The following is a 288,358-nucleotide window of genomic DNA, read 5'->3' as shown; positions in this document are numbered from 1 at the left end:
CAGAGCCCCAACATTGTGTGGTCTGGTGAGTGCATCATTAAGAGAAGAGCCTGGTCACTGAAAATTTGTGGGTGTTAAAAGCTCTTCAGCATTTTTTAATTCTCCAGCAGTTAACAAGGAAAGATAGAGCATTTGAAAATGATCAAAGCATGGCCATTAGAAGTGATAGAAGTTGTAATTCACCAGTGTCTGGGGGGCCACAGGTGAGCCACCACTCTCTTGAGCTGTGTTTGCCTAAGTGGGTGATACCACCTTCCGGGGGCGCTGGAATGATCCAGGGGAGTGGTATTGGCCTCGGGTACAATGGGGGTGGGCGTTGAGTAAAAAATAAGGGGGGTGGGGTGGAGGAGGCATAAAGAAAAAAGGGAAAAAACTATTCGTACATGTTTCAAATGTTGTAGGATGATGTTTCCCACCAGTTTGGGTGCTGTTGCAGGATGGCAACAAGGCCTCCCCTGAATCCGGTGGACGCGAGGGGTATTCCTGGGCTTGGGTAAACCCTTTTCAGTTTGACCCAGCCTCAGGAAGTGGATCACAGCTTGGTTGCCTATTCACCCAATGGCAGGTGGGCTGCAGTGCTGGCCCCACCCCCTGGGGTGGATTGGGCTGAGCTGGCAGGCTTCACTTTGGTCCCGGGGCCTAGTCCACCTCCACGTCCAGTTTGGAACATGTACGAATGGTTTTTCAATCTGTTGGGTAAATAGCTAACCACACTGATTTAAGAATGCTGCTGACAAAAATAGAGCCAAACATTAATAAATTGATAGCAGCACACCAAGTTCATCATTTTCATTAGGATTATTTTTAATGTTATTCATGATTTTTATTTTAATATTATCCTTCGTTATCTTAATTTTCTGTGTGTAAATGCGAATGTTACTCTGGTTGATTTTAATAAATATTTTTATAATTGCAAGCTTCAACATGTCTTATTGACAACATCTTTCTTTACTCTGTTGTGGGAGGTAGGCAGAAATATAGATACATAAAAGAACATAAATTTGTCACTGTTTGCTCACTTAAAGAAGGTAGATTTCCATGGGGCACTGAGTAATTTTTTTCCTGAAAAGGGGATGGTAGCCTAATAAATTGGGGAACCTTTGTTCCTGAATCCTCAAGACAGCTCTTCACGTTACAAGGGCATATATGGATTCTATAGGCCGTCACTTTTTCTTTATAAGGCTAATGCATGTGATGTCAAACTAATTTTATGGGGATTAATTAACCCCATTTTTTTCTCTTACACATAGAAGGAGCAATTGAATGGGAGACTTGGTGGGTGGAAGAAGGATGAGTAACTTCTGATTCTCTCCTGCCATTCCCCATTCCCTTTCGGGCATTTCAGAGTTTTCCTTGGCTGAGCTCCAAAAACAGGGTTACGGTATGTAGCCCAGCTTAGGTGGGCAGGCGGTGGGGGGGAACCAGCCTTGGTGTTGTTTTCAGGAGACTTGGCAAACATGGAGACTGTCAAGCACTTCTCTCCTTCATCCCCATTAGCCCGCCCCCCCCCCAAAAAATGTGTGTGTTACCTCAGCAAATGCAGATTTGGAAAGTTGCAACTGCTGATATATAGCAAGTCCTTCTGCCCTTCAGAGATAACTGGGAGAGAGCATATAAGGAAATATTTTTTAAAAAATTTAAGCTGATTTGATAACAACAGGAAAGAAACCTCTGGGTTTGTTCAAATAAGGAAAATAAATTAAAATACATGGAATGGTCTGAGGCAGAATTCTACCTCAGTTTCCAACTGATTAACGTAAAATCAAAACTGGGACCTCCAGTGGGGTCAGGCGTGATTCCTTATATAAAACAGTAGGCCAAAGGGAAACAAAATGCAGAAATGAAGGGCTATTTAAAGAACAATTATAATAATTCATCTCCACCCTGTGGAACTCGGCCAAAAGCAACAGAGTCTTAGTGGGAGTTTAAGTCTGGCCAGGGCCTTTAGAATAGGTGGTGGTGGCCTCCAGCTCCCAGGACCATCAGCTAATATGGTCAGTGGTTATGGGAGATGGAGTTCAACAACATCTTGAGGATCACACGTTCCTTGTCCCTGCCTCAGATGTCACAGGGCAGGAATGGTTTTCTCATTTCTTACTGCCACAGATTAATTGCCCCTCTGGAAATTGCATCCTAGAGCAGGGGGAGTCAACGTGGTGCTCTCAAGGTGTTGTTGGACCATGGCTCCCATCCTCCATCACCACTGTACATCTGCAGAGCACCACATGGACTACTCCTGGCCATAGCTGCCAAGTCTCCCGTATTCTCCGGGAAACCCCCATTTTTCCAGCTGTTCCCAGCCGAAAAAATGGATTTTTTTTGTTTCCCCCCAGTTTGTTCTGGTGCGGCGGCCATTTTGGAACTGGGCGGAGCATGCTCAGAAGTGACTTTTAATGCTGCTTTGCCCAGTTCCAAAATGGCTGCAGCGCGATTTCTGGTGCGGTGGCCATTTTGGAACAGGGCAGTGCAGCATCAAAAGTAGCTTCTGAGCATGCTCCGCCCAGTCCCAAAATGGTGGCAGCGCTACTTCCGGTCTGCTACTTCCGGTCCAGTCCCTTATTTCTCAGGCCGGAACTTGGCAGCTATGCTCCTGGCTCAAAGCTAGTTAATAATGCAGCCCAACTGCACAATTCAGCTTTCTTCAAGACAGTGGCAGAGCTTCATCCACCGGCACTGGGGGGGGGGGCAGAGAGCAGGAGGGGCGAGGCGCTCCCCCTGTACTCCTCTTCCTCCGCCAGCGCTCCAAGATGGTGTCTACACTTCCCATCAGCCCTAAACAGCACGGTCAGGGATGATGAGAGTTGTAGCCCAAAAAATCTAGAGGGCACCAGGTTGGTGCGTGCTAGAGGACACAGAGTCAGAGTGTCACATTAGAAGGGAATCACAGACTTCCTGATCACATCTTTCCCTCATAAGGCTAATACATGGAAGCGGGTAGCACTGTGGTCTAAACCACTGAGCCTCTTGGGCTTGCTGATCAGAAGTTCGGCTGTTTGATGGGGTGAGCTCCCATTCCCAGAGGTCCCAGCTCCTGCCAACCTACACCGGTAGCAGTTTGAAAGCACGGCAGTGCAAGTAGATAAATAGGTACTGCTGTGATGGGAAGGTAAATGGCGTTTCCGTGTTCGGTGGTTTCCGTCATGGTGTCCCGTTATGCCAGAACCAGTTTAGTCATGCCGGCCATGCGACCTGAAAAGCACAAATACCAGCTCCTTTAGCCTGAATTGAGATGAGTGCCGCACCCCATAGTCGCTTCTGACTGGACTGAACCCAGAACAATGATGTCCAAGCCCTTATATAGGTTAAACCACTGAACCTAGGGCTTGCTGATCAGAAGGTCGGCAGTTCGAATCCCTGTGACGGGGTGAGCTCCCGTTGCTTGGTCCCAGCTCCTGCCAACCTAGCAGTTCGAAAGCAGCTCAAAATGCAAGTAGATAAATGGGAACCGCTACAGTGGGAAAGTAAACAGCGTTTCCATGTGCTGCTCTGGTTTGCCAGAAGCGGCTTTGTCATGCTGGCCACATGACCTGGAAGCTGTACGCCGGCTCGCTCGGGCAAAAATGCGAGATGAGCGTGCAACCCCAGAGTCGGTCACAACTGGACCTAATGGTCAGGGGTCCCTTTACCTTTACCTTTTAGCTCAAGACACCCCACCCCCCCAAATCATACATACATCACAGAAGAAGCAGTTTACAGCCGAATTCTGTCTGCCAGGATACCTGATAATGGTCACTGATTGCTTTTACCTGGGCATCCTGGCCAATCGTTTGTGATGGTAAATATTTATTTGTGAATCCAGGTCACAGGCTCACCTCATTCATGCACAGACAGGCCCTCAAGACAACAAAGAGACAATGGGGAGGCTTTCCTATTTCCTTCCTCCTTGTAGAGAAATTCGGGAGAGTCAAAATGGCTTCACAATTGTTCTATATACTATTTCAGACATGTGGTTTATATACCGTACTTACGTGTTTACTTCATTTATGAACATTTAATTTATATATTTGAGACCTTAAATTCTTGTAACAATGGCATCAAAAAGCTGTTGCCTCACTTCACAAACGGGGGGGGGGGGGGGTTAAATGCACACAACTGACTGAGGGCCTTTGCTGTTTAAATAATTTGTCAAGTATGACGTCCCTCCATCTCTCAGGTTTAGCGCAGTCCACAGAATGGCCTTGAAGCTATTTTAAAATAAAATAATCTGTTCTGGGGTGGGACGATAGCCACTTCCAGTTCAGGAGATACACCCAGCCTTGGAAGAAAGTGCATGGACCTCTTTGTTTTGTTCTGTCTTGCCTCTAATACTATTTCTGGTGCTAAATAAGACTTGTGATTAATCATTGCAAAACTGCCTGGGTTAAGCAGTCACTTATCTGTTCTTAAGTCTCTCGACAAATTGCTGGCTGCAGCATTGTCTGTCTTGAGCAACTGCTCTCATTAGCTGGAGAGACAAGTTGAGGATTTTGTTTTCTCTCTGGCCTTGACAAAAACAGCCCTGCTGCTAACAGCCCCTGAGACTTGAGTTCAGCTGACCTCCAGTTTATGCAGCCAATATTTCTTTTCTGACCTGGGGTTATCTCCTTCCTCTTCTTGTATATTATTTATATCTTGGCATACAAAATTGGGAATGGTAAGCGCTTGTGAGAGGTTAATTAAGAAGAAATATTAATCACACATAGTTTGAATCTGACAGTCCAAATAACTTCACGTTCCCCCCAAATCAGTGGAAGCCCTCTGGTTCATTCTTATGATTGCATCAATCAGACCCTCCAAGTATCCCTGTTTTCCAGGGACGTCCCTGTTTTAGAGAAGCCGTCCCGGTTTCCGATTTGATCCTGGAATGTCCCACTTTTCCTTAGGATATCCCGCTTTTCAATGGGGAAATATTGGAGGGTATGGAGTTATCCAACCCCTGAGTTGTCTGAAGGCAATCCTATATAGGGAAGGTTTTTTTATGTTTAATGTTTTATTACATTTTTACATATGTTGGAAGCGGCTTAGGGTGTCTGGGGCAACTCAGTAAGATGTGTGGGGTATACATAGTAAAATTATCTTTATGGAATGGGATGTCCCTATTTTCATTGGAGAAATGTTGGATAGTCTGCATCCATTTGTGCCATTTCTACCGGTACCTCACCTTCATATAAAACAACAACACTCAAGGCAGCTAACGGAAAGAAAGGTCACAGCAGAAAATAATCAATCTGCATGACCTCATGAGCATTAATATAATAAAAGTTTAAAGACATGAGTAAATTAAAAACACTGATTAAAATGCAGAACAGCAGCAGCAGAGAAGACCCCCATAATAAATTTCTGATTAGCTTCTGTGGTGGGGATCAGCAACTGGAGGGCACTATGCCAAATCCAGCTCACTGAACCCAGAGGCCCAAGGAGTGGCATTTACTCACAGCCCGCGGTGGAATATATGGGTGTTGGGCATGCAAAGCGTGAAGCAGGAACCTTAAAACCCCTGACACCAGTTCCTTGCTCCCTGCACTAGAAGGAGGAAGCAGCATGGGAGCGCCATGTAAGCTGCTTTATGAAGGGCAGTCATACATTTGAAGGAAGGCTTGGACCGAAGGGATCTCTGTTTCAAGTCCATGTTCAATAGAAGTAACCCTATGAAGGGCTAACAGGAGAGGCCTTCAACAGCGTTGGAACAGCAGACCAAAAATGTACCCCAAAATGCGTTGCCTTTTAAGAAGGACAGACGCTGGTCGGAAGCTCCAAAATTTGCACTAAGTTCAGCTCCGCCGGGAAAATGACAGAGACCACACGATGCTGTCAGGAAAAACAAACTGATCCCTTTATTGCAGAAATGCAGAAACTACAGCTGTAGGGTCCCTGCCTCTGGAAAAGGAAGGAACCCCGGGAAATGGTAAAGTCCCTTTTTATGCCCTCCTGTCCCTGCGTGGAAATCTCTGGACTGGGAGGGAGGGGGAGACAAGGGCGACGGGTGGGGGATCGGATTAGCTGGGTGCGGAGATGACTTTTCCTTTCAGATGGAGAGATGTCAATTGCTCTTCTCCTGTCGCTGATGGTGCTCCCTGTTGTTTGGCAGGAAGGGCAATCAGTCGAGATGGGTGCAGAGGTGGGGCAGTTCCTGGCGATTTCCGTGGGGTGGAAGTCCGCTTGCTCAATTAGAATTGACCCAATTATAATTTATACAGCCCCATAAAAACCATGCTGAAAAGGGCACATGTCCAAATTGGTCAATTTAATTCTATAAGGAATCATTCCTGGTAAATCAAGGCATATACACCTTCTTGTATCTGCTGTTTTCATGGATCCTGGAACTGCTTCTTGGTAAAAAGAAGGCTGGCACACTACAAAGTGCCAGGTGAGATAAGGAAATGTGGTCATAAATTGATCTAAATCTCAATAATGGACTATGCAATAGCCTGATCTATTAGAAAACACAAAAATGCCCCCCTTTGTGGAAATAACATATACTTGTCAGGCATAGGTCAATGTTTCTGCATAATATCACGTAATTATATATCAGTTGCATATCTTGAGGCCAACTCTTAACAGGGCACAGAGTCTTGAAGTCAAAAGAGAGTATATGTCCTTGCAATTCACCTTCCCCCCTTTGTCAGCCCTCCACCCCCCTACATAATAACACATAATACACAAAACCTACAAATTGGTAAATCGTGGTTTTGAGGCAGTTCTTGCTTTTTCTCACATCCTTAACCATTGGGCACATGGGCTTGAGGTCAGAAAGGGAAAGAAAATGTCCTTACAATTCAACTCCCTCCCCTTTGTAAATTTTCCCAATCCCCCCTTTTGTCAGTCCATATCCCTTTGGAATGAGATTGTTGTGGCCAGTTTGAAAACTCTGGTGTCTGTTGTTGCAGGTAAAAGTCTTGTGGTCCGGAGGATTTGGGTTCAAGGTTTTTTCCATCATTGATCTGTAGTAACATCTGTAGAAGGAGTATGCTGTAAGGGGCAGTGTTTGGGGTACTTAAGGGCACAGTTAGAAGAAGGAAAGGGCAAAGGCCAAAGGGAAGAAGAGGGAAAAAGGGGAAAAAACATCTCCTGGAGTTTTCTTGGGAAGCTGCAAACAATAAAATCTTGATGCATTAAGTATTTTTTCTATATAATTACTACTGTTGTTAGCTGCTAAGTCTGTTTTCCTTTACCTAGGGGTTTATTATTATTATTATTATTATTATTATTATTATTATTATTATTACTACTACTACTACTACTACTGAAAGAATGACTTAGATGTTACATTCACATGTACAGAAATAAAAAGTAGAAATGCAAAATAATGCAAAAATAAGAACAAAATAATATTTAGATTACCACTCAAACAACATTTTTTTTTCAGATGGACTTGACACAAAAATCTCAGATTAAAAAAAAGAATTATTATCAAATAATATGAAGACATTATAAAGACCATACAGGTTAATATTGGACTGTAACCTAAAGATTTGAAGGTGAATGGTAAAATAATGGGAAAAAACCTTAAAAGTCATCATGTGCTATCTGATAAAAGAGAACTCTATGGGGAAAAACACAGATGGTACCTGAATAAACATCAGTAATAAGTTTTGGAGATGCAGTGAATGAAAGACCTCATTCCACGTGATGGACTGATGGACATGCCCCAAAATATAACAAAACAAAACACTGACATATGAGGAACCAAAATAAATAAATAAATGCTAAAACACACAATTTCTAATAATGAGCATCTCAAATGAAAATAAAGAGTAGCAATCTAAAGTTGTGCAAGTATGGTTAGATTAATTTCATAGACATAATGGAAAAACTGATTTAATAAATGAAAGCAGATTATTTGTAACCTAAAGAGAAGCGTCAAAGTAAAGGAAATATATAAAACTATAGCGGGAAGTAAACTAATACAGTAGGGATTTAAGCTTGTTTTGCAGACTGTAAGGAAAGAAATTACTGTCTTTATCTCTTCACTCCCCCCCCCTTTTTTTTGCTGTGGGAGAAAAGAATAGACACTTGTTACTGGGGTTTAGTCCTTCACATATCCTTTAGAAATGTTCTTCCTGGGAAAGCTGTGAGAATAATTTTTGCATGTTAGGTTGGAACTTTGCAAGGGGGGACGTTATGCAGGAGTTAATGCTTGGGGTGAAATGCAAATGTGAGATAAGTATCTGAAGGTGCTTCCTGAATACCCATTGGAAAGGGGAAGAGAAGAATCCTTGGAAAAGACCCTGATGTTGGGAAAGATTGAGGGCACTAGGAGAAGGGGACGACAGAGGACAAGATGGTTGGACAGTGTTCTCGAAGCTACGAACATGAGTTTGACCAAACTGCGGGAGGCAGTGCAAGACAGGAGTGCCTGGCGTGCTATGGTCCATGGGGTCACGAAGAGTCGGACACGACTAAACGACTAAACAACAACAACAACAGGGGGAGCAGACCCTTGGTTTGCATAGTCTGGAGTTTTTTTCTAAGCCCTTGACTAAAATCACAATCAGTATCCTGTTGAAAGGGGAAACAAACAACAACAAAAAGTACTCAAGCGATGAAAGTACTCAAGCGATGAACTCAAAGTGGGAGTGCTGAGATATTTACCTCTGGAAAGAATTTTGCATATTAGATTTGGAATGATGGTCCAACACTTGACCCTTTTGTTTTCTCAAGTGACCCCCTGGAGTCAAAGACACATAAGGAAATTTAAACAAATTTTCCCCTGCATGGCACAGGCCCTTCAGCATTTGGTTGCTGTTTTTGTTTTGTTTTGTTTTTAACCTCCTTTTTCTCTCTATTTTTCTCTTCAAGCTGGCATAGCCTCTGTGCATGTACAAAGTTCATGATTCAGAAATCCATTGTACCACTTGAAAGTGTTGCTGGTGTTGGCTAAATTACCATTTGAATAGAGGAAGGGAAGGGTGAATAGGTTAGATTTTACACAGAAACCCAACAATTTACCCTTCCACCAAACCAGCAACAAAAAGTGGTCAAATTAAATTATTTTGGTCAGTTTAAATCCATTTCTATAGCTTTTGTGTCCTGAGATATTTCTGACACCTCTTACTTCCTGTTCCTTGCTGCTTAGGAAGCAGGCTTATAAATCTTAAACCTTAAATATATAAAACTTCAATATCCAGACAACGCAATATTTTCACCAGAAAGCTGCAAGAAAAGTTTGGTCAAATTAAACTCCTTAATGAAGTCATGGCACTAATTAGCCATGTTTACTGTACTATATAAACATCTCATACCCCAGGCAAAATAAATCTAGATTTGCCCCCTTTATCTACAGGTATTTGGGGTGCAGACTTGTATTCAAGAATATTTCACAAATGTGGATTATTATTATTAGTGTGCTTTCCCTCTAGTCATTAGCGGAACAATGACCCGCCCCCTTATGTATGGGTAAATGACCGGTCAGAATTCATAAATTGCAAATGTTTGTTTGTTTTAAATAATTTCAGCCATGGCAGACTAAATTCCCTGCCCCCTTATCTATGGGTAATATGGCCAGAGCAGACTTAATGATATTCAACATTCTCACTCATCTCAGCCTCACCATCTTCCAGACTAATTCTTCTGGCCTTTATGTACAGGGATGGTCATGGCTCATTCTGCTTGATTATGAATTTGTATGTGCTTGAACTGTTGGCTGGAGTTTTGCAGTTAAAAAATAGCTGACAATATGGTGGGGGGAAAAACACCAGACATTCATTTTCAATGCATGATATACCATCTCTACCTCTTTCTAAGTGGCACCTCAAACTCTTCATGCCAAACCTTAAAAATCTATCTTTCCATCCTTCTCCACCAAAGAGTAAAGCTTGACTGAATTCAGGCCATTTCACTAAGCCACCAGAGTTTAAAGTCACTTTTCAGTGCTTGAGTAATCTAGTCCACCCCTTCTGAAATATGGGGATCTCAACACTATCACCGCCCTTAGGATACACATACATTTGAGTACAGATGCCTGACTGGGAAGGAAACACGGGCTATGCCCTATCACGGAAGCACACGTGTGTACTAAGGGAAAAATAAGGAAGGGGAAGATTAAAAGTACCAACGTTATATAGAAGCCTTTAGCAAACCTTAAGATTGGATAAAGATTGGGAAATGTTCAAGACTTTCATATGTGCTTAAACTTTAAACCTTAATAGACAAAGTGATAAAAACTTATATAATCACTCCATAAAAACAACAATGACACTCTTGTTCCAACTCTGAAAACCAATAATCTTTCCTTGCCAGAAAGCAGAGCTGGGCTGAATTTCAACCCATCACCACATCAGACACATTGCCTTTCACATAGCTCTAAAATGGGGGTTAGAAGGGACCCTGAGGTCATTTAGTCTAACCCTCTAAGATACAGGATTCACAAGATTTGAATGAAAATACCAACTTTATACAGAACCCTTTAGCAGATGAGTTTTTTTCCTTAAGAGACTGATATCAGGAGCCCGACAATAACTCAGATAGACAATTCCTGGCTATGGAAGCTCTACTTTTGACAAACAAATCACCTTTATAGGAATAGCTGTTCAATTTTCCTTTAGTCAATATTCCTCTAGTCACTTGGAGAAAGACTCCCCTTTGTAGCCTCTCTCAATAACAACATTTGCACACCTCATTCTCATATTTATCATGTTTAAGATTGATCGGTTCAACATTGTTTCTTTATACTAGAAATTTAAAACAAGTTGGCAGTTTTAACTATGCACACTTAAGAAGGCAGTCTATGGATGTTGTGGCCAATTTAAACACAACCCCATAACATTTCTAAACATTGAGTACATCTCTTATCCACTTATAGCTGGAGTTTATGAAGTGAACATTTTCAAGTTTCGAAATATTTTCAAAGCATTGAGCAAGCATTTTCAAAGTTACAACTCTTTATTTTCCTTCATCCTGCCCCTCTTTTCTGTTGAAAAATGGGTAGGTACACACACACACACCTCTTTATACTTTTGGAGAGAGAAAAAATGGTCTTCTACAGCCTCTTTAAAACAAACCTTTACACACTACTTCCACTCTTTTTAATATTTGCCATGTTTTTGGGTTGATCAAGCCCTTACATAAAAATTATTTAAGCAAGCTTGCATTTTGTTTTGGTTTTTTTCTTTTGTTTTAGACCCTGAAACATTTCTTAAATACAATTGGTCTATCAGAGTTCAGACGGGAAGTAAGCTCTCGTTGGGCTTATTTCTCCCCTGAAGCCTGCAGAGTTGTCTCTTGGACAGGGGTGCACCCATTTTTGCCCTGGACAGTCTCCGAAGGGGCTGGGGGGGTCTCTCGGGGTTTCTGGGGATTCCTGGGGAACCTGGGGCACGTCTAAGGAAAGTGGACTGACTCCGATAGGAAAGTGGACCGACTCCGATAGGAAAGTGGGTTTGGGAAGGTTTGCTAAAGGGCTCTCTAAGGGAAAATGGGGTTTGGAAAGTCTCCTTAGGAAAACGTTCTAGGAAAGTGGACACACTCCGAGGAGGACTCCTATTCCCACCCACAATTTAATAGTGCCACAGCCATCTCCCTGCCTATTGCTCTCTAGACTCAGATCCTACTGAACGCTTGCCTACGCAATGCCAGATCGGACCTGAGGAATGCAAAGTAGGAAAAGGGAACGGGCGCACTTGCAATCTCTGGTCATGGGTCATACCTAACAAAGGTCGCCATGGCAGGGGGGCGTCTTCACCCGGGATAGTTAGCAGGCGAGAGAAGGTAAAGTCACCCAAGGCTCGCTATCTGGGCAAACTCCGACGGACAACAAGCCTTGGGGAGGAAAAGGGCAGCCGCAAAACCTTCCAGCCTGGGCTGACTCCGACGGGCTTTGGGTTTTTTGGCTATGAAAAATAGGAAAGAGTTTGATTGCTGTGACAATTCCCACCCCGAAAAGCCAATTTCCCTATTGATACTCACGTCGCAGCGCGCTGCCTTCTTTTCCTGAAGCTTGGTCACCTCGCGACAACAGGAGAAGAAAATCTTGCAAAATCAACCCCCACGGCCGTCTGGATCCTGTTTGTTTTTCCTGTGTGGTCCCGCTAAGGATCCCAGTTAGGCCAGAACTCCAGGGACAGTCGGGGAAGGGGATCCCCCCTGCAAATGGCTGGGTGCGCTTGGGCTCCCCAACCACGGCGCCCCAAGAGTACGGCTAAACGGAGTCTCCTGCCTGGCTCGCCATATTGTTATGAAAAATGTACCCCAAAATGCGTTGCCTTTTAAGAAGGACAGACGCGGGTTGGAAGCTCCAAAATTTGCACTAAGTTCAGCTCCGCCGGGAAAATGACAGAGACCACACGATGCTGTCAGGAAAAACAAACTGATCCCTTTATTGCAGAAATGCAGAAACTACAGCTGTAGGGTCCCTGCCTCTGGAAAAGGAAGGAACCCCGGGAAATGGTAAAGTCCCTTTTTATGCCCTCCTGTCCCTGCGTGGAAATCTCTGGACTGGGAGGGAGGGGGAGACAAGGGCGACGGGTGGGGGATCGGATTAGCTGGGTGCGGAGATGACTTTTCCTTTCAGATGGAGAGATGTCAATTGCTCTTCTCCTGTCGCTGATGGTGCTCCCTGTTGTTTGGCAGGAAGGGCAATCAGTCGAGATGGGTGCAGAGGTGGGGCAGTTCCTGGCGATTTCCGTGGGGTGGAAGTCCGCCCGGCAGGTGTTTTCCTCCAGGCCATGGAAGGGTGGGCTACGTTGAGGATGGCAATTTATTTGAATAAAGTTGTTCCAGCTAATCCCTCTATTGTCCGTGTGTCCTTGAATGGGTATAGGGTGGTAGTAGGGCAAGGTTCAGGTGGGTTGGGATCATACAGGGTTCATACAGAAAATATACCTGGAAAACATACCTAATACAGGGATTTCTAATTAAAAGGTAGCAGTCCTGACATATACAGTTCTAAGATATAAAACAGCAATTCTAATACAGAGGCAGCGGATAGAGATTTCATGGTAAGAGAACATATAATAGGCTGTATTATTAACTTGAGTAGAAAAGTGTCACTTTGGATTTGGGCGGTTTCTCCCTCCTTCTTCTGGAAACATTGTTTTGTTCTGGGCGGAGGGGAGGTGGAGAGGGGAAATGTGTGAGTTTATGCTAACTGTTGTGCATATGCAGATCCTTAAGCCTTCCTTCAGGCAGGGGAAGATGGCATTGAACAGGATTCTGGGTATTGCAGCTGTCACCCCTCTCTGTTCATTAATAATGGTGTCCTGCAACCCCTCCCCCCCCAATATGAATTTATAACAATTCCAAATCCCATTGTGCAGCCAGCACAGCACCTGGATGGCCACAGGTTATCCGCAAAGGAAAGAAACTTATTGCTACCATTGACCGATTTGTTTTCTATACTGAGTCTTTCATTATTGAAATGAACATGCATCCAGAGGCTTATAGAATGATAAAACTTTGCATAATTTTTTGCAAATTAATTCTTGGATGCCAAGATCCAAGTACATTGGAATCTTGGTTTTCAAGCGTATCAGAAGCCGAACGATTCGGAACCCAAACACCGAAAACCTGGAGTTTTCGAATGCGCCTCGGAAGTCAAATGGCTTCTGCTGCATGTTTTTCCATTTTTCCAATGGATTTTGCCAACTGCCCATTGATCCTTGGTTTTTGAACGTTTCATAAGTTGAACAGTCTTCTGGAATGGATTACGTTTGAAAACTGAGGTTCCACTGTACTCTTTGGTGAGAGAACCCCAGCACAAATATAAAGTCACAAAATATGCAGCAAAGTAAAATGTGGAAATATAGGCTGTTAGACCTTTAAATGTGCCCTTCCAAGTGAGTTCCAAAATTTCCCCTTTAAAAGTTTCTTTACAAAGTTTCCCTCTTCCCCAAGCGTAGAAAAAGACCACACATTTGGGAAGTTAAAAATAGTTTACTTACAAACTCTCTAAAGGTCAGATTCATGGGCTTTCCCATACATCTGTCAGAAAAGTTGCACAGGCAATAAAACTTAGCTTAGTTAAACTTAGCTTAGTTAAAGTTCTTAGAATATTGGTATAGGAACTTGAGTAGCTGGTGAGAGCCCTGTGGTTGAGCTGAAGCAACCAGCTCAAACCTCTTCACATGCTGAGTTTCTCAGGTTAACTGGAGTTAGAATAATAAGCTTGATTACCCATTTCCTCCCAAAGTAGAGGGAAGTGACACAGCTAAGCCTGTCCAGACAGCTTAACCCTCTCATGTGCTAAATACTTAAGTTAGTTAGTTATATGAGGGGGCTTATCCTACAGACTGTGAGGTGGACCTGTCACCAGGTGGCAGCTTTTGAATGAGAAAAAGAAGGGTGGGCAGCACATCACTCTAGACCCTGTCCACCCGCTCTTGCTTGTCCTTTGTCAGTAACAGTGAGTCTGTTTAATGCCAGATATAGTAGAGGTAAAGGGACCCCTGACCATTAGGTCCAATCAAGACCGACTCTGGGATTGTGGCGCTCATCTCGCTTTACTGGCCAAGGGAGCCTGTGTACAGCTTCCAGGTCATGTGGCCAGCATGACAAAGCCAGTTCTGGCGAACCAGAGCAGCACACGGAAACGCCATTTACCTTCCCGCTAGAGCAGTACCTATTTATCTACTTGCACTTTGACGTGCTTTCGAACTGTGAGGTTGGCAGGAGCTGGGACCAAGAAATGGGAGCTCACCCCGTCGCGGGGATTTGAACCGCCGACCTTCTGATCGGCAAGCCCTAGGCTCAGTGGTTTAACCCACAGCGCCACCCGCGTCCAGATATACTGGGTGATTAAGGATTTTCCAAACACTTGCCAGTGTGGTGTAGTTGTGTTGGGCTAGGACCTGGGAGACATCAGGCTTCGCTTCACTCTGCCATGAAGCTCAATGGGTGGGACCTTGGAGACCATTTGCTGCTTCTCAGCCTTACCTCCTGCACAGGGCTGTTGGGGGGATTGAGGATGGGGAGAATCAGTAATGATACCTTGAGCTCCTTGGAGGAAAAGGTGAGATAAGTAACAATTTAATACAGTAGGAGCAGCCTCTCTTACCTTTCACCACACACTTCTCTGAGCCATCCCGTTGTTTCTTTGGGCACCCTTCCTTTAGCCTCAAAGTCACTTTCGTGCCTTCAAAATGCTCTCTGCTACTTCAAAACCCCTTTTGATCTAGGCTTCTAAAGCAATCTCCACTGGGGCAGAGAGACACTTGAAATTAACTCTGAGTCTGGCAGGACAGCCCTTTCCATTTCCTGTTGCCTTTGGCTTGTCATGGTTAAGTGCCTAAGGCAGGACTTAGACCACAGCTGGATGCCGGAGCCAATCTTTCAATTGTTAAATGGGAGAGAGAAAGTCAGATGAAAGCACCCTTTGATCTCTTTCCCCCACCTACAGGTTTTCTTTCTCCTCCTTCCCACCATCTTTGGGCTCTGTCCTGGAAGGTGCTGAACATCTTCAGTTCCTAATGACTCTTCAGATTCTCTTTCCAGGCATCTGAAAATGTGGTAGGGGCAAAGACCTTGGGTGGTCCCAGATGGGTGTTTATCATAGCTGCCAAGTTATCCCTTTTTTTAAGGGATTTTCCCTTATGCTAAATAGGCTTCCTCTCGAGAAAAGGGAAAACTTAGCAGCTATGGTGTTTATTGTGGAATGGGTGCTCTTCAGGCAAGCATTTTATTATTTGTATTGTTTATTAATTTGCAGAGTCCACACAACACTGTTCGCATCAAAATGCCAGCCTGTGTCCTCCGCCCCCTGCCATTTAATCTGAACATTCCCTTTCTAGTAACTGTTGTCAACATCCCAATTTGCCATATCTCAATGACCCAATCTTAAGACCCCATCTGGAAGCACCTCCTGTTATGTTCGGGGCTTAGGTGTGTGTATGTTTTCACAATTTTTATTGTATTGATATTGAGTATTGTTTTAACAGGTTTTTAAAAATGATGTAGTGTATTTCTTTCCATATACATAAAAATGCAAAGTGTTGTTATACTCTGCAGCCACACCAACTGTCATTGAGGAAGGGCAAAGGGGTAGGTATGGATGGCCAGTAAACTATACAAATATGTATATGTATATGTATATGTATATGTATATGTATATATAGCTTTGAGACCTTTTCAGCACAAATACATCTTCATATGTCCCCACCCCAACCACCCCAACATGGGTCCTGATCCCAAGGACCTCCTCTCTTAACAAGCATGCATCAGTCACTTTCTTCCAAGCTGAGACACAGAGAGCCCCCTCTTCCAGAGCAAACAATGGCTGAGTTTTTCCTTTGGGCTCTGTTGTAAAATTACTCAGGTCCTGCTCATTGTGAGAAGCCTTTCACTTTAAGTGGGTTGTGCTTAAGTGAACCAGGTGAGACTGGAAGGGGCTCTGGGCAGAGAAATGATTCAGCCACAGAGAAGCTATGCAATTTTTGAGCAGAAACTTCTCATTCTGAAAACAGTTTATTATTTTTTTAAAAGTAATTTTTATTCATTTTCCAATAATAACAAGAAAAAAGAAATAGCATTAAAAAAAACAAAAATGAAAAATTTAAAAAGAAAAAGAAAAAAGAAAAATACACACAAAAAAGAAAAATCTCTTGATTCTAACCATTACCATAAATCTTTAGACTTCCCCCATTCCCTCCCCTTCTGGGTTCCCTATTAATTATCCTTACAGCAGTTTTCACAATTATTTTCATACATCATATATCCATTTACATATTCCCAATTTTACTACCTTATACATATGATTATATATGTATTTATTCAATTTCTATTCATTCCAAATCCTCACCTTAATTCAATTCTAATTCATCATAATTATATATCATACTTCTTCTCTTAACTTACTTTTTTTATCAGGAATGCAATATATTTTAAATCATAAATGATCTATCTTATTTTTATTTTTTCCTTTTATATTTAAAATCATCCCCCCTACTTCTGAAGCCGAATCCTCAGGACAACTTAATGAATTCCATTCATCGTACCCAGTTTAAACCATACATATCCAACCATTAAAATTAATTTTTACATAATCATCCCACTCCCACCTTTTCCCATATCCACCTCCAGCCTTCCTTCCACAGGATCTGCCCACCCTTTCTCGCTGCACCTGTTATCCCATCCCTCTCATCTTCCTTTGCCATCTCCTTTTGTATTACATCTAGTCACGGCAGAACTGAGCGAGAAGGATGTGATTGTCAGGGCAGATCCACACCATGCATTCAAAGTACACCTGACATATATTTTAAACACATTACTCTACATCCCAAAGAATCCTGAGAACTGTAGTTTGTTAAGAATACTGGGAGTTGCAATGGGGAACTACAGCTCCCAGAATTCTTTGAGGGGTGCCATGTGCTTTAAATGTGTGTTGGGTGTGCTTCAAATGCATGGTGTGAATCTGCCCTCAAGCTGGGACTCACATGAAGGGGAACAGCTTGTGAAAAGTGGCTATAGAACAGTGTTTCTCAGACCCCCACCATCCCTGACCACTGGTCCTGCTAGCTAAGGATGATGGGAGTTTTAGTGCAATAACAGCTGGCAACCCAAATTTGACAAACACTGCTTTGTAGGAGCTTCCCCCACCCCTCCTTGCCCAGGCTGTCCTAGTAGCAGTCACACCAGTGATGCAGCAAGGCACTCTGGAGATTCCTGAGATGGCTTTGCTGGGGGGTGCTGATAGCTGGATTTATGAACCGTTGTTCTTGTCCAAGAGAGGTAATCAGGTCCTTGTTTTTTTTGTTTTGTTTTTTTAAAAATAATAAATCTTTATTAATATCACAAAAAACAAATCAAATACAATCAACTCAAATTCTGGTACAAATCAATAAAACCAATGAACAAAAAATTATTGGAGTGTCGTCTTTATTTTACCCCCTCCCTCCCTCCCACTCCTCCCCATTCCCCGCCCCCCCCCCCGCACTTTCCATCCTGTTTTGGGCTTAATCTTTGTGTTCCATATATTATTTACATACCTTAATTCATTTAACTATTAAAGAAAAGAAAAGAAAGTCAAAGAAAAATACATGTAATTGCATATTCTCTAGATCAAATATTCTTGACAAAATCGTTAAACATCTGAGATTACATTTGGGTTTTCCAATTTGCTCTTAATGTAATTGATAAATGGTTTCCAAATTTTTATGGTCTCCTCTGAATTCATTCCTCTGATTTCTTCGTAATTTTTCGCTAAATTATAATAATTAAATAGTTTTACCTGCCATTCATCTTTGCTTGGGTTTACCGAGGTTTTCCAGTTTTTTGCGACTAGTAACCTAGCAGCTGCTACCGCATAGCTGACTACACACCTGTCCTTGGGTTGGATGTCCTCAGATATCATTCCTAGAAGGAACATTTCCGGATTTTTCTTGAAAGAGTATTTTAGTATTTTCTTTAATTCATTATATAGCATTTCCCAAAATTCTCTAATTATGCTACAATTCCACCATATGTGGATAAAAGAACCAACCTCCTTTTTGCACCTCCAGCATAAATTGCTGGTTCCTGGATAGATTTTAGACATTTTGAGTGGGGTCAGGTACCATCTATTCTGCATCTTCAAGATGTTTTCCTTTAAATCATAGTTGGGTGTAAATTCTAGATCTTTTTTCCATAAATTTTCCCACTTCTCCACTGGGATAGGTTTCCCCAGGTCCTGACCCCACTTAACCATGACTTCCTTCGTCAACTCTTCTTCTGTCCTCCATTTTAGAATTATCTGATATAGATTTTTTATATATTTGCTCTTATTTACTAATAAAACCTCCTCCAATTTTGACATTTCCCTATCGAAACCTAATTTTTTATCAATTTGCAATCTCTGATTTATTTCAAAATACTGCAACCAGGTGGTCATAAGGTGTTTTATTTCAGCGTATTCTTTTAGTTTTAATGTTCCCTCTTTTTCTTCCAATAAAGTTCTATATGTGGGCCAATTACCCCCCATATTGGTTCTTTTGACCGCAACTAATTCTAAAGGTGAGACCCACCATGGAGTCATTGGCTCGAAAAACCTCTTATATTTCTGCCAAACTAAATACAGGGATTTTCTAATTATATTGAACATAAAAATGTTCTTTTTTCAATTTTTTCTTTCATTAAGTAGCGGTGCCAGCCGGAAGCTAATCCTTGGCCCTCCAAATCAGGTCCTTGTTTAGCTTCCTTTCTGGTGTCTTTTCTCAGCCCTCTGTGACATTGGCCACCAGGGGCTTCTTATTAAGCAACTTGCTCAGTTAAGCTTTGCAAGGCGATTGGAATTTTGTGCCAAGGAGCATTGCGGGGGCCCTAACAAGCCCTCTGCTTGGCTCCCATACCCCTGGAGTTGTTCTTTCTCATTCTTTCTCATTTTGTTCCTCTGGCTTAATAAGTGTTATTTCATAAGCAATTAATGGGACAAAGCCTGCAAATAATGAAGCTGATTATGGTGCTGTGGATGCTGTGTGCATTTAATCTGCTTCAGCACAACAAAGTGTCACTGAGGACAAGACACGTGTGCAAATTGTGTCATTTTCTCACACCAGCGAAACTGAAAGAGCAGGGAGGCTCAGTGCTAATTCCCTTCCACCCGCATTTGCCTTTCTTCTCTGCACAGCACCCTTCTGTCACATGCAAGTACCTTTCTCTCTGCCCCCTGGGATACTCACAAGGCCATGGCCCTCTCTGCCTCTGCTCTGCACCCTGGCTGGGGGTTAGTCATTGAACTGTGCCAATGTCTTTAGCCTAGTTGAATGTGGGGCGGAAGCCTTTTTTGGCTCAAGAACAGGATAAAGATATGTTAAATGCATGTCTTTGGGAAAGTGATACGGTACCAATAACCTCTCAACCTTCCTATTCTTCTCAGCATGAACATGTCAGTCTCCAAATCACTCTGTGCTTCCAGTAAATGAAGGATCTTCTTTTTAATGATTGTAAGTTATGTGAGAATTAAAGACACTTCCAACTGAGAACTCTTAAGGAGCTGTTAAATAGAAACACTGAAAGAAATGGCAGCAACTTGTGTCTTCTGTGTGAGCAGTTTTGCCTCTTTGATCATGGCTACTGAGTGGAGTTTCACCAAAGGGAGAAAGAGAAGGAGGGGTGTGGGACACACCTGATTCTTAAAAGACCTTTCGAGGTTACGCTTCACCCATTGCAGAGAATGGGGACGGGTGGAATGAGAGTCATGTGGACATCAGATTCATCTACAGTGGTGCCTCGCTAGACGAATTTAATTCATTCCATGGGTCTATTCTTATAACGAAAAATTCGTCTAGCGAATCCCATAGAAATGCATTGAATTTTTTTTTTTAAAAAATTGCCCATAGGAACGCATTAATTGAATTTCAATGCATTCCTATGGGAAACCGCGATTCGGTAGACGAATATTTCGTAAAACAAATTCGTCTAGCGAGGCAACCTCCGCTAGAAAAATCCTTTCAAGTGAAAATTTCATCTTACAGGGCGTTCGTTAAGCGAGGCACCACTGCTTGTTTCCCTTGGTTCCTCCTTTTCTCTCCTTTCTCCTTAAGAAATCTTTTTAAAGATTCTTACAGGAGCTGTGCCCCCCATCAGGCAGAACAATGTTTAGATACCAGGTGACCTAACATAATGTAAAGCGTTTTCCAATACCTGGTGAATCTGACGGCTTCAGCAAACATGGGAAACCTTTGTTTGTTCTCTAAAGCTCTCTGACATTTTTAACAAGTGCCTTTTGTGCGAGAGATTGAATTGCAGATTAAAGTGGAGGAACATTTGCAAAGGAAAATACTTTTAAAAACACTTTGCTAGGCATATATTACCATTTCTCCTGATGAACCAAACTTTCCAACTAAAGCTACTCCTTGACGTGGACTTGCACAATACCAGCTTTATTTCCGCTGGAAGGTGGGGCTTTATACGTACCCCAGGTGTGTAAGGTACCCCAAGGGCATCATAAACCCTGTGAAGCACATTTAAGACACATTGTGGGACCTACAGCCAGTTTGATCAGCTCTGGATGGGGATCTATAGGTTTTGAGGCAGGGGTTTTTCCCAGCTGGAGATGCCAGGGAATGAACTTGAAACCATCTACAAACAAAGCAGGTACTCTGCAACCGACCTGCAACCTTTCACCATATGTGGCCATTCCCCACCCCACCTCCACCCCCAAACCATCACCACGCAAGCTATGGGCCTGCCATGGATATGTTATACCAAAGGTAGGCAGACTTCAGATTTGATTAATCTACTTTTTTTCTTTTTCTTTTGTAATTGTAACCATGTGGTCTATGTCTCAGGTGCAAAGTAATGGCTGGTGTGGGAGATGTCAGTTCCTAGGCAAGGTTAGCTGACATGGTGCTCCACATGACCGCTGGTCATGCCCAAGGGCGTAGCGTGGGTTGCTGGCACCCAGGGTGGGGCAGGTGTTGCACCCCCCCCCGGTGGACTGGGCAGCAGGTGTCTAATCAAGGGAGTCTCTCCATGCAAACTAACCCCAACTTGGGAAAAGGCAGAGAAATGCGAAGCCAGGAACACCACTGTGTCACCTCACCCTCCTGTCCTTGCAGTGAGGCACTTTGGGCAATGCACATGACTCTGGCAGTCCTGTCCCTCCTTCTTTGGTGGGCAGCGGCAGCACCCTCCTCCCTCTTGGCTGGCCCAGGCACCCCTTCACTGGCCATGAGGAGAAGGAGGCAGCGACGGCCCCCCAACCGTCGGCATGAGGTGTGGCCCTGGCCTCAGTGAGGGAGCCTGTCAAGGGGCGCTTGGTTGAGCCCCCTCAGAATTTTGCGCCCAGGGCCATGCTCCAGCTATGCCATACCAGCTGGGGCTGGTGAAAGTTGTAGTTCATTACATCTGTGGGGTACCCCATTGGCTACCCCCGGGCTACTCACGCACCATCTTTCTGAGGGAGGACAGAGGTAGAGAGAGGAGAGGAGAACTGCCCAACATCTCACTTCCCTGAGCTGCTCTCTCACTGTGCAGTATGCGACCAAAGAACTCTCTGAAAAACACCATACCCAGAGTGGAGGACAGATCTGGGTTTCAAAAAAGATATTTCTTTCATAGATTGACTTGACGTTTTATCATGTAGTTTTAACTTATGCCTATTGTTTTACCATTTCTATGTAAACTGCTTTGTGAGGTTTGCTGAAAAATAGGATATGACTCTGTTTGCACATAGCACTGAGCGGAACCATGGTTTAGTGCAGCAACTAGGGACCTCTAACCCGGGAGACAAGTGCATAGCTGCCAAGTCTCCCGTATTCCCCCGGAAATCCCTGTTTTTCCAGCTGTTCCTAGCTGAAAAAATGGATTTTTTTGTTTTCCCCCGGATTATTCTGGCGCGGTGGCCATTTTGGAACTGGGCGGAGCATGCTCAGAAGCGACTTTTGATGCTGCTCTGCCCAGTTCCAAAATGGCTGCAGCGCTACTTCCGGTCTGCTACTTCCGCCCGGTCCCTTATTTCTCCGACAGCAACTTGGCAGCTATGCAAGTGTGGTCCTCCAAGACTCACTGTCTGACCCTCAGGCCTCTCCCTGGGCTATTTCCCCCTTACCAACCCTGCTTCTCACTCTTCTCAAGTGCCTGGCTGGAATGATGTCCTGCGTGGGCAGGGGCAAACTTTGGTAGTCTAAGTAACATGATACAGTACTCCAAGCAATGCCAAAATTTGGTGCTCCCAATTGGATCTTCTCAGTTGTGGATCTTCTCAATTTTCCACCCCCTCGGCTTATGCCCTGTGCAGGTGAATCACCTGCATGACCCTAAATCTGGTGGTGCCCCCACCTCACAGGAACACCCACCTGGAAGCCCCCTCCTAGGTCAAAGAGGCCTGCTTTGGTGATGAATCAGGAAATCCCTCTCTGCATACTTTCCCAAAATATAAGGGCAGAGGGCCCCTAACATCCCTCCTGGGAATAAAACCCTAGGTTATAGACTTCTGGGGTGACTTTCCCCCCCTGCTCTCAGTTCTTTGAAGAATTGTACAGAATGGTTAACTCTCTAAGGTGCTACTGGAAGGAATTTTTTTTATTTTGTTTCATTAACATTAAGAAATTCGGCGGGGGTGGGGAATTGATTTGTATGCTGAATCTCATGCAGAGATTCCTAGTGTTATTTGCCTGTCTTTTGTTCAAGTGGAAAAGAATCACATTTGTTATTTAAGGGGGTGGGGAGAAAAGGAATGAGTTTTTCTTTCAGCTGGGCAGGGGAACAATAAATCCCCACCCACTTTGTTGTGATCCCAGATAATCAGTTAAATGGCAGTCCTTTCGGGCATTCCTGTAGGGTAACTACTGAAAAACCAGCATTGGGAGAGTTTTGTTATCAAATGGCTCATTAGCAAGGGATGTGGTGGGTTGCTCTTATGCATTCTTGACTAATCTTTTCCTCTCTCCCACTTGTGCAAAATCCATTCTCGCTTTTCTTACTGCTTTGAGGACCCCAATTCCAAGTGGAGGGAGACTTCAGGAGTGCCTGCTCTTATCTCAGTTTCAGTTTTCTTGAAATGAAGGTCACGGGAGACTGTGGTGTCTTTTTGATATATGATCTTATTTGCACATATATACAACCTGAGCATAAGGTGGAAGGGCTCACAGCATTAAAAGCTGCAAAGATTTCTAGGGGAGGAAGTCAGACTTCCCCAAACCTTTGGTTTCAGTACAGAGAGCAAGTCTTTGTGCCTTTCCGGCTACCGTCTCCAGATGAGGCCAGCTCAGACTAGTCCCTGGCCTATTGTGCTTCTACCATTGGATGATGTGAGGATCATCCATCCAGGTGGTTGGGAGGGAAAGGAGGTGTCATTAACTAGTTGTTGCTATGGCAACACACCTGAAGTACAAGGACATACCCTCCAACATTTCTCCTATTCCATAATAGATAATCACTTTATTATTTATACTCCACTCATTTGACCAGGTTGCCCCAGCCACTCTGGGCGACTTCCAACATATATAAAACATAATAAAACATTAAACATTTAAAAACTTCCCTATACAGGGCTGCCTTCAGATGTCTTCTAAAGGTTGCATAGTTACTTATCTCCTTGGCTTGGGGGTTGCATAGGAAGAGGACACCATTAAGTGGACATTTTATATCCAGCTTCCAAACTGGAATAACTTTTATTTATATATATATTTTCACTTGTACTTCCTTGCACTTTAGACTTGACCAACTCTTTAGACATGTGAAAAGGGTCTCTCGCTCACGTGAATGACAACTGCTCAAAAGTGATGCAGAGATGACAATGTGGCGAGGTGGATTGATCAAGATATGTGGACTTGAGTAAATGATTCTTCTTTTGTGTCCCCTTCTTAGAAGCTACCACCTGTCTCCTACCTATGTTCCTTATCCTCAGCTGAGAGCTTTCCATACTGGAGGAAAAAATAGACCACACTCCTCCGTTGTTCTGGACCTTTCTCCCTTAAATGTGGGGTTTTTTTTAATCCTGGACATTTTGGATTTTCCTAGGATTAAAAAAAAACCCTACATTTAAAGAGTGAAAGGTCTCAGACACCACTGAGACTGGAGAGGCCATGATGTGGACACCCCTACACTTGTTTGTTTGTTTATTGGATTTATACCCCTCCCTTCCTCCCCAAAGAGTCCAGGGCAGCAAACAGATACACAACTTAAAAACAAAAACAGAGCAAAAACATTCTGAAACAGTTACAACATTTTAAAAATAATTACACTAAAAAACATTTAAAATCAGTTTCAATTAAAAACATTGTTCTGTCCAATGATCACAGGGTTAGCAGGAGCAGTATTTTTCAGGCGCCAAATAGGGAGATAGGCTGGTGCAGATCGAGATTCTGATCTGGTGTGGACAAACCCCTGTTGACATCTATTCAGGCTGCAGGCGGCCCCACCCCCACTCTCTAAAAGCGGGTCCAGCTGCAAGCACATTGTCTTCTATTGCTTCCACCAAGGGTCATATATCAAGGTCCTGATATTTGCTGGCGATGCTCAAGTCTTTAACAAGAGTGCCGTCAGCAGCTGATTTTTCAGTTGTGTACACAGGCAATTTACTCAGCGGCAGACTCTGTTATTACAACCAATTAGTACTGGCCAACAGCTGTTCAGCCCGGCCAGTGGCTCTCTGAGAACTGTCACATATACCACTTCCTAACAAGGCACATAGCTGTTACTGGTAATTATCATGAGTGATAAGTGAGGAATATTAGATGCTAGAAATGGCAGCTTCCAGCCTAATCTGTAGGATAAGGCATTACATGAGGCATCTCATTCCAACCCTTTTTTCCTCCCCCACCACCATCCATTTTATTCTATTGCTCCTGAACTCCAGGTTAACTAGAATTGCTAAAGTTAAATGTGGAATTGGAACAAGCACACATTTCAGATCCTTTATTTCATTTGTATCTCTCTTCTTCCTGCTTATCAATGCACATGAGATGTTTGCATCAATGAAAGCTTGCCAAAAGAAAATGGAAAAGCCCACTTGGGTACATTAGAATCTTAATAAGCTTTATGTACAATCTCATCGCTGCTTTAGGCTATGATTGTTTTGTCAATGCGCCCATATGCATAGGTCAAAGTCTGCACAGAAAGCACCCCCCCAGTAGTATTTTTCACACATTAAAGAACTGAATATTTTAGTCCATGCACAAGGAGAAACCCTTCAAATAGATACATCATTTGAAATACAGTGGTACCTCGGGTTACAACCGCTTCAGGTTACAAACGCTTAAGGTTACAGACTCCACTAACCCAGAAATAGTATCTCAGGTTAAGAACTTTGCTTCAGGATGAGAACAGAAATTGTGCTCCGGCGGCACAGCGGCAGCAGGAGGCCCCCATTAGCTAAAGTGGTGCTTCAGGTTAAGAACAGTTTCAGGTTAAGAACGGACCCCCGGAATGAATTAAGTTCTTAACCAGAGGTACCACTACAGTTTTCGTAACCATTATTCATCCTAGAGTTCAATGCTTTGGATGGTAACACCTTTCTCTCCTATTGTGCTGTGGCATTTAAAGACATATTTAGCCACCACAGCTAGAGCTCAGAACCAATTTCTGTGAAAACACATGCTGTATTTGTACTAAAACATTGCAGCGTCACATAAGGTCATCTGGTAATCATTGCATATTCTATTGGCTACTAGCCATAGATCTAATTTTGGTACAGATTTTAAATTCTTCATACATATGATGAAGATGTCTGTTCATCTAGACCAGGCATCCCCAAACTGCGGCCCTCCAGATGTTTTGGCCTACAACTCCCATGATCCCTAGCTAACAGGACCAGTGGTCGGGGAAGATGGGAATTGTAGTCCAAAACATCTGGAGGGCCGAAGTTTGGGGATGCCTGATCTAGACCTTGACTTCATCTATTCAGTGACTGCTCAGGGATTTCGCTTTCTAGTTTTGATTTCTGGCACTGGGGGCATGGCAGCACATTGGTCAGGCAGACAGACAAGGTTGTGTATAGACCCCGGTGCCTCTCCAGTGGGTGGGCAGTCTGCTAACCAGCTTCAGCCTAGAGGGCACCCTTGCACAACACATTAGTACCTACCCCTGCCCCCGGGATGGTGAACCTTTTTCAGCCAGAGGACCATCTTCTGGGCAGAACAAGGCAGTGAGCCTTCTTCCCCTGATTTTTGGAAGAGGCCACAGCCCAAAGAATTGCTAAGGGAAAAGATATTAGAGCTCAGTTTGGAGCTCAGTGGAAACAGTTATTCCAATTTTCACTGAACGCTTGGATCTCCAAACAGGCATTCAGATATTGAAAATAATTTTGGAAACAGAGTACAACCCCTGGCCCCCAAGATTGCATACAAAAAATTGGGTGTGAGTTCACAGCCTGTTTCTTCAGACCTGCGTTTTGAATATTTCCATTGAGTCAGTTACAGGACTGTCTCATGCTAATGAGTGCTGTTCCCCTAAAGAATAATCTTTTGAAAAGAGCTTTTTGATTAAAGAGGGAATTTAAAGAAGAGATTCCAGATATAGGACTTGTCTAGCCTGAATTTGAGTTTGCTTCGGTTGATTTGGCTACCAAAGCTACAGAGGGTTTCTGATCCCATCTGCATAATAATGAGCTTCCCTCATTATTGTAACATACTGTTCATAAAAAGAAATACAGCAATACAACGGCTTCCATACGTCTGGACAATGTATTGATAGCATTAGCAAAGCTGTTGAAAGTTTGTACTTAATGCAGTTCTCCACTGGGTTTAGGGATTCTACCTTTGTTTGGCAAAACCACTCAATATCTTCATCACCTGTAGTATAGGTCCTATACAATCCTCACCTATACAATGTAGAGCAGGCATCCCCAAACTTCGGCCCTCCAGATGTTTTGGACTATAATTCCCATCTTCCCCAACCACTGGTCCTGTTAGCTAGGGATCATGGGAGTTGTAGGCCAAAACATCTGGAGGGCCGCAGTTTGGGGATGCCTGATGTAGAGTTTTTTTCCATGCAGCAGCCAGAAGAACACAGGTAGAAAATATTGGGATACAAAATATAGTGAAAGATCTCCAAACATGCGATTTGATCTCAGGCACATCCTATCTGGGCGAGTTCACATGGTGGAAAACGGCGAACAAAGGAGGAAACGAATTACCGTATTTTTCAGTGTATAAGACTAGATTTTTTCCCTAAAAAATAATGTCCAAAATTTGGGGGTGTCTTATATACGGGGGCCATCTCCCCTATTTTCTTAAATCGGAGTCCCAAAAAATAGGGGGTGTCTTATACATGGGGGAGTCTTATAGATGGAAAAATATGGTTCCTTCCTTCCTTCCTTCCTTCCTTCCTTCCTTCCTTCCTTCCTTCCTTCCTTCCTTCCTTCCTTCCTTGTGAGGGGTGGGAGCTAGCTGAATCTAGGAATGCAATTCTCTTCATGCATTAACTAGCCCTAAGATTGCTAGTTATATTTCCAACAGATTATTCATTAGTTTTATTGGAGCTTCAAGAAATGCAAAGTGCTTGTCAGTCATCCCAGCACCTTTGTTCTCATTGGCCAGAAAGGAAGGTTGGAGCAAGTTTAGTTCTTACAGAGCAACTGATTGGAACTGAGGCCAGTACAGGAATTTGCTTAGTGTGCTTTTCACAGCAGACTGATGGGAAATGTAGTCTCAAACACCTGGACGGCACCAGGTAGGGAAAGGCAGCTGTGTTAGACCAGACCGCCTCTCCTCCTATAGTGCTGCCTGTTTTATGGATTTTAAAGCTAGGTTGCAAATATCCAACAGCATTCTGAAAATAAAGGCAAAAAGAGAGTGTTTTCTATTTCTGAAAGGCACTTTATCTTTCTTGGCTGGTGCACATTTTAGCTGAGTGTTTTCCTTGTAGATGAGAAATGAGCCAGTTGTGATTTTGATGTAAGATTTAATTTTTTAATGATCATATTTTTTCATCAGGTATACAAAGGAATGTTCCCAAAGGAAAAACAAAAACCCACATTTTGCTGCAACAATGTTTGCCAGGGGAAAAAATACTTATTTATAGCTCTCCTTTGCACTGTGAAAATTTACACAGTCTATATACTGGATAATAAAATGCTTGCTGAGAGGGGTGGGGACTGCTGGCATTAGCCAAAAGAATGAGCAACCCCCCCTCCCATTTTGTTCTCAATCCTTGAAAATGTATGCAAATGTCTTCCCTTTCTTCATTCCTAACCAGCACTGGCGCAGATAACATTCATTGGAGATGTTTCTGCTAATAGATCTATATCTGTATATCTCACTGCATGATAAGAGCTAATTAATTCTCCAATCTGGCCAATTTTACACATTTATTTTTAAATATATTTAGGGATATAGGAAGCTGCCTTTTACTGAGTCAGAACATTAGTCCACTAGCTCAATATTGTTGCATGCACCCTAATCTCTAAACATTCTAATACAGTGGTTCCCAATTAGCTAAGGACTGAGGCCCCCCTGTTTTTCAAAAGCCAAGCCATAGACCCCCTACTTTTAATTTTTTGATATCTCTATGGTAGTTTTTGTTAGGTGAATAGTGTCACAGATCCCTGGATGGGTTACATTAACTTCCTTGGGTCCATGGACTACCAAATGGGAACGAAGAACCAGCTGCATAAATATAAGATGGGGGTCACCTGGCTCACTAGCAGTATGTGAAAAGGATCTAGGGGGGTCTTAGTGGATCATAAGCTAACCGTGCAGCTGCAAAAATTGCTAATGCTATGCTAGACTTCATCAACAAAGGTCTAGTGTCCGGATCAAGGGAAGTAATAGTATCGTACCACTATATTCTGCCTTGGTCAGACCACACCTGGAATACTGTATCCAGTTCTGGACACCACAATGTAAGAAGGATTTTGACAAGCTGGAATGTGTGCAGAGGAGGGCAACCAAGATGATCAGGGGTCTGGAAACCAAGCCTTATGAGGAGCGGTTGAAGGAGCTGGGTATGTTTAGCCTGGAGAAGAGGAGAATGAGAGGAGATATGATAGCCATCTTCAAATATCTCAAGGGCTGTCACATGGAAGAGGGAGCAAGCTTGTTTTCTCCTGCTCTGGAGCGTAGGACTCGAACCAATGGCTTCATTAAAACCATGCTTAGCAATAAATAACCTACCGTATATTCCGGCGTATAAGACGACTGGGCGTATAAGACGACCCCCAACTTTTCCAGTTAAAATATAGAGTTTGGGATATACTTGCCATATAAGAAATACGACCCGGCGTATAAGACGACCCCCGACTTTTGAGGAGATTTTCCTGGGTTAAAAAGTAGTCTTATACGCAGGAATATACAGTAAACGTTAGCAGCAGCATAAAATGCAGTAACAATCACAGATATAACAGGCAGCAGAAATTACCTTCTTACACTACTGAGGTCATTTTCTTGGCTGCTGCAAATGCACGTCTCGTCCTGAGGGTCAAAGTATGCAGAAGGTGTTTTGGTTGATTTGTGTTAGCTGGCAAATTCCTCTTCACATTACTATGGGCATTCTGTAAAAATCCAGGGGTGATGAAAACATATTGGAAAGGGATGCATGAGCACAGGGTTTGCTTTTGCAGGGCTGTGGCATGGAAAAGTTATCACAGAATGGATAAAGTTCCTATTGTTCTTGAATTGTTCCAGTCTTTCTTTACCACTGGTCTGGTATACAAAGATGTTGTCAATCTCTCATTATCACCAGATGAGTGAGTTGTAAATGGGATTTTTAAGGATGACTTGTTCAAGTCATAAGATGAATCCAAAATGTGTGGGAGGAAGCAGGACTTGCTGCTTACTCAGAGATCAGTGAAATTTCTCTGTTCATTATTACCTGTTCTAGGTTGCTACTTGCTTCTCATCTGGGACATAAAAACACTGGCTGAAATGAAGCCTTTCTCTCTCTCTCTCTCTCTCTCTCTCTCTCTCTCTCTCTCTCTCTGTGTGTGTGTGTGTGTGTGTGTGGAGTGTGCAGCTTTCCTTGGTTGGTGACAAGTTTTGAGAGCAGCCCACATTAGGAAGGGCTTTGCATACTCTGCTTCTGATGAATATGCTTCACAGGAAGAAAGATACATGTTCTGTCTATTTCAGTTCTCCAATGGAGTTCAGGATCCAGGAGGCTCAAAACACAACCTGAAGCAGGCTTTCCCAACCTGGTGCCCTACAGACCTTTTGGATCACAACTCCCATCTGTCCCAGCCAGCATGGCCGTAGCCGTATGATGCTAGGGCTGATGGGAGACTGGCCATGCTTTCTAGGGCTGATGGGAGTTGTAGTTGCAAACAATTGGAGGGTACCATGTTGGGAATAGAGTAGTTGCTTTGGAAGACAATGATCAGGCATCCGAACAACATTACCAGTCCAACAAAGTTGATGTTGAAGAATCATTGCTTCAACACTGGTGATCTTTGCTTCTTCCAGTACACTGGCATTAGTTCGCCTGTCTTCCTAAGTAATATTTATTCTTTTCAGAGACACTGTTGATGGAATCTTTCAAGGAGTTGGAGGTGGCATTTATAAGTGGTCCATGTTTTGCAAGCATACAGTAAAGTTTATAGTACAATGGCTTTGTAAACAAGCATTTTGGTTTCCCTGTGAATGTCCCAGTCCTCAAACACTTTGCACTTCAATCGGGAGAAAGCTGCACTCGCAGAGCTCAGGCAATGCTGGATTTAGGTACTGATGTCAGCCCTTGTGGAAAGATAAGAAAATTGATCAACATATTTCAACACTGCACCATTAAGTTGGATTTGTGACGCTGCAGTTGGATGCTTTTGTGCTTGTTGGTGCAGCACTTTGGTTTTTGGGGTACTGAGCAATAGGCCAAGCTCTCTGTAAGATTCTGTGAAAATATTTAGAATGGTTTGAAGGTGGTTTGAAGGTCATCCCTTGATGTGCGCACACTACGTTGTCATCAGCATACTGAAGCTCTATGACGGAAGTTATGGTAACCTTACTCTTTGCTTTCAGCCTACTCAAGTTAAATAGCTTTCCATCTGTTCGATATTTAATTTCTACCCCGGTGGGGAGTTTCCCTCTGACGAGGTGTAGGATCATAGTGATGAAAATAATGAATAAGGTTGAGGCGATAACACATCCCTGTTTAATGCCTGACCCCATGGTGAATGATTCACTTTGAGAGCCATTATTCTCCGTTATTCTTTGAGAAAGGATATCCCAGCAGACTTTAGACATGCCTTAATTATCAACCTTTTCAAAAATGGTGATAGAACAGATTGTGAAAACTATCGAGACATCTCTTTATTAGCTGTGGCAGGCAAAATCCTTGCAAGGAGTTTAGCAAACCATCTCCTAACTATATCCAAGGATATTCTGCCTGAATCCTGAAATGATTTTTGATCTTCTAGGGCAGGCATCCCCAAACTGCGGCCCTCCAGATGTTTTGGCCCACAACTCCCATGATCCCTAGCTAACAGGACCAGTGGTTGGGGAAGATGGGAATTGAAGTCCAAAACATCTGGAGGGCCGAAGTTTGGGGATACCTGTTCTAGGGGGACAGTGAACATGATATTTACTGCTTGACAGCTTCAAGAAAAATGCAGGGAGCAAAACCAGCTTCTGTACATGGCATTTATTGATCTGACTATGGCCTTCGACACTGTAAATCACACTGCTCTGTGACCTGTCCTTCTGTAATCAGTTGCCTGGATAAATTTGTAAACATCCTGAGGCGCCTCCCTGATAATACTACAGCAATGATCTGTCAATATACCTATATCTCTGTGGGTAATATGTAAATGTGTACCATTATAAACAAGCCAACATTCAGTTTAAGTGAAAAAGAAGCCCCCGTTCAGTAAAGATAAACTGCTGCATGCAGGGGCTTATGAGTGCTGCATGGAACTGATGGAAACCCATTTCCCCAGCAGTTGCCCTTCAGAGAGGAAAGACCCCACCTGGAGTTGGGGAGTTGGAGGAAGCAATGGATGACCCAGGCCTGGGAACCAAGCAGCAGCTGAATTGCCACTTGGCCGCACAGGTGGCAGTGTTTTGAAAGCTGTCAGTGGCTTGGGCTCTATTTTGGTAGGCCTGAGATCACTGGTGGGGATGGAGCCTGGGAAGTGACAGGCATTTCTTTATAGGGTAGAGTTGCTGTAGGTCCTGGAATTCCCAGACATATCCTCCTTTGGGGGTCCTACATGCCCTGCCAGGGGGGATTTTATATTTTAAAACGAATGTCCCAGATTTGATGTTTTAATTTGTGTGTGCACGCAGGCAGGTGGTTCTGGTTCTGGCACAGGCGACCTGGGCTCTGGCTCTGGCGTGGCCAGATCTGGCTTGGCTGAACAACTTTTTGTGTCTGGATTTTTACCTCTTGAGATATGGCAACCCTATTATAGTGCTTCAAGTAGCTACACTTGAAAAGAGGTCGCTTCTTCATGAAATAGCTGCTATGGAGGGCTTCTAACCTAGGCATCATCTGCACCAATATCCTACCACTTTAAACACTCGTGGTCAACACTTTGGGCTAAATACAGTCAACTCTCAACTTGTGCGGGGCCACCTTCTGAGGGATTGTGCAATATGTGGAACTGGCTGAGGGAGAATAGGCTGGATGCCAAGACCTTTCTAATTCCTGGAATAGCCAGGTTAGCTTCCTGGTGAGGTAATGGGCCACTGAGGAAACAAAGGGACTGGCTCTGTGCTAGATAGCAAAATGGGTGCCCCTTCCTCAGTGGGCTGGTAGTTAGAAAGACAGGCTAGCAGCAGCAGGCTGGAAAGCCAGAAAGACAGAGCAATGCTTGATTTTTGTTTGAACGCAAGGCTGCAGCTAAGAGAGAATGGAGTGTTAATGCTGTGAACCCCTCCACTGTAGGCTCAGGTGGTATGTTTTGTTGTTGTTTAGTCGTTTAGTCGTGTCCGACTCTTCATGACCCCCTGGACCATAGCACGCCAGGCACTCCTGTCTTGCACTGCCTCCTGCAGTTTGGTCAAACTCATGTTGGTAGCTTCAAGAACACTGTCCAACCATCTCGTCCTCTGTCGTCCCCTTCTCCTAGTGCCCTCAATCTTTCCCAACATCAGGGTCTTTTCCAGGGAGTCTTCTCTTCTCATGAGGTGGCCAAAGTATTGGAGCCTCAGCTTCACGATCTGTCCTTCCAGTGAGCACTCAGGGCTGATTTCCTTCAGAATGGATAGGTTTGATCTTGTTGCAATCCATGGGACTCTCAAGAGCAGGCATCCCCAAACTGCGGCCCTCCAGATGTTTTGGCCTACAACTCCCATGATCCCTAGCTAACAGGACCAGTGGTTGGGGAAGATGGGAATTGTAGTCCAAAACATCTGGAGGGCCGAAGTTTGGGGATGCCTGCTCAAGAGTCTCCTCCAACACCATAATTCAAAAGCATCAATTCTTCGACGATCAGCCTTCTTTATGGTCCAGCTCTCACTTCCATACATCACTACTGGGAAACCATAGCTTTAACTATACGGACCTTTGTCGGCAAGGTGATGTCTCTGCTTTTTAAGATGCTGTCTAGGTTTGTCATTGCTTTTCTCCCAAGAAACAGGCGTCTTTTAATTTCGTGACTGCTGTCACCATCTGCAGTGATCAAGGAACCCAAGAAAGTAAAATCTCTCACTGCCTCCATTTCTTCCTCTTCTATTTGCCAGGAGGTGATGGGACCAGTGGCCATGATCTTGGTTTTTTTGATGTTGAGCTTCAGACCATATTTTGCGCTCTCCTCTTTCACCCTCATTAAAAGGTTCTTTAATTCCTCCTCACTTTCTGCCATCAAGGTTGTGTCATCTGCATATCTGAGGTTGTTGATATTTCTTCCGGCAATCTTAATTCCGGCTTGGGATTCATCTAGTCCAGTCTTTTCGCATGATGAATTCTGCATATAAGTTAAATAAGCAGGGAGACAATATACAGCCTTGTTGTACTCCTTTCCTAATTTTGAACCAATCAGTTGTTCCATATCCAGTTCTAACTGTAGCTTCTTGTCCCACATAGAGATTTCTCAGGAGACAGATGAGGTGATCAGGCACTCCCATTTCTTTAAGAACTTGCCATAGTTTGCTGTGGTCGACACAGTCAAAGGCTTTTGCATAGTCAATGAAGCAGAAGTAGACGTTTTTCTGGAACTCTCTAGCTTTCTCCATAATCCAGCGCATGTTTGCTATTTGGTCTCTGGTTCCTCTGCCCCTTCGAAATCCAGCTTGCACTTCTGGGAGTTCTTGGTCCACATACTTTATGATATATGGTTAATAAACCATATATCATAAACACAGGTCAGTCTCTGCTGTCCCTCATTCCAAAGGAAACATGCCTGGAGCACCTGGAATCTTGCACCACTCGGAGATTGGGTGCTGGGCGAAATTAATCCAAAATTACATACAGTCAAAACAACCCCCAAACTCACCGTACAACCATCTCTACGTTTCCAGATCTGGTGCCCTGAGTGGGCCTTGCTTTTACACTTTCTGATTGCCTTACTGGGCTCTGGGAGGATCTTGTACAGGATCTGTGATCATGTAGGTTAAATGAGTGCAAGTTGCAACTTTCTAGGCTTTCTTGTCTTCTATTCCTCCGTAATTCCAATATCACACAGGCAGAGTCTGCAGCCCTGCAAGAAACCACACGCCACTCTGACCAGAAACAGAGAATGTGATCATCAGTCAAAACAATTTCTGCAAAAAGAGTGCCAAAAGAAAGCTGGAGAGTTTACAGGGCAGAGTTCGTGCTTTTCCAGTTTCGGCCATCCATGTCAATGTTTGTAAGTAACAGAGAGGGGATCCTTAAGAGTTTCAACAACTGGCTTGTAATTTATATTTAACTACCAGCTTTGCATAAATTGTCTTGAAGATGTGAGAAGGGCTCCTTCTGTTCTAAAAAAACAGGAAAGAAGAGAAAGAATAAATTTCCACACGTCTTCTGCCTCCACCAGTGCTGGGACTCAAATGAAAAAGGTGATACTTATTCGATGCAAAATACAGAAGAAGAAGAAGAAGAAGAAGAAGAAGAAGAAGAAGAAGAAGAAGAAGAAGAAGAAGAAGAAGAAGAAGAAGAAGAGGAGGAGTAGGAGTTGGAGGAGTTTGGATTTGGTATCCCGCTTTATCACTACCCGAAGGAGTCTCAAAGCGGCTAACATTCTCCTTTCCCTTCCTCCTCCACAACAAACACTCTGTGAGGTGCGTGGGGCTGAGAGACTTCAAAGAAGTGTGATTAGACCAAGGTCACCCAGCAGCTGCATGTGGAGGAGCGGAGGCGCGAACCCGGCTCCCCAGATTATGAGTCTACCGCTCTTAACCACTATACCACACTGGCTCTCACCACGATTTATTTGGTCTCTGCCTTTACTAAATTTAAAATTACTTTTTAATAGTTTTGTATGACATTGTGATTATGAGTTTCACTGAGCTGTCCTGATTATGGCACAGGCCCTAGATGGGTGGTATTGAGTTTTTTATATATATAAATAAAGCTATTTTTTAAATTTATTTTTCATTTCATTCAAATCAGCAGGAAGCAGGAAGTCACAGGCACACAAGTAATATTGATCTTTCAGTAATTCAGGAGCGGCACTTTTTGTTCCCCCTTCTGCAAGAGAAAATTGTATTTTGAAGGGCCTGAAGTCATTGCCTTTTGGTTAATTGTTTAATGCCATCACATAGAAACATAATGTTTAAAAACAAAAGTGTGTGTGGGGGGGTGTCTTTCTATAGAGCTGAAACAGCCATTTGCAAATATTTAAAATTCCTTCATCGAAGTCATTTATAATGATGCTGAACAGCAACGTGCCCAGGACAGAACCCTGTGGCACCCTACTTGTCACCTTTCCCCAGGATGACGACGATCCATTAATGAGTACTCTTTGGGTTCTGTCATTCAACCAGCTGCATACCCACCTAACAGTTACCTTGTTCAACCCACATATTAACAGCTACCTCGCAAGAATATCAATCAAGATACACTACGCCCACTGCATTCCCTTTATCCACTGACTTTGTAACTCCATCAAAAGAAGAAATGAGTTTTGTCTGGCATGACTTTTTCCCCCTTCGAAACCATGCATCCTTTTCTAAGTGCTCACCGACCAACTGTTGAATTATCTGATTTACCGTAGGACCTTTCCTGGTATCAATGTCAAGCTCACAGGTTGTTAACAGTTTCCTGGTCATATTAGCTAACAACAGGCCAGACATCCCATGACATTCACATGTTCATTTGAACATCTGACAAGATCCTTTACACAGTTACAGCTTTCTCTTTAAATCAAAACCCCTTTAGAATTTCACTAAAGAACTGATTGTGCTTATCAACAGGTGGAACCCATGTTATTCAGCAGCATTTACAATCTGGGATGAACTATGGTTACAGGAGCATGGAAAGAAATGCATACCTTTTGTGCCCAACATGGGCAGCAGAGCCAAGATGCTTCTCTCCCTCCCTAAGATGCTTAGGCTACACCTGCACTCTGTGTTTAAAGTGCTATCACGCCGCTTTAACAGTCATGGCTTCCCCATATGAATCCTGGGAAGTGTAGATTAAGGGTGCTACTTCGCTCACAGAGCTACAATTCTCAGAGAGGTTGAATCATCCATCCCTCTTCCCAGGGAACTCTGAGGATTGTAGCTCTGCCTACTCACACAGGGCGGTGGCAGCAGCGGCAGCAGCAGCAGCAGCATGGATAGCATGCTGTTTTGGACCTTTGCACTTCTACACCTTTTTGTTTCCGCACCAGCACACCTTCACAATACATGCATTGGCTGCAACCACACTTTACATTTTTAGGTGCATCTTAAAAAAACACAACTCCACAGTATTCAAAATGATTTGTGGGAGTGTTGCACCCGGGGGGGGGGGAGGGATGCAGATTAGGCGCATTCTGTGCAGGCTGCCCTCTAGCTGTCAGCCAGAGAGACACAAAAAAGACTTCGCAATGCACCAAATCGCCCCTTTTCCAAGCCACCCCCTTCCCACCCGCTGTGCCCCTCTCCCATTCTGCCAAGTAAATAAGCCAAGTTGACGTGCGATCTATTTATTTTTCTCGCAAGGTGACTATTAAGAATGCTCCCAGCAGCACTTAAGCAAAGGCATTTCAATCCCATTCATCCCACGAGATGGTTAAAACGCCTCTGTAACTCAGGTGGTAAATTGCTGCCTGGTTTTGATGGTATTACATCCCATAATCTGAACCAGTTGCATTTAAAGAAGAAAAAGTAAAACCCCCAACACTTTTAAAAAATTGCTCCAATTTTGTTTTTAAGATTTCCTCATCCACCCACCCCACATATATATTTAAAAATTCAATTTCTCAACTTTATTTTGGTGACTTCCTCACTTGTTAAGGAGCAGGTTTGTTATATAATGCATTTTTAAAATACCGTGCTCTTGTCACAGCCAGCCACTTACTTTAAATGTGACCGTTAATAAATACCCCTGAAATGCTTACTGGTTAGAACAGAGATGTATCACTTCCCTCCTTGTCCCCAGGAAGGCAGCTGTATGGCGGGGGGGGGGGCTCAATGGCTGTTCCTTCCCCTCACCTGCACTTCTCTTTAACAAGCCTCTGCTTAGAATGGCAGGGAACAACCAGGAACCTGCTATTTAGGGCACAATCCTATACGTGAGACACACTGGGCAAGGGGTCTGGGATGGGGTGAAGCCTCTTAACACCACTGGAATTTATATGCCACCATCATAACAGATACCTAAGCAAGACACCCTCAATATGCCAGAGCCATTCTGCCAATGAAGAGGAGAGTGCCTGAAATGGGATGGCGAGGTGGGCAGTGTGCGGAAGGAGCACACTTATGGCAAATATACCTCTAGTGACAAAGGTGGAACAAGGAGCACCCCAATCACACACTGGCTCTTTCAGGAAACACAATTTCACACACAACAGCTGAGTGACAATTCCTGCACACAAGAACCACCAACAGCCCCCACTGTTTTATCAGGATTCTGGAAGCCCTTTATGCTCCTTTCCTGCTCAGAAACACCCAGTGGCCAGTTTGGATAGGTGGAGTTGACCCAGGACTGGAATAATAATAATAATAAATAATAATCTATATATATATAAATGTAAAAATCGTGAAAGTGCAGGTTCCACTTTTCTCCGTAACCGCTTGACCGATCATCCTGAAACTTTGACACAACGATCCAGGCCACTCCTTGAGCGTTGTTGGGGACAAAAATCCCTCAAATCACACACCTGGGCAGGTATAGACCTGGTTTTCCACCAAGTCAAACAGCGCCCTCAAGTGGCGTAATACCCTCCTCCACCCTCTCCCTTCCTGTGAAATCTAAGCCACACCCACAAACCAAATGACATCATCAACCAAGCAACTGAAACCACCAAGGCGGCCATTATCAGACCCAGACTAGGCCGCTTTCCAGACTAGGCCAAGTGGAAGTAGGGGCCTGCCTGGGGGGATGGGGTGTCTGAATAGAGGGCAGGGATACGTAATGGGTCAGAACAGGGTGGGGGGAGACACAGGGATGAAACCTGCCCCCTCCACAGTATCTCACCTCGACTCAGGGGGACTCTGAGCCTCAGGGGGATCTGAAGGGGGGCTATTACCCTCCATTTCACAGACTAACGCACAGCAACGCGTGCAGGGCCAGCTAGATAATAATAATAATAATAATAATAATAATAATAATAATAATAATAATAATATAAGGCGCCTTCTGTGTAAAGGTTCGTGAGGCAACTGCACACAGATTTTAGACGGTCCCTCTGACATTTGGACTACAAGAGGACTTGGCTTTTGGAGTGCACAGGTGGGGCTGTGGCTGTGGCTGGGATATATGAAGGAAGGATGATGGAGAAGGGAGCATTGTAAGTAGGCAGGGCTGACCATAAAGGGCCAAATAACAGGAGGGGATAGTGAAATAAGCAAAAATCTGCTCTTATACTGGTTGCTGGGAGAGCTATGTGGTGCCCCTGTTGTTTGGCTTAGGGGTGGCTATTCAATTAATAATAATAATAGTATGAAGTTGTTCCCTGGATTCAAAGCAGTGCCAGTGACTTCTCTGGAAGGAGAAGATGGGTGGTGGCAGTTTTTATTGTTATTACTTATTCCATCTGACTGGGGCTCCCTCTACAACCTCTGCACTTTTGGGCATTGATGGCCACATTCACACCTGACCTTTAAAGCACTGTAGAGTGGTACCTTGGTTTACAACCATAATCCGTTCCAGAGGTGCTTTCGGCAATGGGGCCTCCCCCCAAAAATTGTTTGTAATAATAAAAAAGGTTGTAATAAAAAAAAAGTTTGCAAACCGGGACACACACTTCTGGGTTTGACGTGTTTGTAATCCAAAATGTATGCAAACCAAGGTACTGCTGTACTACATTATTTGACTTCCCCAAAGAATCCTGGGAGCTGTAGTTTTTAACAGTCCAGAGATTAAGTAGGAAATCACTTTTTTCCTCCCAGAGCTAAAACTCCCAGAGTTCCATGGTAAAAGGGATTATTAAACCGCTCTGGGAGGGGAACCGGGGTCTCCTAATAATTCACAGCACCCTTAACAAACTACAGCTCTCAGAATTCTTTGGGGACAGCCATGACTGTTTGAGGTGGTACCTTAGTGCTTTATATGTAAGGTGCACCCAAAGGCTGAGTCTTGGGTGTGACTGGGGAGCTGCTCTGTGAAGTTTTGCCGTGTAGCTTTGAGACCTAGGACTTTCCTCCCTCTTTACCTTGATACAGCTTTCAAAGATCAGGTATGCAAAAGGTATGCAAAAGATATTTGTAGAGGGGGATTCCTCCCTTCTCCCTAGTGGGGCCTGAACTCCCATCTCCTGCTTCTCGTTTCCCTGTGCATCAAGCCCCCCGCTAGGCTGCTGTTGTGTGTCTGTGGCTGCCTGCCATGTTGTGTGTCCTCCTGACATCTCTACTTGGCAAGAGACCATTTCCCTTCCTGGCTAGGTCTTGAACCCTTGCCCTGGGGTGGCAGTATATGTGCTCTCTGCTGTCCCAGCAGTTGTGTAGGTGCTGTGCTATGTGCCTTCTCATTTCTCCCCTCTATGTGTTGTGCTCCTAAAACTCTGGTTTGTGAGGCTCCAAACTGTGGTTTGGAGACTGGCAGTAGTACTACCGGTAAGTCATTGGTTGTGCTGATGGGGCGTGTGTATGTTCTGATGTCATCTTGGGTGCTATATACATGGTCATGGAATCTTAGAATTGTAGAGTTGGTGGGGTTCCAAGAATCATCTAATCCAACCCCCCTCCCCCAAGAAGGCAGGAATGGAATGGGTGGGCTAGGGTTGTGTTTGAATCATTGTTTAAATGGGTGTCTCTTTAGAAATCTGGTTTGCTTTTCTTTTATTAAAGCAAAAAAGAAGTTCTATTGCTTAAGAAAATGCACTGTATTTTTATTTTGCAGCCCATCCAGATCTATAATTATTTTTATTAACTTTTGGTTGCAAAGAGAGTTTGATTTGCGATGTTGTCATATATCTATGACAAGCAGTGTGAAGTTGTGAGTTCTTCACTATAATCATGATTATTTTTTTACCCATGCCTTGTTGGACTTAAATCATACTAATTATACTTTTCCTTATTTGTTATATAAAATGAAAGACACTCCCCCCCCCACACACATTCTTTCTTTAAAAGAAATGCAGGCACAATATGCTGTTTCTTAAGAATTACAAGTGAAAATAAAAGGAAAGCCTGCTGAGGTAGATCTTAAATGTTCTACACCAGAAAAAAACATGACTATTCATTGTTTGTCTTTCAACAGGTTTCTGGTCAGCTCTGCTAGCTTGTTTTATTGTTTGAAAATCTGATGTATAATCATTCAGGTGTAGATTTGTGATGGGCCATTCCAGTGCATGGCAATAAGTACCTGTCTGGCTCCTCCCCCTGAGCCACTATATTCACGTGTCTGGCTCCACATCTCCCCCCCCCCAAGATTTTGCAATCAGCTCTGGGGGCCTAGTACCGTCAGACAAAACAAGCAGGCCCCAGGAGCCCCATATCTGCCCATCTCAGCATCTTGTGCCTCCATAAATCCTGCCTCTAATAAATGATGGTGATGATAACCAGGCAGCCATTCTTGCCCGTGAGAGATAAGTGGTAGACCTCATTAGCCAGTCCATTTCCATTGGTCAGAGAATCTGGCAGCAGTCAATTGCCTGCCACTTCTTTAATTAATTAGGACACGTTTTTAGTTAATGTTTTATAGGGGGGAAAGTTGATTTTATACATGAGCAAGCAAGCCTCGCCTCCTCATACCCCCACCTGTCTTTAATATATTATATTGTACTAGGGACTGTGCCCCCTGCTTGCTTTGCTTGCCCCCTTGCCCCCCCCCACATTAAGTCCCTCCTCGCCCCATGGCAACTACTAACCATGCTTTTCACCTTCCTAAACCCATTGCTGAAGCCACTGCTCTCTTCTATTCCGCAGTCCCACTTTGCACCCGTTTCCCCCCCTAAGTGAAAGTCCATGCCTCCCTCCTCCTCCTCCCACACATTGCAAATCCTAAGCACCATTTTCACCTACCATTATGAAGCCACCATCTCCTCCTATTTTGCAGTCCCTCCTTTTCATCTTCATCCTCATTCCCAAGCCTCCTCCTTTGCCCATTTTCTCCCTCCTCCTCCTCCTCCCCTTTCCCAACACTGCCTTGCACACAGACCACCTCCCTTTCCACTCCTCCTCCTCCTCTCTCCTATTCTGCACCCCACTTTGCTCACACACCCCATGATGATATATGTTACTGACCTTTAAGGTGAATCTTAAGAGGAAACCTGCCAGTTACGGTAGCTTGTTCAGTTAAAGTTAATTTCAGTCAATGGATGTCCCCACTGTGGAAGGACGTGTGGTTCCAGAATTGGCCTCCAGTCACTTACAGAGTCATTGTTAAAACAGTGTTTATGGAAGACAATCTTACTTGGCTAGAAGTGATCGCAAAAGAAAGAAGAAGAAGAAGAAGAAGAAGAAGAAGAAGAAGAAGAAGAAGAAGAAGAAGAAGAAGAGGAGGAGGAGGAGGAGGAGGAGGAGGAGGAGGAGGAGGAGGAGGAGGAGGAGGAGGAGGAGGAGGAGGAGGAGGAGGAGGAGGAGGTATAGGGGTGTTTGCTCATTAATAAAATACCTGTTCTAAATTGCTACATTGAATTTGGAACTTGGTGTTGAAGACCACATGGTACCAGGAATGAAATACATTGCGTAAAGGAGGACCTCTCCTGTCCTTTTGAACCACACTTTCTCCTCTCTTTCCTTCTTGCTCCCATGCCATGGACACTGTTGTGCAACATGCCTTCTCTTTTGCTCCTCTGGCTTCATACAAATCCTGTGTTGTGTTGCGGCACCACAAATCTTCCAAAGGGGGCTGTGTGGTGACACTTTTACATTTTTATTATATGGAAAGATAGAGAGGAGGAGGAGGAGGAGGAGGAGGAGGAGGAGGAGGAGGAGGAGGAGGAGGAGGAAGAAGAAGAAGAAGAAGAAGAAGAAGAAGAAGAAGAAGAAGAAGAAGAAGAAGAAGAAGAAGAAGAAGAAGAAGAAGGAAAGGTGGTGGTGGTGGTAACAACAGCAACAACAGCAACAACAACAGCAACAGCAGCAACAACAACAACAACTGCTGTTGTTCAAAGCCCTCTTGCTGGATAGGTTAAATTCACACAGTTGGCATCCCTATTTTATATAATTCAAAGGGCACTGGGAGTGTGCTCAGCTCCAAAACCCATCCTCCAGAAGGCTCTGGATTAAAAACCTAATATTTAGTAGGTTTTTCTTGCTTCCTCTAGAGTTGATCTGGCCACTCTGGCCAATTTGAATCTGAAAAGGTGGTTGTTGTTTTTTTGCCAAACAAACAAGCCCCTTCATCCATGGTCAAGCTCAGTAATATTTTCAAGTCAGAAACAGACTGGAAAGAGAAGTTGCTGAATTGCAACTCATTAGCAAGCTTAAAACCATGGAGCCACCTGGAATGAACAAAGACATAGGATTCTGATCTCATTATACATGATCAAGCTTTCCTTAGCACCTCAGCCCTTGCTCCCCCCCCCCCCCGCAAGACCAATTGCAGTCGTTAACAGTCGTTAACAGTCATCAACAGGTTTACCACTCCTATCAGCCCATCACCCATTCCCATCACCCCCACCCCCCACCCTCTGAATATACATAAGGGTCTGGTGGATTCTGTTTCAGTGTATCTGATGAAGTGTGCATGCACACAAAAGCTCATACCAAAATAAAAACTTAGTTGGTCTTTAAGGTGCTACTGAAGGAATTTTTTATTTTGTTATCAAGTCAGTTTATTGTTCCATCTAACGCCATCTGCCCCATTGTGTAGGGGCTTTCTACGATTTCAGACAGGGGTCTAGAGATGCCAGCCAGGGATGGACCCTGGGGACTTTTGAATGTTAAAAAGGACATAGTCTCACTTAGCTGCAGTCCTTCCCCTCAACCCATCTTGGCTGCTAGGATAAAATGGAAATGAATAACTGTTTGGACACTTGTTTCCTAACAAGTGGAATGTGTGGTCCCCATTCCTTTCAGTTTTTCATTTGTTAGGAAACGAATGCACATAGTCCTGTTGTGCACATGTGTAGGCTTGTTTCTGATATTGAAATAAAGCACAATGGATCAGGGAGGGTTTGGCTGTCACTGTGCATTCACTAGGACCACTCTGGATGTCTGAAAGGAGCTATAATCTGTGCAGTTTTCCTGACGATAGAAACCATTCATCAAATGCTGGTTGGGTTAAAGGGCAAGGGCTGAGTTGCCGGTAGGAGTTTCATGAAGAGCTGTTCCAAAGTGCTGGCCATGTTCAGCTCTCCCATTGATTGTACGAGTTATTACTTGAATGAACCTGCAATCAATGCTTTCTGTTCTTCAGTTCTTCTGTATCCAGCTATATGGAGGGGGCTCCTTGATTCCCCCCCCCCCGCTGCTGTTCTTCGAGTCAAATAGAGGTTTGCCTGTGGTGGAAATCCATTGTAAGCAGAGGTTTTTCACCACATCCTCCCCACTCATAGACTCAGAAGGAAAAAGCGATGTTTGGTTGGAGGCAGTATACCTCTGAATACCAGTTGCTGGGAATCACAAATGGGGAGAGTGCTTTTTGTGCTCAGGTCTGGTTTATGGGCTTCCCAGAGGCATCTGGCCGGCCACTTTGGGAACAGGATGATGCACTAGATGGGATTTTTTTGGCTTGGTAGCTTCTCTCCCCCACCTTTATTTCTTCATCCACAAACAGGATAAGAAAACTTTGAGAGAATTTGCACACAGCTCTAGTTCCTGCAGAAGGGAACTCCTGCAACTCTTTACATTCATCTACCAGCTCCTCTGCATGTGGGGTGTTTTGCCCCGTCCTTCTGCCCCATCCTTTCTTGGGAAAATCAGATGAGGTTTGGGGATAGAAATAAACAATAGTTGGGAGTTGGGTGAGGGATCTTAAAAGGGTGGCGAACAGAGATAGTGACTAGTGTTGATATTACCCAGAGCGGTGTGTGTGTCTCTAGACTTGCAGACTACCCTGTGCCACAGTGCCTTGGCCGCCATCCTCCTTTGTGTGTTGGGCAGGGAAACTGGAATCCCATTAGTCACTTTGGGTGGGGACCAGGAGGGTATTTGTTCCCTTGAGTACCTCATCCTCCTGCTGCCAGCGATGCTTTTTTAATCCTGCCCACCTCACAAGTAAGTCATAGTTGCTGAAGTTCACCTCGGACGTGTTTTGGGTTTGAACAACTGCTCAGCAATCGGCAGACCGCTTCAGCCTCTTGTGAGTCAGTCTGTTGCCCCCATAATACTATACTCGAGACAGCGGTATCATGTTGCAGTGATATTGGCTGGGAAATGAAGGCTGCTGTCCTGTGACTTTCTTCCACACAAATGTGCTTGGAACAGAGCTGCAAATGGGGGAATGTGAATATCAGACTGAGCAACGCAGGCATTCCATGTGGATATCAGGACACGGCTGCAAGCCAAGAGTGTAGAAATTAATGGCCCGCATCAATCTCAGCAGAGACGAGCACTGTACTCAGGAAGTTACTGCACCCTTGAGAGACCACATCGGATGATCGGAATGCTTGAGAATAAGGACAAAGGGGAACCTCTTGGCTTGAGTGCAAGGCAAGAGGCCCAGGGAGCCATACAATGGCAAAAGTGTCCATTACAAGGGCCTTTTTGAAGGGAGGGAACTGATGGAGAAGAGACTCAAGAATCGTGCGTCTGGGCAACTAGCTTCCTTGGCTTGAGGAAAAGTTAGAGGAAGGAAGTAAATGGCCCACCTGCAGCATTATACCACTTGTAACAGTCGTAGTTTCTCTCAAAGAATCCTGGGAACTGTAGTTTGTTGAGGGCAGTGCCTGCCTGCCTGCCCATGAAGTGGGCTTAGGCTGCCACCTTGTGTGGCACAACCCTGATGCAGTGCCCCGTGGCACCCGCACCCTCCCCGCTCCTAGAAGAGAAGCAGTGCTGGCTTCTGGCAAGATCTTGTGAGATCTCATATGCAGACCCTCCAACATTTCTTCAATGAAAATAGGGATGTCCCATTCCATAACAATAATTTATGCCCCACACATTTTACTGGGTTGCCCCAGCCACTCTGGGCAGCTTCCAAGATATATAAAAACACTAGCTGTACCTGCCACTTGTTGCTGTGGCTCATTCTGTGTAATTGAAAAGAAAGCAAAGAGAACATGGTTCTCGTACCTCGTCGTCGAGGTCTCCTGTCCCAGTCTCTCCCCTGTGTCGTTCCTGATCTCCTGTAGGTGGGCCCCTCATCCACTCGGTCGATCGGAGGGGGTTTCGGGTTCTCCTGTGTAGGCGGAGTGTCCCCCCCCCACCCGCCGCCCCTCCTTGATCTCCTACCTCGTTGTCAAGGGCTCCTGTCCAGGGCCCAACCAAAGCAGTAAAGAGCTCAAGGCAGCCTTAGACGTAGCAGCTGCCATGAGTGGGATGTGGCAATGCAAAGTCGTCATGTAAGTGTCAGTTTGAGGGGGTTACGCGATTCCCAGAGCTGTGAGAACAGGGGGCTCAGCCACGCTGGCCGTTGCACTGATCCCCTTGTTGTGTATTGAGTCAAAGGATTTTATCTCTGTATTATTATTGTCTGTATTTGCATTAGGATAAAGTAACTGCCTTTTGGTTCCAGAGGGTACAGCTACTATTGGTTCATTTAAGCTGCTGTATTTGGATCCTCTTATTGGTTCCCTCCAAAAGGCAGCACTGTGATTGCCTGATATTGTTCCCTCCAAAATGTATCCCTTTCTAGCTAGTTCCCTGTCCCTATAAATGTAGCCTTCCTGCCCTCAGAGTCAGTCTTGTTCACTTTAATAAAGAGCTGTTACTAGAGAACTGTCTCCAGCATGTTTTGTCAAGAGAGCTGAAATCACAAACCCCACGTCACAACAACTGGCGACGAAGGTGGGATCCGGAATGCTGAGGAGCGGTTAAACACAACCCTGCCTCAGAGTCCGGATTGCAGCTGAGAACAAGACTCACTGGCCAGCTGAGAAGATGACCCTGCCCGCTAGGACAATGGAGAGTCCAAGGGTATTGGAGCCCTTCCAGCCATCAGAGCCCCACACCTGGGAAGACTACGTCGAACGCTTCGAGTTCTTCGCAGTGGCTCAAGGGATCACCGATGCCAGCAAAAGAAGGGCCACATTCCTGAGCTACTGTGGGCCCGAGACCTTCAAGCTAGCCAAGGCATTACTTGCTCCAGCGAAGCTGAGTGAGACATCTCTCCAAGATATTCTTGCCTGCCTAACAAGCCACTTGGCGCCTACTGAGACCAAGATGGCCCGGCGGATGGAGTTCCATAAGAGGCAGCAGCATGCTGGGGAGTCTGTATCCGCATTTCTGGCTGAACTCCGGAAGCTCGCTCAGCACTGCGGCTTCCAAAATCTGGAAGAGACTCTCCTGGATCGGTTTATTGGTGGTCTGAGCAGCAAGAAAGCCAGAAGACGCATCGTGGCTAAAGAAGAGGTTACCCTTGCTTCAGCCTTGAAGGAGGCCACCGCCACGGAGAATTATGAAAGAGAGGAGCTTGATGCCAGTCGCAAGGCCACTAAGCCACAGATAGAAGTTGCGCATGCCATGGACAAGCTAGAGGCTACTCCGAGCCAGAGCCCAGTCCGTGGGGTCGAGTTGGTGCGTCAGGCATGCACAGTGCACAAAGATCACCGAGGCAGTTGCCCAGGTTGTGGCGGAAACCATGGGCGGAAGAGTTGTCGTTTCAGGGATGCTATGTGCCGGATGTGCGGGAAGACAGGTCACATCGCCAGGGTCTGTAGATCGGTGGCGTCAGGAGCAACAGGAGCACCTAGACTGGAGCATCGCAGACCGCCCACAGCAACTCATTTTCAAAAGGACTGCCACTACATAACGGAGATCAACGGGAGGGCCGTGCAGTTTCCAGCGCAAGGCAAGGCACACGTCAAGGTGAAGATTGAGGGTCAGCAGTGCGACATGGAGGTGGACTCTGGATCTGCATTCACCATTGTGTCGGACCAGACCGCGAAGACATTCTTCCCCAGGGGTAAGTTGCCCCCTCTGGAGCCCTTCCCGGCAACCTTGCAGTCGTACTCAGCAGGCCGCATCCATGTTATGGGAATGTGTGCCGTGAGAGTACAGTTCCGGGACAAACAGGCTGTACTCAAACTGGTGATTGCGAAGGGCAGTCGCCCCAGTCTCCTGGGCACTGACTGGTTCCCCGCCCTGGGACTGAGTATCTCAGGGCTTAATTCAATCCAAACCTGCCCTGAGATGAGCGAGGCATTATGCAAGGAATTTGCTGGTCTCTTTAATGGAAAACTGGGTTGTTATAAAGGGCCCCCAGTTGACTTTGAGTTGGACCCCGGGGTGGCCCCAATCCGACTCAAACCAAGGCGAGTGCCATTTGCACTGCAACCCAAGATTGAGGCAGAGCTGGATAAATTGGTCAAGCAGGGAGTTCTCTCACCCGTGGACTCTGCTAAGTGGGAGACTCCAATCGTCACGCCCCTTAAAGCAAATGGGGAAGTCAGGATATGTGCAGATTACAAATGTACTATCAATAAGGCACTCAGGGGAAACTCATACCCCATTCCAGTCGTATCACATCTGTTGGCTAAACTGGCTGGGGGCAAGGTGTTCGCCAAAATTGACCTGGCACAAGCTTACCAACAGCTGCCAGTAACCCCACAATCAGCGGAAGCACAGACTATTGTCACACATAAAGGGGCATTCAGAGTTAACAGATTACAGTTCGGAGTTTGTGTGGCCCCAGGGATTTTTCAAGGGCTCATGGAACGCCTGTTAAGGGGTCTGCCGGGGGTCTTGCCATTTTTTGATGACGTTTTGATTGCTGGAAAAGACCCACAGGAACTGGTTGCGCGTGTCCGTGCAGTGTTGCTGAAGTTCAAGGAGGTGGGGTTGCAACTGAAAAAAGAAAAATGCAGTTTTGGGGTGCCAACTGTGGATTTCTTGGGGTTTAAAATTGATGCATCAGGCATCCACCCCACAGATGCTAAGATTAAGGCCATCATCGAGGCACCACGACCACAGAACAAGACGGAGTTGCAGTCATTCCTGGGACTTATTAACTTTTATCATTCATTCTTACCCCAGAAAGCTTCGGTAGCTGAACCATTACATAGACTTTTGCAGAAAAAGAATGTGTGGCGATGGGGGCGGGAGCAGCAGAAGGCTTTTGACTCCTTGCGAGAAATGCTGAGTAGCAGGAGCGTCCTTGCTCATTATGATGAGTCGAAGCCGCTGGTCCTGGCATGTGATGCCTCTCAATACGGCCTGGGGGCTGTGCTGAGTCATAGGGAACCGGATGGGTCGGAAAAGCCCATCTCTTTCTATTCCCGTACGTTGTCACCCACGGAGCGCAACTATGCTCAAATTGATAAAGAGGCACTAGCAATTGTGTCAGGAATCAAAAGGTTCTATGATTATTTGTACGGTCGCCATTTCTCCATTGAAACGGACCACAAACCACTGTTAGGGTTGTTCAACCCAAACAAACAAACGCCACAAATTCTCTCCCCCAGAATGTTGCGTTGGTCAATATTCCTGAATGGGTTCCAGTACACCTTGACCCATGTGCCGGGGAAACAGTTGTGCCACGCTGATGCGCTGAGTCGATTGCCCCTTCCTGGCGGGAGCAATGAGGATCCTGCTCCGGCGGAGCACATTATGATGCTAGAAACACTTCCGGGGGCTCCTGTAACAGCTACTGATATAGCTGAGATAACGAGGAAAGATGCTGTTCTCTCCCGTGTGCTCACTTGGGTGGGGAGGGGGTGGCCAGGTGGTCCGCATGAAGAAAAATTCAGGCCTTATGCGACAAGGCAGCACGAATTGTCCATGCATAAGGGTTGTCTCCTATGGGGAGATAGGGTGATCATCCCAGCACCACTGAGAAACAGGGTTCTTGAGACGCTTCACATGGGACACCCGGGAATGGTCAGGATGAAGTCGCTAGCCCGATGTTATGTGTGGTGGCCTGGAATGGACCAGAACATAGAACAATGGGTACGAACATGCAAGGCATGCCAAGAGGTGCGGCCAGAAGTGGCCAGAGCACCAGTCCACTGGTGGGAGCAGTCCAGGACTCCCTGGAGCCGGCTGCACATAGATTTTGCTGGGCCATTCCAAGGGAAGGTCTTTTTGGTTATCGTTGATGCATATTCCAAATGGTTAGAAGTGGCGATGGTCCCTAGCATGGCATCAGCTGCCGTAATCAAGGTGTTGAGGCAGCTGTTTGCAACCCACGGGTTACCTGAGACCATTGTATCAGATAATGGGGCAGCTTTTGTATCCCAAGAATTCAGGGCATTCTTGGCTGATAACTTCATAAGAGGGGTCACATCCGCGCCCTTTCACCCATCCTCCAATGGGCAGGCTGAGCGCATGGTAAGAACAGCCAAAGAATCCATTGCGCGCTTAATGGAGGGTAACTGGTCGGCTCGCATTGCACGAATGTTATTTTTGCAGCATGCGACGCCGTGTACTGCGACGGGCAAATCGCCAGCTGAGCTGCTCTTAGGTAGAAGACTGGTAACGGTGCTGGATTATGTCCACCCAGATAAAATGCCAAACCGTAATTCAAGAGCAACCCCCCAGGCTGAGACTGACACAACAAGGTATCTCGCCCCTGAAGATCTGGTCTGGGTGAGGAACTATTCACGAGGTCCGCGGTGGGTGGCCGGTGTGATCACCCGGGCTAGTGGACCTGTGTCCTATTATGTGACCTTGGAAAATGGGCAAGTTTGGAGGAGACATATAGATCAGCTGAGGCGCCGGGCGCTCAGCAGGGAGGAGTCAGATAATTCATCCCTGGCTAATGACGCACAGCTGCGAGACCAGAGTGAAGATGGCCCAGAGGTGCAGTCACCAGGGGCTTCAGCAAATGAACCAGGGTCTGCTAGTCCTCAGGATGACGAGGTACAGGTAGGGGACCCTGAGATGTCTGGGACTCCATCTGTTCCTGACGAAACCCCTATAGCAGCCCCTCCACCACAGGTAACACCCAATCCAGAACCTGCAACACCTGTTGTCAGGAGATCAAGTAGAAGTTGTAGGACCCCACAGTACCTGAGGGATTACGTCTGCTGTGCTCACTAGGGGGGGAGGGGTGTTGTGTATTGAGTCAAAGGATTTTATCTCTGTATTATTATTGTCTGTATTTGCATTAGGATAAAGTAACTGCCTTTTGGTTCCAGAGGGTACAGCTACTATTGGTTCATTTAAGCTGCTGTATTTGGATCCTCTGTCTTATTGGTTCCCTCCAAAAGGCAGCACTGTGATTGCCTGATATTGTTCCCTCCAAAATGTATCCCTTTCTAGCTAGTTCCCTGTCCCTATAAATGTAGCCTTCCTGCCCTCAGAGTCAGTCTTGTTCACTTTAATAAAGAGCTGTTACTAGAGAACTGTCTCCAGCATGTTTTGTCAAGAGAGCTGAAATCACAAACCCCACGTCACAACACCCCTCAGGTCCCCCCCTTCGAAAGTCTCGTTTTGTGTGGCATCCTTGCCCTTTAGCGCAAAATGGTAAGCATCGGAAGTGGAACGGCTGAACTTAAATTTAGTTAGCTGCGAAATTTAATGTACTGTCTACATTTAATGTACTGTCTACGGGACGCGGGTGGCACTGTGGGTTAAACCACTGAGCCTAGGGCTTGCCGATCAGAAGGTCGGCAGTTCGAATCCCCGCGACGGGGTGAGCTCCCGTTGCTTGGTCCCAGCTCCTGCCAACCTAGCAGTTCGAAAGCACATCAAAGTGCAAGTAGATAAATAGGTACCACTACAGCGGGAAGGTAAACAGCGTTTCCACCTGCTGCTCTGGTTCGCCAGAAGCAGCTTTGTCATGCTGGCCACATGACCTGGAAGCTATATGCCGGCTCCTTCGGCCAATAGCGCGAGATGAGCGCTGCAACCCCAGAGTCGGTCACGACTGGACCTAATGGTCAGGGGTCCCTTTACCTTTACCTACATTTTTAAAATGTATTTTTTATTAAAGACTACTGTAGCTGGCTCTGCCACACATTGCAGTGGCTAATCCCTGTGACTGCCCCCACCCTGTCCCGATCCATGACCTATTCTGTTCCTTCCCCCTGCTTGGCTCATCCCCCAACTACCTCTTCCCCCCAACCCCCACCCAGGTGAGTCAGTACCTCCATTTGGCCTAGTCTGTAAAGGCTTCGGCCTAGTAGGAGGAGGAGGAAGAGGAGTGGGCGGGATTATGGCAATTTTTGCCATCTGTTCCTTTGATGTCCACTTGAGGGCGGTATATTTTGCCCTTTTTTAAAGAGAAAATCACGTTTTTAGGTGTGTTAGGGGTGGGATCTTAACCATCTAAGGTTCTGCAAACACTCTCGTATTGGCAAGGAACGCTGTGTCCAAATGTGAGTGGAATCGGTCAAGCAGTTTCCAAGAAAAGTGGACTATAACAAACATGGCCCTTCTACATTATATACAGATTTCTTGGTTTACAAAAGTATGTTCAATGTCTCTTTTTTCAAGTTACTATTTTCTACAGGTCAGTTTCATTTGTTGAGACATTAGTGTTACATTAGGAAGAAAAGGGGGGGAAGAGGTGGCGGGGGCCAGGGTGGTTGGGGGTGGGGTCAGGTAGCGATGTTTCTATTATTCTATTCATTTGTGAAGGTTCTCTCTGCTATTCGCTTGTGTTCCTTTGGTGGTGAGAGAAGTTGGGGTTGGTCTAGTCTAGGGTGTGGTTGCTTGTTTGTGATTGGCTGAGGTGAACTTTGTTTTCGTGTGAGCGGGGTGGGTGTTTTGAATCAGGATAGCCATATTGATTTGTACCGTCTACATTTTCAAGTAGTAATGAATAATACGGTATTGTTGATCTGATGTTATTCACCACCACTTTGGTGAGTAACAAAGGAATTTTGAAGTAGTAATGAATGCTATTCATTTACTACTTTAAAATGAGTAACATTCATTACTACTTTAATATTACTTGGTTACTCACTGAAGTATTAGTGAATAACATCAGATCAACAATGAAATCATGTTGATTAAAACAAATGCAGGATGCATCATAAATCAGGGGTTGCCAGTCTCTTTTCTTGGACCTGTGGGCCTGCGGAGAAACTGCCTTGGGTACCATACATGTGCTGCAACAGCAGACTTGCTCTTCTTCTCCTCCACCACTTTCTAAAACAGTGTTTCTCAACCTTTTTTGGGCCACGGCACACTTGTTCCGTGAAAAAAATCACGAGGCACACCACCATTAAAAAAGTTAAAAAAATTAACTCTGTGCCGCCCTATATTATAATTATGACTGTAAGAAACACTTGCCAAATATTGCTTTCCGGCGGGTCAGTGTTGTGTATTGGCGGCCGCCAGGCACGTGACAATGCAAATCGCCCTTCTTGCCGCCGCACGTCGCGGCACACCAGCCAGCGTCTCGCGGCACACTAGTGTGCCGCGGAACAGCGGTTGAGAAACGCTGTTCTAAAAGCAATTAGGATTGGAAAAGTGTTTTCACTTTCCCCCCAAGTTAGCTGCCCGCTTCCTTGCTGTAACTCCACCCCCCTTGAATTCTTATCCAGGGGAGGGGTTAGGGAAATGGCAGTCAGCATGTTCTAGAGAAGACCTCTGAGGGTGCCACACTGGCAACCCATGAATCAATAGGTCAGGTTATTACATCAACATACCTGGACGCGGGTGGCGCTGTGGTCTAAACTAATGAGCGTTGGGCTTGCTGATCAAAAGGTTGGCGGTTCAAATCCCCACAATGGGGTGAACTCCCGTTGTTCGGTCCCAGCTCCGGCCAACCTAGCAGTTCAAAACCATGTCAAAGTGGTTGTTGTTGTTTAGTCGTTTAGTCGTGTCCGACTCTTCGTGAGCCCATGGACCAGAGCACGCCAGGCACTCCTGTCTTCCACTGCCTCCCGCAGTTTGGCCAGATTCATGTTGGTGGCTACGAGAACACTGTCCAACCATCTCGTCCTCTGTCGTCCCCTTCTCCTTATGCCCTCAAAAAGCCTACTTCAAGTTAAAAGTACATGAAACTGGAAGGTTTGTATTTCAAGTGTAATGTCCCAATGCCTCATAAGAATTGTGTTGTTGTGCAGTGACGTGTGATACCTAAAAAAACAACAACCATAAAAAGTAAAAACATAATAAAACATTAAACATTTTTTAAAAAACTTCCCGATGCAAGATTGCCTTCAGATGACTTGGGGGTCGGATAACTTCATACCCTCCAACATTTCTCTAATGAAAATAGGGACATTCTAATGAAATGTGGGACATTCCAGGATCAAATCAGAAACCCTGGAAAATAGGGACACTTGGAGGGTCTGCATATGTATGCTCTGGAAGAGCTTGTAAGAGCTCGGGGAGATCCTACTGGAACCCATTGTTGCTTTGTGCAGATCACTGCATAACCACACAAGGGAGGCCAGTGGTGGGGGCTTGGGTGGTGGGCTGGGACCTTCCTGTCTTGCCTCAGGCAGTGAAATGGAACATGCTGCCCCTGGTTGAGGCTGCTGCTAAGAGAGTTGTTGGAAGACCTCTTCCCAGAGTTTTCTCTCAACCCACCAATTACCGTATTACAAGCAGAGGCTTAAGCAAAAGGGTCTTTATATTCCTCCTCTTCAGTGTGAATAGCAACTGGGATTTGAACGCAGCCCTTCCTTTAGGTGCCTCAGCTGTTTACTCCCCTTTGCGCACAAGGGGAGATTTGTCTGAGACTGTACTGATTACTTGGAGAACAGGGCGTCAAAAGAAGCCTTTCGTTGCGTCTCGGGTTGGGGATATGTGGCTGAGATCAGCAGTAGGTGTGCAAATGTAAGCAGGTGTGTGTGTTCCTGAGACTGTTCTGGGGTTTGAGATGGGCCCCAGAGTACCCACTTGCCTACTTCTACTCCAGACCATTGCAGTTTCTCCTGCATTTCAAACCTACAGAAGTATTTAATTCCCCCTTCACACTCACATTTCCACACCATTTCACTGCATTTGAGAATAAAGAAATCTTCTCCTCCTGTCAGTTATTTAGAGGATTTTATGCCAGCACCAATCCAGGACTGCCGTTTGCTGTTCAGGCAACTGCATCAGCACTTTCAACATCCTGTTTTCAAGCATCCTTTGACTTGGCCGTAATAGATTTGTTCCTTAGAAATTGGCATGGAAAATGCTGCCTATGTCTTTATAAAGCCTTGTTGCAGAAGGGGGAGGTGGGTTAGCTGTTGCATTTCAGGACACGTTTGTGACAGTTTCAAGATTGGTTGCTCTGTCAGTAATTTCCAAATATACCTGATTTGTGCTGGTTTTGCTGTTTTTCGATTAAAAGAACTGCATTCACCCACTTCTTAAAAACTTTGTGGACCAAACCAATTGATAAAATGTTGTTGAAGATCTTCAAAAGGGTCACTGCACAAACTTGTTGTTTATTCCAAGTTTTAACAACAGCTTTTATCCTTAAAATGCTTGCTTGCAGGGCCAGCGAGCCAATCTGGTACAGAGCTTGATCTAGCATTTGCTAAAGTCAATAACTTTTCTGTTGACTTCAAAAGGAAATGGAACTGTGATGCTAACACCCTGATCCGAAATGCCTTTGCTTGAAAGCAGGAGCTATTGATTGCCCTGGAATTAGCTCCCAAGCAAATGTGCTTAGTAGAACAACCTAGTGTCACTTATAAATCCCATTGAACTCAATAGTACCGTAAGTATCTATATTGTAATGTGCTACAGAACTTTGAGGTGGTGGTTGTGGGGCTTCTGGTGGCAATTGTCTAAGCTGGCCTTATGGCACAGACAGCTAGCAGAGGCAGAAGGGTCTATGCCTCCCACTGGATAAACTGCTGTGATCTGTAGTAAAGCCCTCCGAGAAACATGGGCAGGGGTGGATGTCCTAAACCATGGCTGGGGAACACCTAGCGCTGTTGGGCTCCCAGTTCCAGTTATCCCTGACTACTGGCCAGGCTGGGGGTGATGGAGCCCTGCTGTGTCTGGAGGGCCATGGGTCCCTTGCCCCCGTTCTAAACAATGCTTTTTATATCTTGTGGAATAAAGAATAATATGATACTTTATCATATTACTTTATCATAGACCTCCCAGGCCTATGATTTTTACAGGTGTTAAGATTAGAGCCTGTAGAAGAGAAGCATCAAAAACAAAATGGTCAAACCAGTTTCTTTTGTTAATACCCTGGCATATTTCATTTGGTTTTTATTCACTGCATTTATATCCCTCCTTTTTCTCTATATAGCTCAGTGATGGAACCTGCATTTTCAAAACTCCTCCACTGTCTGCAATTCTAAAAGGTAAACAGGAAATTGAACATCTCATTATAGTTGACTCTTGGTATTTCAGAAATCCTCAGTGAAAGTGAAATTTATCAAAACTCTAGAAGTGAATGTGCTGCCTTGTAGTTCTTTAGAAATATTATTAAATTGGCTTAATATAATTTCCTTGGGGCAGAGAATTAATTTAAGCTTTAGGACAAGTGTGACTGATGATTTAAGTGGGACCTCTAGAGGCTGAAGCATTGGAAATAATAATTACTAGCAGCCTCAATTAATATTTGCAAGAGACTTAGCAGATACCTGAAATGAAATTGATTGTGAACAAAGTGGATAGTGAAAGTAAGATATGGTATTAGATGCATATGTTAATTTGTGGGTTTGCAAGCAGTCTCTGTGAGTTGTTCCTTGGCATTTGAGACAGTTTTTCCCAGGCTACTGTGGATTGGTGGTATCCAGGGAAGGGGCAATCAGCAGTAATTAAAAAGGCAAGTGAAAAGAGAATGAAATAAAGAAGCAAAAGGATAGTGGGAAGAAACAAAGTAAGCCAAACAGAACCTTAAAAATCAGAGAAAAGAAATGATTCTTCTCGCCATCAAGATGAGCCAGTGGGAAGTGACTTATGAAAAGCAGGGACATAGGAAGTTGCCCTGTACAAAGTCAAACATGGGTCCACTTAACTCAGTATTGTATACACTGACTGGCAGCGGCCCTACCTGGAGTTACTGGGAATTGAACCTGGGACCGTCTGCCTGCAAAGTGGGTGTTTTGCCACTGAGCCATGGTCTTTCCCCTCTGTATCTACCACGTTAGGTTGGTTGCTGCATCACTATTCAGTTGGCAGGTAAAATACCTGATATTTCATGGTTCATCCTCGTGGGAGGGGAGAGACTTGCTCTAGATGCAAAAGGAGGACAGGAGGGGTTCCTTGCATCTTATTAAATAGCTACATCGTGGAGGTGATAAGAGGAAGGTTAGCTTTCCACATTCCTATGTGGCAAGAAGCACATGCTGAAATTCCTTCTTCTGTTTGTTAAAAGATGCATGGCCTCTGCTATCCTCCCTTGCACTTGATTTGGCCATCTCAAAATGGGGAAGGTGGGGAAAGGAAAAGGATAAAGATGCACACACAAAGAAAATATTGATGGCATCATCTGCAACAACACCCATTGTACAGTATTCCACATAGGATAAACAGGCCCATCTCTAAGCAACTGAATAAGTGGGCATCAGAAGTGGCAATATATATTTGTTAGAATGGGGAGAACATTTCAGCCTCTCTCAATGCTCTTTACCTGACTTTTAAGATGGCCAAACTAAAACACAGAAACTACTGAATTACACATTGAGAGGTTTGATGCTATCACTTGCGGATTGAATCTGCCACTATATATGGTATATACTGTATATAGACTACTTTTAAACCCAGGAAAATATTCTCAAAAGTTGGGGGTCGTCTTATACACCCAGTCGTCTTATACGCCGGAATATACTGCATTTAAATCACATTGTATGTGGTATTGGTGTTCCAATGCTAGGATGCCTGTGTTATTTACATACAGGGGTGCCAACATAATTTTCTAGGGCTCTTTCTCTCTCTGTGAGCTCATGTGCCTTTTTATTGGTGAATGTACACTGATGATGCTAAATAGGTGTTAGGAACATAGGAAGCTGCTTCATGAGTTGGACCATTGGTTCACCTGGTTCTGCACCGGCAGAAGTTCCCAGGGTTTCAGGCAGGGTTTTTTCACATCTCTACTAAGAGATATCAGGGATTGAACCTAGGACTTTCTGAGTGCAAAGCAATGGCCTTTGGCCTTAAATGGGCTGTGCTGTCCATAAAAACCATCCCTATGCGGAGAATCTCTCACCTGGTACAGTCTTCAGTTCAAACAAGGCAAGTGTGCAGCAGGGTAATTTTGTCAATAGTGTCAGACCTGAACCTGAGAATTGTACATGAACAAAAACACACACACTGCAGCCAGGATGTCACTGGACAGCCTCAGGCAAGACAGCCTTTAAGTTCCCTATTTGTAACCTCATAGGCTTACTGTTAGCATGAATAAAATAGAGATTGCCTAGTGCTTTGTTCTAGATACATTTAAAAAACTACTATGCACACAGTCTTGCAAAATCTTTCATGCATATTCATAAGCATAATGATTTCAAAAGCTTCCAGCCATAAGGTGAAATAACTGGTTTTTTGCCAGAGGCCAGTTATTTCATCTTATGGCTGTGGTGTGGTGTAAAAAACTTTAGTTCACCCCACCTTATTAACACTGCATGAACATTATTCTTAACTTTGATTTTGTATTTTTTTAAAAAAAGATGCTCAGGCGATTGATGAAAATATGTCCCATTATAAATGTAAAGAAAACACCTTCTGAGACTACTTTTAAGCCCTGTGCAGAGGGGTCCTGAGTGCAGAAATGAAGAGGAGGGAGGGGGGAGTCCTGGTAGCCCCCACCAGTGACCGATAAGAAGGCAGGAAGCCTTTAATTAAAGATGTTCTTGGGTTACAAAAGTACATGCATTGTCTCTATTTTCAGGTTGCAGAGTCTTTTTTACAGATCAGTTACATTCAATGTGAGACATTAATGTTGTATATAGTGTAAGGTTGGAGAAGAAGAGGGGGGAAGAGAGGGGGGTGGTAAATTTATATATCTTTTACTTAAGTGTGTGAGCTTTTTGTCAGCGTCACTTAAGGAGGTTCTCTTTCTATTAATTTATTTTTGCTTGGCAGGGAGAGAAGTTGGGAGGGGGCAGGACATGGTTGGTTGCCTTCAGTTGACTGCAGTAAGATGTGTTTGAGTGGGTGGGTGGGTGGGGGACCCATCCTCTCTGTTGAGGGAGGCAACATGGTGACCGAGGAGGAGGAAGCTGTAAGGCTACGTCACCAGCCTCTGGCACTGATTGTAAATAAGGCAGGCAGGCTGAGGGCAGGATGAGGTTGGTGGGGGCACAGCCCCATTTGCCCTGCTGGCCTTCACTAAGATTCAGGCTCACACGCACCTGCTCCATTCTCCTTTTTCAAGGTGCCTTTTCTACAGTGCACCCAATGGTTGTGCATACAAAACACAGACATCCAATGAAAATGAATGTTAGAAGATTCAGGACAGATCAAAGGATCTCGTCACACAGAGCAAAACTATGGAACTCACTCCCACTGGAGGCAGTGCAGTGATGGTCACTAACTTGGGTGGCTTTAAAAGAGGAACAGGTTATATCGAGGGCTACTAGCCATGATGGCTATGCTCTCAATACCAGTTGCTGGAAACCAGGGGAGGGGAAAGGGCTCTTGTGCTCAAATCCTGCTTGTGGGTTTCCTACAGGCTCCCAGTTACCCACTGTGGGAAAAGGATGCAGGACTGGATAGGACACTGGCCTGATTCAGCAAGCTCTTGCATATCTTTGGTCCACCTACCTGCACCTAGGTTGCCTACATGCAACTCCCATCCTGTGCTTACATCTTCCCTCTGGACCTTTTGAACATGTTGGAAATTGGGTGTAGGGTCAGCAGGAGATCGCCTACCCCCTTAATTATCACCCACCCACATGGGCGTGGCCAAGGGGGGACAGGGGGGCAAGTCGGTTCTGCCCCCCCCAACAAAAGTCCTGCCCCCACAACAAGTCCTGGTCATGCCCATCCAGCCACTGTCAGAGGTGAGCAATCTCATCCTATAGAATGGCAATGGGCCCACCATCTAGGTGCAGGAACCCACCCGAGAGGCGCGGGAATTGCGTCCCTGTGAGTTCCCCCCAGAAAAAGCCCCGCTTATAAGTGTTGGCTCCCAGGTCAGACCAACCCACCGAATTCTGTGGGGCTTATTCCAAAGGAAGGATGTGTGGCCCCCCCGCCTGCAGATGTGCGCAGCTTTCACCAGAAATTTACTCCCACGGAAGCGTGCATTGGAATACAGCCTGATCCTGTGCGCGTTTACTTGGAAGGAAGCCCCATTCGAGCATTTCACCCATTTAACGCAGCAGTCGATTAGTCGTTCCTCCACCGCCGTGGGGCTAAGCGATCGAAAGCTTGCAACCTAATCCTATGCGCGTTTTTCATCCAGCGTCTACTCAGCTCAATGAGATTTTCTCCTAAGTATGCGAGCGAGCACAGGCGTTCAGCCTAATTCTACGCACGCTTACTTGGAAGTAAAGTAGGCCTTCCACCTCCAAGGTAGCGTATTAGCCCCCGCTCTCCTTCCTATCCGGAAGCCGAGACCTGCGTTGGGCGTGCGCCGCGTGCTCCGACCCATCCTCCCAGGAGCGCTTCTGGGAGAGCCGGGGGTCTCTTGGCTTCCTTCGGGTGCGCGTCGCAGCAGAGCGGGCGCAAAGCGTTGCCAAGCTCCGGGAGTCGCGCGGCCCTAACCGCACACGCGTTCCGCAAGCGCGCGGAGACCACCCTCCCCGCAGAAAGCGAACGGTAATTCCTGCGCGGGTCGTAATTGGCCTCTTGACTTTACAGGTGCGGAAAAGCTGCCTCCGCCTTTGAGGTCAACTCTGGAGCCAGTAATTTTTTAAAATTTGCAGTTGATGTTTGGAGATTTTGCCAAAAAAAAAAAAAGCTCAACGAAGCTTTTGTGTCCGGATTATCAGGTGCCATGGTCCCCCCCACCGTGAGTTACACGGACCCCCAATTGCGAACCACTTGACTAGCTGGTGAAGGTGGAGGAAAGAAACTTTTGTTAGTGCCCTTAGACGGAATGTGGGAGGAGGCAGGAGATATTGAGGCGAGGCTCTTTTTAGGGTCTGTGCAGGTACTGGGTTACCCCAAGGCCTGCTGGGAATAAGAAACACAACGATGGCTAATTCCTAATCTCTGGAAATAATCATAAAAAACAACAACTGGCTGTTACTCTGGTCTGTCTCCATCCCTGGACAAAACTCAGAGTCCTTGAAAAGTAAAGAGAAAAAAGGCAGTCTTAGCATGGCTTAACAATGGCTGAAAATAATTTAAGGAGCTGTACTACTAGGTATGTAAAAAAGCCAAATTGGGTAACTTTACCTGGCAGCTGGAGGGAATGTTACTTGAGAGAGAGAGAGAAATAGTCCCATCTCCAGGTTGCATAAGATCCTTTTCCTCCAATTTAGACTCTTGTTGTTGAGTGGCTAAATTCATTATTTTCCAAAACATACAAAAAGTATAAACACCTGAAGATGGGATGTTGGAATGTTTGCAGCTTTCTCTCACATTCCATTTTAAGACTGTCTAGATCAGGGATCCCCAGACTATGACCCGGGGGCTGGATACTGCCCAAAGGTCTCATTTATCTGGCCCCCGTCGCCTTACCAGCGTGGCTGCCCACTTCCGGGCTGAAGGAGGACCAGAAATAGCTTGCACGCATGCGCAAGCGTCATTTCCAGGGCACTTTCGGGTCAGAGGAGGCCCGTGCGCTTGCACACAAGCTATTTCTGGTGCTCCTGTGACCCGGAAGTGCGCCGGAAATAGCGTTTGCACGCATGTATGGGCGTGCGCTCCCCCGCCCTCCGGCCCGCTGCGCGATCGGTGCTTCAGGCACTGGCCCGAAGCGCTGTAAGTTTGGGGACCCCTGGTCTAGATGCAGACTCCAGATGTTGCCATATGCCAAAATTTTATTTTGCACCTGCTGCTTTATTTACCAGCTGGCCTGATGAAGAGTTCTGGAGAACACAAACACAGTTTTGTGATATTTTCCTAATGAAGATATTGCTCTAATATAATTTTTGGATTCCCTCCCCTCCCCCTTTGGGGCTAACATGGCTGGGTTTTTTTTAACTTTTGATGTGACAAAAGTAAGTACAAGCTTATAAGCACAATCCTTTGCTATTTAAATGGATGGGCCTTAAAAATGTGCTTACCTTATAACATCCATATTCAAAAATAGAAAATAAAAAAATAAAAAATAATAAAAAAACATTTTTCCGTATTGCCATATAAACTCACCGGTTTATATGGTTGGTCCCCTTGACATTCTTGATTTTAATGGGTAGACAAGACCTATTTTGAGCAGGGACAGCCTGCTCTCTATTCAAAGGAAGAGGCGTCTAAAGGTTGTTAAAATGCATCAGGTAGGAAGTTTTGAAACCCCAGAGTCTTAAATATTCCAAACAATATAGATTTTTGAAGCAGCTACTGGAATAGGTGAGGCATTGGACAAAACTGGAATCCTTAACAAGGAAGATCAATGGGATGGTAATGAGAAGCCCTTCCTTGCTGCCTGCATGGCATCCTTTGTGTTGCCCCTTAAGAGACAAAAATTGGTTCAAGGGGGAGATGATGGTGCTTCCTCTGCAAGGGTAGAAGGAGGGGCATGTTTAATTTCAGCTCTTTAGACATTTAATTTTTTGAGGCAGTGGTAGAATAGAGTTAAAGTAACAATAGAAATGGCAAAGAGGATGTGAAAGAACTAGAAAGAGTTGAGGATTTTGGAATGTCTCTGTTAACTTGAATGTGATTTAATATTTGTATTCTGCTTTTCCAACAACAAATGTTGATCTCAAAGCAGCTCACGGTAAGAACAATAGCATTAAAAAACAACAAACATTGCAATCACTAATACATATAAAGATTACAGTAGCATATAGAGCAATAAACGAACAAATCCATCATGACAATTAATACAATATAAACTCTCAGTGATTTGAAATAGCTGTTGAGTTCCCAGGCAGCAGGATCTTTCATAGTTTTTAGCTTTGACTTCTTTTTCACCTCCAAAGAGAGAAATTGATGACACCTGTGTTGTTCCTTCCAAGCATATAGTGCATGCATGCATATGTGTGTAAGTGGGGTTGTGCCTTTGGTCTTGCCACTAATGCTTCACCTTTGGTTTCTTGTCTGAAAAGAGAGTCTGCATGCATTCAGTTTTGTATGGGGGGGCAGCCTTTGCTAACCCAGTGCCATCTGGGTATTCTTCTGGCTAGGTTTGATGAGAGCTGTAACCCCACAATATCTGGAGGCTACTAGGTTGGTGAAGTCTGGGGTGGGCCTTCCATTGCATTGCAGAGGCTCCCCTTACAGTCCATTAAATGTAGTGGCCCCCCAAGCTATCTCCTTGTCTTCCTCCAGAGGTTCACTGTGTCCAGGGTGGGTGGAGGGGAAGGGAACAAGTGAAGTGGGCTTATGAACCCTTCTATTTTCAGTTGAGTAAGAAGAGAAATGTTTTCCCTGTCCCATTTCTACAGTAGAAGGAGACAATAGCATAAGAATGCTTAGCCATGATTGCAGCTTTGTGTGGGAAAGCATAAGAGGTCAAAAAAAGTCATGTTGGTACTTGTGAAGAACAAAGAGCTTTTCTCTCAGCAAATGGGGCTTCAAGAAAGAAGGTCTTACACAAGGTGACTTCACTCAGAATGATGTGTCGTCCAGCTGTGCAGATCCGACCTGATTTGCACATAATGCTAAGTCAAAGCATGGCTTAACACAAACAAGCACATTTTCAGCTTCCCAGACAGAGATTCTGGCCACAGTTTTCCTGTCACAGTGTGTATTGTCATTGTGCTTTAACATAATGTTACATCTGGACCTGAGCTTGTGGTTTGTCTTACTGCAGACAAACCACAAGCTGGAGCATTTCTATGCCCTTTCTATGCTATGGGAAGTGGGGAACTTTGGAAATAATTTAGAAGGGGATATTTTAAAGAACTTTAAATCTTTAAAAACTTTATTTTCCTGCATGTTTTGTAACTTTAAATCTCTGCTGGGGCTTTCTCACCAAAGAGTACTTGCCCCACACCTGGATCCAGGCATCCATGGAATTCTCCTTTTATTCTTTACCCCAAATACCAAAAACCAGCAATATCATAGGGACATGGAAGCTATTGACTGATTGATTGATTGATTGTGTTAGTGTTAGGAAAAAAGAAGAGGTTGTAAGCAGAGACTACCCTTTTGAGCAATAGCTGATAATTGTTGAGGCTCTGAGATTAGAATTTGAAATTGGTAATTTGGCAACACTGTCTAAAAGACATTGAAAGTCTTTTTTTGAGGGAAGGCACGACTTGCTTTCTCATTTTAACAGTCCTGGGACAGCAAACTCTGAAGCTTAACTGAGTTTATTACATCTGCCTGTGACCTTTTAGCTGGAAAAGTTTAGCTGGCATACATGGGGAGGGTGTGCTAATCCCATTTTATGATCCCCACATCCTTCTGAAGTGAACAGCCAAGGCTACCTAGTTTCCTTGATGGGTGACTAAAGATTTCAACTCAGAACCTCCCATTCTTATCTAGACCTTTTCTGCTATACCACACTGACACTTGCATTTTTTAAAAATAGGAATTTGTATTATTATTATTTTAAAAAGACAAGGCTACGAATAATAAATAACAGGCACATGAGAAAAATCTCCAGAATTAAAACAAAACATAAGTAAAAATAAATCTATATATATATAAATGCAAAAGATAGAGGGCTTTATCCACTTTTTCTTTCACTGCCCCCTATATGATGCAATAAGACCGAGGCTCCTTCTACTAATTCCACCGCTCATTGCCTTGGAAGATGACCACATGAAATTTCTATTGGTGGACGCTAACCCCAGGGTTAGGGACCCAGGTGGCGTTGTGGGTTAAACCACAGAGTCTAGGGCTTGCTGATCAGAAGGTCGGCGGTTCGAATCCCTGCAACGGGGTGAGTTCCCGTTGCTGGGTCCCAGCTCCTGCCCACCTAGCAGTTCGAAAGCACATCAAAGTGCAAGTAGATAAATAGGGACAGCTTTGTCATGCTGGCCACATGACCCGGAAGCTGTCTGCGGACAAACGCCAGCTCCCTCGGCCTATAGAGCAAGATGAGGGCCGCAACCCCAGAGTCGGACACGACTGGACCTGATGGTCAGGGGCCCCTTTACCTTTACCTTTTAACCCCAGGGTTACCCGCAGAGTGGCCATCTATATCTTGCAGACCCTGAAACTCAGGGCCCTTTTGACAGGCTAACTTTCTCTAGCCTTGGATCTCTCTAAATATTTTGCCACGGACAAAATCCACATGATTTGTCATAGTTTTTTTTACCAAACTCTGTCTTATATAGCATGATTTTATATTCGCCATTTTGCAAGTTTATTTGATACATTCTCTGTATAATAGGTTACTGCCTGGATCCTTCATGTGCTATGGCCAACCGGCTAATGCAATAAAATTTTGTGTGTTAATAAAAATGTAAACCGGCCATGTTTGCATGTCTCCACTTTTCACCGAAACCGCTTGACCGATTGCATTGAAATTTTGACACAACATCACATGCGAATATGCAAAGGATCTTGTACAGTTTACTTAGACAGATGTCACACCCGAGGCAGGTAAATGTCCATTTTAAAGAACTCAATGGCCGGGTCCCGCTAGTAAGATATAAAACAAATGATGGTGTTATAAGAATTTTGAGGTCATATCTATATATATATAATAATTGTTCATAAAACATGTACATGAATGTACAGGCACATGTCTGAAGCAGCACAGGAAGACAGGCCTTTCTGACACCATTTTGACTCTCTCTCTGACCAGGTGTTCCTCTGCAAGGAAGAAGTGGGGTGGGGGGAACCTTCTCATTGTCTCAGGAATTAAAGTGATAATCCCTGGCATCCTGATACCTGACTGCCAGACAAAAGGGTGTGATTAACTTGGCTGGGAAACAGGGAAATGTAAATATCTCTCAATTTTGTTGATTAGGTTTTGGGGGGCAGGGGGCAGGGTCCAGACTGCTCAGATTACTGCCACCAGACCTCCCCTTTCATGATGTACCTATGATGAATCTAGGGAGGGGGGTCTTGGGCTACACCCCTTCTGTGACATATGGATGATGCTTCTGGGGGGTGGGCTGAAACCAATTTCAAATTTCTTTTTAAGGGCAAGACATCTTTGTTTGGGGTTCCTTCCTTGTTCTCCTGTGTGAGAGGAAGGACCCTGTTGCAACAGTTAAAATAAAAGTGCCTTGCTTCGTACGTCCTGGTTTGGTCTCTGTTATTTGGTGGGCAGGAGACGCTTAAATTCGTCTGCTTGCCTGGATCCTTGAGCTCTCCCTGGGTCAAGATCCATTTCTCTGGGTTCATAGGAACCAGCTTAAATTTTACAACAATTTGGCGACCACTTCGGGGACCCAGTTTTGCCTTGAGCTCCGGGTTCACTGAGGAAGGGGAGCCCAGCGCGCCCTTGCCTCTTTTGCAGGGGGGTAAACCAACCTCAGGACCCGAGGCACTTGGTAGTAATTGAGAGTCCAAGCGGGACCCCCAGGACGAAGCAACGTTTAAAGGGACAAGGCTGTTTTTTTTTCAGGAACCAGTTGGAAGCTGGAGACAACGGGATTCGACTGAAAGGATCGGTCGTGAGTATTAAAAGGGGACACCTTGGGTGAGCTAAGAACCACAGCAACTAAAAATCTATTTCTCCACTTGGACTATCCTTTTCTACTCTCCTCTTTGGACCTTAGTTGCAGCAAGGCTGCCAGGCACAGTTACAAGGTAGAACTGAGGTCCAGGGCAACAGTCTTTACGTTAAACGCAGAGCTCAGAAAGACTGTCCCAGCTCCCTTCTGCCAAACTGAGCAGAAGTCTGAGCAAACTGTCGCTTTTCTACCAATCTGGGAATCTGGCTATCCCAGCTCTGTTTCCTATTCCTCTGCTCTTAATCTTCGGGTGAAGACGCCCCCCTGCCATGGCGACCTTTGTTAGGTATGACCCATGACCAGAGATTGCAAGTGCGCCCGTTCCTTTCCTACTACTCTGTATCTCTGTATTCCTCAGTTCCGACCTGACATTGCGTAGGCAAGCGTTCAGTAGGATATGAGTCTAGTGTGTAAGAGGCAGGGAAGTTGCTGTGGAACCCTCAGGCAATTGATGACCAGTGAGAGGGTTCCAATAGGGTTTTAGCTGCACCAGGCCGCCTAGTAGTTAGTGCACGCGAACGGCAGGCAGGAACACCACTAGGACGTGGGGGTGAGTCATAGACTCGGGAAGTTAAGAGTGTCCAGGAACAGGGTCGGGGACCCGAACTGCAGTATAAAAAGGCTTAAGTAAAATGGGTGCAACCCACTCTAAGGAATTCCTTTCCCAGACTCCCAACCGAGGCAAAGCACAACTGAGGCTTGGCTCCGGTAAGGACTTTGAGGATGAAAGTCCACTCCAATTCGTTCTCTTAAATTGGCACGAAATCCCCGGGGCGGACAAGCTTGAAGGGAACCAATTGCAAAAACTTTGTAAGAAAAAAACACTGGGTCCGCTTTACTATGGACCACCCAGATGAGGGGAAATGGCTACCAGGAGGTTCCTTTAACATACAGTGAATCTCCGCTTTAAAATTAACCCTGGTGAACTCTGAATGAGAAAAGTTTTGTGAGGAATCCTACAAAGTATGTTATGGTATAAAATTATATATGTTTGCATGTTACATGTTGTCTGTGTTGTCTGTGAAGTGTATGTGCGTCTGATCCTTGTGTCTGCTATAGTTCATTGTTCCCCTTAAAGTAAATGAGAGATATAATCCAGGTTTAGGAAATTAGGGGTTTGTGTAAAATTTGGCCATGACACCCACAGACTGCCTTTTTTAAAGCATGCATAGTTTAAAATAATATAATAATAAGGCAAGCTTGCTTAAATAATCTTATGTAAGGGCTTGATCAACCCAAAAACAATGGCAAATATTTAAAAGAGTGGAGGTAGTGTGTAAAGGTTTGTTTTAAAGAGGCTGTAGAAGGCCATTTTTTCCTCTCCAAAAGTAAAAAGAGGGGGCAGGATGAAGGAAAATAAGAGTAGTAAGTTTGAAAATGCTTGCTCAATGCTTTGAAAATATTTTGAAACTTGAAAATGTTCACTTCATGAGGTGTGCAAATGTTTGTTATTGAGAGAGGCTCTAAAAGGGAGTCTTCCTCCAAGTGACTAGAGGAATATTGACTAAAGGAAAATTGAACAGCTATTCCTATAAAGGTGAATTGTTTGTCAAAAGTAGAGCTTCCTTAGCCAGGAATTGTCTATCTGAGTCTAGTTTTAACTTCAATTGTGTTGGGCTCCTGATATCACCTCTTAAGGAAAAAAACTCATCTGCTAAAGGGTTCTATATAAAGTTGGTATTTTCATTCAAATCTTGTGAATCCTGTATCTTAGAGGGTTAGACTAAATGACCTCAGGGTCCCTTCTAACCCCCATTTTAGAGCTATGTGAAAGGCAATGTGTCTGATGTGGTGATGGGTTGAAATTCAGCCCAGCTCTGCTTTCTGGCAAGGAAAGATTATTGGTTTTCAGAGTTGGAACAAGAGTGTAATTGTTGTTTTTGTGGAGTGATTATATAAGTTTTTATCACTTTCTCTATTAAGGGTTAAAGTTTAAGCACATATGAAAGTCTTGAACATTTCCCAATCTTTCTCTAGAGAGTAAAAGTGGGGTGTATGTGCATACCTACCCCTTTCTGTACAGAAAGGGGGAGCGGGAAGGGAAAAGGGAGATTGTAACCTTGAAAATGTTTGTTTGTGAACTCATAATATTTAAGGTCTGTGTCACAAGGGAGCCATGTGCTCTGTATGTAATGTTTCACCATGTGACTATGGAATATGGTGTTCCTTCTAGGGAAATGTTATTAAAAGTAGAGGATCCATAGCCAGCAAATGTCTATCTGAGTCACTTTAACCTTGATTCAAATGGACAGAATGGTTTTAGTAAGGAAGTAAATTCCCTCTTAAACTGTTTATCCAATCTTAAGGTTTGCTAAAGGCTTCTATATAACGTTGGTACTTTTAATCTTCCCCTTCCTTATTTTTCCCTTAGTACACACATGTGCTTCCGTGATAGGGCATAGCCTGTGTTTCCTTCCCAGTCAGGCGTCTGTACTCAAATGTATGTGTATCCTAAGGGCAGTGATAGTGTTGAGATCCCCATATTTCAGAAGGGGTGGACTAGATTACTCAAGATCCCTTCCAACCCTTTCCAAACTTGCAAAAAGGAGGGAGAGAAAATGTGTTTGTAAGCACTGAAAAGTGAGTTTCTGTGTAAAATCTAACCCTACTTTAAAATCTACTCTTTCCCCTTCCCTTCCTTTATTCAGATGGTAATGTTGTCAAGAGGTACAGCACTTTAAAAAAAAAAAAAAAGGGTATAATAGACTGCCGAATCATGAACTCTGTACATGCACAGAGGCTATGTCAGCTTGAAGAGGAAAATAGAGGAGAAAAAGGAGGTTTAAACTAAGGGGCGAAAAGGTTATAATCTGCTCATGAAATATTATTCAAATTTCTTAATGTAAAGCTTTGAACCACTGAGGGAAAACAACCTCATGTATGTTACTGGTCCATCAAAGTTAAATGGTTGCCAAGTTTCAAAATCTTAACATGCCAGATTCTTTCCACAGGTATAAATAGCAGAGTACTACTATAAGTCTGTCTCTTGAGTAGTTTATAAATTAATTAAGAGGTTCAAGGTTATGCTTTGCACATGAAACTTAAATTTAAATTTCCTTATGTAAAAATAAATAGATAAAGAACCATTGAGAACCATCAACTGTTTAGAAGCTGCCAATTCCAGTTCAACATGCAAAACTCTGTACATTTTAGGAACATTTCCTGACTGATTTTCACATGAAATAATTTTCCCTTTCCAGCAGAATACTGAGATTCAGGGTGTGGAGAAATTCTTTCAGAACCTTAATGCAAAATTATCTCCCAATGGGGGGGGGGGACACGCCACCTAAACAAGCCCCCTCCACACTTGGAAATTCATAGAAAATTGCTGTCTACCAGTTGACAGACTATGCAAACAAAAGGCTCCATTTCTTTCCTAGCAGGTACTCAGGATGGATACTTATCTCTCATTTGCATTTCACCCCGAAGCATTACCCTATGTTAATATAACCCTCCCTTTTCTAATGTAGCAATGATTGAGTGTTTTGCCAATTTTTTTCTTCCACAGCACAAAAAAAAAAAAAAAAAAAAAGTGAGGAGTGAGGAGATACAAACAGTAATTTCATTTCTCTTTGGCGCTTCTCTTTAGCTTATAAATAATCTGCTTCCATTTATTATATCAGTTTTTCCATTATGTCTATGAAATTATTCTAACAATAACCAGGTAAAAATTGTTGTGTGAGTGGTAATCTAAATTTTATTTTGTTTTATTTTTGTATCTTTTTTTTTTGGTATTTCTACTTTTTCTTTCTGTACATACAAATGTAGCATCTAAGTCATTCTTTCCTGTAAATAATAATAATAATAATCCCTTTCAAACAAGATACATGAACCTCAAAGAGAATTCAGAACCACATAAGGAAAATGTTAATAACTTATCGATTGTGTCCTAATTAACAAAATTTTTGTCCTTTGTTTCCTCCACAGCCAAACTAGGTGAAGTAAATTAAACTGACTGAGTAGACAATAACAGCAGTAATTAAATAACTATGATCTTATATTATTTGCAGCTCCCCAAGAAGAAATTTCTAGAATATTCTCCCCTTTCTTGACTATTTATCACTATTATTTTTTAACTAATTATATCTTCAGGCCCCAACCCCCTGCAGGCCTATTTTCAAAAGGATGTTTTACAGGAAACCAAATTGACATTTTATCTCTTTGATCACAACCTAAGAAGGAGGACCTAGAAAGCTATAACGTTTCAGCAAGGTTTAGAAGTGCTGTTATAGAAGTACTGTTAACTTCCTCCCAGTGACTCGAAGGCAGACAAGAAAACCCCCTTGTTGGAGATACATGCAAAAGCAGCAAGAATTATCTCAAGTTCACCTGATTGCCTCAAGATATACAAATGGCGTATAATTAATAATTTGAAGGTTTTGTGCATTATGTGTTATATAGGAATACTGAAATGTGTCAAATGACTTTGGGACAAAGGGGGAAAGTGAATTGCAAGGACATTCTCTCTCCTTGACCTCAAGACTCTGTGCCCTAGGATTTAAAAGCAGCCGGAATTGTCTCAAGATCATGATGGCCTCAAGACATACAACTGATATATAATTATTAGGTCTTATGTTGCGTGATATTCGACAGAAACATTGAACTATGTCTGACAGTATGTTATTTCCACAAGGAGGGGGAGGTGAACCAATTTTGTGTTTAATTGTTGGGTTTTTTTTTAAAAAAAAAAAATGTATAGTGTCCCAATGTTTTTTTTTTTGTATTATTGCCATGCATTGTATGCCTTTTAAAGGATCAGGATATTGCATAGTTCAGTATTTAGATTAGATCAACTTATGACCACATTTTCTTGTCCCACCTGGCACTCTGCAGTGTGCCAACCTTCTCTACACATTTTTTAAATTTGTTTTTACTCATTTTACCAAGAATAAGCTCCAAGATCCATGAAACACCAGATAAATGAAGGTATTTATGTCTTGATTTAACAGGAATGATCCCTTTTAGAGTTAAATTTGACTAATTTGGACATGTTTTATGGGGCTGTATAAATTTTAATTTGGCTTCAGTTCTAATTGGGCAAGTGTATCCAAGGTGCAAGTAGCTTTCTTCCTTTAAGAGCAACTGGGCAACTCCCTACAGTGCAAGGCCAGAGCCTATAATAAAGGCCCATAGAAAGCCCAAGGCAAAGGCATCTCTCTCATGACATGTCCAAACCTGTGGCAGCTATGGTGAGTGCCAGGCGACATGGTCAATATGAAAGCCCTAAGGGGATTCACCAGGGATTGTTGCTGTTGTGCCACGTTGGAGGTGTGCAACCAGAGGAGAGCTAGCTTTTGACACCTGAGAACACACAAAAGGGTAAACAAGCAAACTGCACTTTCCAGTCAATATTGGTGGACCATCCTGTTAAGTGTAATACATAGACCATTTTTGAGAAATGCTTCTCCCAAAGTACTAAAACAACACATCTGGTTATTCTTTTGTGGGGCAACAATTTTTAAGAAAAATTATAGCCCCAAATGGGGAATTGTTATAAGAATTTTGAGGTCATATCTATATATATATAATAATTGTTCATAAAACATGTACATGAATGTACAGGCACATGTCTGAAGCAGCACAGGAAGACAGGCCTTTCTGACACCATTTTGACTCTCTCTCTGACCAGGTGTTCCTCTGCAAGGAAGAAGTGGGGTGGTGGGAACCTTCTCATTGTCTCAGGAATTAAAGTGATAATCCCTGGCATCCTGATACCTGACTGCCAGACAAAAGGGTGTGATTAACTTGGCTGGGAAACAGGGAAATGTAAATATCTCTCAATTTTGTTGATTAGGTTTTGGGGGGCAGGGGGCAGGGTCCAGACTGCTCAGATTACTGCCACCAGACCTCCCCTTTCATGATGTACCTATGATGAATCTAGGGAGGGGGGTCTTGGGCTACACCCCTTCTGTGACATATGGATGATGCTTCTGGGGGGTGGGCTGAAACCAATTTCAAATTTCTTTTTAAGGGCAAGACATCTTTGTTTGGGGTTCCTTCCTTGTTCTCCTGTGTGAGAGGAAGGACCCTGTTGCAACAGTTAAAATAAAAGTGCCTTGCTTCGTACGTCCTGGTTTGGTCTCTGTTATTTGGTGGGCAGGAGACGCTTAAATTCGTCTGCTTGCCTGGATCCTTGAGCTCTCCCTGGGTCAAGATCCATTTCTCTGGGTTCATAGGAACCAGCTTAAATTTTACAACAATGGCATTTAGTCTGATTATTTTCTTTCTCTTCAGAAGCGCACTTTCAAATCTTGATTCCTGCTTCACAGTGAAAAGGACTGTAGTGACTTCTCCCCCAGAATTTATAGAGCCTTGATTGGATTGTCTCTTTCATTTAAAAAGTTTGTTTTCTTGAAACAGTAATCCAGTTTTTTCAGAACATGTCTCTTTCTTACATCAATGAGCACAGGAACATCTGGTATGCAATTGATCAGATTAGAACGTATTATGACTGTTCTACACAATCATCCCCCTTGGGGTAGGAAAAGATTTTGGAGTGGTCAGTGGGCAAGGAAGCTGCATTTGATGTGCATGGACAGCAGACTCTAGAGACTATCTGAACATGGAGCAGATTTGAGAAAATATTGTATTTGACAAAGGCTTGGGAGAATATTGTTATGCTAGGCACTTACGGCGCTTAGTAAATGGTATTTCTCAGAGTGTACATTCTGCTTGTCTCCCACATTATGCCAGAAGAATAGTTGGTTGCATTTTGAAAGAGGATACAAATTGATGGACTTTTTAAAAAGATGCTTTAAAAAACAACTACCGTACTTGAGACTTTTCCCATGTTGAAATTTGCCTTCCAAGATCTTTCAGTTTCTAGCGTTCTGTACCATGCTTAACTGCCATACACATTAAGTAAAAATAAAACAAACAAATCTAGATTTCTTGTGGCTTCCACTTTAGCGAGCTACAACTTGCTTCATGCAGCCATTAGTAACAGATACCACTACAAGAGTAGACAGGTGACCCATACCTTGGAAAAATTGAGACTCAATTACTGTGACCTGCTGTATGTTTGCCTACTTTAACTGTTATTTGGAAGCTGCAGCTAGTGCAGAATTTTGTGGCTATGTTACTAAGTAGTGTACCTATATCTGCATACATGCAACATACCAGTATTTGGTTACCAGTCCAGGTTTAAGGCCCTAGCCATTCGGGACTACTATTATTACTACTACGTACTATGATGGGCTTGAGGGCATCCTGAGCAAGTTTGCAGATGACACCAAATTGGGAGGGGTGGCTAATACCCCAGAGGACAGGATCACACTTCAAAATGACCTCAACAGTTTAGACAACTGGGCCAAAGCAAACAAGATGAATTTTAACTAGGAGAGGAGAAATGTAAAGTACTACACTTGGGCAAAAAAATTGAAAGGCACAAATGCAGGATGGGAGACACTTGGCTTGAGAGCAGTACATGTGAAAAGGATCTAGGAGTCTTGGTAGACCACAAACTTGATATGAGTCAACAGTGTGATGCAGCAGCTAAAAAAGCCAATGCAATTATGGGCTGCATCAATAGGAGTATAGCATCTAGATCAAGGGAAGCAATAGTACCACGGTCTTCTGCTCTGGTCAGACCTCACCTGGAGTACTGTGTCCAGTTCTGGGCACTACAGTTCAAGAAGGATACCGACAAGCTGGAACGTGTCCAGAGGAGGGCAACCAAAATGGTCAAAGGCCTGGAAACGATGCCTTATGAGGAACGGCTTAGGGAGCTGGGTATGTTTAGCCTGGAGAAGAGAAGGTTAAGGGGTGATATGATAGCCATGTTCAAATATATAAAAGGATGTCATATAGAGGAGGGAGAAAGGTTGTTTTCTGCTGCTCCAGAGAAGCAAACACGGAGCAGTGGATTCAAACTACAAGAAAGAAGCTTCCACCTAAACATTAGGAAGAACTTCCTGACAGTAAGAGCTGTTCGACAATGGAATTTGCTGCCAAGGAGTGTGGTGGAGTCTCCTTTGGAGGTCTTTAAGCAGAGGCTTGACAGGCATTTGTCAGGAATGCTTTGATGGTGTTTCCTGCTTGGCAGGGGGTTGGACTGGATGGCCCTTGTGGTCTCTTCCAACTCTATGATTCTATGAAATGCTGTAACCTGCAATTTGAACTAGTAGCTGAGAGAGTTAAGAATAGTTGTGGTCCTCTCTGCATTTGCTGCTAACGAAATGCAGGTTTCTCATGATTTGAGTTTCTCCACCTCAGAAGCTATTGTGTAAAATACCTGCAGCCTGTTCTTCTGTGACTGAATATAGAGACCTGAGTGGGAGAAAAAAACACCGCAGACAGGATTTTAGCTTTATGCGAGCAAAAAAGGGGAGCTAAGGAACGCTGCTGTTGCGGGTTTATGCAAACAGGTAGCACCTTTTCTGGACATGGATGCAATTTATTTTTCAAGTGCTCTGATTGTAGCTGGAAGTATGGTTTAAATAAATAAAGAAAATCAGTTTTAGCTCTAAACAACTCTTGATTGTTTTGCTATATATCAATTATATGGAACAATGCTTTTAAAATAACCTACTTTAAAATGTATTCAGCAGTTTTAAAACATGTTAAAGTACACTTCTAAGACTTCCCATCATTGAGAAACACTATTTTTGCTTCCTAACTAAACTACAGTCCTTTGCCTATGGAAAGTTCTGGATGCCTACCGGTAGCAAGCAAGCAGAGCTTTCCAAACTTTTCATGTTGGTGACACACTTTTTAGACATGCATTGTTTTGCGACACAGTACAGTAATTCAATTTTACTAGCAAACCAGAGAGTAACTTTCCAGCCCCAGGAGGAGCGACACACCTACAGCCGACACACTAATGTGTTGCAACACACAGAAAGCTCTGAAATAAGAAAACTTGCTTGGTATCCTTGTGTGTGTACAGAGAGATCCAAATGAAGAATGTTGTTGTTGTTGTTGTTGTTGTTGTTGTTGTTGTTGTTGTTATGGTTAATGCAGTGCATGTGGTCTGTGTGACTAAAAGTTTTGCATTATTCACATCGGATGCGTCAACACACTTATTTAGTTGCAGATCAGCCTGTTTTAATTGTTAGAGCAACCAGGTACTTTACATGGTTCCTCAGGAAACAAACAGATTTCAAAATGGCAAATGTGATTTAAATTGATTTTTTTTGCTTGGTGAAATGCAGCACAGTCCTGCGTATGTTTACTCATTAGTAAATCCCATTAAGGGAAATGAAACTTAATCCAGAGATGATAGCCTTGCATCATATTTTGGTTAAATTAAGGCACTCCTGTGTCAGAGGCAAGGGTGTCCTTTGTAATCTGCCTGGCCATGTTACATTTCTCCTCACATAGTTGTGACACCCGTCATCTCTCTCTCTCTCTCTCTCCCCCTCCCTCCCTCTCTCTCTCTCCCTCCCTCCCTCTCTCTCTCTCTCTCTCTCTCTCTCTCTCTCTCTCTGTGTGTGTGTGAGTTGTCAACTCTTATTTCATCGGACATTTTTCAAAGGTTGGATGGTCATCTGTCAGGGATTCTTGAGCTGTGATTCCTGCATTGCAGCGGGTTGAATTATCCCAAATTTAAGGGTCTGTGAATGGATATTTTTGAGAGTCTGGACTGAGAGTATGGTTTAGAGCAGAGAAGAAGCAGGGCCTGTAGAGGCCTTGAAGGGAGAGGAGTGCCATCACTATAGAAATGGTAGAGAAATTCATGAGGTTGATACTGCTAGAAATCCTGTATATGTGTGAGTTTCTCTAGAAGGCTTCACTTGAGGCCATCATGTGTTGAACGTACTGGCCACATAAAACCCTGCCGCTGCCCTAAACATGTTTTTATTTTATTACAATTTGGTTGCCTGCTTTTCATGATAGAATGTTCCCCAAGTGGGGGACAATACCAGCAAAACACAGGAAAATGATACAGTCATTTTCAGTCAGTGTGGATGTATGTACCATAGATAGGGGTCCATCCACACAGGATCTGAATGCGCCACCCCCCAAAAATAGATAAGGATTCAGGCTTGCTCTAATTTTGGTGTGAACTGTGCATTGTGGCTGCAGTGCCCAGCATTGCCAGGGCATCTCCAGCAAGTGTGAGAGAGTATGCTGGATGTCTGGAAAGGGGGCCATGGGGGTTGTTGTTGTTTAGTCGTTTAGGATTAGGAGGGTTTGTGAAGGCATGCAGAAACTAATATGCTGAACAATGATTAATGTTTACATCTATTGCTTGCTCATTTTTTTCTCACCCTGCTCTAAACTAAGTACAAGATGCCACAGCTCCTCTTCAGCATCTGGGAACCATCTTGCTGAATGACAGCAAGGCCAATCTAATCCAGGGTTCAGTATCTAACAGTTCCTTGCCAAACTGAGAACGTTACAGCCCTCCCCTGTTGTCTCTCATAGTTGTTGTTGTCGTTTAGTCGTGTCCGACTCTTTGTGACCCCATGGACCAGAGCACGCCAGGCACGCCTGTCTTCCACTGCCTCCCGCAGTTTGGTCAGACTCATGTTCGTAGCTTCGAGAACACTGTCCAACCATCTCGTCCTCTGTCGTCCCCTTCTCCTAGTGCCCTCCATCTTTCCCAACATCAGGGTCTTTTCCAGGGAGTCTTCTCTTCTCATGAGGTGGCCAAAGTATTGGAGCCTCAGCTTCAGGATCTGTCCTCCCAGTGAGCACTCAGGGCTGATTTCCTTCAGAATGGAGAGGTTTGATCTTCTTGCAGTCCATGGGACTCTCAAGAGTCTCCTCCAGTACCCTAATTCAAAAGCATCAATTCTTCGGCGATCAGCCTTCTTTATGGTCCAGCTCTCACTTCCATTTAGCACCCCTTTAAGTTTAAGTGTTGAGGGAGACAGATCTCCCTGGTGTCAGGACTTCCTGAGCTAAGAAACATGGCAGCTGTGTTTTTCCTCAGCACTTTATGAAGGTGAATTGCAGAATCATGGAAGTGGCTTATGGCGCTGCTGTGAGAGAAAGGGAAGGGGCAAAGGAACAGGCTTGAGTTTTTTCATCCACTTTGCCCTATGTAAGAGTACTGTTTTAAAATGAGACTCTTGAGGCTTTGGTTATTGGAATCGATTAAGGTGACAACAGTCCTGAGGGTCTTAATTGCAAATTAAGATAATTACAAATATGTTCTTGGCAAGAGGCTTTTTTTGGGGGGGGGGTGATTTAGGAGAATTTCTTCGGAAAGGGAACATCTGGTTTAAAGGGAAAAAAAGGGCTGTCATTTTGATGGCAACTACCGATTGGCGTTGGTGCCCTCCCAAAAGCTCAACAACTCTGGGTAATCTCCCCCCAAAAGAAGCTCAGCAACTTTGGGCAATGCCCCCCGCCCCCATTTTTTTGTTGCGGTCCCCAAAAATAGGGCTCCTCTTATACATGGGGGCATGTTATACATGGAAAAATACAGTACATCATGTGGATGGTGCTTGAATGGAGGAGCAGCAATCTTCCATAAATGCCCCCTGAGATGCTTTGAATCACAAAGCTTAATCCCCCTTCAGAGGGAAATCTGGGAATTGTAGCTCTGTGAGGGGAATAAGGAGTCTCATAAAACTCTTCGCACTCTTAACTAACTACAGCTCCCAGGATCCTTTGGGGGAGGCCATGACAAGTGCTTTAATGTATGGTGTGAATGTGGCCTTAGTGGGAATTTGGCCCTGTTCCCAGGTGGTGGCTCTCCCAGCCTGGTCTGCTGTTCGTGCAATTTCAGACACACATGTACATCTCACTCGGTGAGCACAGGGTCCACTGCAAATGGACCACTGTGGACACAACTTCCATTGAATGGCAGGCTGCGAATGCACTTAGGTGTCAGTTGTGTAGAGTAATCCCTGTGCACGAACATGTGTGAACATTTGCAGGGCGACATTCATTTGGGTACTCAGAGTATTGCTGGTTTTGGGTGCCTGTGTGTGCTGGCAGGTGGATGGGTGTGCGTCGCTATGTGCCCCTGAGTATAGTATATTCAAGGGCGCTTGGTTTGAGCTGCTGTTTCCTTTTAAGGGACTGGCTTGTCTCTTTGAGCTGGAGGAGGGTGTGGGAGGGAAAAGTCAATTGTAATGATATTGGAGCTGTATTACAAAGAGAATAAATTCTTCTCCCGGAGGGCTTTGGCTGATGGTTCCCCCCCTTTCACTTTCTTCTCTCTTTCTCTCCCCCCCCCCCTTTGTGCTGGATACAGCTGTAGAACAATTGATTTCTCTGGCAAGGAGTTAAGCCTTGCACTTTGAAATGCCTCAAGTTGCGAGAGGAGTTTTCTTCTTGCTGAGGCTGCCATGAGAACAGTTCAGAGGGGTAGCAAGAGGCCTTGCCTTCTTCTTTTGACTTAACTCTGGCTTCTGTTGCCTCTGGGTGGTAAATATAGGGGATTGCACCAATATATTCCATTGCTTGCTTGCTTGCTTGCTTTGTGTGTTTGTGTGTATGGGAAACACTAATGGTGTGTAGGTGGCACTGTGCAAGTAGTTGCCCGCAGCTATTGTGAATAGTAGGGCTTTTCTCCTTCTAACACTTTTTTCCTTCTAACAAATAATACTGTGGCAGATTACTAATATAAAGGGGTATGCAGGTGGGTGGAATGGAACATTTTTCTTTCCCAAAGCTGGAATAAAAGTGGCCCACCAACAGATCACTAGCCAATTTCAGGTGGGTCACCTAGGGCCTGTGGGTTGCTGGGGTCCTTGCACAGAATCAATGTCTTAATTGTAGTGGGATCCTGACAATGCACTCTTGCGTTGTACATTTAAAAACTGATTAGTAGACCATGGGTTCTTTTTTTTTAATCTTAAAAAGGCTCAAGTCAGGCCAGCTCTGCAGGTAGACCTCTATTGTAGAACTGGTATTGGAGGTAAGATATACAAAAATGGGTAAAAGCTTTTAGGGCCCCTCCAGACCTCCTTTTTATTATGCATTTGTGGTGTTTTAAGCTCATGATGGTATTGGACAGCTTATATGTGATCCCAACGTTCAATACTGTTTTCACCTGCAAATGTTCTGGGGTGGACGTACTGGTTTGCTTCTGATTGGTGACTGTCCAATAACTTCCTGCTGAAATCCTGTAACAACTTGTACTGCAAATGTTCTAGGGAGTTTGGTCCCATATTTGTTGTACTATACTGTACTGCAAGAGCCTGACAGTAATAACAGTAACTTGCCTGGGGAAGCATGGCAGAAGAACTAGTAAGCTAGAATGATGTGTGGACAGTTCAGTATGAATCTACCACTAATGCACCATAATTGCACCAATGACACGTTTGTGGGATGCAAAGGGTTAAGTGCAGTCAAGTCACAACAATCCCTAGATAGTCCACTTGGAGGACTGAGGAGGAGGATATGACTAAACGTAGTTTCCTCTTCCTTCACATGCAAATGAGTTGAGGAAGTGGCAGATAAATCCTGAAGGAAACAGCCATTTTCTCTCTCTTGGACCAGACCTCTTGGACTACACACATCTTAGTGAGTCTCTCCCTCAAGGCCTCCAGCCTAGAGAGAGAGATGAGATGGAGTCTCACTTCTTATAAGTGAACTTCACAATGTATATATTACCTTTTAACTAAGCAAGTCTACCTCTTGAGTGTGCTGTACCTCGAGATGCTTGTAAGTAAACATCTTTTATACTTTTAAGAGCATTGTGTTGTGTCTTTTCTTTTAAGAGGGAAAAAGGGGAAATACCAGGAAAATACACTTTATTTTAGTGGCTTAAATCAAGCCTGCGCAAACGTTCTTCTGCTGTGTATTTTGCAAAAGGGGAATGTTTTTACTCTGCTAAAGTTTTGTGCTTGCTAGCGCAAGCGGGGATAGGATATATTAAACAATATCTCCTCATCCACATTCCTGAACATTCCCACATAGGGTTATTGCGGCCCAGAGTTGCGTATTTTGTGTATTTTTGAAGGATTGATTTGGATTGTGATTTTGAGCTGTGTAGGATTTTTCCAGTTAGAGTTTCCTGGTTGAGCACATGGTCTCTTTGTTCTGCAGTGTGCTTGGGGGATTAACTACCCCTCCCCTCCCTCAGAGTTTGCAGCACTGAGATAGCTCAGAGGTAGTGAAGATATTTTTGAGATTTTTGAGATTTTGATTTTGATTTTTGAAAGATTTTAAATTTTGGAAATTTTGGAAATTTTTGAAGTTTTAAGATGGCAAGCTCCAGTTTTGGTAGTGAGGCAAGACCAAGTCTTATGCTGCTTGATGACAATAATTTTGTGCAATGGAAGCAGCGCATTTTAGTTTATCTTGCTGCTAGGCGTGTTCTGCAGGCCATTAAGGAAGAAAAGCCTACAGGAACCGATGCAGAAGCTTTAGCCAAGATAGAAGCTTGGAGTATTAAAAATGATGAAGCCAAGCACATAATTTTGAGCAGTTTGAGGAATGAGCATCTATCGATGATAAATTTTGAAGATGATGCATCTAAGATCCTAGAGGACATTGAACGCATTTATGCACAATCTACAGAGAGTTCCTATAGATATTTGTTGGATAAGTTACTCAAGTTGAAGATGAATTCTAGAGAAGAGTTTACAGAGCATTTTAAGAATTTTTCTGAGATTGTTCAAAGAATTGCCTTTACTCCCAGAGCCTTTGATGATGTGACTAAAGTAACGTTTATGCTTGCATCATTGGGACCTACGTTTGCTCCTTTTAAAAGTATAATGGATCACACAAAGGATTTAACTTTTAATGAGCTTATCAACCATTTAAGAGAGGAATGCAGAGATAGCCTTGATTCTCAAGAAAGGAATCCAAGGAGGAAGGATAGCAGCTATGCATCCAAGCATTTTGGAAAGTCCAGAGAGACATCTAGAGAAATAATTTGTTTTAGATGCAATGGGAAAAACCACATAGCAAGGAACTGCAAGGGTTCAAATGGGGATGAAGTTGAATCCCACCCCTCAAAACCACAAGGCATTAAGAAGGGGAGTCGTGAGCAAACCATGTTGATGCAGGAGAGGAGTCTAGCTGTCCAGAATCGTGAAAATAAGCGCAATAAGTGGATTCTTGACAGTGGAGCGAGTTCTCATTTCTGTTATAAAAAGGAGTATTTTAATGAGATTAATAATGATGAATCCTCTGAAATTGAGATTGCTGATGGCAACATTGTAAAGGCATTTGGTGCAGGAACTGTGAACTTGCAATTCAACGTAGATTATGAGACAATTAATACAAAAGTGACTGAAGTTAAGTTTGCACCAAAACTCAATTGCAACTTACTGAGTGTTTCCAGTTTGGACAGGAAAGGATTTAAAATTACATTTGAAAAAGGGCAATGTATTGTGACTAAGCATGATGAAGTTTGTGCTCAGGGCACACTAAAGGACGGTGTATATGAGCTTAATATTTCAGAGAACCAGCGGAACCAGTCGACAAGGATGGCCCAACCAAGCAAAAGGGATCAAGCAAGTCTGGAACCAACAAGTGAGGAGTTTGTATTTTATCCTCTTGAACCAATACAAAGCACTAATCCACCTTCTAGTGTCGTAGCACCCCCTATAGGTGACACCCGAGAAGACGCGGAGGTTCAGGCCCCTGGCAGCACCAGAGACGAAGAGGATGACGAGCAGCTGTATGGGGATATGCCACTGCTGGAGGAGGATGAGGAAGCTGATGCGGTCGAAAGACCAGAGGTCAGACGCTCATCCAGAACCAACAGAGGTGTTCCACCATTACGGCTGTCCTACCTTACAAGGTCGGCGTCTCCACAGGAACCTTCCAAATGGGAAGAGATAGAGAGGATGCCACCAGATGAAGCCAGTCTCTGGAGGAAAGCTGCTCAGGAGGAGATAGATGCACTTCATCGGAACAGGACCTGGACACTCACAGAACTACCTCCTGGTAAGGAAGCAATTGGAAGTAAATGGGTGTTCAAGGTTAAAAAGGGTTCAGAAGGGGAGGTGCAACGCTACAAAGCTAGGCTTGTGGCACAAGGTTTTTCCCAGAAGTATGGTGAGGATTACGATCAAGTGTTTGCACCGACAGTTCGATACAGCAGTGTCAGACTACTTTTAAGTATTGCAGCATCTAAGCAAATGTCGGTTTACCATATTGACATTGCGACAGCCTTTCTTCATGGCGAAATTTCTGAGCAGATTTATATGAAGCAGCCCAAAGGTTTCATTAAACCAAATGAGGCACATCTAGTGTGCAAGCTGCAGAAGGGACTTTATGGTTTGAAGCAAGCAGCGAGGGCTTGGAACCAGAAACTTCATGAGATGCTGGTGCAGCTTGGGTACAAGCAAGGGACTGCTGATAAGTGCTTGTACACCAAACAAAGGGATGGACAGTTTTCGTACATTTTAGCCTTTGTTGACGACCTTTTAATTTCTACGTCAAATGAGAAGGACTATAAAGACATAGTCAAACACCTCAACAGGGAAGTAGAGGTCAAGGAACTTGGAAAAGTGAAATACTACTTGGGAATTCAAGTTGAGAGAGAAGAGGATGGATCGTTCTTACTCAGCCAAAGGCAAAAGATAACTGAACTGATTGAAAGCATGCAGATGCAGGACGCACACCCAGTTGCGACACCGATGGCCACAGACTTCTTGAAGAATCAACAAGGTTCGAAGTTGCTGCCAAACAACACGCAATACAGGTCAGCGATCGGCAAACTTTTGTATTTGGTTACCACATGCAGACCTGACCTGGCAAGTGCAGTGGGGATCCTAAGTAGGAAAGTAAGTTGTCCCACTGAGCATGATTGGGCTGGTGTTAAGAGGGTTGTTCGTTATCTAAAGGGAACCATGGACTGTAAATTAAAACTGCCAGCCGTCAGAGACCCTAAACTGCTTGGGTATACTGACGCGGATTGGGCTGGGGATAATAAGGATTATAAGTCCACCAGTGGTTATGTTTTTATGTATGGGGACGGAGCTATTGCATGGGGAAGTTATAAACAGAAATGTATAGTTTTATCGTCCTCAGAATCCCAATACATTGCGGCTTCGGAAGCTTGCAGAGAGATCGCCTGGCTGGATCAACTCCTGAAGGACTTTGGCGTGCCAAGGAAGGGACCTGTCAGCTTGATGGAGGACAATCAGAGCAGTATGAAGCTGACACAAAGTGAAAAGTTCCTTGCACGCACCAAACACATTGGGGTCAGGTACCACTACATACGCCAGGTGATCGAGGATGGACTTGTTGAAATGTGTTACTGCAACACTGACCAGATGACTGCAGATGTCCTAACAAAGCCCCTGCCAAAAGAGAAGTTCCAGGATCTTCGTGGCAAGCTGGGACTCTTGGGTGGTTGATTAAAGTTGTTTATGTATGTTTTTGTGTATGTTGTGAATTGCCTGAGAAGGGGTTTGTGGGATGCAAAGGGTTAAGTGCAGTCAAGTCACAACAATCCCTAGATAGTCCACTTGGAGGACTGAGGAGGAGGATATGACTAAACGTAGTTTCCTCTTCCTTCACATGCAAATGAGTTGAGGAAGTGGCAGATAAATCCTGAAGGAAACAGCCATTTTCTCTCTCTTGGACCAGACCTCTTGGACTACACACATCTTAGTGAGTCTCTCCCTCAAGGCCTCCAGCCTAGAGAGAGAGATGAGATGGAGTCTCACTTCTTATAAGTGAACTTCACAATGTATATATTACCTTTTAACTAAGCAAGTCTACCTCTTGAGTGTGCTGTACCTCGAGATGCTTGTAAGTAAACATCTTTTATACTTTTAAGAGCATTGTGTTGTGTCTTTTCTTTTAAGAGGGAAAAAGGGGAAATACCAGGAAAATACACTTTATTTTAGTGGCTTAAATCAAGCCTGCGCAAACGTTCTTCTGCTGTGTATTTTGCAAAAGGGGAATGTTTTTACTCTGCTAAAGTTTTGTGCTTGCTAGCGCAAGCGGGGATAGGATATATTAAACAATATCTCCTCATCCACATTCCTGAACATTCCCACAACGTTGCAGAATACGCCTGCCAACCCCTCTTGCTAATTTGAAGAGGCCCCAACATTTTTCATGTAGTGGCTTCTTTTCCATATTAATACAATGTTGACATGGGGGTGGTACGATGCCAAACAGCTCCTGGCGTGGCTGGGGTGGGAGAGGTGGCTTGCTGTGGAGATAATATGGATGCTTGGATTTTCCAGTATGGTCAAGGCCTCTCTCTAATTTTCTAGTCTTATGGACTGTGATCTGATTGACCTCTGTTGGGTCATTTCCTCCTTGGAATCCTAAGATTTTTTTTGTTCAGCTGATTCTTGTACCCGAGTCTGCTTGATTTAATCTCATGACTGTGTTGTCTATCTTGTATGAACCCAGGAACACAGAAGAGAGCTTTCAGCTATCTTTGACCAAGCCTCTAGCTGAGCCATGGCTCTGGCTTATGAAGGCTTGCCTGGATATACCCTTCGGAGTGAGAGCACTTTACGCCACCAGAGAAATGTACATGAGTCTCCCAAGTTGAACCAAAGGTTTTTGGTCTCTTGTTTGTGCACTTGAGGTTAATGGCCCACTTAGGATAGTAGTGCGGAATCTCTGGGCCTCATGGAAGTTGGCCTGCCAGGTGGTTTTGGGTAAACCCTAGATTGAGCCTTGCATTTTTCAATTTATTTCCAAGGCTGGAATAAAGTGTGCATGTAAACCTTACTGCCTGGGTTGTATGCAATAGGTTTTTGGTTTTTTTCCTGGGGGGATGCAGGCTTATGCATACCCCTAAACATTTTGTGAATCTTTGTACTTGTGTCCATTTACTGTATTTATTTTTTGTGATTTGAGCTATAAAATGGTGATCTTCTTGAGTCAAAATCAGAGTACCCCTAAACATTTTTAAAGGGGGGAAAAGCATTGGTTGTATGTATTGTTACATACCATCCCAATCTCTAAGCAGTGCAAGATTCCATGGGTTTCAGGCACTAACCCAGTATTTGTGTTTCCTTTTCTGAATAAAGCACAGCAGAGACTGTGGTGTTCTTAAGATGTATAATTTTATTTACACGTATATACAACCTGTACCTAGATGGAGGGATGGCTGAGCATTCACATCCTATGAGGGTCTGGCTTCCCCCATAAGGGCAGCTCTGGATTCAGAGGATGGCAAAAAGGCCACCCTCTGTCTCTTTGTTTCAGCCTGTCATCCTCGGCTCATTTGGAGTTCTGCCCCTGCTTTTTCTTTTTGCTGCTAACTGACTCCAAGGACATCCCTCCAGCCTTCTGATGGTTTCCCTGCTGGGCCATCACCGGCCTTTGTCCCCTGCTAATGGCTATCCACGTAGCTCAGCTGAGCCAACTTAGCACAACTAAATAATCCAGGGGTTTTTGTGTTGGGCAGTTTAATCAAACCTTGATTATTTGAACCTTTACTAAATCATAACATATTTAGGAGGATCTAGCACCCCCCACACCCCCAAGCGCATAACACTATTCTTGTGCATAAACAAACAGTAAAATCCGACACAAAGAAAAGTTATGTACCTAGAAAGGTTCAATTTGTGGTGAACGCATTTTGGAAACGAAGCAAATACGTTCAGTTTTCCTCATTGTGGTGAATCCTACTCTGCTGGTTGCAGTGTTAGAAACTGGGATAGGAATGATAGGAGCCATGTGGCTCCTGGGACCTAGGTTGGGGGCACAAAAACAAAATGTTTAGGCACATTTTTTCCCTGCCTTGTTACTAGGCCACGCAGTTCCGCAGAAAAAAACAAATAAAAATGCTGCCGGGTGAATCGGGGTCTGCAAGGTAGCACCATGCTACCCCGCCAAACGCCGGATTCACCCAGCAGTGCCATAGCGTGTGTGTGTGTGTGTGTGTCTTTGGTGCTGCGTCAGGTGTTTGGCGGGGGTAGTGCTGCAGCAAAAGACCTGCATCTCTTGCTGCTGCAGACCAACTGACTGTAGCCAGGCAGTTGGAGATGCTAGACATCTCAATCCAGTTGCAAAAGGCGGGTTGCCAGTCACAAAATGCAACTGGTGCCCTGAGAATTTCGAATGCTGGCTGGTTGTGGAGAAGGTACTGGAGCAATGCAAGATCTTAGAACACTGCAAATCGTGTGTGTTTGAATAGCCCACAATTAATTGCTGGTCACTTAAGGCTACAAAAGAGCTACTCTTTTCCACATCCCCTCAAGGGCTGTGATTAAATTAAGCACAATGGCTTAAAATGAATATGGAAATCTTGACTGCTGGAATCTTGTGTGCTTGATTTTTATTAAAGAGTGTCTGCTTAAGGGAAATGCTGTTCTGCCAAATAGTACTTCAAAAGCCATAAAGCTAATTTGCTTGCAGGTGGATACCATGGTTAAGATACTTTTTTCCTCCTCAGATGAAAACCTGGCACTTGGACTCAGAATGGAAGCTGGGAACTGTGGTGCCCTTTTTGGGCAAATGCCGGCCATTTGTGGGCTATTGCTGCCAAAGGTGCACACCAAAGAGCTGGGTAAGAAGTTGAATTATTTCAGTTCTTATATTTGTACCCTTCCTTCCCTCCAAAGAGCTCAGGGTGGTGCACACGGTTCCCCCCCCCCACTCCTCATTTGATCCTCACAACCACCTGTGTGGTAGGTTATATATTTAGAGAGAGATAGGAAATGGCCCCAGGAACTCCCAGTGAGTTCCTGGCTGACTGGGGATCTGAACCTGGTCTCCCAGACCCTAGTGCAGGGAAATGCTGAAAAAGAAGGGTTGATTGCCAGTCATGGGTCAGTCTGCTTTTGTTTGGCCTGCCAGCCCACGTGACTTCCCTTACCTTGGGCAACCATTGTATAGTTTGGTACTGCTTTAAGGTGGAAAATGTGCTAACAGATGGTCTCTGAACTAGGAGTAGCAACAAAAAGGTCATGGATTTGACTCCAGCCACTGTTCAACTTGAGCAGTGGGCTCTGTTCATCTACCCATCTGCCTGTTGCCTTGTAAAACTTCCACATACACCCACATTTTTATTAGTTTCATTACACTTATTAATCACTTTCAACAATGAAAACAGTTGCCGTAAAAACAGCTATGAAATGTTTTTTTTATAAAACAATTAGAACAATTTCACATACAAAAACGACTTGAGATCTAATACAGACATAGGATGGGATAAACACCATGCATGCGCTTTTAACTTCAGTTAAAAAATTCAGTTTTACTTCATGCTGCCTGGCTGTGACCCAATAGGTTGCTGATTGAAAGGAACTGAAAATAAAACAGCAGTCATCATGATGCCGAACTTCATGGTGTAGCCACAGTCAGAAAACACTGTATGCTTCTGATCTTTAAAAAGTTATCAAAAAGAGCTGCTAAATTAAACAAGTGCTTGGAACACTTTCACCTTAAGGCTTAATGGGACAGAGCTTTAAGTTTAGGGGAAGAAATGACATAAGGAAGGGAGGACAGGACTTGTGGTGGGTGTGTAAAAGGATGAGCAGCGAAGGGGGGAAGTCTTTTCTCTCTCCTGTGATAATAGAATTCAGGATCATCTAAAGAAGTTGGCAGGCAGTAGGTTCGGGAAAGGCAAAAGGACATACTTATTCACACAATGCATCATTAACTAATAAAGTTCATCACCACAAAATGCTGGTTGGGTGGTTTTCTTAATTAATTAGGCAAATATGATCAGGAAATGTCCATATTTAGAGGCAATATAGAGTGTGAATCATCTTAGAGCTGGGCACTTCTGGAGGCAGAAGGATGGCTTACCTTGGTCTCTATCTGATCAAGCAAGTTCAGACCAGATGGTGTTGTTAAGTACTGCTTGGTAAGTACTAAGTTGTTAGTACTGCTATTCACCTCCAAGCTGGGGGGTAGGTTGCTAAGTTACAGTGGAAGATGGAAAAGTCAATGGACCTGAATCTTGTCCTTTTTCTACCTTCAGGAATTCTTTTTCCACAAGAACATGATCTCTCTTGGATTTTGCAATGTAATTAAAATATCAGAAGGAAACACCAGGTAAGCTCTGGAGTGGATGGGAAGGTGGCATGGGAAAAATGTCTATATACTCCCCTGGCTTTTCCCACATATTTTTGTATAACTTACAGTGCCACCTGTGCTCTGCTTCCATCGTCTTATCCTCTCACAATCTCACATTGTTTATACTCATACTGGGGTTTAAGGACATCATAAGCTGCTGTGGTCTGCATAACATTCTTAAGATGTTGCAGGTGCATGAATTATTAGGAATAGCACAATGTTAGAAAGTCCACCAAGGATTATACTTGGTTGTGTGACTTTTGCTCTGCACCTTCTGCTCCCTGGATCAGTGTCTCCTCCTGGTGCATTCCATTTTTGGCCTAGCATTGTACCTTCTAGACATTGGCAGTGCAACCTAAAAATCCATACTGCTAGTGCAGAAAGTAGAAATTTGAATATTCAGTGTTTGCATTGTGTAAAAAGAGGCAAAAACAGTAGAGCAAACCTTTGCTTGGTGTAGCTGGGGGTTTTAGGGCGGTTGTGCACTGCAGCTTACCTGACCTTCTTGGCCACAAGCTGCCCCACCAAGTCCCGGTCTACTAGCTGCCACTTGTCCTATGCCGGTGATGGGCAACCTTTTGAGCTTGGTGTGTCAAAATTCGCCAAAAAATCCAAGCATAACTTGGGTGGTGTGTCACTTCAAGAAAAAAAAAACATAATTTCACAATATTTATAGTTTAAATAACAAAAATGTTTATAGTTTAAATAACAAAAATGTATAATTTTAATATATAAGTGTATTTAATAAACCAAAAACTAATTATTTAACCAAACCAAACAAAAAACCCATTTATTTATCACAAAGTGCCAGAGTTGTTGAGCTTTTTGGGGGGAGCTGCTGATCAAAGTTTTGGAGGTGTTTTTTGGGTGTGTGTGCAAAAGTTGCTTTGCTTTTTTGGGGGGGATACCCCAAAGCTGCTGCGCTTTTTTGGGGGGGGGGGGAGAACAGAAATAAATGGCGAATAATACCTTCGCTGGAACTAACACACAGCACCGACATAGTCTGGCAAAGCACCAAAAAACCCCAGCACAGAACGGGTTAAAAAATGAATGCTGTTACACCCAATCATCATCTGCTAAAGTGCCAGAAAAAAAACAGCACAGAAAGAGTTAAAAAACCAATCTCTGGCTACCAGCAGCAACAACAACAACAAAAGGAGCGGAGACAAACTGTAGGAGGAGCAGGAGAACAAATGGGGGGGGGGGACAACAACAGCAGCACAAATGGGCCGATGGGGCGCGTGCCAGCAGTGAGGGCTCTGCGTGTCACGTCTGACACGCGTGTCATAGGTTCGCCATCACTGTCCTATGCAGTGCTACCCACTGGGAGGTTGATTCTCCTGTGTCAGCCTATTTAGATTAACAGTATTGCTATTTTGTAGTACCTCTTTTATTTCAAGAGGGTTTGTCCAGGGGAACACCCTGATGGACTATGCCTTATGTTAATTAGGGTGGGTGGGTGCCGTTTGACATCAAAAGTCTTGGACCAGCTATTCAAAGAGTGCTGTGTTTGGGTTAGTCCTTTATTTTCTGTGTTTCTTGATTTCCGCTTACTTCCTCTCCCCTCCCCTCTCTCCATCGCCTCCAAATTAAAATGTAGATAACAAAGCTTTCTACCTCATAGGATTTGTGTAAGGATTAAAGGCTTTATTCTCATTAGCCTGATTCCTAATTACTTTAATTGTAGTTTGTGAAGTTCTTTGAAAACTGAAATCCCCAAAGTGCTAAGTGTTATTAACAGCAGGGAGGAGAGAAAGTACTTGATTGATATCAGAGCAAAAGCAAAGATTTTTTTAAGGGGGGTGGGTCTAGTAAAGTGAAGCCCTTTGCTTTATGATCTGGATAACACAGGCCAGTTTCCACCCTACTGTGTAACTCCTTTTCAAAGTGGGAAGAACTCTGGAACAAGGAAAAATAAATTCTGCTTCAAGGAAAATGCCATTAGTTAACCACATTTTGCAATCTAATGCTAAATTATGCAAATGTGTTTTCCTTAATAATGGACATTTTGAATGCTGTTTTAACACCTTAAAATCAGAAGAATTGTGTTTGACTAGTAGTAAAGCAAACATTGCCCTCAGGATCCCAAAGATCAAGAAAGGTTCTAGAGTTACTTCCCCCCACCACAAACCACCCTTTGGCTCCAAAACCCTCCAAGTCAGTTTGCAAAACAAAAAACAAACAACCCTTGACACAATTGCAAGAGGGCATTCATGTGGTCAAAGTATGGCCACCTCATGAGAAGAGAAGACTCCCTGGAAAAGACCCTGATGTTGGGAAAGATTGAGGGCACTAGGAGAAGGGGACGACAGAGGACGAGATGGTTGGACAGTGTTCTCAAAGCTACCAACATGAGTTTGACCAAACTGCGGGAGCCAGTGGAGGACAGGAGTGCCTGGCGTGCTATGGTCCATGGGGTCACGAAGAGTCGGACACGACTAAACGACTAAACAACAACAACAATTCATGTGGTCTCCTCTGTATGTTGTTGGCCTACAACACCCATTGTTTCTGACCAGCCCTGCTGACTACGGCTGATGGGGTTGAAGGCCAACAACATCTGGAGGGTACCACACTGGGTGAGCTAGATAGGATTAAAAGTCAAGCTGGGAGACTGTCTCCCCTGCCCTGGCTTGAAACAACAAGAGTTAAAGGCTCATATATAAGACTAAACTGTGGTTAATCTAAAACAGAAGCAGTGGCTTTTGGTCCCTTATGGCTGCGCTGAAGCAGGAGGAGTGAATGAATCTTTTAAAAGCCTGACTGAATAAAAATATATATTTTGTCCTAAAAGAGGGCGGTAGTTTAATCTCCATTAGAGCACTGCCATCAAGAATGCCCAGTCCTGCATCCTCATCCTTGGGGCAGTTCCTCCAAAGATGATTCTAATTGATGAAACAGGGATCAGGCCAATGGTCCATCTAGTCCCACATTCTGTTCTCGTGGTGGCTAACCTGATGCCCCAGTGGGAAGCCCACAAGCAGAACATGAGCACAACAGCTCTTTGCCCACCTGCAATTCCCAAAAACTGGTATTCAGAAGTATTCCTCCAGACTTCCTTTTTTGTTGCATTTCTAGGCACAGGTCCACGTCTGAGTGTTTTTGTGGTGATGATGGTGCTTTCCCCAGGAATACCCCATGTTTTACTGCCAAATCGGGACAAATGGCAATCAAGTTTTCTACAGATTGCCATTTACTCTGATTCAGAAGTAAAATGCAGATTTTCATGGGGAAACTGCCAGGACAAAAGAAACCCACTGACAGAGAGCTTTAGAGGTTAGCCCTGTGCCTCAAAAGTGAGACACAAAAGGAAGTATGGACGAGCCCTTTGTGCCAGTTGAAAGCCAGTGCAATTTTAACAGCTGGGGAAGCAATCTTCCAGAACTATTCTGGTTCCAGCATTTTGCAGCAGCAGGTATAGATTCCAAACCCTTTTTAATGGCAACTCAACATTGGTAAATTAGATATTATAAAGTACATGTATAGATTTTGCAATCTAAACAGAGGATGGTCATTCACTTCTTTGCCTTGCTTCTGAAGTTTCTGGCTGGAAATCACTGACATATTTTTTGCTACCTGTTGTGCTGATGGCCACTATTTTATTTGCCTTTAAAAATGAGTTGGGTGTCAGTGAGGTCAGGTCTATCCAGAAACAGCATATATTTGATACCAGGTACTATGAGAGACCCCTTTCATGGATTACTGCCTTGTCGTGGTGAAGGGGCTTGAATAACTCAGAGAAGCTATGAGCTATGCCATGCAGGGCCACCCAAGATGGACAGGTCATAGTGGAGACTTTGGGACTAAACGTGATCCACCTCGAGCAGGAACTGGCAAGCCACTCCAGTATCCCTGCCAAGAAAACTCCATGGACAAAGACAACAGGCAGATAAAAGTTATGATGCTGGAAGATGAGCCCCTCAGGTCAGAAGGCGTCCAACATGCTACTGAGGAAGAGCGGAGGTAGATTCAGAGCTGATGAAGTGGCTGGGCCAAAGCCGAAACGTCACTCAATTGCAGATATGCCTGGAAGCGAAAGGAAAGTCCAATGCTGTAAAGAAAAATATTGCATAGGAACCTGGAATGTAAGAACCATGAACCTTGGTAAGCTGGATGTGGTAAAAAAATGAGATGGCAAGAATAAATATTGACATCCTGGTGATGTCAGTGAACTAAAATGGACGGGGATGGGCGAATTCAGTTCGCGGATGACTATCATATCTACTACTGTGGGCAAGAATCCCATAAAGGAAATGGAGTGGCCCTCATAGTCAACAAAAGAGTGGTGAAAGCTGTACTGGGATGCAATCTCAAAAATGATAGAATGATCTCGATACGAATCCAAGGCAGACCTTTTAACATCACAGTAATCCAAGTTTATGCACCAGCTCCCGGTGTTGAAGAAAGTGAAATCGACCAATTCTGTGAAGATTTACAACTCCTTCTAGAAATGACGCCAAAGAAGGATGTTCTTCTCATTATGGGGGATTGGAATGCTAAAGTAGGGAATCAAGAGATAAAAGGAACAACTGGAAAGTTTGGCCTTGGAGTTCAAAACGAAGCAGGGCAAAGGCTAACAGAGTTCTGTCAAGAGAACAAGCTGGTCACCACAAACACTCTTTTCCAACAACCCAAGAGACAACTCTACACATAGACATCACCAGATGGGCAGCATCGAATTCAGATTGATTATAATCTCTGCAGCCAAAGATGGAGAAGCTCTATACAGTCAGCAAAAACAAGACCTGGAGCAGATTGTGGCTCAGATCACCAGCTTCTTATACCAAAATTCCAGTTTAAACTGAAGAAAGTAGGAAAAAACACTAGGCCAGTAAGACACAATCTAAATCAAATCCCTTATGAATACACAGTGGAAGTGAGGAACAGGTTTAAGGATTTAGATTTGGTAGACAGAGTGCCTGAAGAACTATGGATGGAGGCTCGTAACATTATACAGGAGACAGCAACGAAAACCATTCCAATGAAAAGGAAATGCAAGAAAGCAAAGTGGCTGTCAGCAAGCAAAATGCGTGGGAGATAGTGAAAGATACAGGAAATTGAATGCAGACTTCCAAAAAATAGCAAGGAGAGACAAGAGGGCCTTCTTAAACAAGCAACACAAAGAAATAGAGGAAAACAACAGAATGGGAAGAACCAGAGATCTGTTCAAGAAAATTGGAGATATGAAAGGAACATTTCGTACAAAGATTAGGACAATAAAGGACAAAAGTGGAAAGGGCCTAACAGAAGCAGAAGACATCAAGAAGAGGTGGCAAGAATACACAGAAGAATTATACCAGAAAGAGGTATACCCTAGGTCAGCGTTTCTCAACCGGTGTTCCGCGGCACAGTAGTGTGCCGCGAGACACCGGCTGGTGTGCCGCGTCGTGCGGTGAGGAAAAGGGCGCTTTGCATTGCTGACGGACTTCCGGTGAGGCAAGATGGCTCGCGGCACGGCAGCGCGAAGCTCCTGAGAGCGACCAGTGTGCCCGTGCCGCCAGCCTAGCCTCCGGACCGCCGGAACCGCCGCCGCTGGTACGCGGGCGCCAAGTGAGCCCAGCGGATTGACCGGGGAGCCGCTGGAGGCCCCCCCCCCGCGACCCCACCGGAGCGACACCGAAAGCGCCCGGCTGGAGGATCGACGGATCCCTGGGCTCTGCGGCAGCCACGTGGGCGTCGGAATCGCCCGGCGGATCAAGCGGGGAGCCGCTAAACCCCCCCAGCGAGCCCGCCTGCGGCCGGGAAGAGCTCCAAAGCCCGGGACCTCCCACCACGCGACGGCCCTTCCTCGTCGCCGCAGCCGTCGCCGCCCCAGGAGAAGAGGAAAAGGAGGGAGGCCCCCCCCAGGTGAGGGAAAAAGGGAAAGATAGGGAGGAGAGGGCCCCTCGCCACCCCCCAACCCAGGTGAGAGCGCCTGGTGGGTCTGCCTGGCTACCGCGCAGCAGTTCTTCAGTGGCGTGCTTTACGTCTCCCCTCCAAACTAAACTAAATATAGGGCGGCACAGAGTTGGTGTGCCGCGGGATTTTTTTTCATAGAACAAGTGTGCTGTGGCCCAAAAAAGGTTGAGAAACACTGCCCTAGGTAGTGTGTTTGCTGACCTTGAGCCAGACATCCTGGAGAGTGAAGTCAAATGGGCCTTAGAAAGCACTGCTAATAACAAGGCCAGTGGAAGTGATGATATTCCAGCTGAACTATTTAAAAGTTTAAAAGATGATGATAATAATAACAACAACAACAACAACAACAACAACAACAATAATAATATATTATTTATACCCCGCCCATCTGGCCGGGTTCCCCCAGCCACTCTGGGCGGCTTCCAACAAAACATTAAAATACAGAAATCCATCAAACATTAAAAGCTTCCCTAAACAGGGCTGCCTTAAGATGCCTTCTAAAGGTCTGGTAATTGTTGTTCTCTTTGACCTCTGGTGGTAGGGCATTCCACAGGGTGGGTGCCACTACCGAGGATGATGCTGTTAAGGTGCTACACTCAATATGCCAGCAAGTTTGGAAAACTCAGCAGTGGCCAGAGGGTTGGAGAAGATCAGTCTACGCCTCAATCCCAAAGAAGGGCAGTGCCAAAGAATGCTCCAACTACCGCACAATTGCGCTCATTTCACATGCTAGCAAGGTTATGCTTAAAATTCTACAAGGCATGTTTAAGCAGTATGTGGACCGAGAACTCCCAGAAATGCAAGCTGGATTTCGAAGACGCAGAGGAACCAGAGACCAAATTGCAAACATGCGCTGGATTATGGAGAAAGCTAGCTAGAAAAACATCTACTTCTGCTTCATTGACTACGCAAAAGCATTTGACTGTGTCGACCACAGCAAACTATGGCAAGTTCTTAAAGAAATGGGAGTGCCTGATCACCTCATCTGTCTCCTAAGAAATCTCTATGTGGAACAAGAAGCTACAGTTAGAACTGGATATGGAATAACTGATTGGTTCAGAATTGGGGAAAAAGTACGACAAGGCTGTATATTGTCTCCCTGCTTATTTAACTTATATGCAGAATTCATTATGCGAAAAGTTGGACTGGATGAATCCCAAGCCGGAATTAAGATTGCCGGAAGAAATATCAACAACCTCAGATATGCTGATGACCCAACCTTGATGGCAGAAAGTGAGGAGGAATTAAAGAACCTTTTAATGAGGGTGAAAGAGGAGAGCGCAAAATATGGTCTTAAGCTCAACATCAAAAGAACTAAGATCATGGCCACTGGTCCCATCACCTGGCAAATAGAAGGGGAAGAAATTGAGGCAGTGAGAGATTTTACTTTTTGAGTTCCATGATCACTGCAGATGGTGACAGCAGTCATGAAATCAAAAGACGCCTGCTTCTTGGGAGAAAAACAATGACAAACCTAGACAGCATCTTAAAAAGCAGAGACATCACCTTGCTGACAAAGGTCCGTATATTTAAAGCTATGGTTTTCCTAGTAGTGATGTATGGAAGTGAGAGCTGGACCATAAAGAAGGCTGATCGCTGAAGAATTGATGCTTTTGAATTAGGGTGCTGGAGGCAACTCTTGAGAGTCCCATGGACTGCAAGAAGATGAAACCCATCCATTGTTAAGGAAATCAGCCCTGAGTCCTCACTGGAAGGACAGATCCTGAAGCTGAGGCTCCAATACTCTGGCCACCTCATGAGAAGAGAAGACTCCCTGGCAAAGACCCTGATGTTGGGAAAGATGGAGGGCACAAGGAGAAGGGGATGACAGAGGATGAGATGGTTGGACAGTGTTCTCGGAGCCACCAACATGAATCTGGCCAAACTGCGGGAGGCAGTGGAAGACAGGCGTGCCTGGCGTGCTCTGGTCCATGGGGTCACGAAGAGTCGGACACGACTAAATGACAACAACAACTATGAGAGACAACAGGGGAGGGCTGTAACGTTCTCAGTTTGGCAAGGAACTGTTAGATACTGAACCCTGGATTAGATTGGCCTTGCTGTCATTCAGCAAGATGGTTCCCAGATACTGAAGAGGAGCTGTGGCATCTTGTACTTAGTTTAGAGCAGGGTGAGAAAAAAATGAGCAAGCAATAGATGTAAACATTAATCATTGTTCAGCATATTAGTTTCTGCATGCCTTCACAAACCCTCCTAATCCTATTTATGGACAAGCAAGAGGCATTATCAGAGTTGAAGGACACACTCCCAAACCCACTGAAGAAGGGTGTGAATCAGTGATGGGTGAAGCAAGGGGAGAGTTTCAAGATCCAGGTAGAGAGGCCTGAGGAACCAGCTTTGGCTCCTCATTCTGAGGTTCATTACCCTGCTTTAGAGTTTGGGAATGGACCTTGGATTGACTGCCATATTCTGGGCAGCTGCTACCCCCACCCCCATTTTCAGCTCTTAGGAATGTCACAGATATTGGCATCCCTTTATTAATCCCTTATGTATGAACTTTCTCCCAGGTTCAGAGGCTGGCTGGTAAGGAGACTCTGCTGCTTCTTCACAGTGTGTGATTGGAAAATTTGTGCTGATTCCCCCAGTGATCTTCAAGAAAGAATCTTCCACAGCAAGAGGTACTGCTGTTAGTGGAGGTTGGCCCATTTGAGCAAATGGGATGCCATCTCATCTTCAGTCTGCCCTCATTCAGCCCCCACCTGCTTGTCTTTTATTTACATCCAGTCCAAGGGATGACACTCATTGCTTGTTAGTTTTCTCTCTTCAGTCTCAGTGTTGCCCTTGTAGAATTCAGCAGGGAAGATGGTCACAAAAGTAGAATGAGTTGGCTCTGCCTGTTATTGGCTCTGGCTCCCCCTAAGGTTGGGCGCCTGGCCTTCTGCCCTACCAGTCCCAATGGCCACTATCACCTCTGCTGCTGTTAACTTGGTGCACTCTGTGATGTAGTGCTTAAGAGTGGTAGACTTGTAATCTGGGGAACCGGGTTTGCGTCTCCGCTCCTCCACATGCAGCTGCTGAGTGACCTTGGGCTAGTCACACTGCTTTGAAGTCTCTCAGCCCCACCCACCTCACAGGGTGTCTGTTGTGGGGGAGGAAGGGAAAGGAGATTGTGAGCCGCTTTGAGGCTCCTTCGGGTAGTGATAAAGCAGGATATCAAATCCAAACTCCTCTTCTCCTCTTCTTCTTCTCTGGAGGTTGAGCACCCTTTTTGCCTTCTGATGTTAGGTTTGGTAGCATTTTTTTTTTTGGTAAATAATTTTTATTCATTTTCCAATAATAATGAAAAAACACACATTCATATTAATAACAAATCAAGCCAAAACAAAAAACAATACAGCCAATTATAGAGTCCAAATTAAATAATTTCAATGGGACTTCCCATGTTCTGGATTTCAAGAGCCAATGTCCATCATTTATTTTCTTCTTTCTACTTTGCTACTTCCCGATTTTCCAATCCTGATATTGACCATCCTCCTTTCTCAGTCAGTCAGTCGCTGGTATAACTCTCTACAGTGGTACCTCTACTTACAAATAACTCTACTTATGAATTTTTCTACTTACAAATGGAGCTCTGTCCGCCATCTTGGATGCGGTTTAGATTTTTTCTACTTGCGAATTTTTAGATAGGGTTGCTTCGACTTACAAATTTTTTCTCCCAATGCATTCCTATGGGATTCGACTTACAAATTTTTTCGACTTACAAATGTGTGTTCAGAACGCATTAAATTCGTAAGTAGAGGTACCACTGTATCTTGTTTTGTTTAACGATTCCATATTTCTGTAATCACGTAGGAGGCAAATTTTTTGCATATTGTTCTCAGTTATAATATTTTGAAGCACAGTCCTCTTTCGATGACCCCTCCTTTCTCTGCTGATGTTCTGCTGATTCTTGCTGTAAAAGGCTCTGGGCTTCCATCCAAGGTTGAAGTTAATTAGCGACGCCTATTGTCTTTGATCTTTCTGAATAAGCTGATGTTTCAAATGTACTGTAGGGGTGTACTTCAGGTTTCCCCATAAAAAACCACGCCAGCTCTCTAGGACCCTTGGACAGCTGGCAGGAATCCAGAGTTTACTGTCACTCTCTTTTCAAACCGTATGTGATAATATTCCATGCAAGCAAATGCAACTTTTCTAAAGTACATCCCTTTTGTAGTTCAAATAAAAAGTATCTCTAACCTCCCTCCGGTAAGGGAGACTGCTTTTCCTTTTCCTTTCTGCATCGCAACTGCTGTTGTCGCCATCTTCCCTCCTTGGCCCGAGCCACTTTCATATTTGATCTTACTCTGCCAAATTTGATTCGGGCTCTCCACCGAGGAATGTAAGCCAATACATCCAATTAGTTTTGCGCCTCCTGCGTTTCCTTTGGATAATTAATTCTTTCTTGGTGAGGTTCACCAAATCATGAAATAGCAGATATAACGAAGACAAAAATATGGCAGGCGCTCACCTCATTCATCAAAACGCCAAGATGAGAGTCTTTTTGAAGTCCAGAGCTTGGCCTCCAGCGATCGTGTAGTTTAGCAGATTTTTCTTTTACCTCTTTCCAGAACACGCCTGTTTTTTTTGTCCAAATCTTTTTAATTTTTTTAAAACAGGGATTCCCGGCTAATGAGACTGACTTTGGAGAGTTGCCAGATTTGTGCCTTGGACATCACCCAGTGTCCCTGCCTCCACATCTTGTTGCGGAGCGCAGATAACGGACGATCTGTGGGTGGTGCAGCCCCCACCCCACCCGGGGAGGGGGGTTGGCAGAGCTAATTACCCTCATATTAACTCTGATTTACTGGCATGGCTGGGAGTCCGATCTCTTGGGAAACAGCCATATCTCACCGCCGGAAGCCGGATGTCTCCAAGTTAGGTAGCATTTTAGTAGCCCCCATGGCATTGGCAGTGAGAAGCAAACCCACCTGTGCTACATCTGCCGATGGGCTTGGCAGTTCAGCTGGTAGAACATGAGACCCTTAATCTCAGTGTCATGGGTTTGAGCTCCACGTTGGGCAAAAAGATTCCTGCATTGCAGGGAGTTGGACCAGCGCTACAGTTCTGTGATTTCTATGATCTGAGAAAAAGCTGTGTGTGTTGCATGCCTACTGGCTAGCATCCATACCACCACTTTCCTTTCTAAACTGGCTTGCGAGTGCTCCAGTTGGAGAACAGCCTTTACCAAAGGTGTCATGAACTTTGAAGACGCTCAAACCCAGATCGAAAGGGAGAATCGTGCTAAGAGGAAGGCACGTTTGGCAAACCCTCACCATGATAAACTCCTGCCCAGAAACCTATGTTCCCACTGTGGAAGGACATGTGGATCCAGAATTGGTCTCCACAGTCACTTAGGGACCGTGTTCATGGAAGACAATCTTACTGAGAGCCAGTGTGGTGTAGTGGTTAAGAACGGTAGACTCCTAATCTGGGGAACCGGGTTCACGTCTCCGCTCCTCCACATGCAGCTGTTGGGTGACCTTGGGCTAGTCACACTTCTTTGAAGTCTCTCAGCCCCACTCACCTCAGAGAGTGTTTCTTATGGGGGAGGAAAGGAAAGGAGAATGTTAGCCGCTTTAAGACTCCTTCGGATAGTGATAAAGCGGGATATCAAATCCAAACTCCTCCTCCTCCTCCTCCTCTTCTTCTTCTTCTTCTTCCTCTTCTTCTTCTTCTTTTTCCTCTTCTTCTTCTTCTTCTTCTTCTTCTTCTTCTTCTTCTTCTTCTTCTTCTTCTTCTTCTTCTTCTTCTTCTTCTTCTTCTTCGCTACAAGTGATTGCCAAAGAAGAAGATTCCCAGAACAGCCTACAACTTTAAAAAAAGAGAGAGTAAATAATAGCTTCTTTGTTAGTGTAGTATACAGACACTGTTCATCAGACAAAATGTATCTGACATGTTCACGAATCTTTGTAAGAAGAATTTATAAATGTAGGTACACAACTTTGAGAGGAAAGCAACAACAGCTGAAGAAAAGGACAAGACCTGAGATCTCATGTTTGACTTGTAAGACTGTGCACATAGAGGTTTGCAAAGCCAGGCTCAGCTGTGCGTGAACAGCCTGTTGTGACATCACATCCATTTTTACCCTTACGTGCAAAATTGTGTTCCGTCTTCCCAGTTTTTAGAGTATGGGGCTTCCAGAACATTCCATCCACAACACAGTGAAAATACTTAAGTTCATGTCCACACACTTCATGTTAATTAATGGAGAACAATGTCCATCTGGTATACACTATCACATAACCCCCAATATAGATGCTAAAATCATAGGAATAGCCTCACTGCTAGACTAGACCAGAGCCCTATCTAGTTCAACCTCCTGTTTCCCACAGTGGCCAAACAGGTGCCTCTGTGAAGCCTACAAGCAGGTCAACTGGAGGTGGCATATAGCTATCATGGCCAGTAGCCTTCATATTTCTGTTTTCCACGATTTGAATCTTACCTTTTGTTCCCACTGCCCTTCAACACCGCATTGTGGCTGTGAATCCATAGGCTAACTGTGTGCTGTTAGAAGAAGTCCTCCACCCCACCTTCTTCACACACAGCCCAATTTTTATACCTAGATCATGTCCCCTTGTATGTTCATGTTGTGAACAGCCCTGAGATCTAATTTGTTGTATACAAATCAAGGGCGTACCCACCACTGGGCAAGTTAGGGCAGCTGCCCTACTCTAGAAGCAGGGCTGGTGGGCAGAGGCGGAGCACAGCCCGGCGGAGCGCGAGTTCGCCATTCCCGCCGCGCCGCACCCTCCCTCCAGCTCCCCGGTGCGCCCTCAGGCAAGGCCAAGCGCGGTGGGGAACCAGGGAGCGCGGCGCGGTGGGCGGGAACGAAAATCAGAAACTGTCTGTTTCCTTCTTGAACTTCTGGATCCATGGAGTACTTAACCTGAAAGTACTCAACCTGAAACGTACTTAACCTGAGGTATGACTGAACAAAAGACTGCTGAGAAGTAACTGCAACTTAGGTGTCATTTGAGGCAGCCCTTCAGAGTTCCAGCGCCCCTTTCCTGTCTCATGTGCATACTCAAGATTGTTTAATCTACATTAGTTACCTTTTGGGAACATTTTAGCTATCCAGGCAGTTTCTGATTTTCTTAAAGCCCCAAACATTCTTCCTAGCTTACAGACCTCTCTACCTACATGTTTGCATGTGCACAAACACAGGTGGACCATCCTCTCATTCAGTTTTGAAAAATCTTGCTGTAGTGCTTCTTGACTCTTGGGATAAAGACAGAGGAACTGTATTTGGAAACCAGCTGAATGTGAATGCACACACTTCCCCATCTGTTTTTTGAGGCTGGGTGGGTCATGCGTTCCTCTGGGGTCAAATAAAGAATTGTACCAAGCAGTGGTTAGTCTGCAGTGGTTCTGAGTTAATGTGGAACAACCAGGCACCGTAGCAAGGGCTGTTCCAGTTATAGGCAAGCACTCTTGTCTAGATCCTTCAATCTGTACCTACATGGCGCTTCAGCTCTCCTTTCCCCCCCTCCCCCTGGGTCTCTTCCCCTTACTCCTCTGTAAACTACCTGCAAGTCTGTCTTTGATGTCAGGCTGCTGAGCTGGGATGACCAAAGCATTTTGGTGTGCAAAGCTGTTGGAGGTGTATAAGGCTACAGCCCAAGACTTGCCAGTGATAACAGAAAAGCATATATAAAAATGCTCCAGTAGAGTTTTTTCAGGCAAAGCTGCTGGGATTCCTTGCAGTCTGAGGGCGTTTTTTGACAAGTGATGCTGAAAACGCTTCTAAATAAGGATTGTGTCCCTTGTGAATGGTTAATGTACCACAGAGGGTGGGAGAGAGTGTCATAAAAAAAATCACTGTACATTCTAACTTATATAGGTTTTTACTAATGTAGGAAATGTAAAGGGGAAAACACAAGGTTTTCTGAACCAGAATGCACAGCGTAAAAGTTCACACAGCCTTTGTGAACTTGCATATGTAAAAGAAAAAAGTCCACAGGGGAGGTACACCCAACAAAATACGTAGCTCACAGCGCTAGTACTGTATAAAAAAACTTTGCAACAAGTGCATTCAGTGTTATTTAAATCACAATGCCTGATTCAGAAATAGAACAAAGGAATGCCATAATATATCACAAAGTATTTTCAAAATGGAATCTATTGTGCACATACATAGTATTGGTCTAATGCCTTCCTTTCTTAAAGCTGATGCTCCATTTTGTAGGACAGTGAAATATTTCTGGTTATCAAGCTCTTTTCAGCCCTGACTTTTCAGTTTCACAGCAAAGTCCACAATACATTATTATTATTATTATTATTATTATTATTATTATTATTATTATTATTTGCACCCTTTTTTATTGTGCCGAGGCACAATATTGTTTTATTAGCAGAGGCACAATATTTTTATTGGCAGAGGCAGAATTTCAGGAAGTTTCTGAGAAATCAAGAGTTCCTTCAAAGTGGACAGGACTGTTACCTTACTTATTTGGTTGTCAACAGGATTCTGTAAGGCAGCCAACAATATACAGTATTTTAAAATACAGCTTAGGTCCAGACTGATTGAAAGACCTTATAGGAACCTGCGCAGGTTTTGAGATCTTGGGGGGAGGGCTTCTATTGTTTCCACCACACTCACAGGCACACTTGGAGGGAAGCAGAAGGAGGCCTTCTCGGTGGTGGCTCCCAGACTCTGGAACTCCTTCCTTTGGAATTCTGGCTCCCTCCTAGTTGTCCTTCTGCTAGCAGGTGAAGTTCTTTTTACCCCAACAGGGTTTTAGGAACTGAAACTGCTTTTAATGAAAGGGCTGGTGCCATGCTGCTTTTATTGTGATTATCAGATAGATAGTTTTAATTTTATCTGTAAGCCACCTTGATTCCCTGTTAGGGGAAAAGGCGGGATATAAATAAATATGTAACAGTAATAATAATTACAGAAATAATAATAAAGGTTAGAAATGCCCATGGTTGTATACACAGAAAAAGAGAGGTTGGCATTTGTATGGCACATACATGGGAATTATCCTTCCTACAATTCTGTATCTTGCTCTTACATTCACTTGTTATTGTTTGCATTAATATTATTTGTATCCTGTTGTTCTGCTTTAAGTGCCCAGAGCAGTTAATGAGAAAGAAGAACAAATAACTTAATTTGTAATTTCATGAACATGACCAAGAGCTGGGCTCGTAAAACAACAGCCAATCATAATGCTGACACATTCTTGTATCCAAATTTCAGTTTATCAACAAGTTTTAGAGAGAGATGTATTTGTGTTCTGAAATTTGTGCATAATCTACAAGTGTCCTTTTTGACTGTCTAAATCCTTCATCAAGTGCTCATTGGAAGAAACACATATATTTGTATTCTCCTTTTTGTCCATCAAGGGTACAGGACATTGTGTGTCAGAAAGTGCCTCAGAGCAAGGGGGATGCGCCAGAGACCAGCATGCCAGTCCCACAGTGGATGCAGAGAATTCACAGCATTCTCTGCCAGATCCAGTCCTCTGTTTCTCCTCTCCTACTGAGGTATGGGATTGCAAAGGAGGGGGGGGTTAAATGGGTAGGTGTGTATGCTTACAGAGACTGCATACCATACATTTCAAGCACATTTCCCCTCTCTCCTGGGAAATGTAGTATGCCCCTCACAGAGTTAAAATTACCAGTACCATTAACATACTACAGTTCCCAGGTTTCTTTGAGGGTGCGAAGGTGTTTTAAATGTATGGTGTGTACGCAATCAAATATGAAGTTGTGGAACGTAATCTTTGGCTATGAACCACCTCTCTCTCATTTTAAAAAAGCTCAAGACAGGTAACAACAAAATTGAAATGAATTTAAAAACTGTAAAGCGCCATTACAAAAACATTAAAACATTAAATATAAGAAATACAATACACCAGGAGCAGCAGTTCAGTGCACTGAAACCACAGCAAGCTTAAATAATCATGCCATCAAAAACCTGCCTTCCAAAAGACCATTAGAGAGGGAATAAATAAAAAAATAAAAATGGTCCTGTAGCACCTTAGAGACCAATGAGGTTGATGGACTTCCATTTAATGCTGCTCAATGTGGTGCCTTCCATGATTCTAGATTCAGGTTAGAGAGGGGTTAGACGTGACTCCCTGCGGTTCCCTTTCCCCCTTCCCCAGCCCAGTGAAAATATCCAGGGCCTGCACTCTCATTGGACAGACTAAGGCAGTTGCCTCCGGTGGCAGATACTAGGGCAGCAGCAGTGGCAGCTTTCCAGCCATTCTTCTTGTGACCCCTGGATGTTCACCTCTGTTGGAGGTCAGAGGTATGTGTGCCAGGGGCCTGTGTACCACTCTGCAAAGTAACCTGCTACCCTCATGTGGCAAGAGGACACTGTAAAGTTGCCAGTTTTGCGGGAAGATTAACCTGCAACTCCAGTAAGTTTCTGTACATGGAATGTGAGGGAGTCATCTTGTCCATTGCCTCAGGCAGCAAAATGACTTGGACTGGCCCTGTATCCATCTTTGATATACAGTGGAACCTCGGTTTACGAATTTTCGGTTTACAAACGCCGCGGACCCATCTGGAACGGATTAATTCACTTTCCATTACTTTCAATGGGAAAGTTCGCTTCAGTTTATGAACACTTCAGTTTATGAACAGACTTCCGGAACCAATTACACCCATGCTTCGGGTTAAGTATGCTTCAGGTTGAGTATTCCGCGGACCAGTCTGGAACGGATTAATCCACTTTCCATTACTTTCAATGGGAAAGTTTGCTTCAGTTTATGAACAGACTTCCGGAACCAATTGTGTTCATAAACCGAGGTACCACTGTATCAGTTGGCTTGCTGGGATTCATTAGTAACATTTTTAGAGTAGACAGCCAGTTCTGGCAGACTGCTGACTCAGGCCTGTTACTGCCCCTTGTGACCCAAATAATGCACAGTAGAACCCACCCAACTATCCCTCATAGCTGCAGAATGCAGATTGCAATCGATAGTGGCAAGCAAGAGGGTTTTCAGGATAGCCTGTCTGCCACCACTGTGCTCATGGAGAGTGCACTTGCTGCTAAACTTCTAAGGGACCCCACACTTCCTGGCAACCTGCTCTGAAAACCACTTTGCTAGAGGTTTTAATTTGCTGAGTTTGGGAGATTTGTGAGTCATACCTTTTCTGCACTGGCTCTTGACTCTCCTTCCATTCTTGTTGGGAGTATAATGCTAATATTTTCCGCCGAACCCATATTTTGCAGCTTTAAAAAGAATGTACCCTTCTTAGATCTTCCCCCACCACCCCCAAAAAAACCACATGGTGAAAATAATATATTTCTATAATTCAAATGTATAGTTCTATCTTACTCACCATGCAGGAGTGTGTTCACTACTAAATCTGGGGATATAATTTCTTGTTGCCCATTACTTCTAGAATTTTCCCTAGGCTAAAGAGCAAAGAGGTCATCCTGTTGGTGTCTTGAGGTTAGCTGTCCTGGTAAGATCCTGGGCTGAACTGCAGCAGGATCTCACTTTGAGATTGTAGGATTTTGATCCCAGGTTTTCATTTTGCATGTTGCTGAGGGTAGATGGGAGCTACATTGCCAGTAGGTGCCTGTTTGCATTGTCCTTTCTTTGCTTATGGGTTGACTACACCAGCATGTGGCTGCCTTACCAGTTTGTCTAGGTATTTTTCACTCCATAAGACACACTTTTTTCCTCCTAAAAAGTAAGGGAAAATGTCTGTGCCTCTTATGGAGCAAATGCTGGTACCTGGAGCCAAATTGCCCAGGGGCGAAAAGCAGATCTTGCTTGTTTTTTGTTTTTAAGAAAGAGCTAAAGGCTAACAAGAGGGAAAGAGGGTGTTGAAAGGAAGCAGCTCAACAGCTGATTGCAAGAGATCAGGGAGGGAGATAAGGGACCTAGCTCCCTTCCCGGCCCCTCCCCTTGCTCAGGCCTCCATTGCTGAATGTTCTGCAGAGGCAGGCTGTTTGTTTCCCCAGCAACATGTGACTGGCTGATTGGATTATCTGGCTGATTAGATTATCAGAAGCTGCAGAACTGTGAGTTGAACAGGATTTTTTCCCCTTTGCAAAGTAAACTCAAAATCTTGGAGCTCCTTTAAAAAATGGGGTTTTTCCTCTTTGCAAAATAAGCTGATCCCCCCAAAACGGGGCTTTCCCCCTTTCGTCCTCTGAAAACTAAGTGCATCTTATGGTCAGGTGCATCTTATGGAGCGAAAAATACGGTAATTAGATCTTCACTGTAGCATTGAGTTCAGTGGAAGGATCTAAAGAGCCTGACGTTGTCAACAACTACATCATGACCACTCTTTATTATGGTGAAAGATCAGAAAACAGCCCTGAAGTTTTATATATATAAAAAAGGATTATGACACTGTGATTATGTAAATATATTGGTCAGCAATTACTGTTTGACCTTGCAGTGGTGCTGTTGAATGACTTTGATGCTTCATTTTAAGGAAGAGAGGGAATCTTTTGGTGACTGAAAACCTCGAGCAAGAGATTAGGGAAAGGGTTTTCCCCCTATATTTTATTTATTTATTTGAATGATTTATAGCCTTCTCTTCATCAGGGTAGATTACAAAATAAAAAACAACAACAATCAGAACAACAACCACATTGATACATAAACCACAATGAAATGCAAAAATAAAAATAAAAGAATTTAGATAAGCACAGTTAAGAGATAGCCAAAAACAAATCACAATACACCCACAGCAGCCAGGCTATATAGTCCGTGTGTGTGTGTGTGTTTTTTAAAGAAATCAGTACCATGTAACTGTACAGTACTTTGATATAGTACCCTTGAGTGTATTTAAAAATGGCTGGGAGATTCTGAGAAAGGATTGATGCAAGATTTCCCCCCCTTATATCAATGATCTTTTGGTAAATCTTTGCTTGTTGGCTTGTGGTTTTTAAAAAGAAAGTGAGGGGGTGAGAGAGAGGCAGCGAACTTCATTCAGGAAGTCCTTTGAAACCTACAGATGAAAACCACAGTGTATAAGAGGCTTCTTATTAACCCAGCACCTTTCATCAACTTCAAATTAACACAAGTTAGGGACTAATAGGAAAAGCAGCGGCCGTGAGTGCATGCAGTTAACTCAGAGAAAGGGATGATTAGCTCAGAAGTTCTCCTTCCCTGTTTGGAGGGGGTGGGGGTGATGATGGGGAATGAGCTGTTTGGCATGATTGTAGGTGGGGGTGCTGCTAACCATAGCGCTTTGGGGGGGGAGAGGTAGTCTTTGATGAGAGAGAGTAGCTGCCCAGCTTAATGGGAATATTTTTTGGGGGGGGGGCAGAGTTTTAGTTTTCCTGTTGCAGTTACGAAATGCATAAAACATAGACTTTTAAATAGCTGTGACCATCTTTGGGACCATGCCGAATCCCTACTTACTTAAATCAGATCAGAAAGGAGAAACCTGTACTGTGTCAGATAATTTCCTTTTTCTTCTTCTTTTGTGTCAAAGAAATCATAGATTCTTGTCTTGTCTTGTATTTTTAATCTCTACAAGTGGTACCCAGCCACGCGTTGCTGTGGCTCATCCCTGTGACTCCACCCCACCCTGTCCCGACCCATGACCCATCCTGACCCCTTCCTGCCCCCATCCCCAACCCAGACGAGCACCTACATCCACTCCCTGCAAACCTGAGCTGAGCTGTTTTGGAGAGGGAATCTTTTCTAGCTGCAGTACCAGTGGAGTCGCCGCTAGAGGGCGATGTTTTGCAACCTGTTTTTCTGTTTTTTCCAAAAAAGCATGTTTTTACCTGTGACAGGTGTGACATTTGTATAATCTAAGTTTATATGAACACTCCCATACTGGACCGCAACGTTGTGTCAAAATTTCAACTCAATCAGTCAAGCAGTTTCGGAGCAAGCTGAGCACACACAGCTTGGCATTTTACATTTTTATTTATATAGATACAATGTTAGGTGCTCTAAGAGTTGAATAGTGGCAACAATAATCTGTCCTAGAAACCAGTAAAGTACCCTGGAAGAAGGCAACAGAGCTGTGGTTGCCTTTCTCCCCTCTCCCCTCAAAGGCTTTGATTCTATGTGCTCATGCCACTTGGAGCCTCTTAAGAGTTGTAGTGATGCTTGCATGCTTGCTTGTTGCTTTGTGGGTTTTTTTAACCACTTCCTCTCTACCTTCAGGCTCATCCACTGGGCTCTGCTAAAACTTCTGAATCAAATGTTTCTTGGCGTGATAATCCACAACGGGCAACTGGAGATGGTGCGCAGGGCTGCTGAGGTGGTAAGGGATGCTGTTTCCTGGGTGGATGCAAGAGGGTTTCCCATTCCCAGCAGTATTGATAGCTTCATTAACGTGTCACTCCAAAATTCCAGACCTCCACCCAAACTGATGCCAAAGTTTAGTGCCAGTTTTGTGTCGCCTCCCAAACTGAGTAAGTTAATGAAGCTCGTATAACTGACCTCACAGGGAAAAAAATATATAATGTGGGGACCGTATTTTGGGAATGCAAATGGGCTTGGCAGGATGCTAGCACAACATGGGAGTGCCTGGTTTTTATTCCCATGTTGCCTTTTGCTCTGACAAGTCCTGTACATGTGCATTCCTTTTTCTTTTTCTTTTGTTCTTCATCTGCATGCAATCTCATTAACTCAGAGTAGATGATAAAGGCAAGAGCAAAGCAAAAAATAAAATAAAATATGGAAATAATGAGTGGGGAAGTAGAAAGAAAAAGAAGAAAAAGAGAAAGATAAAATAAGATAAAAGAAAAGAAAACCTTAGCAAAAAAATTACATGCAAGCATCTTTCTTCTCTACTTTTTGTTAAACATTTTTTTTAGGTTAAGGTGTCTCAATCATTCATTTCCATTCCCACGAAAAGCCCAAGATAGGTTCTCTATTATTGATAAATGTTAACCATATTCTTTCTTTTAACTTTACCTCTATTAATTCCCACCACCACTGCTCCATATTGAATAATACTAAAAAAAATCGTCCATGTCTATATTAAAGCTTCTTCACTGTAATCACACATTGAGTCCATATTATTTTTATTTTTCAGCACATGTCCACTTGTTCATGTCTAGTTCTGTGTGTTCAGTTCCATTTCTTGTTGTATTCCACTTCTGTTGTGTTATTCCATTTTTTTTTCTCATTATATGTCTGCTAGTTCATATCCAGTTCCATGTTTTCAGTTCCATTTCCAAATCTCTTTCTCTAGGACAGGGTTTCTCAAACTTGGGTCTCCAGCTGTTTTTGGACTTCAGGCCTCATCATCCCTGACCACTGGTCCTGCTAGCTAGGGTTGATGGGAGTTGTAGTCCAAAAACAGTTGTAGACCCATGTTTGGGAAACCCTGCTCTAGGACCTTCCATTTTCCTCCCCCCCCATATTTTTCCAGAGGCAATACCATAATTCTAATAGCAACATTCTTTGAATTTGCTCTAGGTTGTATGCAGTCCTTTCTCTCTGCTTAACACTAAAGAAAGGCTAGTACTGAAATCCCAAAGCTGCTCCTGTGCATTCCTGAGTTTCTTGATCATTGAGTACCTAACCTTTGAGTCCAGCTAAATGTGGGCTTTATTCCTCTTGCTTTTATGATGGAGGTTTCATTGCAGGTATTGCTGGCCAGGTGCCAGTCACAGCCTTTCAGCCTCACATCTGCGGTATGAGGGTCATGATGCTGACCTGCAAAGAAAGTTTCTTTAGTGTTTGCTAAACAGTGTTTCTCAACCAGTGTGCCTCCAGATGTTTTGGGACTACAACTCCCATCATTCCTGACCACTGGTCTTGCTAGCTAGGGATGATGGGAGTTGTAGTCCCAAAACATCTGGAGGCACACTGGTTGAGAATCACTTTGCTAAGAGAATGTCTGGGAGGAGCCAGCCGGGTGCCCTCTAGATGGCAACTACCATCAGTGCCAGCCAGCACAGAAGTTGTAGTTCAAAATTTCAGCAGGGCAACAGGTTGGCTAAGCCTGCTCTAGAAACCTGTTTAAGTGATAAGTATTGGGTTTTTAAACATGGTTAAGCATACTTTCTGCTTTTTAGAAGAAAATGAAGCTTTTATTTTGCTATCCCTACTTATGCTATTTTAACTTCATGAGCCATGTGTGGTTCCTGAGCCAGACCCCTCCCCCCACCCTTTCGGGTGCTCTGGTGCCTTTTTTTTTTTTACACAAAGCTTTTGCACTCTGCCCTCTTTGGTATATTGTGTATGTTTGCTGTTGCTTAGGACTGTTGTTTTTCTCTTGTCTCCAGCCTGATGTCCCTGTGGTCTTTTTATCAACCCACAAATCTCAGTTGGACAGGCTTTTGCTTCAGCTCCTCCTCATCTCGCAGGGCCTAGGCACACCCAGGGTCACTTGTGAATACAAAACCTATCCTTCAAAGTGCAGGTAAGATTTCAATTTGGAGTGCATTTTGAGATATGAGAACATGTTTTTTCCACACATTTTTCTGGGATTCCCCCCCCCCTTTCACGTTCAACCTGCTTGAGGGTATTTGGATTTAGTTTCATTCCAATGTGCCATTTGCTAAGAGACTAAGCCAAGTGAAGGTTGGAATGTGAAGGTTGTGTTTACAAGAGAACCACGAGAGAAAGGCGTAATGACACATAGGCAGGAGCTATTGCTATAGCTTGTGAGGACGAAGGAAGGAAAGATAAGAAAAGTTTCATTCACACTTTCGCTTGTGCTGTGCCCAGGGGCATAGCTAGCTGCTCCAGCACCCAGAGCAGCAGGGGCATGGCGATCCGCCCACACGGGTGCCGTGGCGATAAGATAAGATAATCTTTATTGTCATTGCCCCCCTGCGGGAACAACGAAATTACTCGGCTGCTCCATCCACGCACAGGGGGGCAATGACAATAAAGATTATCTTATCACCACAGCACCCCTGTGAGTGGATCGCCATGCCCCTGCCGCTCTGGGTGCCAGAGCAGCTAGCTATGCACTCCCAGGAGAGACATTTGGCTCAGGCATGCTGCGGGCCAGGCTGCATGGTAAGCGACGCCCCCTGCAGTGTGCCATTTTGTCACCCCCCTCAGGGATGACACCTGGGGCGGACCGCCCCCCCCCCGCCCCCTTTCCTACGCCCCTGGCTGTGTCTAGGAAGCATGGGTCTGAAGGGTTTTCCCTTTGCCCTGCTCCTTTCCAGGGGAAAACCCACTTCTTAGCTTCTCAATCATGGAAAACCTGAGTTGCCTTTTTGCTCTGAGCACTAAAGAGTGGTTTTTCCTGGGGAAAAGCAGCAGGACAAGAGGAAGTGTGGATCAGCTCAAAATTGCTATGCCTTGTGCTTAAACTAGTATAAACTACTCGAAGCAAGTATTGCCATAGATGGACCTAGCTGCCCCTTTGCTTCCGTTTGCTTGCTTGTGCTTTTCCTCCTATTTATGTGCCACTCCTCAGCTACTTGCTGGTTGAGGTTGTGTTGCATCAGCATTGCAATGCCTAAAAAGGTGCCCTGATAAATGTCGTCTAGTTTCTATTTGGCCATTCCAGGCTGAACCCACAAGGTATTGAGTATTGAACCCCAATATTTTCCCAATAAAGGCGACTTCTGAATCTGACAAATACGTTGTTATGCTTGAAACACGAACTCCCTCTTGGTCTGAAAAGGCAATCACCCAGGTGGCCTCCTGCCTTTGTCGCCATCTGACAAGGCCCTCTTCCAGAAAGAGTTTAGGTGGTGGAAAGAGAGAGGGAGAGATACTCTATTAAGGAAAGAAAGGTCCATGGTGGGAGAATGGAAGGAGAGACTCTGCTTCGCCACCTCACCCTGAAGTTTAACCTGGAAAGGAACCCAACTGCCCCCCTCACAGTGCAGCCCCCCCCCATGCAGCTACAGAGGCTTGGCTTTCAAGGCTGCAATTGTATAGTTGCCAACCTAGTGCCCTCCATCTGTTTTGTACTACAACTCCCATCATCTCCAGCCAGCCATGGAGGGAACAACAAGTGACATCAGGGTGGTGAAGAAAGGTTTGAAGAGTCTGACACTGGTAGTGTTTCTGAGCAAGGCCTTTCCCACTTTTGATTATCTCCCCTTTCTCTGCCCCTCAGTTTGATTCCTTATGGAAGTTTCCCTTCCACTTGTTCTCAGTTTTGCAATTAGTGTGGGTGGTTCTGTCTTGAAAAAGCTTTTACCACTTCTGCTGATGCTGAGTGCCGTTTGGCTCTAATAAATCAGATTTCTTAAGTCTTATTAAATGAAATAACAATATTTTAATAATTTGTGGAATTTGCATAATTTGTTCTGCCCACAATGAACTTGCGGAATTATGTTTTCCATCTGGATAGATTTAGATATATGATTCTTTCCACCCAGACCTTTCCGTCCCCCCCACCCCACCACCAATCTATTAATAACATTAGAAAATTGGGGGGGGGAAATCTGCATGAAGTTATGCTTTATTCTGTTCCTCTAAAAAGGCCCTGCAAACTTATTTAAAACATATACATGTTCTTATTTTCACACATTTTTTTCTTCATAATGCAGAGTATTAAAGCTGCTGTCATATTTTTCAGGTCACATCCTCACCATACGTTTAAAGCACCCTTATACCACATTAACAATCATGGCTTCCCCTAAAGAATGCTAGGAACTGCAGTTTATTAATGGTGCTGGGGGGCTTCTCCTCACAACTCTCAGCATACTTAAACTATGGTTCCCAGGATGGGGGAAGTGGTAAAAAAAGTGCTTTGAATGTAGATGTGACCAAAGCTTATTTCCACAGCTAAAATTTTGTTTGCATTCTTTTAAAAAAAGAAAAGAAAAAGATGACTGTGGCTGACAGGATTATAATAAAAATTTATTATTTATACTCCGCCCATCTGTCTGGGTTTCCCTAGCCACTCTGGGTGGCTTCCAACAGAATTAATGATGGTGACGACGACGACGACGACGACAACAACAACAACACTATAAAATATCAGACATTAAAAACTTCCCTAAACATTCTAAGTTGCATCCCACAGACCAAATCCTGCTCCTACACAGGAGGATGTGTGTTGGACCCAGGGTTATAATAAACCAGCCCTGCTCTTGTTCCTCTTTGTTCAGAACCCTGCTGGCACTCCTAGGAGGGGTATTCCTGCCGCAAGGAGTGGAACAGGCCCGGGACAGTGAGCAAGGAGTCCTCTCCAGAGCTGTTTTGGCTTCAGTAAGTTTAGTGTTTGATCTTTGGAAGGAAGGGAAGTTCTGATTGCTATGGGCTGTGAGCACTGGGGGGGAGGGCGTTGGTGCTGAGGGGGGGAGGAGGAGGAGGAGGAGGAGGAAGAGACTTGGCTGAGAGTTTTGAAGTCACTTCTAAGAACACTTGACCAACAGCCACTTACAGTAATGTGGCAATTTGTCATATTGGATTTACTTTCTCATGGGCTCCACAACAGCATTTCATCTTGTGAATGACCAGATGATGTTTCCTCACATTCTGGCTTTGAAGCTTGGCTACATATTTCCATATCAAAAGTGGCCATGTATGGCTGAGGCAACCCAGTCAGGTGGGTGGCATATAAATAATAACTACAACAACTATTAGTATTATTATATGAGCCAAGCTAAATGTGATGTAGGAGATGCCATCGTGGCTCTCCTGGTATGCTTGAATACCTCCTCTTTGCTTGAATAGCAGCTTGGAGAGTTCAGGGATTTTAACAAGGGAACTGGAAAACTGCTAGTTGACGCTCCATATCGAGAAACGTCCAGCTCTTTCTCCCTTGAGTCCCTGTATGCCAAAGCCTTGCTGTGGACATGTAGTAGTGGGAGACATTCCTTAGGGTGTTCCAAACTAATCAGCCAATCTCCAGGGTATGAATTACAAAAGGCTTGATTTTTAATAAATGAGGAAGGAAGGTTGAGTGACACAGAGTGCAAGACAAAATAAACGCACAGAGGAAACTAGCTAACTAGCCTAGCAAGCTATGTTTTCCACATAAGTGCCAGAATTGCATTAAGTCTTCAATATGCTTGCCAGAAGACAAAAGTAGCAGAATGCATCCCATCTTTATTTTGGGTGATGTGAAGGGTGGATAATATGCAGCCCAGAGGGACCCAGCTACTGGAGGGTAACATGGAACAGTAGGTGTGAACATCGGGTAGTATTTTGAACACTTGCGAGATGGGCAGTCAGGGTGCTTAGGGCAGATTTTCGGGAGGGAGGTGGGGGGCAGTTTCTTACTGCTGTACTAGATGTTTGTTGAGCATCTAAGCCTCACCTTTGTGTGTGCAGGTTCCTTGGGTTTCAGTACTGCCTTCTGGTGCTGATATTAGCTGGAGTTGGGGCAGAGGAGAGAGTAATCCCTTCCCCCCCCCCTCCCTGAAGCTACCGTAATTGCAACTTGGAAGGGGTCATTTAAATGGGGGTGGGGAAAGGGTATGTGTATTGGGGGGAGGTTTAAAGCCCTCCTTTAATGGTTGCATTTAACTAAAGGATGTGTAACACTGAAGATCGGAGATCTGATCTAGTTTACTCCTGAGGCAGACTCTGATGGTTCAGTACAGTATTCTGAATCTTCCCCAGAGACAGGCAGAGAAAGCTGGAGGTTTATCTCTGCTTATTTCTCCTTTTGCAGCCAATTGTCCCTAGGGGTTGGATCTGGGACAATGAGCTGCTAAAGCAGAGGAAGGCGGCCAGTGGTTCTGCTTCTCTATTTCCCTAGGATGCTCTCCAGCCTTCTCCGCTTGTCTCTGAGGGAGCTGTAGAATTTTCAGTGGTTAAGGCAGAATGCACCCATGCAGGAAGCCCTCGTTCAAGTAGGCCTGACACATGGAAAGCACTTAATGCATGTCCTGGCCCATTCGCTTGTTACTGTTGGAATGTCTGCAATCAGTGGTCCGTATTTGCGTGCGTGAGCATGCTGCTGTAATGCTAGCACTACAAATGAATGGGCATGTGGTTAAGTTTACAGTGGTACCTCTACTTACGAATTTAATGCGTTCCGAGCACACATTTGTAAGTCGAAAAAATTTGTAAGTCAAATCCCATAGGAATGCATTGGGAGAAAAAATTCGTAAATCAAAGCAACCCTATCTAAAAATTCGTAAGTAGAAAAAATCCTATCTAAACCACATCCAAGATGGCGGACTGAGCTCCATTTGTAAGTAGAAAAATTCGTAAGTAGAGTTATTTGTAAGTAGAGGTACCACTGTACTTTAAATGTGACCAGGCATGTCTGGGAATATCACACAGGTTCCTGTATCCTGTGTGGCCTAGGCTATTAAGAGCCTGGCTGAAATGTGACCACCCCATAATGAATGTAGCTAGGGTGTAGCCAGTCAATTGAGACAACTATGCTGGCTTTATAAGGATGTGGGTTGAGTGGATCCATTAAAACATTGGTATGTGCTGAATATTACATCTTAGGTCAAATGTTTAATGATTTGTAGAATGGTTTAATTCCATCTGCCTACAATGACCTTGCAGAATTTAGCTTTCATTATGGCCAGATTTGGGGGCCTTACTCAAGCAAATTGTGGTGTCTTAAGAACTCTGTGTGCCTTCAGTTTGCAGGCTTTTTTAATTGCTATGGTTAAATAGTTTCTGTTCTGAAACCAGAACATCACAAATCTCGCCCACAGGCTGTTTCTCCAAAATGTATAGTTAAAAAGAGGGCTACCAGAGGAACTTTGAAGTGTATAGATGCAGAGCTGCAAACTCACCCCCCCCCCCCGGAATATGATATGGGGACAATCCTGATGCTGTGACTATGAATTCCTGGCTGAGCTATCGAAGGTTAGCTGCAGATGAAATAGGTAGTCCTCTCTCGAGAATAAAAAAGGATACTAGTACTGTTGAATGAATTCCCACTGATTGGAAGCGGGGTTTTTTTAAAAAATGAAATTGGGTACCTGGACAAGTGAAAGCGACAGCACAGAGCCTTAAAGGAATTCAGGCTAAAACCGATGTAATGGAACATAGCTGGTTGGCATTCAAAGCAGAATAATAAACAGCTGATGAACTCTTTTGAGTAATTTGATATTCTGCTACAAGAAACAAGGCACAATGACTCTTGGTTATAGTTTTGAAAGTATGTTTAATGCTGATTAACATCTACTGGTACATACCACCTTGACAAAAAAAGGGGCCTTACATCTGATCTGGCTAATTATAGACCAATTAGTTTGCTACCTGTAATTAGAAAATTAAATGTGAAGCATCTTTATAATAAGCTAATTGATTGGATAACTGATGAAGCTATTCTTGCCAAAGAGCAAGCAGGATTTAGACAAGGCAGATCCACTGTAGACCATTGCTTTGTACTAGCCCATTTTATATATAAGTATGTTAAGAAACCAGGTTAAGAAGCCAAGTTGAACTCTTCCAGTATAGATAAAAGAGTATTGTTCTTGATTAAATGTCTATATAAAAACACTGTGCTGGTAGTGTGCTGCTCTACAAATGCTCACAGAATCCATACCAGTGACAAAGGGAGTTAAGCAAGGTTATATCCTAGCTCCCGCACTGTTTAATTTATATGTAAATGATATTGTCCAGAGTTTAACATCCCCAGAGTATCATGCCCCTAAATTGGCCACAAAAGCCACCTCTATATTATTATACACAGATGATGCAGTACTTCTATCTTAAACAAAAGTGGGCCTAAAAAGATGGATGAGGGCATTCTCAGGATACTGCCAAAGATGACAGCCGGCTGTGAATTACAAGAAAACTGAAGTCATTGTGTTTTCAAGAAACTATAGGGCCCATAGATGGTATATGGATAATTGGTTGCTCAAACAAGTTAAAGTCTTTAAATACCTCCGCCTTATTTTTCAGTCAACAGGGTCATGGGGAACACATCAGAAATATGCAAAGGGAAAAGCATCTCAAAGCACCAAAATTCTGACACGCTTCTTCCATACAAAAGGTGGCAATCAGCACTTGAAGTTTTTTAAGCTAAACCCCTCGCACAATTATTATATGGGGCTCAGATTTGGAGAGACCTTGGAGCTACAGAAGCTGTTCAATCTAAGTTCCTAAGGCAATTCCCCCCCCCCCCCCGTTCCATCCTGTTTTCCAAATGTTTCATTGTTCTTGGAGGCTACTCTTCTCTCTGTTGAATTACAGAGTTGGTGTAGGTTAGGACATTCAATTATTGGCTTCGGCTAAATTTAAACCCCAACAATCTACTACAATTAGTATCACAAGATTGTCATGAGAGCGCTTGGACTAAAATTATCAACCAAAAGCTTTAATTTTCTGGTTTATCACCACAACAGTTATTAACACTGGGCTTCAGTAAAGCAAATAATTTAATTAGACAGAGCCTATATGTTACTGAGTGACAGAATAATTTGGCCACGATAAGGAAATTTTGTCCATGGTATGATTATTTTCCACCTAGTCAATTTGACACATTGGCATCCCATTTGGAAAATTTAACAATTCCAAAATACAGATGCGCTTTCACTTATGTAAGAAGACTAAATATGCTGCCTTCAGCTGTACTTGAGGGTCAATTAAAAAAAAATCACTGGAAAACGGTTATGTCCCTGTGGAGATGGCAGTATTAGCTTGAACTGTTCATAAAGATTTGAGGAGTGAGGTTATTACCCCTCTACTACTACCCATACCAGTCACTCAACCATTGCTACTGTGTCCTTTCTTCTAGCTAGCAGATCAAGGTGATCAGGTGACAGTAAAAACTGCAAATTTTTTAGCAGGGGCAATTACAATAAGATCTATTATTTGATTGTTGATGGAAACCTCCAGAATGTGTTTTGTATAGATAGGTTTTTACCTCTATCTTCAGTACATTTTATTTTATTGCTATGGCTAGTGGCTGATGCAAATAAAGATTCTTCAAATGATGTACAGTATTATGCTTCATTAGGGCTGAAATGAGATTTGGTGAATTTGAATCTCTGCTGTGGGTGGGTGGGTGGGTGAGCCAGTTTTTCTTTGCTCATGTTTGCCTGGTGAGGGAACACAGAATAGTCTTTAGTGTCTACGAGACTACGGATATTCATGCATGGTCTCCTCAGAAAAGCACAAAAGACAATTTGATCTTTTCGTTCAATGGGGAAGCAGGTTTAAAAACCTGCACAGCTTGCTTCCTCAGCCAGAAAGTGACAATTGCATTTGCAAATTGTCGTTATAATTTCCTCCTCTGCCAGACAACTTTGAGGAAAGCACAAACATCGCTTCCCACTCCCATGTGGATGTTGGTGCTTCCATGTGGCAACAGGCTCATCTGTTACATTAATGGTGGATCAGCTGAACCCCTGGATTGTGTGTTCATGTCATGGGCTCTGAACTGCTTTGATGTTTTTGAAATGGGTGTTTTTCTTATTTGCTTGGCATGAAGACTTATTTGGAGCATAAGGTCAGGCAGATGGCCCATCTAATTGAGGGCTCATCTCCAAATGGTGAGTGTTGAGGTCAGTGCTTTTTTCCAAGAAAAGTAGGTGCTGGAACACACCATGCAGTTGTTACAGCAAGTCACTGGGCGACTTGCAACAGCCCAGAACAGATGCTGGTACCCCTGGTTCTGGTGCAAGTCAAAGAAATGTGCCTCCGCCTCCGCCCCTCTCTTAGATTCAGGTGGATGATTAGGGCATCTTGGAAGGGGCCTCATTCAAATGCCTGTGGCTGCAATGGTAGAGGCCTGGCTGGAAAGCTTAAAGCCCACCACCACTACATGGGAGGCTAGGTGTGGCTAGGAGCTAGGTGGAGTCGTAGTTCTTTAAAAAAAAAAAGTGTGGACTCACACATGCTCACTCACATCTTCCACTTTGACTTGAAATGTTCATTTTGGACTTCTTAGAAGTAGGTAGAGGCAAAAAGTGGGTGTGGGGAGCACTGGCCCACAATGGCGCCCACCTGAGAGGTGCTGAAACTGCTCTGGCACACTCTGACTGAAAAGCACTGTTTTGAGATGCCCTCAGGAAGCTCACAAGCAGAGCAAGATGGAGATAGCTCTGTCCTGATGCTTGCCCCAGCTGCTAACAATTAGAAGTATACTGGAGATTTAGCTGTTGCAGTGGCTGTCGCCATGTTTAAGTCATGCAGGGGGCGTTGTATTGTCAGGCTGAACCTTCTGCCAGTTTGTTGTGTGTTTTTAGTAGCTCTTAAATTCTTCTTTGGCGATCACTCGTAGCCAAAGCCATGTCTTCCATGAACACGATCTTAACAGTGTGTCTGTAAGTGACTGTGGAGGCCAATTCTGGACCCGCACATCCTTCCACAGTGGGGACATACAATAGGTTTCCGGGCGGGAGTAGATCACAATGAGGATTTGCTAAATGTGCCTCCCCCTCTTAGCTCATTTCTCCCTTCAATCCTGAGTTTGTGCTTCTTCAAAATCCATGATGCCTTTGGTAAATCTCCAATTGGAGCGCTCACAGGCCAGTGTTTCCCTGTTGTCGGTGTTTATACTATATTTTTAAAGATTTGCCTTGAGAGTGTCTTTAAACCTCTTTTGTTGTCCACTGGCATTACGCTTTCCATTCTTAAGTTAGGAATAGAGAAGTTGCTTTGGAAGACGATAATCAGGCATCCGAACAACATGACCAGTCCAACAAAGTTGATGTTGATAAATAATTGCTTCAACACAGGTGATCTTTGCTTCCTCCCAATACACTGGCATTAGTTCGCCTGTCTTCCCAAGTGATATGTAATTTTTTTTGGAGACACTGTTGATGGAATCTTTTGAGGAGTTGGAGGTGGTGTTTGTAAGTGATCCATGTTTCACAAGCATACAGTAAAGTTGGTAGTACAATAGCTTTGTAAACAAACATTTTGGTTTCCCTGCAAATGTTCTCAAACATTCTGTGCTTCAGTCAGGAGAAAGCTGCACTCGCAGAGCTCAGGTGATGCTGCATTTCAGCAACAATGTCGGCCCTTGTAGGAAAAATGATATTGCAGTAGAGAGATAATATTTCTCAGTTTATTCAACAGACTTGTATGATGTCATTCTCCTGCTTTTTCATTGTCTCCCTCCACCAATACCCCAAGTGAAAAAGTCGCATCTGCTCTAGCCTGGACTTTGCAGCCTTTATAACTTACGAAAATTGAGAGAATACACAGAATTACTTCTGCAATTTTTATTATCCTGTATGTTTTTAGGATTTTGCTGGTCATGGGGGAGAGTGAAGAGCTATGAAGAGTACTGACACCCTACCCCTACCCACTGGAAATCTTATTGCACACTCTCTCTCTAGCATCTGATATTTTGGCAGATGTTGCCCACACAGTTTCAATAATATATTCGCAAGCGTAAGGGCTTTTTTTTTTTACAGGAAAGTTCTATCCTCAGAGAGCTGAATTTTGTGTCCAATACCACTTGCCGTGCAATTTTTGCATGCCAATGGAATTTTATTTATACTGTATTTAAAGTATATATTCATCAAAAATTGATTTTGTTCTGACACGCATCATCAACTAAAATTTATCAGTAAACATGTTTCTATTAATTTAGGGCTTAATTGAGATCAGGGATTTCTCTCCCCCCCCCCCCCGCTCTGCCTCCACAGTATGTTGAGGAAGTTCTCCAGAGCAGACAGCCACTTCTGATGTTCCTGGAAGAGGCCTTCGCTGGTGCACCTCAGGTCTCCGCCTCCAGCAGGGAGTGGCTGAGCTTGGTCTTCAGTGCGTTCCATTCAGGCACTGTCCCTGACGTCATGATTGTGCCCGTTGGAATCTCCTACGATGTGGCTCCTGACTCTGGTTACAGGGGGAAAGTGGTAAGAACTGCTGTGGTTGGGTCTGGAGGAGCTGAGAATCCATACTTGAGAGTGGCTGGGGCAACCCAGTCAGATGGGCAGGGTAATCCTCCTCCTCCTCCTCCTCCTCCTCCTCCTCCTCCTCCTCCTCCTCCTCCTCCTCCTCCTTTACAGTGAACCAGTGGGACCTGCAGCAAAATATTCCATGTGGACTACTCCTGTTTGGGGTGCATGTAAGCACGCCACTCAGTCCCTCTTGTTTTTGTTTTGTACTATTGTACTATTGTATTATTCTTCAGGTCTGCTGATTCTGCCCCTTACCCCGTTCTGTGTGTTTGGTACCATTTTGGCTACAAAAGTATCAGCACTTGAAGAATGAGTTTGCTGTTATATCCCATGCCCACTGAGCCATGCTCAGTCATCATTGATGGGGGAGGTGTGTGGAGTCACTGGTGCCCAATCCCTGCTACATAAAAGTACTGGATTTCTCCATTTATTTCTAAGGGTACTTCTCATGTCTGTTCATTCCTGTGAACCAGGACCATGAGATGGTTCTCTCTCTCTCCTTTGTGTATCTGCATCTCTCTCCTTTTCCAGACCTGCCTGCTTTCTCTTAGTATGGGCAACTTGTCACTGAGGGAGACCACTTTTAAGAAATGTCCCCATCAGTGCCTGGAGCTACCCAGTTACCTCTTGCCAAGGAAGGGAATATTGAGGAGGAGCTGATAGTTGTTACAATCTTCCGAGTGGGCCTTTTAAAATACTTCTCCAAGCACTTTGTCTATATCTTCTGGCAGCAAAATTGGAAATTAACACAGCCAAATTGAACTGGAAGGTGCTCTGGATATATCTGTGGAACAAGCTGTCATCCAGCATGAAGTGACTTTGAGTGATTTCATCTTTGAAGTGCTTCAGAGATGGGTCAAGATGGGCCTCTTATATTTTGCAATGGGACAAGTTGAAGGAGAATCACTTGAGAAGCTCTGCTGAATGGTGGTGTGAGGAAACAGTTGTAGTGGAGAAGTCAGATTTCTTTGCCACCATCACTGCCTCAAAGTAGGATCAATATTGCGCTCTTCCTGTGTTCACTTTAGACTCATAGGAAATGCCTCATACCAAGTCAGGCCATTTGTCTACACAGATTGAAGATCTGGAGACCCATAGCCAGACAGGAGTATTGCCCAGGCCTTCCTGGAGTTAGATTTGGGGTCTTCATTCAAATCATATGCTCTACCACTGAGCTACAGCCACCCACATATTAAGTTTTCCACCACTGGGATACAAATTGTCTTCCAAGCTGCTTCCTGTGCCTTTCAGGAGGGAGAATCAAAATGTTGAATGCTTCCCTACTGTATATATTGAGAGAGAGAGAGAGAGAGAGAGAGAGAGAGAGAGAGAGAGAGAGAGAGAGAGAGAGAGGGAGAATATATACACACACACACACACCCTGAACGTATATAATATTGCTGCAAGTAGAAAACTAGTATAGCAGGGAGTCAAGTAGTCTGGAACCTCTCTCCTTACTTGCACAGTCTTTGTTTTACTTAAGGAGTATTAAAAATAATTGATCACACACCTGAAGGTGCATACAGAACTCTACTCCTTTATGATTCTGCTGCATATGTTAACCAAGTCTGAATTAATATTTTTAACATTTGTTCTGTTTTCCCAGAGCCCCACCCAGACCCTTAGCCTCTGGACATCCCTGTGGACCATCTGCAGAGCTGCTTGTAGAGGACTGGGCTGTGTCCGGGTTGATTTTGCTCAGCCCTTCTCTTTGCAGGTAGACCCCCGTTACATTTGACCCAGACTTGTGGGAATAAGAAAGAGAATTGCTGGGGAGTGACAAATCTTCCCAAGCCTCTGGTGGAATGGGTGGCATTTCAATTGGCTTCTGTTCCTTTTTCTGCCTAGGAGTATGTAGCAAACAGCCTCTTCAGGCAGAGCAGTTCTGGAAAGTGTCTGGAGGAACTCCTCTTACCAGAAATACTTGGAAAACGGTAACTCAGCTCTGGAGTAGGCTAGGCCTGCGAAGTGTCATCAAGGTGTGGCAAAAGCTTGACTCTCAATGTCACTTGTAAGACAAGTGGAAATCTTTTGAGCAGTGGCGGTAGTGGGGTGTCTGAGCGAAGTCAATAGCATGCACTGTTCCATGTCATCATGTGCCGTCTGTGCCTCAGCACATGTGTCCCATTACTGAGAAGGTTGAGCTGACTTTAATATGGATCCTGAAGAGATTGAAGGTCATGTGGCAAAATACACAGAGGAGAATAAAGCGGTCCCTAAGGAGAAGGAAATTGGTGGGAATTTGGGGCAGGGCTGGGGGCTGTCTTACCATGGGATGAGTTGGCAAACAAGAAATCCAAAAAAGCCCACACAGTCAGCAAACTGCTTGAAAATCCAAATTAGGAGACATAGAAAGCCCTTGTGGGGGGTCCTTCCAATTGAGTCCACCTAAATATAGTGTTGGGACGTGGGTGGCGCTGTGGTCTAAACCACAGAGCCTAGGGCTTGCCGGTCAGAAGGTCGGCAGTTCGAATCCCCGTGACGGGGTGAGCTCCCATTGTTCAGTCCCAGCTCCTGCCAACCTACGTGTTTCCCCTATTTTAAGACGTAGTCATTTTATAAGACGTAGCAGGATTTTTACACTTTTGCGGAATTAAGCCATACCCCGAAAATAAGCCATACCCCGAGCCAGCGGAACCCAGCATGCCGGCCACGGCAGGAAAAGGAGGGCTGCTGGGTTGGTGCCCGGAACTGGCTACTGCTGCTGCTGCAGCAGCGCCGCTTAGAATGAGACCGCCGAGCGCCCCAGCAGCGAGACCGACGAAGCGCCCAGCAACACAGCACGGAGCGCCCCAAGCCACAGCAACAGGAGGAGGAGGATTCAAAGTGCTATAGAGCACCGCTGGGTCCCGGAGACTCAGGGCACTCCGCGCGGCGCTGCAGGGCACCGACCCGACAAGCCGCCTCCTCTTTCTCCGCGGCTCGGCACCTTGAACTGGTTGCTGCTGTTGCTGCTGCTGAAGCGCCGTGCAGCTCTCTATCCGTCCTCGCCCTCAACTGCTAATTTCTCCCTCACACACAGGCGGGGGGGGGGGAGAAGCAGGAGGAGGCACAAGCACCGTGCGCTCGGCCCTCTTTCGGCGTCGCCAGACGAGCCGCGCTGGGAGCCTCCCCACTCTTCCCAGAACTTTTTTCCACTCGGGCAGAGCGCCCGGACGGGGAAACCCCTCGGCGTCGGGAGCCCTGCTGGCCCCTTCCGCGCCGCCGGAATGTTGTGGAGCCGCATGGCCCGAAGCAGAGCAGCGGCAGGTGACAAGCGGCGGCAGGAGCCGCGCCGCCGAAATGTTCTGGGGCCGCATGGCCCAAGGCAGAGTGGCGGTAGGAGGCAGCGGGAAGTAAAGGGCAGAGCCGGGCAAAAGAGCTCGACACTTGCGTGTTGGTTTGCCCTGGTTCCCACAGACCCCTTCCCGTCAGGAAAATGGCAGCGGCAACCGTGGCAGTGGCGGCGTTAACGGCGCCAGGAGGAGGAGGCGGGTGCAGTCCGAGGCAAGGCGCTGCTCCGCTCTCCGCCTGGCTCAGCTCATTTTTGCGGGCGGCTTGTGTGAGTGGATTTCTAGTGTCTGGGTCGGCGCGCCTGAAAGGCAAGGAGGAGCCAAGGAGGGAGAAAGCAGGGCGGGAGACGGGAGGCCCGCGGCCCCTTCCGCGCCACCGGGGCGACAGGCGGCGGCGGGAGCGCTGCTGGCCCCTTCTGCGCCGCCGGACTGCATGGCGAGGAGGCCTGCCGCCCCAGCGCCCGGAACCGGTGGCTGCAGAGCAGAGCGCTCCGCAGCGCCGGACACTCAGAGCGCCCAGCAGCGCTGGGAGGAGCGCCGAGCCAGCGGCCTGGCCCCTTCCTGCCTGCCACCCCACCGCCCGGAACTGGCAAGGAGGAGGGGAAAGGGGCACCTGGGAAGGAGTCGGGAGGGCCCTTGCTGCATGAGCCATGGGCACGCGGCTCCTTCCAAGCACAGTGAACGCCGTGCCTAGCTTTGAGCAAGAGGCATGAAATGGACGCAGCGACGAGGGTGATGGCTGCGCGGGCGGTGGCCGCGTCACGTCTCCTGGCAGCCGTGGGGGCTCTCGGTGCTGCCTTGCCCGGGCCCCGCATTCCCCGGAGGCCTTCCGCCTCGCCAAGCTCGGCCGGCCTCATGCGGTGGGTGGAAGGCGCGCGGGTGGCCTGTCTAAGGCCGGGCGGGATCCCTCAGCCCTGCTCATCTTTATGCATTTATTTCGCGAAACACCCCCCCCCCCAAAAAAATCAGCAGGAACCTTGGAGCGGTTGGCGGGGGGGGGGATGGGAGAAAGATTTAAAAAACCAAGACAAAGGTATCACCTCTTCCTGGCCCGGCCAAGGAGGCCTGCCGCCCCACTGCCCGGAACCATAGGTACCATAAAAATATAATAAAAATAGGACATCCCCTGAAAATAAGACACCGTGTGTTTTTTTGAGGAAAAAAAGTTATAAGACGGTGTCTTAAAAAAGGGGAAACACGGTAGTAGTTCGAAAGCACGTCAAAGTGCAAGTAGATAAATAGATACCGCTCCGGCGGGAAGGTAAACAGCGTTTCCGTGTGCTGCTCTGGTTTGCCAGAAGTGGCTTAGTCATGCTGGCCACATGACCCGGAAACTGTCTGCGGACAAATGCCAGCTCCTCAGCCTATAGAGCAAGATGAGCACCACAACCCCAGAGTCGTCCGCGACTGGACCGAACAGTTAGGGGAACCTTTCCCTTTCCCTCTAAATATAGTGTTGCCATGCTGCTACTGTGCATTTAAAGCACCTGGCTTCCTCTGAAGAATCCTGGGAACCGTGGTTTATCCCTCAGAGCTACAGTTCCCAGAACCCTCAACAAACTACAGATCTCAGGATTCTTGGGGGAAGTAGTGTGCTTTAAATGTATGGTGTGGATGTGACCTTTTCCACCAAACTAAACTGTGACTGTTCGAAAAAACAGACTGCTTTGCAGTGTTATGTACATTTAATCCTGACCACCTGCTCTTTGGTGTGTGGATATATAGGGCGGGGTCAGAAAGAAAGGGGTGGTGTTTGTGGGCATAACAGCCTATAGGGAGAGGAGGGTTAAACCTTCGCACCCCAGCTACCATGCTGACAAAAAAAACACCCCTCTGTGGAGCAATTAAGCCTAGGAAGAAAGCTCCCACTGGGGTCAGTGGGATCTCTTCCTGCTTCCCAGTGGGATCTCCCCACCCCATAGCTTAATTGCTGGGTGGTGGGGGGTGTGTACAGGTCAGGTCTTAAGGTTTGCCATCTCTTAAGGCCCTCCAGGCCAGAATTTTGCTTTGGTCTAGATTCTAGAGTCTTCTGGCTGCTCATTTTACAGTGATGAGGTTCCCTCCTTTTAGATGGGAAAGAGACTCAGAAACTTATTCAGAGATTTTAAGGGAATGAAGATGAGACAAGTATGAGCCTTTTTTTTTTTACAGACCCATAAGTCTGCTTCTAAGATACATGTTGAAATGGCATGCAAGAGCTTACAGGAAGCCAACAATAAACTCAAAAGTCACAAATTTGCAAGCGACAAATAATAAGCTTCTTCTGAGTCAGAAGCTGAGCAATGCTTTCTGCTGACCGGGGTCTTCACATATTTATGTGAGGATGTAGTGGAAGAATCCTGAACTGTTTAACTAAAAATAGCTCAACAAGGATACTACAGCTTCATATTGTCTATTGACAAACGTACCTTTGATCAGTGCATGACCTCAGAATTTTTTTAGATTTCTTCGTAACAATAGCTTCTGCAAGAACAGCTAGAACAACATCTCTTTAGCATTCAAATTCCCAGCAGAAGTAAACTTTGATTGCAGCCAACAGCAGGTCTTGCGTACTTGTCAGAAATTACAGCTTCAGCATCCTGTAAGCCTTTTAGCAAGCAAGATGGAAAACCTCTGGCTTTTTGTCAGACTCTGGACAGCTAAGATCACAGGCCTTTAATATAAACTTTAATTAGGTTGGCTTGCCGGTCAGCTGGCTAGTTAAAAATTGGCAGTTGTCCACCAATGGTTTGACCAGGGTCAAATATTCCAAGAATGCTCTTGTGTGGATGGCAGGCTTAATGCCTTAATGTCATTATGGTGTCATCTGCTAGAATGGGAGGCCTAGCCCCCTCAGCCTGCAGCAAATGTGGGAGCAGAACAAAGTTGCTCCCATTCATTGGTGGCAAAGGCAACTGCATAGTAGGGTGGGAGGCTCAGGAGGAGCTACATATACAAATCTACAGCTGAATTGCTACAGATAAGAGATTTGAATAGCCTAATTTAAGTGTCAGTTAAACTGCTGGGAGACAGAAACTTTTGCCAGTCTACAGTAAATCATCCAGCAACCTTCCCGTAGATCCCAGCCCACCTTCTGCCCACCCTGGCAGTTTACTAAACTAGATAGACCAATGGTTTGACTTGGTAAAGGCAGACCCTCATGTTCCTTTCTGAAACGGTCTGCTTTAGTTGGTGGTGTGTGCCAGCTGAAAACAATGCTGAAAGCCCATAATGGGAGCACTGGTATAAGCCTCAGCAGTAAGGGCCTCTGTAAGCTTTAAAATAGGAGTGAGGAACCTTTCTCGTGCCAAGGGCTACATTCTCTCAGGGGCAACCTTCTGGGGGCCGCACGTCAGTGGGCAAAGCAACAGATGCATTTTTTACCTTTTGACCCAGGTGGCGCTGTGGGTTAAACCACAGAGTCTAGGGCTTGCTGATCAGAAGATTGGCGGTTCGAATCCCTGCAACGGGGTGAGCTCCCGTTGCTCGGTCCCAGCTCCTGCCCACCTAGCAGTTCGAAAGCACATCAAAGTGCAAGTAGATAAATAGGGACCGCTCCAGCAGGAAGGTAAACGGCGTTTCCGTGTGCTGCTCTGGTTCGCCAGAAGCGGCTTTGTCATGCTGGCCACACGACCCGGAAGCTGTCTGCGGACAAACGCCGGCTCCCTTGGCCTATAGAGCGAGATGAGCGCCGCAACCCCAGAGTTGGACACGACTGGACCTGATGGTCAGGGGCCCCTTTACCCTTTACCTTTACAGTAGGCTATGGCCCAGTCATGAAAAACCAGAAGTTTCTATGGCACCCCTCTCCACCCTCTAGGCATTGCCACAGTGAAGGGATGTGTCAGGCAAAAGCAGTTGTGGAGGCCGCGGGAAAGGTCTGCTAAGGGGGTGTGGCCTGGGAGGAATCCTGACAGCCACATCCATGCCCCTGGCCTGAGCTTCGCCAGCTCTGCTTTAAAAGTTTCAGAAGCTACTGTGGAATGTTTGGCTTAATTTCTTTAAAAAAAGGCACAGGTCTTGGAACAGTCTGTTTATTCAAGAGGTACTGCTGAATCTGTTTAAAAGAAGGGGCATGGCCAAAATTGGTGGTGTTAAGTGGGTGTGGCTAAGGAATACAAGGCAAGTGTGGCTAGAGGGAGCTCCGATTGTTCTGTCCCAGCTCCTGCCAACCTAGCAGTTTGAAAGCATGCCAGTGCAAGTATATAAATAGGTACCACTGCGGCAGGAAGGTAAGCAGTGTTTCCATGCACTCTGGCTTCTGTCACGGTGTTCTGTTGCACCAGAAGCGGTTTAGTCATGCTGGCCACATGATCGAAAATCTGTCCTGGACTTAACCTTCCAGGGATCCTATCCCTTTCACTTCTACCTAGAGTGTCAGAGTGGGACCATGAAGATCCAGGTTCAAAACTCCACTCCACTGGGTGTCACCACCTTTTAGCCTACTCTGCTGCATTTGGTTGTTGAGAGGATGAAGTGTGTGTATGTGTATGCAACTGCTTATGCCTTTCTGAACTCCTTTGGAGGAAGAGTGAGATGAAAGAAATGTAATAGATAAAGGATTAACACTACTAGCCCAGGGTGTGTGGGGAAGCAACAACATCTGTACTTGTGATATTGTTTTTTTTGAAAACTGTTCATTCCCCATCATTCTTCCCTTGCCAACTTTCCTAGCTGTAGCATTTTGGATTGTGAGAAACTGGAACAATGGTCACCAGGATCCGAAGGCATCATAGCTCTGAACAAAGAACAGGAAATATTGGTGTACAATTTGGGCCTACACACACTGAGCAGTGAGTAGTAATTTTGTCTGGGGTGGTTGTTTTATTGAGGAGGCAGATGCCTAGCCATTCTTGCACAGCTTTTGCAGTGATTGATAATTTCTGCTCTTGGACTACATGAGTGTAAGGTGCCCATCATGATAGGAGGTGGTTTGCTGTGGCTCTGAATGTTTCTGTGCTCAGGGCTGGCCTTCCAGTTAAGCTTAGCAGGGTGGCTGGGCATCATTCTGCTGCATTTGTGCATCAGATGCAATTTAATGATAATTCGTGCTGTGAACACAGCAGAATGCCCTCCCCTTCCCAAAAAGAGGCAACCCTTCATGTTGCTGCGTGAGTTTTGCCAGGTTTGCCATCTCATTCAGAAGAAAGGCCTAGAAAGATAACATGAGAAGTGGGCACTCCTCCAAGAGCAGGAAATGCTTTCTTTTGCACACTCTGGAGCTAGCATGATGCAGTGATTAGAAGGCTAGCCCATGACAGGGAGACAGATTCAAATCCCCACTCAGTCAAAAAGCTTCCTTGAGAGACTTTGGGCCTGTCTTTCCCTACCAGCTCCATCTAAAGGGTTGCTGTGAGGAGAAAATGGGGAGGGAAGAACCACATGAGCTGTCCTTGGCTCCTTAAATATATATATTTTTAATAGGTTACATAAATACAGTAATTTTAAAAAGGGGAAGTTGTAAAACCATTCCAATGAAAAGCAGGACAGTATAGATTCAGCATGAGAGGTGGATCCCACAAAATGAAATATCTTAACTGTCCTATGACAGAAGCAAAGGCATTGGGCCTGCCACACTGTAGGGAGGGTGATAGTTTAGGACAGGCTTCCTCAGGACAGATTTAGGTTACCAGACGTCCACATTTCCTGAGGACAGTCCCCGGATTTACAAGTCAGTCCCCATACAAAATCCATTGAAGTTGCAAAGTGTCCCTGGATTCATTGAAAAATTTCTGGTAACCTTACTCCAGATGTTTTTGGCCTACAACTCCCATGATCCCTAGCTAGCAGAACCAGGAGTCAGGGATGATGGGAATTGTAGTCTCAAAACATCTAGAGGGCCGAGGTTGAGGAAGCCTGGTTTGGAGCTGCCACTGAGAGAGGGGATTGAATGTAAAAAGTGATGCTATTTTTGCAAGGGTGCACCATGTCTCCAGTTTTAACTTGGGAGGGGGGAGGGTTCCTTGGATATAAAAACTTTGGGAAATGCTGTTCTAGGCTTTTGAAGGAACTCCCAGTTTCTGTTTGCACAGAGATCTTTATTTAAATAAGTGCAGCTTCCAGGTGATGGCTCTAAAATTTCAAGTCAGTGCTGTAGGTTGCTGCCAAAAACCAGAGGCTGAGGAAGCACAAGTAAGCGGCTAGCCGAGGTGTTCTGCTTAGCCTAGCTCTGGTACATTATTTCCAGGATCTCCGTGTTGTGTTCCTGGCGCAAGTGGCTGGCTATATGTGCTGCTCATTTGGCAGATGTGCCATCTGTGTCCCTGTCTGCATGGCAGAAGCAGAGAGAAGGAAGCGGCTTCTTCGTCAGGGCCACAGATGGCCCTGCAGGCAGATGAATACATGCAAGCTGCTAGCTTCCGCCTCAGACTGGACGAGAAGCGGCACAAACGGTGGTTGCAGCTGAGGCCCCGAGCACTTTGTGGCAGCAGCAGGAAAAGGGGCTTCTTTTGGACGCTGGAGAATAATATTTGGAAAGATGGGGACAGATCAAAGGCATTTCAACAAAATAAGAATATTTTAAGAAGTGACTTTTCTCCGCTCCTCAGCTGGGGAGGACTTGCTTGTCTCATGCTGAGCTTCAGGGATGCCCTGAGGACTTGGCAAAGTGCAGTGCAAGCACACTTCCCAGCTTTGAGGCCAGGAGACGGTCAGGAACATCTCTCTGTGTCACTGCCCTCCAATAAGGCACTCAGAGCACCCCCTGAAGTTCAGTGTGACCCCAGTGGTGGCCCATGGGGCTCCTTTCTGGCTCCAGGCTCACGAGGGCAGGGGGCCTGCCTAATCCAAAAGAATGTGAAGGGACAAGTGCCAATTCGGGTAGCCTTCTGTCTGTGTGTTGGGTAACTGAAAGGTTCTGCCGAGCAGCGAATCACATTAGGTTGCTCTGAGCTGCAGTCACAGCCTCGCCAGTTACATAAAATATTCAACTCACGTGTCAAGGTGTGTTTTTTTAGTTTATTGCTCGTCTCCCAGAGTGTGGATGTAACTTTCCACTTATTGGTTATTTTAGTATAATACCTGAACTGCTCTGTCTTCGCTAATGCACAGGCTGCGTGACTTTCTGCAAATGGCTCACAAGCGTGTGTGCCTGCCCCCCCCCCTCGCTTTATGATTTGGAAAAAGAGTGCTTTGCCCGGAAAAAAACTGTCTTGCTGAGGTGCTTCCCTCAGCCAAGGGGGTGGGCAGCCAAGAACAGAAACTGTCCCATTGCAATCAGTTTCTTCAGCTAAAAGGCAGCTCAGGCCCCCCACCAAGTGCAATCTTCCTGAACGTCTTCTCTTAATGCAGAATTCTGTTCTGCAATCATAACCCCCCTTCAAAAAGCACATTGTGGAGTTGGGAGAGGTGCAGAAAAGCACAACCAAAATTGTTAAGAGGATTTTCCCTGAAATAGTTACAATGTTCAAAAATTAGGGTGATTAAACAAACTGTGGAAGAAAAGAATATGAAGATTCCTCTTTTGAATCAACTAAAGAGAATAACAACAACAAGCTACACTTGCTTTGTCCTGTCTCTTTGCAGGTGATCTTTTAACAGAAGATAGTTACCTTGTTTTGTTCTTCTCCTCTCCCTAAATGTTAGGAGCAGCCTGAGGGCCCCATCACTGATTTTTCTCTCTGACCCTTTTGAAGCCCTCTAACTTCATGCCCTCCCCCATATGCCTCCCCTTACTCCTGCCATTTGGACACAAGGTTGGAGGAAATCTGGGTGACAGGAACACATGGACAATTAGCGGGCAATGAAAGGCCTCTCTTCTGAGCTGTGAACTTTCCTGCAGAGGAAGCAGCCCTTTCAAGTTCTTCTCTGCTAGCCAGAGCTCCTGCAGTGCTCAATTTTCATCTTCACATCCTTCATGCTTCTGTTTTATCCTTGGCTGCAGGATCCAGTTGGATTAACCCCCCACTCTCCTTCCACCAGCCAGACTTGTGCACATTTGCAGAAGGGAGGATGGGCTGAGGCAGACTGTGGCTCTGGACTCTGTGGGCTTGAATGGCGTTTAGAGACAAGGAAAACTTCCCTGCCTTTGAGCTCTCATTATGAGATGCAGAGTGAGGGCCTACCTCAGGTAGCAGATTTTTGGCCAGCATGAAGGATTGGATGGATGCTTTTAAAGGAAGGCATATTCATGGAGGAGAAGGCTATCAACAGCTGCTAACCACAATGGCTGCATGGTTGGAGGCAGAAATGCTTCTGAATATTACTTGCTGGAAGCCACAGGAGGGGAGGTTGAATTCAGTATGCAGGTTTCCTATTGGGGCATATGGGTGGCCACTGTGAGAACAGAATGGTGGACTTGATGGTACAGTGGTACCTCGGGTTACAGACACTTCAGGTTACAGACACTAAGAACTTTGCTTCAGTATGAGAACAGACAGAGGCGTACCCAGGATCAAAATTAGGGGGGCAAGGGGCTGGGCCAAGGCACGGGAGGGGAGGGGAGGGAGGAAGGGCGGGGCGGGGGAGGAGCCAGAGCACGATGGCTGCCAGGCGAGGGGGCCGCCGGCAGTAGCAGCAGCAGCAGGATTGGCAGCAGTGGGGGAGTATCCAGAGGCAGGCGGAGGAGGAGGAGGAGCACAGCCCAGCGGAGCATGAGTTCGCACTCTGGTTCCCCGCCGCGCTTGGCCTTGACGGAGGGCGCGATGGGGAGCTGGAGGGAGGGCGCGGCGCAGTGGGCGGGAACGCCGAACTTGCGCTCCACCGGGCTGTGCTCCGCCTCTGCCCGCCAGCGCTGCTCTCGTGCGCCGGCCCTGCTTCTAGGGGGGGCAGCTGCCCCCCGCCCTGCGCTGGGTACGCCCATGAGAACAGAAATCATGCGGCAGTACGGCAGCAACGGGAGACCCCATTAGCTAAAGTGGTACCTTGGGTTAAGAACAGTTTCAGGTTAAGAACGGACCTCTGTACAGTCAAACCTCAGCTTCCAAATGGCTCCGTTTTGGAATGTTTTGGCTCCTGAACGCCAAAAACCCGGAAGTAAATGCTCCGGTTTTCGAATGTTTTTCAGAAGCCGAACATCCGACGCAGCTTCCGCTTGAGTGCAGGAAGCTCTTGCAGCCCATCGGAAGCCACACCTTGGTTGTTGAACATTTCGGAAGCTGAACAGGCTTCCGGAACGTAAGGTTTGACTGTACATTGGCCTGATCTAGCAGGCTCTTCTTATGGGAGGCAAGCAAATCCATATGGACTGGGTGCACTCTGCCAAGGAATTGTCCTACATGAATTGAAATGGGTGGCTGCTACACAAGAGCCTCCTGCTCATCTGTGCACAACATTCCCTTCAGGAGATCTTCCCAGTTGATTGTGCCCCATGGTAATTGGTGGGAGCCCAAGATATTTTGAAATGGCAACCTGCAAAATCCTATCCATGGCTCAGTTGGGTGATTTTCCTGATACAAGGCTTTCCCCAAGTTATCTTGGGTGGGAAGTGTTTCTGTATGGATATTCCATCTCTGCGTGTGAGCATATGCTCTCTGGTGTCACTTCAGATATTCACTAAGTAAGCAGGTGCCTTTTCTCTTCTCAGAAGCAAAATAACTCAAAAAAGATGATTATCTGTAAAAAGGATCTGCAGTGATACAGAGAGCCATTAGACTTCCGGGGATATAATTGAATGAAATAATAATAAACATTTTCATATTATATTATGGAGAATAGATTGTGCAGATGTGTTTAATTATAATACCGGTACTTTATGCAAGAGACAGAATTTGGCTTCCTTTTTTATAATGACACAGAGTTAATATAATGCGATGTGTAGCACTCCCCCCCCCCTCTTTCCAGTGTTTTATCTGGTTGTAAAGCAGGTGCAGGTTCTTTTATACAAACGGTGAGTTCTTTAGACTCCTTTGTATTGCAGCCTGGAGTGAAGGGTTACAGGCTGACCACTGGCTAGAATTGCCCAAGTCTCCTTATCTTTTCTGACAACCTGACCCACAAGGTCCCGCTGAGTAGATTTGGTTTGGCAACAGTAAATGCAGTATTCTGTGTGGCCCCATTTTACTGGCTCATCAGCCCACCGTATTTTCAACATGCAGCATTTTCCACATGGAGTCATAGGCACTAGCAGTTAACCGTCTGGTTTCTTCTCTCTTTCTCTCTCCTCCTCTAGCTGGTGTATCCTGTTCTGCCATCATGGCTGTACAGATCATGTCTGCACTCTTTCTGCACAAACACAAAGAGGTAAGAATGTGAAAAGGAGCTGGATCCAGGATTTCCTTTTCTTAAGTATCCCTGAAGCAACCGGGGGCTTTAGTGGCACCTCTGGGGATGATGGGAAACTGGACTTGGTTCTGCCAAACTTCAGGTTCTGCTTACCTCAAAGACCCCAGGGATAAGGGTTTTGGAGACCCAAAGATCTTGCAAAGAGAGGCTGTGGTTAATCTTTATCTTATAAATGGGGTAACACAGATGGGGGAGAGCATGAGGAACCTTTACCCGTCTAGGTTTTGCACACACATGTAAAAAATCTTAAAATGCAGTGTGTGCATGTAATAAAACACACAATCACAAAGCAGCTCTTTGAGAAACTGTCTTTGTGTCTCATTTGTACAGTCAGCGGCCTTATTAGGTGTGTTGCCTTGCAGTGTGTCAATGGATCCTTGTTTACAGGGCCACAGCTGAGGTACAGTGGATGCTCGGGTTGCGAACGTGATCTGTGCGGGAGGCATGTTTGCAACCCCGCAGCGGCGCATCTGTGCATGCGCGGGTCGTGATTTGGCGCTTTTGCGCATGCGCAAACTGTGATTTAGTGCTTCTGCACATGCGCGAGCCCCGAAACCCAGAAGTAACCTGTACCGGGACTTCTGGGTTCGGCGCGGTGCGCAACCGAAAACACGCAACCTGAAGCAGCCGTAACCCGAGGTATGACTGTATTGCTGTTCTGTTATCTGCATAAAACCAACTTTCAGGTGTTGGCAATGGTAGCCGCAGTGCTTGGTTCCCATAACTGAATATGGGAGTAGACAGCGGTGTTTCTTCCCTTTGTTCTGTTCCCATTTAGGATGCAGAGAGGGGTAAAAACTTTTATCAAATACGCATGTGTTCTAAAGCAGCCTTCTCCAACCCTGGTACCCTCCAGATGTTGTGCACCACAACTCCTATCATGCTTAGCAACCTTTGGCTAGGATGAATGGAAGTTGAGGTTGTGGCGTTTCACCTCTAGGGGTCTAGCAAGAGTTAAGTTGCAAGGGAGGTAAATGGCCAATGGGAGCTCTCCAGGCAGAAGCAGGGGTATATAAGGAGAAGCAGTCAGTCAGAAGGGGGTTGTTGATGGGAGTTGATGAGAAAGGTGGAGAGGATTTTGAGATAGAGAGAGGGTTAGAGAAGCTAGTGAGGTGAGCTGTGGTGCAGAATCTGAAAGAGTAATAAGAAGGGAACTTCAGTCAGGGAGGAAAAGGGGGGAACTAATACTAAAGGTTAAGTTTAAAGAAAAGTACTTGAGAAACCAATAAGAATTTATATGCTTGTAAGATCATCACCTAAATAAACTTATTTGTTTGGTTAACTTTTCATCTGACTGGAATCCATTATTGGTGTGCCAGTACACAAGATTTACTGGATGGTGGCAGCAAGGGAAGAAAATAGGCTAGGGAGGTACTGGGTCAATAGACCGTTAAACGTCCGGGGGCCCTTTACCGGTGTATCTCACCACAGAGGTCCATATACTTGAAGGCACCAGGTTGGGGAAGCAATCTATGCCTTGTAAAGAGCATGCCTGAAGGATGGTGCTCATTGGGATTTTCCTTACCTTACCACAATAACAAGTCTGCATCTCCTGTCTTCTGTCCTCTGCTAGGGCGTCTTCCTTTCCCAGCTGATGCAGGACTTTGTTTGGCTCACTGAGGAGATCCTGCTGCGCAGCTATGATGTGGGGTTTTCTGGGCAGGTGCGTGATGTGGTATTGCATGCTCTGTTCCTGCTGCGGGACTGCATCTCCCTCTACCACCTTTCCCTGGGGGATGTCCTGGTGGTTCCCAAGAAGACAGACAAAGCCATGACAGAGTTGAGCCAGCACAGCACTGCCCTCTTGCCTGTTTTCATCCAGGAAGCGGTTGGAGGTGAGTTGAGAGGTTTCTCGGGCTTACAGGAAGCCTGCTTGAATTATTCCTTTCTAATTACCGTAGCTGAGATAGATTGGGAAGGAGGGGTCTAGAGGGGGCCCAGCGTTTAGGGGTAAGAAAAAGGCTCACAGTGCTGCAGACTGCAAGAGAGCAGAAGTTTCTCTTGGTGCCTCAACTCCCCTTCTCTCAAGTCTCTACTGCAGGCCTGGCCCTGCTTGTGCCAAGCTCATTGGTGGGTCCCCCACCCAGTGCCAAATTTTGCAAGGCTGCACAGCTTAGGAAAGAAGATGTGGGTGGCCTTGGTCAAGGCTAACAATAGCATTTTGGGGGATTTCCCAGTGCAAACCTGAGATTTTCAAGGAGATCAAGAGCCAAAGGAATTGGGGCTATATCTCAGCTGTGCAAATGCATCCACAGAACTTAATTTACTGCAGAAATTATTAGAAACCCATTCACCCACCCATGCGTAGCTATCAAAGTAATTGCCATGTGTGACTTAAAAGGGGAAAGGGATTTGCTGTGTTCTCCGTACTGTGCACACTTTCATGCCTGCTATATCTTGCTTTTTAATAAACAAGCGTTTCACCAAAGATGACACTTTGGTAACTTGGGTAATAAAGACAGGTCTTTCCCAAGGAGTTTCACCCACTTCTTTAAATAAGCCTTTGAAAACCACAGGCATATCACTATCTCTAAGCAAATACGGTAGGTAAATTTTGACCAGACCTGAATTTTCAAGTACCTCTCTCTGGGAACAATACAGGGGACATTTAAGGTACATCCTGCACAAGGCCTTCCGCTTCTTCCAAATCACACATCTTCTTCTAAATCACTAAATTTAACTGCTGTGGAATGAGACAAACATAGCAAGTAAGTGCTAAATCAAGGGTCAGCAAACTTTTTCAGTAGGGGGCCGGTCCACTGTCCCTCAGACCTTGTGGGGGGCCGGACTATATTTTGAAGAGAAAAAAATGAACGAATTCCTATGCCCCACAAATAACCTAGAGATGCATTTTAAATAAAAGGACACATTCTACTCATGTAAAAACAGCAGGCAGGCCCCACAAATAACCTAGAGATGCATTTTAAATAAAAGGACACATTCTACTCATGTAAAAACATGCTGATTCCCGGACCATCCGCGGGCCGGATTTAGAAAGTTATTGGGCCGCATCTGGCCCCCGGGCCTTAGTTTGGGGACCCTGTGCTAAATGGTTTTCCTGACTCCTCTCTGCAGTCTGTGCTGCCAGTGCCCTCCTGGTGGAACTGCTGCCCTACCTGGGAAGCCCTGAGCAGCTCAGGGATGTGGTCCTGGTCCAGGAAGAGCTCCACAACAAGACTGTCTTGCTCGTCCAGCTGCTGCCCAGGGATTTCCTCCTATGCCAGGTAGGGAGCCCCTCTGTGATTTCGAAAGGGCCATTCTCTGCCTGCCGAGCCCCACTTGCAAAGCCTGCAGAGCTATGGAGCAGGATTCTTGCCTGCTGTGATCTTCCTCAAAGGCTCTTCTCTGTGTCCCACCAACACCTGAGTTGTGCTTGGTGAAGAGGGCTTTTCCCCATAGCCACACCCAGGCTCTGGAACTCTCTGCCAAGAGGCTTGCCTTGCCCTGCTCTGATGGCCTACTGCCACTGTGCAAGGGCCTTTCTTGATTGGGTCTCTTGAGCTGCTGGTTTTCATGGACTACACCTCCCTCAGTGACTTTGGCCTGGGCTGGAATGTGTGTCCTTAAATTGTGATGACTCCTCACCTTCCTTGCTTGGCTGGAGAATGGAAAGGGAGGGAAGTGTGTGTGTGACCGTCCTGCTTTTGCATAGCTGGAATATAGCCGGCAGTATAAAGGTAAGAGTAGCATTCATTGCTCTTCCAATTTTTGTCCCTGGAACATCTCCTGCAGGCCATTGCTGGAAAATCGTATACACTCCTGCTCCGTACTATTCCAGGGTCACTTGGTTGTATGAATTCTCCATTGCAGATACACAATGCCCCCATTGAGACAAATATTATTTAAAGGTGCTTTGCTATAATTGGATGGGACCTTGTGCATCACCACTAATTAGTAACAGAAAAAGGTGGAGCGGGGGAGAGAAGAGAAATGCTGGATAATGGAAACACTTCAGAGAGGCAATCTAACACTCTTGAATACAGTAATACCTGCCCATCTCTTGTCTCTCATTGGGGCTAGTAGAGAGTGAAGGTCCTGCTGATTTGCTTTTGCTTCCTCCTAGCCTTGCCAGTCTCTGTATAACTACTGCCAGGTTGCTGTGGACAAGTTGATCCAGTGTGGACTGTTGGTGGCTGAGGAGGTAAGAGAAGCTCCCAGGGTAGGTGTGTGTGGTGCTGTGGCCAGGGGTGGGGGGAAGTGAGGAAATTGAAGGAGTGTGTCATTTAAACACCATATGAGTTCATCCTTGTGGAATGATAATATTTTGCCTGGGTTTCCCAAACTTCTGATCACTGGGGTACACGCACTGTATTTTTTGTTCCATAAGACACACTTTTTTCCTCCTAAAAAGTAAGAGGAAATTCCGTGCGTCTTATGGAGCGAATGCATAAGACACTGATACAAGCATGCCTCCTCTTGGGGAGGGCAGCCCAGTGCTGTAACTCATGCAGAGATGCAACAAGCAGCCTCTCTAAAGGTTTGGGAAGGACTGAATAACTTGCATGCACAAACACACACACAGAGGCAGCAAAATGGTTGCTGATTGGGCAAACGTGAGGCTAGAGCAAGGTAGGCAGCCTTTTTGTGTGTCGCCACTTTGGGCTCGCAGCAGTTCCCTGGTGACACACTGCTTGGTCCCAGCCCAGGCCCCTATGGTTGCAGCAGAGCCTCATATCTCTTCTTCCCAAGGTTTTCAAAAATTGGTTTCTTTCCTTTCCTCCCAGATGCCCAGTGATGTCTTGGTGTGTGACACAGCCCAAAAGCGCTTCACCAAGAGGTTGCTGTGGAAGGCAACAGACGACTTTGCGGACAGCGACAGTGATTACAGCGACGAGACTGGAAATTGCTGCTTCAAAGTACCGTGAACCCCATTCTGGAAAAACTCCCACTGGAGTTCCCTTTCTCCTTCAGTTGCCTCCGAGGCAGGAATTCTGTCCACCCTTTGCCCTTCTCTCTCCCTGACCCAGTTGTCCAAATCTCTCGCCTGAAGGCAGCTATGGCCAGGCAGCCCAGTGTTTTTCTTTTTGCTGCAAGGAAATTTGATACCCTCCATAAAATATTTTACTCTTCCCATGCTCATCCCCTTCATAGGATTTTTCATGCCCTATGAAATTTTGTGTGGTAGGACTTTCAGCATTTTGGGGGGTGGGGAGATGAAGTACAAACACAATATTCAGGGTATGTAATTGATATCTTTTCAATATGAGGTGTGGCCAAAGGGTTTTCTTTACACCCTCTCTCAATAAATTGGTCTCACTGCAGTCACATTTGGAGCAGCCAAACCCAGATGTGTTCCTCTTGGGAAAAAGATGCCTGCTTTTCCCAACCAGGCTTTCTAGCGGGGTGGGAAAGGTGTCTGTTGTGCTTCCCTGCTGCTCTGAGGATCCTTGAAATCCTCCTGCTGGCTTTGGCTTCATGTGGGAAGGGCGCCACAGCTCTGGAGGCCACCCTCCTTCCTCATCCTCATTGTCAGAGGGAACATCAAATTACCATATAAATTCCCACTTCTTTTGTTTCCCAGCACCCACATGACACATCCCGAGTTCACAACCTGTCTCTTCAAATGCCAGCTGTGTGGGCTGAGGCTCTGAAACCTTCCTCTGTGTTCTTTCAAGAAGGGAGCGAAGTTCCCTGTAATTAACTGGCTGGTGCTGAGGACGGGGAGCGCACTGAGCTCATCTCTACTTGCTGCACCACCTGGGAGAGACTTTCAGCAGTTCCAAAACATCTGGATGCACAGCACCACCTCCCGGGCGCACAGAGGCTGCTTTTAGACCTCTCTCTCTGCATATAGTTTCTTACAGGGATGGTGTTTCTGTAGATATTTCCACTCTGCTGAAAATGTAACATGGTGTGTACAAGGCAGTTTTGTCCATGAAAACAGATAATAGAACTGTAGCCACTGACATTAATGGGCCTAGGTTAAGTTTTATCAATTCATTTCAATGCTTCTACTATGGGTACGGCCAGCATTGGATACAACCCATGCAATTTTCACAAGGGTGGTGTATTGAGAAAGATTGTGTTTGTATCGTAGCACGAGCGCTTATGTTGTTCCCCACTGGTGTTGCCTAGCTTCTGTGGCATGCAGGCTGTTACTCAAAAGAATAGTGTGTTGTGCATGTTCCCAAGGGAGTTCCATTGGCTTGGGGTACTTCAGATGGGTTATATTGTGGGATCAATGCTTATCAAGCCTGTAAGTTTTTGCTGTGTCCACACAAAGCAGTCGGGATCAATATGTGAACCTTCATCTCATCAGAGTCCTTGTGTCTCTCTTCATTTTTTCTGTCCTAGATAAGCCAGGTGGAAAACTGCTCCAACTTTTTTGTGTTCCTCTGCTGTCTTCTGAGCCCTTTGCTGAAGACCTTGGAAAGAGCCACTGTATTCCTCTGGGAAATGGAGTCTCCTCAGTCAGGTATATGCCCCACAGCCAGGTTCCTCTTCCCTTGAGTGGCTCCAACAGCCTTAAATTTCCCTGGGAAGGTGCTTCCAAGCATTTGCAGAAGTTCTGCTCAGTGGGAGGACATCTGTTCTACATGCAGAAGGCCCCACCAATGAGCAAAGCTTCTCCGAATGCTAGAAGCACCCAGCTTTCTCTCTTTACAAAAGTATTTGCAGTTACTACAGGATTAAGCTTCCTCTGAATAGCTCAATGGTTTCATTTTAGCACACCTTAAGCAACTGCTGCATGGTAACAATTGATGGGTTGTTACTGTCAGGATTTGACTTTCCCTAGGTGAAATTAGCCTTGTGCTGATTTGATTTGATTCAATTGCAAAGCCCAGGTGCTGTTAGTTAGGTTGTGCACCCACTAACTTGGGTATACAACACAAAAGTTACTGCCCCCTGCTTTTCTTCAGGTTCTCGTGTCCATTGTGTTCCACAAACAGCCTTTTCCTTGCTACATTCATGAGCAAGGAGGGGCCCAAACTGGTAACAGCCTAGCAGTGTCCCATTTTCCTGGAGCCACATTTGCCAGCCTGGTGCCCTCCAAATGTTTTGGACAACATCTCCCATCACCCTCAGCATCAATAAAGCTGGTTGGCTGAGCTGATGAAGCCTAAAGCCACTGAAAGGCCCCCAGGATGGTGAAGGCTGCCCTTGAGCACTGATTTCCACACTTTCTGCCTGCCTTGTCACAGCTGTGCTCCCTGTGTGTTGCTGAGGATTCTGGGGCATGTGCAGCCTGGAGGAGAACCCAGCTCTCCCTTGCAGTGTACATGTTTCCAAGGAGGATCAATAGTATTGCGGAAGCGTGTTTGTTGGGGAAGGTTTCCCATCATTATTGATCTGGGACAGCTCACTTGGTAGAGTGTGAGACTCTCAATCTCTTATGCTCTCCCCCTTGGCAAGCCCCTGAGAAGCTTCTGGGGAAATCCTAGGATGCCTGGAACAGTTTGAAAAACACAACCTTGAACATACTAGTGAACTGGAAGTGTTCAGCTTAGTTACTTCTCATACTTAGGGATACTTTGCCTTGGGCTTGTGTGCAGCCAGGAGGACTTTGGGTTGCATCCAGTGCTATTCCCCCTCAGAGTAGACCCCTAATAGACATTGCTGAACTAAGTCCTATTAATTTCAGTGCATCCACTCCTGAGTAGATGTTAGTCAGCTACTAGTCTTTGTCAGCATTTAGTTTACTTCAAAACTTGGTTGATTACATAGGAACCAAAGATAGTGGATTAAAATATAAAATTGTAGAGTTGGGAGGGACCACGAGGGTCATTAAGTCCAACCCCCTGCAATGCAGGAATATTTTGCCCAACATGGGGCTCGAACCTATGACTCTCAGATTAAGAGTCTCACGCTCTACCAGATGAGCTATGCCCAACTCTGATCAGTATCCAAACAAAGCTGTCTTCGTTCACCAGTGTTTGTTTTGAACCACTGTCTCTCGGTGCCTTCATAACAGCAGGCTAGGATTCACTGAAATGGAAGGTTGAAGGAGAGGGGAGAGCTTGCAAGCCAAAGGTTTTCCTTGAGTTTGCAGCACTAACACCATGTTTTGACACAGCCTTCACCAATCTGGCTGTACTGGGCAAGGCTGGTGGGAGCAGTAGTCCAAAAACATCTGAAGGGCATCAGGTTGGCAAAGGCTTGTTGTCGCATGTGTAGAACAGTCCAATATACAACTGCATCATATTGGTAATGGGTCCTTACAAGTACATAAAGCTGTTGCTGGTTGTGTGATTAGGTTTTTTCCTGGTGTATGTTGTTTTATAATCTTGCATCTCAGTGGACTATTCTGTTAGTTAAGCCCTGTACTGCTTCTTAAGAAAAGTGGATGCCATTAATCAACCGTGTTTTGTTTTTGTTCATTGACAAACTATACTGAAACTGTGATTGCACGTGATTTATTCTGAATTTTAAAAAAAGAAACCAATGATATTGTTGAGTTTTTTTCTATCTTTGGACACAGCCTGGCCCTGCGGGTTCATATTTAGAATTTGAGCTGCTGTGACCCTTACAGACATCCTTCTCCCAGTGCTAATGGTGCAGCTGAGGCTAGTGATCTCCCTTTGCTTTCTGCTTTGTGTCCTTCTGACCACCAGCACTGCTGTCCCCTACAGAGTCCCAGTACGTGGAGAAGCTGCACTGTTTTTTGGCAAGGAAGGCAAAAGAAGACTCTTCCTTTGGTGAGTACAGAGGCCCAGAGAATAAGTGTAAAGCCGGTGTGATGCAATGGTTACAGGACAGTGCTGCAAACTGGGGCTTTCCCAATTTGAATCTCCCCTCTGCTGCCATCAATTCCATCCACCAACCAGCAAGATGGTGGGATAATGTTGTTGACTATTGTTGTTAGGATCACCACTAGATAATACACTTTGCAAAGCACTTTGAACATTTGAAAGGGCTATAGAAATGTTGTTGTTGTTTAGTCGTTTAGTTGTGTCTGACTCTTCGTGACCCCATGGACCAGAGCACGCCAGGCACTCCTGTCTTCCACTGCCTCCCGCAGTTTGGTCAAACTCATGTTCGTAGCTTTGAGAACATATAAATATGCTAAGCAGCTAAGGTTTGTCATCATGTGGCAGTTTGCTTGGCCACCGACAGATGGTGCTGTGAAGTACAGCATGACATTAGCCTGAGAGCTGCCAGGCAGCAGCAGCAGTGTAGGGCAGAGGTGGCAGGCAGCCCATGGAGGAAGCCATGACAAACTGAGACAGCTCTTCAGCAACTGTTCTGCTCTGCTGCTGCCATTGCCCAGCTCACTACTGCTGTTTCAGCCTCAGTGGCAGAGGCTGAGGGAGCAGGGAAGCAGGGGGAGAGCAGGACAGAGCTGACCTAGCCTGTTGTGACTGTTCCTTTGTGGCTTGTCTTAGCTGCCAGCTGCCTGCTGCCACCTCACCTCCCTTTTCCTCATGGAAGGCAGCTCTAAGGGGAGAAGTTGGTGAGGTCTAGGGGCACTAGGGGCTCTGGCAGGTAGGGGTGGCACTCCTTTGGACCTCCAACACCATGGGCAGGGGGAGGAAAAGTAGATGGACAGGCCTGATTGACATGTGCGCTGCCCTGCCCCCGTCAAGGTTGGCCTGTGAAGTGGAAGCCAGAAAGGTTCCCCACACAATCTAATGGGTTAGTGGAGGCAGGGTGGGGGTGGCGAGGTTTAGGGGGTGGGGGGATTGGTTGGGAGGCAGAGCAAGCAGGAGTGGAGCCCCTAGTCACTTGTTGATAATGCTAATAGCTTTGATGACCAGCTGAGCATTCTTTTCATGTTAGCATTTCTGTCTCTTTCTGGGTATGTTGCCTCCTTGCTGGTTCCCTGGTGACAAGACTTGAGCCTCTGCAGTTAAGCAAGCTGTGGGTCAGTCAGCAGCCTTGAACTCCACTTTAAGAGAGAAACCCGAGCCTTTCACAGTCCTACAGCTGCCAGAGATACTTTGGCGAAGCAACTATAGGCAGAAAAACCAGTTTCTTGGTAGTAACTTTATACTGAAGGACAGTAACTGCCCTTGTTGATGGACAAGGATTTTGTGACCTCATAAAATGGGAAATTACCTAAAACCCTTTTATTTTAAGGACCCCATTTTCTTAAGCTGAGGCCTGTGGCAGTGGTGAACCAGAGCTGTTAGCCTAGATACATGAAGGCCACTTCCCCCATGGGTGTTTCCCATCACTGAAAAGGCCCCAGTTCCTTAAACTCTTCTTCCTCCTCCTCCTCCTTCTCACAGGCTTTCACAACACCCTCTTCTTTTTCTGCCCATAAATCTCTCCAGGTTTGTTTTATAGGGTGGCAATGACCAGGGCCAGAATAATCCTGGTCAGGCCATAAAAGCAAGAGGAACTCCATTTTCTAAATCTCTCTGCCTCTGATAGAAAGTAAATTAGACAGCACTTTGCACACAGGCACAGCATGTTTGCACATCTAATGCAAAGATCTAACCACACACAGCACTTCTAAGAAATTCTAGCATAAACCACAAGAGCAAGAGGATGTAGCCCACCGCAAATTATAAGTAGAGCACAACCACAATTGTGCCTGTAAAATTCCACATAGACACGTGTATGAAGGTACCAGGTACATAACGCCACCTAGTAGAGTTGGGCGGGTGACTTTGCATCTTGGGGTGCTCTCTCTTGATTGGTTGATGAAGTACTGCAGAAAGGCTGATCTTCACTTCACTCTGTCAAAAAGGTATAAAAGCACTCTGTGTATGCCCATGGGTCGGGCAGAATGAGAAACTCATTCTCACTGCCACCATTTATTGCAATAAATGTTTTAATAAATCTGTTTTATAATATGTACAACTGCCTGAGATTTCGTCTGGTCAATTTGGGAAGCCAATCATCCATATTATATTTCTGGTGTCCTTACAGTTTTACATCCTTCTTAAACTGTAGCAAGTAAAACTTTATCAATACTTAGCTTTTGCACAGTGTGTTTTGAATGTTCAAAGTGCTTATTGTATCCTATATTCTAATCCTCCCAGTGGTGGGTGATTATCCAAAATTGCAGTTGAGGGGGGGGAAGGCTTTGGCTCCACAAAGACCACCAAGTGAGTTGATGACAGAAACAATGTTTGAACTGAAGGTTTCATGTTTGATGCTCAGTCCCTTAGTTACTAGGCTACAGCAGCTCTGACATGGCATTTCCTTTATTGTTTTAACCAGCACAGCATAACCCCCTGGGTCTAGATTAGAAGCTAGTTTTTACAAGCCAACTTTGCCCCCTAGTGCTTGATGACATTACCTCACTGCAACTGTGCCAACACTAGACTCGAAACCTGTCTGGGGAGTAGGGGGCGCCTGTCCTCTCTCCCACATTGAACCTTTCTGTCCATTTCATTTTACTTTTTCAGAATGTGTCTGCAGAACTCTGACGACCATCTCTGTCCGCATATACAAGGAACTGGGGGTGAGTGCCCTGCCTTGCCTGCCCCTCCAATGTGCGAAGACTTTGATCGCATTCCAGATTCTCCCTTTTCATGCCCTTCACAATCCATTTTCAGGTGTTCCTGATTCTGCAAATTCAGTTCTTAATCTGAGATAATTTCACCACCTGTATTTCATCTTGAGCGTCTCGGAAGTGTTGGTTTATTTAAGAAGCAAAAGCAGTTTCCTAGCCCCTATGGTTACAGTACAAAAAAATGTGGGTTGTTTATCTCTTTGTGCTGCTTTTTATACTCCCCCAGGGTTTCAGGTCCTGCTTGTCCTGGATCCCACCCAACAATGGTCTACTGATTGGGAGGCCATGTTCAAATTCCACCCGAGTGATTTTGCATGCCTCTGTTGCTACCCTCACTCCTGGTGTTCCATCTCGCCAAATGCAGGCAGTTGAATGGGCGACTCTTTGCTATACAGCTATGTGGCCAAAGCGCTGTATACTTTTGCAGCCACTCCCCCTACAGAGTTTGAGTGAATTTTTTTTGTGTGTTTTCAAATCCAGTGGAGTCTAGCATTGATTTCTCCTTTGCCAGATTACTGAGGATATGATGTATGTATATCTATGTATCCCCTGCGCATGTACATCCAGTGTTGGCTTGGCACTCTCAGGCAGAGGCTGAGGGCATAGAGCCCCCCCCCCCCCCACAGCCCTTGTTGCATCTGCCTTCATTGGGGTATGGGATTGCTAAATTCCCCCTCTTTTAATTTCCACTCTAGGTGCTGAGAGAAGCAGCAGGTCAAGGGGAGCCCATTCTCCATCTCTCCGAGACCTTCTGTGCCAAAGAGAACCAAGAGAAGCTGGAGAAATTTATCCAGCAGTTTATCTACAGCTAGTGTCTCCAAGGGGCCTTGTATGGTATCCAGGAAGTGTAGTTTTTGCTTCCTAGGTGTATATGTTGGAGTGGGGTATAACTAAAACTTGCCACTGCCTTCTAACTTTATTTTGAAAGTTGTCTTCTCACAGGTGTGTGACCCTTTTGAAATCCCAGTTGAAAAGTTGCCTTTCATGTCAGGACTTCAGTGAGCCAGTGTTGAGGCCAATTAGTAAAGAACTAAAATCCATTTGTAGTTAAACATTATGAGTGTAGTTCGTATGATTTTGTGTTTATTGTACCCCACCCCTGGGAGCAATTGTTGCTGACTTTGAAAGTAATAAACAATATTTTCTGACTGCATTTTTAACTGTGCCTGCTCTGTCCTTCCCCAACCTGGTGCCCCTAAGGTATTTTGGACTACAACTCCCATTATCTCTTGCATTCAACAAAAGCAGGTTAGAGAAGGCTTCTCCTTAGTGTGCATAGCTAAACAACTGTTTACATCCATGAATGCACTGAATACACCAGGCATCCCCAAACTGCGGCCCTCCAGATGTTTTGGCCTACAACTCCCATGATCCCTAGCTAACAGGACCAGTGATCGGGGAAGATGGGAATTGTAGTCCAAAACATCTGGAGGGCAGAAGTTTGGGGATGCCTGGAATACACTGTTGAAACCTGCTTACAAGAAAACCTGCAAAAATATACCCTTGGGGGGAGGGAGTGTTATCGTGTCCAAAAGTATGGTTGAAATACTACTCCTTTAAAAAACCATCAACGTGGAGCTTCAGACAAGGCAAAGAGCATTGTCAGGTAGTAAGGTAGTTAGTAAAAGGTGTTTGCAGCCTTTGGCCATCCTGATGTTGCTGAACTACAACTCTTATCATCTCTGGCCATAGTCCATGCTTGCTGTATCTGACAGGAGTTGTAGCTCAGCAACAAGGTGAGAGCCAGTTTGGGGATGAAGAACATCTGGGAAATCACACATTTTAGTGGCCCCTGTTTGTATATGCTGGCCCAAAGATAGTATCAATTGGCAGAGAGAGACTTTTTTATTAGGAACAGGAAACTGCCTTGTACCAAGTCAGACTGTTGGTCTGTCTCGCTCAGGAAGACTACACTCTTTGGCAGCAACTCTCCAGAATTTCAGACAAAGGTTTCTTCTAGTTCTAGTCGGAGGTGCTGGGGATTGAACCTTCTGCATGCAAAGCACACCACCAGTGCATGTTGCTAGTAACTTAAATGTTGTTTTGGACATATGCTAGTGAAGGTTGACAAAATAGGGAAATATCTATTGCTATGCATTTGAAATTGCCGGTATTCAGATGTGATTACCAAGAGTTACCAAACTTTAGGTATTCCAAGGACTATACAGCAAGTCTTCCTCAGACTTCCCTGTCCCCCTCGTAGCTGGGAACCCTCTGCCAGAACCATACCGAGCACAGAATAGCTACCGTATATCTACTTGTGAAGAAGGGACCCTTCCTTGCACAGCTATTGGTCAAACACCTCCAGGCCCTTTGTGAGATATTTCAACCTGTGGCCCATGAATCAAAATTCCGTGCTGTAAAAAAAAGTTGTATGTCTAGTTAATTCAAACCCCCAATTAGTTTGATAGTACTGTAGCTGCTTTATTGTAAGTGAACAATCTAGAGAGTTCTGTAATACAAAGGGGAAACCCACCCACTGTAGCCTGTTTTGTACCAGAGACGATGAATGACCTCCCTCTTACTTCTGGTTGGCAGAGGAAAGGCAAGACTCAGGCTCACCTTCATGTCTCTTCATTGAGATGGTGCCCAGGAATTGCAGTGCTGTTGAACCAGTTTTTCAGGCTCCGTCTTCTTGTGACTCCTGGGAAGTCTCATCCCCGTTCCCTTAATTCCAGAAATCCCTTAATCTCTACTCATGATTGGATTTGGTTAGGAGACTCAAGTAGAGCAGTTGCAGCTGTGCAGAGCCAGGGGACCGGAATGGATGCAGCAGGATGCCATCACGCCACCTTGTTTCGGATAGTTCCCAACTCATCGATCTCACACTGCACTTCATCTCCCCTCTGTGGTACAACAGAATTACAGCAGCTCCTACATTAAGTTGCAATAATAATGTAACACTGACACAGGAGACAATAGAAGACTTCCAGCTTGTGCAGCACCCCATCTCCAAAGCTTATGTTCCCCCCTTTTTTTACAAATCTAAATGCATGTTTATGTATCATAAACATGCAGTTGTAAGTGCAAATTACAAAAAAAACAACCACAAAGTATTTGGGTGTTCAGCCCTTAACAGGGGCTTTTGACTGTCCTCCCTAAATGCTAAATGCTGTTGCCAATTGCTAATAGAGCATCTGTAGGGTAGAGATGCTCTACCCCAGGCATCCCCAAACTGCGGCCCTCCAGATGTTTTGGCCTACAACTCCCATGATCCCTAGCTAACAGGACCAGTGGTCGGGGAAGATGGGAATTGTAGTCCAAAACATCTGGAGGGCCGAAGTTTGGGGATGCCTGCTCTACCCTAACATTAACATTATTTTGTTAAGGGTGGGAGGGCAAAGTTGGGCTCTTGCCAGCACGGCACAAGTGGAGGCAGATGAGCTTTGCATCCACTCCTGCCCCAGCCCCACCTGCACTACAGTTATTTCCCTTTCACTGAGAATAAGGGGGGAATTCACTACCCCCACTACACCCCAAAGGGGCCCCATCTAGTCGAGCATCCTGTCCTCATAGGACCCGAGTGCAACAGCAGCACTCACCCCACTTGTGTGTCCAACTAACTGGCATAGAGACAACCTTTTTCTAACAGTGGGCACAGAACATAGCCGTCATGGCCACTAGCCCTTGATAGCCTTATCCTCCATAAATTGTTGGCCGTCACTGCCTCTTGCGGGAGTGAGTCCCATCATTTAACTCCGCACTGTGCAAAGGAGGACATTATTTTGTTTGTGCTGAATCTTCCAACATACAACTGAGTTTCCTCACCAGCGTTGAGAGAACAGGAGGGGCTGGATCCACCCCTTGAGAAGCATTATGCCCCACGGTGCAGGCATCTGCTCCCCAAACAATGCACAGGGGTGGGGGATCCCATGGTGGCAGAGGGGTCTGCCCCTCCAAGGTCAAACGTCTCTTGGCCCTCAGAGATGAAGATCTGGTGCCTTCCTGTGGCCCTTGCAATGCCCAGCCAGAGGCCATAGGACTGAAGGGTGAGTCTATTGGCTTTATGGGATGACCTCAGAGCCGCTGCCTTGTTCAGAATGCCAAAATGCTACAAAGGGAAAATGAGCAGCCCTGCCAATCCTCCAATCAAAAGAGTTCAAACAAGGGAAGATGCTGGCAGAGCCTACAAATTAATTGGGAACAGGGCTCACCTTCAGAAAGATGGGGGGCTTCCGGAAAACTCCAACACCCGGGGGAGTCCCCGTGAGGAAGACGTCTCCTGGGTACAGGGTGACAAACCTGCCAAAAACAGGCCAGAGCAAGATTTATTATTAAAAATTAAATTTTTATACTCCACCCATCTGGGTGGCTTCCAGCACATATAAAAACATACTAAAACGTCAAAAACATTAAAAAGTTCCTGATACAAGGCTGCCTTCAGATATCTTCTAAACGTTGTATAGTTCCTTATCTTGACATCTGATGGGAGGGCATTCCACAGGGAAGGTGCCACTGCTGAGAAGGCCCTCTGCCTGGTTCCCCAGAACTTCACTTTTCACAATGAGGGAGCTGCCAGAAGATCCTCGGAGGTGGACCTCAGTGTCCAGGCTCAACAATTGGGGGGGGGGAGAAGAGGTTGGAGACGCTCTAGGGATACTGAAGGCATACTTACTGTATTTTTCCATGTATAACACACACACACACCGTGTATAACATGACCCCTATTTTTTGGAACTCCAAATACAGTGGTGCCTCGCTAGACGAATTTAATTCGTTCCACGGGTCTTTTCTTATAACGAAAAATTCATCTAGCGAATCCCATAGGAATGCATTGAATTTTTTTGAATTTTTTTTTTGCCCATAGGAACGCATTAATTGAATTTCAATGCATTCCTATGGGAAACCGTGATTCGCTAGATGAATTTTTTGTAAAACGAATTCGTCTAGCGAGGCAACCTCCGCTAGAAAAAACTTTCATTAAGTGGAAATTTCGTTAAGCAGGGCATTCGTTAAGCGAGGCACCACTGTAAAGAAATCCCCCATATGCACTATCCGTGTATAGGATGACCCCCAATTTTAAACTTGGAAAAAATAGGGGGGGAAATATATTCTTATAGACGAAAAAATACAGTAATTAATTTGGTACCGTATACCATCTGTAGATCTCAGGGCAGTTCACAACATAAAATACCGGATAAAAACAGAAAATACATAAGAACAAATATAACAACAAAACAAACCAATAACCACCCCTCCCCATCCCATAACACATTTAAAATGACATTGGTTGTCAATCAGCCAAAGGCCTAGTTAAAGAAACATTTCTGCCCGATGCCCAAAGGTGTATAGTGAAGGCACCAGGCGAACTGCCCTGGGGAGAACATTCCACAGGCAGGGGGCCACTGCAGAAAAGGTCCGTTCTCGTGTTGCCACCCTCCAGACCTCTTTCGGAGGAGGCACGCGAAGAAGGGCCTCGGAGGATGAATGCAGGGTCTGGGTAGGTTCATAGGGAGAAAGGCGGTCCTTGAGGTGGTCCTGAGCCATTTAAGGCGCTATGGGTCAAAGTCAGCACTTTGAATTAGGCCTGGAAACGAATTGGTAGCTAGGATTGATGTAATAGACTCACACTGTATTGCCCCAGTGAGCAACCCAGCTGCTGAATTCTACACCAGCTGAAGTTTCTGAACTGTCGCCAGAGGCCGCCCTACATATAACGCATTTCAGTAATCTAACCTCGAGGTTACCAGAGCATAGACAACAGTAGTTGAGGAGGAGACGGGGGTCATGGAGAGCACCTACTTGGAAACCCATGCAACAAGGGCCTCCGTCTTGAATATCAACTGGCTGGTGCTGCTGTTCTGGACAAGCTCCCCATTCACTCGGCAGCGGATGCCCAGGTTGTGGGGGTCTGCAGAGAGCAACATGAAATCACACACAAAAGAGAAGGTACAGCACTTATTAAAATGGGGCATCCTTCTGGAAACACAGGAATCACAGAATTGCAGAGTTGGCAGGAACCACAGGGGTCACCTAGTCCCACTCCCTGCAACGCAAGAATCTTTAACCCCAGAGTGGGGCTCGAACACCATGACCCTGTAATTGAGAGTCTCATGCTCTACCGACGTGAGCTATCCCACAGAAGTTTCCCTAAGTCCACCTAGCTTAGTACTGTCTATCCTGACCAACAGGGACTCTCCAGGAGTTCAGATGGGAGCAATCCCACCCTTACCTAGAGATGTTGAGGACTGAACCTGGGACCTTCTGCATGCAAAGCAGATGCTCTACCACTGAGCTGCAGCCACTTCCTCATAAGGCCCTTATGGATTTGCTCTAACAAAAGTATTCTGTGCTAAAATCAGGAAAGAACGATGGAACCCTGCAGTCTTATCCGTTCAACTACTGGGTCCCCGGGGCACTTAATAGTGTTATTAATGTACATCGTAACTGCACAGACTTTACTGCAAACACTTTAGAAACCTCTGGCTGCAATCCAGCTGCAGTCCGGTAGGTCCAGATGTGTGTTCCCATGGCAGCATCCCCTTTACATCAAAGAGATGCATCCAGCTAACAAACCTGCCAGATGGTCATCATAGGTTGGGCTGTGCATCCAGAGGCCCGGGAAGCTGCTGAGACTCACAGACTGTTCTTGCTGGAGTGAGGCAATGTGGAAAACTGCCCTTACAAAGAGGCAAGAGATCAGTAGCCTGGGACAGTACCACAGAGGTTTTTTTTTTTTTAAATGGGCTGTTTATTCACACAAAATTTGGTTATTATCCTGCACTTTGCAATGCAATCATCCCATCACTTCTTCTTTTTTTAAAAAAAAAGTTTTATACAATTTTATTGAGAATAAAAGAATGTACAGAAATACAAAAACAAGCAGGAAGCATAGATACAAGGCTAAGCCTTCCTGCCCCTTTTCTAACTGCACTGGAAAGCGCAGGAGAAGCACCGCTGGCCAGCAATGTTGCACCACCTCAGTGTGAACGTATCAGGATGTATGCTCAACAAGCAATACTGTGGAACCCCTGGGCATGCTTAGTGCAAACAAATGAGCATGGATGCCCAAGAAACAGCAGGCTCTGCAGCTCCCCGGAGGCTTGTCCTTGCTGACTAGAGGCATCTGTGATGCCCACTTGACCCACCTCCACTGCAGTACTGCAGCAATTTTTAAAAAAATCAGTGCAGTTGAGTCAGCACAACTGATGACTTATTCAGACTATGGGTGCACATACGGCCCTGGGTGTTTCCCTATCTGTACTTCTATTGTAAGGACATTACATTTCTGCAACCTCAAACCAAAAAAATGCATCTCTGCACAGATGGATACACCATGAACAGTACGGCAGGCCAAGAAATCAAGGCAGGCAGGAGCAACAGTGATTGGAGCAGAAGGAAGAGGACAGAGCTTGGTCAGAGAGCCTTAGTGGTCCTCAGGTGACCCACAGGTTGCCCAAGAGGGTTCTAGGAGATGCAAAATTTACTCTAGAGCAGCTGGGAAGGGATCCTGAGACAGGCTTGTCCTCGCCTCAAAACCTGGAGGCAAAAAGAAAAAGGGGGCGCTGTCATTGCCGGTTCCAAACCTGAGATGGAATCCTTGGTGACAAGGGCTGGTCCCAGGGGGCAGAAGGTGTCAAAGGTCTTCCCCAGAAGCCACTGCTTTCCATTTTTCTGCATCTGCCAGTCTCTGGCACTCACATCATGGGCAACGGTGAACCCGGCTACATGGCTCATTGCATCTGACTCCTGGAGGAGAGAAGCAAGATGCAACAATATTGCTGTGAAACTGGGAGCTGGAGAAAAAAAAGGTTAATGGGCACTTCCTATATTAGGTAAATTTCAAGCGATGTTGCCATGGGAACTAACAGGCTATTTTGTGTTTGCTAATGGCATGGCTTTATTCTCCTCCTCCCCACTTCTGCACTGGTATATTCCTTTTCTACTCTTTCTTCACTCTCCCCTGTGCTTAACAATATTTTACACATCAAACCTCGTTATCATATGCAGAAGAATAAAATGAGGAGACCCGTGCACACCACCTTGAGCTCCTTGGAGGAAAGGTTGGATATAAATGTAATACTAAACTAATAAATACCACTGAATGAATCTTTGGAAATTCCTGGGATGTAATCTAGGGTTGCATTCAGACGTAGTGTTTATTGTGTTAGTTTTAATGGTGGTGCTTCAGTCCCAATTTATGAAATTCCTTTCACATTGCAAGACCAGTTGCTTTATAGAACTGTGGTGTTTTGATTGATGTACTATCATGTTGTGCTAAATTTTAAATGGCAGGAAAGAACTGGATGCCCAGGACATAGTCCCAAATTTTGTCATGGATGGTACTAGATACTGACAACACAGCCATTTTAAGCTACAATCCTGCACCCACTTATTTGGCTATGCCACAGAAAACAATGGAACTTACTTCTGAGTAGATATGTGTAGACCTGCAGTGCAGTGTTAACTCTGCAGCTCCCTGCCCTGGACACCCGGGAAAGGGCAAGCTATAAGATCAAAACAAAACCACAGGTCCCAATGTGGTGCAACCTGCCGACACCTGGCTTACCTGGATGTGTTTTCCTTTCTTCCCAATGATGAAGGCCAGCTCCGCCTCCCAGTCCACTTGCTAGAAGAGGGAACAGGCAAGGTCAGTCTTGGCACCTGGTAGATCAGTGCTGGGCTAGCAAGGCCAGCAGGGAGAGAAACACAGGAACCTGACTTGGACTATTCTCCCCATGTTCCATGCTGCCTTCAGGAGGCCACCCATGGCATTTATCAGAGTTGGTGGGAATTGCCCATGGGGAAAGTGCTGCCATGGTCCTCAGGTCCTGCTTGCAAGCTTCCCAGAGGCATCTGGCTGGGCAATGTGAGAAAATGATGCTGGACTAGGTGGGTATTTGGTTTGATCCAGCAGCCAAGCTCTTCTTGTGGCGCAACTGGTAGCACTGGGGCCACAAGTCCCATGCTGGCTCCCCATACCTTCTCTTGTGCAAGCCACCCTCTTATTGAAACTAGGACACCACAAAGCTTGTGTGCTTCCCATGGGCTCATGTCTGGCCACTGTAAGACCAGGATGGTGGACTAAAGAGGAGCCATTGGCCTGATCTAGCCATTGGCCTCTTCTATCAAAGGCTACCTGCCACGATGGCTATGCTCTGCCTCCACAGCTGGACATCAGAAACAACAGAGGGGAGAGCAGTCTTGCAGTCGGGTCCTGCTTGTGGGCTTCGCACAGACATGTGGCTGGCCACAGTGAGAGCAGCATGATGGACTAGATGAGTACCCTTTGGCCTGATGTAGCAGGCTCTTATGTTCTTAACCCATCAGGATTCTAGGCTAAGGAAGGGTTACTGCAGTATTCCTCAACCTTGGGTCCCCAGATATTCTTGGAAAACCCAGCCCCATTTACTTCGCTCTCTGCTGGGTGGATGATGTCGTCGTAGGGACCCACGATGGAGCTGCTGAACTTGCTGAAGATTATGGGCTCCTTGGGGATCTTGACATTCTGCTCCAGGCAATGATCCACATAGTTCATCCCAACACAGATCACCTTGTCTGGGTTCGTGACAGGAGCCAACAGGGTCACCTTGGATCGCGGAAGGACATGCTGGCCAGACTCCTGCGCTCTGTGGGCAGAGGATGGAGTCAGAGGCATCTCAAGTGGGGACCCCAGACAGTGTCAGGCAAGGTGGCAGAGAGAGCAAGAGAGCAAGAGAGCGAGAGAGCGAGAGAGAGAGCTTGCTGTAGCTTCTTCATTGCAAGGTTTTGAAATCTCATTTGTTGTTTCCAAAGCCTGGCAAGCCTGCTTCACAGACTAGCCACCCCTACCGTTAGGCAGAGTGAGGAGATGATCACTCTGCTGGTGGCCGACAGCCCTGCTAGTTATTCCTCCTCAACCCAGTGGCTGTAACCTCCTGTTAGATGGCTTGCCAACCTTTTTATGTCTGTGAGCAGATTTGGATTTCTAAGTAAATGCTATGGATACCACTCTCTCTGTTCCGTCCCCAACACCCTTGCACACTTCTCGGAGAAAGAGAAAGTGTGTGTGCCTCCACAGGGATCTGGGTAAAAGTTGGATCCAGCAGATTTAATCTGAGCCTTGAAAAGCACATAGAGCTGAAAGCAGAAGTGGGAAAAGGTTGCTCTTCCTTCAGCTCTACATACCAAAGGGAGAAAAATATAAACACCACCTCACAACCAAGGGGGAGGGGAGAGAATCAGAGGCTTTGTGGGTGCCAGGAGAAGACCCCAAGGGTGCCAATGCGCCCATGGGTGTCATGCTGGCAACCCCAAAGTTGTGTGTGCCGTGCAGCCTGCCTGCACCCCATAGCTAGCCTACTTTCCTCAGGTGTAGTACAGGACACACTGCCCTGTTGCCAGGATTGAAACAGGAGGCACCAGCCCAGTCAGCTCCGAGGCCTGAAAGATGGGGGAACCATCTCATTCTTTGTCTCAGGTAGATACAGCAACCCAGTTGCTAGATACTAACTACTCTTAAGACCCTGGGCATGGGCCGTGTTTTTACAGCGGGGGGGGGCGGGGGGGGGCTTTTTCTGCCTCAGGACCACATTCCCTTCTCAACAACCTTGGGGAGCCACCTGCCAGTCGCAAATGGGGCCAGCAGCAAAAGTGAGTGCCGCTTGGCAGGGGGTTGGACTGGATGGCCCTTGTGGTCTCTTCCAACTCTATGATTCTATGAATAAAAATGCAACTTTTGTACACTGAGAAAGTTTCCGCATGCACTCACACACCCCTTCCAATCCTGCACCCAGGCAAGCACAAGCGATGACCAGAGTTCATTTCAAGACAATGGCACCTTCTAGGCAGGTGAAAACACTGCCGGAGGGTGTGAAGCAAGGCCACTGAGGGCGTTGCCTGGGTCTAAGGGTCTCCAACGTTGGTGTGGAGGCTTCAGTGAACCCTTCACAAAGCCACCCTGCTTGGCCCTATCCCATTCCACTTGTTCTGAAAGCTCTCCACCTCCACCTCCTCCACCACTACCACCACCACCACCACCCTCCCCCCCCCCCCAGCTCCAATGACCCAGATCTTGCTCCTCTTGGCTTCCTCCCTCCACCAGCCAGCAGGTCCTTTTATAACCCTGAAGACCTCTAGGTACCTTTTAGCAACAGCAAGGGCTGCATCTCCTCCTTCCAAGAAGGCACGCATGTTGCTGGGCAGAGAGGCGTCAAAGGCGTTCAGGTCCACCACATCCCCTCCATCCTTCTCCAGCCCGATCCGGGGCTCTGCCGCAGACTCCTTAGGATGGAACTGGACCAGCCTCATGGCCCCGCTCAGGTGGGACACACACCTGGACCCTAACTTCTTCCAGTGGTGGCTCCCCAGCTGTGGCCAGCTTGGCTTGAGACCCACCAGAAGGGGTATTTGCAGCTGGCCCAGCATCCACACCTGCAGGGAGGTGGAGAAAGCAGGCTCAGAGAAAGCAGCCCAAGGGGCACAGGTGGAGGAAGAGCAGCCACTAGGAAATCCTGCAATGCAATTCCCCTTTGTGGGGAAGGGAGCTGCTCAGGAGGCACAACACCACATTTGAGAGGCAGTGAGATATCTGTTGAGTCCAGCTGCTGAGGGCCAAGGAAAGGGAGCCCTGCTGAATATGCCTCTTCAAATACCTTGAATACAAATACTTTTCAACAGTGGCAGTTCACACGGAATTGGGGCAAAGAACACGGAGGCTGATGGCTAAAACCGTATCCGAGAGCCAGTGTGGCGCAGCGACTAGGAGCATTGGTATAGAGACCTGCACTCCAGGGGGCTGGACTAGATGTCCCTCATCCCAACTCTACCATTTTGATTCTATGGGTCAATCTCCATTCAGCCATGAAGTTCCCAGGGTGACCTAGGGCCAGCTGGCCACTTGCTCCCTCTTGGCCTAACCCATGGGTAGGCAAACTAAGGCCCGGGGGCCGGATCCAGCACAATCGCCTTCTCAATCCCACCTGCGGATGGTCTGGGAATCAGCATGTTTTTACATGAGTAGAATGCGTGGTTTTATTTAAAATGCATCTCTGGGTTATTTGTGAGGCATAGGAATTTATTCTCCCCCCCCCAAAAAAAAGTCCGGCCCCCCACAAGGTCTGAGGGACAGCGGACTGGCCCCCTGCTGAAAACGCTTGCTGACCCCTAGCCTAACCCGCAGGGCTGCTGTGAGGATCAAGCATGGGGGAGAACGAGATACGCCGCCTCGAGCTCCTCGGAGGAAAGGCAAGAAAACAAGGCATTGCCCCTGCTGCCTCCGACCCCCGCCTCCAGCCCTCCCCCTGGAGACCCCCCAAAAGGAGGAGGATTCCGCACAAGCTGCTGCTGGAGGTTGCTCCCCCCCCCGCCCGGCCAGTCCGACTACAGCTCCCAGGAGGCAGTGCGGCAGCAGCAGGTGCGCGCGCCCGTAGAGATATGAAAAGTGGAGAGCGAGTGGCCGAGGGGAGCAGAGACTTCCTGCTTCGAGTTTTATTCTACGAAACACGCATCCCTGCTGTAGGAAAGGGTCGGGGTCGGGGCGGCGTGCTCTCCATGTTGCACGCTGGCTGAGTAGCGGCGGCGCTCACAAGAACAGCCCCGCGGTGTCGCTGCTGTTTCCCCTGATCTCGCTCTGCAGCGAAAGGAAAGCGAAAGCGGCGGTTCTCAAGGCAGCAGGCGAAGCGCCGGCAAACCAGGCGGGCGCTGCACGAGGGACAGCCGAACTGGAGGTCCCGAAACCTGCGCGCAGCACCAGGGAGCGCCTGCGGAAGAGGAGCCTCGCTTGGAGGGAAGCCCCGCCCGAGACAAAAGGCTTCTGGCTCCTTTGCCTTCACCAGGCAACCAGTCCGGGCGCGGCCGCCTCCGCCCCGGATCCCCACTTGGCCGCTGCGGCAACTGCAGTTACTCACCTGTCTAGTGCGCACAGCGACCTCTTGGTAGGGTTTCTTTGTCGGCGCATGCGCCACAGTAGTCCTTCCGCATAAACTGCAACTCCCAGCATGCATCTCGCTCTCGCCAGATAAACGGGATGGCGGAAGTTGGCGGGTCGAGGAAGCGCGCAATGGCGCCTTAAACGGTTTTTGCTGAGGCTGGTTTATTGAGAAGCCGTGGCCAGCCCATTTCACCCTCTGACGCAGTGTTATTGTGAACCGCCACATACATGCATATGTACATACTTTTCTTTGTCTGCCGCCTTTCCACAGTTCAAACCATGCTCAAGGCGGCTTACAACATGAAAAAATGCGTAATTGCAGCATAACGAAAGGACTACTCATTAGCAATAAATAAAACATCAAAATATATGCAACCAAACTGAACAATGTCCACATAAATCACAATATCCAAAAGAAAAATACAAAAAAGCAACACACCCCCTGCAGTGAAACAAAAACAAACCCCAAACTCAAACAGCCCAGCCCATCTGATCTTGCACACAATACATGCAGGCCACAGCAAAATAAACAGCGGGGGGAGGGGGATCTTCTAATGATGGTGTGAACTTTGTTCCACATGTTAGATTTCTGAAAAAAAAGAGAAAAGATGGGGCGGAGGGGTAGGGGATGGGTAAAACCTTGTGGGGAGCTACTCTTCCCCCGACAGCCCCATAGGATTCCTTATCTTCAAATCCAGAGGTTGACAGCTATGGGGCCCCCTCCTCCTCTCTCAAATGTCATGCGGATAACTTCTGGGCTACACCTGCACAAAAGCGCTTGTTTCTAGAGACCCAGAGCCTGTTCCTCTCTGAGGGACGGGGCCCAGCGCTCCCAGGCTGCAGCACCCAGCCCAGGCTGCAGGGAACTGGAAGCAGCAGCATGAAAGCCTTGCCCTGGTTTGCTCCTCCTTGAGGAGAGGGAGTGAGAAGGGAAAAGGAAAAGGAAAAGCGAGAGGCTTTTTCTCCAACCAAGCCAGCAATGTCTTCTATGTAGGAGCAGAGGGGGACATTTGGAGAGGATCCATAACTTGGCAAAGAGACAGAGAGAGCAGCAGCAGCAGCAGCAGCAGCATAGCAGAAATATGTGGAATACAGTACAAACTGCAATACAGGACATAGCATTTTACTTTGAAATATGAGACAATCCTGTGTTATACAGGACGGGTGGCAACCCTAAGCCCCACCCAACTCTCACAGTGCACACCATTCTGATGAGCTCTTTTTGGGGATGTTAACAGTGGCCCCCCCTGCAGAAGGAGTGGGAGCGTCTTTCTCAGACGTGGTGTCCCCGAGTGCTTACTGCCCCAAGTGCTTACTGAGACTAACTTCTCACAGTGCTGGGAAGTTCTGCCATCGCCTTACTGGAGGCTTTGATGGCACCTAAGGACATTGAGGCCTGCTCCTTTGATGAACTAACGAAGACAATGACAAGGCACCTTGCACCCCAGCTGACAAAGAACCACCACTGTTACGATTTTGCCCACAGAGAGCAACAAGCGCAAGAGTCAGTGAGTGAGCACATTGCAGCTCTCCGGGTAATTGTGATGTATTGCCAATTCACTAACCTGGAGGAACGACTGCTTGAAAGGTTCATCATTGGCATGAGAGACAGCCATCTCCGCCGCAAGCTGCTGGTGAAAGATGACATCATGACATGGCAACGGCTTTCAAGAAGGATAGTGCCCACGAGAAGCCCCCAAATTCCCGAGCAGAAGGGGGCACTCGTCGCATCCAGTGAGACAGGTCGTCTTCTGGAGATTCCCTCCACGAGGATGTCCACCGAACCCTGAGCAGACCTGACCGCAACCACCGCTCCCAAGCAGCGTGCACATTGTCAAACCAGCACCTGTCTGATCCACGGGGTACCTGCGCCAGCTGTGGGCAGAACCACGATCGTAGGACATGCAGGTTCCGAGACATCACGTGTCGGGGCTGTGGGAAGATGGAGCACATTGTACGTGTCTGCCACTCCAAGAGGCCCTCGATGAGGAGGATCTTCAGTCAATCTCTTCAGCCAGGGTATATCAATTTTCGTCCCCAGGGTCCAATAAGCTTAGGGTGCAAGTTAGAATTGAGGGAAATCCGTGCAGAATGGAGCTGGATACTGACTCATCGTATTCCATAACACCTGATAAGACATTTAGAGAGCTTTTTCCCAATGGGGGCCCCCCTCTCCGACCGGCCACCGTGGTGCTCTCCTGAACTGATATAACCAAATGAGCCAAAAGTGCAACTCTGCTACCTCAGCCATAATATCCTTACTGTATTTCCTTTGCCCAAGCTGGGAATCAGACCATTGGCCCATCCAGTTCAGTACTGTCTACACTGACTGGCAGCAGCTCTCCAGGGTTTCATAGAGGGAACATTCCCAGAAGATGCCAGGGATTGAACGTGGGGTCTTCTGCATATGAGGCAGATGGTCTGTTATTGAGCTATGGTCCTTCTCACCTATCACTCCAAGAGCACCTGGACATTTCTTCCCCAACTGCTTACACACACACATCACTCAGAAGCTGTTTAATCCTTGCCCATTCAGTGGCTTCTTTGTGGTCCTCCAGATGTTGCACTCCAACTCCCATCATCTCCAGCCAGGATGGCCAATGATCAGGGATGGCAGGAGGTGCATCTGGGTGGCATAACATTGGGTGACACTGGTTCACTGGAACAAAATGTAAGAGCATCTCAGCAACCCCAGAGAAATACGATGGGCAGAAGCTCCTTGGTCTTTTTTGATGCTTATTTTATTAAAATAAACAGTGACTGAATATCAAGTAGTTACAGAGAACAAGAACCAGCGACTGTCTCCCCATATTGTGCTGTGAAAGGAGGTTTAGGAGATGCTGGAATGAAAGGCTAGTGGGACATGCGGCCATTCCTTATACTGTACATATGTCAGGAAGCATTGAGTGCAAACTCACAACATCCTGAGAGGGATCTGGGGTGTGGGTGGGAGAGGACAAGGGAGCCACGCTTCGTAGCCTGGTTGGCAATGGGAGACCCTGTCTTGCCCAAGGCAAGCAGAGCAGAGAGATGGTGTGTATTGGCTCTCCTTCCTTGGAGGTTTATAAGCAGAGGTTGGGTGGCCATCTGTCATTGATGCTTTAGTTGAGATTCCTGCATTGCAGGGGGTTGGACTAGATGGCCCTCAAGGTCCCTTCCAACTCTACAATTCTTTGATTCTATGTGTGACAGGGGGAGCAATACTGTAGTCATCTGCGTCTGGAGAGAACAAGAAGAGAAATATGAAATTGACATTGCAATGTGTAGGGCCAAGTCCTTTTTGAAGTGCTGAGTCTGATCACATTTTGGGTTTATGGCACGGATGGTGGTTTTTTAGGGATGCTCATGAAATCTCCCTCTCTGGGTTTGACATCCCAGATTCCCTGATCTGATTTCTGGAATAAGCAATCAGTCACTCTGAATTTTTGATTCCTGAGCTTTGTACAGACTCCTGCAAAGCCAGAGTTTGCTGCAAGTTCCAGTTCAGGTATTTCCCTTTCCTATACAAATTACTAATGGACATCAGTGTTCTGATTAAATTGCACCACAAAACGGAATTCTAATGTGATCACATCAGGACTCGCTTTCCTTTTGTTTTGCACTGTGATTTGATCAGTGCAAATATGTGCTGGTGTATATCAGTAACTTGTAAGGGAAGGGTGCAAATGCAAAGTGAAAAGTAGTGGTAGAATCCCTAAATTAAACCAAGTGGCAGGCAGAGATGTCCAACAAGAATGGAAAGGGGGGGGTCAACTCATCTCTGCTTTTCAAATTTCTGCAACCCCTGGACTTCCTCATTAAGGGAGAGGAAGGTCAGGAAAGGGCAGTCGGGATGCTCTCAGAAAAGCAGCTTGCTCAACAATCCCGATCTCTCTGTGCCATGCTTATTACAAAGCATTCTGGGACACCTTCCTGTAAAATGTATCCCAACCACCTGCATAAATTGTGTCTATGCCCTAGAATGCATCCAAGAGCCCTCTGCAAATGCCCAGGAGTTATGGAACAGACCAGTCAATGTGGAAAACATCTCTGGTGGGACCACTTGCAGATGCTGCCTTTAAAGCTCATTTGAAGGACATCCCCTCAAAGAATTCTGGGCACTGTTGCCAAAGGTTGCTGGGAATTGTAACTTTGGGAAGAGCAAACTACAGTGCTCAGAATTCTTTGAGGGAAAGAATATGCTTCGAATATGCTTTAAAAGTTGTGTGTGTATACGCAGCAGAAGAGGCATGTGGGCCATAACAAGTCAAATACAAGGCCACAGACTTTAAAGTCTATACCATCCTTCTGCTTTCCATGAGACTATGTCAGCTGAGCACTGGCTAACAGAGATCAGGATCTAAGGACTTGCCTGCAGTGGTGCAACTCTGCAGAGCTAGCACACATCCAGAGAGCTCTGCTGCCGCTGGTCTTGCACACCTCCCCAATGGCCATTGCAGGCCACTGTCCGTCAGGAGTCAGGGTTTCCAAAGCGACTTGTGCATCCTTCTCTTGTTCCTCTGACTTCAGCTGAAGGGAGAGTGGAGGGTGGGGAAAATGTGAAATACAGAATATGGAGCACGAGGGCCCAGCTGGGGGGTGGGGTGGGGCATAGATCCCCATGAGGGATGGCAGATGTGCAAAACGGTAGTTTCCCTATTCAAGGCTGGCTGAAATGAACAGCAGCTGTGCAAGAGCACAACTCTGAAGGGGAAAATGGCCCTATTCAAGTACTGAAGGATTTGGTGTTTGAGAAATGGAGATTAATAAATTGGGGGGGGGGGGAGAAGTGCTGCCATTCACTCTCAGAAAAGCAGAATCCTTCTCCAATATGCTGCTAGAAAAATATCTTTCCCTGGGCTGATGAGACATCTCTTCTCTCGGAGCAATTCCCTGTTGTACTAGAGATTCCTGTAAGAGCCCAGTCACCCCCCCCGCCCCCGCCATCTTGCAAGCAAACAGCATCTCTTTCCCTTTTTGCCTTTTATTCCCCCCCCCCCCCACCCTGAAATATAAAAAGAGTTTTTGGTTGTTTTCTTTGTTTCCTCGGAAAGACGTGTGTGCTTCACAAGAGAGATGGACAGGTCTGTCCAAGTGCAGGCCAAGGAGGCAGGTGGGGCGGGAGAGACATGGCAGGATCCCGGCAGTGGCGCCCTAGATGACATTCTCAAACAGCTGCATGGAGGTCATGATGTTCTCATCCTGGTGCAGGGAGACAGAGAGAGAGGAGGTCGGAGTGACTGACTAGGAACCTAAAAAGAGCATCTGCTGGATCAGGCCAACAGCTCATCTAGTTGAGCTTTCTGCTCTCACAGGGGCTGACCAGGTGTCCCCATGGGAAGCCTGCGAGCTGGGCACAAGCACAATAGCAGCACTCTGCCCAGACACAAGGCTGGGATGAAAAATGTTAACGAAGTTCAGCATCTTCCACTCCCATGGAGATCCTGCGTGGGCCGGACTGGTGCAGCACGATGCTGGAAATCGTGTCTGCTCATGTCCACGGCGCCGGAAATCGCTTCTGTACATGCCCAGACGCCGAAAATCATGCCTGTGCAGAAGCAATTTCTGGCATCTGGGCATGCACAAAAGCGATTTCCGGAGCCGCAGAAGAGAGTCCCCACGCTGTGCTGGTTTAGCGCAGCACGCAGGGACTCGCTGAGTGGGTGGCTCGGTTCAGGGGCGGCTCGTGAGCCGGTTAAACGGCCTCCATGGGCTGCTTCCGGCCCATGGGCCTTAAGTTGCTGAGCCCTGCATTAAACCCTTATTAAAGATTCTAGTAAGGAAGCCCAAAGCACTCATCTACACAGAGGTGGGTGCTCAATGCCACTCTGCAGGATTCATTGCTATGACCTTATCGGTCACCCTCTCCCATCTGTGGAAGAACTATACAATTCCCATTGACTTAAAAAAGCAAACAATATTTCACAAGATTCATCTCATCCTGGATATAGTCTTATTGCACCGCTGCCTTCGGGCAAGATATTACAGAACAATAAAATCAAGAATGAATAGATTAAAAAACAGTTTCTATCCAAGAGCTATAACCATCTTAAATGCTGTAACTAAATAATATGATCTTGGGGAGCTGTGATGGGTGTGTGTGTGTGTGTGTGTGTGTGTGTGTGTGTGTGGCTGTAATTGTGTTTTTGTTTTGTTTTTTATGGGATGGCATTCAATTTCGTTGTACTATGTACAATGACAATAAAGTATCTATCTATCTTAGCATCTTCAATCAGTCTCTGATGGGGATGGGTACTTCTGCTTGTCTCTGCAGCAGGTCTGACCAGATGGCTCAATAATTTTCAGTGCAAAGAGGCAGCAGAATCAGAGGAGGCTGCTTGCTACATCTCTGCTTGTCACTGATCTGGGCTTATATCCACAAACCAGGAGGCAAATCCAGATCAGTGACTCATGCAGTGGGCAAGCCTTACACAAAGAGGGAAAACGTGTCCCTCCGATCTTAATTCTGCAATAATTTGGAAACTCTGTGATAATGGAAGATCATGGAGTTATAGTGGAATCCTCAACAAGCAGGATGGCTGAATTTCCTGCAGTGGGCATGCATGAGCCATGGGCAGTGCCTATTGGATGGTGTCCATGACAACTATACAAACTAGCACAACTGCTACATTTCCGCTGACTTTTTGCATCAGTTTTGAATTGCCAACACCTCCAAATTTAATTTTTTTTTTAAAAAAAGAAGTGTTCCCAATGATTTCAGATTTTCATCCTCAGCTTGAAAGCGGGTATTTATTGGACCTCTTAAACAGAAAAGCTTTAAACCTTTTAAATACATAAATAAAATGACACCACCCCCCACTCCTTTTAAAAGGGGCACCAGGCTGTTGGTCTCTTGCTACAGGATTCTGTGGGGCTATTCTTGAGCTCACCTTCTGACACGTCTCTAGGAACTCCTCAATAGTGACCACGCCATCCTGATTTTTGTCCATTTTCTGAAATGCAAAATGCGCTCTGTGAGTAGCAGGCACCTGACCCAGATATGCAGAGCCCAGACTCCCCACCCTTCTCCACCCCCAGAGTGTGCAAGCCTGCCCAAGATGCCTGCTGTGCCCCACTGAACAGTCAACTGAGAGGTTCCCTTTGCCCTTTCCTGCAGCTTGTGCTTCTCCTTCCATTTGCAATCTGAATCAGCATTTGCGTTAAGCCCCAATGTGCTCCGATGGACAGTGCTAAAACTTTCATAAAACTACAGCCTCAGTAAACGGCATCCACCACCCTCAGCTAGACACGCAGCAGCTGAGGCTAGTTTTGATTTACCAGAATGAACATGAAGCAGAGACTTGGGAATTCCTTAAGCAAGAACCTGGGGCCTCCACCAGTTATTTATTTATTTATCTGCAGATTTATAAACCACAAAAAGTTACCAAAGAAATGTACAACAAAACAAGATACAAAAGATAACAAACTCAGTAAAACAAAAACAATAAAACCATTTCTAAAACTGTATGTTTACTACTCCATAAAATGACAGGGAAAGCCTTCTTAAACAAAAACAGTCTTCAACAAATGTCAGAAGGCTTGGTGCTTGGCTAATTTCAGCTGGGCACTAATTCCAGAAGGCTGGAGCTGCAACACTAAAAACCTGGGGGTTGTAGCCAACACAAAAGTTCCTTTGTGCAAGGAAACCTGCTTGCGCAATGAACTCTTTCTTTCTTCCCTCTACTTACTTGTCGCCCAGTCTGTCCCAGAGGGTTGTGGGAACCCCCAAGCAGATTGGGGGGCATGTAGGGGAAGGAAAGGAGGGCAAGCTTCATTGTACAAAGGCAAGTCCTAGTGCTTTTTTTCTAGAAAAATACCATAAAGTTGTTACAAGTTACAGGTAGGTGGCCGTGTTGGTCTGACGTAGTCGAAACAAAAAAATATTAAAAAATTCCTTCCAGTAGCACCTTAGAGACCAACTAAGTTTGTCATAGGTATGAGCTTTTGTGTGCATGCACACTTCTTCAGATACCAAGTTGTTACAAGTGTCACACTTTTTAACTAAAAAAAGAGAGGTGCGGGTACTCTGTACCCTTGGGGGGAAAGCACTGGATGCAACCCTCAGGGTGTTATCCAATTAATGCCGCCTGTCACTGCAAGGATTTCTGCTTGTGCAACTGAACGTTCCTTCCTTTCCTCTCTTTACAGCCCCCTAAATCTGTTCCAGGCATTCCCCAACTCCCCAGAGCACATCTAAAGGTGTGTGGCAGGGATGCTCCATTGAGCAAGCAGAAACCCTTGTGCTGACAGGACATGTTAGTCAGATACTGCCCTCCGTCTCTGGCATGCACAGCTCTGGGGCATGCAATACCCCAACTGAGGACTGCAATTGTCAGGCAGGAATATCTGGAGTGAGACTGTTGCCCCTCAGTATTAGCCAACATGGGCCATGGCCACGGATGATGGGAGTCGTGGTCCAGATACACCTAGAAGGAAAGTGCACAGTGGGCACTTGCGGAGAACTGCACCATCCTGCCATGGACTTCTGTGTCTACACAATAGCTTCAGGCACCTGTAACTTCTGTTTCCCCCTGATTTCACCTTGCCTGCTCCTTTTCAGCGCCTCCCAGCTGCTTTCTTTGCTAATCAAGGACTTACCTGCTTCCCCACACCCCGAATCCCCTTACCTGGAAGAACTTCTCCACGTGCTCAAAGGGAGCATCTTCCCGCAAGATTGGGTAGGTGTAGCGGCCCATCATGTCATAGATGGACTTCATTATTGCCAACATCTCCTGGCAGAGAAGGACAGCAAAGCTTTCAGAGCAGTCGAGAGGCTGGATGAAGCCAGCTTTCACCCCACTCCTTTTCTATCTTTAGTGGACTCTTTAGTTTGACTCTGCTCAAAGGCACGAAGCTTAAGAGTCATGTAAAGGATTTTTGTACTTCTTACTTAATCAGCCCTATCTTCCAGCCAGGGGAAGAGGCTGTAGCTCAGTGGCTAGAGCATCTAACTTGCATGCAAAAGGCCCCAGATTTAATGCCCAGCATCTCCAAGTAGGGCTGGGAAAGACTCCTCCCTCGAGTCACCCTGCCAAATAGTGTACACTTTACTGAGCTAGATGGACTCAATGGTCTGACGTGAGATAAGGCAGCTTCCTATTTAAATCAGCCCTTTCTTCAAACCGCAAGGACTGTGGTGCAGTAGGAGAGTATGTGTTTTGCATGCAGAAGGTCCCAGTCAGAGCCGTCTTTCCTATTGGGCTTACTGGCATGTTGCGCCAGGGCGCTGGCCTCTCAGGGGCACCCCAGCGAGTGGGGGAGCTGCGCGGCTTTGCTGGCGGCCTCCCCTTTCCCTGCACACCTGCCAGCTGTGCCCCATCAACCATATGACTGGCGGGCGTGCAGCTTCCTTCCCAAGCCTCCGCAGGAGGAGAGCGATCCCTGCAGAGGCTTGGAAAAACGTCGACAACTCGACAACTCTGGGAAATGGTGGGTGGGGTGGAGGCGCCGGAGGGATCTTTGTACCACGGCGCCGGATATGCTTAAGACAGCCCTGGTCCCAGTATCCATCTGGATACCTTGACCTGATGAAATATAGAGCTGTGCAAACAAATCAGGATGAATGCTCAATAAACAGGTGTCATTTGAATGAGCCCAGAGCTAAACCCCGAAGAACAGGGACTGTAAAAAATTCATACTACTAAGAAGGACAGTTTTAACAAACCATCCCCAAAGTCATGGGGTGGGACAACACAGGACACCGCTTTACCAGGGACAGAGAAGGTTTATGCTGTAAGTAAGGACAGTAGAGACATTTTAAAAGGTAGCCTCAAGGATGCCAGAGCACAAGTTCTCTCTCTCTCTCTCTCTCTCTCTCTCTCTCTCTCTCTCTCTCTCTCTCTCTCTCTCTCTCTCTCTCACACACACACACACACACACACACACACACACACACACAAAACTCACCTCCTTGGTGATATAGCCATCCTTGTTGATGTCATAAAGGTTGAATGCCCAGTTGAGCTTCTCATGCACTGTCCCACGCAACAAGATCGAGAGGCCAATGACAAAATCCTGCAAGAGAGGAAGGGGCAGAGCAATTGGGTATCCCATGGTGCAGCTCCCACAAAAAGAGCACACCTTCCCTCCACTCTCAAGCAGCCACTTTCAGCCAAATGAAACATAACAGTAATAACACCGGAGCATAGGAAGCTGCCTTATGCAGATTCAGGCCTTTGGTCCAGCTAGCTGCCCAGTGTTTTCTAGGGACGGCTCCAAGAGGTTTTTCATATGCCCTGCCACTTTCCCCAGGAAAACCTGCTGTTTATCACTGAATCAGAAGAAGCGTCAATCCACAGGAAACTCAAATGACATTCAGGTTTCCCGGGGAAAGCAGTGGGGGAAATGTAAAACCTCTGGGACCCATGCCTAGACAGCACAGAACAAACAGGAGTGTGGACAGGCCCTACAAGTGGCTCCCCAGGGATTCAGACAGGGAGTCTCTCCCAATCCTACCTGGAGATGCTGGGGACTGAACCTGGGACCTTCTGCATGCAGGACAATTTAATTTAATTGTACACAGGTTGTACAATGACAATAAAGGTATTAGTATTAGGACAGATGCTCTACAACTGAGCTACAGCCTTTCCATGTAGTGCCTTTGTAACATGTGTACTGTGTATAATCTGCAAAGTCTCAGTGGTGCTCCTAGGACCTCCCTGACGAGGCTAGAACTGTCCCTGCTTCTCTGAAATTTGCCACGCCTGTGAATTCCCTTAAGGCCAATTAAGGCTTTTCTACTGCAGATTCAAGAGCGGTTTTTATGTTGACACCTTCCAACTCTGTGTTGCATCCAATGATATTCATACTTAGAGTAGACCTATTGGAGCAATGTACACAACTAATAGTTGTTAACTATAAGTTGTTGCTGTTGGCATCTGTCTGTCTCAAGAGACAATGGTGTGCGCCTCCATCTAACCGCTGTGTTGGGGTGCAAGCCTGGGCAGCATGTAGGGAGGTCCTGGCCAGCCAAGACACACACACACACCCCGGCCTCGCTGATGTGGTCCAAAGGAAAGCAGAGCAAGATATTTGGCACCAGCTTTGCTGCATGAGTTGCTGGAAGTTGCCATCCAACTGTTGTAGGGACTCTACTCCGGATTTGTGTAGGATTTACTCCTTAGCCTTTTCTTCTCTTGAAGATACCCCACAAGGCAATGAAGGTTTAGGACCAGAGTTTTCCTTCTCCTAAAGGGCTACCTTAAGGCATCTTGCTCAAGCCCCTCTGCTGCAAAATTGGGAGTTGGCACTGGCAAAGGGGCAAGGGACCCAGGTGGCACTGTGGGTTAAACCACAGAATCTAGGGCTTGCTGATCAGAAGGTCGGCGGTTCGAATCCCTGCAACGGGGTGAGCTCCCGTTGCTCGGTCCCAGCTCCTGCCAACCTAGCAGTTCGAAAGCACATCAAAGTGCAAGTAGATAAATAGGGACCACTCCGGCGGGAAGGTAAACGGCGTTTCCATGTGCTGCTCTGGTTCGCCAGAAGCAGCTTTGTCATGCTGGCCACATGACCCGGAAGCTGTCTGCAGACAAACGCTGGCTCCCTCGGCATATAGAGCGAGATGAGCGCTGCAACCCCAGAGTCGGACATGACTGGACCTGATGGTCAGGGGCCCCTTCACCTTCACTGGCAAAGGGAGCATGCAGGGGATATACAGACCACAGAGCAGGGGGGACCAACAGAATGCTCCCATGTGCCTGTATGCACTACGGTGCCTATGAAAGGTTTCATCCATTCTGAACAGAGGAGAGGTGCAACAAGCTTCTCTTTATCAACATGTGCAGCAATAGATGATGTGGGTGCCATTCTCCCATTGATGGGGCAGCTGGTGTGCCGGGGGGGAGGGGCGTCCCCTCACCATTTTGTGGCCCTGCCTCTTTTTATGAGGCAGGGTTTGGCAGGGTTTTGTATCCAATCCAAAACCTCTTTGAACAAGGTGGTGTTTAGCAAAAGAATTGCTGGCGTGTAGATCGCGGGAGAGGCCTTCCCCACCTGTCCCATCGCGTCCAACCGATTTTACCTCCCAAATGGTTCACCAAGGTCTGCCTAGAGCCACAACCCAAGGAACAGAGAGAAGAGCCCTTTACCTCAAAGCGGATGGCTCCATTCCGGTCCACATCAAAGGCATTGAACAGGAAATGCGCGTACATGGTGGCATCTGCAAAGGGAACAGCAGAAGCAGGTGGGCTACAAGGGCTTGTGGAGTCTTGCTTATTCATTCTCCCTATGAAGCAGGAACACAGGAAGGTGCTGGATACTGCCAGGCTGGTTGGTTCATTTAGCTCAGCATGGTGGGAGCCCTCCAGACTTGCTCGACTCCAACTCCCATAATCCTTGATGATGGTTAAGGATGATGGGAGCTGTAGTCAAGCAACTCGCTGGCTGGGCTTGATGGGAGCCAGAGTCCAGCGACATCTAGGGGGCCAGAGATCTTCCTCAATCCTAGTCAGTACTGACTGGCAGGGGCTCTTCAGGGCTTCAGGAAGATAGTCTTTCCCAGCCCAGCCTGGGGATTGAACCCGGCCTCTTCTGCATGCAAACATGTGTTCTAGCACTGAGTGACGACCCTTCCCTGGCTCACACACCTTAGCAACAGGAAAGGACCTGCTTCACAGCAACATCTTTCTATTGTGCAAGATGGAATAGCACATGTGAAGGGACCACATTATTTGCCCGGCCACCACACAGGTTCCTGGAACAATGTCCCCATGTTGCTGAGGCCATTTATCCATTCATGTCCTGCATTTATTTTGAGGACTCAAGATGACATCCATGGGATTTTTTTTTATAATCACATTTTTATCATCACAGCAATCCTGAGGTTAAGCTGGGACGAACTCAGAGGCTGTGAAAACGAATGAAGGATTAACATCAGATTGATTTATGGGAATCACCTGAACTAATTAAGAAAGCAGTGCAAATGTGAGATGTTGGCAATCCTCCGACCTCAGAGCATGGGAAGTCAAAGAAAGATATATGATTTGGCTTAATATTTGGACTGTTTGATTATTTTTTAATTCGGAATGTCTTTAATGTGACCTTTATTGGATTGTTAAATTGGGAAACTTAAAAAATATTATTAAAAAATGATATAGGCACAATTGCATCCATGTTTCAAATTAAACTGGTTTAATTATCATGCCCTTGCTCAGAAAGACCCTGAAACAGTAGTTCTGAGAGAAGGCTGGGGATAGCATACAAATAATTCTGTTCATCTTCATCAAATTACAATTACTCAAACTTTATATACAAATCTGTGTCCTATAATTTTGGTGATACATTTCTGCTTTTGTTTTACAATGCTTAAGTGGCCACCTTAGTTAGGGAGCTAAGAACGCTGACAATTTCTAGCACTCATATAGCCACCCCCTAATAAAACTACAGTTCCCAGAATTCTCTGGGGGAATTAAACTGGATTGATGGTTATGCAAGTTCTTAGTTACCTGGGCATTTTTTACCATAGGAATCCACCCACACCCTTGCCATGTTCACCTGCCTTCACCAGCCAATATAGGCAGCAATACATATTTGGATGTATAATGTAGCAGACTTTGCCAACCTGGTAGGCTGATGGGAGTTGTAGTCCATAACACCTGGAGCGCACCAGGCTGGCAGAGGCATAGCAATAAGAAGTTGGCTAGGCATTCTTGCTTTTGCATGGACCGCCATTCTGGGGGAAAGCTTTGTGGCAGCATCACTCTCACAGGGGGCTCAGCGCCTTAACTCAAATAGCAGCTGAAATGAAGACATCAGTCTCAGACTCACCTCCCTGCGGGAAGAACTGAGCATAGATCAGTTTGAAGGTCTCTTCATCCACCAAGCCGCTGGGGCACTCCTATCAATGCAAGTCAAAAGGAAGTTACCCTCTGGAGGGTCACCCACTGGCCATTTGGAAACAAGCAAAGCCTCACTCTGGTCCCATGTGCACTTCCACCCCAACCCTCACTTTCTGTTATGGCCCAACATCTGACCCAAAACAAAAATCACAAGACCATCCTTAACCAAATTAGGTTGCCCCACATTTGCATAATTGCAATCCTGATAGATTGTTGAGGGCTCACGACACACACCATAACTAAACACACATTGCTACCTTCTCTACTGTGAACAACAGGAGGCTTCAGCAAGGGGTGTGTCCCTGTGTGAGTGCCATAAAAAACCCTGTGGGCACCACACTGGTGATTCCAGGTCTTCCGTAAGTCATGTGCACTCACACCAGGAAGCTGAGTGGGGTTAAGAACATAAGGCGAGCCTGCTGGATCACACCCAAAGTGGCCCATCTAGTCCAGCATCCTGTTTGTAAGGCCAACCAGGTGCCGGTGGGAATCCTTGGAGCAGGACATAAGCACATGAGCACTCTACCCACAGATGAGTCCCAGCGCCTGGGATTCAGAACCAACTGTGGAGGTAGGGCATAGCCATCATGGTCAGCAGCACTGATGATGATGCATACCCCCCTGTACCCGCAGGTCTCAGGGTGGTTACAACTTACAATCACAATATAAAACCCACAACACATAATCAAGACAAAAACAACTCAACAACTCCACCCCCCCCCCTGTATTAAAAGGGCATTGGATGTGAATGAGCAAAATGCCTGGTTAAAGAGGAATGTTTTTGCCTGGGGCCTAAAGGTGTATAATGAAGGCGCCAGGTGAACCTCCCAGGGGAGAGCATTCCACAGACAGGGAGCCACTGCAGAAAAGGCCTCTTCTCGTGTTGCCACCCTCTGGACCTCTCTTGGAGAAGGGCCTCAGATTATCTCCTTGAGGCATTGCATTCCTGAGCCATTTAATAGCCTTATCCTCCTTGTTTTCGTCTAATCTTCTTTGAAGCCATCTACCGTAAGTTGGTGGTCATCACTGTTTCCTGTGGGAGTGAGTTCCATAGTTTAACTATGAGCAACTAAGTTATAGGATCTGACTGCCGAGGTGAAGGGAAACTGGGAGTTTTGTTTTTTACTTGGGGTACAAGAAGGCCTTGCAGTCAAATTCAAATGTCATGAAACCAGAGGAAGTGGAACGTCAAACTTTCTCCATTAAGCAATATTTAAAAAGTTGTAACATGAAAGTCTGTCTAGAAAATAAAGGCTGTTGATTCATTTGTCAATTCTGAGATGGATCCCAGTGAAAATGGAATAATATGCGCTGGCAGAGAAACAATTAACTTAGTATTTCGATGATGCCTGAGAGCCAAGTATTACAGGAAACAGTGATTAAAGATACATGGAACAGAATGCAGGGTGGTTTCTTGAAAGGCACTTCATGCTGAAGCCAAATGACGAGGCTTCTTGGGCAGATCTACTCAATAATCCAAGTCTCTGCCAGAGCTCCCTGTCTTTCCTCAGGGAGAGCTCCACAGGGAGAGAAAATCACATCTTTAACTGGTTTAGGTCCATTGGGTAGATTTGTTCTTCTTATGCCTGGATATTGGAGGAATAGGGGAACCTGTAGCCTTCCAGATATTGTTGAGCTCCTATCATTGCTGGCCACCTGTCATGCTGGCTGATGGCAGATGTAGTCCTACCACCCCTGTAGTGTGCAGGTAAGGTTAGCAACTCCTAGTACAGGGAACTTGATTCTCCCATCCCTGCCAGAAAGAACACTTAAGAACTTTAAAACTAAGAACCAGTGCCTGAGTTTCCTTTCCCCCCTTCTCCCTCCTAATCCCTTTTCCTTTTGTGCTGCATCTTTTAAATTGTAAGCAGAGACTGCCTTGATTATGAATCTTTGTAAACTGCTTTAGGAGCTCCTTTTCATCCAAAGAGTGGGGTAAAAATACTTATCCAAACAAGATGGCACAAAAACACTGGGGCTCTTCAGTGGCCCACCCTGATAGAAAAATCTGATCTCCTGAAAAGATGCTCTGAGATTTCCCACGGCTTGGGGAAGTCTGGAGTTCAGGAAATGCCTGGGTGGGTGCAAGAAGCCAGTGGAAGCTTCCCACTCACGTTCTTGAAGCCTCTATAGAGGGATTGCAGTTCCTTCTTGGTGAACTTGGTCAGAGCCTGAAGCTGGTCCAGCCCTTCTGGCTGATGCCGGATGGTCGAGAGCTCGAGCTCGCTGTCGCTGCTGTCTGCAAAGAGAAGAGGGGCAAACTGACCAGTCAATAAGAATGCCTGCTCAAATAAGCATCAATCAAACCACTTACTGATTGAGACAATGCTTTAGCGAAGTAAAATATCCTATGAAGGAGAGAATGTCCATATGCAGGTCATCTTCACAGCATCAGAGACGCCCCCGATGGTCTGTCTGGGCGTTCTTGCCTTCATGGGATACCTAAGGACCAAACTACACATTTGTCCACTCTGGAAAAATGCATGTAGCGCTAAAGAGTGGATTTTCCCTGGGAAAGGAATGGGCAAGGGGGAAACTGTTTGGACCATTCATAGAAATTGCGGGTCAATTGGAAAACCCCTCAGACCAGTGCTTTCTAGGCATGAGAGAAGCAGAAGTGTGGACAAGCCCTTGCTATGTTGATGATAGCTCTTTTGGACTACAGGTCCCAAAGTGTTCTTTGTCAAAATAGGGAGCTGGGTTTTCACAACAGCTGACCCTGCAAAATGTGTCTTTGAAATCTTTGAAGCTGAAGCATAAGATTTTGTTTTTTGGAGGAGAGGAAAGCATTCAGTTTTACCTCTTTACTTACCCCTGAAACATGCTTTCTAACCTTTCAGTTGGATCTGAAATAATGTATAAGAACAGGTGTGCTGAGTTCCACCCAACATAGGGGGGGGGCGTCGTGCTCGCATGACATCACACATGCTGCACACTGCAAGGCCCAGCGAGGTCCCTCACGAGGCAAGCCACCATGAGGTCCAGCTCCTCAAGATTGGGGTGGGTGGGTCCTCAGCCGTGTCCCAAAAGACGGGGGGGGGGGGTGGCCTGAAGACAACTCTTGCTCTATGGGTTTGGCGTCTATGTATGAAAACAAGCCTCCTCCCACAAACACCTCATGCACAAAAATATATCAAATACTTTTGTGGACAATTTGCAAGTCAAATCTCATGAAGTCTTAGGAAACAATAAAAAACTTTTTCATCCTGAATATTTTAGGAGAAATGTGTAGTATTATGGGTGTGCACTTGGTTTCCATAATCTCAAACTTAAGTGGGTTGCTTTGGGGATACTTGGGTCTTTCCTGAAACAAAGCAGGAATTCTCTGAATAATCCCTAACAGAATTTGGTTCTTTATTTTTTTAAAATATATTTTTATTAAGGGTTTTCTTGGTTTACACAGATAAGTGCAATGTCTCTCTTAGCATTTTTACAAATCAGTTTCATTTGTTGAGACATTGGTGAGGAGAGGGGAAGGAAAGTAGATGGGGGGAGGGTTGGGGGTGGGGTGACAATGTTTCTATTTTGCTTAATAAGTGTGTGGGGTTTGTGTCAGCGTCGCGTGTGTAGGTTCTCTGTTGTTCACTTGTTTTCCTTTGATGGTAAGAGATGTTGGGGTTGGCCTAGGATATGGTTGTTCCTTTGTGGTTAGCTGTGGTGGTCTTTGTTTTGTGTGTGAGTGGGGTGGGTGAGTGTTTTGGGTCATGTTAACCATATTGATTCGTATGCTGTGAATTTGGTTCTTTATGAAGCTTCAGAGCCAATTTGGAGAGCTGGAGGGACACAGACACCCAAGTTCTTCATATAAGAAAGACATCAAGATGGATGGAGGGAGAGGAGGAAGTGTAGTTTTGTGATTGACAGCTTTAGCTTCCAAACAATGCCCTCAATTTTCACGTCCCACCCTGCACCTATTTGAAATTTGACAGGCTTCCTCCACTTAGCTAATGTTGTCTATCTCTGGAAATTTCATCCACTTCTGTCAAAAGGTTATACAGTGATTGGCTCAGCCAGTGATTAGCTATTCAGGGTTGAAGTGAGATGTCTGTACACCAATCTGTCAGTATATGCACAGGCAAGCCCTTTGGATCAGAGCCAACATATCAAAAAAATGTGACCCCCCCAATAGAATACTATGAGCACCACTGGTTAAACTGACTCAGCCAGTCAGATCTTTGCATTCTGACCCTACAAACTTCTAAAGAGTCATTTCCATAGCTGCCAAGTTTTCCCTTTTCTCGCGAGGAAGCCTATTCAGCATAAGGGAAAATCCCTTTAAAAAAGGGATAACTTGGCAGCTATGGTCATTTCTGGCAAAAGTCATTTTACCCAAGCATGCAAATGACTACAAGAAGTTCATCAAGCATTTAAAAATAGTCATAATGGGAAAGGGATATATTATGGGAGTTATGTGTCTCTGTTGTTTAATTTGAGCCGGGGTGGGGGCACATGCTTAACTATCCTCGTCTTACTAGGCACCAGGGAATTGGGGAATGTGAGTTGGAGGGGATTGGCTCTGTGAACACGGCGGCGGCAGCTGCTGCTGTCACATGGCCTCAAGGAGTTTTCAAACTGACTCATAGTAAGTCTTTCCATTAAATCAAGGTTAAAACAGCTCATTTTCCTAAGTGTAACTAATGGAAAGCAAAAACAGTTTTACCTGCAGAATCTATCTCACTCTCTTTTATTAGCAGATCAATTTTATTAGCAAACCCAGGCATGGGGGGGGGGCAGTTCAGGGAGGTGGAGTGGGCAGGGTTTACCTTCAAGAAAAAGAGATGCCAGGGATTCAGGTAAGTCAAGGAACTTGACCCTCTGACCTGGAAACTGTTCACTCTGTCATGAGATAAATGTACTCCGCTCATGCTCAAGGCCCATTCACACTTGGTCCACTACTCACTATGCTCTACAATTGAAAACTAATGCCAGGGAGAGGTTGAGGTACAACTTAAGTCCTGGTTCAGAGATGGTAATTATTTTAAAAATCAGCAAAAGGAGGGAATAGAGGGCATTAAGGTCCTGGGTCTGTCTGTGGTGACATACAACCTTGTTTTCGGGGCAATAATAATAATAATTTATTTTTTATACCCCGCCCATCTGGCCGGGTCTCCCCAGCCATTCTGGGCAGCTTCCAACAGAAGAATAAAACACAATAATCTATCAAACATTAAAAGCCTCCCTGAACAGGGCTGCCTTCAGATGTCTTCTAAAAGTCTGGTAGTTGTTTTCTTTTTTGACATCTGTTGGGAGGGCATTCCACAGGGCAGGCGCCACCACCGAGAAGGCCCTCGGCCTAGTTCCCTGCAACTTGGCAAGAGACACATAGAGTAGTGCTTAGAATGTCAGACTGGTAGGACCAAGGAAATCCAGTTTCAAATCCTCATTCGCCCACAAAGGCTGTTGTGGTAATAAAATTGAGGTGGTGGAGAACCATGTAAACCAACCACAGCTGCTTGAGCAACAGCAGGATAAAAATGTAGGAAGTGGCAGATGTGGGTGGGCATTAAAACTGGGGAAAGTGGGAGACAGGCAGATCTGACCCTATGAGCACAATCCAGGAAGCACTTGTACTGCACAATGCCCTTGAAATGAATGGTAGTTAACTCTTAAGATGCACAGACATTTGAAACTATTGTAATTAGGTTTATAGCTGAAAATGTTTGGCAAATTTTAGATGAATGTGAACAGTAACCTCCCCACCCCCCATTCCAATTCACACAACTGAAAAACATATTTAAGAATTAAGAACAACAACAAAAACGGAATTTGAAAGGTTAATTAGGAATACATTTGGGGGGGGGGGATAACCTATCAAATATTACCGGTAACTAACGGAAGTGGGAGAGTGAAGCACAGGCACATTGTATAACAAAATGGGGGAAAGAGAGAGAATTAATTCCTGGATGACAAGATCCAAGTTTGAGGCAAGTACTCAGTGAGAGAAGCCTAGCAGAGATTTAAAATCACAAAACATGCAGTAAACTAAAGCATGGAAATATAGGTTGTTAGACTTTTAAAATATGTGCCCCTCCAAGTGTGTTCTAAAATGTCCCCTGAGAAAGTTTCTTTCCAAAGTTTCCCTCTTCTCCAAGCATAGGCGGAAAAAACCATATGTTTGGTAAATAAAGAAATGGTTTACTTACAAACTCTCCGAAGTTCAGATTCATATGCTTCAGAAAACGTGCAAAGGCAAGTTACCGGTAGCTTAGTTATAGAGGGGTAAATGTTTCTAGATTGGTATAGAATCATAGAATCATAGAATCATAGAGTTGGAAGAGACCACAAGGGCCATCCAGTCCAACCCCCTGCCAAGCAGGAAACACCATCAAAGCATTCCTGACAGATGGCTGTCAAGCCTCTGCTTAAAGACCTCCAAAGAAGGAGACTCCACCACACTCCTTGGCAGCAAATTCCACTGCCGAACAGCTCTTACTGTCAGGAAGTTCTTCCTAATGTTTAGGTGGAATTTTCTTTCTTGTAGTTTGAATCCGTTGCTCCGTGTCCGCTTCTCTGGAGCAGCAGAAAACAACCTTTCTCCCTCCTCTATATGACATCCTTTTATATATTTGAACATGGTTATCATATCACCCCTTAACCTTCTCTTCTCCAGGCTAAACATACCCAGCTCCCTAAGCCGTTCCTCATAAGGCATCGTTTCCAGGCCTTTGACCATTTTGGTTGCCCTCTTCTGGACACGTTCCAGCTTGTCAGTATCCTTCTTGAACTGTGGTGCCCAGAACTGGACACAGTACTCCAGGTGAGGTCTGACCAGAGCAGAATACAGTGGTACTATTACTTCCCTTGATCTAGATGCTATACTCCTATTGATGCAGCCCAGAATTGCATTGGCTTTTTTAGCTGCTGCATCACACTGCTGACTCATGTCAAGTTTGTGGTCTACCAAGACTCCTAGATCCTTTTCACATGTACTGCTCTCAAGCCAGGTGTCTCCCATCCTGTATTTGTGCCTTTCATTTTTTTTGCCCAAGTGTAGTACTTTACATTTCTCCTTGTTAAAATTCATCTTGTTTGCTTTGGCCCAGTTGTCTAATCTGTTAAGGTCATTCTGAAGTGTGATCCTGTCCTCTGGGGTGTTAGTCACCCCTCCCAATTTGGTGTCATCTGCAAACTTGCTCAGGATGCCCTCAAGCCCATCATCCAAGTCATTGATAAAGATGTTGAACAAGACTGGGCCCAAGACAGAACCCTGTGGCACCCCACTAGTCACTACTCTCCAGGATGAGGAGGAGCCATTGATGAGCACCCTTGGGGTTCGGTCAGTAAGCCAGTTACAAATCCACTGAATGGTAGCATTGTCTAGCCCACATTTTACCAGCTTCTTTACAAGAATATCATGGGGCACCTTGTCAAAGGCCTTGCTGAAATCAAGATAGGCTACATCCACAGCGTTCCCTTCATCTACCAGGCTTGTAATTCTGTCAAAAAATGAGATCAGATTAGTCTGACATGACTTATTTTTCAGGAACCCATGCTGACTTTTAGTGATCACAGAGTTTCTTTCTAGGTGCTCACAGACTGTTTGCTTAATGATCTGCTCTAGAATCTTTCCTGGTATTGATGTCAGGCTGACTGGGCGGTAATTGTTTGGGTCCTCTCTTTCCCCCTTTTTGAAAATAGGGACAACATTTGCCCACCTCCAGTCTGCTGGAACTTCGCCTGTTCTCCAGGAATTTTCAAAGATTATTGCCAGTGGTTCTGAAATCACCTCTGCCAGTTCTTTTAATACTCTTGGATGTAGTTCATCTGGCCCTGGAGACTTGAATACATCTAAACTAGCCAAGTATTCTTGTACTACCTCCTTACTTATTCTGGGCTGTGTTTCCCCTGCTGAATCATCTGCTCCATATTCTTCAGGTCGGGCGTTGTTTTCTTTCTTGGAGAAGACTGAGGCAAAGAAGGCATTGAGGAGTTCTGCCCTTTCTCTGTCCCCTGTTTGCATTTCACCATCTTCTCCTCTGAGTGACCCCACTGTTTCCTTGTTTTTCCTTTTGCTACGGACATACCTATAAAAGCCCTTTTTGTTGCATTTAACCTCTCTAGCGAGCCTGAGTTCATTCTGTGCTTTAGCTTTTCTGACTTTGTCTCTACACGTGCTGGCTATATGTTTGAATTCCTCTCTGGAGATTTCCCCCCTTTTCCATTTTTTGTACATATCCCTTTTAAATCTTAACTCAGTCAAAAGTTCTTTAGATAGCCAGCCTGGTTTCTTTAGGCACCTTCCATGTTTCCGTCTCATTGGTATTGCCTGAAGTTGTGCTTTTAATATCTCCCTTTTAACAAACTCCCAACCATCATAAACTCCCTTCCCTTTTAGTATTACTGTCCATGGGATTTCACCCAGCGTTTCCCTAAGTTTTCTGAAGTTGGCTTTCTTAAAGTCTAGAATTTGGACCTTAGTATGCTTGGTTGCTCCTTTCCGCTGGATAATAAACTCCAGAAGAGCATGGTCACTCCCACCTAATGATCCTGCCACTTCTACCCCACTAACCAAGTCATCACTATTGGTTAGGACCAGATCTAAAATGGCTGATCCTCTTGTTGCTTCTCCCACTTTCTGGACAATGAAGTTGTCTGCAAGGCCAGTGAGGAATCTGTTCGACCTTATGCTCTTGGCTGAGTTTGACATCCAACAAATATCAGGATAGTTGAAATCCCCCATTACTACTATCTCACTTCCTTTGGAATGCTTGGCCATCTGTTCCAGGAAGGCATCATCTGTGTCCTCAGTTTGGCTTGGGGATCTATAGTAAACTCCCACAATGAGATCACTGTTGTTTTTCTCTCCCTTAATTTTGACCCAGATACTCTCAATTTGGCTTTGAAGTTTTAAATCCTGGATCTCTTCACAGGTATACATATCCCTAACATATAAAGCTACTCCTCCTCCTTTCCTGTTTGGTCTATTTCTCTTAAATAGATTGTATCCCTCTATTACTACATTCCAGTCATGAGACTCATCCCACCAGGTTTCAGTGATGCCTATTATGTCATATTTAGTTTGCTGTACCAAGAGCTCAAGTTCATCTTGTTTATTTCCCATGCTCTGTGCATTAGTATACAGACATTGAAGACCGTTGATCATTCCCCCATGTCTCTTATTTAAGGATATTTTCGTCCCACCACTAGGTCTGCATGCTGCTTGCTCCATTTGGTCCTTGACATTTGGTCCTATAGGACAGGCATCCCCAACCTGTGGCCCTCCAGATGCTTTGGACTACAATTCTCATCATCCCTGACCACTGGTCCTGTTAGCTAGGGATAATGGGAGTTGTAGGGCAAAACATCTGGAGGGCCACAGGTTGGGGATGCCTGGTATAGGAACTCAAGAGTGGGTGGTGAGAGCCATGCAGGTGAGCTGGAGCAACCAGCTCAAACCTCTTCACATGCTGAGCTTCTCAGGTAGATTGGAAGAGAACAAAGGCCTGATTACCTGGTTCCTCCCTAGGTGAGGGAAAGTGGATAGAGCTAATCCCAGCAGGACAGCTTACTCTATGGTAATTATTGCATTAATTAGACTTTATGCATTAATTATGACAAAGCTGACACACTATGCATTAATTAGACTTTAATTAGCATCTTGGTTATATGAGGCTGGTTATCCCACAAAAAGATCATCAGATGGAGATACCAAATGAGGTTTAGGAATCTTTATTTTGTGTTGGCTTAGTGTTTGGTTTCGCCAGAAGAGGCTTAGTCATACTGGCCACATGACCCGGAAAAACGCTGGCTCCTCCCTTGGCTAGTAAAGCGAGATGAGCGCCGCAACCCCAGAGTCGTCCACAACTGGACTTAACAGGCAGGGGTCCCTTTACCTTTACCTAGCTTTTACAGTAGGCATTTATTATAAAGAAAATGTTTGAAAATGGCCTGAGTTGCACTTGTCACATTGGAGAAGTAAAAGAAATTTAATAAAGGTTTTTTTAAAAAGAAAAGAAAATAAAGGAAAAAAGAAATAGAAAAAAACCACCAAATTTTAAAAACTACAGTAGTTTGGTTTATAACTAATTATAACCAAAATTTGGTAAAAAATAGATAAATGTGAGACACATCTCAGAAACCTCAGAGGTCTCCCCTATGTTGCACATTCCATTTAAGATGTCATGCTAATTTGCAAGTATGAAAGACCAAAAAAAAATTCATTTTAATATGGGAGAGCTGCTACAGTGCAAAATAGAGTGTGTGCCTCAATGGACAGGAAGGGGAGTTGCAGGGCTTGGAAGAGACCCCTCTTTTGTGCCACAGGTGGTTTTACTACATGATACACACAAATGCCTCTAGCTGAACTTTATTGGGTTTTTGAGGAACACCTCTTTGAGAGTTGGTGGTTTGGAGGGCTTCCACATGGCAGCTTATGGTGGATTTGCTGGTGTCCATGCAAAAAGGCCCATCTAGTCTGAGCAGCCTGTTCTCACAGGCGCCAACCAGATACCTATGCAGAGAGCATGCAAGCAGGACCTCTGCACAACAGCATCTAAGCACTTGACATTCCGACCAACTGGTGTGCAGAGGCACGCTGACTTCAGTGGAAGGAGAACATAGCCATTGTGGCTAACAGCTGCTGAAGCATCCATCCAATGCTGTCCTCATCAAAATGTGGCCCCCATATTTTATTTAATCCCTTTCTGCTCTTTAAACATTTATCTAGATTAAATGTAAAAATAATATGGGGTGCCATTTTGATGAGGACAATGTCATGTGGATGCTGCATGAAACCTGTGTGCTTGAGCAGCACTGAACCCACCAGGGCCGGCGCATCCATTAAGGCAAACTAGACAGTTGCCTAGGGCGCCAAAATGGAGGGGGCGCTGGCACGACGGGGAGCACTGCTGGCTTCGCAGGACACGCTCTGCCACGCAGCCGCTCCGCCCCAATGCCATCTACCCGCGTGCCCGGAGCGCCGAGGGCAGCAGCATGTGGAGGACACGTGGGGGGAGAGCAGCCTCTTCCTGTGGCGCGCGCGCCAGAGCCAAGCCTTCGGCTCCAGGCGCCATCACCGCGCTCTACTTCTCGGGCGGGCGGGAGCAGCTGCTGTTGCGCCCGGGGGGTCTGTGGCTGAAGCCCGAGGGCAGCCAGAGCAAACCCAGCCACCAACGTCGCAGGTAAGCAGGAGGGGCGCTGGGAAGGGAAGGGGGTGAAGGCTGGGCCAGGCCCGCAGTGAGGAGGCAGACGCCCGGAGGGGGGGTGCGCCAGAAGGTGATCTCGCCTAGGGCGCAAAAAACCCTAGCACCGGCCCTGGAACCCACAATAAAATTATGTAGAACTGCCATTGGCGCACCAAAAATAAATGTGCCTGGGGGGTGGGGTGGGCAGGGGGAAGAGGCCAGGAGGCAGAGCCCAGGGTTTGCAATCCACCGCAGAGGAGTGGCAAGCGAAAGAAAGGATTAAGTACCCACACAGAGGACACATTTGCCAACTTCTACTTTTAACTATGGGTGGCTATGACAACTCTCATTTTACCCATGGAAAAGAGGGCGTGTCTTGGAAAAAGAGGACATATGGCAGACTAGGGATTCAGGCAGGGGTCTTGCTATCTGGAGACTGCAGGGATTGAACCTGGGACCCTCTGCATGCAAAGCACGTTTTTGCTGTCTGGTTAAAGACAATCAGGGTTTGAAGTCAAACAGTTAGAAAAATGCTCATTTCCACAAGCTCTACTTTTTACTACTAAAAATGATATCTTGTTGCTTGTAAATGTCTATATCCCCCCTACTACACCAAACATTATCTCCACTAAAAATTGGTCACAATTAAACTCTTACATTGAAAATTTGACAGATGGAAACCCAAACGCCTCATTAGTAATAGCGGGTGATTTTAATGCTAGGGTGGGAATTGATAACAATTAATTACGTACCACTTTAAATTGGAATACCTCCGATGATATTGTCTAGAGACAAGGTTATAAACAGGGAAGGTACATGTTTGCTCAAGCTGTGTAACAATTTTAAGTTACAAATTGTGAATGGCTCAACAGTTGAGGATAGATACGAGGAATTCACATATTTTTCCCCTCGAGGATGTAGTGTCATCGATTAAATTCTGGTCGCTTATGATATTGTAAATCTGATAGTGGACTTCAAAATTGGGATGCGTACCGAAAGTGATCAGCAACCACTGTTGATGTCTATAAATTTAAACTTCAATTTAGAGACAACTAATCGGAATAGCACAAAATTTTGCCAACACAAGCCAATGACCCAACTAAATGGTCTCAGGGAATGAGTGTAGTAGTGGGGCAAAAACTTACAGCTGATTTGAGAAACCAGGTGCTGTCTAACCTAAAGAATATCAATTCTTGTAGTGACATTCTGAAAATATATAGTGAAATTTTCAAAATGTCTGAAGAACTCAACACTCCACCAAATGTCAGGGCATTTAAATACAGAACTAGTCCCTGGTTTGACGATTAATGTTTTCAACTTAAAAGAAAATGTGTCAGATTTTCAAAGATATCCGTACTGAACTAGAACCTGTCTACCTTGATGGAAAAAGAAAATATCTTTGTATTTTGGCTGAAAAGGAAGAAAATATGCCTCCCATAAATGGTCCCAATTACTCGACTCCATCCAAAACAAAAACAACACAGTGTTTGGGTTGTTAGTGAATGGAGCCTGAAACCTGGTGACCATTTAGTTGTTCCACCAACTGGAGAATCCAAATGGACCCAGTATTTCATATCCATATTTAATGACCTGCACGGTGAATTGAATGGAAAGGAGACCAATGATAACAAACTGGACAGACTAGAGGAGTGGAAAGAGGGTGAAAGAGGAGGAAATTAGAGAGATGGTTAATAGTTTTAAACTGGGCAAGTCGCCAGGGCCGGATGGTCTACCAATAGAATTTTTTAAGACTTTCCTAGATTGGTGGGCAGACCCCTAGCTCAATTATTTACTCTCACTGATAAATATGGAATCATTCCCAAAATATGGCTCAGATCAATAATTATTCTAGTCTTTAAAAAGGTGACCCAGGTGAACTAAAGAACTACAGACCAAAGTCTACTGTCAGTGATAGGGAAAATCTATGCTAAGCACCTGTTACTTAAACTGCTTACATGGATGAAAAATCTAAACTTACCAGGGAAAGAACAAATAGGTTTTTCCAAAGGCTGCCCCAGTTTAGACCACTGTCTCATACTTACGCATTTGGTTGAAAAATACAGGTTTCAAAATCAATCCAAGATTGATGCATGCAAAACAGATGCTTTGACCACTGATCTATGGCCATTCCTTATCCAGAGCTCCAGCTTCACAGAATAGCTCCAGATAACACATTATTTTCTGCCACAAGACTCGTTTTCAAGGACCTCTGGGATTCCAACCAGCCAAGAATTTCATACCCCTTTCCTAAAAATAGAGCCACCCCACCCACAGACGTGCAGAACTGGAGGATCCTCTAGCAAAGCAGGGACACAGGGTCACTGAAAGGAAATCACAACCGATTCTCAAGTCTTTCTGCTCTCTGTGTGTTCCGGCACCCAGCCTCTCATAAGGTGTAATTGTCATGGCACCAGCTATAAGACTCCATAGGCCGACACATCTCTTCCCAAGGCTAAAAGGCACTCAGGTAGATCAGGTTGGTCTTGGAAGACTCACCCACTGAAATGGACTGGCAGCAGAGAAGTTCATAGTCAAATTGTATGCAATTATCATTTGGAACTCCTTGCTGCGGGACAGCAGCCCCAAAAAATGGCTTTAGGATAGATCAGATGACTGTATGTATGATAGAGCCATGGGCAACTGTTATGGAATTAGGGTTGAGCCAATGGAGTTCATTGTCCTCTCATTTTCAGTCTGGAATCACCTGTGCAAATGGGAGTAAGTCTCATTCTGTCCTGTCCTGCTTGCTGCCAAGGACCTCCCCATACTCCCTCTTCTAGCTTAATTTCCAGGAGAGTGGGCGAAACCTGGAGTTACAGCAAGGCAAGGAGAAGTGTAAGGAAAAACAGCAGGGGGAGAGCCTCACATTCATTGCACCTCTCAGCGAGACCCCCATTCCCTACTTGGAACAGAACTGATTGATCTTGTAGTCCATGGGACTCTCAAGAGTCTCCTCCAGCACCATAATTCAAAAGCATCAATTCTTCGGCAATCAGCCTTCTTTATGGTCCAGCTTTCACTTCCATACATCACTACTGGGAAAACCATAGCTTTAACTATACAGACCTTTGTCAGCAAGGTGATGTATCTGCTTTTTAAGATGCTGTCTAGGTTTGTCATTGCTTTTCTCCCAAGAAGCACGTGTCTTTTAATTTCGTAACTGCTGTCACCACCTGCAGTTGAGCGCATGGAGCACAAGAAAGTAAAATCTCTCTCTGCCTCCATTTCTTCCCCTTCTATTTGCCAGGAGGTGATGGGACCAGTGGCCATGATCTTAGTTGTTTTTATGTTGAGCAGGAGATAGGGAAGGTGATTTGCAGCAATCACAAGGAGTTTCAAGATCAAAGACAAAGATGGTGTGTGGCTAGATAAGTAGTGGTACCACAAAATAAGCAGGATTAGCAGGTGGCAAGCCAAAGTTTGGACCCAAGCCGCTAAGTGCTGTCAGTGGCACACTTGGGTTGAAATGCACTTGCTGCATTTGGATGTGAGGTTGATTGCATTAGTTTCCCTGGTTATGATAGCACTTCTCTCAAGATATCTGATGTTGCCTTTACACTGTGGTACCTGTTGCATTGTGGAACTGTGAATTTTTTACTGATATGCTGCCCTGTTATGCTAAATGGTAAAGGGCGGAGAAGAACTGTATGCAGGATACCACCCCACATTTCATCACACAAGTGTGGTGTTGTGCTCATGCAAACTGTGGGGAAATTACAACAACAACAACAACAACAACAACAACAACAACAACATATTTATACCCCACCCATCTGGCTGGGTTTCCCCAGCCACTCTGGGCGACTCCCAACAGAATATTTAAAACACAATAAAACATCTAACATTTAAAACTTCCCTAAACTCATTTATTCAAATCTAAATATACTTGCATATTACTGAAACCTCAGTAGAGAGATGTCTTTTTGAGATAATAAAGTGAGTGAGGTAAGGAGGCTGGAGATAGGGGTATCATTTCTACCCTTGCAATGCTAAAACATCCCTCCCCTTGCAGGACAAGGCAGCCAAGGATTCCAGAGGATCCGCAGAGAGGAGACCTCCAGGCAAGGATGAACCCTGAAGCACTGGGGGGAGTGGGGCCATTTTGGATCCATCCCAAGCAGCAGAACCATCCTGACAACACTATTGAAGCCCCCGAAACAGCAGCACTTAGATGGGGTGGGTGGGCAGCCTGTGACACTCAACAGACTGAGATCTCTCTCCCCCTCCTGGCAAGATCTCTAGGAGTCTGAAGGTTGTTGTCAAAGTAAGTCTTCCGCAGTAATTATTTGTCCCAGGGAAGGCTCGACTTAGACTCAAGGTCCTGAGGAAAGACTTCTGTGGATGATTAAATCCTTCCTACTCATTATTTTTGCTATGTCTGCAGGATCAACCCAGCCGTGAGAGAGGCAGCAAGATCCTAATGCATCTTCTGCACTGTCAACAGAATTGCTCACTAAGTTCTAATTGCAGGATCTTTATTACCATGGACGGTGCCAGAGCCAGGAGTGGCAACCTTGGTGTTCCAGCTGGAGGGAAGAAGAGATCTGGTTCTGTGCCGCCCCCAGAGGCAACATGGCTCAGGCCTCAAGGACCTGGATGCACATTCTAAGGCTCCTCGAGAGGACCTGTTAACTGAGCCGCCATCCTGATTTGTTGGTGTGACACGTGCACAGAGGTTTATCAGTCAGTTGTCATGGTTAAGGCTGTTTTGTGAGACATGAGGAAACTCACTGGGTTGGAGATAGGCAGAGCTGTGAGAAGCAGGGAAGCAGATCCATTGTCTGCTGTACATGGCAGAAGGATTGTGTGCATGTGCATAGAAAGAAGTGGCTCGCCACACTTTGCATACCAATTCCAGCCTGGCCCAGGTGAAGGACTTTGTGGGACGTGTGTGGCTTCAGATCCCATGGATCCCAAGCTTCTGGCACCCCAACCCCAAACACTCCATTTCAGGGCTTCCTGCTGCTGGTTACACGCATGTTGGCTGAGGTTGGTGGGAGCTGTTGTCAAAAAATCTGGAGGGCACCAGTTTGGGAGAGGCCACCTTGCAGGCCTCATGTGAACATCACCACAAGGAAACATATAAGAAGCACCATAAATGCTCTTGACACCCCATATAAATACTAAGTGGGTTGTTTTTTGTTTTTGTTCAGATTGCAAAATAATTTGTGGATTTATGGGATAATCCAGTTCCATGTGGAACTGCAGAGGGATTGCCAAAGGATGAGACACCATTACCTCCATTGCCCTTAATGGGTTGCATGCCCACTGGCTGGGGCTGCTAGAGGGATCAGGCAACCTGTGCCCACTTCTCCCTTGACTGGATTCTACTCACTCAAGCTCTGAGGTGAAGTGCTTCTGAGCATATGAGGGCCCCCCCCCATAAATATTTGAGGGGGGCAGACCCTCCCTAGTTGATGAGTGCTGCCATTCAAATGGTGTGCGTGTGCCACATCATGTGATTGATCATGTGGGGTGGAGCTTATCTGCCCCCCCCAATATTTTATTGAAGTTGGCACCCCTGCTTCTGAACAAAGCATGTGCATTGGAAAAGGACTAGGAAGAGGATCCTGTTGGGCCCTGGAACAATTTCTTTGTGCAAAGGCCTTCTGAGCCAGTGGGGTAAAGGTAAAGGGTCCAGTCGTGACCAACTCTGGGGTTGCAGTGCTCATCTCGTGTTATTGGCTGAGGGAGCCGCCGTACAGCTTCCAGGTCATGTGGCCAGCATGACTAAGCCGCTTCTGGCGAACCAGAGCAGCACACGGAAATGCCGTTTACCTTCCTGCCGGAGCGGTACCTATTTCTCTACTTGCACTTTGATGTGCTTTCAAACTGCTAGGTTGGCAGGAGCAGGGACCAAGCAACGGGAGCTCACCCCGTCGCGGGGATTCAAACCGCCAACCTTCTGATCAGCAAGCCCTAGGCTCTGTGATTTAACCCACAGCGCCACCCACGTCCCGAGCCAGTGGGGTACTAGATTGTAAAAGGCAGCCTGGCATACAATTACCAATTATGCCCCAGAACAGCCTTCTGTAAACTTGTGTTCTCCAGAACTTTTGGACAGCTCTCATCAGCCCTGGTCAGCATTGAGATGTGCTTTTGGCATTCTGCATGGTTGTTTCTGCAGTCTTCTAATTCAGCATTTGGGAACCTGATGCCCTTCAGATATTTGGACTACAATTCCCATCAATCCTGGCCAGCATGGACGTAGGATGCCGGAGCTGATGGGAAGATGGCTCTGTTAGTGGGGCTTGGAGTCGAAAACATCTGGAGGGCACCAAGCTGGCAAAGGCTGCCCTAAAAGAGCTGTAAGAACAATTTATGTGGAGTCAGTTGGAGCTGCTCTTCAGAACCTCACTTTAAAATATGATTGCCTATAGAATGGCATTATACTGTATGCAAAGAAAGACCAACAAACATGAAAGAAAGCAATACATCAGCCATCCAGCGCAGAATTAAGTCAGGCCCAGCCATAGCAACAGCACTGATGGACTATCTTCAGCCACTGGAAAGATTTCTCCCATTTTCTCAAGGTCATTAAAGTGCAAGGCCATCTGGCCTCCACAGACATCAGGCCCTACAGTGAAGCAGAAGGCCCTATTTCTTGTAGTCCCCAGCCCAATGTCCAAAGGTGGAAGCAGAGATCCACTTAGAGGACACTGTGGCTTGCGAGGGAAGCTTTATATGGAAGGAGGCTGTCCTTAAGGGTTACCCATTTAACTAGTCAAAATAAAAATAAAAAATCCTTCCAGTAGAACCTTAGAGACCAACTAAGTTTGTCATAGGTATGAGCTTTCGTGTGCATGCACACTGAAACAGAAGTCACCAGACCCTTATGTATAGTCAGAGGGTGTGTGTGTGTGGGGGGGGTGATGGGAATGGGTGATGGGCTGATAGGAGTGGTAAACCTGTTGATGACTGTTAACGACTGTTAATGACTGCAATTGGTCTTGCAGGAAAAAGCAAGGGCTGAGGTGCTAAAGAAAGCTTGATGATGTATAATGAGATAAGAATCCTATGTCTCTGTTCATACCAGGTGTCTCCATGGTTTTAAGCTTGGTAATGAGTTGCAATTCAGCAACCTCTCTTTCCAGTCTGTTTCTGAAATTTTTCTGTAATAAAACAGCTGCTTTGAGATCTTGTATAGAATGTCCTGGGAGATTGAAGTGTTCTCCTACTGGTTTCTCTGTCTTGTAATTCCTGATGTCAGATTTATGTCCATTTATCCTTTGGCGTAGGGTTTGGCCTGTTTGTCCAATATAGAGAGCTGAAGGGCACTGTTGGCAACTGGAAAGAGAAGTTGCTTTTTCCTGCAAAACCAACTGCAGTCATTAACAGTCTGTAACCATTTAACTAGGAATCACTGAGAAGCAAATTACTACAATTATGTTATAATGACTGTTCCATCAGCAAAGAGCGCCTTCTTGAGTTTCATAGGAAACACATGAAGTCCGGCTCAAAAGGAGCTTAAGACCTAAAGCAGAAAATGAGGAATCGACAGAGAGATAAAGGAAGGAAGTATGTGGACAAACCACTTGGACAGCTCAGTTGGTAGAGCCCCATGTTGGGCAAAAAGAGTCCTGCATTGCAGGGGGTTGGGCTAGATGACCCCCGGGATCACTTCCAACTCTATGAAATGCCATGGCATACACTGAGAGCTGGGTTGAATGGAGACAGTGGATAAGCAAAGGTCATGCAGAAAAGGGGGATCCCTAGGAAGTCTTTGAATGAATGGAGAAAGGTGGCATGCCCTGTGCCCAAGCCCATCAGCAGAGCTCTTCTGGGTGATGCCTAAGGCCCACCTAGTTCAGCATCCTGTTCTGACAGTGGCCAACCAGGGATCTCAAAGGGAAGCCTGTCAGCAGGACCTGAGCACAACAAACCTCTCCCTACTTGTGATTCCCAGCACTGGCATGCAGAGGCCTTCGACATGGCAGGTAGGAGATGGCCTTCCTGGCCAGTGAATAAGGACAGGCCTTCATCCTCCATGAATTCATCTAACGCCCTTTTAAATCTGTCCAAGTTGGGGGCTATCCCTACGTCTTGTGGCAGTAAATTCTGCATTTGACTGGGTGTTGTGTGAAGAACTTTTTTGGGGTCTATCTTGAATACTTCAACCACCAGCTTCATTGGATGTCCCAGAGTTCTACTAGCATTATGAGGGAGGAAGAGAAGCATCTCCTCACCTACTTTCTCTAGACCAGGGGTTCCCAACAAAATTTTCTCGAGGACCCCTCATCGAGCCGCTATTGTGACAAGGACCCCCATTAATTCCTAATCCTAAAATTAAAAAGTGAGAGCCAAATTAAGAGTCTTTTTATATTTTATATTTATACGTTTTTTAGTTACAACAGAGTACTCCATCAGTATACAGTTAGTTTTAATTTTCAGTTCTTAATGAGATGAACCACTTTTTAACCAACGGTCCATTTTTAACTACGCGAACTGTAGCTTCCACGAAAAACAACGCTTTGTTTACAAACACTACTGTTTTGCAAAGAGGCAGCGTGCGCCAGGGAGGAGGGAGGGGAATGGAGAAGACAGGGTACCTGCGCAGTAGCGCACAAATGAAGCCGACGCGCGCAAAGCATCTTGGGGAGGTGAGCATTAGTAGAATGCGTGCGCTGCCTCTTTGCAAAACAGTAGTGTTTGTAAAGCGCCACCTAACGGCATACAGCAGAACTACTGCCTCTATCTAATTCTAGTTTTGCGCTAGACGCTGCTCATGCAGGAAGCGGCCAAAACAAAAAATCTGTTATCATACGAAATATATTTAATATATTTTTTATTCTAATAGCATCTTGCGGACCCCTCTGGCATAGCTCGCGGACCCCTGGGGGTCCGCGGACCACCTGTTGGGAACCACTGCTCTAGACCATGAATAATTCTATGCAACTCTTATCATGTCCTTATTCACTCTCTGCTAAATTTAAAGACCCACTTTTTTAAACCATTCCTTGCAGGGGACTCGCTCCAGCCCCCTCATCATTTTGGTTGCCTTTTCCTGCACCTCCCGTGATGGAGCTCCACACTTAGTTACAGTGCAGCAAGGAGAACGGGCAGAGAGGTTCAAATGAGTAGGAGAACATCTTTGTTTCTGCAAAGCGCCTCACCTCCTCCACCCCCAAGTCCGCTTGAAAAGATTTCACATTCTATACCTAGAAACGCCCAATTAAAAGATGCACTGCTACAGAGGCGATAGGCACCGTTTGGTTCCATATAGGAATTTGGGGAGTTTGGGAGCAGTTGTTGGGTTTTTTTGGGGGGAAGACTTTGCAAGGTGCCCACCAAATGTTTTGGTCTGCAACTCCCATTGGGGCTGATGGGAGCTGTAGTTCAAAACAACCTGATGGCACCAAATAGGGAAAGGCTGATTTATAGCGTTTGTCCCATCCCTCAGCTTCTAACCCGCGGCTCAAAGGGTAGGCCTGCTGCCTGCATCTTGGCTCTCCAGGCAGCATAGCTCTGTGCATCTGGTGCTGGGAATAACTGGCCAGAGATGGCCATCACTGCACCCTGTTCGTAGGCTTCCCAGAAGGCTGGTCCGCGCGGAGCTTTCCTTGCTCTTGCCCAGCAAAGCAATTTATGTGCCATCCTAGTCATCAGTCTCCCATCTGGCCACCCTAAAGATGTCTTCAATCTTCACCTCAGTAGAGGGCCGTCTCTTGTCAAGCGGATTTATTATGATTATATATCTTTAACCAGAAACTGAGATGCAGTGTGTGATGTGTTCCCTTTAGCAAGGTCAGAGCAAGCCTGGGACAATGATGCAGCAATGATGTGAGCATATTTTAAAAATAGGACTAAGCTGCCGCCGTGCTAAACCCACCCTGAGAGATGGCTGAAACTGCTGACTCAGCAATGGGACGTTCCATCTAGGGGCAAGGTGTTCTCACACACGTCTCCCTCCTTCCTCCCAGAAGGGTTTGGGGGTGGAGAATGTCTGGGATTTCTCCTTGGTCCCTCCCTCCCTTCATCTCCTGCCTTCTGGACCTTCCTGGACTCTTGCCAAGTGCAGAGGGGAAGAGGCATCACAGAGTCATCCTTGAGGGGTCCAGGAAAGAAGAGATTCAGTTTCTTGGTTTAAGATGCAAGCAAGCAGGTTTTCCTCCTTGGTTAATATTTTATTATCAGCTGCAAAGATGACTTTGTGGTTACTGATACCTCTTGCCTCTGCATTTTCCCGGCTGTCGGAGCAGTGAGGATAAATATATACGAGGAGATTCCTGGGGAAATATGATTAGCCAATGGAGAACATGTGCCAAAAAGCAAGAGACCCCCAAGGGTTGCCCCTGATGCACGTCGAACTCTGTGGATGTAAAAGTGCTTAAGAGAGGGAGCCAGGGAGCCCTTGATTCAACTCTTGCCTCTGCCATCAACTCACACATGGGCCTAAGGTAAGATGCCATGTTTCAGCCTCCACACCACTGGGCACATGGAGATCATAGAATCATAGAGTTGGAAGAGACCACAAGGGCCATCCAGTCCAACCCCCTGCCAAGCAGGAAACACCATCAAAGCATTCTTGATATATGCCTGTCAAGCCTCCGCTTAAAGACCTCAAAAGAAGGAGACTCCACCAAACTCCTTGGCAGCAAATTCCACTGTCGAACAGCTCTTACTGTCAGGAAGTTCTTCCTAATGTTTAGGTGGAATCTTCTTTCTTGTAGTTTGAATCTATTGCTGCATGTCCGCTTCTCTGGAGCAGCAGCAAACAACCTTTCTCCCTCCTCCATATGGCATCCTCTGATATATTTGAACATGGCTATCATATAACCCCTTAACTTTCTCTTCTCCCGGCTAAACATGCCCAGCTCCCTGAGCCGTTCCTCATAAGGCATCGTATCCAGGCCTTTGACCATTTTGGTTGCCCTCTTCTGGACACGTTCCAGCTTGTCAGTATCCTTCTTGAACTGTGGTGCCCAGAACTGGACACAGTACTCCAGGTGAGGTTTGACCAGAGCAGAATACAGTTGTACTATTACTTCCCTTGATCTAGATGCTATACTCCTATTGATGCAGCCCAGAATTGCATTGGCTTTTTTAGCTGCTGCATCACACTGCTGACTCATGTCAAGTCTGTGGTCTACCAAGACTCCTAGGTCCTTTTCTCATGTACTGCTCTCAAGCCAGGTGTCACCCATCCTGTATTTGTGCCTTTCATTTTTATTTTTTTGCCCAAGTGTAGTACTTTACATTTCTCCCTGTTAAAATTCATCTTGTTTGCTTTGGCCCAGTTGTCTAATCTGTTAAGGTCATTTTGAAGTGTGAGCATGTCCTCTGGGGTATTAGCCACCCCTCCCAATTTGGTGTCATCTGCAAACTTGCTCAGGATGCCCTCAAGCCCATCATCCAAGTCGTTTATAAAGATGTTGAATAAGACTGGGCCCAAGACTGGCCCAAGACAGAACCCTGTGGCACCCCACTAGTCACTTCTCTCCAGGATGAAGAGGAGCCATTGATGAGCACCCTTTGGGTTCGATCAGTCAGCCAGTTACAAATCCATTGAATGGTAGCATTGTCTAGCCTGCATTTTACTACGTAGCTTACAGAGAACCAGGCAGAGGACATTCTCGGTGGAATGCCTTCCCATCAGATGTCAAGGAAATAAAAAACTATCTGACTTTTAGAAGACATCTGAAGGCAGCCCTGTTTAGGAAAGTTTTTAATATTTGATGTTTTATCACTTTATTATTATTAATATTCTGTTGGGAACTGCCCAGAGTGGCTGGGAAAACCCAGCCAGATGGGTGGGGTATAAATAATAAATTATTATTATTATTATTATTATTATTATTATTATTATTATTATACAGTGATATCTCTGGTTGCAGATGGGATCTGTTTCGGAACTCTGGTCTGATCCCAAAGTTTCTACAACCGGAGGTGCCTGTTCTGCGCATGCACGAGCGACAAAACCTGGAAGAATACTTCCGGGTTTGCCACTTTCGCAACCCAAGGTTCTACTGTATTATTGGATTTCTGTATTTTAGAATTTCTGTTTTTTTGGAAGCCGCCCAGAGTGGCTGGGGGAACCCGGCCAGATGGGCGGGGTATAAATAATATATTATTATTATTATTATTATTATTATTATTATTATTATTATTATTATTATTATTATTATCAACCAACAGAGGTGTTGTAAGGAATCTTGTGAGTCCTGGGATAGCCATATCATGCATTTAAGGCACATTCAATGCACATTTAAAGCACATAACGTTTCCCAAAGAATTCTGTAGTTTCCTCCTCACAGAGCTACAATTCCTAGCACCCTTTATAAACTACCCAGTTGAGATCTGGAGTCTCCTTCTTTGGAGGTCTTTAAGCAGAGGCTTGACAGCCATCTGCCAGGAATGCTTTGATGGTGTTTCCTGCTTGGCAGGGGGTTGGACTGGATGGCCCTTGGGGTCTCTTCCAACTCTAGGATTCTATGATTCTAATGTTGCTGAAGCATTTTGAATGCCAGTTTCTGGGAATCACAAGCAGGGAGAGTCCTCCTGCTCCGCCTGTGTCTTGCTCGCATGACTCTCACTGGACTAGATGAGCCCCCTTTGGCCTGAACCAGCAGCCAGGCTCTTCTTATGCTAACTCTCCAAAAGCCATATGAATTATTGTCTCCTACAGGCCTGCAGTCACTAAACCGCTCTCCCACAACCTGGGATTCTCCATATACAGTGGTACCTTGGTTGTCAAATGGCTTAGTTGTCAAACAAATTGGCTCCCGAATGCCACAAACCCCAAAGTGAGTGTTCTGGTTTGTGAACGTTTTTCAGAAGCCGAACGTCCGACGTGGCTTCCGATTGAATGCAGGAAGCTCCTGCAGCCAATCGGAAGCCGCACCTTGGTTTGCAAACTGTTCCAGTAGTCAAACGGACTCCCGGAACAGATTAAGTTTGAGAACCAAGGTACCACTGTATTTTGGACTATGACTCCCACCTGTCTCTGCAGCCCTTTGTCTGCAGTGACCATCATACGGTACCCAAACTACCTGAACAAATCACATAAGACTCAATTCTGAAGCCAATTTTAATTATTTTTGATTTTAAATGTTTATATTCCACCTTTCATCTGGATTGCTCAACGGGTGAGTTATTGGTCTGTGTGTTGTTGTTGTTTTGTTCTTTTTTATCTATTTTTTATTTTGTATTTTTATGTTGTGGACCACCCTGAGATCTATGGATGATGGGGGTATATAAATTTAAAAATTAAATACAGTAGAACCTCGACTTATGTTCCCCTTGGGTAACATAAACTTCGGGTTGTGAAAGCGACAAACCCGGAAGTAGAAGCGCTCTATTGTGCCGCGTGCATGCGCAGAACAGGCACCTCCGGTTGCAGAAATCTCAGGATCTGACCGGAGCTCTGGAACGGATCCCGTCCGCAACCGGAGGTACCACTGTAAATAAAGGTAGCCAACAAGAGCAATCCCCCTGGCACTTAATAATTTAAATAAAGCATCCTTTGCAATGTTGGCTCTAGGTTTTGGTGGACCTTGGATCATGTTGCCTCCATGGGCCTCCCTCCTTCAGGGAATCTCACTGCCATGATTACCAGCCTTTCTCCTGCATCCTTGCTGCTATGTGCTTGCTTGCCAGGCAGAGAGCCAAGGAGCAAACAGGCAGTGGCAGCGACTGGTCCTCCTTGCCACCACCATTGTCTGGGCCAGAGCCAGAGGTGGGGAAACAAGTAAGCAGGTTGCTATAGTTTAGAGGAGAGCAGGTCCAGGGGGCTTTGGGCCAGTGAGTGGGCCCCCTGTTGCCATGTGGAGCCACAGCAGACGCCCAACCAGGCCAGCCCTTGGCACCTGATTGAACATGGAAACCGCAGCCATGAAACAAATATTCAGAAAGGCAGCAAAAAAGAGATTAAAAAACAAATACCTTCCTTAAAAGCAAGGGTTCTAACTATTTTCTGAAAGGTTTTTCCTCTCAAGGGTCATAGAAAGCACATGAATGTTCCATTCTTGGGTCACTAGGCCATAAATTCTCTATTTGCTGTGGCCCAGTTTGGGAGATAACACACTTGAAGCATGTGAGTTCAGGCTGAGCTGAAGAAGAGGGGCCATTTGCCCACAGCTGTGCTCAAGTGGAGAGACACTGGTGGAGGCAAATCTGGTTTGAGCTTTTTCTCATCAGGTTATAAAGGTGGGAAACAGGGAATAGTTTTTCAGAATGCTGAAGCAGGTTTAAAAGAGGGGTGACTGCCCATTTGATTCAACTTTCCTCAATGCTGAACCAGATTGGCAGGGTTTTCAGAAACTTGCCACACTTGCCACAGGGGGTTAAAAGATTATTATAGACACTGGGAAGTATAGAATTTTGCATAAACCACTTCCAGCTCCCTTCAAAACCATTTTCTATCCCCATTCAAAGGGTCATACAATGTGCTCTGGCACATTATGCTATAACTTTCCACCATATTGGCACATGGAGGAGAAGGCCTTTAATGGCAAGGATGCTAACCTGAATAAAATATGGGAGTGGGGGGTGCCTAGCATAGAATCATAGAATCATAGAATCATAGAATCATAGAATCATAGAGTTGGAAGAGACCACAAGGGCCATCCAGTCCAACCCCCTGCCAAGCAGGAAACACCATCAAAGCATTCCTGACAGATGGCTGTCAAGCCTCTGCTTAAAGACCTCCAAAGAAGGAGACTCCACCACACTCCTTGGCAGCAAATTCCACTGCCGAACAGCTCTTACTGTCAGGAAGTTCTTCCTAATGTTTAGGTGGAATTTTCTTTCTTGTAGTTTGAATCCGTTGCTCCGTGTCCGCTTCTCTGGAGCAGCAGAAAACAACCTTTCTCCCTCCTCTATATGACATCCTTTTATATATTTGAACATGGTTATCATATCACCCCTTAACCTTCTCTTCTCCAGGCTAAACATACCCAGCTCCCTAAGCCGTTCCTCATAAGGCATCGTTTCCAGGCCTTTGACCATTTTGGTTGCCCTCTTCTGGACACGTTCCAGCTTATCAGTATCCTTCTTGAACTGTGGTGCCCAGAACTGGACACAGTACTCCAGGTGAGGTCTGACCAGAGCAGAATACAGTGGTACTATTACTTCCCTTGATCTAGATGCTATACTCCTATTGATGCAGCCCAGAATTGCATTGGCTTTTTTAGCTGCTGCATCACACTGCTGACTCATGTCAAGTTTGTGGTCTACCAAGACTCCTAGATCCTTTTCACATGTACTGCTCTCAAGCCAGGTGTCTCCCATCCTGTATTTGTGCCTTTCATTTTTTTTTGCCCAAGTGTAGTACTTTACATTTCTCCTTGTTAAAATTCATCTTGTTTGCTTTGGCCCAGTTGTCTAATCTGTTAAGGTCATTCTGAAGTGTGATCCTGTCCTCTGGGGTGTTAGCCACCCCTCCCAATTTGGTGTCATCTGCAAACTTGCTCAGGATGCCCTCAAGCCCATCATCCAAGTCATTGATAAAGATGTTGAACAAGACTGGGCCCAAGACAGAACCCTGTGGCACCCCACTAGTCACTACTCTCCAGGATGAGGAGGAGCCATTGATGAGCACCCTTTGGGTTCGGTCAGTAAGCCAGTTACAAATCCACTGAATGGTAGCATTGTCTAGCCCACATTTTACCAGCTTCTTTACAAGAATATCATGGGGCACCTTGTCAAAGGCCTTGCTGAAATCAAGATAGGCTACATCCACAGCGTTCCCTTCATCTACCAGGCTTGTAATTCTGTCAAAAAATGAGATCAGATTAGTCTGACATGACTTATTTTTCAGGAACCCATGCTGACTTTTAGTGATCACAGAGTTTCTTTCTAGGTGCTCACAGACTGTTTGCTTAATGATCTGCTCTAGAATCTTTCCTGGTATTGATGTCAGGCTGACTGGGCGGTAATTGTTTGGGTCCTCTCTTTCCCCCTTTTTGAAAATAGGGACAACATTTGCCCTCCTCCAGTCTGCTGGAACTTCGCCTGTTCTCCAGGAATTTTCAAAGATTATTGCCATTGGTTCTGAAATCACCTCTGCCAGTTCTTTTAATACTCTTGGATGTAGTTCATCTGGCCCTGGAGACTTGAATACATCTAAACTAGCCAAGTATTCTTGTACTACCTCCTTACTTATTCTGGGCTGCATAATTGATCACACATCCCATTTGAATGGCAATGCCCATTAAGTCTCAGATATTTTAGGGATGTGTGTGTGAAGGGACCCTGGCCCCCAGGAGCTGGCTCCTGACTGAAAGCAAGATGTCATCTCCAGGGTTGGAGGCCATATTCTTCTGAATGCTAGTTGGTGAGAATCAAGAGCAGGGTGTTGCCCTCGTGTCCTGCTTACAGTCTTTCCAGAGACACGCTTTTTGGTAATTGTGGGAAACAGAGTGCTTGACTGGGTGGGCTATTGGCCTGATCCAGCTACAGGGTCACATTCAAGCCCCACGACAAAGCTTTGCAGTGAAGTGGGTAGATTTGGTTCTGGTGGAGCAACCCTTTCCCCCATGCAGATAGGTAAGGGGGCAAAGTCAACTCACATCTCAACACTTCGGTCATGGCTGACAAGCCAATTTCCCCCCAGCTGGTCTAAGCAGGGAAGATTCCCAAGGAGGGTCCCTCTCCCCTGTCTCTTTTAGGGCTTTTAGTCGTCTGGAGCTTAGCTATGCTTTGAGAGACACCAGGAGGGCGGGGAGAGCAAGAGCACAGGAAGCTGCCTTATACCAAGTCAAATCACTGGCCCATTGAGCTTAGCCTTCGCCAACCCTGGTGCCCTCAGGTGTTCAGCGTGACCTTCTGTAAGTTTTACCACCACCCCCAACCATTGTTCCACGCTGCCTGGGGCTGAAGAGGGTTGAAGTCCCACAACTTCTGGAGTGCCTCAGGTTCCCCAGCCCTGAGCTAGAATGATGGGCAGTATCTTTCAAGGGTTTCAGGCAGGACTCTTCTCCAAGGCTGCTGCTTGGAGAAGCTGAGGACTGAACTGGGACCATTGGCTTGCTCCTCTGTTCTTGAGCTCCAGTCCTATAGCCTCCGCCTTTTCCAGAATCAAAAAGCACCCTCCATGGACAAAAAGGGGAATGAGGAATGTGGCATCCCAAGGGGCATTTCACAGTAGGGTCTACATGTATGTATACTATGGTTTGTTTCATTCAAATCCTGCCTTTCCTATACAACGAGGCATATGCAGGGACCCCCGGGGAGAGGGTCTCCCCTCCAGGCACAGACTAGAGACTGACCTGCTTAACTCCCTCAAGGATGCTGCAGCATCAGGTGCCTTCATGCCTCCAGCCAGCCTACTACTGCTTCTCCTTCTCTGCATGCTCAGGTCCCAGTCTAACTGGTCTGCATATGTTTTCACCATTACCATCTCAAGGCCCATCAACCTCCCCCCCCCCCGCCCTGTCCTTTATTTTCCTTATTTTGACATTCAGCCCAAATAAGTACTCTGTGGGGCTCAAAAGCTTCCACCTCACATGCAAAGCCATGGCTGGTTCTTAAAAAAAAAAGTATTGGTGTTTGGTCCTCTCTAGAAATGGGGGAGGGGAGATGATCCTGGGAAAAATTCATTCTTCAGCCACTTGGAAAGGAGGATAGGGCAGCTGAGAGTTTTTGCTAGTAGATTTATCCGTCTCTTCCCCCAGCTGAAAGCCCCACTGGAACTAACAAGTTTTACAAGGGGGGGGGGGAGAGAAAATAGCTTCCTACAACATCATATAGAAACCAGCAAAGGAAGAGGAGTTATTTGGGGGCAAAGAAATGACACCAAATCACAGAGAGTCACCAGAACTCCAAGGTTCCAAGGTTTATGTCCAGTTCCATCAGAATGGCAGCCAGGCAGAAAGAAAGAAAGAGAAGAGATGGAGAGAGCAGATTCTCTAATTGTTACAGACCCCCTTGCTTACAAAAACTAAGCATTTTACATTCACCAGTGGGCTGTTTGGTCAGGGATCAAGGAAGACTGGGTTGTGGGGAGGCAACTGGGTCGACAGAGAGGGTCTTGGGTTGCCGTGAAAGGGGACACCAAGGGCACATGCTCTCGTTACCTTCCATAGACATGGGCTCCAGGATCCCGAACTGTTTGAGGACTGCGATGAAGAGGATAATGACCACCGCCATGGCGCAAAGTTCCATCCCCTGGATCGCCATTGCCAGCCAGCGTCCCACGATGGGCAGCACAGCTCTGGGGGCATGCGACTCGCACCCCGCAGGGCCAGCTTAGCTCTCTTGGGAACCAGAGTGATCAGGAGCCGGAGCAGTCTGTCTGCAGCAGAGCAGAGCAGAGCAGGTCCTTCCTTCCCTCTGCAGGTTCACATCTTCCAGTCCTCCGGTTGGCAGGGGTGAGGATGGGCAAAAGCCTCCTTCAGGCTCGCCCCATTGGGATGGTGCAGGGCAGGGGGAATGTGAACGAGGAGGAGGGGGAGGGACGGGGGAGAGGTAAGGTGGTGGGGGTGACGGCCGGCACCCAAGAGGGGCTTGTCGCTGCTTTGGATCATGAAGGAAAAAACCAAGCCTCTAAAAGTTTCAAAACTTGGAGGGCAAAAGTTCCCCGGCAGCTGCTGCAGCAAGTTCCCGGTGTGATTCTGGCTGCTTCTTCTCAGAGGCAGAGAATGTCATTGTTGTGAAGTCTCCTGATCTCGGCCAGTTAAGGAAGCGGGCACATGCTCCGTCCAGCACAGGCGGCAGGGGTCAGCCAGAGTTTCTGAGGGGCATCCCCCACGCCCTGCAATGCACCCTTGATGGAGAGGAGAGCATTCCCAGGCTGCTGGCATCTCAGCTGTCTGCAATGCCATTGGCTGCAAGGGCAGCTATAAAATATCAGCCCCCACCCTGAGGAGGGAGGAGGAGGGCTGGGAGTCTCTCTCTCCGGGCTCATCTGGCAGGGAAGTCCAGGATGCAGGAGAGAAGGATCACCATGACGACAAAGCTGTGGTCCAGCCTCATCTCCAAGGAGCAAGCTGATCAGCAGAAGCATTAGTGATGTTTTTACACAAACTAGTGGTTTGTTTTGGACAGTTTGCTGCTGCTGCTGCTGCTTCTCTCTTTCAAACTCTCAGTGTTTGCAAGAGCAGAGAAGGAGGCAGCCCCGCTGGTAAGCTAACAGCTGGCACTCTCTGGCACTGTTATGTTACTATGTGATATGTTAAGCTACAAGTCTTGTTTTTTATGCTGCTTTTTTGGCTGAAAAGACCTCCAGAGTGGTGCACCAAAATAAAACAATACAATACCGTTTCCTTTCAAATGTTCCAGCCCCTAAGAGTTATGGGCCCATCCATACCTTGGCTTAATAGCTGCTCCACACTTTCTTATCCCTAAATCCAGAGATTTCCTATGCAATCAATGCAGTTCTCCTATTTGGATTTTCTAACACCGGGAGTCTTTGGATTCAGGGAAGAGAAAGTGTGGGACAGTAGTAGGTGGAGAATCCCACATGGCTAAGGGGGAATTAAAGGAGGCAAAAGGGGGTCACAATCCACATTAAACCCATGGTATGTATGGGGCATGAGTGACCCTGACCATGTGCAATGAGCCTTTCCCTGAAGGGAACATTTTGGCTTCAGTTTTAAGAGAAAAAGGAGACTGGAAGGCAATATGTTTTTGAGCATGTGGAGAAAAAGTACTTTTCCATCCTACCCCCAAAAAGTATAAAGACAAAGTGCCTTTGAGTGCATGCAGACATCAGTGGACTGCAGTAGTATTCTGAGTTGCAGGATGAATTGTACTACTTTAGAACATTGTTAATGCTCCCCCTTTATTTAAAAACTAATCCCCGTAAGAACAGTCATTGCAGGAAGTTGCTCGATCTAGAAAATTTCTCCCCGATCAACGGAAGTCTAGTGTCCACATCAAGGGAAGGAATAGTGCCACTCTAGTCTACCTTGGTCATGCCCCACCTGGAGTCCTGTGCCCAGTTCTGTATGCCACAGTTGAAGAAGGATATTGACAAGCTAGAATGTGTGCAGAGGAGGACAACATAGATGATCAAGAATCTGGAAGCCAAGCCTAATGGGGAACAGTGCATGTTTAGCCTGGAGAAGAGAAGACTGAGAGGTGATGTGATGGCCATCTTCAAATATCTAAATGGCAGTCACATGGAAGTTGGAGCAAGCTTGTTTCCTCTCCTCCAGAGGGTAGGGCCCAAACCAATGGATTCAAATGACGAGGAATGAGATTCTGATTTAACATCAGGAATAACTTTCTGACAGTAAGAGCTGTTTGACAGTGGAACCGACTCCATTGGGCAGGGGCAAAACTAGGCTTTATTTCACCTGGGACAAAGACCCAGTTTGGCACTCCCCACCCCCACATGCATTTGTGAGCCTCAGTGGTGCCATTCTGGAGGATTCACCCAGGGCAAAAGACTGGGATAGCTTCACCCCCTCCTAAGCTACGGCACTGCCCTCGGGAGGCGGTGGACTCTCCTTCCTTGGAGGTTTAGAAGCAGAGGATGGATGGCCATCTGTCATGGCCAGCTGTGATTTCTGCATTGCAGGGGGTAGGATTGGGTAAACCTTGGAGTCCCTTCCAACTCTCCAGTTCTCCAATTCTATGATTCTATATGTGAGCATTTCGCTCGCAGGGAGGTCTTATTTTTAGATGGGGCATGCATTAAAACAACACCTTCTACTGCTTCAGGATTCTATCACCTCACACTGCTGCATGCCCAGAGCAGACCACAATCAATTGATGCAGTGAAATAAAGAGACAGAAAAATAGACAGGGCCACCTCAAAAAACAGGTGGGGGAGATAGATTGCTTTGGAATGTTCCTCCATGCAAAACTCTAGCAACTCCCTACAAACAGACCATAAGTGATAAAGGTTCTAGCCTCACCCTTTGCCTCCTGTGCTGGCTATTTGCAGGAAGTTCTGCTTATGTTTCTCCAGCAATTCTATCATCTCAGCATCCCATCACTTAACCCTGCGGCATGTGTAGACAGACCCCTGCCTCATTTGCCCCTGTGGAAGTCTTTTGATTCAACATGGATTTTCATAGACTGCTTTGTGGATCTTTCAGAATTCTCCTTTCTTTCTGTAATTGTCCCCCTTTCTCTTGGTAAATTTTAGTGCACAGAATACAGCTCCTCCTCCTGTTTGCTGAATCACATACATTTTACAGCAATGGTTCCAATGAACCATCTGAAAACGGCTGAAGGTCCTGGAGGATCACTTAATGATTTTTGTGTCTCTTCGACATTTGTAATGCACTGTGCTAGATGCTGTCTAATTTTTAATTGCTTCTTTTCTTTCCCATATAATTCAATTTGTAATATAATAAAATGCAATGTAAGAAATAAAAAATGCAATATAAATACAATTAATAATGAACACGAATCTTTAACATGATGGAAGTGCCGTCTCCTGCCTTCAATCACAATTTTCAGACATGCTGTGGACCACATGAATGAAGCTCATGGACCAAAGGTGGTCTGCAGACCAGTTTGTGAACCTCTGAGTTACACAGCAATCCTATACATCTACTCAGACGTGGTATGTCCATTGAGAAGTAAGTCCATTGCGTTTAATGGGATTTATTCTCAATTAGTGCACTAAAGGACTGTAACTTTAGTTGCTCAAAAATTGTGGAGGGTTGAACCTTGCCCCCATTTCAAACATATTAAGACGTTATTTTTATTTTATTTTAAAATGAAAATAGGTGGCACAAACACCTCAGCAAAAATGCCAGATTGTACTTAAGCATCAGTTTGACAGATCCACCCCTCCCCACCCTCATTTAAGCATCCTGCTTTCACTGCTCACAAGGAAAGGTGTAAAAAAACTCAATTATTCATGCCAGGAAGAATAGGGAACTTTGATTTATGTCTTGTGGCTTAGAAGGTTTGTGCCCCTTATCTATTTCTATGTTGCAGTGGTTTTTTAATTATTCATTTTAAGTGCTGAATGACTGAGTGGAAGGTAAGCTTGTTCCTAACCTCTGTGATGGGACAAATCACAATGCAGAAGAGCAATTTGCTGAACAGACACCATAAACCCAACTCATTTAACCCCCCTCCTCCAAAAATAAATAAAAAATAAAATTTAAAAAATCCTTCCACAAAAGCAGGAATTATGAAATCATGTGACAGGTAGTTCCACAGGATAGCATTACAGCACAAAATAAAGTACAGTGGTACCTCGGGTTACAGACGCTTCAGGTTACAGACTCCGCTAACCCAGAAATAGTACCTCGGGTTAAGAACTTTGCTTCAGGATGAGAACAGAAATCGTGCAAAGGCGGCGCAGCAGCAGCGGGAGGCCCCATTAGCTCAAGTGGTGTCTCAGGTTAAGAACAGTTTCAGATTAAGAACGGACCTCCAGAACGAATTAAGTTCTTAACCCGAGGTACCACTGTATTCATGTCCTTTACGTCTCATGCTGGCTGGGAAGGCAAGAGAGGAGAGGGGCTATAGTTCAGAGCACCTGCTCCTCACGAAGAAGGTACAACCAACTCACCAAAAGGATCGGGAAGATGAAGACAGCACAGACTTTGGGGAGCTGCTGTCAAGAAATACCAGACTAGATAGACCAACAGCCTGACCTGACATAAGGCAGCAGCTACTGAAGGAACTATATTCTTACAAACCTCCCAAAGCATTTACTGTACACAAATACTCATACTGTGAAAGGGTCTTTAAAAAATGTTTTGCAAATGTCCTTCTTTATAAATCATACACTTTACTATACTATACTGCACTGTACAGTTTCTGCTTATTATCTGACTGTCCTAAAAAGGATTGGTCCAAGATAGACATTTGGCCACCCAAGAGGTTGCAGTGCACAATCCCAGGATCCTTTGCAACATCAGCAGAGATCAGTGGGCAAAACTCTTAGATTAGATCACATCCTGTTTTACTGGCAACTCTAAAAATGGTTCCACTCCAGCTCTCGAAAAACTAGGACTAGCCTTCCCTATCCTGGTGCTCTCTAGACATTTTGGACCATGATATGCATCAGCCCCAGCAAGCATGGCTGCATCTGATGGAGTTGTAGTTCAAAACACCTGGAGGGCACCAGGCTGAAAAATCTGGTTGTCAGGGGTTTAAGGCCGGGTTATCAGAAAGGCTCTCTTTTCCCATGTGAACCCACCCACTTCTTAAGATCACCACCAGAGGCCTTCTTACATGTTTTGACTATCCCTGAGGTTAGTTAGTTTGGGACAAAGTTGGGTGAAGGTGTTCTTAGTAATCAAGTTCAGGCTGCCTACACCTCAGCATACACCCCCCCACACACACAATCCTGGGAACTGTAGTTTGCTAAGGGTGTTGGGAATTGTAGCTTTGCGAGGAGTAAACTACAGTTCTCAGGATTTTTGTGGGGTGTGTTTTAAATATATGGTGTGCATTGAATTTTTAAACTTTTTGTTGCTTTATTGTTGATGTCAGCATTTTTGGACTATTTTTAGGAAAAGTAGTGCATGGATTTCAAAATTAATAAATCTATGTCTTCCAAATTGCAAATATGCGCTGGATTATGGAGAAAGCTAGAGAGTTCCAGAAAAAATCTACTTCATTGCTTCATTGACTATGCAGAAGCATTTGACTGTGTCGACCACAGCAAACTATGGCAAGTTCTTAAAGAAATGGGAGTGCCTGATCACCTCATCTGTCTCCTGAGAAATCTCTATGTGGGACAAGAAGCTACAGTTAGAACTGGATATGGAACAACTGATTGGTTCAAAATTGGGAAAGGAGTACGACAAGGTTGTATATTGTCTCCCTACTTATTTAACTTATATGCAGAATTCATCATGCGAAAGGCTGGACTGGATGAACCCCAAGCCGGAATTAAGATTGCCGGAAGAAATATAAACAACCTCAGATATGCTGATGACACAACCTTGATGGCAGAAAATGAGGAGGAATTAAAGAACCTTTTAATGAGGGTGAAAGAGGAGAGCGCAAAATATGGTCTGAAGCTCAACATCAAAAAAACCAAAATCATGGCCACTGGTCCCATCACCTCCTGGCAAATAGAAGGGGAAGAAATGGAGGCAGTGAGAGATTTTACTTTATTGGATTCCATGATCACTGCAGATGGTGACAGCAGTCACGAAATCAAAAGATGCCTGCTTCTTGGGAGAAAAGCAGTGACAAACCTAGGCAGCATCTTAAAAAGCAGAGACATCACCTTGCCGACAAAGCTCCATATAGTTAAAGGTATGGTTTTCCCAGTAGTGATGTATGGAAGTGAGAGCTGGACCTTAAAGAAGGCTGATCACCAAAGGATTGATGTTTTTGAATTATGGTGCTGGAGGAGACTCTTGAGAGTCTCATGGACTGCAAGAAGATCAAACCTATCCATTCTGAAGGAAATCAGCCCTGAGTGCTCACTGAAGGACAGATAGTGAAGCTGAGGCTCCAATACTTTGGCCACCTCATGAGAAGAGAAGAATCCTTGGAAAAGACCCTGATGTTGGGAAAGATTGAGGGCACTAGGAGAAGGGGACGGCAGAGGACGAGATGGTTGGACAGTGTTCTCGAAGCTACGAACATGAGTTTGACCAAACTGCGGGAGGCAGTGGAAGACAGGAGTGCCTGGTGTGCTCTGGTCCATGGGGTCATGAAGAGTCGGACACAACTAAACGACTAAACAACAACAACAACCAAGCTGTATGTAAGATCCGCCGTTAATGGGCAACTCATTGGCCCAATTCCAGTCACTAAAGGGGTTAAGCAAGGCTGCATTCTAGCCCCGGCCTTATTTAACCTATATATCAACGACTTGATTAAATGTCTGACATCCCCAGAATTTCATGCCCCCAATTTGGCTGCAAAACTAATCTCAGCGCTCCTATATGCGGATGACGTGGTTCTCCTATCACGAACAAAAATAGGCCTAAAAAGGTTGCTAGGAGAATTTTCAGCATACTGCAGGAGAGAGCAGTTGGTGGTTAACTACCAGAAAACTAAAGTTATGGTTTTCGCAAGGAAACACAGGCCACATAGCTGGAGAATGGATAACCAGCCAATTGAACAGGTTAAAGCCTTCAAATATCTGGGCATTGTCTTTCAGTCAACGGGGTCATGGGTCGCACACCAAAAATGTGCCAGAGAAAAAGCATCTCAAAGCGCCAAGATATTGTCCCGCTTTTTTTATACAAAGGGTGGCAAGTACATCCCAGCAGCCATAGAAGTTTTTCAAGCAAAACCCTTGGCGCAGCTACTACTGTATATGGGGCCCAAATCTGGACGGGGATGCATTGTAGTTTCCTTGAAATGGTCCAATCCAAATTTTTAAGACAAATATTTGCCGCCCCTCCATGTGTACCAAACGCAGCACTACGTCTTGAGGCCAGTCTCCCATCCGTGGAAACACGGATCTGGCAAAGAACTCTTAATTATTGGCTCTGTCTAAACTTAAATCCATCTGGGCTACTGCCCTTAGTAATACGGGATGCCCATAAAAGTGTGTGGCTTAAAACTGTGCACCACAAACTTCTTTCATGTGGTCTTCATGCACAGCATCTATTAACGATGGGCCTCTCTAAAGCAAAAAGTTAAATAGATCAGTGTCTGAAGGACATTGAGCTACAAAACGATTTGGCCACAACAAAGAAATTCTGTGCATGGTTAGCGTATCTGCCCCCCTTCGCACTTTGATGCCTGGACATCATATCTGTATAATCCAACTATTCCGAAATATAGACGTTCCTTTACGTTGGCAAGATTGGATGTGTTACCTTCTGCTGTGCTTGAAGGCCGATATCAAAAAATCCCAATAGAGAATTGACTCTGCCCCTGTGGAGATGGTAACTTGGAGATAGTGTCACATGTTCTTCTGGCCTGCTCCCTTTACAAAGACCTGAGGAATGAGATTATCACCCCACTCCTTCTTACCACTCCAGGTCGTTCACCAGCGGCCACATTGTTTTTCATTTTATCTGACCAGAATATCCAGACAACAGAGAAGGTTCCCAGATTCATTGAGAGAGACTAAGGGCCACAATCTGAATGATAATTCTGCCTACTTGATTAGCCTTTTTATTTAGGGCTTATATTTTTATATTTGATGAGAGTATCCTGTTTCTCATATTTTAAGACATACCCATAAAATAAGCCATAGCAGGATTTTTAAGCATTCAAGGAATATAAGCCATACCCCGAAAATAAGACATAGTGATAGGCACAGCAGCAATGCCGCCCACGGCAGGAGGAGGAGGAGGGAAAAAATAAGACCCCCCCCTGAAAATAAGCCATAGTGTTGTTGTTTTTAGGAAAAATAAATATAAGACGGTGTCTTATTTTTGGAGAAACACGGTATCTTATCACCCCTACTTACCATCTCAGGCCTCTCACTTGTGGCCAAATTGACTTTCCTTTTATCAGAGCAGAATATAAAGATATAGAAAAGGCTGTCAGACTTTGAGAGGGCAATGAGATCGAGGGCCACTATTCAAATGATTATTCTGCCTATTTAGGGTTCCTGTCTGGTTCTATTTGTGTATTTGTATGTCTGCTTATCTGATTGGCCTTTTTACCTAGTGTTTTTACTTGTTTTATTTGTATTCTTTGATGCTATGGCCTGTCGGCTATGCAAATAAACTTTGATTTGAAAATCTCATTCCTTTTTGCCTCTCCCATTTGTTTCTTTCCTCTTGAGAACTGCACTTTGGCTGGGAAAGGAGTAGCAGAAAAAGGCTTGACTAGTTTCTGCATAAATGCTGCTCTATAAACAAGACATTGATCCTTATTTCTCTCAATGTAAAATATTAAAGATGCTTAAATGGATAAAAGCTTTAGACCTGAATTCTTTCCAATACGTGGTGCATTAGGAGCCACTGGCCAGTCAGTGTAATGGATGGCACCTAATAGCTTGCTGGGTGACCTGCCTGCTAGACCCCCACCCACCACCCACCCTGCAAAAAAGCCCTCCTTGCTTGGATCAAAGCCCAAGAGCAGGCATCCCCAAACTGCGGCCCTCCAGATGTTTTGGCCTACAACTCCCATGATCCCTAGCTAACAGGACCAGTGGTCGGGGAAGATGGGAATTGTAGTCCAAAACATCTGGAGGGCCGAAGTTTGGGGATGCCTGCCCAAGAGGAACCCACCGTAAGGTCCTTTGATAATAATGAGTGATAGGCAGGGCTGGGTTTATTAGGAGGCAGCATGAGGTAGCCTCATCAGGCAGATGCTGTTGGGCAGTGTGGAAGGATGTTTGCATTTTGACAGATAATGGATACCAGGGTCCTTAAAATCTATTAAAATCTGTCTGATTCCAGCAGGTTCTCCCTTGGCATGAACTGCCCATTTCTGGCAAGCTCCGCCCACAGCAGTGGCATAGCATGGGGGGCTTTGGGCCCTGGGCGTGCTTTTTTGAGGGAGCATGCCCCATGACAGGGTCCCTCACCAGAGTCTGAATTGGCCCCACATGGCCAGCCACAGAAGAAGAAGAAGAGGAAGAGAAGAGTTTGGATTTGATATCCCGCTTTATCATTACCCGAAGAAGTCTCAAAGCGGCTAACAATCTCCTTTCCCCTCCTCCCCCACAACAGACACCCTGTGAGGTGGGTGGGGCTGAGAGACTTCAGAGAAGTGTGACTAGCCCAAGGTCACCCAGCAGCTCCATGTGGAGGAGTGGAGACACGAACCCGGTTCCCCAGATTACGAGTCTACCACTCTTAACCACTACACCACGCAGAGGGTCAGCCTTGGCCCAGGAGAGCAGCGAGCTCTCCATGCCCCCCTCAGTCTGCCTTAAGATCTTCTTCTTTGGCACCACAGCTGCCCTTTTAAGATTTCCCAAGGCTCCCTGCCCAATATTGCCCAGATTTTAAGATGGAATTTCACCATGCTGGTAGATTTTATTGTAACTTTTGGTAACAGAAATTTTATCTGGAAAATGGCAGCTCAATGAAGCACAATGAAGCTGATACAATAAACTGGTATCAAATACATTTAGCACAGCACAGCAAATACTTCTTCACACTGAACATAGCTAATGTAAAGATGGTCACCAACTTGGATGGCTTTAAAAAGGGATGAAACAGATTAATGGAGGCTAAGGCTTCAATGCCTACCAACAATGACGGCTATGTACGATCTCAAGTGTTGGAAGTATTATGCCTATGTCTACAGAATTACAGGAGGAGAGTGTGCGTGAATTTGCTTGTGGGCTTCCCAATGGGGGAAATGGTTGGCCACTGTGAGATCAGAATCCTGGAGTGGATCCATCAGGCTCTTCTTCTAAGTCCCAGGGTTCAATCTATGGCGTCTCCAGGTTGGGTCCGGAATGCACCCTATTTGAAACCCTGGCAGCCAGCATGGACATTGCTGAGATATGTGGATCCAGTCAAAGAAGCTTAATGATCATTTCTGGCCTAGGAAATCTGTGAGCAGAGACAACAGTGGGTTGCAGGTGAGGATGTCCTTGCTACTGGGGAGAATTCATCCTGCTCTCCGTCTGTCTCCAGGTCCTGTTGTCAAGACACCCACCCACAAACCCTTCACCTACAACAACAGACTCAACAAGGGAAAGGTGAGATGGAAATGAAGACTGGAGCCTCTGGCCCAAGATAAGCAATATGATGGAGGTGGCTGGTTTTGCTGAACTATGGTCTCTGTTCCATTAGAAAGGAAGTGAAGAGAGAGACAGACAAACACACACAGAGAGAGAGATTGAGAAATGGACGTGCTTGCCTTCATTTCTCCTCCCTCAACGTCACATCTCTGCCCCCACTCCTCCGGTGCTGAACGATGCTTTACTTCACCACAGTTGCTGGCAAATGCACAACCTTGTGGCCACAGGTCAGACTGGCACGCAGCTCAAGCAGGCCACAGGGCAGCAGGCGGCGGCCAACGACCCACCAGGAATCTCCTTTTGTTTGCTCAGCTCAGCTCATTCATTCAGGTCACTTGCAGTAGACATGCTTATTGATATGCACAAAGCTTGCTGGGAGACGAAACAATGTCAGCTATGTATTGAGCATTCATTCTGATTGGTTTGCAGGGAAGATACTGTATATTCCTGCTTATAAGACTACTTTTTAACCCAGGAAAATCTTTTCAAAAGTCAGGGGTCATCTTATATGCCAGGTCGAATTTCTTATACGGCAAGTATATCCCAAACTCTATATTTTAACTGGAAAAGTTGGGGGTCTTCTTATATGCCCAGTCGTCTTATATGGTAGATGAAGTTGCACCACACTTCTCAGGGCATACTCTTGTCACTTCCCCTGTTGTAAAAAAAAATCCAGGGTGGGTTGTTTTTTTTTAAGCTGGGGGAGAAGTGGGTTTGTTGTGTAAAAACGTCAGATCAGCTTTAATTGCACAACCTGAATATGTGAATCCCACCGGGAAGTAGTGACAGTGACGGGAGCTCTCATGCAGTCAGGTTTTAATTGTTTCCAGCCTATGGCCATGACAATATAAATGGAAATGAAAGAGAGAGCCCACATTGCTTTGGGCAGGGTATAAGGGGCCCCTCCAGAGGTCTTTTTCATTTGCCACTCATGATGATTCGCACTCATGGTTACCAGAGCAGCTATGGGTGATCCTGCCTTCAATACTCTGGGAGGGACTTGTTTCCCAAAAAGCTTCCTGATGAAGCACTGTAACTTTTCATGCCACAAATGCTTGGTGTACTTTTTGTCGTGTTTTTGCTGTGCAGGAAAGTCCTTCCATAAGGCAGAAATACAGTAACATTCAGAAAGCGTAACAGAACAACCAATAAAGCAGAATTATGTGCGGATAGTTCAGTATAAATCTACCACTATTGTACTATTGCTGCGTCAATCACATCCATGGAAAATAGAGGCTGGCCCTAATTCTCAGGGCAAAAGGCTGGAAGATTTCCCTCAAAGATCCACAAGGCAGAAATTATCCTGGACGGATGGACGGGGACGGGGACGGACGGACACACACACACACACACCACCCGTGAGCCAGCCCACTTCCAGCATGGCTCCTCTGTGAGCAGGGAGGCATAAGCTCTTAGGCAAGGGAAGCTATAAAATGGGGCTACATGATACAATAACACTTCCCCCCCCCGACTGTTTACCACTTTGTGAGGCGATTGTCCTAAAAAGCAGTATAGAAGTTTTATAAACCAACCAACAAACAAACCACAATTTATTCAAATTAAGAACTGTCACGGTCTGGTCGGCGAGAGGTAGCAGGCCTGCCTGAGGACGTCAGGACCGGGGGCAAGATGGTGGTGTGGAAGCAGGAACAGGGTCCGGATGGTGCAGGGCTGAGGGTCCAGCAGCAGGCAGTCGCAGGGTCAAGGAACTGAAGGTCGGGAAGCAGGGCGTCACGGAGGCGAGGGCCCGAGGTTCAAGGAGCAAGGCGGAGATGAAGGTCTGGGGGTCGAGGAGCAAGGCGTCGGCAAGGCGAAGGTCCAAGGGTCGAGGAGCAAGGTGAAGGTCCAAGGAGCAAGGAGCAAGGCAAAGGATCAGGGAACAGGAGGCCATATGCAACAAGGCAGGGATCGCGTTGCTGTGGCAAAGAGCTGAAGGGAAACGCTGAGCTTTTATTCCTCCCAGCTCTTGCCACCAGGTGCAGTGAGTTATCAAGTGGCCTCACCTGAGTGGCCACTCCTTGCTTCTCCAGCACAAGCTGAGGCAGGCCCCGGTCCTGCAAAGCACTACAGGCCCCAGAGCCTGACTCCTGCCCATACTCCTGACAAGAACAAATCAATTTTCAGAACAGCCAAACATCAAAGCTTATTAAAATTGTAAAGTTCTCCAACTAATTTATATATATTTTTAATCCCCTTAACACTTGGCACTGTTTTCACTCCAAGAAGTAGTTCATATCTTTATTGTTGCTAGTACAGCTGCCTTTTTTTGAAAATTCTGAAATGAACAGAAGTATCTCTCCTTCAGTGAACTACATGAAGGGCAACAGAAAATACCGTGTACAATCACTTCAACTTGGCCTGGTCCACAAACACAAAGGTGGTAATCTCTTGACCGATCTAAGAATTTGCAGCTAGATATTATGTGGGTGTATTTAGAAATCTAAGCTGAGTAAATTCATATCAGACAGGGTGGAGAAAAGTTAGTTCTCCCAGATAGCCAACCCTTTTGCGGTTGGGTTTAACTTTAATATACCACACTGAGGACTTAGGGTTGTAGCCACAGTTAGTCCTACTCATAATAGACCTACTGAAGTTAATGGACCTGACGAGGTTAGATACATTAATTTCACTTGGACTACTGTGAGTATAATGTCATTAGCTACAAACTATAGAATTCTTTCTAATATTTATTACTTTTTGCACTAAGTATGTAACAACAAAACACAAAGAAAGCCTGGCCAAGTACAGAGGCAATTACACAAGCCATATTTGTGTGAAAATAAAATCATAGTACAGTATAAAAATACTTGACTTTTGATATTGTTCATTTTAGGAAAAGGCCACACCCCAGGAAACAGCTCCGACTAGCTGATGAAACCAGGTGAGGGTAGCTGATGTGTCTCAAAACCTCAGTGAGTTAGGGACTTGCCCTGCATGCAAAGAATGCAGACAGGCCCAAGAGTGGGTCCAACAGTCAAGAAAGCGGTCAAGAAACAGTCAAGAAAGCCTGCGCTGGAGAGGGAAGTGAGTGGCAGATGGGGCTATTAGGAAGGTAGTCCACCTGGGAGAAGGAAAACTCTGATCCTAAACCTCTGCTGCCTTGAAGCTATACCTATTCATAAGAAAGGCTTCAGGAGTAAACTCCAAGGAAAAATCTCTATCCGCTGCATTGTGAGACATCTTTGGAAGAAGAAAAGGCTAAGGGGTAAACCAGGCGTACAACTCCCATCATCCCTGACCACTGGTCCTGGTAGCTAGGGGTGATGGGAGTTGTAGTCTGGAGGGCCGAGTTTTCCTATGCCGAGTTTGCCTATGCCTGGGGTAAACCCTACACAAATCCAGAGTGGAGTCCTTAATACGGTTGGGTGGTGCCTTCTATGCCTCCTTCCGGCAACTCCTGCAGCCAAGCTGGTGCCAAATGGTACTTCTCTGCTTTCCTTTGGACCACATCAGTGAGGCTGAGATGAAGGCCTTGTCTGGATAGCCCAGGACCTTCATACACACTGCCCAAGCCTGTGCTCAGGCGTGTACAAAGGGGGGGGCGGAGGGCGGTCTGCCCCGGGTGCTGGAGAGGCTTCCTTCGCCTGTGCCCCAAAAAGTCACTTCCAAGCTTGCTAATGCAGCAAAAACCATGCAGGAGACACCAGTTAAGAGTTACCAGTCTCTGAAGCCATACCAGACACTGTGATTCTCCTACGGCAGGGGTGGCCAACTCCCAAGAGACTGCGATCTACTCACAGAGTTAAAAACTGGCAGTGATCTACCCCCTTTTGGGGGTTTCAGGTCAAAGTTGTTGAGTTCTTTTTATGGGCTGCAGGGCTAAAATGTTTAGCTTTTTTCTTCTCTTTTTCTTGGAGGTGAAATAAATTACCTGCTAAAGGGAGGGCAGGGGGTCGAAAGCTCGGCGGAGTGGAAAGGTTTTATTGTTTGTTATTGTATGGTTGTATGTTGTGAAAGTAAGAAAAAATTATTATTAAAAAATGTTTAGCTTTTTTAGGGGAGCCAAAGTTCTTGGGCTTCTTTGGGGGGAGCCAGTGATCTACCAGTGATCTACCACAGATGTCCAGTGATCTACGGGTAGATCACAATCTACCTGTTGGATGTGCCTGTCCTACGGTTTGACTTCACCCTCAGAGGCACACTCCATTGTGTCTTGAGACAGGATGGCAAAGGGGCAGAACCCCCCTACAACCACATTTATATAAATAAGTAAATCATGCCAAGCAACATTAAATGTGTCAGGATTTTCTTGCCTCTTTAATGCCATTTGATGAGTTCAAGGGAAGTAATAGTACCACTGTATTCTGCTCTGGTCAGACCTCACCTGGAGTATTGTGTCCAGTTCTGGGCACCACAGTTCAAGAAGGATACTGATAAGCTGGAACGTGTCCAGAAGAGGGCAACCAAAATGGTCAAAGGCCTGGAAACGATGCCTTATGAGGAACGGCTTAGGGAGCTGGGTATGTTTAGCCTGGAGAAGAGAAGGTTAAGGGGTGATATGATAACCATGTTCAAATATATAAAAGGATGTCATATAGAGGAGGGAGAAAGGTTGTTTTCTGCTGCTCCAGAGAAGCGGACACGGAGCAACGGATTCAAACTACAAGAAAGAAAATTCCACCTAAACATTAGGAAGAACTTCCTGACAGTAAGAGCTGTTCGGCAGTGGAATTTGCTGCCAAGGAGTGTGGTGGAGTCTCCTTCTTTGGAGGTCTTTAAGCAGAGGCTTGACAGCCATCTGTCAGGAATGCTTTGATGGTGTTTCCTGCTTGGCAGGGGGTTGGACTGGATGGCCCTTGTGGTCTCTTCCAACTCTATGATTCTATGATTCTATGATTCTATGATTCTAATTTTTGAACCAAAGTTTAATGCCCCAACCCTGACATCTGAGCAATGGATAGTTGTGCTGCTGTGATCAGAAATTTAAGTAACTCATTAGAGCTAACACAATTCTTCATGTATTCAAAGTCCATTTTGGCCTCTTTGGCAAAAATTACATCATGGAACTTATAGTAAGGAAGATCCTGAAACGATATTCCAGGGAAGACAGAGCAAGGGTGGAGTCAGGCCGTCAGTGTTTTGCAGGAGGAATCCAAATAACAGAACTTTAGGTTTACACAATTAAAATGAGTTAAGGCACTCTGTCGCTCTGGCAGAACAAATCCCCCCTTCAAAAAAGAAACCGGCAAAGAGGAGCATGCTAATTCCACCACCTGATAGGGCTGCTCTTCACCTGATGCACAGAACCTGGTTGTTTCCTTGCACCTGCAACCCCCCTAAACTCCTTTTCAATGAAGCTGTCACCTGTCACATGTGCAATGGCTGTGTCAAATGTGCACACCTCGGCTTAGGTTTTCAAACTGATTGGAAGCTGGTCTGAGGGGAAACACATCAAACGTATTTCTCAAGAAACTCTAGGATACATATGGATTGTCGCTTATCATGTCTTGTATACTCAGCTTCAAGCACTAGAGGCGGTAAATGCACAGTGTACACAGAGTGTGCATAGCCCCCCCCCCACCTGGTCCTCTGCTGGATCATTGTTTGCAGCTGGGTCTTGTCCCTCCTCTGAAGTAGACCCCCAAGGAGAGAGCTGTCTGGCAGCCAAAAAGGTGTTCTTTTTGTACCTCTGAATGTCTTGTCATGTCTATAGCTGCCTTCACTCCTGAGACCCAGAGGTGGTGGTGGAGAATTGGACATTAAGGCAGAGTTCAGGAAGTGGAGCAGGGATCACTGCAGAGGCCGCCAGCCTCTTCTTCTGAGGAGGTCTCTCCAAGTACTGAGTCAGACAGAGTCCCGACAGTACCTCAGATTCCCAAGTGTTTGGAGCAGAAGGGGAAAGAGTTGTGGGGTTTCCCCATTAGCCCAGAGTCCCTGGAATTCTGCTCCCCCACCACCACTAGACCCCAAGCTTGATCCCATTAGGAGCTGAGATGGCCTGCCTACTGTGCTGCCTGTATCATAGACCTACACAGTCAACAGACACAGATAATATCCCAAACCTCTTACACTGGGAAGCCCAGAAAAGCTTTGAGCAACCTGCCCTTCACTGCCTTCTGAGAACAGCTGCAGAGATAAGTAAGGGTGGTGAACTGATCACTACGGAGCAGCGATGGCTGAGCCAGGGTGACCTGTGTACAGCTCCATTAATTAGCTGAACCCACTCCAAAAACTTCTCACTCCATGCAGCCCTGCCTGTCCTTCACCATTTCACCTTCCAGAGCAGCTTGAAATTCTGGCAGGACCCCGATGCACTTCTTCAAGTCCCACTTCCGCATTATAAAAAAATGTCATCCCAATAAGAGACCTTCAGTTGAGTGGTCCCCATCTTCCTGCTATGGTAACCAATAAGATCAGGACAGGAAACCTCAGGCCCAGAGGCTGAATGTGGCCCTCCAGAGCTCTCTTTCTGGCCCATGAGGCTCCCCATAGGCCAGTGATGGGAGCCCTGTGGCCCTCTGACTCCTTACTTGACTCCAACTCCCACCAGCTGAGGGCAATGGTCAAGGACAATGGGAGTTAAAGTTCAGCAACATCTCGAGGTCCACCGATCCCCCATCCTACCCCACTCCTGGCTTATGTTACCTCCATAGCCTACACCTTTCACTGCTCTGTGCTCTTCTTGGGTGCTTTTGCCTAGTTGAAGTGTGACTATGTCAATTCTTGCTTGGAGGAAAGATGGAAAAGGAATGTGCTGGAGCCTGCTGGATCAGGCCAGTGGCCCATCTAGCCCAGCATCCTGTTCTCACAACTGGATTCCTGTGGGAAACACACAAAGAGTGCTCTCCTGCCCTGTGGTTTCCAGCAACTGGCATTGAGAAGCATTTCTAACTGTGGAGGCAAAGCAGAGCCATCCTGGCTAATAGCCATTGGCAGCCTCCTCCTCCTCCATGAATCTGTCCAACCCTTTTTTTGAAGCCATCCAAGTTGGTGGCCATCACTGTCTCCTGTGGGAGCAAGTTCCATAGTTGAACTAGGTATATGCTGCATGTAGAACAGGCATAAGCAAACTCGGCCCGCCAGATGTTTTGGGACTACAACTCCCATCATCCCTGACCACAGGTCCTGTTAGCTAGGGATGATGTGAGTTGGAGTCCCAAAACATCAGGAGGGCCGAGTTTGCCTATGCATGATGTAGAACCTATGGCTTTTGTGTCGCGGGGGCATAACCACGGCCTGCTCACCGCTGGCATGTAACTCCTGAAAGGTTTCCCAAGCGGGATTGTGGCCCTCAGACTGAAACAATGATGCCCCACCCCTGATTAAGATCATCGAAGAGACTTGAGTTACATGACAATAAAAACATTAATCTTGAATTCATCCTGATTTGCTTGTGGGGCATTTTCTCCATCCTCACATAAATCATTGCCCTCAGAAAGGGCACTTGTGCATTACGGCACAGCAGAAAAATCACCACTCATCCCAGTTTTCAGTGCAGTTCCTTTTCACTTTCCTAATCACAAGAAGTCAGTTTCTTTTGAAATGTAGATTTTTTTGTGCTAGGCCAGGGCAACAGTCACTTCAATCCACTTTAGCGGCACAAAAAAAATCTTTCCCACGAAACAGTGATGGTCTGGAGGCTTAAATAGTACCTTAAATAGGCACATTTTTAACCCTCTCGCATCAGCAGACTGGTGACTCATTCAAACGGAGGAAGATACTTCAGGTAAGTGGAGGAGGGATGCAGCCAGCAGGATACCCGCAGATGGAGAGAGAAGGGACTTTCAGCCACCTGCCATATAATTTGAGCTCCCCCAGACCAGCAGTTAATGAACTACAAACACACCACCAGGGCATCTTCACTGCCATTTCACTTAGTGTGATACTTAACAATGAGCAGCAGAGGAAAGCAATGAGCAATGCAGTAAAACACATAAAGGAACCTCAGCTCCTGGCAATGGGCTCCTCCAGGTGATATGTTTACTCAGCATTTGCCCTGATCTGCTTGCACAAAGCTTATCTGCGTCTTCACTGAGCATTCATGCTCATTTGCTCAAGAGGTGTTTACATATCTTCTCATTAATCATTTGTTCATCCCATGCTCTTCCACACATTTTCTCATCACTTTCCTAACCACAAAAGACTAGGTTTTTTAAAAGAGAAAAGGTAGGATTTTTTTGCACTAGGGCAACAGGGTGATTCCATTGCTTTAATTGCACAAACTTAAATTTCTAGTATGAGCTTGAATCTCTCTTGCAAAATAGTGACATGCTGGAAGTAACTTGAGAAAGAGGCTGGGCCAAGAATCAATTGCACCCGGACTGCATTTGGGGATGAGGGTTATTCTTAGGGGGGGAATCAGCCTGGCCTGCTCCTATGCATTTACGTAGTAGCCACTTAATCTGCAGAAATCAGCAGCTGAAGCTTTTCATAGCCTGCAGATAATGATGGGTATCACATGTCAATTCCTGCAGAATAAACTGTGGCTGTGTACACATTACTCACTTAAAATGCCGCAAGGTTGGTTCTAGCCCCCCACTGCATTTCAAGTTGAATTTGCCACCCACCGTACACAAGCACAGGTCGAATGCTGTACACCAGTGGTTTTCAACCAGTCTGCCGTGGCACCCTGGGGTGCCTTGAATGATGGTCAGGGGTGTTGTGGGCATCACTGGCCTCTGTCCCTCTTTCCTTTCCTTCCCTCCCTCCTCTAATGCCCTCTTGCATCTCTGCCTCCCAAAAGGCTTGCACACTGCACAGCTGTTTGTTGCAGCAGCCCAGCCCCTGCCACTGTTGCCTCTCAAGGTAAGGTACTGGCCTCACATTCACCTTTGGCCAGTCTCTGCTGGGCCACTAAGAGAGGAGGCATCCTCTGCCCAGGCACCTCTCTTTGGGGAGGGAGAGCTGCTCGGAGACCAGGAGAGGTAGCAATGAACTCTTAGAGTTTAGTATCCAATTCTGATTGTTTCAGCTTTAAAAGAGCAACCAAAAACTTTTTCTAGGGATAAAAGCTTATGGAGGCCAGAATTAAGGCTCCATGTTGTGGACTAGAAAATCTGGCCAAATGCAAGATGTCAGCAGGAAAGGACATACTGTAGAAGCAAATGAAACTGCCTTATGCACTGTCAGGCCATTGGTTCGTCAGTGTTGTCTACATTCACTGGCAGCTCCAGGGTTTCAGGCAAGGGTCGTTCCCAGCCTGAATCGGAGAAAGTTTTTCAAAAGGCAGCTAGCTTGAGGTTTTCACTGTCTCTGTTGTTCACTGTCAGGTCTTCATTGCCTCTGCAAGTCCAGTTCCATTTCCTGGCCCATACCCTCCAAGGGTCCTGATTTAAGCCACCCTGGCTTCTGATCCTAATCCCGGATACCCCACTTTGGTGTGCTCTGGCCATGCCAGTGTGGGACCAAAAAATGGAAGGAAAACCTACCTTGCCCCCATGCGTCGCTGCTCTTCTTCCTCCTTCTGTCCCAGCCCTTCCAGAAGCCAGCTTCTGGAAACATGTCTACAGTGCTGGGAGAGGAGGAGGAGGAAGCAGGTGAAGAAAGGAGGGGGGAGGGTGAGCAGCATGCCCACAGATTGTTGTTTGTTCCGATTGAGTGCTAAAGAGTGGGTTTTCATGGCAAAGCTCCAAGGGGGGAAAGGACATTCAGACATGGAGCTTTAAAGCACAGACAACAGCCCTAGGACACTGAGCTTTTCAGTGTGGACCTGTGCCTGGAAAAAGCAGAGGAAAGTTAAGTGGGGAGAATCCCTCAGATGAGGCTGCCTGTTGTGCCCCTGGATAACTCATTGTACAGGTTTTACTTCCTTTCAGTTAAGGAGGTAGAGTACAGTATGGGCTCACATCAGGTCTATGCACAAAAGTTCTAGTGAGTCCAGGTTATTCTTACTCTTATATCAAGATGGGTTCTTTGGGTGGGGGTGAGAGGCACAATTCCTATTTTAACCCTGAAAAAGTGTCCCTTGGCTCTCAAATATCTGGGAAGCTCTGTCCTAAAGAGATGACATGGCTTGTGTTTTAAAGGACTGGAAGTATTTTATCTCAGCCTTCCTCCCAGTGTCTCTTTGGCCTCAAATCACCAGAAGAAGTTGCTGAAAGGTAGAAAAGATGTCCACAGTAGCAGCAGCAACAACAACCAAAGACACGGTGGTCTCCAGAAAACCCACTGCACCACCTATCCCTCCTCACCCATCAGTCACCAATCCCTACAAAAGTGGCTTAACGCAATTTGGTAGCAAGTTGCATGTTCGAGTGAAATTGGAGAAAGGTTTATTTCAGCCCTGTGGCATCTGATGTGCAGAGTCAGGGCCCTGGGCAGGACTCATCGGAGGTGGGGTGGCTAATGCAGTCAGAGAAAAAGACTGGGGTGGGCAGACACAGGGTGCAGGGCTGGTTGCGGTGGGGGCACGAGAGATGAGCAGAAGGAGGGATGGATAATGGAGCCAGGGAAGGATGGGCAGGGCGTGTGGAGCAGAGAGGGAACTCAGCTGGCTTTTTAAAGTTTGCGTTTCTACACAATTAGCAACATGAATTATTAAAGGGCCAGAAAGGAAAGAGGCTGTTTTTAATAAAGCATGAGTAAGCAGGTATTATTCCACTGTGGGAAGAGAAATCGAAGACAATCAATCAGCCCCTCATGTCTGTGCCAGTTTAATGGGCCCAGATATTTACTTGAGTTTACGGTTGTGTGTTTAGCTGTGTCCCTGGGACCGGGCCAAGCATGTACTTAACACGGGCGTTCAATAAACAGCACGGGCCAAAGTGGGGTTTCAGAATGGGGGGGGGGGGCAGTGCAAGCAGCTTTGAATCTTCTACCACCACCTCCAGGCAAGAGCAACATTATTAAGAGTGTGCAGTTTTGTCCCCTCAAAAAAGCTCCCCCACCCCCAAAAGTTGCCTGAGGAAGAACCTTCTGGTTCTCCTTGAATTTCACTTATTTCAGCAGCTCCTTGAATTACTGCAAGAGACTTTGGTGTCAGAGGCTGAAAATCCAGAATGTGGCCCCCTTTGTGCCCCCTAGTTAGCATAGAGCACATGAGATGGAGCAGCTTTAAAGCGCCTTAACTGAAAGGAAGTAAAACCTATACAATGAGTCATCCAGGGGTGCTTGTGGTGGCATACACAGATTTCCCTCAGGTTAACCAATGAACTTTGTGGCTATTCATGGATTTCAACCCATCCATCCCTGATTTGCTGTGTAGCACTGCATGAGGGGGCACATGAAGAGAGCCACAATAGATTGCTCCAGAGTCCCATCCAGTCCTGTTTCCAAAACAGGCAGAGTAAACTACTGCTTTAAAAATATAAAGCTACCTCTGTATTACCTACATACAAGGCTGCTCAGACTCCAATGTGAGGCATCAGTACCTGTTACCAGTAGACTTGTGTCAATATTTGCACAAACAAAATTGCCTTTGAGTTGACATAACAGTGCAAATTAAATGCTGACAGGCCTTGTGGTGCCTTCTGCGACTGAAGCTGCACACACACCATACATTTAAAGCATCTTCCCCAAGAATCCTGGGAACTATAGTTTACTCAGCGCAGAGCTACACTTTCCAGCACCCTTAACAAACTATGGTTCCCATGATTATTTGGTGTGTGCACTTTGAGTGGTGCATATGTCAGACAGAAACCAGAGTTACTCAAGGACAGAAGGACATAGCCCAAAAGGTGGCAACCATGCACAAGGAGGCAAATGGAGAAGCCCTGGCCACAGCCTTATGCTTCAGCCCCCTTTGCTGAATAGGATATTATTTGGGGGATGGAGGCTAGTGCCATGTGGTGGTCTCCACAGGGTTCTGTCTTGGGCCCAGTCTTATTCAACATCTTTATCAATGACTTGGATGATGGGCTTGAGGGCATCCTGAGCAAGTTTGCAGATGACACCAAATTGAGAGGGGTGGCTAATACCCCAGAGGACAGGATCACACTTCAAAATGACCTTAACAGATTAGACAACTGGGCCAAAGCAAACCAGATGAATTTTAACAGGGAGAAATGTAAAGTACTACACTTGGGCAAAAGAAAGGTCTCTTCCAACTCTATGGTTCTATGATTCCAGCATCAGGAAGTGGAATACAACTCAGAATTATTTTATGCTGCCTCTGCTTTCATGTACAAACCACGCAAAATGAAAATGTGTGTAAGTTGTTTACTAGGGACCCTAAATGTCTGTGTTGAGAAACCAGTGGCAAGAAACTTTCCAACTGCACTTTCTAGGCTTTAAAGCACTGTGTCTGAATGCTTTTATCTTTTATTTTTTGCCCTGGCACTTTCCCTGTGAAAACCAGCTCTTTAATGCTGAATCAGAACAAACAGCAATTCGAGTTTCCCACAGATTGCCATTTGCTCCAATTCAGTGGTAAAAAATTTCATGGGTAAATTACTGGGGGTGGGAAGCATTCTCACATGGCACTTCAAAGCACAGACCTGCACAATGCAGCACAAAAGGAAGTCTGGATGTGCACTTTATGTAAACTCTAGATTGTGATGCAGCTCTACAAATCCTCTAACAGGGGCTGCCAGATGACAGCATTACATTTTTATACATATAGGAAGATATCCCCCCCTAGTCATATGACAGTTTATAAGGCTTTCCCAGAATTTAAACCCATCTCTGAGTGTAGTAGATGTGGGAAGGGACTTTGGTTCTGAAACTGCATTGATTTTGCTTTGCAAGCAGCCTTTGCTGGGAACTGGATGTTTGAAAAGTTTTCCCCCAGCCTCTGTTTGTGAGGCTTGCTCTCTCTCACTTCTCCTATGCCTCAATTTCTAAAGCAAGGAAAGACTTCTAGAACCACAGAACCAAAATGGCCATTGCAGCCACCAAACTGAAAAAAAGTGTTGGGGTGGAAATTTTTGCGTCATCTGTAAATGGCAGATTGAAGCAAGTCAGGGGGGGAAAGAACAGTGCTGATCACCAGCATCCCCAGGACATGATTTTTTTCTATTGATTACATTTTTTTCTCATCCTTCATTTGAGAAAGTCTCAGAGTAGTGTTTGAGCCTCCTTACAACCCCATGAGGAGAGCTGGGTTGGAAGAGAGAGAGAGGGAGTTTAGGGCTTCTCCAAACTGAAGCTGGCTGTATGTTTACAGCTCTTTGCAGTCACATTAAATTTGGGCAGTCCACATGACATTACCCTCAAATAACTATATTGATGCTTTCCCTCTATAAACTCACCATTGCAGGAAATTGGGCTCTAAACTGCTTCACTTGGGGTCACAGATTATTTGCTCTGGTGTTTTGGGGTGGATGGATCACATTCTGCTACTTCCCATTCCACACCCACTGCTTCCTCAAGGTTTTCATTTCTTTTCTGACTATGCTCATAACTATTTCCAGTGCACTCCTAAATGGAGGATTCCTCACCCATTTTTGATCTCTCAGATTTGCACGAAAACAGAAAACTGCGTTAGGAAATTTATAATTGCCTGACTGTGCTTTTGCGCATGTCTTGGGTTGGGAATTTTTTGTCTAAAAACCCCAAGGTGTGCATATAGCTATCCGCATGTGTGCCATGTCAGTACTTAATTAGCATTATAGAATCGACAAATTAGAAGACAGGGTCCAACATCTTGGGTTCCAAAACTGGGATGTGTCTCTTCGCCCCCCCCCCCGTGCCCCCATGTGAGCTGCATGACCCATGTGGCATGTGTGGTCACGGAGCCCTAAAAGGTGGGCTTTTTCGGAGGCTGTGCTCAGAGTTTGGAAAGCTCTGCTGTAGACAATGTGCACTGCTTCCCCCTAGTGGAACAGGACAAGATTACAGGGGAGAGGTTTACTCTGGAATTGAGAAGTTGTCTCCCTCTCAGCAGGACATTGACATAAAACTGTCATCAAGTTGCTGCTGCTGCTGTTGATTACATTTTTATTCTGCCCCCCTCCCCCTCCCCTCAGAGGAGCCCAGGTCAGCAAACAATGAAACAATAAAAATAATACAAGAAATAAAAAACAACAACTGCAGTGCTGGGTGGGGTTGATGGGAGATGTTTTCCAAAACATCTGCACCATGCAGAATGCAAACCACATCCCCAGCTCAGTCAGTAGAGCATGAGACTCTCAATCTCAGGGGTGTAGGTTTGAGCCCCACGTTGGGCAAAAGATTCCTGCATTGCAGGGGGTTGGACTAGATGACCCACATGGTCCCTTCCAACTTTACAATTTTACTATCAGTCACAGGAAAACAAAAGAGAGATTTCAGAGTTCTGAACTGTTTTGTTTCAGGGAAGAGTGGGAGACTCCACCTTCTATCAGCTCTGGCCAGCATGGCCAATGGTCAGGGTTGATGAACCACCCAGGCCCCCATCCCTGTTTTTTAAGGGACTGAGGTCTATACTTCTCCGGGCCTCCTATTCCTCTCCTGTTCCATCAATTTCAACTGTGAAGCAAGTGACACAGGGAACCACTCTCCTGAAAAATGCATGAGTGCTAGGATAGGTCCCTGGAAGGAGGAGGAGGAGGAGGAGGAGGAGGAGGAGGAGGAGGAGGAGGAGGAGGAGGAGGAGGAGGAGGAGAGTGCACAAGGATTTCAGTGCCACGGTCACACTGGATCTCCTTGAGCCAAAATAATGCATTTCCAGTTAGACTCTCTCCCTCTTCTTCCTCTCCTCTTCCCTGTCCCCTGAAAAGATTGCCTTGCAAGCTCTTTAAGTGAGCACATACATAAAAGGGTGTTTTTAAAGCACAGCATGATAATGAAGATTTATGCGGAAATACATATGTTTGTAAAGAGTTTAGTAACTGCAGACATTAACTTTTTAGGGAGGGATTTCACACCCAATGTTTTCTCTCCCCCACGCAATGAGCATAGAAAGAACAGCTACTCACAAACATTTGCAGAAGTCTTTTTTTCTTCACCAGTGAGTAACCAAAGCAAATATCTGCAAATGTGGGATGAGGAAGCTAGAACTGACTCCATGCAGGCAGGATGTGAGTGCTCAGACAGGACCCAAGTGCTCAGAGATACGCCATATTATTATCATCCTCAAATTACATTCATCAGTCTCTCAAAGCAATTTGACAAGGTAAAATGTAACACACAAAAGCAATTTAAACCAGAAAAGCAAAACAACGAGCAAAACAAAGTACAAAAAATGTTCACGCGGCAACATATTATTAATAAAGACAAGTTCTACCATCCTACAAAAAGATGTGCACTTCTGAAGAAAGCAACATTAATTAACCAAAGGCTGGGTAAACAAAAAGGTCTTAGCTTGGCTCCTAAAGACCGACAAGGATGGTGCCAGGCGCATCTCCCCATTACCGGTGCTATTTTTCTAGGAAAAAGAGGTGCTGGAACTCATCATGAACACCTCCCTCGTTCTCTTAGAATGACAATGGTGCCCACCTGAGAGGTGCCAGAACTGAGTTCCTGTGAGTTCCCTCTGAAAATGCCCTGCCCATTACACAGGTGGGGGGCCCCTCTGCACCTCCCCTGAGTGCAGGGTGCAGAGAAGAACCTCTGATGAAGACAGAGCTAACTTTAGAAAGTCTCTTGCCAGGAGGGTCGAACAAGCGCTTCTGCTTCCCTTGCATTTTTCCAATCCAATGGAGCTGCTTGTGTCTCATCTGGGTCACTTCCCTTCCTCCTGTGCCAGTCAAGTTCCCATCAGCACCGGAGGGCAACTAAGTGCATTTCCCTCCTCTGGATCGATGCTGCTGACATAGGAAGAGGCCGACTCCTACAGTCAATGGCGTCCCACGCAAGGAGAATCTTGGGTGCCTCCACCTTGCATTGGTTCAATTTTGAATTCCTGTATTTTTAAAAAACTCCATTCATATCTATTTCATTTCATTTAAGGCCATTTCCATGCTGTTTAATATGGTGATATCTCTAAACAGTGTACAACAAACGAAAAGCACACGGCTGCTATACAAAAATACAATACAGTGGTACCTCGCTAGACGAATGCCTCACAAGACGAATTTTTCGCAAGACGAATGCGTTTTGCGATTTCAATGGAGACTCACAAGACGAAGTTTCCTATGGCGCGCTTTGCAAGACGTTTTTTCCATCCCATAGGGTGCCTCGCAAGACAATTTTTTTTCTTGCGAGGCACCCTATGGGAAACCGCACTTCAATGCGTTCCTATGGGAGCCGCTTCGCAAAACGAATTTTTCGCTATACGAAGCGCTATTGCTATTGCGAAGCACCACTGTAAAACCATCAATGCCAACTACTAACAGCAATAAAAAAAGTGCAGAAATGAAATAAAGCATTTTAACAACCAGATGACAGGGTCCAGCTTTAATGGTTTCTTTCCTAACCTGGAAAACTACGCTTTGCACAATTTATTCCTGTCATATAAGCCTATAGATTTGCACACATGGAAATCCATATTTATTATGGCCTTCTGAACTCTTTGTACTCTTTGCATTTCAGATGCTAGTTGATTAATTGAAAATGTATACCACTAAGGTCAAAACACCATTCCAGCGCAATGCCCCAGGATGTTGACAGGGTGACCTTACACCTAAATCTGTTGAGCTCTCGTTGTTGCCAACACTTGGCCTAGGGCATTGCCTGAAGTGTCCCTCATGTGCTTCAAGTCAAACCAGGATGGCAATGCGAAGGAAGGATATTTGACCCAAACACAGAGGAAGAACATACAGAGCTACCTTATATCGAGTCAGATCCTTGGCCCATCTAGGTCAGGACTGTCTACACCAGGAATGGGCAGATGCCGAGCTTGGCTTGTGAGATCACCTTTTCTCTGGCTGCCATCACCCCACAGCTTCATCTCTCCCTAGGTTCTGTAGGAAGTTGGCTTTCCTCATCCTTTTTCTAAGGATACAAGAACCCGCAGAATCAGGTCAGTGGCCCATCTAGTTCCTCATCTTCTACTCACAGTGGTCAACCAGATGCCTGTGGGAAACCCACAAGGAGGACCAGAGCACAAGACAAAAGCAGTCTTCCCTCCTGAGCTTTCCAGCAAAGCCACTTCTGCCCTGAAGAGGAGGTGGAGTTGCAGGCAGTCACGACCTACCCTGCCGCGGCCAGCATTGCTGCTGCGCCTATCACTATGTCTTATTTTCGGGGTATGGCTTATATTCCTTGAATGCTTAAAAATCCTGCTATGTCTTATTTTATGGGTATGTCTTAAAATATGAGAAACAGGGTACCCACACGCGCAGCGGCTGGGTGCTCAGCCCCTGAGTGATAGGTGGGATTGCCACCTGCGTTGCCTGCAGGCCGGCCAATCCTGCCGGCCTGGGGGCGTGCCCTGCACTTCTTAAGCAGGAATCCTGCTCAACAGCTGCATTGGTTTTCCTGCCCGCCCATCCTCTAGGCCTTTTCTTTGACCTTGCTGTGGACCTCGGTTGGTCACCGTTGAGGAGCCTGGTAGGATTTTTTTCCAATTGGCAAATTGGCAGCAGCCATTTGGTTTTTCTCCTACCTTGTAGCAATCCTTAACAACTTTTGGTTGGGCGGTTAGGCATTGGAATATTACTTTGGAAGTGAGGAGGGGAGGTAGCGCCATCACCTGCCTTGAAAATGGAGGGGTATTCCGTTAAAGGATTCCGGGGGCGTGGCCCTGCCCAAAGACCCCAGGGGGAGTTCCTGGTCAATGTGCATCACTGGGCTCCTTGGCTGGTGGTTAATCCTTCCCGGACTCCCAACATGCTAACATGCTGGGGTCAGATATAGCCGGTTAGGGTCCAATGCCTAAGCCACTACTGCTCAACATCCGTAACCAATAAAGTTGTGGCCTTTTCTGCCCATTAACCTTAATTGATGTGTCACGTGTCTTTATTTCCACGGGGGCGGGGGGGGCGGGACATTGCCACACAACTGCCATGTAGAAGCATTTCTGCCTCTTCCTGTGAAGGAAGAGCAGAGCCAGCATCGCCATTTCTGCCTCTTTGAAACTCATTAAATCTCCTGCTGCATCCTGATCTAGCCCCACCATTAATCCATATTTGCCCCCTCTGAGGAATGACCTTGTTGCAGTATCTCAAGGGTCCTTTTGCAAATTAAGCTCCAATCTGGAGCATCCTTGGTGAGGTTTTCGCCCACAGCCCAGCAGATGGCTGAGCGTCCTTGCAGAGAGGAAACCAACAACAGCTCGGTCTGGGTAAGTTATGTACAATTAACCAGCAGTATTTGAAACTCTTTGTGAAGCACCGTTTAATGAGGATGCTGCAGAACATGCAAGCAGGCAGCCCCTGAGCCAATCGGTCAAATCATCACAATGGTAAGAACACAGAAAGCTGTCTCATAGCAAGTCAGAGCACGGGTCCACCTAGCTTAATATTGTCTACACTGACTGGCAGCTGCTCTCTAGAGGTTCAGCTAGGAGTCTTTCCCAGCTGGACTGGAGACACCAGGGAAAGAGCCTGGGGTGTTTTCCATGCAAAGCTACTGAGGTATGGCTGGTTTGCTGTGATTTATCTGAAGACTGAGAAAGCTTCGAAAGAGATATTGAGAAAATTCTCAAGTTTTGAGTCTTAAGGGAAATCCAGGCGCCTTGCAGAGTTTGTACATCCTGTACAATGATGGGACTGGGAAACCCTTGAATGCTGTGATGTCACAATGGAAGCTAGACTTGTGGGAGGCATTTTAGGCAGCAGGAGGGAACTCCAAAGAGCTTCACTAAGGAAGGAAGGCATTACAGGCTGTAGAGTGAAGATTTCCAGGGTCCATGCCTACAATAGCGTCAGCACATAACTCAGGAAAGACCTAGCAAAAGCTTTTAGGCCAGTCCAAAATATGTTTGGATTTCTGGACTAGTTCAGATTCAGGAGGCGGAGTGGGAAAAGAGGCTCAGCCATATCTGGTTTCTGCTCCCTGGAAGAATACCCAGGGGGAAAGTTATACAGTATTTAAATGCAGATTTTGCATAGAACAACCAGGGAACAATTTCTTCTACTTCCTCTTCCTCCTGTTGCCCAATGGATCTTCCCTGAAAAATCCGTATGGTGTCTGTGTCCTGACTGAGCTTAACACTTTTTTAAACAGGCAATCTCTCTTTGAGGAAAATATTACATTGAAAAGGACACTTCCCAGTTTCATCACTAGGGTGGCCAGTTACATGTGGCCAAGAAAGAAGATGACAGAGGACACTGATTTTCATAAAATTAAAATTTGCTAACTTGTATGTATAGATGCAAGGGACCCAGGTGGCGCTGTGGTTAAACCACTGAGCCTAGGGCTTGCTGATCAGAAGGTCGGTGGTTCGAATCCCTGTGACGGGGTGAGCTCCCATTGCTTGGTCCCAGCTCCTGCCAACCTAGCAGTTCGAAAACACGTCAAAATGCAAGTAGATAAATAGGAACCGCTACAGCGGGAAGGTAAACGCCGTTTCCATGTGCTGCTCTGGTTTGCCAGAAGCAGCTTTGTCATGCTGGCCACATGACCTGGAAGCTATACGCCGGCTCCCTCAGCCAATAATGCGAGATGAGCGCGCAACCCCAGAGTCGGTCACGACTGGACCTAATGGTCAGGGGTCCCTTTACCTTTACCTTTATGTATGGATGCAAACTTAGGAAAAAAAGAAACCAGATTTAAATAGAAATTAAGTGCCTGTGGAGGCTTTTCTTTCTTTCTTTCTTTCTTTCTTTCTTTCTTTCTTTCTTTCTTTCTTTTTTACTAGTTTTGGGGTTAGCATCCTTTTTTGACTGCATTTTATTTGTTTTGGGTTGTGTGCAGATATTATTTTTCTTACTGCTGGGGTAGGTTCTGAGCATCCTCAGCTTTTATTCTGTAAAGTGGGTATTCTGCTGTGTCCAAAGCAGTTTCTTTGATTTCCCGACGCGCCATCAAAACTGTCCTCTATAAAGTGGGATGCATGGTCACCTTGTCACATGGAAGCAACTTGTGTGCAGGACAGACATGGAGCTTCAGCTGCTGCGTCGCGTCAGACAAATTAAGACAGCACAGGAGAGTTTACTGCTGCTGGCAGGCAGCAAATTTAAAGGTGCCCCTCTCGCTCTGGTGCTACAAATGGCCCACCTTGACCTCAATTGCCACTGCACCTAACCGCCCTCACCCCCAGCCACTGCAGAGATCCAGCCAAGCAGACCGATTCAATTACCGCATTTGTGCAGCTCTTTACCTCAACCTGCCAGTCACCAGAGCCAGGGAGCACCTTCTGCTTCAGACCACAACAGCAGCATGAGTCACCTGGGGCTCACATGACTCAGGGAAATTACTGCCCCTCTTTTGCACACAGGATGTTGTTGCAAGGAAAGCATCTTTCAAATGGGTGCAATGGCCCTTGATACTCTACAGTGAAGGGCACTAAGCACCAGCATCTGGTAGGTCCAGAAACAGCAGCAGCTGCTACCAGATTCGCCCAAGCAGAACAAATAGGAAAGGTTTCCAACCCAGTGCGTGGCAGCTTTGCAAAAGGCCAATTCCACACCAGGGATCATTAGGAAAGGAATTGAAAATAACACTGCCAATATCATGGTGCCATTATACAAATCTATGATGCAACCACACTTCACATACTGTCATAGAATCATAGAGTTGGAAGAGACCACAAGGGCGCTCCAGTCCAACCCCCTGCCAAGCAGGAAACACCATCAAAGCATTCTTTACATATGGCTGTCAAGCCTCTGCTTAAAGACCTCCAAAGGAGACTCCACCACACTCCTTGGCAGCAAATTCCACTGCCGAACAGCTCTTACTGTCAGGAAGTTCTTCCTAATGTTTAGGTGGAATCTACTGTCACCTCACATCTAGCACATTTTTGCTGGCAGTACTCACTGGTACACAGTACTGGCACCACACGTGCCAACTTGGCCCCACAACCATGGCTCCCCGGGGCCATGGGTACCATGTAGCGTGCATGGCCCTGGTACCAAAATTTGTGGGTGCCCAGCCCCTTCCTGGGGAATTTTGTGGATGCTCAGGGCTCCAGGGCCCCAGGGAGATGGCACCTAAGACTCGCATTCCCCCAGAGATGCTCAGCCGCATGGGGAGCTATGGCATGCGCAAAGCCCTGCCAGGGTGTGGCCACCCCCACTCCGGGGCTGGCGGGAGCGCACAAGTCCTGCTCCCCAAGGAGCGCAATAATGGGTGGTGTGGCACATGACACACTTCCCCCACCACACATTGTGCTCTGCTGCTGGCTGCGTGTGCCCTGGCCGCCTTGCAGGCCTGGACTGTGCCCTCCCCCCTCCTCCACTCAGACAAAAAACCAGTAAAAGACACAATACCATTGAATGGAGTCAAATCAGGCCACAACTTTATTGACTACAGATGAAGTGGTTTGGCATAGGCAATGGGTAAGCATTTATTTCCTATTGGAAAATAATATATATATGATAAGAATAATATTGGAGAAAACTGTGTATTGAAACTTGCTTAATCTAAATCATATATCCCAGTTTTCAGCGGCCCTTTAAAGTATGCTTCACGCAGAGTATACGCAGTCAGAAGTTGACCTGGCTAAGAAAACACCACCAAGAGCGTAGGGAATTATCTCCCTTATATGAAACCCCCTTACTAGCTGTACGCTTGTAAAAGCATACAGAAGAAAATACAAACTGTTGGGTTTCTTTAACTGAAAAACAAACTGACTCTAAAGAGACTTTAAACTAAAGATAAATGCTTTCTCCCACATTCCAAACCTCCCACAAACTCCCACAAAACTCCCATTAAACTACCCAAGAATTAACAGCAAACTAGCATTATAGTATAGCAAACTAGCAACTCTCATACTAAGATTCAACTAAGGAATCTCTTAAACTGAGAACAACTGAGAGAGTGATCTACTAAGAGATGAATCAAACTGAAAGATCTAACTAAGAGATACAGAAGGCTTTCTGGCAGAGCCTTATATACAAGGAGCAGAGCCCACGCCTGTGAGCAACTAACAGAAACACCGGCACCTGTTTCTCTTAAACAGACAGTATTTACATTAGACCGGCTCTAAAGTAACTTGACTATTCAAAAAAAAATCCAACATTTCCGGCCCATCTGCCGGAAATGACATCAGGGTCAACCTGGCAGGGGGGATTCTGAGGGCTTACATCAAATAGGGGGATCCCCCGGGGATCCCTGCCTCTGGAAGCACTGGGGCCCAAGCCCCCCCCCCATCTGGGCATATGGACAGAAGCAACTCTTTCATGGATCCTTTTAACGGGATACCCTATGGGGGGGAGTGAGGTACAACCCCCCCAACCAAGACTAAGGTTACCCATTGCCTAAACCGCCAGAGTTGTGATGATTGCTGGGAGGTAGGCAAACCCCCCAGGCCAAAGCCAATTTGCCTGATAGGCAAATTCCTACCTGGCCACACTAATACGGTATGACGACCACCACAGCCATAGCAAGGCCAATTTATTATGTAAAATGCAAAATTAAAGGAGTAGGTGGGTGGGTTGATCTGACGAAGAAGAGCTGGGAGTTGGGGGCTGGCACGGGATGTTGAAATTCCCCAGGAGTGGACCTGAGGGAAGCCTGCGTGTTCCCTCTGACTCCTGGAGAGCCCAGCCCTCTGTGCCAGCCTGCCATTGGCCAATACAGGAGAGGCTGACACAGTGCCAGATTTCAAGCCAGGAGCACGAGCCAAAAATTCACGCTCCGGCCAGACAAGCGCCCAGCATCCCAGCTCTGCATTGTCGGTTGTGGGGGGAGTTGCCACACCCCAAAAGGGGGATAAGCGGACTTGCAGTGGTTGTGGGGGGGGCAGGGGCAGGAGCCACTGGTAACGACACATTTCTCCCTAGAAAAAAGACACTGCTCACATCAACAAGGATATCGCGGAGCTGGAAAAGGTTTAGAAAAGGGCAACCAAAATGATCAAAAGTGAGCAAGAGGTGACATGACAGAACCATATAAAATTATTCATGGTATGGAGAAAGTGGACAGAGAAAGGTTTTCCTCCTCCTCTCATAAAAATAAAGCTCTTGGACATCCAACGCAACTGAATGTGGGGAGATTCAGTACAAATAAAATGAAATATTTCTTCATGCAGCATCTAGTTAAGCTATGGAACTCCATCCCACAGGAGGCAGTGGTGATAAAAAGAGGATTAGACAAATTCATGGAGAACAAAGCCAGCAGTGGCTTCTAGCCACAATGGCCATGGCTGGAGGCAGAAATGTTTCTGGATACCAGTTCTTGGAAGCCACAGGAGGGGAGAGGACTGTTCTCGTGCTTGAATCCTGATTGCGGGCTTCCCAACAGAGGTATCTGGTTGGCCACTGTGAGAGCAGGATACTGGACTAGGTGGGCAATTGGCTGATCTGGCAGCCTATTCTTATGTTCATATGAAGGACAGAGAAGCCAACTCACTGTGGCTACTATAAGAAACTCAGATGGATGAGTCCTCTGCAGCTATGACCGGCATCGCAAAGTTCCGCTATGATTGGAAACCCCCTGGTGCAGAAAATGGCTTGGGTGCAGTAGCAGCATGTGTCAGCCTCCCAACAACAGTAGCATCACTGCTGCTTACCTGAACAGTGACAAGGTTGGGGTGGCATCCTAGCACTGGCCCTCCCACCGGAACACCAGCACAGGCACAGCCCTGACCTTGCTACTCTCCTAGCTTGATCCAGGTTTTTCAGAACCACCTCAGCATCATACATCATAAAACAATAACAATGTAGACAATACACAGACATCAAAGATTTCAATGCCAGTATAATAGCGAGATTTTTTTTCAAATAATTTTTATTCATTTTCTAATATTGCCAAAATACAAAAACATTACAAAAGCAAAAACACAAAAAATAAAATAAAAATAAAAATAAAATAAAAATAAAACAAATATAAAACATAGAAAAGAAAAATATCATTTGTTACATTTTTACTTAACATTGTTGACTTCCTCGATTCCCCTCTCACTGGGTCCATTTTAGAATTCCATTTAAGCAATTTCCATCTTATATCTTAATTCAATCTAATACCTTTTATCATTATCTATTATTCTATTTTAGAAACATCAACTATATTCCACCAATAATTAATCAATTATTCCCAATGAAGAATTTATTTCCCATCCTTCAATCTTCTATTTCTCCCTTTAGCCTAAATTTTATTACCAATGATTTCCCATAAATTCAAATAATAATTCTTATATCATAATAGCATTTAACACTTGAGACTAATACAACCCCCCTTCCCCTGGGCTCAGGGTCTCCCAGATGTTTCAGCAAGTTCCACCACAAGTCATTCCAGTTTCAGACCATTCAAATCCATCAATAAGAATTATATCCATTAATACCCCTCATCCCACTCCCACTCTGTCCCATCCTACCCACCATTCTTCCTTGATCCTCCCCTGCTGCCTCCCCAATTCTTTAAATATCATAGCACAAAACCATCCAGTTATAGTTCCACTTTCCAGCCCTAACTCAGCCCCCCCCCCTCTAAATTCGGGCCCCAGTATGGATCCTGCCCTCCCTCTCTCACTGGGAGGACATTGTTCCATACTGGTTCTTCTGTGAGGATTCCTTGAATCAAACAGGTGTCTTGATTCCCCCCCCCCCCTCACTGGGGGAACAATAATCCATACATCTTCCTCTTCTTCTTAAATTCAGTTGCATTGTCCATGACTGATAAGTGTTCATTTTGCTTCTCTTCATTCTCTGTTGGAATCAATCCTTTTTCACTTCCCTTATAATTCTGAATTCTCTCACTCATTTCACGTATCAGTATATTATTTTGCTTCAAATCATTTTTAAGATCCAAAAGCTGTTCCAAAAGTTCTTTCTGAAAGTCCAAAGACTCAGATGACTCAGATGATGTTATGACTACAGACATCCTGGTCGTCTCAGATTTCATGGGAAAAGAGCAGATTACCAAGCAGGAGACGCTGCAATTCGTATTTCAAAACCAATTTTATGTCCGATCTGGTTATTAATCTCATTTTTAGATCTTCTTCATGTCTTAAAAAATCATGTGTCCATTCATGAAAAGAGCATATGTCAAACGTCTTGTCCACAGCCTTATATTTTGCGCTCTCTTCAAAGTTAACAGTTCTCAGCCTCAAAGAGGTAAACAAATTCCTTCTTATTGTGATGTCACAATGGCGGCTCGCTAATCCATCCAGGGACCCGAATCCAGTTTTTTGGGGGGGGGTCCCCGTCCAAATTTAAAAGTTCTTAGAGGGATTTTAATAAATTAAGCCCTTCTTCCTCAGGGGGAAGGTTTTAAGTCCACTCTTTGATAATTAATAAGTTCCTTTCACTTGTTCCGGCTATAGGCAAGTTAACTGCGTCTCAGTTCTCTCAATGGGGGGAGACCGGCTTCCTTTTTAAAATTCTTCCCGTGACCAGATTTTTTCTAATTTCTCCTTTAAATTCGATTATTTCGGTACTCACAGTCTTAAGGTTCAATTTTTTTTTTGGCGGGGGGGAGAGAACCGATCTCTGTTACCTGGCAGGGTCGCAGCTTTGTGCCTCCGAAGTAGCTTTGTTCCACTGAGCCGCATTTGCTCCAGACCCCCTGCTCTCTCGTCGCCCAAAAATAGGCAGACCAAGGGAGGGGGGAGCTCGCTTCTGGCGTCTGCCTGATCCACGTCCGCAAAACACTCAATTTGGGGTTTCTTCTGGGGGGCCGCTGGAGCAGTCCCCCCTTTCCTTGAAGGCACCGCGTTCTCCTCAGCTGAGGAAAACGGCACCCACCATTGCTCCGCGATCGGCCGGAAGTCAATAGTGAGATTATTTCTAGGATCAAGGGAGTTTCAGAGCTGCAGGGGCTGCAACTGGCACCACAGACTGACAAAGCTGCAGGTCTAGCATGTGGCTGCTTTCCATCAGTTTACCGGTATTACTTAGAATCATAGAGTTGGAAGAGACCACAAGAGCCATCCAGTCCAACCCCCTGCCAAGCAGGAAACACCATCAAAGCATTCCTGACAGATGGCTGTCAAGCCTCCGCTTAAAGACCTCCAAAGAAGGAGACTCCACCACACTCCTTGGCAGCAAATTCCACTGCCGAACAGCTCTTACTGTCAGGAAGTTCTTCCTAATGTTTAGGTGGAATCTTCTTTCATGTAGCTGGAATCCATTGCTCCGTGTCTGCTTCTCTAGAGCAGCAGAAAACAACCTTTCACCCTCTTCTATAGGACATCCTTTTATATATTTGAACATGGCTATCATATCACCCCTTAACCTTCTCTTCTCCAGGCTAAACATGCCCAGCTCCCTAAGCCGTTCCTCATAAGGCATTGTTTCCAGGCCTATGACCATTTCAGTTGCCCTCCTCTGGACACGTTCCAGCTTGTCAGTACCGTATCCTTCTTGAACTGTGGTGTCCAGAACTGGACACAGTACTCCAGGTGAGGTCTGACCAGAGCAGAATACAGTGGTACTATTACTTCTCTTGATCTAGACGCTATACTCCTATTGATGCAGCCCAGAATTGCATTGGCTTTTTTAGCTGCTGCATCAGACTGTTGATTCATGTCAAGTGTGTGGTCTACCAAGACTCCTAGATCCTTTTCACATGTACTGCTCTCAAGCCAGGTGTCTCCCATCCTGTATTTGTGCCTTTCACTTTTTTTGCCCAAGTGTAGTACTTTACATTTCTCCCTGTTAAAATTCATCTGGTTTGCTTTGGCCCAGCTGTTAAGGTCATTTTGAAGTGTGATCCTGTCCTCTGGGGTATTAGCCACCCCTCTCAATTTGGTGTCATCTGCAAACTTGCTCAGGATGCCCTCAAGCCCATCATCCAAGTCATTGATAAAGATGTTGAATAAGACTGGGCCCAAGACAGAACCCTGTGGAGACCACCACATGGCACTAGCCTCCATCCCCCAAATAATATCCTATTCAGCAAAGGGGGCTGAAGCATAAGGCTGTGGCCAGGGCTTCTCCATTTGCCTCCTTGTGCATGGTTGCCACCTTTTGGGCTATGTCCTTCTGTCCTTGAGTAACTCTGGTTTCTGTCTGACATATGCACCACTCAAAGTGCACACACCAAATAATCATGGGAACCATAGTTTGTTAAGGGTGCTGGAAAGTGTAGCTCTGCACTGAGCCTCAGGGTCCAAAATCTATATGTACAGCTATTTGTCAAAGACCTCATACATACATGTAAAGTGGGAAGCTCAGTGGCTGGACAGGTTCAGCACAGAAGTTCGGCCTGTGTCAGAAAAGTCACAGAGAGTCAGAACAATCCACACACTCAACTCCCTGCAAACCACCACAGGCTGAAACCGTCAGTCGAGGCCGCAGAGGAGAGGTGCTATCCCTCAGCTCAATGGACTTGCAGGACATTTCCCAGCAGAGGGGAAATGAGCAGCCTGTTGGGCCTCTCCAGACTGGTGGTTTTTTGCAGGTGTATCCTCCAGCATGCCATTGTTCCCATCTGCACTATACATTTAAAGAAGTATCATACCACTTTAAACAGCCATATCTTACCTGCCCTGCCAAATCCTGGGAAATGTCGTTCCTTAAGGGCATGGAGAGTTGTTAGGAGATCCCTGTTCTCCTTTAAGGAAGCTACAATTCCCAAGGTGGCTTAACAATCAACCCCTCTTCCTTTTGCTAATGGCCTGTTTGCAAGTTTTCAACAACTCAGTACAACTACACTTCCGCCTGAAAGCATCCTGAAAAAATTACGAAATGACAGTGTGTCTTTGAATCCAACTGTGATCTCGTTTGGTTCATTGGACAGTATGGGACAAAAGGAACACAAGCCTCTAATTACAAATTTACCAGTGGCAGCCAAACCATCCATTGCAAATAAAAAAAATTGGGGGGGGGGGAAGAGGAATGCTATAATAATATATCAGTAATGGAATGAATGACTAAAGTTGGGGCTAAATTGCAGAGAGGGAGGCTGTGGGCGAAAGTTTGGATGCAAGGCAAAATAATAATTTAGCACTATAGAAATAAGCCTCAGTGAGCCTCCAACTTGCACCACGACCCCCTCCACCCTCCTATTCCTCCTGCTCCAGAATGGCCATGAGAAGAAGGAGGTTGGACCTTGCCCAAATTTGTGGGGAGGTCAGACAACATCAGTTATTTATATTGAGCAGTCAGTCTCACTTTTTTGTCTGCAGGTTAGATGAGATTGTGTCACAGCAATTGCTGCCCCACACCTACTCTGTGCATTTCATGTCACTTTCCTTATTGCAAAAAGCTCGATGTGTGTGTGTCCATGGGGGAAGCAGGTGTGTAATGCAAGAACTCCAAACCAACTCTTGTTGCACAACTTTAATTGGGCAGTATGTGATTGAATCCCACATGCAAAATAGGGGCAGCCTCAAAACACCCTAAATTTATATTGGCTGGGCAAATGAGCTGCAGTGCCTCCCCTGGCCATTAGGAGGGGCTGCTGCTGCTGCTGCTGCTGCACAGCAAAGTCCAGGCCAAGAGCGCCACCTGCCTGACAGCTGCCCTGGTGCTCCTTGGAGCAAGACTGCAAAGCCCTTCTGCCAGAATCCCTTGGTGCCGTAGACCAGGCACCCCCAAACTTCGGCCCTCCAGATGTTTTGGACTACAATTCCCATCTTCCCCCACCACTGGTCCTGTTAGCTAGGAATCATGGGAGTTGTAGGCCAAAACATCTGGAGGGCCGCAGTTTGGGGATGCCTGCCGTAGAGCATTGGTCAGCAAACTTTTTCAGCAGGAGGCCAGTCCACTGTCCCTCAGACCTCGTGGGGGGCCGGACTATTTTGGGGGGGGGGTGAACGAATTCCTATGCCCCGCAAATAACCCAGAGATGCATTTTAAATAAAAGGACACATTCTACTCATGTAAAAACACGCTGATTCCCAGACCATCCACAGGCAGGATTTAGAAGGCAACTGGGCCAGTTCCAGCCCCCGGGCCTTTCTTTGCCTACCCATGCCGTAGAGCAGGCATCCCCAAACTGTAGCCCGCCAGATGTTTTGGCCTACAACTCCCATGATGCCTAGCTAACAGGACCAGTGGTCAGGGATGATGGGAACTGTAGTCCAAAACATTTGGAGGGCCGAAGTTTGGGGATGCCTGCCGTAGAGTGTGTGCACTGCACACTCCATTACACAGACAGCATGGCTTCTATACCATCCCTTGCCAGGTCTGGAGGGCAGGTTTTGCCCATGTCACAAGAGTGAGAAACTAAGTGGAGGAAGTCAGGTGCAGTCAGTTGGCATCCATAATAAGAAGGGACATATGTCCCTGCCAGCCTTACAGCATACGGAAAAAATGATGTCCACTTCCGTAAGTACATGCATGGGGGCAGCCATATAGTTTTCCTGTACAACTCCCCAGGAAGGGGCTGCACAGTACAACATCCAGTCTCTTCCTGGGAACCTTTTCAAAGCAATTTTACTGTGTGGCAACCAATCTTCTCTATGCAGCTTAAGATGCTCAAAATGTTAGGAAGAAGAGAGTGACAGCCCTCAGACTGCCCTGTAGGCACAGCATGCACCCATGTCAGTCAAATTATGCCATTTAATCCACAGGTGAACATTCCAATCCACTCATGGTTTGGGTATGTGTGAAATGGGAAGGTTCACTCCAAATGCGGAGCAAACCAGAATTCTCTCCACCCCTACTTACTCCTAACTGCCCAGCCCTATCCTACATTTTGTCCACCCCACCCCACAAAATAGAGGTATCATTCAGGAATCCCCATCCATAAGATGCTTCTGTTGAACAGCAGGACTGAACTACAAGACCCCATCCAAAATCCTATAATTCCAGGGACTGCCAACCTACTACCCTCCAGATGCTGTTGGACTCCAAGACCCATCGGCCACAGCCAGCAAGATGAATGGTCAGGAATGATGGGAGTTGTAGTCCATGAACATCTGGAAGAAACTGCATTGACTATCTATGAATTACTCTAACTTCAAGACATCTCAACTTTGGGACTACCAGAACTTCTAAATGGGATGCATGTTTATGGTGTGAAGGAACTAGAGTGCCACTTAGGCTTAAAACCTCTGCAGAGATATGGATGGAGAAATGACCCAAACTTCATGCAGCTGAGGGGAGCCTCGAAGGAGAGGTGTTTGAGGAGTGGGTGGGGTGGGGAGAGGAATGGGGGGGGGGGAACCAGAACAGATGGAGTGGTGGAAGGAATGGGGACCCTGCAGGTGGACCTCTGGTAAAAATGATCTGCCCCTTCCCCAGCAGGCTCACTGGGTAGACAGGAAGAGGAAGAAAGAGAGAGTACCACAGGGACTGCAGCCCACCCCCCAACAGAAGAGGGTTGCTCCAGCCCTGATGTGGAATTGTTGCCACAGAAAAATAATGCAGTGAAGCAACGACATACTTCGTTTATGCTAATATAGTAGGTAAGCTGCCACTTACAAATCATCTAAAAAGACGACCCCGATTCACATCGCTTGTGCCTAGGTGACCCATGTGCCTGCCTGTTGTGCAGGATGAAGCGACAACTTCAATCAAGATGGGTCTTTGGATTGTATCCAGTGGTGTCTGTGCACAAGCAGGACACATTTCCACACATGCAACAACACTTCCCCGTCCCCCAGTATGTCCTCCAGATTTGCTCTGAAGGGTTGGAGGACTCTCTGGAGCAGATCTGGGGGCTGCGGGGGCAGGGCAGGTGAGAAAGTGGATGTTCTGTTGCCATAGCTGCCAAGTTATCCCTTATTTTAAGGGATTTTCCCTTATGCTGAATAGGCTTCCTCGCGAGAAAAGGGAAAACTTGGCAGCTATGTCTGTTGCCCAAGTGGAAGTTGGCTTCTTGTCACATTGGCTGCAACCACTTAAGCCGTACTTGGGAGTAGATTGCCCTCCATTAGAGGACCCCATTCTGAAAAACAAGACGCATGGGCACCCAGGCAGCAGGAGACGCGAAAAGGCCAGTGTGGAGAGAGTGTGAAAAGGCCAGAGGGTTCTTTCCAAACTTTGAGCAATTTCACCAGCAGATTAATCAACTACAGCTGTAGCTGATTAATCTGTGCAGCCCAATTCAACTCACCCAAGGGAGACTGAAGGGCATGGAAGCTTATGTCTTTTGAGACTGTAATATTTCTGGTGGGTGTGATACTGAAATTCAGAAGGCAGGGAGAAAACTGAATGAAGAAGAATTATTTCCTGTTGAGCCAGTTCACACATTCTGCTGCCAGTCCCCTGGCTAAACAGCTGACACATGTGCAGAGCTTAAGCGAGGAACATGGATGTGAGTGAACCAGCAGGCTTCTCCTTTATGAGGAACTCATCCCACCAGCAGGCATCTGCGCAAAGGTCGGTGTCCAGGATTAATTAACATTATACCTTGCCATCCTAGCAACATCACTTTCATTTGATCTTCAACAGCACACACTCCTGCCTGTACAACACCCAGGCAAGAAATACGAAACTTTCACCGGAGATGACCTATTCTCTCCAAAACAGAGTCTCTCTCTCTCTCTCTCTCTCTCTCTCTCTCTCTCTCTCTCTCTCTCTCTCTCTCTCTCTCTCTCTCTCTCTCTCTCTCTCCCCTCTCTCTCCTCTCTCTCTCTCTCTCCTCTCTCTCTCTCTCCCCTCTCTCTTTCCCCCCCTCTCTGCGCTGAGCCCTCGAGCTGGAAAACTACCAGTTTCCTGAAAAACACCACCCTGTGACCCGGGGGCCACCAGAACCCACCACTTATATTTTTCCTTTTGGAAGTGCCAGCTATTGTTGCAGAAACCTCTCTTGTGGGTAACAAAGGTCTGGCGCTTTTAAAAAAAGTAACATTCCATGTGGCTTGGAAGTTCCAGCTGTTTCCACATCTGGGGTCGGGGAGAAGAAGCAGCTGGGATGTCGCAGTACCTGCTAAGGGGAAAGTATGCAAAGAGAGGCAAACAAGATGGGCCACAGAGTGGAAACTTTCTGCATCAACCTGCTGCACTCCAGGTGTTTTAGATGGAAACTCCCATCAGCCACGCAGTCCTGCAGCTGATAGCAGCAGTGGCCCAAAGCATCTGCAGGGCGTCAGGTTGGCGAAGGCTAGAATTCCCTAGAGGGCAAGGTCCCTCTGGCCACAGCATAGGCCTCAAGGAGGGCTCAAACATCTTCCACAAAAATTAATCTACTTCTCTAAGCACATCTCGGAACCATCCAGGGAAGTAACTCCTGCCACCAAGCAAGTCCAACGAGTGACCTCAGCTGCCTCTCCAAGCTGCTGGCAGACCCCTGGGCTTACCTTCGGATGACAGGTTGCCTGAGATGAAGCGGACGAAGCAGCTGATGAGGTTGTAGAGCTGCTTCTTGCAAGTGTGCCGGTAGTCGCGAATCTTGAGGCGCACCTCCAGGTAGCGCACAGGCTTCCCTGACGATGCTGATGCCTTTGCCTCTCCATTGAGGGGCATCCCGTTGCGCTCCAGCAGGCTCTGCGGCAGCCTCTCCACTGCCAGGTTCGCCTCTCCTCTGCCTTGGGCTCCCCTGACTTGCAAAGTTGCTCGGGCTGCCTTGGGAGAGAGCAAGGCGCCTGCCTCTTGCTGCACTGACCCTGCTCCCCTCTCCACCTGCATACGCTTTGCCTCTTCCTCCGCTTGACTGCCTCTCTGGATCTCCTGGCCTCTCAAGGCAGGCCGCTTCCAAATTTGGATTTTCCCTAGCTGGCTGCTCTCCATTTCCCCTCTCTCCCACCCTCCCCTCAACTTATGATTCACTCACTTTCTAACCTGATTGCAGGAGTCCACAAACTCCTTTCTCTTTCCGTGGAGTCCAGCCTTTTTTCCCTCCCCCTCTCTGGCTGTTCTCTGTGGCCAGGGGCTCTTGGGGGGCACGATCTGGGAAGCCGTCACTCCCATCCGTAGTGGGGTCAGCCTCGTCCGCCTGGAGTGCCTGCTGAGCCCCTGAATCCCTGCTTTCCTGCTTCAACTAGGATCCGCTTACCAGTAACTCAAACTCAACCCCTGTGGTCTCCAGGGAGAAGAGGGAAGAGACAAGAGAGAGAGAGAGAGCGATAAAAAGATTATCCATGCATTTTAACCCTCAGAGTCCTGCAAGCTGGCACAACTATTTTTCTGCACTCATCGCTCTCTTGTGCCACTCCCTCCAGCTGCTTGAGGATCAGCTATGATTCTTGAACTGGGGACCCCAGCACAGATCTCCTCGGCCAGCTCATTCCCTTCCTCTCAATATTCAGTGCTTGTCTGCTCCTTTGCCTGCGGGAATGCATGGGAGGAGCCCGGCTGCTGGATCAGGCCAAAGGGAGCCCATCTACCCAGCATCCTGTTCTCACCTTGTTCTATGCACACACAGACACACACCTCTCCATCCAGGGAAGACAGAGGCACTAACCCAGTTCAAAGACGCAGAGCGGCTGGCGAGGGGTGTGGCCTTTGAAGCAGAGGTGACCTGGGAAGGATCCAAAGGGGGCACATCTAGTCCAGCACCCTGTTCTCACAGTGGCCAACCAAATGCAGTAGCAGACTTTGGGCTTTCAAATTTCAGCGGCACCCTGTGCAACACCAAAATATGGTGCCCCCGCCTCTTGCCTTCCATTCTAAGTCATTGTGGTGGCACCCGCTGCAATGCCCTCCCTGGCTCAGCAGTGTGTCTGCAGGTCCTGGGTGGGCCAGACAGGAAGACACGCACACCCCCATTCAACCTCTCTGAGGGCCAGTGTGGTGTAGTGGTTAAGAGCGGTAGACTTGTAATCTCGGGAACCGAGTTCGTGTCTCCGCTCCTCCACATGCAGCTGCAAGCATTTCCTAGCAGTAGATTCGTAGTGATTTGCTCTTGTTCTTTTAAGTTCAGACCCACCGTTGACTTTTCAGTGCAGTTGGGCATGTTTAACCCACCTTGTGGCTGCTGCCAAGCTCTGCACCCTTGCATTCTGCCAATACTAAGCCATCATAGGCACCATCTCTATGGGGCTGTTGGGGCCTCGAGCCCTGCAATATTTGTAGACAGGGGGCTGAGCCCTGAAATATTGAGGGGGCAGAGGAGGCCTCTTCCCGAAGATGGGCGCTCAGCGCAGCGTGCCCCACCACTGCTGCCCCCCTGCCTACAAATGAGGCCCAGGCCACCTTGAACTGCTGCTGTCCGCCGAGGCTAGGTCAAGCTCTCCGTTGCCAACTGCCCACCCACCATTGCACCTCCGCTGCCTCCGCGGGAACTCAGCTAACACCTCTACCGTGAGGTCTCCATTGAGCCCCCCTGCAGCCACACCTCCGGAAGTATGCCTGTGGCTGCCGCGGGTCTCAATGGAGGCCTTGCGGTGGAGGCAGAGGCCTTGGCCTACTTGTCACAGTGGCAGTGGACAGCCAGCGGAGGTAAGGCAGCAGGGGGGTGGCAGCCGAGCGTGGAGCCCATTTTCGCACACACGTGATGGCGCAAGTGATGTCATGACATAGTGGCGCATGCGTCACTGGTCGGTGCCACCAAGTCGGCGCCTATTTTGGTATCTGAAATGCTGCTGTAGCCAAGATATGACATGATGCACATGCAAGACTTGGATCAGGGACTGGAACCTGTGGCTCTCCAGATGTTCAGAGCACAACTCCCTTCAGCCATAGCTAGTACAGCTGTGCTTTCATCAGCCAGAGCATCACATGGCTGCTCTGGCTGGGGGTGATGGGAACTGTAGTCCAAAACATCTGGAACACAGCAGACTTTTGAAGCTTGCTCTAGGAACTGCCCCCCCCCCCCGGCCCAGAAGAGTCCCATTCCTTCATGCAACACACTTTGTGCAATGACAAACAAACCTTGAAGGCTTGTCACCTAAACTTGGCGCTGCCTGAGCCACATTGATTTCTCAGCCCTAGAGCAGCAACCGCAGGTTAGGGCTACCAGCTGTTGTAGGCTCTTAAGGTGGTCTCCCCCCTCCTTATACACACTCTGAACTGGCCAGGCTCGAGTTGCTTCTCCATTCAAGTGCAGAACCAGCCTCCTCTCCTCCCTTGCAGGTGATGTCTCAGCCCCCCGCCCCGCCACCTTCTTTGGTTTACAGCTCAGGCTAGGAAATGCTGTGTCCACGAATCCCAATCCCACGAGGAGGCGTATCAGTAACAGAGCTCAGCACCAGACCATTCCTGCTTCCCCCTGTGTTATTGGACACCAGCACGGAGGAAAAGCTGAAGCTGGGGTTCTTCAACCCTGGGAGCATCAGCCAAGAGAGGCCAGGCTGGTCCTGAAGGCAGGAGGCCTCACTGGACCGGTGTGGCTTTTTCCTGGCATGGAGGTCACTGATGGAAAAAACTTCACCAGCTAAAGTTCTGGGCTCAGAATGCCAGTAACAGTACTATAGGAGGGCAGGAAAAAGGAGGAGGGAGAACCCTGCTGAAAGGTATTTGATCGAGAGAAGGCAGATACAAGATACAACCTGGTGCCCTCCAGATGTTTTGGACCACAGTTCCCATCAGCCACAGTCAACATGGCCATGCTCCCACCAGCCTCAGCATCATACGGCTGTGCTGGCGGGGGCTGATGGGAGTTGTAGTCCCATACATTAGGACACCAGGTTGGCAAGGCCAGTGTAGAAAATACTACACTGGGGGTTGGACTGGATGGCCCTTGTGGTCTCTTCCAACTCTATGATTCTATACGCAGGTGGGTTCATGGAACATGCTCTCCTGAAAGCCGCAATCTGGGTTTCAGATTAGGTTTGTAAACTGTAATAAAGGTTGGTTGATTTATTTCTCAGTGACAAAACATTTTATTTTATTTTTACAGTCAGGGATTTCCTCTCCTACTGAAAGTCTTAACTATGGATGCCTTTGCCTAGAGATCTTGCAGGATTTCAGATGTGCAAGACTGAGAATGGGAGGTGTACAATTTCAAGGCCACAAATGGGGGGTGGGCTTTCTCTTTAAAGTAAGTTTTGAGACCTCAAGGTTGTAAACATGGCAATAAAATATTAAAGGATCAGAAATTAGCAGGGAACTCTAAAAGAAGCACAACTCATTTTGTTTTGTAACCTTGGATGGTTCCTAAGTATAGCATACTAAAGTTTTGGGGTTCTTTTTGAGGGTCTGATTCCAGTTTATTATTTTCTACAATTGAAGATTAGCAATTTCCGAATCAGAATATTGTGGAGTGAGCTCAGCCTGCTCATCACCTGCAGTTCACAAGCAGCAGCAATATTCCTGATATATATTACCGGTAGCATAATCTGATATGCAGATTATGCTACTCACAGCCATCTGAGTATGCATAATGGCTTTAGCACTCCAGCTCATGATGCATTTCCAAGAAGGCTGTGTCAGAGCTTCAGATACAGTGTTTGTCCTGTTAGTTTCTAAAAGGCATGTGCAAAATCCACCCAATAAATCACTCTCATTTCTATGCCTGAGGTAGCAATATGGGGAAACCCAGCCAGATGGGCAGGGTATAAATAATAAATGATTATTATTATTATTATTATTATAACTAACATCTCCAGTTTCAGTTATGCTAAACTGTGTGGATCACAGTCACTGTTGAGCTGGGTCAGTGCAAAGTCACACTTACAGATTGGCCTGGCAGTTTGGAGACACCACTCCAATGGTAACTCACGTTACAGATGCTTCAGGTTACAAACCCCACTAACCCGGAAATAGTACCTCGGGTTAGGAACTTTGCTTCTGGATGAGAACAGAAATCTCGCGGCAGCAGCAGGAGGTCCCATTAGCTAAAGTGGTATCTCAGGTTAAGAACATTTTCAGGTTAAGAACAGACCTCCAGAACAAATTAAATTCTTAACCCGAGGTACCACTGTACATCCAACTCAGCCAGGCTGTCAAAGGCTAGTTGCCGCCAGGGGTGCCGACTTGAACAAAATATGGGGGGCATCCTGCCTAATTGATCACCTGACATAGTGCACACACACCATTTGAATGGCAATGCCCATCAACTTAGGGAGGGGAGCTCAAATATTTTATTGGGAGGGCTGAAGATTCCTTGGCCCCTAGGAGCTGGTTCCTATGGTTGCTGCTGAGGAATGGCAAGCTGATCCCTGACTGATAACAGTTTGCAGGGGCATAGCATGGGGGTGCCAGAGGGGCCGTGGCCCTGGGCAAGGTTTTTTTTGGGGGGGGGGCGCAAAGCAGGCACCCTCATGCAGGCGCCCCCACCACACCCTGGCCCAGCGCGCCTCCCCTGGTGTTGCTGAGATGAGCACCAGTCCGCACTTGGGGTGTTACCATGGGGGTGAGAGGGCAGGCAGGCAGCTCTGGTGCAGGGCAGGGTCACTCTGGTGGGGTCAGCGGCAAGGGCTGGGGTGTCACAGCAGGCTCCTTCACCCTCCACACCCTGCAACCGGGCGCATGAACACACCCTGGCATGCACCCGCGCACCCCCCTGGGCACCATGAGCTCATTCAAACTGCCCTGGGGATGTTTTGCCTTTTTAAAGAAGAGCCCATGATTTAGACAAAATAAATAAAATAAATAAAAAATAAAAACAATCCTTTCCATCAGCAAATTCCATATCAACAATGCTGGTTTAAAATGCTAATTTTCAGTGTTAGACCCAATATGCATTGAAGCCACAACCATCAAGAATGTGGATCAAGAGTCATTATAACATCTTTGCTGCTTATCTTCTCTAAAGATAATACCACAGGGATATAAAGAAAGCGCATGACAGGGCTTGCAAGAAAAACAGACCAGGCTTCCTGTGCTTTGTCTCCCAGCCTGACGCATCGCCATGAAACACAGATTGTATGAACACAATGGTAGCTGACATTGCCCCGCAAAGTATTTTGCTTGTGGCAAACAGTTCCAGAGTGAGGCCATCGGCTTGAGAACCTTCAGCATCACCATGAGCTCATGGTATTCATGGGAAGCAAAACACAACTGGACTTGGCTTGTCCTCCAACTGTTACGAGACAAGAGGCCATTTTATTATATCAGAGATGGGTTGCTAGGTTGTACCTAAGAGCAACACAGGAAGCTGCCTAATACCAAGTCAGACCATGGGTCCATCTAGTTCAGTACAGCCTGCACTGACTGGCAGTGACCCTCCAGGGTTTCAGACCAGGATGCCTCTCTGCCAGTCCTTCCTGGAGATGGTGTGGAGTTGCAGTGGCTGGAGAAGTACACACAAAGCCATCACTGTCCCTGGAATCTGACTCAAGCTAAGGCCAAAACCTGTTTGGACCACACCACATCACATGTTGTCTGTCTTTTACATGTATGTCACCACTAAATATAACCCTTTGCAGAGTAATGTAAGCAAGAACTGGGGGCAGGGGCTGTTCTAAGCTGATCCAGTCTTCCAGTCTTGATCTTCCAGCCAACCCCCACAATGACTGAACCTTTGAGAGCCAGCATGTTGCAGCAGTTAGAGAGTGTCAGACTAGGACCAGGGAGAGCAAGGTTCAGATCCCCACTCAGCCATGAAGCTGGCTGGCTGGCTCTGGGCCGGCCGTGCCTCTCAGCCTAACCTACCTCACAGGGTTGTTGTGGGGATTAATTAGGAAGCGGGGAGAGGCATTGATGTCATCTTGTGCTCCTTGGACAAGAAGGTGGGATATAAACATAATAAATAACATAAATAAAGCCAGGACCTTCTGTGTTCGAAGCAGATGCTCCACGACTGAGTTAGTACAGTTGTTCGCTATAACATCAAAGCATGTTGGTGCCTGGGGCAAAATACAAGTTGGTGCCTTCCCTGGTGGCAAGGCAGGATCCCTCACGGCACCTGAGTGCATCAGGCTAGCTTGGCAGGCCATGTGCCTCCCCCCCCCCAGGTCTGTCTACGTCCTGCCCCTCTGCTTCTGCCACCCAAGGTGGCTTCCTCATTCTGCTGAATGACATGGCCAGCCCTACATTGACCAGGTCTTTGTGACAAAGCTGAAGCTGGAAGATACAGGGCTACATCGCTCTGATCTCTTGCATCCCAGCTGCTGGGACGCTGGGGACATTTTCTACGGCAGACAAATTATTTGACCTGGGAACAAATAGAGGTGGGGCATCATAGTTCATGATGCAGCTGGCTTCCTTTCTTTTATTTTAAAACTGGCTGTACTGTACCCCTGTTTAGCTTGACACTAAGCTGACAAAGGACGCAGGTAGCGCTGTGGTCTAAACCACAGAGCCTAGGGCTTGCCGATCAGAAGGTCAGCGGTTCGAATCCCTGCAACGGGATGAGCTCCCGTTGCTCGGTCCCAGCTCCTGCCCACCTAGCATTTCGAAAGCACATCAAAGTGCAAGTAGATAAATAGGCAGGAAGGTAAACAGCATTTCCATGCGCCGCTCTGGTTCGCCAGAAGCGGCTTAGTCATGCTGGCCACATGACCTGGAAGCTGTCTGCGGACAAACACCGGCTCCCTCAGCCTATAGAGTGAGTTGAGCGTGCAACGCCAGAGTCGCTCGCGACTGGACCTAATGGTCAGGGGTACCTTTACCTTTTTAAGCTGACACAACCAGAGGACTTCAGCAAGTGAAATTATCCCCCTTGAATGACAGAAAAAACTTCAGCTGCCAAATGTCTGAGTGGCATGGCAACATTAAAGGCACCAGAACAGGGCCAGCTAAAAAGGTGGCAACCCCTAAGTGCACTGGACAGACTTGGCTCTCCTAAGTCAGATTTCTTAGGTTGCTGCATCAGCGTGACAATCCTTTGCTAAAACAGTAGTTCAGAAAGTAAATTGTATATTTGCCACTAGAGGGAGCCAGTGACCCAACAATATGTACTTTAGGTCCCTCGTCCCTTCTTTGGGTACAAAACGAGAGTGAAGTTCTTTTGATGGAGCTTCCAGAAATGAGTTAGTTCTGGAAGGAGTGCTGCATTTGGGTTTTTCACGGCATTCACTCAACATTGCTAGCACCCAAATGCCAGCCTGTATTCTACCCCTCCCCCCAGATTAAAGCTGGATTTTCCCTTTCTGCAAAAACAAAAAACAAACAAACAAAAACTCTGAAAAGTAAAAATTTTACAATCTGCCATAGTAGCTGGCTGGTGGGGAGTTTTCTTAGTGCATCCTTTTGGTGGGAAATTTGTCATGTTGTTTTGGTGAGTGATCACTCTTGGCACACCCACTAAAACCATTTGCTCCTCAGCTGACCACCATTTTGCTTCCAGTAGCCCAAACTACCATTGCCAGGTTAAGGCACCCTGAATTTCAGAAGGCAAATTCAGATAATCTTTACGTAGTGCATGTAAGGAGTTGACCTCGCAAGCCATCATCACAGTACATACATTTTGACTGCAGACACATCAACAAATTAATACAGAGTTCTTCTGCAAGATAACAGTATTACTACTACTACTACTACTGTTTTTAAAAACCCAAAAAGAAACAGATGTTGTATTTCCATTCTTTCAAAAAAAAGAAAAAAAGCACAAGCCTCTATTTTGCTGCTAAGTTTGCTGCTGCACACATTGTGAAGATTTTTTAAAAGGTGTGCACAGAAGTACAGGAATACCTGTGCACATCCCTGGAACTGGAAGAACTATTGAAGAGTGTGGGGGAGAATATATTATGCAATGTAATGTGATGGTCTATTTATTGACCACGTTTTGGTCCAAAGGCCGCCAAAGCAATAAACTGCATATTAATACAAAAGGAATATTATATGACTCAATCAAAACAATATAAAATATCAAAACCACAAAATACCCACCAATCACACTGGATACCGGTATATATTTGTGAGCTGCCTTTATGTTTCTCACGGCAGAAGCAGCTTCCCAGCATTCTCCCTCTCACTTGGAAGATGGGCAAATTCACACATCTCCATTCTCATTTAGGAGGAAGCCCACCCACAGCCAATCACCAATTGGGAGTGCTTTTGCCCTCCCCATACCCCAAAGGAGACACACAAAAGGATGACTTCCATTTTGAGCCAGCCCACTTGGGATTGACCAATGGCAATCTGCAGACGTGCCATGCCCCCGGGACGCATGCCAGTGACGCCCCCGCCTGCTCTCCGCCCCCAGTACCGGAGCATGCAGCTTCGCCACTGCTGGCAGGGTTTCAGATGGGGACCATTCCTAGCCACACTTGGACTTGCCAGCAATTGAACCAGTACCCTCCTCAGCCTAGGGAGCTCTAGGCCACATTACATTTCCATTTTTGATGAAAATTGGAAAATTATAGTCCAAAATTTAATTATGAATCCACAATTGGCGCTCTCAAACAGTGGTGTGCAGCAAAAAAAAAATTATAGGGGAACGGTTAGGGCCGGAAGCAACAGCTTGCGAGGGCGATGTCACACGTGTGACAATGTCGCGCACGTGAGCACCATGCCTCCCTGCCTAAGCCGGGCAGAAGCTTTCCAGGCTTTAATACTTTAAAACTCTAATTTACCAGGAACAATTTGGGGACTAGCCTAGTCTCCCTATCCCACTGACTGCACACTACTGCTCTCAGACTTTTCTGTTGATAGCATCCTAGACGTCTCTGACAAAGATCTAATTGGGCACTTATTAATGGCAGCAAGACTAATGACTGCTAAACACTGGAGGGACACAAATGGACCTACTCTTTCATAGTGAAAAGTGTGGTATATCTCATTTCTAGAGAACCAACCCCAAAATCAAGAGTTTTATGTGGCACTATGAAGACAGGCATATTTACCTCAACTTGGAGCTCTTTTATTAGTTATGTTAATAAGGAGCACAACCCACAGCATCCTCCCTCATATAAATCTGGAATGTTTAGCATCTGTATTTATGGTTTAATACTGTATTCCCATCATGTTCATGGCACTTACTGGCAATCCTATGCTTTTATATCTTGACATGTAAACAGTTTTCCTGGCCTTATAGCACAGTTGGTTAGTGTGTGTTGCTGATAATGCCAAGGTTGCAGGTTTGATCAGGATAGCAGCACATTCCAGCATTGCAGAGGGTTAGACTAGATGATCCTCAGGGTTCCTTCCAACTCTCTGATTATGTTATTTATCTTCTTTGTCTCCTACTTGTAATAGAGTTTTGCTGTTAATATTATGCTGTTTTGCTGTTATCATTATGCTGTTACTATGAAGGATGCACTGTGTGGGGATTGCCCCTTGCGCAATGGAAAATAGCTATGTGTTCTATTGTTACTTAGAATCATAAAATCACAGAATCATAGACTGGGAAGGGACTCTGAGGATCATCTAGTCCAGGGTTTCCCAAACTTGTCTCTCCAGCTACAATTCCCAAGTTTGGGAGACAAGTTTGGGAAACCCTGATCTAGTCCAACCCTTGCAATGCAGGAATATGCAGCTGTTCCATACAAGGATTGAAGCTGCCACCTTGGCATTATCAGCACCATGCTCTAATCCAGTGATGGTCAACTCGGCCCTCCAGCTGTTTCGGGACTACAACTCCCATTAGCCCTAGCTAACAGGACCAGTGGTCAGGGATGATGGGAATTGTAGTCCCAAAACAGCTGGAGGGCCAAGTTCGGCCATCACTACTCTAGTCTAAATAACTGAACTTGATGCACTGCATTCGCCTTTGGAATAACTGTTACTGACTAAAAAATGGCAAATATCTGCACATTTTTATTATTCTGTACCTAGATGTTAATCTTGAAAATAAAATCAAAAATCAAAAGAGAGCAGACGTTTCCACTGCACTCCTTACCTGATCCCTGGGGAGCAGCGCTGGAGAGGATCCACTTCGCCAAGCAGCATTTCATCAGAGCCTTGCGGGTGAGCCGTGGCTTCTGCCATTTCACGTTCTCCTTCCTCCCGGGGGGAGTCTGGCCTGGATCACCCAGGAGGCTGCCGTCGGTCTCCTTGCTGTCATCCTAAAAGAGAACAGGTACAAGAGGCCTCAGAATGGTGGTTTTCAGCTCCTTCTTAGTCAAATACCCCATGACACATGTTGTGATATCCTGAAAAGCCCCAGCCCCATGCTCTTCCTACTACCAGGTAGTAGTAGTAGTAGTAGTAGTAATAATAATAATAATAATAATAATAATAATACCACCCTTCTTGGTTTAAAATAAAAAACAAAAATATATACCGGTACTATTGGAACAAACAGACAAACAAACAACTCCTACACTTCTTTGGCTACACACACACATACAGAGTTTAAAAGACCATAGATTGCTTAAGTAGCCAAAGGTCTGGAAAAAGAGGAGTGTTTTGCCTGTCACTTCAACATATATAATGACACGCCTCCCTGGGGAGAGCATTCCACAAGTGGGAAGCCATTGCAATGGATTGGTACAGACCGATGGCAGCAATGGATTGGTACAGACCGATGGCCTGGGTGATCCAGGCCAGACTCCCCCCGGGAGGAAGGAGAACGTGAAATGGCAGAATCCATTGCAATGGATTCAAACTACAAGAAAGAAGATTCCACCTAAACATTAGGAAGAACTTCCTGACAGTAAGAGCTGTTCGACAGTGGAATTTGCTGCCAAGAAGTGTGGTGGAGTCTTCCTTCTTTGGAGGTTTTTAAGCGGAGGCTTGACAGCCATCTGTCAGGAATGCTTTGATGGTGTTTCCTGCTTGGCAGAGGGTTGGACTAGCTCCTGTAGATGCTTCCCTCCCCTCATGCACACCTTGTTTAAAAATAGGCCATGGTACTGCTGCCGATGTGTTCTGGATTCTAGCCTGCCTGGCTGCAGAGACACAGTGGATGATTCAACCCTCTGAAGTGGTTTTGTGTTCAGCTAAAGCATCTTTAATAGCTGGAGAGCAAACTTAGCTTTTGGAGAAGTGGGCGAAGCTGTGCATCATTTTCTGAAAAGCACTTTTAACATGTAGATGCCATTTTAGGTCTGGCTGATGTTACCTCCTTTAAATTTAGATTCCATGATCCCACTCCAGTTAGTTCCTTTCTGCTTCTGGATTCTGCCTCCGGGTCACAGGGACACAGACAGCTATATTATTTCAACAGATCTTTTCAGACTATGACTTGCATTAAAACATCTACTCATTTATTGAACTTCTTAAATTAGGTTGCACATTAGGTCTTAAGGGGTCATAATGCTTGGTCACAGTCAGCTCCCCCAAAGGCAGCAAGTTAACATTTGTTGATGAAGAGCAGGAAACCCTTTAATCCCCTCTCCCACCCCCGGAAATGTAAAACTTGATGTAATGTAAACCTTTGCCAACTTGATGTCCTCCAGATGTTTTGAACTACAACTCCCATCAGCCCCAGCCTGCACACTGTAGTCCAAGACAATTGGCAGTCACCAAGTTGGTTTAGGCTGTCTTGTTGGCATGTTATGCAAAAAGGCCCTCTGGGCATGGTTTGATGTTTCTATGCCAACAAAATGTATTCAATGTAGGTTTTAGCAGAAACAGTGGATCATCCTACATTCCTTTTTAAAACAGGAAGACATAAGAAAAAAATGATTTGAGATTGGTGAGAACAACAAAGTACAGTACGGTAGCACCTCGGTTTTTGAACATACTCTGTTCCGGAAGACTGTTCGATTTCTGATATGTTCGAAAACCAAGGCACAAAGGTCTGGCTGCAAGTTCAATTGGAAAAACCGAAAAACACGCAGCGGAGGCCATTCGACTTCTGATGCGTGTTCGAAAACGGAAGCAATTACTTCCAGCTTTTCGGCGGTTGGAAACCGAAACCTTTGGTTTCTGATTACAGGTAGGTAACATTTGGTTTCTGAGACGCTCGAAAACCGAGGTACCACTGTATTAACATGTTCTATTTTTACAAGAAGCAGCTTCAAAACATAAATCAGCCACATGAACCAGCAAATGTTTGTCCAACTGCAGATGACAATGAACCAAGAAGTATATATAACTCACCAGGTAAACAGGTCATTATATTCTCCAGCCAAACAGCAGTACAACTAGGATATTTTAGACCCTGGACTTAATGGTCTTACATGCTATGTGCATGACTTCCACTGTAAAGCACACTGTAAACATTTCTGCAGCATACCCCACCAGGTATGCTCAGCTCCCTCTTACACTGGAGGAGAGGGCGCGGCTCATCCTAGAAGGGTCTCTTCCATCCTGCACCCTTCCTACAGCCTGCATTCTTCCATGGGCCACCAACCTTTTTGTGGCCAGTGGGTACATTTTGAGAAAGTGCTGTGGGCACCAGACACAAAATAGCGGCCACATCTGAAAGAGCAAAAAAAAAGAAGGTCCCAGAACAGAATTGTGGGGGGGGGGCACCTACATCAGCCATTGCTCCATTTGCTCACAGAGAGAAGGAATTTCCACCTGCTCCAGCTCAGGGTGGATGGGAGGGTGAACACCCAATCCTCGCACCCAATGGAATGCAGGTGTGTTTAAGGGAGCACCTTTGATGGAAGAGAGGTGGAGCCAGTGCAAAGAGGAACCAAGCAGGAAGAACAGAACCTTCCATGCCACAAATCTTGCAACATTCAGAGTTCGCCCTCCCAGTGTCTCCTCCAGTCTCATCACAATTTCTGTTTTCCACTCCCATCCCCTGCTTTGCACTTGCTTCTACTTTCCTGTTGTTGTTGTTGTTGTTGTTGTTGTTGTTGTTGTTGTTGTTGTTGTTTATTTAATCACTCAGAGCATACATAGTTTTGCATTTTAAACTCTCTTACATAATAGCACCATCGTGACTACATGATGGCTTCCACTGACCTCATGCTAAACATGTTCTCAGGAATAAGCACCAATTTTTGGGAGGAGAAGGCAATACATCTTTAAAGTGAACGTCTGGGGCTGCTCTTGGATCCTGCTTGCCACTTGAGGCCGAGGTGGCTTCCGTGGCTAGAAGTGCCTATTTCCAACCCTGGCTTATTTGCCAGCTACAGCCGTTCCTGGAGAGGGGCAGCCTGGCTACAGTGACTATGCTTTAGTAGCCTCCTGACTGGACTACTGTAATGTGCTCTACTTGGGGCTACCCTTGAGAGTGGCCTGGAAACTGCAGGCAGTGCCGAATGTGGCTGCATGACTTGTGAGTGGTGTGGTAAGAATGGCTGATACCCCTTTGCCATATATTCATATGGCGATATCAAAGGCCTGGGCAATCTCCCACTTTGGCTGGCCAGAATCTGACATAAAGGCAGCTGAAGCTTATGCCTAGTACACCAAGTCTACTGTCAGCTGCAGTTACTTAAGCTGGAGACACAGTTCTACTAAAAGGGGAGGGGGAGTGAGAGCAAAGCGAGAAGAGGCACAAGGGCCACATTCACACCTGGACAACCCTCTGGGAACCACATGCCAGTGGAGGAAGGGGCCACAGGCAAAAGTGGGCAGAGCAATGGATGCAATTTTGCAAATTTGTACAGCAGGCGAGATCCTGGATCCATGCAGGCAAGCATGAGAAATGATCAAAGTTCAAGACTTCGCTTTCCAGCCAGGCAAAAACACTAGGATCCAAAGCGCAGCAGCTAAGGGGTGTGGCCTGGGGAGAAGGCATGCAGCTGAGGAGGGTTCCGAGGGCCAGATAACGATGCCTGGAGGGTCGCATTTGGCCCTTGGCCCTGAGTTTCCCCACTCCTCCAGTAGGGTAACACCTTTTTTTGGACAAACAATATATCTCAAACTAATAAGCCCAGAACTTTGTGATACTTTAACTGTGCCCTACTGCTATTTGGTCCCCCTGCCCTCAATGGGCCAACACAGTCTTCAGGTGGGCTGTAGTCCTGGCTGTAAGGTGGTGAAACTCCAGGTAGAGTAACTGACATTCCATGAGAAATCAGTGAACTCTGAGTGATTAATCTGGACTGCTGAGAAAGGTGCCTCAGCTGAGAATTGTCGCCTGTAATTTCAATGTGTCACCTGGCTGCTGAATCACATGCTCCAGCACAGGCATGATTCAGAAACATAGGAAAGCATCCAACATTGCCTTTGGGAGCTTTCACAAAGCACTTTTATTGTGGGCATGGTACCACTTGCACAGGCATGTTTTGCACAGTGCCCACAAGGTGGTGTCCTCACCAAAATGCCAACCCACATTATTTATGGATTTAGTGTTTTAGCATTTAAAAATATTATAAAATACAAAATGAAAAACAAACTAGTTAAGAACAATAGTTAAAATACATCAAAACACACTTAGTACCAGCAATTAAAACAGAGTTAGCCCTGACAGCAGCCCATTGCACCGTAGATTTCAAAGGCCTGTCTGAATAGCCAGCTGGCGGAAGGATAACAAGGAGGGAGCCAGTCTAACCTCTCCTAAGAGGAATTCCAACAATCTGGAAGCAGCCACACAGAAAATAGGGCTGCCATATGTCTGGATTTTCCCGGACATTACCAGGATTTCAGAGGTGGAATTGATGTCCGGGGGAATTTCTGAAAGGCAGCACTTTGTCCTGGATCTTAGGAAAGTCAATCAAAAAATCACTAATGTTTGGGTGTTTTTGTATGGCAACCCTGCAGAAAAGGCTCTCCTGTCACCAACAACCGTGCTTCTGATGTGGGTGGGACAGAGGGAAGGTGCTCAACTGAGGACCTTAGCCCCCAGGAAAGTTTGTATAAGGAAATATGATCTTATAGGTAGCATAGGCCCAAGTCATATAGGGCCCTGTAGGTGATAACCAGGACTGTGAATGGTGCCTGGAAATTGACCAGTAGCCAGTGAAGTTGCTTTAAAAAACCACAACCCCCTGACTCCTTTCCTGACACAGTCCTATCTATCTTTTTGCTGGATCCTTCTCTCTGTGTGCATCAATAATTCAGACAAGCATCTCCCCCTTTTGTTTTCGGCATTCACAGGTTGTTCATTATTTATTGGTGTTGGCCTTGTTGCCACTGGCTGGCACACCTGTTTCCAAAGCCAGTGGCACAGGGAGATCAAGCCGCTCTTTGAAGGAGGCCCATTCCGCAAAGAGCCACAGAGTCTCCAACAATCCCAAAAATGGTTCTGTCACAAGACAGTATTTGGTCATGAGTGGCAGGCAGGGACCATAGCCAGCCTTAGAGCAGTGTTTCCCAACCAGTGTGCCTCCAGATGTTTTGGGACTACAACTCCCATCATCCCTAGCTAGCAAGACCAGTGGTCAGGAATGATGGGAGTTGTAGTCCCAAAACATCTGGAGGCACACTGGTTGGGAAACACTGCCTTAGAGTTCAGGGGGCAGGGCACCATAAAAGAAGGGAGGGGGTAGTCCATCCCTATGTACATATTTGTTTTACAGTAGAACCTCGGTTTATGAATTTTCGGTTTACGAACGCTGCGGACCCATCTGGAACAGATTAATTCACTTTCCATTACTTTCAATGGGAAAGTTCGCTTCAGTTTATGAACGCTTCAGTTTATGAACAGACTTCCGGAACCAATTGTGTTCATAAACCGAGGTACCACTGTACCTGTATTCATTAAGGCTATAATTGATGATGAGAATGAGAATGGCCATCATTATGACTGTTACCTGCACAGGCATTGCAGAAGAGCTAAGCCAGGTTGCCAGAGCAAACCATTCTCCTACTTCCTCTCCTATTCTTCACTTCTTTGTATTCATCCTTCCATCTCCCCAGCCTCTGGCTGCCTTTCCTGTCCCCTCCCTTTTCTCTTCCTCATCCTCCCTCAGCTCAATTCATTTTCTTCCTCCCTCCATCCCGCTCCATCTCATCCTTCCTTTTTATATTTTACTCCTTTTTTTTGCTCCCCACCCTTCATTTATTCACTTCTCTTCCATTTCTCCCTTTCCCCACTTCTCTCCAGCCACTGTCCCTTCCCTCTGTGTTCCAAATCCTCCAGCCAGCAAAACTACAAGGGCTTCACTCTCCTCTTCCACCTCCCCAATAAGTATGTGTATTTACACAATTTTAAATTGATGGAAGTATTAGTGCAAAACATCTTTAGGGCGCTAGGTTGGGGAAGTCTGTTCTAGAGGATTCTAACCAGGTGTCCATTACCTGACCTGAAATGCCCCCTGTTCCCTCATCCAACTGCTACCTTTGATAGCATGAGGAGCAGGGAAGTAATTCACAAGTCATGAGCCAGGAAAAATCAAATCAACCAATCAAGGCACTCAGCGGCTCAGTGTGAATCATTGTTCAGGGCTTATCTCCTTCTAATCAGCCTTTGTGAGATTCAGACAGGTATACCAATTCCCTCCATGCATTGAGGAACGGTTGAAGGAGCTGGGTATGTTTAGCCTAGAGAAGAGAAGACTAAGAGGAGATATGATAGCCATCTTCAAATATTCAAGGGCTGTCACCTGAAAGATGGAGCATGCTTGTTTTCTCCTGTTCTGGAGGGGAGGACTCAAGTTACAAGAAAGGAGATTTTGACTAAACATCAGAAATAACTTTCTGACAGTAAGAGCTGTTCAACAGTGGAGCGGTCTCCCTCGGGAGGCTGTGGACTCTCCTTCCTTGGAGGATTTTAAGCAGAGGTTGGGTGGCCATCTGTCATGGATGCCTTAGTTGAGATTCCTGTGTTGCAGGGGGTTGGACTAGATGACCCAGAGTCCCTTCCAACTCTATGATTATATTTGTAAACTCAAAACAAATCCATAGTGGAGTCCCTTAGACTGTTGGATGGCATCTTGTATGCCTCCTTCCAGCAACTCCTGCAGCCAAGCCGGTGTCAAATGTATTGCTCTGTTTTCATTTGGACCACATCAGCAAGGGCGAGAGGAGGATATTGCCGTCTGGGAAGCCCAGGCCCTCCACACACACCACCCAGGACTGCACCCTGGGGAGGTCACTTTGGTGCTGGTAACACAGCAGTTTAACTTCACCCCTGGAGGTGCACTCCATTGTCTCTCAAGACAGAGAGATGCTAACAAGAACTACTACTGGGTATTTCCACACGAGGCTTAATACGTGTTTGATGCCTCTTTCACCCACGGTGCTTGTTGATCATCCTGAATAATAATAAATAATACTAATACATTTTATTTATACCCAGCCAAAACCGGGCTCAGGGCGGCTAACACTAGATATAAAACAATTGATTAAGATAGAACTTAAAAACAAGATTAAATACGACATTAAAATTAAAATGCAAATTCAAATGCAGCCTCATAAGAAAAGGGGAAAGGGAAAGGGAGAGTAGGGGAGGGGATCAAGTTGGGTGTAGGCCAAAGGCCAGGTGAACAACTCTGTCTTACAGGCCAACAATAAGAACATAGGAAGCTGCCTTACACCAAGTCAGGCCATTGGCCCATCTAACTCAGTATGATCTACGCCAGGCATCCCCAAACTTCGGCCCTCCAGATGTTTTGGACTACAATTCCCATCTTCCCCGACCACTGGTCCTGTTAACTAGGGATCATGGGAGTTGTAGGCCAAAACATCTGGAGGGCCGCAGTTTGGGGATGCCTGATCTACACTGACCGGCAGTGGCTCTTCAGAGTTGTAGGCAGGGAAATCTCCCAGCCCTACCTGGAGACAGCAGGGATTGGAAATAGACCTTCTGCTTGCAAAGCAGATGCTCTGCTCTTGTTGTGTGAACAGGCATTCTGGACCAGTGTAAGTTTTTGTGTGTTTGTTGCGTTAGTTTCAAGCCAATCTGAGCAAAAAACACTTCATCCCTCCTGTCTGAGGATGCCCATGGGTTTGTGCAAATGCATCTCCAGCCACTGCCCTCTTGAACTGGAAAAACTTCCATGATCTGCTGAGAGCTGGATTACCGGTTTCTAACATCTTTTATGCCTGTTGTCTTTGCCCATGGAGATTTTACTTTCTTGGATTCCATGATCACTGCAGATGGTGGCAGCAGTCACGAAATTAAAAGACGCCTGCTTCTTGGGAGAAAAGCAATGACAAACCTAAACAGCATCTTAAAAAGCAGAGACATCACCTTGCCGACAAAGGACTGTATAGTTAAAGCTATGGTTTTCCCAGTAGTGAGAGCTGGACCATGAAGAAGGCTGATTGCCGAAGAATTGATGCTTTTGAATTATGGTGCTGGAGGAGACTCTTGAGAGTCCCATGGACTGCAAGAAGATCAAACTTATCCATTCTGAAGGAAATCAGCCCTGAGTGCTCACTGGAAGGACAGATCCTGAAGCTGAGGCTCCGATACTTTGGCCACCTCATGAGAAGAGAAGACTCCCTGGAAAAGACCCTGATGTTGGGAAAGACAGAATCATAGAATCATAGAGTTGGAAGAGACCACAAGGGCCATCCAGTCCAACCCCCTGCCAAGCAGGAAACACCATCAAAGCATTCCTGACAGATGGCTGTCAAGCCTCCGCTTAAAGACCTCCAAAGAAGGAGACTCCACCACACTCCTTGGCAGAAAATTCCACTGTCGAACAGCTCTTACTGTCAGGAAGTTCTTCCTAATGTATAGGTGGAATCTTCTTTCTTGTAGCTTGAATCCATTGCTCCATGTCCGCTTCTCAGGAGCAGCAGAAAACAACCTTTCTCCCTCCTCTATATGGCATCCTTTAATATATTTGAACATGGCTATCATATCACCCCTTAATCTTCTCTTCTCCAGGCTAAACATACCCAGTTCCCTAAGCCGTTCTTCATAAGGCATCGTTTCCAGGCCTTTGACCATTTCAGTTGCCCAAAATAGTCAAAGGGCATTTGGAGGGCACTAGGAGAAGGGGGCGACAGAGGATGAGATGGTTGGACCGTGTTCTCGAAGCTACCAACATGAGTCTGACCAAACTGTGGGAGGCAGTGCAAGACAGGAGTGCCTGGCGTGCTCTGGTCCATGGGGTCACGAAGAGTCGGACATGACTAAACAACAACAACATCTTTTATGCAAGTCTATGTTCTCAGTTACTTTTTGGCTGCCTTGCAGTTAGAGAGAGGTGAATCTGTCCATTTCAGTTTCTCTCAGTTTCTACTTTTTCCAAACTTAAATTTCTATATCAATTTGTATTAGTTATCATGAAAATTCATTAGCATTTTAGTGCAAATTTATCCTAAAGCGTTAGTTTTTACATGCAATTTCCCCTACTATATTTTCCCTTAAAATAATGTGTTTTTATCTGCTATTTTTATTAAGATATACATACCTTCCCCTAGTACATACATTTTTGTATACATTTCTTGGCTGGGAGAACTGCTCCGCAAAAATCAGATAAGTCTGAATTTTTAAGGTTGTTTTGTGTATTGTTTCAGGAAGTGCAAATTAGGTAGGTTCTCTTTTAAATGCAAACTCAATTATTATTTTTCTGTATTATAATTGCAATTGACATAAAAATGGGGAGGGGAGAGGTCATTCCCAATTTTCAGCTTTGTGCTTTTGTTTAGTGCAAAAAGCAGTAAGAGGAAGCAAACTCTTGAACCAGTGAATCAGTGGCCTTTCTCTTAGGTCATCTTTTCACACTCCGAGTGGCTACCAACACAAGTTTGCACTTGACAAGCTCTACAGACAAGCCAGGTTCCCTGACAAGCACATTCCTGTGACACATGCAAACATATTATTTGCTTCATACATACTTTATCCTTTTAAACGTACACCTAAAGCAGATAATGGGTGAAGGGTCTTCATCGCTTGTCTTCTTCTGCCATGATGGTCATGTTCTGCCTCCACTGTCAGATGCAACAAGCCTCTGAACACCAGTTGCTGGGAACTGGAAACGTGGAGTGTGTTTGGGCTCATGCCCTGCTTATGGTCTTCCCCTTGGGGCAGCTAGTTGGCCATGGAGATGGGCCATTGGCCTGATCCAGCTGAGCTCTTCTTACAAAGTCAGTGTAATCTTATGGGCTATTGCATTCATCCCTTCTTAACTTCCCCTGATGTCTTCCTCCTCATTCACCCCTTTGTGTAATTTTAGACTAGCATAAATTTGGTGAAGGCAAGGACCTGTTTTACTTGTTTGCTTATGTTGTTCTGTAAATAATGTCCTAAAGCAGGGTCCTCAAACTAAGGCCCAGGGGCTGGATGTGGCTCAATCGCCTTCTCAATCCGGCCCGCGGACGGTCCGGGAATCAGCATGTTTTTACATGAGTAGAATGTGTCCTTTTATTTAAAATGCATCTCTGGTTATTTGAGGGGCATAGGAATTCGTTCATATTTCTTTTTCAAAATATAGTCCGGCCCCCCACAAGGTCTGAGGGACAGTGGACCGGCCCCCTGCTGAAAAAGTTTGCTGACCCCTGGCCTAAAGGCTCTCAGTGGCCACTAGCCAAGCTGGCTATGCTCTACGTCAGGGGTCAGCAAACTTTTTCAGCAGGGGGCCGGTCCACTGTCCCTCAGACCTTGTGGGGGGCCGGACTATATTTTGAAAAAAAAATATGAACGAATTCCTATGCCCCACAAATAACCCAGAGATGCATTTTATATAAAAGCACACATTCTACTCATATAAAAACACCAGGCAGGCCCCACAAATAACCCAGAGATGCATTTTAAATAAAAGGACACATTCTACTCATGTAAAAACATGCTGATTCCCGGACTGTTGGCGGGCCGGATTTAGAAGGCGATTGGGCCGCATCCGGCCCCCGGGCCTTAGTTTGGGGACACCTGCTCTACGTCCAGTGCTAGAGGCTGAATGTCTCCGAATACCAGCTGCTGGGAATCACAAATGGAGAGAGTGCAGTTGTCCTCATGACTTGTGTGGGAACCTTCCTGCAAGGGCATTTGGTTGGCCGCTGTGATGACAGGATGCTGAACTAGAGGGATGCTTTGCCTGATACAGCAGCCAGGCCTCTTCTTATGTTCTCTTCTCTCTCTCTCTCTCTCTCTCATCTATGCTGCCTGAAAGAGAGGTTTTCCTCCCCCCTCGGCAGAAAAAGTGGGGGTCAGTTGGCATAGCAGCTGCTTCAGCTGGCAGCTGCTCTTTGAGATAAGAAAGGCATCAGTCATTGAAGCTGGCATTGGGTTCACCCAAGAGGACTGTGTGGCAAAGGAAGGAGGAGACAAATGGAGAAGGAGATAGAGGAATGGTGGGGTCAGAGGCTAATAGGAAGCTCTGGAGTCCAATGTGGGGGAAAGCAAGAATAGTTTGAGCAAAGGGAAGGGGGAGAAATTTCAGATTTGGGGGAAGAGGCCGAGTCTCGCTGCCAGCCTCTCCCAACCTTGTGCCCTCCGCCTGTTTTGGACTACAACTCCCATCAGCCCCAGTCAGCATGTAGGTTAGAGGTGGCTGATATGGGTTCTTTTGCTGCACAAGGAGTGTTACAACCTCTCATTCAGGGATGGAGAACTTTTGGGCCTCCAGATGTTGCTCACAGCATTCCTGACCATTGGCCATGTAAACTGGAGCTGGTGGAAGTTGGACTCTAAAAACATCTGGAGGTTCCACAACCTAGGTTCATTCTTGCCACAGCCCTATGAAACATGTTGCTATTATTCAGATTTTACACATGGGGAAACAAGTCTGAGAAAGGTTGCTTGTGGTCACCCAGATAACCTGTAGCTAAAACAGTAAGAAATGATCCTTAGCACTTATGCAGCACTTTCCAAGTGTTTGAACGCCCATGGATCAATTTGTATAACATTTTTGTAAGGAAACCCTGGATTATTATCATCCACATGTTACAGATGGTGTTGTGGGAATGTCTCTTAAAGTGAAGGATGCTTGGTCTAAGGACACAAAACAAGTCTGTGGCTGAGTTGAGATATTCAGCCTGGGCCTAATCCTGTAATCAACCAGCTGATTCAAGCAGTGCAGGAATCAAGGTCTTCAAGCTCCAAGTCCAAAGAAACTGCCTTATACCAAGTCAGATGATTGGCCCAGCTAGCTCAGTATTGTCAACAGTGTCTGGCAGTGGCTCTCCCCCCCCCCCTTCACCTGCCTGTGGCCACTGGAGATTGAACATAGGACCTTCTGAAGGCAAACAGATGTTCTGCCGCTGAGCTGCAGCCAAAATATAGGCAGCATTTTTAGAGCCTCTTTTGTGTGTTCAAAGCCCCTTCAGCGATATTATCTCAGTCATTTTTCACAACAACCCTGCAAGGCAAGTCAGTGACTGTAATTATCACCCCCAGTTGTGGGGCAGAGGCTGAGAGCAGTGGCTTTGTGGCACACAGCTACCTAGTGGCAGGGGTTAAGGTTAGGAAACATATGTGAACAGTACCAGATTCCTGCCAGCTCCAGCTCATTCAGGGAGCAGGGTGGGGAGCTAGTGTGGCATGATGGTTAGAGTGCTGGGAGACCAGAGTTTGAATCCCTGCTCAGCTATGAAGCACACTGGGTGACCTTGGGCCAGTCTCTCTCTCTTGCTCAGCCTAACCTACTTCACAAGGTTGTTGTGAGGATAAAATGGGGAGAACCATGTGCACCACCTTGAGTTCCTTGGGAGAAAAGATTCTCTGCAGCAGAGTACTGTCATAATTGACTCAAAATCTTTTGAGGGAAAGGCTGTAGAAGAACAGCAGAAGAACACCTGCTTTGCAGGCAAAAGGTCCTGGGTTCAACCTCTGGTTTCTCCAGGAAGAGCTGGGTATTTCGCCCACTCAGAAACCCTGAAAAGGTGCTGCCAGTCAGTGTTGGGAATTCCGAGCTTTGTCTGACTTGGTACAAAGCAAGCTTCCTTGGTTCCTGTGTTCCTGTATTTTGCTTTGCTTTTTAATTTTAATTTTCTTCTTAGAAACAAAACGCAGATGATCTGCCTGGTTTATCTTAATATGGGAAAGTGTTAGGTCTGGAGAGTGGATGGAGAAGATGGCAATTAAAAGGGTAAAATGACGAGGGGGGAAAGGGCAGGGGGGCATGCTAGAAAAATCCCTATATAAGCTGAGTGTGCAGTGGACTTTGCAATGCAGGCAGGCGTGGGAAGCCTCAGCTGCCAGCCCCAAAATGCCCCGCTTCAACCTTCCTGGCTTTTGTTGGATCCCTGGTGGGTGCATGTCCTTAAATGAACACCAGCTATAACAACACTTTGCAGCATTCTCAACTGTTCAAAGCCCAAGTCCATGTGCATTATTTCAGTAATCTTAGCAACAACCCTGTAGGATAGGACAGTCCTCTTATTATAATAGATGGCTGCAAGAGGCCACCTTGTGAGCCAGAGACCAGATTCAATCCTAGACTTGCCTAACTTATGGCCCATTCATTTAGTAGCCAGTCCTGGAAACAGGAGCTCCCGTCATAGAGAATCATGGAATTGTAGAGTTGGGAGGGGCGCTGAGGGTCATCTATCCAACCCCCTGCAATGCAGGAATCTCAAAACAAGGTCCCCCATGCAAATTGAAACCAGACCCTGCTTAGCTTTGCAAATGTGCTAGCAGTTTTATTGCTGCACCACCAGTTGTTTTGTTGCACCCTGGCCTGCCTGTGCAGACCCATCCAAACCTGTTCTGATGGGGGGGGGACACCCTCACCCCCACCCCCGCCTAGAGCACTTTAAAGGGGGCAATGCACAAAGCAGCAGGTTTGGAGATCGCTGAACCGGCTAAGAAACTCCCTCGCTGACCTTTTATTTTCTCTCTCCTCCACCCTACTAACCTACCTTGCAGGATTGTTGTAAGGCTGAAACGAAACCAGACTATGGTCTCAACATTCAGAAGTGCTGTAGAAGCACTTGAAAACCAACAACGGCAACTGTTCCCAGAACCCCGTTGCTTCACTCACTTTGGGGCCCCGCTTCCGGCGCCCCCAAAGGATGGGGGGTCTCCCACCCTGGAGACAAACTTTCCCTTCCGCTTCCCACCTCAACGGGCTTCAGCGGGCAGCAGCGAGCGCCTGGCACCCTTGGCACCCGGACGCATCCCACGCATGCCTTGGCACCCCGCGAGGGGATCAGCCTGGCGCCCCCTTTGCAGCTGCCTCCCTCGCCGGACCCCATTACCTGCATGGCTGGCTTGGCAGAGCTTCTGTGGGGCAGCAGCGGCGGCGGCGGCAGCGGCAAGAGGACGAGCTGGCCGTGATGTAACACGCTGGGCACCGGCGGCGGAGCGCGGCTCGTCCCCTCCCAAGCCGGCAGCTGAGCCGATGCCGAGCGAAAACCCACACGGCGGCGGCGGCGTTAACTCCCTCGGCTCCTTGGCCTCGCAACGCCCCCGCCCAGGGCGAGCGGACGCGGCGGCGGGAGGGGGGGGGGCAGGTGCCTCTTGGGCGGCCGGCCGGGAGCCCAGAGCCAAAGGCAAGCGCCCCGCTCTCTTGCCTTCCTGCCTCTCGAGGGTTGCCAACTTCTCTTCGCCCAGCCCGCTCTTGTGCCTTTTCACCGAGCGGGTTCGGATTCTGCGAAGGACGGAGGCCAGCGGGAGGCGATGGCGGGGCTCGGGTGGCAATTGGGGCTGAGGGGTGAGGAAGGCCGCCTCTGCCCAAATGCCCCCACCTAAAGAGTTGGGTCCTTTCTTTGCATTTGGGTCGTAGTTGGCAGCCCCTGGCACTACCGGTGCTTCCACTTGGTCTTTGTCATCCCCATTCTGCTGGGGGCCGCCTGCCCAACTACTTTGATGGGAACAGGAGTTTGGATAGATTTGCAATGGATGCCTACTGATATTTCTATTTCTAATTAAATGATGTCGGAGGCTGAGCTTAGTTGGACTCTGCTGGGACTCAGCCTTACAACAGTCTTTTCCAACCTGGTGCCTTCCGGCTGTTTTGGACTACAATTGCCATCAGGCAGGGTCATACAATGCTGAGGCTGGTAGTCCAAAAAAGCTGGGAGGCACCAGGTTGGGGAAGGCAGCCGTAGAGCCTGCTTCCTCTGTCTCTCCATGTCCTGAGGACCTTCACACCAAGAGCTCAGCACAGGGAGAAGCCAGCCTGTTTGTGGGTTTCAAGTGCCCAGCGAAACATGCCTCAATGGCCACACATAGCACCGGCCATCTCAGGCTTATGTCCCGAGAAGAGCCGGCATTAGGAGCCAGACATAATGAGTATTTCCCAATGGTGGAAATTATAAAGCCTAACCATCTCTGTGTTGCAGGGGGTTGGACTAGATGACTAAGGATCCCTTCCAACTCTACAAATCTATGACCTTAGCTGAGTAAATAGCAATACAAAGCATCCATAAAATGAACTGATTGCTAAGTGGAGGCCCACATACATTTTCAAAGGCATAGACAGTATCTGCATCCAGTACGGTACCTTCTCTGAGCCTTTCCCCCTCCTCCGCTCACTCACATAGCCTGCTTATCTGCGGTGCCACCGCCTACTCCCTTTTCTACTGAGCCCCATCCCACCAACAACAATCTCCCTAGGATTCACATGTGGACAGTTTTTGTGCTGAAAATATCTCAGCAGCTGGAAGATTTGTGAACATTCCATGGTGCTCCAACACCTCATTCAGTGGCGAGTGAGAGCTCATTTTGATTAGCTAAGGACAGAGCTCCTGCAGGAAATAACTTAGGAGGTTTCAGAAACCCACCCCAAGACCTTTTGCTGCCTGAGGCAAAGGGCAAGAGAGCAGCCCTTCCCATTCCATGTATGCACAAAACTTAATTGGACCAGGAGCTGCATCTTTCTTCCACATGGAGATGGGATCACACCCTCCATTGCACCTGGGAGCAGCCCTTTTAGGGAGTGCAGCGTAAACTGAAAGGCGCACCCTTGGTCCTGCAACAAAAGAAAATGGCCAGGGGGTTCTGGAGGGAGAATGAACTGCTGCCCACTCTTTCCCTTGGGCCAATGGCCCATCCAGTCCAGCATTCTCACAGTGGCCAACCAGCTCCCTGTAGGAAACGTGCAAGCAGGACCCGAGCACAAGACAAGAGCACCCTCCCCTCCTGTGGTTTGCAGCAACTGGTAGGGCTGCAGCTTGTGTTGTGTAGCAAAGTCCCCTTCCCCTTTGTGTAAATTTGTGTAACTTGGGAGATAAAGTGCAAAAAACAAAACTAAAGCCCCCAGTACTATTCCTCCGCAAAACTACATATTCTGTGTTTTATTTGATACCCTCTTCACCTCTCTACAGCCATAAGTGCACCCAAAGGCAAGTCAGAGCTAGTTTGACTTCATTAATACAGTAAATATAAAGGAAAACAGACCCCAATCCAATACACCGTATTCTCATTCCACGTTGCTCTCATGCATTGCACACATCCACTCTCCAATATGTGCTGAGTGCTCATAAATAGCTCAGCCCTCCCTCCACCCCATTCAATCAAAGAATCATGTCTAAGCCTGGAGAAAACCATCATTAGCAATGGGAACTGTAGTCCATACTTAGCCAAAATGTATGATATGCCTCAAGGCTGTCCCATTTGTTTTCTTGCTGGTTTCTTTTTAATAGACTTATTTTGGAAAAAGGAGCTGGGTCCAACTGAGGAACCTAACTGTCAAATCGTTAACATTACAAAGTGCCATCAAAGTCACTTTGCTCCAAGGAATGATCTGTCCATCCCTCTTGTTTGCTTTGACTCAGCCTTCCCGCTTTCTGAGCTGAGCTGATATCATACTTTTCATATCCACCAGCATTTGACAGAGGTTGAGAAAAGGTACATCTATTTTAGATGATGTAAACAAAGGGATCCAGCATGGGCTTGATCTTAAGATGTAAGAAGCTGAGATTAAGGAACAGTGAGCGTGCAGCACATAAACCACCCACACCCACACCCACACCCGCACCCGCACACAGACAGACAGACACACAGTGTTCCACCAAATACATTCTGGGATGCTAACTTCATTCCCCTACAGTCTCCTGGAAATATACATATTCACATTTAGACACATAACATCATCAGGACATGTGATGCAGGAGATCTCTCCTGCTCCTAAAAAATAGCATTAATAGCTGATGATATCTGGTGAGGGGTTCCAAAAAGAAAACCCTCAATGGATTTTGTTGTAGGGAGGGGACAGCCTTCCTGGAAATTTCACCCCATCTCTATGTCAGATTAGGATGAGGTCAGGGTGGAGCCTGCTGGGATAAAGTCGGAGCCTAGTGGCACCTGGGCAGAGCTGAAGGATGACACCTAGTGGGCGAGGGCAGAGGCTGTCTCTGCCTTGGGGATGGTGCTTGGAGAACATTTAAGGATTACAGCAAAACTCAAGGCAAGTTCAAGTGGTGCAGGGAGTTAGAGCTCAGTGCCATCCACATATTGGTGACACCTCAGTCTTAAGCTCCTGATGACAGCTCCCAACAGCTTCAATTAGATCTTAAAGAGCATGGGAGAGAAGACTGAGCCTTGCAAGACCCCCAGGAGAATGAGCAGGAACAGCATCTGGTGATAGGATCGGAACCACTACTACCGGTACCAGACAGGGCCTTCAACACACAATCCCTGAGGTGGCCCAGGAGGATACTACGGTCAATGGCATCAGAAGCTGTAGAGGTAGGGCACACATGCCGCCCCAGGCGCCTGATCGGCTTTCTCCGCCGCTAAGCACAAAACAGCCTCCTTTAAGGCCTAGCTTTGGCACTTCCCTCTTCTGCAACAAGGCATTCACCAGTCCCTGACACTACTCAGTCAATCCCCCACCTAACTTTTTATCAAGCAAGAAGGGAAGAACAGAGAAAGCAGGGCAGTCTGCACCCCAGTATTGAATTTGAAAACTCAGCACAGACACCAGCAAGGATAGTTTCACATTAAAAGTTCCCCCTTGATTGACAGTGAGATCAAATACATCTGAGGGTGCATTCAGACAGTGATGCAACAGGCAGTGATGCAACAGTGCCCTGTTGTAAGGCCAACATTTGGCACCCCACCCCACCCCACCTCTCACCTTCCGTTTGGTTCTCCTTAATCAGAAAGGGCAATTCTATTCATCCCTGGAGCAGAAGAGATTGTCAAACCATGCAGAACAGGAGCATAGTGGGAAATTTCCAACGCCCAGGTGCTCTTTCTTCATGGCAACACCTTCTAAGACTATGCAACAAAAATGAATTTTGACCAATGCAGACATTGCAACATCAATACAGAGCCAGATTTTCTCTCACTTCCTGCCTCCCAAGTTATGTAACATCCACCCCAATGAAGAGCTCTTGGTGGCTCAAAAGCTTGCTGCATTTATGTGACATGACATTTCGTCATAATGAAGGAACTCCAGCTAACAGAATCTGCCTCTTCCTCTGTTGAGCTCATTTATTTGGTGGGTCTCTCCTTGAGCAAAGTTTATTTATTTGGCATGCAGAAAACTGGCAAACAGCCCCCCCAGGAGAGGATGTCACTGTTCCCTGCTGTGAAATAAGTAGTGGCACATCATCCCTGCTCCTCCACTGATGTGGAAGTTCTGTAGCTGCACTTTTACCTTCCAGAAGGAATGTCAGGATGGTCGGTCTGACACTTACAGACAATGGCACTGGTCCTACACACAAATGGCTCATTCATAAGAATACAATCATGCTTGACATTTCCCCTGTTTCCCCTATGTATACTGCACTTTAGAATGTTCCGGGTAATATGAGGAAAATAATAATTTGCAGAGCTGCTCTAAAGGTTGCTCTGGGATGGGAACCCCAGTCCTAGGGGCCCAAATGCGCCCTTCAAGACCTCTTTATCAGACTCTCCCCAGGCCGCATCCTCTCCAGCCCCTCTTCATGAGTGTTTTTGCCTGGCTGGAATGTGCCCTTGAACCCTGACAATGCTTCTTGCATGAGTGTGAAGAAACTAACTTTGCAAGTGTACAAAGGCAGAATTTGCTCTGCCTGTCATGTGGCCCCTGCAAGGTTGCTGAGAAGCGAATGTGGCCCCTCATGAGAGGGGCAGAGAGAGACTCTTCAGCTGTTTTCTCCATGCCACTCTTAAGAGTCTAAATCTCCATCTTGTAGCTGTTCCCCCACTTCCCAAAGAAATGCATCACACTTTCCTCATACAGAAGGTTGTCCCTACAAAAGCAGCCATAGACTCCTCCTTTTTGAAGGGGAAACTTACAAAATCACTATGAATAGACAATTTGTATCTGGCAGCCTTATCACATTTATTTGGACTCTAGGATCTAATTATAATTGCAACGCAACTCCTTCACTCTCTCACTCTCTCTCTCTCTCTCTCTCTCTCTCTCTCTCTCTCTCTCTCTCTCTCTCTCTCTCATTCTCAGAAGCAGCTGTCTGAGTTTGCTGGTGGAGATGGAAATCTCTGTGGGGAATGAATTCCCAGTCAGTGTTCCAGCAGCAGAGGAACACTTTTATTTCGGTGCTGAATAAAGAGAGATAATTTAGGGGGCATTACTTTCACCTCTGGCTTGCTCTCCAAACTTTCACTAAAAGGACCCCTCCGTACCAGCAATATTTCCTTATTCAGAAATAGCATTAGTGGTTTTGGACTCCAACTTGCATCAACCCCAGCCAGTGCTGGATTATCCAGTAAGCAAACTAAACATTTGCTTAAGGCACCAGCAAACAAGTGTTGCTGTGTTTGTTTGTTTGTTTGATTGATTGTTTTTTAAAAAAAATTGACATTTGACATAAAAATTCAAAGTAGTCTTCATGGGAAGAAGCAGAACTTTTTTAGACTTCCTTCCTTTCCTACTCAAGTCAGCAGGGAAGACTGGACTCTACTCTGCCCTTAAGCTTCCATTGAGCTCTCCCTGCTCCTTAGACAACCCAAATGTCAGAATCTTTCCAGTCCAAAAGACATAAACATTTGTCCAGATAATCAGTAAAGTGTATGGTAATCCATGAAAACATATGCCACAATAAACTGGTTATTCTTTAATGGGTTGCAGGACTCTTTTTGCTGCAATTAACGAATACAGGTACCCTCCTGGAAATGGGTCCAGCCCCAAAATTAGCTACTCTAGTAGCCTTCAACAACTTGGTGCCCTCCAGATGTTTTGGACTCCCAACTCCCCTCATCAGCCCCAACCAGCAGGCTTAGCTGGGGCTGATGGGAGATGTACTGCAAAGCAACATATGTAGGGTACCAGGATGGAACAGGTTGCCCTATACAGGTGACTTCCTGCTTCCACAGGGGTTACGTTCCCGGGTACCACGCATATACGTGAAATTCTGTATGGTGGGAGCACTATGGCGGGTGGGATTGGAAATAAACAAATTTCCTGGATACACCCCTATTATAATTATAATTATTATTTTTTAAACATACTTTTTATTAATTTTACAAACAGCAAAAAAAAGGAAACGGTACATACATAAACACCTTTTCCACCTCCTTCCCACCCACCCACATGGATCCTCCCCTGCCACAGAAGTATCTCATGTAGGTGAACAGTCAGAGATGGTCCATTTTATGCTTGGATTTCTGTCCTCCTCCCCCTCCCCTGACCCCAAAGCCCCCCCCCCCTGCCACCAGGGAGCTCCAGCAAACCAGGGCAGTACGCAGGAGGACATCCATCCAACCATCTATTGTCATACCAAAAAAAGAAAAAAATTAAAATAGGGAAAAAGAGAAAAAAGAAAGAGCAAAAAAAGAGAAAAAGAACAGTACAAAACAGAAAAAAAAATTCTTACATTCATAATTGTAAAACCATATTTTGTGGGCTTCCCCTCCCCCCCCTTCCCCGGTTTTCATCCCTTTTTTATCATCTTTAACAGTTTCTTACTTTATAAAAATACACCTTTATATCTTATACAACTTATAAATCAATTATTATCATTTTCACCTAATGTTCAAATCACTGAAAAATCAAACTCCCATTTTATCTTCCCGTGCCTAATTTTTACTCCCTCTATAAGCCTCCATATTTTCACATTTTTCCAAAATCCATTCACTTTTAAAACTATAACTATTCTCAATTTAACCTTACATCCCCGATTACCGGCTCCACCCCCCCAATCCAGCAAATTCCATAATCAGCAGACCAGTTATAAACCTGTTAATCCATCCTTATAATCACAACATCACTTTCCCTTCACCCCACCCCCTGTTTATAGTCTTTTGCCATCCAGGCCACCATACAAGACCCCTGAATTTCTTCTCTTCTCTGCATATTTTTTCCTTCTTCCCTGTGGGTGTTCTGGAGTTCCAGTAATACCAATCGTGCCCCCCTCAAATGCAGGGCACTCCATCCAACTTTTTGTAGAGTAAAGTCATCATTTTTTTCGTGGTGTGCTTCATTTTGTGTTGAGTCATCACAGTCCTCATCTTCATCTTTTTCTTCCAAATCACAGTCACCATCATTGTCATTCTCACATTCATCTTTTTCAGTTTCAAAAGCTTCATCTTCTAGAAAATCATATTCTGCCATCACCATCTGAAATTGTTGCTGTAACTCTTGCCGTTTTGTCTCCTCTTGACATAGTTCTATTCTTGTTTCCCACATTAAGGTCAAAACAGACCGCTGGAACTCAGGGGAACACTTTTTTGTTGACATAGTTCAATCCTGCCAAGGTCAAAACTTGTCACGTGGGGTGGAATATGATCACAGTTTATTTTCTCGACTCCATTTTAACAAGCTGGCTGCATTCTTCAAGTCTTATTGACAATAAAGTTCGAACTCACATTTCACAAACATTTAAACCAAAAAAGAATTTCCACAAAGTTCAGAAATACAGTGAAATAAAAATTGACTTATAAATCCTGATCAACTCACTGGGTTGTCTGGGCTGCCGGCTCCCGAGGAAAAGAAAGGTTTTTCTTAGTCTTTACCTCTTGCTGCAGGGCACTCACAACCACAGTCTCTCTCCCCTTTCACCCTGCATTTAGGGGAGATTCTCTTTGATGCCTTTGAGGGATCCTTTTAAGTTAAGATCTTCTGTTTACGGCTTCGGGTTTCTGTTTACTGTCTCTTATGTTACCGTGGGGGGGGTGGCTTCCTCTTTTCCCCCTCTCTCCCAAATCCAAATTGCCTTAATTTAAATTCCAAACAATCCAAATTACTCACAGTCTATTCATTTGCTAATTATTCTTGGAAGAATTGGCCGCCTCCACTTCCCAGACTCGCAGCTTCGCGCTCTCAGAGCAGCAGTGTCAGCCTGTCCGCCGCGGTTCACCTCCTCGCTCTCGGGGGCTTAAACAAAGCCGATCCGGGGAGGAGAGAGCCCGCTTTTGGCGCCGCCAGGCAAAATCCGTCCCCAAAAAGCTCGATTTGGGGCTTTTAAGGAGGTTTTGCTTCGCTGGAGCAATTCCCTCCACCTCTGAAGCGCCGAGGTCCGCTCCGCTGATCGGACCCCCGTCTGAGCAAAGATGGCGCGGTCAACCGGAAGCAGAATTTCAAACATTCAAACTCAATACACCCCTATTATTATTATTATTATTATTATTATTATTATTATTATTATTCTAAGTGCATAAAGCTGAACATGTACTAGTTGAATACATGTAATTTGGAGGATGCCTGTAATGACCACAGCTGACCTCAACAAATTTGTTGATTTTGAACTCTGTCATCATTTTGTTTTCAGTATAGGAATTAAGAGCCAATCTGAATCCAGAAGTGTAACCAAATGTATAGCGGTCCATGGTTGAAGTCGTGTTAATATTTCTGAAGCAGGATCCCTGTTTCCCTCATCCTAGAGCTCCCCAATCAGTATGAAATAGGAGCTTTTTGCCGCCACCCTTTGTGCTAACTGGAGCCAACCAGAGTGAAAAGATGTGTGATTCCTGTATTGCAGAGGGTTCGTCTAGATGGCCCCTGGGGTACCTTATAACTCTACAATCCTATGATTCTATGAGGTGAGTCAGCCTCTGAGGGTTGGTTTCACTGGAGAAAGCAGACAGGAAGAACACCAAGAAGTTGTTCTGTAGGCTCCAAAGTGAAGCATTTAGGAGAGCTGACATCACAAGGCGCTTCAGTTTCAAGAGACTGGTGTGCAAGTTCTGTTACATACATTGGAGCTTCAAGGAAAACATCAATTTATGTCACTCTGAAATAAGATATTGGAGCACTCCAAATCACTTGCCCATTTATAAGACTCAGAAAACAGTAGATCTAGCTGAAAGGCAATACAGTACAGGAAGATCTGCACTGATTGTTGCAGTGCATCCCTAATTTTATAATTATTATATAATTATATTGTATAATATTAGAAGGTTGCATAATCTTAGAAGGCTGGGCTGTGAGGGGATGTGGCTGTGCCTAGCATGAAGGGACCCCCCTCCCCTCACGCACACACCTGCACTTTTGAATTTGCTACCTCACTACTATGTTAGCTGGAGAGATAAAATGATGTGGCGTTTTTTATTTGAATGGCACGGGGTGAGGAAATTTCTTTGAATTTCAAAGCCCTACTTTCTCCGTTTTTTCTCTTTAATATGAAAATCTCAGTCCTTACAGTTTGACAGGTGTTACGTTTTCAGCTAAACTATTTTTGTCTCTCTTTGCTGGCCCAGCCCTGATGCCTGATTTGTTCTTCTCCTAGTCTTCATGTGTGGATTTTTTTCCTGACAGCTTTTGAACTGCTTTAGTTTTGTGATAATGATAGCAATTCAGTATAGCATGTGGGTACATGTGATCACTGAGCACGTGAGGAGTCCCATCACACTCGGTTTACTTGAGGAATGTGGTTGTGCTGCAGAAGACCAGTGTTGCCCCGCAGGAACAAGGCCTCTCACACAACCAGAACAGGGCATTGGTATCACAAATGGTGTCCGATGGCTGCACCAACCCAAACAGAGGCACATTTGCCACACTCCTTGTTGTGTATTGAGTCAAAGGATTTTATCTCTGTATTATTATTGTCTGTATTTGCATTAGGATAAAGTAACTGCCTTTTGGTTCCAGAGGGTACAGCTACTATTGGTTCATTTAAGCTGCTGTATTTGGATCCTCTGTCTTATTGGTTCCCTCCAAAAGGCAGCACTGTGATTGCCTGATATTGTTCCCTCCAAAATGTATCCCTTCCTAGCTAGTCCCCTGTCCCTATAAATGTAGCCTTCCTGCCCTCACAGTCAGTCTTGTTCACTTAAATAAAGAGCTGTTACTAGAGAACTGTCTCCAGCATGTTTTGTCAAGAGAGCTGAAATCACAAACCCCATGTCACAACACTCCTGTTCTCATATCCAAGCCCCTTCGCCTCTCTCTCCCACCCCCACCCCACCCCCAGAACTGCACATTGCTAAAGTAAACCTACTATCTTGTACTCAGGGCAAGTCACAACACCAGGCATTTAAACATCAAACAACCATTCAAATAAAAATTCAAATTAAATACATTCAGTGCACATTTAAAGCACGGGGCTTCTCCCAAACAATTCTGGGAGCTGTAGTTTGTTAAAGGTGCTGGGAATTGTAGCTCTGTGAGAGGAAGACCACTGTCTTTGCAGGAAGTCATGTTTTATTGTCGCTATTGATTAATTATTGATTTATTAGTTGTTCTTTTGCTACAGCAAACAAGCACATAAATTAAAAGCAGCATTTAAAAATCAATATGAAAAAATGTGTGTCGAGTGTGTTTGCAATGTATGGTGTGGATCTGCCTTCAGTTTCTTGGGCAAGTTATACGGCTTCTGTAAAATGGGCATTATGCTGCAGCAAAACAAGGTGGAGGGAAAGGATTGGCTATGAGTTTAGCACTCAGATCACAACTCTGCCTTCCACTTCGTTTCTTGAGCAAGCGACTTGTCAGCCTTCTGTGAAGTGAGCAACCATTATTCAACTACTGGTCTGGTGAGTTGTGTTTCATATGTGGAAGAAAAGTAAAAAAATTTAAAAAGCTTGGAAGCACCTTCCCACATAGCAGTCCTTTTGTGGTGGTGCCCCTGACCCTTTGTCTAAATTCCAGAGGTGCCCATGGGCCCCAAAGGTGGTGGGACTCTGTTCTGTACTTTCAGTTGTGTGCCATATGCATTTACTCTACAATAATGGCTGCTCACTGCTTTCCTGGGGGGCGCTGCTTGCAGTCCCTCATGCTCAGGCCTGTCCAGGCTCACTTCCCAGCATTGCAGGGAATCCCCCATGGCCTCAGGATCTTGGGGCGGGTTGCCCACCAAAATGCCTGTTCAAACAGGCCAATCAGTGGCCGCTCACGGAGGGCAGAGCCTGGGCTGCCATACATCCAGTTTTATCCTGGATCTTAGGCAAGTCAAGCTCAACAACTTTTGTGGTGTCCTGGTTTTTACTTTTTGAAATATGGCAACCCTAGCAGAGCCTTGGCTGCTGTGCTCTTTACCGGTTTAAAAGTCAAATTGGTGTTACTTCTTTTCATTAATGGTACATTAGCAAAACACACCAGTGTGTGATTATATACTATCACTGCTCAAAACACACCTCAGCATCTATGGTGCAGGAAGTGGACCTTACACATCCTTTAGAGCATGTTTGTTGGAGAAAAGGACATATCTACCCTCCACTCCGAAATATTACTTCTGGAGACCTGGCAGGAGAGGTCTGAACCCTGACCATGATGTTCCAAGATGGGCACCAGACCGTCCCTGTTTACCAGGGACACAAATAGGAATACATGATATGTGGCTCTTCATCCAATGAGAAAGGGAGGCCAAAAGATCTAACGGACAAATTGGGAAGAAGAAGAAGAAGAAGAAGAAGAAGAAGAAGAAGAAGAAGAAGAAGAAGAAGAAGAAGAAGGAAGAAGAAGAAGAAGAAGAAGAAGAAGAAGAAGAAGAAGAAGAAGAAGAAGAAGAGGAAGAAGAAGAAGAAGAGTTTGGATTTGATATCCCACTTTATCACTATGCGAAGGAGTCTCAAAGCGGCTAACATTCTCCTTTCCCTTCCTCCCCTACAACGGACACCCTGTGAGGTAGGTGGGGCTGAGAGACTTCAGAGAAGTGTGACTAGCCCAAGGTCACCCAGCAGCTGCATGTGGAGGAGCGGAGACGCGAACCCAGTTCCCCAGATTACGAGTCTACCGCTCTTAACCACTACACCGCACTGGCTGTAGGATTCACATCATTTAATTATACATGATTATACTTGGACTGTCTTCACATGTGAAGGTAGTTCATACATGCAAGCTGATCACTGCAGCATCAAGTCACAACTGGCATGTGTGGATATGGCACCACAGATAGAACGTCCATATCACCTTAAGCCAGTGGTTTTCAGCCCATGTGCTGTGGCACCCTGGGGTGTCTTGAATGGTGGTCCGGGGTGCCACAGGCAACACTGGCCTCTGTCCCTCTTTCCTTCCTTCCCTCCTCTAATGCCCTCTTGTGATCTCTGCCTCTCAAAGGCATAATAATAATAATAATAATAATAATAATAATAATAATAATAATAATTTATTCCCCGCCCATCTGGCTGGGTTTCCCCAGCCACTCTGGGCGGCTTACAACAGAAAAATAAAATAAAATAATTAAACATTAAAAGCCCCCCTAAACAGCTTTCACAGCTGTTTGCTGCAGCAGCCCTGGCTACAAGCTCCCCAGGTGAAAGGTGTCTCTGGGGCTTACCAGGAGGTGCTTCCCAGGGCCCTGTGGGGCATTGTGAGAAGGCACCTCTTTTGGGGGGGCAGCTCAGAGACCAGGGGCAGCAGCTGTGGCTGCTCAAAGGACTCCCAAGGAGAGGGGAAAAGAGGGAACCTTCCACAAGGGAGGGGTGAGGGGCTGCCGGCTCTGCAGGCAAGAGGTGACATAACTGGGCTCCTGAGCCCCACAGGAGTCTGCCGAAAGAATGTAGTTGGTCAAGGGAGCCGTGGACCCAAAAAGGTTGAAAACCTCCGCCTTGAGCAAAGTTTTCCAAAGGACTCAGTACACACATACCGTTGCCTGCCACCAGTCACCAAGTGTAGGGGAAATGAGTTCTAACCAAGGTACGTGTGAACTAGCCAACTACCGGTATGATCACAGGAACAAGCAAGCACCATATATTCTTTCACTTTTATGCACATTTTAAATTTTCCTATACCCAGCTGCCTGCATTCACAAACACAAGGCATGCATTTGTGCAAGAAATGCACCACTTACACGACTTTAAGACTATGGCTCTATCTATATAGTCCATTTAAAGTACTCAGTCTAGTACCACTTTAACAGTGATGACTTCCCCCCCAAAAAATTATGGGAACTGTAGTTTGCTATGGGTTGCTAAGAGTTATTAGGGGCCCCGTAACAAACCACAGGCCCAGTGGTCTAAACCACTGAGCCTCTTAGTCTTGCTGATTGGAAGGTCAGCAGTTCAAATCTGCACAATGGGTTGAGCTCCCGTTGCTCTGTCCCAGCTCCTGCCAAACCAGCAGTTCAAAAGCATACCAGCAAGAGTAAATAGGCATAGCTGCCAAGTTTTCCCTTTTCTCGCGAGGAAGCCTATTCAGCATAAGGGAAAATCCCTTAAAAAAAGGGATAACTTGGCAGCTATGTAAATAGGTACCGCTGCAGCGGGAAGGTAAATGGCGTTTCCATGCGCTCTGGTGCTCACAGTGTCCTGTTGTGCCAGAAGCAGTTTAAGTCCTGCTGGCCACATGACCCGGAAAGCTGTCTGCGGACCAACGCCGGCTCCCTTGGCCCGAAAGCGAGATGAGCGCCACGACCCCAGAGTCACCTTTGACTGGACTTAACTGTCAGGGGTCCTTCGCCTTTTTTACAGTTCCCAGTGTTCTTTTAGGGGAAGCCACGGCTGTTAAAGTGGTATAAGAATCCTTTCAATGGAAGGTGTGGGTGTGACCCATGGAACCTTACGAGGCAGAGATTTTCTTCCAAGCCACCCCACCTGCAGGCTTCACTTTTGCGTGGCATTTACTCACCAGGTCTTCAAACATCTCCTTGGCGGTGGTGGTTTTCGGCCGTTTTGTGGATTCAATCCTAATGTGGGGGTTGGTGGGAGATTTTCTTTCTTGCTCTCTCTCTCTCTCTGGCCTACAAAATCCAAACAGCGCTGGCTGTTGCTCCTGCGACTTCCCTCAGAGTTATTCCCTTGAGGCTACTCTCGCCAGGACTGCCTTGGCGGCTGAGCGAAGAAGAAGAGGCAGCACGAAAGTGGCGCGAAGGTGGCCCTGCCAGCTGCCTTTGTCCTTGTGGAAGCATCCTCCACAAAAGAGAACACCCATGTGCCAAGTTTACCTATTGAACTATTATTCCCACCCTCTGTTAGGCAACATGCCAGCCTAGGCTGCCAGTTTCCATAGCAACCCAACTCTCAGCGCCCCCCCTTTCCCCTCCCACTTTGCTCTCTTTCCTACTGCAGCTGAATACATGAACCCCATGGCCCTGCACAGACCGCCAGGGGAGGGGGATTTAAAGGGGGCAGCCCCCATCAATACAGAGGGGTCAGGGTCTGTAAAAGACAGAAGTTATTGCTGCCTGTGTCTGTGGAAGACCTTGACCGGAAGGCCCCCGTCTTCACTTCCACACACCGAGGAAGGAAAGGAGACGGGAAGAACACAGGAGTGAGAGAATTGGGGCCAGCCAGAGGGCGAGATTCTGATCTCCCCCACCCGACAGGAGGCAGCTATGACTGGTGGGTGGGACCACCCACCCATGGGCATAGCCAGGAGTTTTGTTAGGGGGAGCAGGACTTTGTTGGTGAGGCAGAACCAACACGATTGGTCAGTTAGTTAAGTATGTCTATTGTTTTCCTTGACCTGGGGGGGGGGTGGCACCTGCCCCCCCGGCTACGCCCATGCAACTTTATGCGGGGCAGGGGGAGTACTGTATACCCAAATTCCTCTTTGTTTTGGGAAGAGGTGCAGGTAGATGCTGCAGATCAGGGTTTGAGTACATACTGTAGTGTGCATGCAGCTCCCAGGTTCAGTCCCCCACATCTCTAATTTGGAGGAGGAAAGAGTCAGGTAGGAGGGGATGAGAAAGGCCTTGTTCTGCCTGTGACCCTGGAGAGCCACTGCCCTTCAGAGTAGACAATATTGACCTCGATGGACAAAATGAGTGTTGTAGTAGAAGGCAGCTTTCAATATTATAACTGGATTGGAGTCCCAGATCCACCTCTTTGGGTCTTACCCAACACTGTGCACTTTGTCTTAGCCAAGCTGACAGGCAGCTTTCTGGACCCCACTTAGCACACATATATTGTCATAGGTTTTCAAGCTATCATGTAGAACCAAAGGCAGATCGAATCACACTCTTGCCATCTTTGAAATGGGAAGGAGGCTATCCTCTACCGCAGCTCCATTTTTTTTTATTGCTCTCTCTCCCCACCCCCCACCCGCGCTGACACCAAAGGCTTGTTTGCAACAAACAAGCCAACACATCCTTTCTGAGGCAATGCAAGTGCCCTTGTTTTCCACAAGAAGAGCATCTTGTCTCTGGGGTATTAGTTGATCCCTGTCTCCCTTGTTCTTTTTATTGAGTCTTTCATGTCAGGGTCTCAAAGTGGCAGCAGAAAAGCAGTAGGCATTCAGTTTGTGTTGAGCTTTTCTCCGGGAGAGCAGAATTTGCTTTTGTTCTCGAAGATCAGCTGAGATTATACTCACTTTGCAGCCTTCAGCTGTTAACAGATTCTCTACTCCGAGATGCTTTACAGCCAGTAACCTCTTTTATCCTGGAATTATCTTTGAACAATTTAGCAACCCCATGGAGGCAAAACACGGACTGGGCACTTGTTACAAATGGGCTCAACTTTCTTCCTGGTCCTGCCGCTTGTCTGGCTGCCTTTCCCAGGACAAGACAAAAAGCACTTACAACAGCAACCCATCCAGTGGCAAATCCATCTTGATCTCTCCCAATCAGATTAAAAAGTGGATGGTGTCCTTAATTGGTGACCTCACCTTAAAGCTGTCAAGTTATATTCCCTTTTATTGCCTCCCACCTGCTTCAGTTTTGCAGATGCTCTGCATCTATCAAAGGAATACTCCTTGCCCATTTTCAGGAGGGCTGTTGCTTCTCAAGGATTAGCAAGCCTTGCACTCAGCTCTGCAGGAATCAATGGGTTGTTTCCCAATTTCTTTTTCTACAAATAGATATTTTATTGGTTTTATAATAAAACAACATTAATAAACTCCAACAAAGCCTGCAGTGTTACATGCATACACCACACCAGTCACAGAGGAGGAGGAAAATTGAGAGGGGAGCCTGTCAAATAATAGAATCTTTGAATGCCTCATCAGTGCTTTAACTGTCCATGGCATAGCCACGAGAGGTTAGAGATCTGACATTAAATCACTTCTGTTTACATAGCTGATAGGGGACCCAGGTGGCGCTGTGGGTTAAACCACAGAGTCTAGGGCTTGCTGATCAGAAGGTTGGCGGTTCGAATCCCTGCAACGGGGTGAGCTCCCGTTGCTTGGTCCCAGCTCCTGCCCACCTAGCAGTTCGAAAGCACACCAAAGTGCAAGTAGATAAATAGGGACCGCTCCGGCAGGAAGGTAAACGGTGTTTCCGTGCGCTGCTCTGGTTCGCCAGAAGCGGCTTTGTCATGCTGGCCACATGACCCGGAAGCTGTCTGCGGACAAACGCCGGCTCCCTCGGCCTATAGAGCGAGATAAGCGCCGCAACCCCAGAGTCGGACACAACTGGACCTGATGGTCAGGGGCCCCTTTACCTTTACCTTACATAGCTGATATATGGGAACCACCTTGTCAAAATGTTTGTGTTTAGTTCAGCTTCCAACAACTCAATTTTTTTGTGTTAGATGCTTGAAAAGAGTCAGATCCCAAACTCCCCTTGCCATCCCATCCCTTTGGGGCCTTTCCAATAGGAGGCGATCTCTAAATGAGTAATGCTAAACAGCAAAGCAGTTAAGCCCTTATATGGACCCCATTTCAACTGAATCCAATTAGATGTTGGCTGCTTCAAGATATTTTGTGGATGGAATTCAGTCACATACTAGCAAATTCAGGCTGTGCAATTAAAGTGCATTTTGTGCACCTCCCCACCACAAGAACGGGACTTTTTGTTTGAAGGAAGGTGATGGGGAAATGCACTGGAAAATGCGATATAACACTTGCTTGATACAACATGGCATAACCTCCCTGCAAACAATTGTCTGGAAGTGACCTGAGAATTATAAGCCCCATGCACATGTTGCTCACATGCAACCACTTCCAGATGTGGTTGTTTTTAGAGTTATTTCATTTCTGTTTTAATATGATCATTGAAAGTTGCCCTGGGCATTTTTCCACAGAAAGGCAGAACATGGGGTTTAATCAATAATAAATCACCTACATCTTGAGAGCCACTACTGTGTGTATGTGATACATCTCCCCATTCCCTTGATGTGTTCAACAAAATTAATGGCTGATGCTTTAACGGATGCAAGCATGTGTCTGTCAGATGCTTCGAGCAACCTCAGTCAAAGCCAAATGTGAATATAACATTTAAGTGTTTGGCAAGTTTCTTTCTCCTGTTACAATCTTTTATTACAAAATGCAGGCTGTTGTTTATCCCTGAACCATGGTGCACTACAGATCAGTGCTAGAGCAGAAAGGCTTCTTTCTGAAGTCCCGGAGATCTGCTACCAGTAGACAGTACTGAGCTAGAGAGACCAATGGCCTGACTCAGTGTAAGGCAATGGGGCCATGATTCTCTACAAGAATATCATCTGGAGGTTTCAGCCTTGTTCTACTTTTCACCTCCATCTTTCATTGAAGGTTTTGACCAGCTAGTCATCCACTGATGATTTTTTGGGGTGGGGGGGTGGGGGAGTTTTTCTTAATGCAATGCCAGCCCCTTTAAGTGTGAAACCATTGCAGTATCTACTCCGACTGCATCTCAGTGCCTTTAGTCAGCCTGAGAAAGGAAATGTCAGCAATGTGCACATGAAATGTGACTGCTGCCACCTCTGTGCACTTTGATGATTAAAGGAGAACCATGGTGCTCACCATCCTTGAGTTGAGGAACAAAAATTGGTGTGTGGCTGTGGGTGTTTGGAATCTACATGGATCAGGCACAGGATGGGATATGAATAATACATACTGCCTCAAGGCCTCTTTTTGCAGCTCAGCTCTTGAGCTATCCTGATTATAAGAGGATCAGAAGTAGACAGCTCTATTTTTACCCACAGAATAAACAATTGCTTATTATTTCATAGCAGAGGTATTGCCATTTGACACTTCATTGTTCCAAGGCAGACACGTCACAATATGCAATCACTTATTGAAGCTGGGGTTGTGGAGTGTTGTTGTGTTTTTTTTGCAAAGACCACCCCATGACTTGCATAGAAAGATAAACTCAGCTATCATAATGTGTCGACTACTATGTAAGAAGAGAGAGGGGTGGAGGGGGCTACTGGTTTGTTTTGTTCTTGTTTTTATTGTGTGTTTTGTGTTTTTATTGTGTCTTTTTATCCTGTGAACTGCTACGCTACAAGATCTACGGATGAAGGGCAGAATGAATGAATGAATGAATGAATGAATGAATAAGTGGTTATGATAATGGTAGTTAATTAACACATAGGAAGCTGTGGGAGCTCACGGCTGCTGAGAAATGGTGCCCTTTGGCAGGGGCAGCCCAACTGTTAGGCAGAGTGAGGCAGCTGCCTCAAGTGGCAGAGGCTGGAGAGTGGGCTGCAGCTGTGATGAGGTGCAGAAGAGCAGAGCTAGGCAGCCCACCTGGTAGAACTGAGCTAGTCTGCTGCTGTCTCCCATCACAAGTGTTGAAGTTAGATTCATCAACAAGTCATGCTGGGCTCTTTACACACCATACATTTAAAGCACGTTTAAACCACTTCCCCTCCGAAGAATCCTGGAAACAGTAGTTTTAATGTTAAGAGTGCTAGGAATTGCAGCTATTTGAGGGGTATGGAAGGGGGAGAATGTAATTTAAAGTCAAATATCCATCAAATTTGCACTTTCCAAAACAATGTGAGACCCAACACACAGCCTTCCTTCATATTAGTAAAAAAAAAACCTGTGCACAAAATGGGCGTAGGCAGGGGGGGCAGGAGGGGGCAGCTGCCCCCCCTAGAAGCAAAAAAATTAGTGTATTTTACAGACCATAACCAGCACTTTTCCCCTCCAAAAACTGAAGTGGAAAAGGCTTTGCTTTAGCAAGAGCAGCTAAGTCTCCGCTTGCTGGGGGGGGGGGCACAGCAGTAACAAAAACACATCAAATAAATAAAGCAAAGTGGCTACCAGTAGTTAAGCAGTTAAGACAATGGAGCATATATCCCCAGGCAAGATTTGATAGCTGACCATTTCACCCTATTGTTCTTAAGTGGGACTTGTTAATGAGCATTCAGGAGCATTAAGAGTTCTATTGGCGATTTAATGAGGGTGCAGACTCAGAGGATTCAATTTGACTAAGGTGGCTCTGCAAGGCTAAAAGGAAGTGAATAAGAAAGGGGGGGGGCTGTAGCTTTGACAGAAACAGTGATGTTTATAAAAAGCATTGGTGTTCCAGTCTGCCCCTCCTCCTGCATCTGTATACTGTAAATCAGGGGTGGCCACCTCCCAAGAGACTCTGATCTACTCAGAGTTTAAAACTGGGGGTGATCTACCCCCTTTTGGGGGGTTCAGGTCAAAGCTGTTGAGTTTTTTTAAAGGAAGGGAAGCCCTGTTTTTTGGGGGTTTAGGTCAAACTTGTTGAGCTTCTTTTAGGAGGGAGGGAGGCCCATTTTTGTTTAGGGCTTCAGGTCATAGTTCAATTTTTTTGAGGGAGGAGGAAAATTTTGGGTGAGCTTTTTTTAGGGGTGCCAGTGACCTACCAGTGATCTACCACAGACATCCAGTGATCTACTGGTAGATCACAATCTACCTGTTGGACGTGCCTGCTGTAAATCAAGCAGAGAGAAAGCTGCTTACAAGGCTCCTGTACATGCAGAGTTCCAGCATCACAGCGTCACCCAGAGGCACCCACAAATATGAGTTATCCCTCTCTCTATTTCTTCCTTCCTTCCCTCCCTCTTCCATCCTTAATAAAATATGGGGGGGCCAGATAAGCCCCACATAGAAAGTCCATCAACATGGGGGGATGACTCTTTCAAATACGGTATTTACCAGTAATTGGGGGGGGGGAGAGGCACCTAGGCCTCTAGGAGTTGGCTGCTATGCCTAGGAGTAGGACAATTCAAGAAAGCAGAACGATGCATATGGTATGGTAATATATCAATAGAATCATAGAATTGTAGTCGGAAGGGACCACAAGGGTCATCTAGTCCAACCCCCTGCAATGCAGGATTTTTTTCCTAAGGTGGGGCTTGAACCATGGTTGAAATATTATGCTGATATGCAGCAACGCCTCGGAGCCGTCGTGGCTGCGGCCGTGTCTTGCCTCGCCCTCGCCCGCCCTGCCACCCCCTCTCGCCTGCCCGACCCTCCCGTCCTCTCCAGCCAAGCAGGGTAGCCGCCAACGCTACCAGCCCCAGAAGCACAAGGTGGCCGCTGCTGCCACCGCCACGATGTCATCAGGCCCGTT

General features: G+C 45.9%; 3 protein-coding genes across 10 annotated transcripts; 1 reads left to right on the top strand and 2 right to left on the bottom strand.

Moving 5' to 3' along the window:
* The first annotated feature begins 60,244 nt into the window (after nt 1-60,244).
* GPAT2 (glycerol-3-phosphate acyltransferase 2, mitochondrial) lies at nt 60,245-146,784 on the top strand. The gene is made up of 21 exons (XM_088671431.1): nt 60,245-60,467; nt 86,586-86,699; nt 88,119-88,192; nt 96,640-96,750; nt 103,457-103,597; nt 108,211-108,310; nt 110,286-110,422; nt 113,088-113,187; nt 120,501-120,710; nt 122,362-122,472; nt 122,604-122,689; nt 128,681-128,799; nt 134,115-134,185; nt 135,801-136,062; nt 137,303-137,451; nt 138,291-138,368; nt 138,952-139,083; nt 140,522-140,642; nt 142,798-142,863; nt 145,525-145,580; nt 146,327-146,784. Exons 2-21 carry the CDS (start codon nt 86,586-86,588, stop codon nt 146,441-146,443), a joined length of 2,355 nt encoding a protein of 784 aa, XP_088527557.1. The 5' UTR covers nt 60,245-60,467; the 3' UTR covers nt 146,444-146,784.
* A 1,246-nt stretch (nt 146,785-148,030) lies between these two features.
* Nucleotides 148,031-159,350, bottom strand: LOC118087238 (oxaloacetate tautomerase fahd2, mitochondrial). Of its 4 annotated transcripts, none has more exons than XM_035119698.3 (8): nt 158,459-159,350; nt 156,694-156,983; nt 154,984-155,200; nt 154,141-154,200; nt 153,158-153,320; nt 151,374-151,482; nt 149,786-149,873; nt 148,031-148,505 (listed from the first exon to the last, which is right to left on the bottom strand). In XM_035119698.3, the coding sequence occupies exons 1-8, from the start codon at nt 158,705-158,707 to the stop codon at nt 148,494-148,496; spliced, it is 1,188 nt and encodes a 395-aa protein (XP_034975589.1). In that variant the 5' UTR covers nt 158,708-159,350; the 3' UTR covers nt 148,031-148,493. The 4 variants fall into 4 exon arrangements, with proteins under 4 accessions (XP_034975589.1, XP_034975588.1, XP_088527562.1 ...); XM_035119697.3 differs by having other exon boundaries at nt 148,031-148,477; XM_088671436.1 differs by lacking the exon at nt 151,374-151,482.
* A 1,854-nt stretch (nt 159,351-161,204) lies between these two features.
* KCNIP3 (potassium voltage-gated channel interacting protein 3) lies at nt 161,205-282,124 on the bottom strand. 5 transcript variants are annotated; one of them, XM_088671429.1, is made up of 9 exons: nt 281,797-282,124; nt 254,178-254,343; nt 174,410-174,534; nt 172,225-172,294; nt 170,547-170,617; nt 168,367-168,474; nt 167,088-167,192; nt 165,351-165,413; nt 161,205-163,662 (listed from the first exon to the last, which is right to left on the bottom strand). In XM_088671429.1, the coding sequence occupies exons 1-9, from the start codon at nt 281,809-281,811 to the stop codon at nt 163,615-163,617; spliced, it is 771 nt and encodes a 256-aa protein (XP_088527555.1). In that variant the 5' UTR covers nt 281,812-282,124; the 3' UTR covers nt 161,205-163,614. The 5 variants fall into 5 exon arrangements, with proteins under 5 accessions (XP_088527555.1, XP_034975986.1, XP_060132398.1 ...); XM_035120095.3 differs by lacking the exon at nt 281,797-282,124 and adding an exon at nt 268,160-268,316; XM_060276415.2 differs by lacking the exons at nt 254,178-254,343; nt 281,797-282,124 and adding an exon at nt 243,874-244,327.
* Nucleotides 282,125-288,358: the final 6,234 nt, after the last annotated feature.

This window comes from Zootoca vivipara, chromosome 6 (genome assembly GCF_965207765.1).
Source record: "Zootoca vivipara chromosome 6, rZooViv2.hap1.1, whole genome shotgun sequence".
Classification (NCBI taxonomy): domain Eukaryota; kingdom Metazoa; phylum Chordata; class Lepidosauria; order Squamata; family Lacertidae; genus Zootoca; species Zootoca vivipara.
This window is presented reverse-complemented; position numbering and strand designations above follow the sequence as displayed.

Bases quoted from the DNA above. Each gene is read 5' to 3' on its own strand.
- GPAT2 (XM_088671431.1), top strand. From the start codon at position 86,586: ATGAAAACCTGGCACTTGGACTCAGAATGGAAGCTGGGAACTGTGGTG. The intron at 136,063-137,302 runs GTGAGTTGAGAG...TCCTCTCTGCAG, and splicing joins CATCCAGGAAGCGGTTGGAG to TCTGTGCTGCCAGTGCCCTC. The intron at 137,452-138,290 runs GTAGGGAGCCCC...GCTTCCTCCTAG, and splicing joins GGGATTTCCTCCTATGCCAG to CCTTGCCAGTCTCTGTATAA.
- LOC118087238 (XM_035119697.3), bottom strand. From the start codon at position 158,707: ATGTGGCGGTTCACAATAACACTGCGTCAGAGGGTGAAATGGGCTGGC. The intron at 156,984-158,458 runs GTGAGTAACTGC...ACCTCCCTGCAG, and splicing joins TCGCTGTGCGCACTAGACAG to GTGTGGATGCTGGGCCAGCT. The intron at 154,201-154,983 runs GTAAATGGGGCT...TCCCTCTTCTAG, and splicing joins TCCACCCAGCAGAGAGCGAA to CAAGTGGACTGGGAGGCGGA.
- KCNIP3 (XM_060276415.2), bottom strand. From the start codon at position 244,303: ATGGAGAGCAGCCAGCTAGGGAAAATCCAAATTTGGAAGCGGCCTGCC. The intron at 174,535-243,873 runs GTAAGCCCAGGG...TTCTCTTTGCAG, and splicing joins AGGCAACCTGTCATCCGAAG to ACAGCAGCGACAGCGAGCTC. The intron at 170,618-172,224 runs GTGAGTCTGAGA...TTCCCTTTGCAG, and splicing joins TCAGTTCTTCCCGCAGGGAG to ATGCCACCATGTACGCGCAT.